This window comes from Engystomops pustulosus, chromosome 1 (assembly GCF_040894005.1).
Source record: "Engystomops pustulosus chromosome 1, aEngPut4.maternal, whole genome shotgun sequence".
NCBI lineage: Eukaryota > Metazoa > Chordata > Amphibia > Anura > Leptodactylidae > Engystomops > Engystomops pustulosus.
Window position 1 is genome coordinate 76553681 of NC_092411.1, and position 288358 is coordinate 76842038.

At 40.7% G+C, this 288358-nt stretch overlaps 4 protein-coding genes and 1 non-coding gene across 16 annotated transcripts; all 5 read left to right on the forward strand.

Moving 5' to 3' along the window:
• Positions 1 to 10060: 10060 nt before the first annotated feature.
• On the forward strand, positions 10061 to 23349 carry PUS1 (pseudouridine synthase 1). Its single transcript, XM_072144420.1, has 6 exons — positions 10061 to 10225; positions 12312 to 12592; positions 15052 to 15189; positions 19480 to 19582; positions 21122 to 21813; positions 22720 to 23349. The coding sequence occupies exons 2-6, from the start codon at positions 12374 to 12376 to the stop codon at positions 22762 to 22764; spliced, it is 1197 nt and encodes a 398-aa protein (XP_072000521.1). The 5' UTR covers positions 10061 to 10225; positions 12312 to 12373; the 3' UTR covers positions 22765 to 23349.
• Positions 23350 to 29520: 6171 nt separating this feature from the next.
• Positions 29521 to 87663, forward strand: LOC140124501 (E1A-binding protein p400-like). Of its 5 annotated transcripts, none has more exons than XM_072144421.1 (52): positions 29521 to 29608; positions 31268 to 32627; positions 37006 to 37093; positions 37571 to 37687; positions 38829 to 39148; positions 39599 to 39850; positions 40949 to 41134; positions 42377 to 42517; positions 42626 to 42704; positions 45320 to 45369; positions 45547 to 45583; positions 46109 to 46287; positions 46368 to 46545; positions 46638 to 46774; positions 46979 to 47148; positions 49555 to 49729; positions 50135 to 50271; positions 50679 to 50865; positions 51242 to 51408; positions 51502 to 51662; positions 53004 to 53186; positions 56707 to 56871; positions 59601 to 59750; positions 59878 to 59957; positions 60621 to 60910; positions 61137 to 61339; positions 62004 to 62173; positions 62734 to 62930; positions 63765 to 63876; positions 66788 to 66925; positions 67079 to 67240; positions 69448 to 69531; positions 69713 to 69841; positions 71157 to 71201; positions 72132 to 72285; positions 72403 to 72644; positions 73159 to 73332; positions 73644 to 73691; positions 73924 to 74051; positions 75273 to 75329; positions 75469 to 75547; positions 75647 to 75859; positions 77168 to 77213; positions 79566 to 79684; positions 81150 to 81333; positions 81442 to 81596; positions 82109 to 82285; positions 82371 to 82536; positions 82690 to 82817; positions 83411 to 83575; positions 84390 to 84467; positions 86091 to 87663. In XM_072144421.1, exons 2-52 carry the CDS (start codon positions 31308 to 31310, stop codon positions 86361 to 86363), a joined length of 8775 nt encoding a protein of 2924 aa, XP_072000522.1. In that variant the 5' UTR covers positions 29521 to 29608; positions 31268 to 31307; the 3' UTR covers positions 86364 to 87663. The 5 variants fall into 5 exon arrangements, with proteins under 5 accessions (XP_072000522.1, XP_072000525.1, XP_072000526.1 ...); XM_072144424.1 differs by having other exon boundaries at positions 83429 to 83575; XM_072144422.1 differs by having other exon boundaries at positions 29566 to 29652.
• On the forward strand, positions 62522 to 62653 carry LOC140087903 (small nucleolar RNA SNORA49). The gene has a single exon (XR_011850043.1). It is a non-coding gene; the product is annotated as a small nucleolar RNA SNORA49 (small nucleolar RNA).
• An 11801-nt stretch (positions 87664 to 99464) lies between the features above and the next one.
• Positions 99465 to 167379, forward strand: LOC140124557 (E1A-binding protein p400-like). Of its 8 annotated transcripts, none has more exons than XM_072144426.1 (52): positions 99465 to 100824; positions 103219 to 103329; positions 116706 to 116793; positions 116955 to 117062; positions 117254 to 117639; positions 117843 to 118124; positions 118666 to 118851; positions 118963 to 119103; positions 119649 to 119727; positions 121944 to 121999; positions 122893 to 122947; positions 123034 to 123120; positions 123502 to 123707; positions 126374 to 126551; positions 126718 to 126854; positions 127906 to 128075; positions 128597 to 128771; positions 130363 to 130499; positions 131083 to 131269; positions 132075 to 132241; positions 132705 to 132865; positions 133063 to 133227; positions 133376 to 133537; positions 133924 to 134015; positions 136226 to 136515; positions 136624 to 136826; positions 138081 to 138250; positions 138823 to 139019; positions 139107 to 139218; positions 141984 to 142127; positions 142220 to 142369; positions 146713 to 146796; positions 147217 to 147348; positions 147456 to 147500; positions 147583 to 147736; positions 151618 to 151859; positions 152066 to 152239; positions 152872 to 152919; positions 154813 to 154949; positions 155701 to 155757; positions 157065 to 157143; positions 157733 to 157945; positions 158316 to 158361; positions 158807 to 158916; positions 159776 to 159974; positions 160084 to 160238; positions 160322 to 160564; positions 161390 to 161555; positions 161841 to 161968; positions 162746 to 162916; positions 163845 to 163922; positions 164066 to 167379. In XM_072144426.1, exons 1-52 carry the CDS (start codon positions 99502 to 99504, stop codon positions 164336 to 164338), a joined length of 9039 nt encoding a protein of 3012 aa, XP_072000527.1. In that variant the 5' UTR covers positions 99465 to 99501; the 3' UTR covers positions 164339 to 167379. The 8 variants fall into 8 exon arrangements, with proteins under 8 accessions (XP_072000527.1, XP_072000528.1, XP_072000529.1 ...); XM_072144427.1 differs by having other exon boundaries at positions 162749 to 162916; XM_072144428.1 differs by having other exon boundaries at positions 151624 to 151859.
• A 4891-nt stretch (positions 167380 to 172270) lies between these two features.
• Positions 172271 to 187356, forward strand: NOC4L (nucleolar complex associated 4 homolog). Its single transcript, XM_072144434.1, has 15 exons — positions 172271 to 172513; positions 172914 to 173034; positions 173788 to 173894; positions 178518 to 178625; positions 178704 to 178853; positions 178973 to 179072; positions 180506 to 180540; positions 180622 to 180672; positions 180776 to 180887; positions 180984 to 181044; positions 182348 to 182458; positions 182557 to 182720; positions 184432 to 184514; positions 185865 to 185978; positions 187139 to 187356. Exons 1-15 carry the CDS (start codon positions 172367 to 172369, stop codon positions 187253 to 187255), a joined length of 1581 nt encoding a protein of 526 aa, XP_072000535.1. The 5' UTR covers positions 172271 to 172366; the 3' UTR covers positions 187256 to 187356.
• The last annotated feature ends 101002 nt before the right edge of the window (positions 187357 to 288358 follow it).

The following is a 288358-nucleotide window of genomic DNA, read 5'->3' on the forward strand; positions in this document are numbered from 1 at the left end:
CTCCTCCATTCTAAAATCAACTTTATATCAGGCAGAAGTAGGGTGAAATAGTAAAACGGCCTGTGAATTTGCAGTATAGAGGGGCTCTGGTAACATGCCCAGCAGCGCTTCAAGCTTATTAACATAATTTAAAATTTTGATTTTCGAAGGAAGGAGGCCCTGGATAACAAGTATAAGAAGATTGCCACAGTCACGTTGCCGAGTTTATCATGCTTGATTTTGATTGCTGATTTCCTTTAAATACTTTAAAGTAAATTACATTCTTTTTGCATGGACATTGGGCGACATTTGTAAACACCTTTCCTTAGTATTGCGGGTGTACGGAGAGGGCTCACGTGCTGAGCCCTCTCCATACAAGGTGGGCGTTTGCTGTATATTGCAGCAAACACCCACGGTCGGTGCTGGCAGGCATTTAAATCCTGGCCATGTGGGGGCGGCGATAGGTTGCCACAATAGCTTTGGGTCTTGACCCCGAGGTTGTCCGGTTTTAAACCATTCATTACAATGTGCGATCTGTAGTATGGCAGTAAATGGTAGGCTCAATCACAATCAGACAACCTTGGGTTGCCTTAATGAATTAAATTCGCCTATTGTAATGCACCATTCTGTTTTCCTTCAATAAAATTTTGTTAAAACAAAAAAAAAAAAATAATATTAAACCTAAAAATTCACATCACCCACCTTTCTCTAGAACTGATATAAATATAAATAAACAAAGTAAAAATCATAAACACATTAGGTATCCCAGCGTCCCAAAATGTCAGATCTACCAACATATAACGGTTAACCCCGTAACGGAATATAGCGCCCAAAGTCACTTTTTGCCATTTTGAAAATATAAAAAATTCAATAAAAAGTGATCAAAATGGCGTACAGTGCTAAAAATGGAAACATTGAAAATGTCATTAGTGCCAGAAGATTGCACAATTAAGAATTTTTTTTTTTTTTTTTTACATTTGGTATCCTCGTGATCTTATCGACCCAAAGATTAATGCTGCCACATCATTTGGGGGCGTATAGTGAAAGCCGTAAAAGCCCACAAGAAAATGGTGCAAATGCGTGTTTTTACTGGATTTGGATTTTTTTTTCCCGCTTCCCAGCACACGGCATGTAATATTAAATACCATCACTATAAAGTGACGCAGAAAACAAAAGTTTTTTATATATTTTTGAAGGTGGGGAGTAAAAAATGGAAATGCAAAAACGAAGAAGGATCTCAGCGGGAAGGTGTTAAAGTGTTTGCACCTTAAAGTTTTGATAAATGTGGGCCATTAACCCCTTAAGGACGGAGGGTTTTTCGCCTCATTTCTCGCTCTCCAACTTCAAAAATCCCTAACTTTTTCATTTTTCCGTGTACAGACCTGTGTGAGGGCTTATTTTGTGCGTAACGAATTTTACTTTCCCGCAATGTTATTTATTTTAACATGCCGTGTACTGCGAAGCTGAAAAAAAATTCCAAATGTGGAAAAATTGAAAAAAAACCGCACGTGCGTCACGTTCTTGTGGGCTCAGTTTTTACGACTTTCACTCTTCGCTCCAAATAACATGCCTACTTTATTCTTTGGTTCGGTGCGATCGCGGTGATACCAAATTTATACAGGTTTTATTGTGTTTTAATACATTTTCAAAAATTAAACGAATGTGTACAAAAAAGAAAAATTTTTTTTTTGCCATCTTCTGACGCTAATAACTTTTTCATACTTTGGCGCACGGAGATGTGTGAGGGGTCATTTTTTGCGAAATGAGGCGACGTTTTCATTGCTACCATTTTGAGGTCTGTGCGACATTTTGATCATTTTTTATTTCATTTTTTATGTTATGTAAAAAGGTGTAAAAGTCGCATTTCGGACATTTGGGCGCCATTTCCCGCCTCGGAGGTCACCGCCGGCCGTAACCGTTTTTATATTTTGATAGATCGGGCATTTTGGGACGCGGCGATACCTAATATGTTTGTGATTTTTACTGTTTGTTATGTTTTATATCCGTTCTAGGGAAAGGGGGGTGATTTGAACTTTTAATATTTTATTGATTTTTTTTATTTTTTAAACTTTTTTTTTTCTTTTTTTTTTCACTATCTTTTAGACCATCTAGGGTACATTAACCCTAGATGGTCAGATCGCTGCTACCATATACTGCAATACTACAGTATTGCAATATATGGCATTTTTGCAGCACATTCATTACAATGAGCCACTGGCTCATTGTAACGAATATGCAGCTGCCAGATAGCCTCGTGTCAAAAGAAGACACGAGGCTACCATGGCAACCGATCGCCGCCCCCCGATGACGTTCGGGGGCGTGGCGATCGAAAAAAAGATGGCGGCGCCCGCGCGCCGCCGTCTTTTAAACGCCGCCGGCGACTTTGCCGGCGGCGTTTAGGGGGTTAATAGCCGCGATCGGTGCAGGCACCGACCGCGGTTATTAGCGGTGGGGGTTTTGTGCAAAATGCAAAAACCCCCACCTCTGTATGAAGAGGACTCAGCCCGTGAGCCCTCTTCATACATCCCTTATACCTCTGCGCCGTAGAGCTACGGCGCAGAGCGTTAAGGGGTTAAAGGGGTATTCCCATTACAGCAAATTTATTTTATTGTTTGTATTATGAACTTTACAATTCACTTTCTGTATCAATTACTAATGGTTTATGGCTTTCTAGATCTCTGCTTGCTGTCCTTCTATAGAAAGCTTCTATGTCTAAATCCAGTGGACAGAGATCGGACCACAGCTCGTTATAACACACACATCTGATTAATCTCTGTAATATAATGAGCTGTGCACCTGTGTGACCATGGTCAGATTTCTGTCCACTGGATGTAGACATAGAAGCTTTCTATAGAAGGACAGCAAGCAGAGATCTAGAAAGCCATAAACCATTAGTAATTATTACAGAGAGTATATTTGAAAATTGTATAACTTTTAATCATAAAAACAATAATATTAATTTGCTGAAAGAGGAATACCTCTTCAAGTTGTGCAATATTCACAGTATGTAAAATAATTATAATTTGATGCTGTCTACACCAAAGCTTTCCATAAATAAGCATGTTCAATAATTTCATGTCATGGCACGCACTAGGAACAAACACCAACACGTGAAGAAAGAAGCGCACCCCTCGGGAGGACACTGCCTGACAGACTTCCTAATCCTAACCCCGGTCCTCAACTTCCTGCCGACACAAACTCTCACGGTCCCACCCTCTCACCTCCCTGCACCACTTCCCACTAGGACCAGAAAAAAGAAAGGAACTATCTTTATCTGTGCACATATACTGTGTGTGTGTGTGTGTGTGTGTGTGTGTGTATATATGTATATCTATACGTCGAATTTGTATGTAAGTCGGAACTTTATATTTTACGTATAATTGTAGCTCCAGTCAAATTTTTTTGTACCACTTTGACAATTGGATTTTTAAAAATGTATAGAAAAAACAAGGAAAACCAAATCCGCTGTAGGGAACGGCATAACGGCGCAAGAGAGACAAAAAACGGATAAAAGTCCAAATATCCAAACGTAGAAATACAAAAAATGCAAAAGTCCCTCTGCATCAACGTCCTCCGTAAATATTAGATTAAAAAAAATTAAAAAATAATCAATAAGAAAAGACACAGTACCTCTCCATTTTCAAACATATGTACCCGAGTAGAGGCAAAAAAACCTATTTGTGCATTATCACTCCTTGGTGTAGTGTTCTTTTTAAGCTCGATGCGTCCGTGGATCCTGCGGCTCCCACTGGAGATGCGGTGCGAGTGTCCGGTCTTCCGACTCAGAAACTCAAACTCAGTGGCATAACTAGGAGAGGTTGGGCCCCATAGCAGATTTCTGCATGGGGCCCCCCTTCCCCTTAATATATATATATCACACACATATATATACACACACAAACACATATACAGCATATACAGACACACATACAGTATATACACATCATACACACAAACATATAGTACATACACACCATACATCATATACACACATTTACAGCATATACAGACACACATACAGTATATACACATCATACACACATACATATAGTATATGCACACCATACATCATATACACACACACATATACAGACATACATACAATGTATACACATCATACACACATGCATATAGTATATACACACATATACAGCATTAATACACACATATACAGCATATACAGACATACATAGAGTGTATACACATCATACACACATACATATAGTATACATACACCATACATCATATACACACACATATAAAGCATATACAGACATACATACAGTATATACACATCATACACACATACATATAGTATATACACATCATACACACATACATATAGTATATACACATCATGCACACATACATATAGTATACATACACCATACATCATATACACACACATATACAGCATATACAGACATACATACAGTATATACACATCATACACACATACATATAGTATATACACACTATACATCATATACACACACATATACAGCATATACAGACATACATACAGTATATACACATCATACACAAATACATATAGTATATACACACTATACATCATATACACACACATATACAGCATATACAGACATACATACAGTATATGCACCTCATACACACATACATATAGTATATACAAACATACATACATACATACATATAGTATATACACACCATACATCATATAAACACACATATACAGACATACATATAGTATATACACACCATACACACATACATATATTATATACACACCATACATCATATACACACACATATACAGCATATACAGACATACATACAGTATATACACATCATACACACATACATATAGTATATACACACCATACATCATATACACACACATATACAGCATATACAGACAGACATACATACAGTATATACACCTCATACACACATACATATAGTATATACACACCATACATCATATACACACACCTATACACTCATACAGCATATACATAAACACACACATATATATGTATATACTTACCAGAATATGTATCCTCTCTGCAGCCTCCACACTGATCGGCCGATGATCGCGTCTTGGGATCTTCCTTCTCCATGGGCCTAGTCCGTCTGCTCCTCAGTCCCCGATATGGCGCCTGGCCAGCCTGTGCTGCGCACTAGGTGTCTGTGGCTGCTGCCATTCCCCGGTGGCTCAGCATCGCTGTATCCAGACCAGACAGAAGTCCGGACCTCACTGCTTCTGTGTGAACGCTGCCCCGGGAACACAGTGCATATCCGGCGGGTCCTGTACCCTGGGGAGGAGCGGCAGCTGCAGAAACTCCAGCGCGCGGACCGCCGGATCTGTGCCTTCTCTGCTGCTCCATGCAGTAAAATGTATGCGGCCCGAAAGGGGAACATCACTGCCTCTGCCTGGGGCTACAGGTGCCACGGAGACCCTAACTACACTCCTTTCTCTTCTCTGTAGTGGATCCCTGAAGCGAAGTGGCGCGACAGTCGGCTCGGGAGTGCGGGCCCCTAGACCTCCCGGGCCCCGTAGCGGCTGCTACGGCTGTAGTTACGCCACTGCTCAAACTCCTCCAAGGTTGGTTCCGCTACGGTCCGGAAAGGGAACACTTCAAGTCCATTCACCAATAAGGAGAGAAAGAACACACAATGGTGCAATAGGGTTTTGCGTAAAACTTTTTCTTTTTATTTCGTATACTCACAAAAAAACTTCTGATAAAAGTCCTTATAAGAATAAAATGGTTGCACGTCCGACATTGCTAATCTTAATTACAGACACCTGTAATAACTGTTATAGCTGTTTATTGTAGCCTAAGACAAAAGTACAGTAAATTACCAATATCCAGAGGTCCGTTTGTAACTAGGGGTCATCTGTAAGTCGGGTGTTCTTAAGTAGGGGACCGCCTGTATATATATGTGTAAGTTGTTTGTTCTTAAAGGGGTTATCCGGGTCTTAATAATTACTAAGGGCAGGGCTGGGGAGGGCTATTTGAAAATAATAAACATGTACTTACCTCGTCTGGCGCCGCCGATGTCACGTGCAGCTGCCCATCTTCTCTGTGCGCCGGTTTCATTGCAAAGCGCTTACAGCGCTGAGAGATAGGGACGGATGGGGGGAGCCGGCCATAGCACGGACTGGAAACTCCCTGTGCACGGAGCGGGACATCGGCGGCGCGGGAGGAGGTAAGTACATGTTTATTGTTTTTAAATAGCCCAGCCCAGCCCTAAAGGGGTTGTCCAAGAGTTATGAAAATTAACTAAAGGTTGCCGGAGGGGGCTGCTTAAAAAAGTGAATAACTACTTACCTTCCGGTGCCCTCTGTTTGTTTACATGGTGCCCGGACCGGAGCATCAGCAGCGCGGGACACCCACAGGGCACGGAAGGCTGTGCCGGAGCAGCAGCTGGCAATTGATAAATAACCCCTATGTGTATATATGGTGTGTTTATACTGCATATATGTGTACATACGGTGAGTGTATACTGTATGTATGTATATAATGTGTATGTACTATCGGGGCCGGCGCCAGCACCCGGCAAACCCGGGCAAGTGCCGGGGCCCCCAGCTGCTGGGAGGGCCCACTCGTGGCCAAAGCCCCGTCCCAAGTAGCCTGGCTGTGCCGGGTGCTGGCGCCGTAAAGGGGCGTTCTGAGTGCTGCAGGACGCTGCGTCTCTGCATGGCCGCAGTCACAGGCTCCGCTAGCGTCGCGTTCATAACGCGACACTAGCGCACAGGGGGCCGCCCCCTGTGCGCTAGCGTCACGTTATGAACGCGATGCTAGCGGAACCTGTGACCGCGGGCTGAAGCGCTGTGAGGCTGCCGGAAGCAGATGGAAGACGGAGAGGGGGAAGCTCCGGACCTGAGCAGAAGGCTGAGGTAAGTATTATTCTTTTATTTTGAATGGTCATATTTACTAGTATAGGGGCTGTTAGTAATGAATGGGACATGAGGAGGGGGCTGTATGTAATTTATGTGGGGAAGGGGGCTTGATTATAATGTGAAATCTGATGAGGGGGCTGCATATAATGTATTGGGGGTCAGGAGGGGGCTGCATATAATGTATTGGGGGTCAGGAGGGGGCTGCACATAATGTATTGGGGTCAGGAGGGGGCTGCATATAATGTATTGGGGGTCAGGAGGGGGCTGCATATAATGTATTGGGGGTCAGGAGGGGGCTGCACATAATGTATTGGGGGTCAGGAGGGGGCTGCACATAATGTATTGGGGGTCAGGAGGGGGCTGCATATAATGTATTGGGGGTCAGGAGGGGGCTGCATATAATGTATTGGGGTCAGGAGGGGGCTGCATATAATATATTGGGGGTCAGGATAAGGCTGCATATAATGTATTGGGGGTCAGGAGGGGGCTGCCTATAATGAATTGGGAGCTGCATATAATGTATTGGGGGCGAGGAGGGGGCTGCATATAATGTATTAGGGGCGAGGAGGGGGCTGGGCTGTATATAATGAATCCATGCCGTTACGCGAGTTGACTGCAAAGGGGCCCACTGAGGCTCTGTCGCCCAAGGGCCCACTGAAACCTGGAGCCAGCCCTGCGTACTATACAGTATGTGTGCAAATTTGATGTGTATATATGGCATAAAAATAGTTTGTATAAATGTATGGATGTGTATATACTGTATGACTGTATATAAATTGCATGTATTTGTGTATAAATGTATATATGAGTGTATAAATGTGTGCATATAAGTGTATACGAGTATATAAAAGTCATTGAGTTTAGAGCTTTATGTGTGTGTGTGTGTAATATAAAAGTGCGTAACTCCAGTAAAAAGATTCTCCAGCGCTTCGGGCGAATAAAGTTTATAAAAATCTCCTTTTTATTAAGTTTCAAATCCAAAGTATGTTTCTTGGCAAGGTGCATAACCATACAAATCACGGTATAACAGGGAGACAACCTACGCGTTTCGCTCATCCGAGCTTGGTCATGGTCTACTTTCACATTGAGCTATAGATCTATTTAAAGACCGCGCTCTTTCCCAGCGTGCGATGTCACGGCCATGTGATAAACATCACGTGACCAGAGTAACTCCGCCTTCAGAATGGGCGCGGCCTCATACAAATTATTAAAACCTTATGAAAAAATAAAAGAACATCTTTAAAGGTAAGTGGTAATCTACTGTATCATTAAGCATATATAATAACACAGCATGAATACAAAGTTACAGGCAATACTGTGGATCTCCAAACAAACCTTGCGGCTCAAAGAAAAACCTGGATACACTATTACATGCAGTAATCTGAAACTCTGAAACCAAGAACTTAAGAATTCTAAAAGGTCTCCTCTAGCTCTCTAAGGCAGTGATGGCGAACCTTTTAGACACGGAGTGCCCAGACTACAACCAAAATCCACTTATTTATCCTGAAGTGTCAACATTTTAAGTACAATCGTATCAGTATCCTAAGTACACCAATACAGTAGAAATTCGGGTTCCCCTGAATAGGAAGAATTTTCGGGCCTGGAGCTGGAGCTACAATGATAATCCAGATCTGCCCACACCTTCTCATTCCTCCTGTAGTCTCAGGGAGTGCTGTCGCTTTAAGACAGCACTGAGTGCAGCAAGTCCTGGGCTGTCTGGGAATCCATGAACATCCCTTGTGTCCTCTTTGGTGATGGCCTGAGTGCCCACAGACAGGGCTCCGAGTGCCACCTCTGGCACCCATGCCATAGGTTCGCCACCACTGCTCTAAGGCAATCCCCTACTTAAGAACACACGACTTACAGAGATGACCCCTAGTTACAAACGGACCTCTGGATATTAGTAATTTACTGTACTTTAGCCCTAGACTACAATAAACTGCTATAACAGTTATCACAGGTGTCTGTAATTAAGCTTTATTGTTAATCCTGGTTCTTATGACAACCCAACATTTTTAAAATCCAATTGTCAATTTTTTTAAGGGGGCCCCATGCAGAAATCCGCTATGGGGCCCAAGCTCTCCTAGTTACGCCCCTGGTAAGGTTTAATTGTGATGTGATAGGGTTCAATTCTGATGTCATAATTTTGCATTGTGATGTCACAGGGTTTCATAGTGATGTGAAAATGTTCTACTGTGATGTCAATGGGTTCCATTGTGATGTCAATATGTTGCATTCTGATGTCACAATGTTCAATTGTGATGTCAATGTGATCTACTGTAATGTCTTAGGGCAGTGGTGGTGAACTTATGGCACGGGTGCCAGAGGTGGCACTCAGAGCCCTTTCTGTGGGCACCTGGCCATCACCCCAGCACACCAGACAGGACTCAGAGAATCTTTCTGCAGTTCCAAGCAACTTAAAAGATGTTGCTTTCAGTCATATATCAAAGTTATACTTACTTTGCTACTTGGGACTGTAGGAAGAAGGAGAATGAGTAGACAGGAACAAATTATCTCTGGAGGACCTCCTGCTGGCCCTACAATTCTCTATGTATAGAGGGACACTGGAAATAAGCTAAAATGATGCAAATTTTCCATCTTGTCCTCAGGAGGCCAGTATGATTGAAAGTTATTGAAGAACAAGGAGCAATAAGTTACTGCTTTAATTTTTGGTTGGCACCTCACAATAAATTTTGGGGGTTTTGGGTTGCAGTTTGGGCACTCAGCCACTAAAAGGTTCGCCATCACTGTCTTAGGGTTTCTTTGGGAAGTCATAATGATCCATTCAGATCTCAAAATCACTTTATTAAGTTATGTCATATGGTTCCATTGTCTTAAAGGTTCTGTTCTCATGCCATACTGTTCCATAGTGATGTAATAGGATTCCATAAGGATCTCACAATTTTCAATTTTATAGAAAGTGATCAAAAGTTAATACAGTGGTCCTTGTAGGGTTAATGTAACTGTCGATTTAGTTGCCCTTTGATATTGTTGGTTTTGGATACATGGCTTTTTCTTTTGCCAATTATGAAGGGAAAGTATAACTGAAAGTTTAATATATATTGTGTTGTGTCCAAAATAAAAAAACTAAAAAAAATCCCGCAAAATCGAAAATGTGAACTATGAGTATGTAAGGAAAGTGATAATAAGTGCGATCCTCAGATGTGCCAACAGGGGGAGTTTCCACAGGATGAGTAATAAGAGCCATAGATGAAGTCACATGTATGTCACATCGCGCTGCAGCATTTTGGACCTCGCCGGCAGCTGTAGAGCTCAGGGCTGGAGACGCGCAGACTTCCCCACGTGTTGAAGCCGGATACAGGACAGAATCTGAAGGGTCCGGTGCAGGGTGCTCCGCAGGTCAGAGCTGATGTTATGGCAGGTGGTATCCGGAGCGAGGTGTTAGCCGCCTCCCCTGTACTTCCCGTGATGCTGTCCCCGGGCACGTGGAGTGCTTGCAGGCTGCCCCGGTACCGGGTACCGTACGGGTAGTGGAGACGACAATATCTGTACTGCTGACTACATCTGGTCATCTGCTTCGTCCGAGGAATTCCACAATCTGTTATAGTTACTAATCACATGTCATGGAGCTCTGCCAACATGAGTGGAAGTCTTTAGACTAGACTGCACAAAACGTGTTAGGCCCATGGACTTCCCCACAGACTGCATGTGATGGGAGTCCTTGCATCATACAGAAATATCATGCAAGGATTCCCTGATTGGCTCTATCCTGTCACAATGCTGTTGCTTGACAGGGAGTCCTTGCATCATATTTCTGTATGTTGTGACACTTGACTTTCAGCCAAATCTAAGCAAATCCACCTGAAAACCAAAATTTCAAGGTATATTTCCCAGTGTAATACTGCAGCCTAGTGTAATGGATTATTTGCGACAAAAATTTAGACTTTTCAGCGCTATTGCACAAAGTAATAAATTTTTTTGCAAAGATGCGAAAAAATCATAAGAGGAAAAAATAAAAAGTTTAAGTTAAGATAAATGACCCCCCATGTTGCTTATTACTGCGATCCAGCTAGTTTTCCCAAGCAACAGTTGTGTTTCAAAATGTGACAAAAATACCACTGAAAGCGACCTGGGGTTGCAGAATTGGATTTTATGCTTCCCCCTTTCCCGCGTCAGGCTTGAAACAGTAGATAGACTTAAAGGAACTGCACACTGTTGATGGTGCACATGTAGGATTCTTAATCCAATTCAGCAAGGTTTTCATCAGTATTTTCTTTGCATTTATTCAGTATGTGATGTATACATTAGTGGCCTATGTACAGTATTAACAGATTAATAGATGAAGTTGACGTTTCGGTCAGGGCGACCATTATCAAATAGGTCTGGATTTCAATATATGGACATGGTGGCTGTAGTGAGGCTGAGACATGTCCTATGAACTGAAATCCAAATCTATGAGATCTCCTCCATGTAGGACGATGTAAGGATAGGGGCAATGCTTTCTAATGGCTATTTATGAAAATATATTTAGTTTTGTAGGTTAATTTGCCTGATAGATCGGATTTGAATTTTTAGGTTCAAATTAACCTATCAAAATATAATAACTGTTACTCCAGGCGTTTAACCCTGTAACGGAAATTAGCAGCCAAAGTCGTAAATGGCACGTTTTTGTCCTTAAAATGGTGGCATTGTAAAAGTTAAAAAAAAAATGACACCACCCACAGCTCCGTACACCGAAGTATGAAAATGTTATTAGTGCCAGAAGATGGCAAAAAGATTTTTTTTTTTTTTTTGTACAGCAGGTTTTAATTTTTGTTAGTGTGTGAAAATATTATAAACATATATAAATTTGGAATCCCGTGATCATACTGACCAAAGGAATAAAGTAGACACCAGAAGTTACACCAATTTCACTACACTTGGAATTTTTTTCCCGCAAACCAGGGGTTGTCCGAGAGTTATGAAAAAAACAAAAGGTGGCCGGGAGAGGGCTGCTTAAAAAAATTAAGATGTACTTACCTTCCGACGCCCCCTCGTGTCCCGTTCTGCTATCGCTCTGGTCCGCGCGCCATGTAAACAAACATGGCCGCCGGAGCAGTGGTGGATTCAGCTGACAACCATCCGGCCCCCATACACAGTGCTGTGAATAGGGACGGGTGGAAGCCGAATCCAGCACTGCTCCTGCGGTCCTGTTTGTTTACATGGCGCGCGGACCGGAGCGAGAGCAGTGTGGGACACCTGGAGGGCGTCGGAAGGTAAGTACATCTTTATTTCTTTAAGCAGCCCCCTCCCGGCCCCTTTTTTTATTTTTTTTTCATAACTCTCGGACAACTCCTTTAAATGCTGTCACTATGAAGTGCAATTCGTTCTGCAGAAAACAATCCCTCGCACAGCTCTTTACATGGAAAAATAAAAAAGTTATAGATTTTTGAATTTGAGGACAGCATTTAATAACAATGTTCCCTATTATTGGTGTGTCTTACAGGAAAGTTTCCTCATAGCAGTTATACATTTTGAGTGCAGCGAGATACCATCTAACCTGTTCTCATGGCCGATCTGTTAACTAAAGAGTGTAAACGGGAAACAAGTCATGTAGGGGAAACTAGGAAATCATCGTGTCTCCAAGAGGAGTCTGAGGCTTTGGGAGAAAATGGACATGATGCAAAGAGGCTTAAAGTGGACCCAGAAGAGCAGAATAAGAGGCATCCAAAGAGGAAAGTGGTGCTGCTGATGGCATACTCTGGGAAAGGCTACCATGGAATGCAGGTAATATTGGCCCTAGAGATCTGTAACCATTGTGTGTGTTGTTAGTATCAGCAGGACTGTGAAAAATGCATCTATATTCCAGGATTGTAGCTGGAGCACTGTGGTGCATTCCTGTATAAGATCTCACATCCCCCCCTCTTCTCTGATTAAAGGGGTTATCCGGGTTTAAATTTTTTTTTATGTCCGGGCTGGGGAGGGCTAGTTAAACATAATAAACATGTACTTACCTCCTCCAGTGCTGCCGATGTCCCGCGCCGCGGCCCGTCTTCTCTGTGCGCCGGTTTCATTACACCGGCTCACAGGGAGCTTCCGGCCGGCCGGAAGCTCCCATGCGCACCATCTCTCAGCGCTTACAACGCTGAGAGATGGGGACGCATGGGAGGAGCCGTCCACATCGTGGACCGGAAGCTCCCTGTGCGCTGCTTCCGTGCCCCTGTAAACAAACAGGGGCACGGATCGAAGTGACCGCGGCGCGGGACATCGGCGGCGCCGGAGGGGGTAAGTACATGTTTATTATGTTTAACTAGCCCTCCCCAGCCCGGACATAAAAAAAAATTTAAACCCGGATAACCCCTTTAAGAAGAGAATCAGGAGATTTGGGTTGGATCTCATAGCAGAGGGGAGGGGCTGGGGAGCAGTTTGAATGCAGATATACAAAAAACACAGCAGTTTTCAAAGACAAGTTTAGCTACTATCCTGGAATATAAATGCATTTCCACAGTCCTGCTGCTACTAACAACACCCATAAAGGTATAGTTAACACAGCTCTCTAAGGTACGGACAAAATACCTTTCTCTCACCTTCTACAGCAAGCTGGTAGCTTTTTCATAGTCTTCATGAACCATTGCGTGTTTGCTGCAGTCTCAAGCTATTTAGTTAATGCTTCACATGATTGGGTCAAATGACACATGTCCGATTGTCCGACCTGTACAAGCAGCGTTTCATGTTGGCTGTGGAAAGACACCACTAAAAACAACCTTATAAATTTATCCCCCAACACCCGTGGACCATTAACCCCATGAATCCGCGCCCCCCCCCCCCCCCAACCACAATGTTTTGGTGGCATTTTGTATTGAGAATGTGATGGACATAGAAAGCAAATAAATTTGATCATTTTGTAACTCTTTGCGTCAATTTAACAGTAAGTAACACCATCCTGTCCATCATGGCAGCTCCATCAGCAATTTGTAGGCTCTCCATCACTGAGTCAGGAAGATGCCTACACTAGCGATGGAGCGGGTTGACAGGGTAGCTAAACAAAAAAGGAAAAAAACTGTTTAATTCCACCGTCCCAAACATTATTTTAACTAATATCATGGTTAGAGAAATGCATTTTAATCCATATGCAAATGATACAGTTAGTGCACCAAGGTAGTCCACCAGAAGCATTGATTGCTCTTCTCGCCTGGACCACTACCCTCAGATAAGCAGGAAATTTGTGTTGTGAATAGCATGGGTGATACTGGAAGAAGAGGGATGTGATTAAGGTAGGAATATCATAGAAATTGAAATGGGAAATGGTATAATAGACCAAAATAATATGCAAAGATATTGACCGCTAACCCACTATGATTTTCCTCATGTGGATGGAAATTGAAACCTTTTAATCCCATTCTGGAGAATGTCAATGTCCGCAACCGACATTACAATGTCCACAGCATCCTTGCCAAACGTGTCCCCAGCCAATGTTAGAATTTCCTATTTCTGGACAATGGGTTGCAGTATTTGCCATGCGTATATAGCCTAGAATGGGATTGTCTGACTATTAGAAAAAAATTAGCATGGCTGTGGAGGGATTTTTTTTTTTTAAATCAACATTAAAACTTTATTAAAGGGAATTTTAACATACAATTCACAAAGTAGATACAGCATATAAATGGTGGTTTCGCAAGACCCCACATAAAGAAAAATAAAACCGTAAACAACGTGCAATTATACAGTATGCAGTATGCAACGCTTTACTCACCTCCTCAGGTGTTCCTGGAGTCCCACTGGTCCATAAAATGAATTAATGATATGTTGATGCTTTATAAATAAAAATTAATCCGGAAGTTGCTGGAGCGGAGCTGTCCTACCCCTTTAAGCATGGGTAAAGCTCCGCCAGACCGTGGCCCGGAATACCGGGAGTGCCAGAGGAAATGAGTAAATCTTTATTTATTGTTAATTTAATGTTCTGTGTACCTACAGATTATTTATAATAATAATAATAGATCTTTATTTATATAGCACCATCATATTTCCAGCAGTTAAATTTATGGATCATACACATACCCAGTTAAAGGGGAATCCTGCAAAATAAGTGTGTAAAGGAGATAAGTATGATCTCCTAGGACTTCACTGCCAGGACCCTCAGTGGACAGAAGAATCCTTAACCCATGTCCACAGTGAGGAGGAATAGGGGTCACTGCCTCTTGTAATATTGCTATTCCTTGCTGACTTGTGGCTTTCTTGTTCCACAGAGAAATGTAGGTAACTCTCAGTATAAAACCATTGAAGATGAACTTGTGCAGGCTCTTGTCCTGTCCGGCTGTATTCCTGAGAATCATGCTGAGGAAATGAAAAAGATGTCCTTTCAGCGATGTGCACGTACAGATAAGGCGAGTCTTAAACCTTCTAATATTAGGTTTGTTTATTTGCAAATACTATCATCTCCGACACAACATATCTGTTCAGTGTGTTCACAGTTCACCATGGAGGCTTTTAAAATCGACCACGAGATGTGTGATTGGTGCTGAAGCCCAGCGTTGCACCCTTACTCTTGCCTGAAGATGCTCCATCCACTGGATAGTGACAGTGAATTCAGCTTATGTTCTCTTTAACCCTATATATCGGACGCTGAGTGCAGTGAGTTGGCGCTCAGCGTCCGATATATCGTACGCAGAGCCACCGCTGGTTCAGCTCAAGATCTGAGCCAAACCGGCATCGGGAAACACAGGGTGCCAGCTGTAACTAATAGCCGACGCTCCAATCGTGGGTGTTTAACCCGTTAAATGACACGCTCAGCGTGACCACAGCATTAAACTTAGTCTTTTCTCCATGATCGCCCCCCCCCCCCCCAACTGTCAGTGACGTCATCTTACAGGCAGTGTCAGCCTATGCATGTGCATAGGCTGACACTGCTAATACCCTGACACTGCTAATACCCTGCAATACATTAGTATGATTGATGATTGCTTGTTCATGTCCCATGGTGGAAAAAGTGAAATAGTAAGTAAGAAGTTATTCAATAAAAAATAATGAATTAAATAAAAATGCCCAAAAGCCCCATAACATATAAAGAGACATAGAACACAAACTCCACATATATAGTATCACCGCGTCCGTAACAACCCGTTGAATAACAGTAAATAATTATTGAACCCGCACAATGAACGCCGTTTAAAAAAAAAACTGTTATAAACGCTCCCAAAATTGTGATTTTTACCTATTCAATCCCACAAAAAATGCTATAAAAAGTGATAAAAAAAAACATATGTACTCAGAATGATACTGGTGCAAAGTACAACATGTCCCACAAAAAACAAGCCATCAATCAGCTCCATAGCCAAAAAAGTAACAGTGAAACACGGCATTGCAAAAATAAGTGTTCAAACCATATAAAGCGACGCAAGTGAGAATCCAAAAAAATGGGGCTGAGCCTTAAAGGAAACCTACCACTTCTGATGGTAGGTATTAGATGTAAACACCGGGCACCAGCTCAGGGTGAGCTGGTGCCGGAGCTTACCTTAGCTAGTGTTTTAAACTGCTATATCGCGGTTTAAACACATTTTGATTTACAGCCCCGAGGTAGCTCCGGCACTTCCTATGGAGGCGCGTTCGCGCACGGAAGTGGTAGGTTTCCTTTAACCCCTTAACGCTCTGCGCCGTAGCTCTACGGCGCAGAGGTATAAGGAGTGTATGAAGAGGGCTCACGGGCTGAGTCCTCTTCATACAAAGGTGGGGGTTTTTGCATTTTGAAGAAAACCCCCACCGCTAATAACCGTGGTCGGTTCTTGCACCGATCGCGGCTATTAACCCTGTCACTGCCGCCGGCGATCGGTTGCCATGGTAGCCTCGGGTCTTCTTTTGACACGAGGCTACATGGCTTCTGGAGATTCGTTACAATGAGCCAGCGGCTCATTGTAATGAATGACCTGCAAAAATGCCATATTGCAATACAGAAGTATTGCAGTATATGGTAGGAGCCATCTGACCATCTAGGGTTAATGTACCCTAGATGGTCTAAGAAAGAGTGGAAAAAAAAAAAGTTTAAAAAATAAAAATTCAAATCACCCCCCTTTCCCTAGAACTGATATAAAACATAATAAACAGTAAAAATCACAAACATATTAGGTATCGCCGCGTCTCAAAATGCCCGATCTATCAAAATATAAAAATGGTTACGGCCGGCGGTGACCTCCGAGGCGGGAAATGGCGCCCAAATGTCCGAAATGCGACTTTTACACCTTTTTACATCACATAAAAAATTAAATTAAAAAATGATCAAAATGTCGCACAGACCTCAAAATGGTAGCAATGAAAACGTCGCCTCATTTTGCAAAAAATGACACCTCAAACAGCTCCGTGCGCCAAAGTATGAAAAAGTTATTAGCGTCAGAACCAAAGAATAAAGCTGAGGTGTTATTTTGAGTGCACAGTCAAAGTCGAAAAAACTGAGCCCACAAGAACGTGCGGTTTTTCAAAAAAATTTTCCACATTTGGATTTTTTTTTCAGCTTCGCAGTACACGGCATGTTAAAATAAATATTACGGGAAAGTAAAATTTGTTACGCACAAAATAAGCCCTCACACAGGTCTGTACACGTAAAAATGAAAAAGTTATGGATTTTTGAAGTTGGAGAGCGAGAAATGAGCGGAAAAACCCTGCGTCCTTGAGGGGTTAAGCTACAAAATGGCATCTGCATAGGCTGACACTGCTAATACCCTGCAATACACGAGTATTGCAGAGTATTATCATGAACTAGCAATCAGATGATTGCTTGTTCATGTCCCATGGTGGATCAAGTAAAAAATGTAAAAAAAAAAATGTTTTTCAATAAAAAATAACTGTATAAATCACTAGAAATGCCCATAAGCCCCAAAACATATAAAGAGACATATAACACTCAAATGTCTAAATCATAACACAAACCCCACATATATATAGTATCACCGCGTCTGTAACAATCCATAGAATAAAACGAAATAAATATTGAACCCATATGATGAACGCCGTAAAAAAAAAAACTTTAAAAACCTGCCAAAAATTATGATTTTTACCTATTATATCCCACTAAAAATGCAATAAAAAGTGATCAACAAAACATATGTACTCTAGAATGATACTATTGCAAAGTACAACATGTCCCTCAAAACCAGCTCTGTAGCCAAAAACGTAACAATGTTATGCCACTTGGAAGACCGTGATGCAAAAATGATAGATTTTTCCCCACATTAGGGTTTTATTTGGCAAATTTAGTAAAACCTAAGAAAAAATATTCATGTCTGGTATCCCCGTAATCGTATCGACCCATAGAATAAAGCTAACATGATTATTAGTCTATACGGTGAACACGAAAAAAAAAGTAAAAAATTCAGTACAGAATTGATGCTTTTCTACTCATGACCTCAAAAAAAGTTCCTAAATTTTCAACAATAGGTGATACCAATCCCAAAATGGTAACACTGGAAAAAGCATCTCGTCCCGCAAAAAAAATGCTGTCACATGGCCCCAATAACGGAAAAGCGAAAATGTTATAGCCTTCAAAAGGGGGCAACGAGGAAACTAAAATCCTGGCAGCTGCAGGGCTCCTTCCCATCTGCGCCTCGCTGTGCCCCCATAAAACAAGTAATGTCCACATGTGGGGGGTCGCTGCATTTAGGAGAAATTGTAGAACAAATTTTATGGTGAGTTTTCTCTTTTTATCTTTTGGAAATGTGTAAATTTTAGGGCTAAATGAACGTATAACCGACAAAATTTGACCATTCTAAATTTCACCGCCATTTTGATTCAATTACTATGAAGATTTCAAGGGGTTAACAATCTTCGTAAATGCTGTTTCTGATAGTTTGAGGGGTGCAGATTTGAAAATGGGTTGGTTATCTAGGGTGGTTTTAATGCTAAATATGTAAAATTTAATTTCAAACAGTATTTATCCCCAAAATAGTCAATTCTGAAAATACGGAAAATCGCTATTCGATTTGTAAGCCGCGTAACGTCAAAATAAATTATCCAGACGTTTCAAAAATTATGAAAAAGTAGACATATGGGAAATGTTATTCGGCAAGTTATTTAGGTGGTAAATCTGCTTGAAAACACGGTGATTTAGAATTTCGAAAATGACAAATTTTTCTAAAAATTCATCATTTTTTTTGTAAATAAACGCAAAACTTAGCAGCCAAAATTTACCAATAAAATGAAATACAACGTGTGGGGAAAAAACAATCTCAGAATCGTTTAGATAAGTAACAGTGTTCAAAAGTTATAACAATATAAAGAGACGCAGGTCATAATCCAAAAAATGGTACTGAGCCTTAAGCTACAAAATGGCTGCGTCCTTAAGGGGTTAAAGTTGGTTTCACTTTATTAACATAACATCACCCACTGCTGCAGTTCTGATACAGCAGAGGTCCATGCTGCTCTCTACTTTCTGGTGTCATTCAAACACAAGCAGGAAATGCTTTTAGATAGCTGCTTATCTCCACAGGGGCCCAGGCAGTGTCCTAACCAGAGCAGCGGATTAGGAGGTGGTTATTTACCTTTTGCAAAGTTAATGCCCCCATTAATAGTCCTTTGTATTTTTTATGCTTGTTTCCTGCCCGTAATCCTCATGAATAAAAAAAACTTGGTATCTGCCCCTCAGTGCCTCTATAAATTGGTTAATAATGACCCTTATCTTTTCATTTTAGGGAGTTTCTGCTGCTGGGCAGGTTGTGTCCTTAAAAGTATGGCTGCTAGACAACATAGTGGAAAAGATTAACGGTAACCTGCCTTCTCACATCAGAATATTAGGTAATGTTTCTCTTTAATCTTTGTAGATTGGCAGTCTTATTAATATTTATTTACCCTCCTAGAGCTATATGATGGATATATATGTATTGGGCAATTGTCAAGTCAACCTTTTTTTTCCATTCCTGCACCTCTTGCATAAGGGCCTTAGATGGTAGCTAAGAGTCATTTCTTTTCCTAATCCCATCCTGGAAAGTGTATTTTTCAGTGTATTCACAGAAATACTCCAGTGGAGCATCAATGGCTGTAAGTCTCTACATGTCTACAAGGCGGTCTTTATTGGAAAAGTCTCCATAAAGAGAACTCCTGCTTCCCCAACCTCTTGCATGATGGCAGAGTAGATGGAAGAAATGCATTTACTGCAGTACAGCTTTTTGTCTGCAGGTTTCTTAAAACACCAACATAAGTGTTAAGTTTCTCAATCGGGAGAGCATCGATTAGGCAGCTAGAGGTTTACCATCTCTGCCTGCTGGGAAGACAGTGTGATTATCATCTTCTCTATATTCTCCTATAGATTCTAGCATATGTGTACATATTGGAGGGTGCATCATAACTGTGTAGTTTATAGTAAATCAGTAGTTGTCATTGAAATTTGAGCTGTGGTAGCCCTTGCAATTGCATCATCTGGAAGTGAGAGACCCTGAGATGCACAAATCACAATGGGTCACATGACAAGAGTCATGGAAACTTTCATAAAGAAAGCAACAACTAAATAAGCTATTATCTGACAGAGGTCACACATTATTTTTTTTCAAGAAAAGTAAAAATGTTCCTGTTCATTTTAAAGTATTTTGTTACTGAAAAGGAATATGAAATATTCTTGTATACAATTACTTAAGCAGTAAATGTTAATAGATGGCTATTTTTATACATGGATATTATTACTGCCCCTTTTTTTCTGTGCTTAAAGAGTAACTGTAAAGGTTTTTTTCCCCCACAAATCAATAGCTGGGATGTAAAACAACTTTGCCTGTTATCTTAACCTATAATCAGTAGTTCATTTGCTATACCCCTCAGATTACCTAATTTCTGCTATAGCTGCCTCCTCTCCATGTGCTAAGCCCTATGAATCCGTACTGACAGATTTTAGTCTTAGTTTTTTCACTTTTCACAACAGAAAATACCATAACTTAGGAAAGAAAAGGTCAAGCAGCACAATATGGGCATTGTTCTGTTTGTTTTCAAAGGAGGAATCGCATATAATAATTTGGTAATATCTCTATAACAGTTATGCTTTAAATAGCCAATTTAGGCAATTATTCTAAACTTGCATCATAGACCATACAAGGAGTTCACAACCATTTTTTGCTTCCTCAACTATGGCTGGTGGTGCCAAAACCAGATCAGACTATGGCTGGCACCTCATGATACTAGAGTCTGAGTCACTTGATTAAATATAACTAACTTTATTAAATGTCTGCGCAGCGCTTCGTTATCTTGTGCGCTATATAAATAAGTAATTATTATGTTTTGTGGGGGAAGACCCAATATCTTGCAGTGCTATATAGAGTTTCATGTTATACTTTTATCTTCTTGTCAAAGGAATGAAAAGAGTTACAGGGCGTTTTAACTCGAAGAACTCTTGTGATGCTCGTACCTATTCCTACACATTACCTACTTTTGCTTTTGCTCATAAAGACCACAGTCTCCAGGAGGAAAACTTCCGTCTTGACCAAGAAACTTTAAATAAAGTGAATGAATTGCTTGCACTTTACAAAGGTACTCACAATTTCCATAATTTTACATCCCAGAAAGGACCTCGGGACCCTAGTGCGAAGCGTTATATCATGGAAATGTGTTGTGAGCCGCCTTTCCTGCAGGGAGGCCTGGAGCTGGCAGTGATAAAAGTCAAAGGACAGAGTTTTATGATGCATCAGATACGGAAGATGATTGGACTGGTTATTGCAGTAGTGAAAGGCTATGCCCCATCATCTATAATGGAGCGGAGCTGGGGAGAGGAAAAGGTGGACATACCGAAAGCTCCTGGCCTGGGGCTGGTACTGGAGAGGGTCCACTTTGAGAAGTACAATAGGCGTTTTGGGAATGATGGCCTTCATGATTCTTTGGACTGGGCAGAAGAGGAGGAACAAATTGAGGCCTTTAAGAAATCACACATTTATCCTTCTATTATTCAGACTGAAATTGAGGAAAAGTCCATGGCAAGCTGGCTTGCCACTTTATCTATTCATGACTATGATGCAACTTCTCAAGAGACGAATACAGTCGATAATAAGGTAAACATTTTTTGTTTTAAATGAATATTAACTTTTCAGAATAATTATCCATTAATGGCCAATCCCATGCTGAACACAAGTACAATTGACTCTTTAGGGGTACCTCCTGGGGTTAAAACAGACTAGCAGTGATCAGTTTGGTCATGGAACGTGAACGAGTTCCATCCCTGGCAATGTGGTTAGTCCTTGACACTGCACTCTTCTCATTCTGTGATCAAGGACTAATCACGGCTGTGTCGAAGCATTTGGAGCCATTTGGGACATTAAATCAACTACAGTTCATTCAGGACCTTAGTATCGCGGTTTAAAACACTTTTTAAACTTTATAGCCGGCGCAGAGACGTATGCGCTCGGCTCTCATTCACTTCCTATGTAGCCGCGCGCACGGTAAGCGCCAAGCGCGTACCTGCCTGCGCCGGCTATAAAGTTTAAAAAGTGTTTTAAACCGCGATACCGCGGTTTAAAACACTAACTAAAATAAGCTCCGGCACCAGCTCACCCTGAGCTGGTGCCCGGTATTGCCATCGGAAACCTGCCACTTCAAGTGGTAGGTTTCCTTTAAACCCAAAAAGGAGGTCCATAAAATACTTCGCCATATCAGCGCTTTCCTTTTTTTCTGTACATCTACAAATCTCTAGCAGCCTGGACACTGAGCGTGAGTAGGTGAGAGAAGATGAGCTCTCCTGTTGTTACCAGAAGCTTAGTTCTGTGAACCATGGATAGGAATTGCATCTGATAGACCCCGTTGATGGCAATGGGATCAATTGGGGTTATCATCATGGTCAACCAGAAAAACACAGAAACCTGCTTGATGAGGTCAATGTTTTAGTCCTGGAAAACCTTTTTACTGCTTATTTCTAACTGGTTCCCCTATATTTTTCTAATTACCTAATTTACTTTTAATAGGTGGAAGGCTCTGCACAGAGTGATGATGGTGGAGACTCGGACTGAATCTTACTGTTATAACATTCCAGGAGCTGAAGGATTCTTGCAGTTACACTGTGCACAATAAAAACTATAACTAGCTTTTTGATGGGGGCACTTGGTGCACCAACCGTGCTTCATTAAGGTGCTGCTGTGTTTTTAGTTTTTGTTTCCCCTCCATCAAGAGGTTTATGGCTGTCAATAAGCCGAAGGAAGGTTTTTACAACATCAGTATCAGTTTGTTGAGTAAGACAATAGGTTACAGAGAAACGTACAAGAGTAAAAGCCACTACAGATATAACGGGGCACAATGGATCCATAGCTTTTAAAAAGTAATGGCCTTCCAGAGTTTGAAGGATTTTCTGTTCTGTGCCTTGAAAGTAAGTGGTTTTACAATAAATGTGTACACATTTTCTATTCTACACTAAACGGATGAAAAACTCTTCGTATGAATAAATACAGAACATTGGAAAACCGTGGTTTCAAGAACCTATACCATCTGACTGCAACGGTGTGTAATGCCTGGTTCAGCGCTTATAGCAACATACATGCTGCTGACGTCTCTGAGGACACGTAGGACTTAAGAGTAGAATCTGTGTCTCATTAAACTCATCCCTTTTTTTTTTTCTTTTTAATAAATTGATAATTTTGTCTTAAATTGTTGTCAGTTTTTTTTTGATGGGTAAAGGTTGCATGACATGTATTCTGGCATTTTTGAGGCTTTTTTTTTTTCAATGTTTTGTATTATTGTATTATTCCGGCAAATATTTGATATTGTTTGTGTAATGAAAAGTTTTACAATTTTCCAATACATCTTTCTATGGGATAGGGATGGGGATGGGCATGGGTATGCATGTGCAAGAGCCATTATTATCACACAGCTCCTATTGCTCTCTGTGATAAGTTTGTGCACCTGCCTGTCCATCACATCACCATGGACATATTGGGGGGTCGCGTTTTCCCGACGTGTTACCCAAATATTTCCGATTTGCACAGATTTTCCTTGTATTGCCCCGGGATTTTGGCGCACGGGTTGTGGCCCATCGGCGCCGGCATGCATGCAACAGAAATCGGGGGGCGTGGCCGTACGAAAACCCGACGGATTCGGAAAAACCGCCGCATTTAAAAAAAAAAAAATTGTGGCGGAACTTGCATTTACCTTCACCAGGAATAGGCCGGTGAACTTCAGGGCATTCCAGCGGGCCTCGGGGAACTACCTTAGTGAATCCCGGCCAGACCCGAATCCACTGCAGAGAACGCGCCGCTGGATCGCAAATGGACCAGGTAAGTAAATCTGCCCCATTCTATCCACTGGAGTAAACAAAGAAGCTTCCTGTAGAAGAGCAGCAAGCAGAGATCTAGAGAACTGCACGGAATAGATACAGACAGTATATTGGAAAACTGTATAACTTTTCATTACACCGACAATAGCAAATATTTGCTGAAAGTGGACAACCCCTTTTAAGGTCCTTTGCAACTCCATTACATTTATGACAATTGTCCCCTATCGATATCGTAGTATATTTTTTTTGCCACCATCATGACATCATGGCTCTCTTGTCTTGATGTCTTTTCTAATAATGAAATGGATATAGTCAGAAATGCATTTACATTTTTAATTTGGTAATTTGACAAACTAGAAACCCAGGTTTCCTAATTGTGCACTCCCAAAAACAATAATATATAATATATATATATATGGTTTGGATTCTCAACATGCCCGGTATAACCCTGTATACAGAGGTAAGTTGTCTAGGCAATGTTATACAGAATAAAGGACACCTCTTTTAGTGCTTCAGCTTTACATAGTCTATTAACCCTTCTAGTAACCCACGCAAGCAAACGGTTGTGACTAAGGGTTAGCACTCCTCTCTTCATAGAGTGGGCTCGCCATGATCTGCTGCCATTAACCTCTATATGGGGGGACAAATTGTGGAGCCATATCACAGGTTCCCATATGATTGTGTGCATGGGGCCTTAACCTTAATTTTTGATTGACTTCTCCCTCAGGGCTGATTTCATTTATTGTTTCCATTTTATGTTAGTTTCTGTATACTGTTTTCCCTTTACCTTACCTTTAACCCCTTAGGGACGTGGCCCTTTTTCGTTTTTGCATTTTCATTTTTCACTCCCGACCTTCAAAAATCTGTAACTTTTTTATTTTTCCATGTAAAGAGTTCTGTTTGGGCTTGTTTTCTGCGTAACAAATTGAACTTCATAGTGATGGTATTTATTATTCCATGCCGTAAACTGGGAAGCGGAAAAAAAATTCAGAATTCAGTGAAAATTATGAAAAAACGCATTTGCGCCGTTTTCTTGTGGGCTTAGATTTTACAGCTTTCACTGAGTGCCCCAAATCACATGTCTATTTTATTCTTTGGTTCGGTTCGACCACGAGGATACCAAATTTGTAAAGGTTTTATAATAATTTCATACATTTAAAATAATTAAAACCTTCTGTACAAAAAACAAATTCTTCATTTTGCCATGTTCTGGCACTAATAACTTTTTCATACTTCAGAGTACGGAGCTGTGGATGGTGTCATTTTTGCGACTTTTGATGGCATTTTTAATGCTTTCATTTTTAGGACTGTATGGGCTTTTGATCACTTTTTATAGAATTTTTTATATTTTTCGAAATGGCAAAAAAGTGGCATTTTCGACTTTGTGCGCCAATTTCCATTACGGGGTTCAACCCTAGGAAAAATCACTAATATATTTTGATTGGATACCTAATGTGTTTATGATTTTTACTGTTTATTTATATCAGTTCTAGGGAAAGGGGGGTGATTTAAACTTACTTTTTTTTACGATTTTTTTTCATATTTTTTTTTTATTTTTTTTAATTTTTTTTTACCATTTTATATCCTCCAGGGTAATTTAACCCTGCAGGGTCCGATTGCTAATACTATATACTGCAACACTACTGTATTGCTATAGCTATTTTACAATGATTTTTAATAGCCTGCCCTCTGGTGGCTATTAGAAATCATTTCACCTGGCAAGCCTATGAGTCTCAATGAGACTCTAGGCTGCCATAGCAACAGATCGCCACCCTCCGATGACGTTCCAGGGGGCGGCAATCGGGCATCCAAGATAGCAGTGCCCATGTAAAGGTAAGTTAGGTGCCGCGGTCGGTGCTGGCACCGATCGCGGCAGTGACAGGTGGGTGTTGGCTGTATTGACTTGTAGTTTGCAGTGGTGGCCATCTTGGTGGTAACTGAATACATTAGATATCCCATACAATTTTGAGAATAATAAAATCAGACTATTTAAGCTCCATTTTGTGACTAATGACATTGAGTTTTGTTATTCATTTATTTATAGCATCATGGGTTTTTGTATCGCATGTTCATATACCCAGAATACCCCTTTAACAATGGTCGGAAGGGGCATAGCTAAAATTATGCAAGCTCGGTAAATTCAAACTTGTCACCTAAGTCATTTCCTTCTATTATCTGTAATATATTAGCACTGCTTCTGTCCTTTTTTATGCTTGGGCTAATCAAATCTCCTATTCCAGGATGGTCTTGTACATTCAAGTATCTAGAGAATCTGGAGGCAGATAAACCATTTCTTCACAATTTCCCAGTGTCAGTGTTTTTTTTTTACATTCTTAATGTAACTGTGCAACTGTGAATTTGAGGATACAGATTTGTTGTATATTATTAAACATGTATTTCTTTTTTCTTCATTTTAGTTATTAATCCATGCTAATATGTAATACTGATTAGTTTAAAGTAAAAGGAAAGTCCCACGAGACCTCTGTAAAATATTTTGGACCGCAGTAAAACACCAAAATATTACATTCTGCCAAGGGACTTTGCTCGGTCAAACTTGCTGGGGGAAATGACAGTCCTGAATGCTGAGCCGGTCACTCCAGTAGGACATGCAGTGGGTTTGACTGAAGATCCTCACTCATGTGCAACTTTACATTAGGTAAACACAGGGACAGGTTTGTCTTTAGTGCGTGTATTTATGGCATAAACACAGGTAATTTTTTTTTGGTGCAAATTACAACAAGTTGTGCTGTGTTCAGTGAAGATATTTTGCACATTAGTGCACCACAGTCCTCCAAGTCCAGCAATAGTCCAGGAAAATTAACACGTTTTTTGCAGTATTGGGGCTTCTAACAACACACACAACGGTATGCTTACACAGAGGTCCAGGGCCAATACCTAGCACTGTCTGGAGTCCTGTATGGTGAAAACTGATGAAAGATTCTCTTTAATGCTATAGTCAATGGTGGCCAAGGAGCGGGGTCCAAATTTGTGCTTTTCTCTCTTACTAACAGTGGTGAAACCAAAGTCATCAAATGATAAGATGCCAGCAGGATATTTTGCTATATGTCCCCCAATGCATACGTTCAACGTAATGTGTGAATGCACCCTAAAAGAAAGGAAGCTGTAATAAAACAGCCCAGAGCTCCAAGTCAGCTGGCTGGGGCCCCATCTATTAGCAGAGCATGGAGCTAGATAGACATGGTTGTTTCACATTTTGAGTACAGGCTGTCCCCGTGTTACATACAAGATAGGGTCTGTAGGTTTGTTCTTAAGTTGAATTTGTATGTAAGTCGGAACTGTATATTTTATCATTGTAATCCCAGCCAGAACTTTTTTGGTCTCTGTGACAATTGGATTTTAAAAATGTTGGGTTGTCATAAGAATCAGGAGTAACAATAAAGCTTCATTACAGACACCTGTGATAACTGTTATAGCTGATTATTGTAGCCTGGGACTAAAGTACAATAAATTACCAATATCCAGAGGTCCGTTTGTAACTAGGGGTCGTATGTAAGTCGAGTGTTCTTAAGTAGGGGACCGCCTGTAATTTGTCTGTAAATTCTATATAGAAAAAACATGTACTTGCAGTCCCTGGGATACGTACAAGATAGGTACTTTATGCTCTTAAGCTGAATTTGTATGCAAGTTGAAACAGCTAATTTTTTTTGTGATCATGGGAACAAGGATTATCAATAAAACTTAATTACTGACCCCTTACAGCTGTTCATTGCAGCCTGGGACTAAGGCCGCGGTCACACGATCCGCTAGGCGTCCGTTCATAACGCGACGCTAGCGCACAGGGGGAGGTCCTCGGCCCGAACGCACATGCGTTTCCAGAGAAACGCATGCCATCGGCTTATCAATCGCATGCGTTTCCCTGTTAACGCATGTGCGTTCGTGCCGAGGACCTCCCCCTGTGCGCTAGCGTCGCGTTATGAACGGACGCCTAGCGGATCGTGTGACCGCGGCCTCAAGGGTCCGTCTGTAACTGGGGGTTGTTGTAAGTCGGATGTCCTTAGGTCTGGGACCGCTTGTAATTAATAAAACTATTCTATCAAGTTAAAGTCCCACAAGTCGTGAAAAAAACTAAGTAAGAATTGTTATGATACGTAAAGCTTTTCCATATACATTGTGATTTAAATCTTTCAAAACTGACCAGCGTACATACATATATATGTACCGTATATACTCGAGTATAAGTCGACCCGAATATGAGCCGAGGCCCCTTATTTTACCTAAAAAACTGGGTAAACCTATTGACTTGAGTAGGGCCTAGGGTGGGAAATGGATTGGTCACATGTGGCTGACGTCACATCTTGTGCAACTGCCCTGCAGCTGCTTGACCGTAGCTGCGTGATTCTAGTATAAGCAGAGTTTGGGTTTTTCAGCACATCTTTTTTAAACTCGGCTCATACTCGAGTATATACGGTCATGAAGGGCTGTACTGTATGTAGACTGCTTACAGACCAAGCCAGGCTGTAGGTAACTGCTGTGGTCATTGCAGACCTAATAGGTCTGTTCCTGGCCACTGCTTTATTTAAATGCAGGTTGGCGTCCTCACTGATGTCATTGGAGAGCCCTGACCGGCATCCCATAGCTGTCATTATGATCTCTATATTACAGTCTGTCTGAAACAGTATGTCTATAATATACTGCTATACAATTGTACTGCAGTATATTGCTCAAGTGATCAGCCACCTCCAGGGTTCAAGTATCCTAGGAGGCTAAAATAATAGAAAAAAAATGTAGAAAAAAAAAAGTCAAATCACCTCCTTTCCCTAGAACACATATAAAAATAAATAAACAACTAAAGTCATAAACATATTAAGCCTCGCTAGGTCTGATATATCAAAATATAAAAACTATTATTCCTGGCGGTGAAGCCTCAGTAATTTAAACGTAACTAAGCTATATAAATTTAGCGTTTCTGTTGTTCCAAGCAATAAAGGGGAATTGTCATCTTGACCACATATTTAAAGCCGTAAAAATAAAGCCCATCCGAATATGGTACAACTGTGTTTTTTTTGCCAATTCCATCACATTGGAAATGTTAACTTCCCAGTACATGACACAGAAGAATAAATGGTGCCGCCAGAAGTGACAATTTGTCTTGCAGATGAGGAGCCCTCATAAAGCTTTGTAAATGAAAAAAAAATCTAAACGTTGTGGAAGGGGTTAAAGAAGAGCAGAACAGAATTGTAAAAATTGACGTGGACATTCAGGTACAAATGACCCTCGAACATGAATGGGGTAAAGGGAATAATTACAGATGGGACTAACAGTAAATATAGAGTAGGGGCCAGGAGAGAAGTGAAAATGCCATCGGGTGGAAGCAGCTTATAGGGCACCTTATCCCATACCCTAATAATGGAAATAGCAGCCAGACATAACAATCCCCTGTTGGGGTCCAGCATTAGTGCAGAGACCACAATGAGATTCCCCCGGTAATAACAACCTCGCTATAGGAACCTGCCGGCTTATTGCCGATACTGCGGCCTCTAGCGGCAGAGAGAGGAACTCATTGTCTTGAACTGGCCCCTCTCGGCCACCGTGAGCGGGGGATTCTCTCCAGCCGCTGGCAGCCTTTTGTGAGTATTACGGGTGGGGGGATCACGGCCGGAGCGCGCTGAGGGTGAGTGTGTGGGGGCACAAGGGCTTTTAGCAGTGTTTGGCGGGCGGGGGAGTCTAGCTGGGTTCAGGGAACCTCTAAGGCCCGGGTCACGGGAAAGCAGGAACTTCCCTGAGAAACTAACAACGTGTGTGCGGCGCTTCCTCAATGTGTCCGCTCACACCCAGATTGCGGCCTGGGCCCGAGCACACAACTCTGAGTACACTGCAGGCCCGGGGAGGACGGAGCTGAGGCCGCCGGGGCTGCTCGTATCTCTCCACCCTCCGAGGCCTAGCGGGGCCCTGGCGGCAGGGTTGGGGTTAAGAGGCGACCTGCAGTACCGTGTGCGGCCACTCCCGGCGGGGGGCGCAGTGCTGTGGCTCTGTGGGGAGGTCTAGGAGTAATGCATGGAGAAAGCCTTGTAGTGTATGTGTACACAGGACTGCTGCCCCGCTCTGGAGTCTTGGCGAGTGTGAAGGCTGCAGAAGACTACAGCTAATAAATAAAACCTTGTAAAAGGTTTTTATCCACTTTATGTGTAAAGGGTCTTTCCCATAGAAGAAAGGATTCAGCGGGGGTCTGGCGATCCACCACTTGTAGAAGGGAGTTTTGCACCATATTTTATGTTTTTTTCTTTAAAAACTGAACTCCCTAAACTTTGGAATATCACTTTGACACAATGGGGCACGTGTACCATTTTTTGGCTTCATGTTTTTCTTGTTTTGTAACTTTTTTTGGGCGCATTGGTGAATGAGCCGCCTTTTTTTTTTTTTTGCACCTAAACAACCTCCCTTCAATGTTTGCTGTGGTTGTGTTTTCAGCATTGTTGCCTGTGTTATCACCTGATCGCAAATTTAGTGCAAAAACACGCATAGGAAAATGGTTAAAGTTGATTGCAACTTTTTCAGGAAAAAGTCGTAAATTCACGGAAGAAGCTTAACTCCTCATCTGACAAGCATGGGGGGGGGGGGGGTAGACAGGTCATAATCTCAGGCTACATGTCCCTAGAAAACTACTAAATATAGTAAGAATTTACGTTAGCCCCTTTTCCAGGGCTCAGCATCAGGTTGGCTCAGGTGGACTGGGCCGGGTACCACTTACTACAGCTAATGATGACTGATGAGAGCAGTAAGTACACTTTATATGTGGTGCAACTTCTATGTCAGAACCCCTCATGATTGCGGGACTTTTTACAACATACATTTGTCAGCCATAGAAGTGTTGCTTGTTATTGTAAATAGTTATAGAATACCAAAATAAAGCCAAATATTTATAATCCTCCATAATTGTAAATACCCTTTAGCGAACCAGTACCATAAGCAGCTGTGTAACACATGGTGAAACCACAATCTTGAAGCACAGGACAAGGTTTGTACCAATGAACATGACATTCTTGGATCCGTCATATTTGTACATAGTGGTAACATTATTGCTTTCTGTTCTGTTTTCGGTGCACAATGTCCTCACTAATGTGGGGGGTCAGCCCCATAGCCATCACATAGCCAAACACCCTTTCAGGGCATGTATAGAGATGACTGTAGATGAACAATACTAGAGCAGTAGAAAAATGGGAATATAATTATTGAAATGTTGTGTTTTGTTGCATTATAAATAATTTCTGTCTTTGTGTATTTTTCAGGATTATATTGTGAGGACCTAGCTTGGGGGGTGGGGTTATAATGCCCCATGGTAATAGTCCCCAAGATACTCAAAATCAATCTCAGCCACTGAAGAGCAGCTCAGGGAATGATGGCGACCAGCAGAGGACTCCGAAAGCTACACCTCAGTCACCTGCTCCATCATTTGCTCCAGCAGTCAGTTCTCCTGGACCTCAGTCTCCCGGTTACCAAATACAGCAACTCATAATGAGCCGGAATCCAGTTGCTGGTCAGAATGTGAACATTACTCTACAGAATGTGGGGCAGGTGGTAGCAGGAAACCAGCAGATAACTCTGACCTCACTGCCATTAACAAACCCTGCCTCTCCTGGGTTTCAGTTCAGCTCCCAGCCACGCCGGTTTGAGCATGGGTCTCCCTCTTACATTCAGGTCACGTCCCCCATATCGCAACAGGTCCAGACTCAAAGTCCCACACAGCCCAATGCTGTACCAATCCAAGCATTACAAGGCGTCAGAGCTACCTCTGGAGGAGCTAGCTTGGGGATGTGTAACCAGACTACCACACCTGGGTTTGTAGATGCAGGATTGTTGGTGAGACAGTTAAGCCTTGGTCCAACAAGTACTGGGCACTTTGTATTTCAAGAGGGATCTGGAATTACACAGATCACACCTGGCACACAGATGCATCTTCCATCGGGAACTTCCACACCAGTGCAGACACATACTCTGTTGCACTCCAATTCTCAGACTGTTGGTCCTGTGCATCAGTTTGGATCACAGAACACGGTAGCGGCTGGTAGTGGCATGCAGACTCTGGCTACTTCAGGTCACATAACAGCCACTAATATATCAGCTCAAATAAGCAGTATTGTACAAGAAAAGTTCATTCAGCAACAACAGGTCCTCCATGGCCAGCAACTGGGCAAGACTATCACCTATGACCGAACATCTGGAGGAATGATAGCTGGTGTGGCTGGTGCTTCTACTTTTAGACTAACACAACAAATGGCAACAAGTCCATCCCGCACTGCTGCATCTCATGGACTCTCTGGTCTTCCCCTCACTCCAATTTTGAGCAGTACTGTGAAAAAGCAAGCTAAGAAGCTTGAGGAGATCCCGCCTGCAACAGCTGAAGATGCTCGCCTTAGGAAGCAGTGCTTGGAGCATCATCACAAAGCCATGAAGATGCTGAAGGACAACTTCAAAGAGTATTTGACTGAGCTGTTCTTTTTACAGCACTGTCAGGGGAACATGATGGATTTCTTGGCATTCAGAAAGAAACCCACAATTTTGCTACAAACTTTTTTAAGGCAGAATGATTTAGATCTAGAAGTGGAGGAGGAAGAAATTGAAAAGAGCCCTTTAGTCAGCACTATGCAGGTAATGTAACCAAGTATGAATGTCCGGAAAAACATCCTTATCACTTTTTAATTGTTATTATTCAATTTTTACATTGCATACATTAAAGGGAATATCCAGGCTCACACAATTGATGGTCTAGTGTATTGCAGGTTTATCTCATGCACTTTAACCCCTTAACGACTTGGCCTTTTTTAGTTTTTTCACTTCCATTTTTCACTCCCCACCTTCAAAAATCTATAACTTTTTTATTTTTCCACATAAAGAGCTCTGTTATGGCTTATTTTCTGCGTAACAAATTGCACTTCGTAGTGACGGTATTTAATATTCCATGCCATGTACTGGGAAGCGGGAAAAAAATTCCAAATGCAGTGAAAATGGTGAAAAAACACATTTGCGAAGTTTCCTTGTGGGCTTGGATTTTACCGCTTTCACTGTGCGCCCCAAATGACATGTCTACTTTATTCTTTGGGTTGCTACGATTACATGGATACCAAATTTGTACAGGTTTTATAATGTTTTCATACATTTAAAAAAATTAAAACCTCCTGTACAAAAATTTTTTTTTTTGTTTTGTCATCTTCTGGCGGCAATAACTTTTTCATACTTTGGTGTAAGGAGCTGTGGGTGGTGTGATTTTTTGCCACTTTTGATGGCATTTTCAGGACTGTGTGACCCGACCTTTTGATCACTTTTTATTAATTTTTTTTATATTTTCCAAAATGGCAATAAAATTTAATTTTTGACTTTGGACGCTATTTTCCGTTACGGGGTTAAACGCAGCGAAAAACCGTTATTATATTTTGATATATCGGACATTTTCGGACACGGCGATACCTAATGTGTTTATGATTTTTACTGTTTATTAATATTAATATCAGTTCTAGGGAAAGGGGGGTAATTTGAATTTTTAGGTTTTTTTATTATAATTATTTTTTTTAAAAAAAAACTTTTTTTTACTTTTACTATTTTTCAGACTCCCTAGGGTACTTTAACCCTAGGTTGTCTGATCGATCCTACCATAAACTGCCATACTGCAATATGGCAGTATATGGGGATTTTACTCCTCATTCATTACAATGTGCTGATAGCACATTGTAATGAATGGGTTAAAACGAGACTGCTTCGGACCTTCGTGAGACCCGAAGCTGTCATGGCAACGGATCACCGCTCCCCGTGACGTCATCGGCGGCGATCGCCGTGAAAGCACCCGCGATCGGTGCTAGCAATATGCAGCAAAGACTTACCGGCTATGGAGAGGGCTCGGCCCGCAAGCCCTCTCCATGCACCCGGACCCGGCGCGCGCCGTACTAGTAGGGAAGGGGTTAATGTTACAAGGTTGAAGTTTCTTGTCCCTCTAGTATTACCTTAGATTGACTAATGAAGTCCCAAGCATTTTCTTTTGGTATCCAGTGACATTTTTATATTCTGCTACAGAGGGAAAGCTTGTAGCTGTTACATTGCTTATGTACGGAAGATTATGTGCTCAACTCTGTAATCTGAGGGTCGTGATTAGTGTTGGTTTCCTTTTAATGGGAGTTTACAAGTTCCTAAACTGATGTTTCTCTAAAATGTCAAGTGTCTTGGAAATAGGAAAGGCATTTTGGGGAAGCTTGTAAAGTACCCTACACAATGCTGGAATTACGTGCAGAGTGATTTAAGAGCTGGTAGACCATTGTCCATCTTCAGTTTCAGAGGCCACCAAACAGAGTTTATATAAATTACTGTAGGCCTTTCTTCATTCCAAATGCCATATCCTTAATTTATTTTTTTCATTAACCGAACCATGTGAGGACTTTTTATCTGAAGATATATTTGGACTTTGTAGTGGCACAATTTAATATCCTTTAAAATGTACTGGGAAGCTGAAAAAAATCCATATGTGGCAATATTAAAGGGGTTGTCCAAGGGTATAAAAAAAAAAAAAACCCCTTTGGTGGCCGGGATGGGGTGGGTTAAAAAAATAAACATGTACTTACCTATGCGCTCTCTTCCGGCGTCCAGAGCTGTCATCTCTCTGGTCTGTGCCCCATGTAAACATTCAGTGGCCGCCAGCAGGGACCGCATAGGGACGTTTATTTATTTGTTTTTTTTTAACCCGCCCCATCACAGTCGCTCAAGGGTTTTTAAATACTCTCGGACAACCCCTTTAACCAAGACACATTTTTGCCATTTTATTTTATGCCTTTCTCTCTGTGTTCCAGGTAACACATTCCCTTTATTCTTTGGGTCAGTATGATCACAGTTGGAAAATTTTAATATATATATCTCAAAAAATGGTGGCACTCCAAGTTCTTGTGAAAAAGGAATTCTTTTATTCCAAAAGTGCTATGTTTCAGCTCCCATATCTGGAGCCTTTCTCAAGCCTTGGTTGAGCACCCGATATTTTTTTTTTTCTTAACTGGTGCAGCTGAATTGTTTTAATTTTTCTATATATATTATATATTTCAATGTCTGACTGTGAAATGTGTTCTTTTTTAGAAGTTTTTTAGAACTGTATGACCTTTTGATCACTTTTTATTATAAAATTGTGGAAAATTTGCTGATTTGGACAATAGGGTCTTCGCGGCTTTGAATGCAATGCCTTACAGGGTATCGCACGCAGTCGGTGCTGGCACTGAATACAGAAGTTAAAGGGTTTCTCCGATCATAGCAAGTTGGGCAATATTCACAGGGTAGGGTTCAACTTGCTGATCAGTGTGGGTCTCCGTGATGAGACCCCATCGATCATTAAACAGGTGCCTGTTGTGCCACTGTTGCACCTAAGATGACCTGAGCAGCTAGTCGCACATGCCCCGGCTGCTCTGTTCATTTCTATGGAGCTGATGGAGATAGAGAAAACCTAACTCTGCACTCCTCTATCATCGCCATAGAGATGAAAGGCGTGTCCGGTGCATGCGCGACTAGCTGCTCCGGTCATATGAAAACAGGTGTCCATTGTATCCCTGTTTCCTGTGAATAGGGCCTAACTTTCTATGACAGGAGAATCTCTTGTGTGTGCTGCATAACACAACAGAAATGTGCCCTATATGGAGAGCTTCAGCCAGTGATCTCCATAAAGTCTTAACCTCTTGGCGATGTAAATGTACTATGTGCTTTTGCTTACAGGTTAATACACTCTTGTACTACCTATATGGAACAAAAAAGTTATAAAAAAAAGTTATAAACGTTAGAATTTGAAACAAATACATTTTTCTTTTTGTACAAAGACTTTATTTTTAATCTACTAAAACATAATAAAAACTCAAAATTCTCTTGTCCTGTATAAGACATTGGCACCTTTGGTATCATATCACTTCTTTTTTTTTTTACTGTGTAACCTAGTAACCCATGCTGATATTATGTTAAAGAGAAATTTCCTTCTTTAATATGACACCAGAATTGGTTTACTATAGGCACCACAGCTCAGGAGATATGAACATTTTAAAATGGGACACTGTCTTGATGTCTAATGTGCATAGAGCCATGAGCAAATTGTGGGGAAAGCTGCCTTTAGGATGTAAGATGTTAAAACCCATTAAGAAAATGCTTGGGTAAATATCACTCTGGGTCCCTGGGAACGTGTCCCCAGGAACCTCATTTTCACTAAAGACAGGTTGCAGAAGCCCATCACACTTGCAGTGCACTATGCCTTTCTGCCTTATATAAGCATTTCCATTACAATATACTTGTGTGTTATGGCTTCCTGGCAAAATCATCTGTGTAGTCACTGGGGTTGGACTTTTGTTTGGATGCATTTCAAAAAACATGTGGCTTGTCTGTGTTACTCACTCCTCAGATCTTAGCCCCCGCCTTTGTGCTCCTGTACAGCTCATCCTTCCTGCTCCTTCACAGAGGTCATAGCCTGGTAAGATGACATCAGTGGGGGAGAGAGGAGCAGTACAGGAGCACAATGCCCAATCCAAACCAAAGCCCAACCTCTCGGACTACACAGAGGATTCTGTCAGGGTGCAAGGTAAGTTATAACACACAATTATATTGTAATGCAAATGCTTAGAGAAGGCAGAAAGGCATATGTGCACTGCAGCTGTAACAGGCTTCTGCAACCTGTCTTTAGTGAAAATGAGGTGACAGGTTCCCTTTAATGACAACCTTTACACTTGAAAGCAAGAACAGGACAGGAAGCATACCTAGAATTTGTTGGTTATTTGTCATGTTCTGAAGTCTTCTACATTAGAGAACACTCATGTAACAACTGATGTCAAACATTTGAGATATAAGTTTACTTTAGAGTGCAAGATGTAAATATAAATGATATAAGGTCTCCCGGTGACAGGTTTCCTAATGGCTGAGTAAGATGGGAAATGATATTAATTAAGCCTTTATTGGGGAACAAAGCGACCAGGGTAAGTGTTCTTATACATGGAAGTTAGTCATGAATGTATTTTCTTTATTTTAGTCCTTAGATGCTCCTACAAGTCCATTATCAGAAATTTCAAATGCAATGGAAATCCAGCCTTCCTATCTACAAAAAGAGAATTCAGCTGGTAAATATATATTTACTGTGTGTAGTATATGGTTAAACTTTTTGCTTTTCAGAAGACTTGCAATACTTCCTTATTGGGGCTAAACTCCTTGACAATTTTTTTTCAGTGCTTTTAATTCATAAGCAATTAATACAGCTTTTTTTTCTGTTATATGGCGCAAAGATAAATTTATTAAATGTAATTAAAACCATTATTGAGTATTATTTCACACACCATGAACATACTCCTGTATTGCTTCCTCTGTGGTCATATGGTGAATGATATGAGTGTATACCCCATGGTACCATTGCTGCCAGTGACATTACGGTGTACTGCTGAGGCCAGGCATTGGCTGCAGCCAAGTAAACAAAGCCCTTGGTTCTTATCTCAGTTTATCGCCGTTGCTAGTGGTGACCAACATTTTTTAATAACTCTGATGCAATATTGATCCAAAACCAGAACATGACCTTTTTATTCATTATGTGTTAACATTTATAGTTCCGGACTCCTTACATGCACACCTTCTTGATTCCATCAAATCTGAGAATGGATCCCCGTCTCCCAATTTGACACACATGGTACCTCCGCAGCATCAGTCAACACCTGGTAAAATAGGTAATGTACACAGTGGAGCTTACAGTAAAGAAAATCTGACTTTGTTCACTTATGACTAGTCAGGTTATTATTTATTTCATATTTTCTGAGCTGTGTATAGAATAGTTTTTGTTTTGCGTTTACTTTTTGAGACCAGAAATAAAAGTGGAAATACAATACAGAGCATGGTTCTAGATTTATTACTAGGCATATTAATAATATTAAATGTTAAAAGGTTGTAACATTGACTAGAATTTGGCACAAGGTACTATATTAAAGATAGTCTGTGCTTGTTTTATGTAAAAAAAAAAATTCAGCCTGCAGAAATGTAAAGGATGTCTGCGGTGTAGTGTTATCTTCATAGTCATCAACCTATAATATATGGAGTATATTTGCCATTTTCATACACCGTTATTTTAGAGGAAAAAAATGTAAATTAACTGGTTAAGTATCGAACATGTCACACATTTTGTAGGCAAATATATTTCTAAATCCGCTATTGACGTTATATGCTCCACAGAGGTCTGTAACAACCCATTCAAACGACTCTGGCAAAGAAATCAAGTCATAGATGTCCATAATTGACGTTGTATGTAATAATGGGAAATGACATAGAGGAAAAAATAGAGATGCAAAAAGCCATGGAAAGTCATGACACTATCTGAAATGTATCAGTTATTAGAAAGCAATCCTGCAACCTATTAATAGTTAGTCAGCTGCTTTAAATTATGTCCAATAAAAGGTGTCTTATTCTCCCCTCATCTCGAGGAGCAACGAGGAATCTGGTGTATATCGGACACCCTGTCTTCGTGATCTCTCAAGGTCTCTCTGTTCAGACCCCCACGATCAGCAAGTTAGGTCCTATCGCGTGGATAGGTCTTAACTTGTTTAGTTGGAAAACCCATTTAACCAATTTATGACATACTTCCTTTTCACACACGTGCGGGTTGTCATTGTATTGTATTGTATTGCATTATAAAATTTTATATAAAGTTATAGTATTTAAGGTAAACTCCTCTTCAACCATGTATTAAGATTTCTGTGCAGTGGTGTTTAGGACATTACTATTTTGCTTATCTTTGATTTCCTAAATTGTGAGGTACAGCAGTTCTTAAACCAGCTCCTAGTAATGTAGATTAATGGTTTCCTTGCTGTGACATAGGTTCCTTCACTTCTACATTTTCATTGCTGCCCACACACCAGTCGGCTTCACCAGCTAACAGACAAAATCAGCCAGCAAAAGTTTCTGTGGGGCCCACGACCAGTTTACCATCGCCAAGCAGAACTACATCTCCCAGAACGCCGCTCTCTGCTGCTCCTGTTACAGTTCATCTAACTCAGCAGCCACACTCAGATTATGTGAAAGGGAAGCCTCCAAATTTTGGGACTCCCAGCCTGCAGTCAACTCCAAGCCCCCATTCCCAGCAGCCCCAGGAGAAATTGCTTGGTCAGTCATCTTCTTTGAAAACTCCATCCCAGTTGGTATGTATAAATCTAGCATTTTGAAATCTTAGAACTTCCTTTTCCTACTGTATTGATGAAGATTAGGTGCAGATATTGCCAATATATATATACTGACATTTTGCTGTAGATACAGGTTAATGAAGACACAATAAATATGAAATGCATCAACAATGTATAATTGATATTATTTAATTATATATACTATTTATATTTTTGTAATATTATTACGTTATAGGATTTTCTATATTTTTGTCTACAACAATGCTATTTTTCCTTTTTCCAAGTCTGTTGAAAGTTCATGTTTATTAACATAGTTAACAATTTATATCTCTGTTATTTCACTACTTTCACTGAACAAAGTAACTCTGCTATTAACAAAAAGGAAAAAGAAAAACCAAAAAACCCACACCACAGACTTAATTACATACAGACATGTTTTCGTTATTCTTCTTTGTCTTCTTCTCACAGGTTTCTTCATCAAAACTCGGCTCTGATGCTGGGAAATCTATAGTTCCTGTTCCTTCTTCACCTACTACACCCGCCGGCATTCCAGAGACTGTTCTCCCTCCAGTACATGGCTCGCCCAAGAGAATTATGTCCCCAGGGGCCAGTAAAGTTCTCTCCCCTTCCTCATCAAAGTCTCCATTGCATTCCGGAGTTCAAGACTCCTTAGCACTAGTTACAGAGGATCAGCAAGAAGCCCCCAGACCCCTAGAACAGGTAAACCTGTTATTTCTTTCTCCGACCAAGGGGTATTCGGGGAATATGAACGTCTGATAAAAAAAAATAGAATAATATCTCCTACGACAATAATGACCTTCCCAAACTTTCTATGTGAATCCAGTATTGGAAAGGTCACCATACCACCACTCCTTTTAGTTTTTTTTTTATGATTATTATCTGGCTACGAATATCAGTTTAGGGACTTCCAGGCCTCCAAACAGGCGGAGTTTGAGTATTATGGAGCTAGAAATCCTGGGCTTAAGTTTCCCCCAAATAAACTTCATAAGCATTGATCGGGCTGTCTGTAAAAAGGAGAGAGGAATGTGGAGTGGTAGGGTGTAAAATAAAGAGGAATTTCGGAAGTGACTTCCTTTGGAAGTAGCTACCCGGCCCACCCAAGAAATATCAGTCCTGACATAAGCTTGCAGATCCGCTTCTTATCTTTTTCAAAAAGTCAGGGAAGTTTGCTTTAAATAATTGGGACACATGTGAGGTTATTGTAACACCTAGGTATTTTCCCTTAGATTGGAGAACCAATGATGGAAACTTAGCTTTAAGAGCTGGGAGGGAGCAGGAAGGAATATCAACGGGAAGGAATCGTGTTTTCTGTAAATATAAGTTGTAATCAGAGGCTAAAATAGGAAATGCCTGCTAGAGCAGAGTCTAGGGACACAGCAGGGTTAGGACTATGTTGTTTTCTTGGAGAGAAATTAATGTTCTCTACCCCCTATAGATATAACATGTATACTATCCTCATTTCTGAGAATTTGGGCTAGGGGTTCATTGGAGAGGATTAAAACTTATGGGGTGGGGAGACAATTGTGCCTCGTGCTCTTAGGGTAAAATCATACTAAAGAGTCTTGTTTGTTAAAACATTTGCAGAGGGTGCTGAGTTTAAGGTTGTAATAGCCTGTAAAATCAATCCTGCAAAACCCATTTTCTCCAACACAGAGTAGGTGAACAATGAGTTATAATCTTATATTTTCACAAAATGTACCCCTTCTAGATAAAAATCTTCAGGATTTCAGTGATCAATGATAAGACACATGTAAAAGTCTGTAGATTAAAAATGTAATGTATTTTTATGGGGTGCAGGAAACGCGTATCCACCAGCGGATAACGGAACTACGAAAAGAAGGACTTTGGTCCTTAAGAAGACTACCAAGACTAATGGAGCCTGCAAGACCTAAATCACAATGGGATTACCTGTTGGAGGAGATGCAGTGGATGGCTGCAGACTTTGCTCAAGAAAGAATGTGGAAGATTGCCAGTGCAAAAAAGGTACATAAGCAAAAGAGAAAAAATTTGCTTATTTTGGTACAGTAAAAAATATTATCTTGATGTTCCGTGTCTGTCAATTCAGCTGTTCAGAACTGCAGTATGTTGCCTGAATACTGTCTGTCGGCCTCTGCTGGGTGACCGCCTGCATGGCCCAAGAAAAGGGCCCCTAGTGCCACTGTGCCATAGGGTTGCTTCCACTGGCCTAGGTGATATAAGCCTGCATACCTTTTTAGGTTTTTATTTTTTAAAACATAGTTGACATCACTTTTGTCTTTGCAATACATTGAATCCTCCATATATAGACTCCATGGGGGACATTCTAGAATTTTCTCAGATTGAGACTTTTGAGGTGCAGAATCAAGCAGCATACCAAAGTTCATGCAGTGTGCCGTTTTTATCTTTGTTGCCCAGATGTTTGTTCAACTTGTGAAACTTTTGTGCTACGGTGCGGTAGGGGGGTTAGTAGGCAGCTCCTAGTGCTTTTTTTTTTTAGGTGACGGGTCCTCTTTAAGATACCTTGTTATGATTTAGTAGGCCAACTACAGGAAACTTGAAAAAGTGACAGCCAAGAAACTGATACATGTGCCCCCATGTCTATATATGATATCATTCCCCTGAGGAAGCCTGCACACCAGGCCATGCACGTGGGGTCTCTCCACTCCCTCCCAGGCTTATGGTCGTTTGCATGAAATTGGTAATGTAGTCTATATCTTTTGCTATTATATTTTATAATTCTTTGTACCAAACTATCGCTTGTGGCTATATTTAAGCTTCATAAACAACACCATATATCTCTGGGAACACTAAGCAATACATATACCCTTTTGGAAGCTTTTCTTACATTAGCTGAGATATTTCAATTTGCCTTATTTGGCCTGAGAGTGGACTGTAACATTGTGTCCAGTGTGTCTGCCATTTATGTGTAATGTAATGAAAATATGCACATCAAACTTTTTCTCTTTTTATCATATGCTTCTTTATATCATTTGGTATCTGTATCACATGTTTGCATTTCAGATTATTTTTTCGTTGTATGCTCTGTATAAATGGAAAAACACGAATGGGTCTGATTTTTCAAATTTATTTATTTTTTTTAGTACTAAAACTTATATTAGACCTTAATCTTTTTGGTGCCAGTATTTCATAATCTGATATTTTTAGAGGACATAATCCACATGTTGCACATGTATTGTAAATAAATGTAATGTTTAGAATTTAACAAGTTATTGATTGAATTTAAAGATGGCAAGGACAGCAGTAAGACATCTCATTGAGAAAGCGCAGAATGATACCAGGAAAAAGAAGGAAGGTGAAGAGAGGCTAAGACGGATTGCATGGCTTGCTGCACAAGAGATCCAGCATTTTTGGGCAAACATTCAGCAGGTTAGTGTTCGAGCCCCATCATACATTCCCTTATCTCTGTTATCTTAAAAGTTGTTTCCTCTTCATGGGCAGAAGTTTAGGTCTTGTTACATTTTTATTCACCAATAGGTTGTGGAGATAAAACTTCAGGTGCAGTTGCAGCAGAAAATGAAGAAAGTCTTCCATGAACCACATAAATCACAAAAAGGTAAAATTATAAAAATGTATTTAATTGCAGCATATCGCTTATTACAAAGTATCTTTGAAGTATAACTAAAAAATGTCAAACATTTTTAGATTTGATAGTTCAGGTGATAATACTAATATTTGTAATAAACTTCTTTAAGGAAAACAGATTCTCTGTGCCTTTTTCTGCTCTGTCTTTCTCCTGCAGTGAGCAGTGTATCAGAAAGCTTTCTCAGGACCATACATCATGAATGGATAAATAAGGCTAATGATTAACTTTTTTATTTACCTAAAGTATATATTATTTGATGATTCCGCTTTCTAGGGAGGTAAGACTCTCTATGGATGGCTGTAACAAGTTAAATCATTAGAAATATTATAAGTTTAATCTGTCATTGAAGTACTAGCTGATCTACAGAAACTGCATAAAGCTATAAGCAAAGCAGAGCCATAAGAAGGGCACAGAACACGTTCACCAACAGAATAAGAAGCCAAAATACTGGTAAAATATGTCATTCTGGAATTTCTGTGGCTCTAGGATTCATTTAGGTCAAAAACGAGTTATCCCTCTCTATTCTTAATTTGAACATCATATTGTCAAGAATGACACTCACATTAAATAATATAACCCTATAAACATATGTTAAGAAATGTTGTATAGAATCCTGCTGCTAAAATGTTGATATTGGTAGAAAATGTATTACAATATATTCTGGCAGCATGCTGTATATTTAATGGAAATATAGAAATCAAAATTCAGAGACACTTACTTGTAAATCCAGGCACTGTGTCCGTATTTTTCGGACCATAAGACGCACCTAGGTTTTAGAGGTGGAAAAATAAGAAAAAAATTTTTCCCCCCAAATAGAGTGCTAAAATATTTAATAAAGTAACAGTAAAGTAACGGCGCTGTACGGGGCGGTACAGCCATGTTTCACTTTGGAGAGTGGTAGGGGGCGAGCAGCCCTCACCCCCTCCTCCTCTCCTGGGGATCAACGTGTGCCAGCCGTGCTATGGTACGGCGGGCACACGTTCATGTGAGTGTAGCCTAAGGGGACTGTGTAGGGGGTACTTTTATTAGGAGTCATTGAGTAACATTTGGTGAAGTTTTAATAGTGTACTGTGTTCGGGGAGAATTAATGGGGACACTTTATTAGGGGACATTTTATGGGACACTGTTACCTGATGCTGAAGGATGACTCCCGTGCCAACACTACAAGTGTTCTATCAGATACAGCTCTATACAGAACACTTGGTGGTTGGGGGGAAGTGTTGTTACTTTGACCCAACACTAATTGGCTAGGGCTTGGCTAGCAGGAAGCTCAGCCAGTGTTGGTGGCAGAATTAGTGATGGGAATTATAGAATTATGTTGACACGTAGTCAGGGGGTCTCAAGAGTTACCAGGGCTGTATGTATGAGTATATGTGACAAATTCTCACAAGATCTTACAATCTATGAGGAGGAGGAGGACACAGGGTGACAATGCTTGTACAATGGTCACAAGAGCTTACAATCTACTAGGAGGACGACACAGGGTGTCAATGCTTGTACAATGGTCACAAGAGCTTACAATCTACTAGGAGGAGGGGCACTGGCAGTGACGATGCTTGCACAATGGCCACAAGAGCTTACAATCTATGAGGAGGAGGAGGGGACACAAGAGGTGACAATGTTTGTACAATGGTCACAAGAGCTTAGTCTATGAGGAGGAGGAGACAGGAGGTGACAATCCTTGTACAATGGTCACAAGAGCTTACAATCTATGAGGAGGAGGACACAGGAGGCAACGGCTTGTACAATGGTCACAAGAGCTTACAATCTATGAGGAGGAGGACACAGGAGGCGACAGTGCTCGTACAATGGTCACAAGAGCTTACAATCTATGAGGAGGAGGAGGACACAGGAGGACATAGACTGTAAGCTCATATGACCTTGTACAAGCATTGTTTAGGAATTGTTCAGTTTCACACACCTGTGAGAACAGCACAGCAGGCACAGGAGCAGAGAAGTACTGGTCACATTTCCTGTCTTCTCTTTAGTGTTATTTGATGCTGGGTCTCTGGGAGAAGATAGTGATCTGTCCGGCATCAGTCACCGTGAGAGCTCTGTGCTGAGGGGGCGTGGCTTGTGCTTCCCTTCATCCCTTCATAACCTGGATGTGGTGTCAGTCAGTGTGTATTCAATGTGATTACTGAGCTCCGCTGCTCACAGAAACCAGCAGGCGGCAGCTGTGTGTGGAGCCGAGCTCAGAGCAGTGTGCTGCTAGAGCCGAGCTCAGCACTGCCCCTGCGCTTACTGCCATGTGCTCACTGCTCTATTCGGACTATAAAACTGTGAATCTGCAGCATGTAGGGGCTCTGGTAACACCCCCAGAAGCTATACAGGCTAATTAGCATAATTTTAAAAGTTGATTTTAGAAGGAAGGAGGCCATGCATGACAAATATAAGATTCAGGCCACAGTCCTGGTGCCTGAATCTATTTGTAAGGGCCGCTGGTTTTTACGGTTTTATTTTGATGGTAGATTTTCCTTAAATCCTAATATTTTCATTACTAGCATTTATTAATTTTTGCAAGTGTTATGTGAAATATGTACGCAATTGTATTGTCAATTAGTTTTATCCATACTTGTTTCTAGGCCAGGAATTCAAAAAGGCAGAGCTACAAGTCAAAGTAAAACAGTGTGTGGTAAGTAACGAATTCTACTGGCTTTGCTTAATGCTCATGTTTACACTCAAAAAGTTGTATATATTAAGGCGAATTTACAGCAATGTGTACAGCTCCATATTCACAAGATATACTGACTAGCCAGAACACAATTGAAGTCCATTGAATAACAGGTTTTCTTTGTTTCTATTTTTTCAGGATCCAAATACCTTAGGGAGTATATTAAAAGCTAAAGGTTTGTATTCGAGTTCCCTTTTTGTTTTTGCTTTAAAATACTGGAATGTCATTAGAACAATAGTCAAATATGCCAAAGTTCTGGCATACATTCCATGTGCCCCTTTAATAAAGGGATTTTCTGATCTAACCGGAAAATTCCATTGTAAAAACTAAAAATGACAACAAAAATAAATTCTCTCCTTCTGTTTTCCCATATCTTGCTGTCATTCTATGTGAAGCTGTGTAAGGACCATTTTTTTTATCCACGGGAAGTAAACCATGAAGTTTCCTGTTGAATGACAGCAGGCAGAGGTCTTGAAAACTGAGGAATTGATAGAGAGTTTCTTGCAAAATTGTGTAACTTTACATAAATTATTTCAATTATTTGCAAAGGATTTAGTATGGGAAAATACATAAATAAACCATATTAGAAAATATTAGGCTTCAGTGCACTTCATTTTAGTGTGTGTATTATCCAAGCTTTGGATAAAATTGTTTTTTACAAAGTAGAAACTAAAAATCCTGTTTTTTATATTTTGTTTAGATTATGACACAAACTTAGATTATACTCAGAGGCAAGTGGTTCTTATCGACTCTTTGTTGAATGTTGATGGAGGCAATGCTGCCATTATTGGCGCAAGGAAGCACAGTCGTGACATTGCAGAGGTGGCTGCTGCAGCAGAACTATTGCTGCCTCGTGGCAGCTCACGCATTTCGGGAGCAGTGAGTAATTTTTGTTTATTGATAAAGATTTTGTAAATTGTAGTAATTTGTTGCTCATACACATCTTTGAACTTACACAGGTGAAAACTGCATCACCTCCGTTACTTCATGGCAGACTTCGAGATTATCAGATGATCGGATTAGACTGGTTGGCACGACAGTACAAAAAGAATCTTAATGGCATTTTGGCAGACGAAGCAGGTCTTGGTAAAAATGTCCAGGTTATTGCTTTGTTGGCACATCTAGCTAGGAGTGAAGGTGAGAAGTATATAGAATACATATGTATTTTAATTTTTGGCAGATTTTATTGGATTTTCTTTATGTAATTTTGAATTCCTTATTTTCTTAAGGAGTGTGGGGACCTCATTTGATTGTTGCACGGAGTTGTAATGTCCTCAAATGGGAGCTGGAACTCAAGCGCTGGTGTCCGTCACTTAAACTACTACTTTATTTTGGGAGCCAAAGAGAACTTAGAAGAAAGCGACAGGTAAGATATTTTGTTTGCAAAGATGATATATCATTTCTTAGTGCTGTGTGTTTTGGTTGAGGTTGACCCGGGAATTGATTTAGTTTTAAATTCTCTTTTTTTTTTTATTTATTTTTTTTAAATGTGTCTTATTGCAAGTAGTATTTCAATTACTTAGTTTCTTATCATCTGTAGTTAAACTACTTTTAAAACTCTTCATTTTAGAGATGGGGGGAGCCCAACAACTTCCATGTTTGCATAACCTCTTACAAGCAGCTGTTCAAGGGACTTCAGGCTTTCATGAAGATGCGATGGAAATATTTGGTTCTGGATGAAGTTCATCAGCTTCGAAACATGAATGAGAAGCACTGGGAAGCCATCTTAAATATGCCAAGGTTGGAATTAACAAAAAAATTCTCACCTTTGGGAGTAGTTGTCCAGTTTGTTTATTTTGTATCATTTCTCATCTGCTGGGAGGGTCATAATAAAGATAAAGTTTACTTGCTTTTCCCTGCTCTTCCTTCTGCAGCACATGTTGTCCTGCACATTTGGTTCACATGGTCCAATGGTGTTTGCAGTGAAGTGGGTGTCCTAGCCTGGTCACCATTGCACCGAATAACACCAAGACCTATTATTGGTGATGCCAAGTAAATGGGCAGTGGTGAAATAAGGCAGAGTGAGATTTGGATAACATTTTATTTATATACAGGCGGTCCCCTACTTAAGAACACTCGACTTGCATACGACCCATAGTTACAAACGGACCTCTGAATATTGCTAATTTATTGTACTTTATTCCCAGCCTACAAAAATCAGCTGAAACAGTTATCAAAGGTGTCTGTAATGAAGCTTTATTGTTAATCTTGTTTCTTATGACAACCCAACATTGTCACAGAGACCAAAAAAGTTCTGACTGGGATTACAATGATAAAATATACAGTTCCGACTTACATACAAACTTAAGAACAAACCTACAGACCCTATCTTGTATGTAACCCGGGGACTGCCTGTACTTTGTAATTTCTCTAAATTTATCCAGGTATTTAGTCTTTACTCCAGGAAAATCTGAAGTCCAACTGACAATTTTGGGAATAAAAGTTGAGGGTTTAGGGCATAGACAGAAATAATAAAGAAAAAAGCAGTATTATTTGCAATTATTTTATTACAGGCTTCCATACTACTGATGGTCTTTCCATGGGTAGGGGTGAATTGGTTGTGGTGCATCAACCAACTACTTCAGATAAGCCCAGTGCAGCGGTGAGCTCACAGATGGTTGGAACTAGAGGTACTCTTAAAGAGTTCTTCCTTCCACAGTCTCTACCAGCTAAATGGTGGGGGTTCTGGCTGTACTATGGATAGGTCATGGGTATTATAGAAGCTCAGAAAACTCCTTTAATGCTACATGTATACATATGACACGTGTTGGTATCAACCTCAACATGTTTAATGTACTAGTTTTGTAAACAATATACATTTTGATTTGCTTTAATGTCATCATAACCTAATTTTTTTTTTTTTTACCAAAAAACATGGTCTGTCTTTCTGTTTTAAATTAAAGGACACCTGTCATCAGGTCTGTGTCACTTGTCCTGTCACTAATACCTGTTGGAGTAGTTCACAAGGATCCCATCCCAGCCTTTATCTAGTTATTTCATACATTAATCATTATAAAATTATCTTTTCTTTATTATGTAAATGAGGCTGGTCACATGGTCAGAGGCAGTGATGTCACTCCTGTTCCCCCTCCCCTCTCCTCCCCCTGCTCATGTCTGTGTGTAATGTATAGTAAAGCATTGCTAGTGCCTACGCTTTATCTGCTGACATGCTGCATCCTCCTCATACACAGAGACACTGACATCAGCTACACAAGTACCTGACATGTTCTGCTATTGCATGGCTGCCTGGAGCTGTTGTATCTCTTACACACACACACACACACACACACACACACACACACACACACACACACACACACACACACACACACACACACACACACACACACACACACACACACACACACACACACACACACACACACACACACACACACACACACTGCAGGGGGTGTGACCACCAGCAAGCACATGGAGCAGCCATTACATGGAGCAGCTGTCAGTCAAGCACTGGGGGTGTGGCTGTGCCTCCCACTCATGAATAAGCTGGACAGCTTGAATATGATAATGACTCATTGGACATTTCACAGGTCATTTGCACACAGCTTTAGGACCTCATTGCTTGGGTTTACAGGCATATAAAGGGACAATGAAGGGATAGAGGCAATACTTTCTTTTTTTTAAATCAGGTAATTTTTATTAACCACCAACTTCATTTTCCATTTTCATAACAGAAAATTACAAACATAACATGAACATTGCAGAACACAATTTACATACAATACAAATAACAATAACCCTCCTTAGTTTATGGGGGGTTATTTTGCATGAAGGGTTCTCTTTAAGCACTTAGTTTGTGTAGGACTGCAGTTTCATGGCATCACACAAGCCTGACCACTATTCCCTTCAAATAAGGGACTTGGGAACCTGACTTTCCTGACTGGTGAGATGCCTAGCAGACACATATGTCCTATACCATGGTTGGGGATTCACTTTTTTTTGTGTTACAACACCTTTTACGATCATTGTTGTATTTGTTGATCTTATAAATCCTTTTCTGTCTTAGCCTGTGTATCATTTATCATTTTCTACATTTGCTCTAATGGTGTTTGTTTATTTTAAACAAAAAACATATAAGATTTTTTTACTGTTCCCAATTACAAAGAAACTGTTTGCTTTTTACAGCCAACGCAGGTTGCTCTTAAGAGACACCCCATTGCCACACACGTGGAAGGACCTGTGGACCATGGTGCACTTCCTCATTCCAGGCTTATCAAGACAATACTTAGACTTTCCAGTAAAGGAGGGGAGTGGGCAAGACCAGGAATACAGGCACACCATATCGATAAGATTACATCGGGTAATGTACAAAATAAGTTCCTTTTAAATAAGTGGATAACAATTCAACTCAGGCCAAGCTCTTGTTTTTGAAAAAGGGAGAATAATATTAATTTGTTCAAGTAACATTCTATAATTTTTAATACATTTATCCTGCAGCTCTGTAACTTGGTGGAGTGGGGAGTTACTGTTATTAGAGCAACTAACATAAAGGGGATAGTGGATTGCTACAAAACTTTAGCAGATGCTGTAATGCATTACTGTGTCCACATTTTCACTAGTCTTATGCATTATATGAATTTAAAAACATAAGAATATAAAAATAACAGAACATTACTATTTTTTTTATATCCAAATCTGAATTTTTCTTGAAAAACGTATGCGCTTGCAAGCGATTCAAGTTGAATATTTTTTATGCTTTTTGCAGTCTGCTCAGCCATTTATATTGCGTCGAACCAAAAGAGATGTGGAGAGGCAGCTCAACAAAAAATCTGAACATGTTCTCAAGTGTCAGCTGTCAAATCGCCAGAAAACATTGTATGAAGATGTAATGATGCAACCTGGGTAAGAATTTTTTTTTTTAATTATACTGAATGAGACTTTCTTATAAAGTATGTTGTCATTAAAGGTGTTGTTCAAAAAAACATGGCTGTTTTCTTCCATTCATTTCTATTTTTGGAAGAAAGCAGCCATGATCTTCAATCGCCGAACAAACCCTCTAAGCATCCAGGCCACCAGTCTTGTGGAAGAGAAGGGTGTGATAGAGATGTAGGATATTTATATGCCATAGCTCAATACTTCTCCCCCAGTTATATCCTGCTCTTGGGGACACATGAATCACCTGCCTGGTAGGTCATATAGATGCACATAAAGATGTGTAAAGACTTGAGCCTGAATTGGAGTATTGATTACTTAATCTACAAAAAAATAAGAACATGGCAGTGAAGATGACTTTGATTTTCTTCATGCAGAACGCAGGATTCCCTGAAAGGAGGACATTTTGTAAGCGTACTTCATGTCCTGACACAGCTTCAGAGAATCTGTAATCACCCAGATCTGGTGGATCCTCGTTGTGGACATTCTTCCTATGCATGTGAAGCATTGAAATACAAGACTGCATCACTTGTACTGCAAGCATTAGAATATGATCCCTGGAAGGTAATTTAAAGCTTCATCTTACTAAGGCCGGCTGAACTTGAACTTGTTCAGCCTGTGGTATGTTGGTCTAATTCTATGCAATGAACGTATTTGCACAGAATGCGAGTCTTTGCATCATACAGATATGATGCAAGGGCAGCCTGTCTCCTAGATTAACTGCAGCACTGGTACCGTAAGAACAAATACAGTACTTGGATCCTTTGATTTATTAATGCTAGTAATTTAAATATAGTAAATATAGTTTGTTGGTTGATTGGTTTACAGCATGAGGTATTAAGATGAAGAGGGTGAATTGTGAAGATGAACAGACTAGCTAACCACATCTGTGATACCGTTCATATAATATTCTGACTCTGATTCATATTTTTATCCGCAGAGCACAGATTTGTCTCTGTTTGCTTTACTTGGGCTTGAGAATAAAATGTCCCAATACGAAGCTCAGCTGCTTCCTAAACGGAAAGTGACAAGGAAACTTATTCAGGAGATATACAGTAACCCTGACCCTGCTCCTCGACCAAAACGGGAGAAAATTAAACCCAGCAGGTATTGTTTGATATTGTACTAATAACTGGCTTTCTTATTACCTTCTTATTCCTGTTTATTTTTACATATTTTGTTTCACCTTTCATATTGTAGGTTGTTTGAGCCTGTGCTTTATGGCCAGAAACCTGAGGGACGTATTGTTGCTTTTCCAAATTTACCATCAACACGTACGGTGACTACAACTACTGTAACTCAGCAGGGGCAGATCAAAAGGTCTGCAGTTAATGCACCAGGCAATCCTCAGGGGACCAAAGGTAACCTTTTATTGCCACCAGTAGATCTGTATTGCAAGAAAAGTACAATCCTAATTGGATCCATAACCAAATCTTTGTGCTTCTTGTGTCACACTAGAAGCACCTAAACAATCAATTGGACTTGTTTCCCTTTTTTAATGGGGATTCAGCTTCAAGATTTAGGCCTAAAAACAATTGCTAGCCTGTGGGGCAGGAGAGTGCCATGGTCACAATAAGATCCATTTATATTCTGGAACATTTAGCATTAAAGAATAAAAAGAACATTTGGTACTGTATACAAATGACCTTTGAAGAGTCATTCATGCTTGACTCATGTCCCATTGGACCAGTTTATCATCATGAGCTAACCTCCGCAGCTTTCCCAGATTTTTTGCATGATGCAGAATATCTCTTACAGAACACACAGAAGGACATTATTGTAGCCAAACGTGCTATGTGGGTTGTTACCAGAGCCCTCTGTGCTGTAGGTTCACAGGCTTTTACAATGGACAGAGCACTCTGTAACGCCCCGCCGGTCTCATTAGCATCACTTATATCATACTTGATTTTGATGATAGATTTCCTGTTATAATAGTGTCATATTGTTTAAGATTTGTCAAGTTTCTCATAATCTGGTACCTCTCTGGTCTCACTAAAGCTGCTTTCAAGGAATCGGCTATAACTATTTCTGACAATAACATTCATACTATAGCTATTGGGATAGATGCTTAGGTTACTATAGATTATTTTTTCTTTATAGAAGGGAGTAAATTTTATGCTATGTTTACAAGGCAAGATGTGGCATTCTTTGACTAAAGGATTTGTCCAGTGGTTGAAAAACATGGCAGCTTTCTTTAAAAACGGCTATTTTTGGAAGAAAGCGGCTATGATTTTCAACGTCTGGACGACCCCTTTTAATCTGGTGGGAATATTTAATGTGTAGTAATGGTTACATCATGTTATTATGTAAGAGAGGAATTCTGATATATGGTTTGTACAGTAGTAGTCTTCATTGCTAGACAATCGTCATGTAGAAGTAATTGCACAAGTCCATTGAACAATGGCTGTAATAGACTACGTTTGTGTGCGTTTTGGCATGAGATCAATGAGATAACCCCAGTGGTGGATAGTATTGATTCATTCAAAAGTGGTAGTAAAAAGCACTGACAAAAATGAGTGAGAAATCTGTATCTGAAGCCCCATATCTATGTGTTTTTTTTAATTTTTTTGTTTACTACACATATTGTACGGTTGTTTTTTTGTTTTTTTTCCCCTTGTTTTGTTTTTTGTTTTTTCTGCTTCAATGTATAATTGTAAAATATTCGGGTTATTCTTCATTTTAACTATTAATGTCATTCTCAGCAACTATCACTCAGGGTCAGACTACTCATGTCACTTTGGGAGTTCCTAGGCCACAAGCACCAGCAACATTTGCAGCAGCAACTGCAGTAAGACAACTGACCCATTCTCAGACTTCTCAGCATACTGTTCAGCAGAGTGTTCTATCTCCAAGGCTGGTGCTCAGTTCTCAGGCCAGGCTTCCAAGTAAGTTTTCGAGGGCAATTAATAGGAACATGATGGAAACTTAAAGGGAACCTGTCACCACATTTTTCACAAATAAAGCTACTGGAAGGTTCCTATAGATCAATAGTAACACCCTTCTTTTAGCTAAAAATTGTTTCACTCAGATCCCAGAAAAATCAAAGTTATAAACATGGCTGGTATCTGTCGAGGGGTGTGGCCTAATGTAATGTGACCGGGGTGACATCACAGGTCCTTTAGCCTCTTAACATTAACAAACTGTACCCTATGCACATATCGGACCACATAAAAAAATCACGGCACGCCCGCATGGACTTCTACGCCTCTCCATGCAGGTTGCTGTGCTTTCATGTGATATGTCATGAAATCCCAGGATATAATGCTTGGTTTACAGTTTGCTAATGTAAGAAGGCTAAAGGACCTACGATTATGTCACCATGGTCACATGACATTACTGCTGCATGAAGATAAAGCATTTGGAGGTGCTGCTGGGTTCAGATTGAGGAGGTTACCCCCACCTCGACTCGCTATAGACTCCTTGGATACTAGGAAAAATTACAGAGTTGATTATATGGGAATCTGAGGGAAACATGTTTTAGCTAAAGGAAGGGTGTCCTATAGTTACTAGGGCTCTATGGGAACCTGCCACTAGCTGTATTTGTGAAAAATGTGATAGGTTCACTTTAATTTTACTCCCGCCATAATTTGCAGACCAAATTAAATTGGCTCAAAACACGTTCATCCTGAAAACCTGTTTATTTAAAGGCTATGTACATCTTTTTATGTAAGTAGGTTTATTGTTCATTTGCTTCCTAAACACAAAATTTAAGCCACTTTTCAAACACCTGTTGTAGAGTCTCGTTTGTTGAACTGGCTCTGCTGTTTCTGTCATAGACCCCACAACTCAATAATAATGGATTTTATGGGTTCGGGTTTTAAAGGAGTTGGTGGTATGGTGCAAAATGTATGTTGGACAGTGTGATTATAAATAAAGATTGCAAGTTAGACCTTGCACAAAATAATATAATGTAAAAATAATGATTAAAAAGTGTCCATAGCCTTTAAGTTATTTTGGCATGTATTTTGACTTTAAAGGGGTTATCCGGGTTTAATTTTTTTTTATGTCCGGGGTGGGGAGGGATAATTAAACATAATAAACATGTACTTACCTCCTCCGGTGCTGCCGATGTCCCGCGCCGCGGCCCGTCTTCTCCGTGCGCCGGTTTCATTACACCGGCGCACAGGGAGCTTCCGGCCGGCCGGAAGCTCCCATGCGCACCATCTCTCAGCGCTTACAACGCTGAGAGATAGGGACGCATGGGAGGAGCCGTCCACATCGTGGACCGGAAGCTCCCTGTGCGCGGCTTCCGTGCCCCTGTTTGTTTACAGGGGCACGGATCTAAGTGACCGCAGCGCGGGACATCGGCGGCGCCGGAGGAGGTAAGTCCATGTTTATTATGTTTAATTATCCCTCCCCACCCCGGCCATAAAAAAAAAAATTAAACCCGGATAACCCCTTTAATGTGTTTTTTTTTATATATATATCAAACTTCAAAGTGGATCTCCTAATAAATGTTTACATGATATTTGCCCCTATATGTGAGCCACATATACTCCGCTATTGGCTTATGTTTGAGTGTGCAATATCAAATATACAATTGACCCCTATTTTCAAGTAATTCAAGAATGACACAATGCAGAGTTCTATTTAAAAATACTTATTAGTTATATTTTTGAGAATACAAGTTTCTAATATAGATGTGTCAAGAGAGGTGAAGCTCCACTTAAAATTACAGAAAGTTATGTCTCCCGAATCACATAGTCGGGCACGCTCAGGTCCGCCAAGCAAGTCTGGGTATTTTTAGTGCTTTTTGTTGAGTGAGACTTGTGTGACTTCCATACAAGTCAGATTATTTCTCGGTGAATCTATAACCAATGATTTAACAGCACCCTCCGGTAGGCTTTTGCATGACCTCTTAAGCTCTTGCTTTTATGTTTAAAATGGCTTGCTTGAATACAAAAATAATAGCTTGAAAGTCATATGCAAATGAGCTAAAAAGTGAGTCAGTATAATTGGCTTGAAGTGAAGCATATTTTCAGGGTGCGTCCACACCTTCAGTTTTTCAGATGCAGTTTTGAAGCCAAAAGCAGTTTTGGATCCCAATGGGTGAGAACATATCATTGAGAAAAGCTGCTCCTCCTGCTCCTTTTTAACTCAGCTCCTGGTTTGGACATCAAAAAACTGCATCTTAAAAATTGAACATGTGGACGCACCCTGAAACACATTTTCATTCCACTCCATAGCACCTACGGTTGTTGTGTTATTTTATAGATGAAATTTTGAGATTTAATGCATCGGGATCGTGGAGCGTTAGAGAAACATTGATGGTTACAGTCCCAATCTTGTCTTTTAAAGGGAACCTGTCACCAGGAAACTCATTTTCACTAAAGACAGGCTGCAAAAGCCTATAACAGCTGCATTGCAAATGTGTCTTTCTGCTTTCTCTAAGGATTTGCATTACAATATAAATATAATTACCTTGCACCCTGACAGAATGCTCTGTGGTTTGGATGCATTTCAAAAAAACATGTGACTTGTCTGTGCTGCAGACTGATCATCTCTTGGTCCCCACTTTTGTGCTCCTATACAGCTCCTTCCTCCCTCCCTCCCTCCCTCCCTCCCTCCACTGATGTCAGCTCACCACACTCTGGATTACCGCAATAAAACTTTGTTCATTAACTTAAACTTTGTGTGCCTGGATATCCTTTATACATGTAATGGGATAGGATCCCTTCCAGAAGCACCAACCGATAATAAGGAGTGCATAACAAGGACATTTGATATACAACTCACCACACTGTGAGCTCTGTTCCTATGAAGGCGCAGGAGGGAGGAGCTGTATAGGAGCAAAAAGGTGAGTTCCAAGGGCTGAGCAGTCTGCAGCACAGACAAATCACGTTCTGTCAGGTTAAAATACAAATGCTTAGAGAAAGCAGAAAGGTATATTTGCCATGCAGCTGTAATGGGCTTTTCCAACCTGTCTTTAGTGAAAATGGTGACCGGTTCCCTTTAATTGCTTTTAGTTCTGGTCATAAAGACTATCTGGGTGCCTTTTTAAAGCTAAGCTTCTTTATTTTGGCACATTTTTATGAGAAGCATAATTCTAGGTGGTGTGAATCCAATTTCTGCAGCATATAACAGGTGTAAAAATTATGTTAAATGCAGTTAGCAGCTACCTGTGGGGTTGTATCGCACATACATTGGTTTCCTGTTTTCAAAATGTCTCACAATTGTTGCACCTGTACCAAATCTGGCACTTTTTTTTGTACCACACTACACTTTTTATCTAATACAACCAACCAGATGTTCTATCAAGTGTGGCTTAGTAACAGATCTAGGCAGAAATCCTTTTCAGTCTATTTCGCTCAGTAACTGTACACAGTAATTTTTATCACTGTAAAAACTCAATAAAAAAAGCATCATTTTCTATGTTGATGTGTATGTGTTGACTTGTTTTCACAGGTGGAGAAGTTGTAAAGATTGCTCAGCTTGCTGCTGCTGGTGCTTCCCAGGGACGAATTGCTCAGCCCGAGACCCCAGTTACCCTGCAGTTTCAAGGAAACAAATTTACCCTCTCCCAGAGCCAATTACGCCAACTTACTGCTGGCCAGCCACTACAGCTACAAGGTAATGTCAAATAACTCCATACTGTGTAAATAATTCTTTGATACCGTAGAGCTAACTGGAATTTCTGCTCCTATATAACTCTACATAATATCGGTAATCAGATGTTGATTGGTGAAGGTTTAATACTTTGCTCTTCCACGGATCACCCTTTATACAACAAGAAGAGCCAGGAAAAGACAATCCCATCCATAGTGTAACAGCCATACAACTGTACTGCAGACACCGCACTTTTACACTTCTATGAGAGCTTCACCTGAATGCGGACGAAGCTGTGTTATTAATATATTTGGTGTTTGAGCCCTGAAAACCCCTTAAACATATATGGTTAGAATGACTTGTTTTTTAAAGAGTAAAAGTGCATTAAACTATAGTCGCACATACAATTTTCTAGGCAGATTTTTTTTCTTTTAGCCACTTGCTGACCTGCACAGTAGTAGTTTTTAATAAAAAAAAAAATAAACACAACACTGCTGTTTCACATTAAAATCAAATAATTTGTACAATAAAAGAAACCATACTGCATCTGCAAGGTGAAAAAATGCCCCAGATCTTGCGGAAAAAACAGACCCCCTTCACAAGATGTTTTTAAAAGAGATCAGAAAGAAGTATGGCACAATTAAAAACAACTTCTTTCCCCACAAAAATAAGCCCACAACCAGCTCTATTAACCAAGAATTAAAGAATTAAAGGGCATCTACCACTAGTATGAAGGACTGTATTCACAGGAGCCTGAGGGGCTCCAGACTCCATCGGTGTTAATGAAGCTTGAGACCCCTCAGACTTATTTGCATACAGTCTTTTATCCTGGTGGTAGATGTCCTTAAAATAAGTTATGCCTCTGAAAAGATAGCAATGCTATATAAATGATGAATTCAATAGAGACCCATAAAATAAAGATAAGAACATTATTTTCATGGTAAGGTGAGGGGCTCAAAAAATGCTAAAAATCGTAAACAAGAATTGATTATTTTGTTTTCCTCCACCCAGAAAAAGTTAATAAAATCTCTTAACCCTTTCACGACCCGTGACGTAATAGCACGTCACGGGTCGGCCGCGGGTGCATCTTTTCGAGGATCGCCGCTCCCCGTGACGTCATCGGGGAGCGGCGATCCGTCGCCATGGTAACCTCGGGTCTCGCGAAGACCCGAGGCTACTTCAGGTTAACCCATGCATTACAATGTGCTATCAGCACATTGTAATGTATGAGTAGTAAAATCCCCATATACTGCCATACTGTAGTATGGCAGTATATGATATGATCGTGCAGACCCCCTAGGGTTAAAGTACCCTAGGGAGTCTGAAAAGTACTAAAAATAAAAATAAAAAAAAGTTAAAAAAAAAAAAATTATAATAAAAAACCCTAAAAACTCAAATCACCCCCCTTTCCCTAGAACTCATATAAATATAAATAAACAGTAAAAATCATAAACACATTAGGTATCGCCGCGTCCGAAAATGCCCGATCTATCAAAATATGATAACGGTTTTTCACTGCATTTAATCCCGTAACGGAAAATCGCGCCCAAAGTCGAAAATGGCACTTTTTTTGTCATTTAAAAAAATTAAAAAATTCTATAAAAAGTGATCACAAGGTCGAACAGTCCTAAAATTGATAACATTGTAAACGTCATCAAAATCCGCAAAAAACGACACCACCCACAGCTCAGTACACCAAAGTATAAAAAAGTTATTAGCGCCAGAAGATGGCAAAATCCCCCAAAAAATTTTTGTACAGGAGGTTTTAATTTTTTTAAATGTATGAAAACATTATAAAACCTATACAAATTTGGTATCCCCGTAATCGTGCCGACCCAAAGAATAAAGTAGACATGTCATTTGGGGCGCACAGTGAAATCCGTAAGATCCAAGCCCACAAGAAGGCGGCACAAATGCGTTTTTTTACCAATTTCACTGCATTTGGAATTTTTTTCCCGCTTCCTAGTACACGGCATGGAATATTCAATACCATCTCTATGAAGTGCAATTTGTTACGCAGAAAATAAGCCGTCACACAGCTCTGTACATGGAAAAATAAAAAAGTTATGGATTTTTGATCATGGGGAGTAAAAAATGAAAATGAAAAAACAAAAAAGGGCCAGGTCCTGAAAGGGTTAAACAAGTTAAACATGCCCTGCCCCAAAATGAAGTATTTATAAAGTGAATCTCGTCCTGCACAAAATAAGCCGTCATATGTCCACAGTACCAAAAAAGATTTATATAGTCCACTTGAAAGCAGGATCTTCAAAATGTAGGTTTTGGTGATTTCCATGAAAATGTGAAAAATCTCACCTAAACATCTAAGCCTCCTAACATCCTAGAAAAATGAGAGGATGCAAAAAAAATGCCATCCCAACACACAGCAGACATTGAGTTATTCTGGTGGTATGAAAAGCAGACCATTTCAAATTTTGAAAATGGAGAATATTTCAAAATTTTTCGTAAAAAAACCCCCAGAAATTGTGAAAATTCTGAAGTATGTAATGCAAGTTATACTACCAATATTTTTCAACTAACATTAAGTGCAATGTGTAATGTGAAAACCATCTCAATATCACCTGGATATGTAAAAATGTTTCAAAGTCATAACCACATAGAGTGTTGTGTGTCAGATTAAAAAAGGGCTGTGTCTGGAAGATACAACATGGCCTCAACTTTAATCAGTTTGGACATAATAGTGATTTGCTTGTTGCTCCTTTTTCGATTTAACTTGCATTTATTTGTTCTTTTAGGTAATGTTCTGCAGATAGTTTCGGCACCTGGTCAATACTTACGTCCTCAAGGATCTGTTCTTCCTACTGTGCCACAGGGTGCGGCCGCTAATGTTATGAGAAATCAGTCACAGGTGGCAACTTCACAGCTCAATACAATATCGCCAGCAGGTGAGCACAAGGACGATTTGTCCTGCATGATTACGGTTGTATAGTGCATACAATATGTGCTTTGTAGATCTGTAGGTGTAAATAATTGTAGTTCATGTTTTGTAAAAACTGCTCTATTTCTTTATAGCTTCTGTTACTGCCAAGACTGCGCAAACTGCTGTGGAGTCCGTAACAAAGCCTGCTCCTGCCGGTCTGCTTAATTCTCAGGTAGACTCCTTGTCAAAGTAACTTTTAAACCTCAGTTCACACTTGCATTCCGAAGGGTCCTCTCTTCTTTCATTTTTAGTTTCTGTTACACTCTCCGTTATGAAATTGTAAACATTTTTGGGACTCTTTAGGTTTCTGTTTCATTTATAGTCATTATTTCAATCTTTGGGTAAACAATATCTACCTGTTAGAAAACTTTTATTCATGTCTGCAATAAGGAGCTGTTTTTATTAACAAAATGAAATTAATTAAATTAACAAAATGAGGTTTTTACTTTTAAAACCTTGCACATATCCTCTTTTAGGTCCCGCCTTTAGAATCTGCACAAAAGGCATCTGTTTTGCAGTGGAATTTTTCCTATTACAAATAATGGAATGAAAACTCCCCTCATCTGTAAAGCTTACAATTTCAAAGGATAATATTTAAAACCACTTACACCCTCATCTACTGTCATTGTCTTTTTTTTTTTTTTTTTTCTTTTGTATATTTTGATCTCTTGTAGACGGAGCGCTATTTCTTCTCCTTGTAGGTCAGACTGGCTTGTTTGTATTATTAGTTTCATGCTGTGTTTTAACTTACATTTTGTATTTCATATATGCATCTTCCTGTACGTTAATGATTTAAAGAGAGATTTAATAGGTGTATTTTCTTATTGCAACAAAGGAATCCACTGAAGACAGGCAGCGTTTGCTAAAGGAGCGGCTGGATCGGATTTTTAGCTTTAATGAGCGCCGTTGTGGAAGAGCTCCTATGTATGGATCAGACTTGTTATCACTTTGTACACTGAGGGCTGCTGACATGCTCCCTCTTACTCTGGATACACAGTGGAGTTGGACTGGGTTTGTGAACTGCGCAATTTCCTCCCAGTCTCCTGAGAATTCCAATGATCCACTAAGACATTTGATTTTGAGCCCAGAACAAAAGAAAGTAGCCTTGGAACCTATGGTTAAAAGGTAAAGTGATGCTAGTATTAAAGTAGTATACCCTGTTTCTTTATATGGGTTTTGTCTGGGAAACGGCGACAAAACATTTGTAAAATATTGATTGCTATTGGCTTTCTATTTTGTGGCCATTCAATTGATCATTACAATTTGAAATTTCTTATAGGTTAAAAAAACCTAAAACTTTGTTTAAAGCTTTAAGCTCTAATGAGTTTTATCACTTTGCTTCCACTTTCAGGACACTTTGTGTGGTTCCCCCTGCTATCGTTCCATCACCAATCCTTAAGGTTCCACATCCATCACCTCTGTACACTCAAAACATGAAACTCTTTAATCTTAGACTAAGGAAATGTGCAGCCCCATACATGCAGGACCTGAGGGAGCTGACATCACCACATTGTGTGCAAGCCACTGACCTGCGACTCATTCAGAGCGATTCAGGTAATTGTGAATCTGCGTGTGCATTCCAAAATTCAGTTTTCTTTGGTTCTCAATGCAGTTTGGAAATGCACTGCATTATTCTTTGCCTGCTGCATTTGCAATACGTTCCAAAACTGCAATGAAATCTCAGCCTAAAGTCAAACCTGTATTCTGCAGTTTGTATTCAACTTATTTTAATAGCAGAAAAAAGTAGCACGGCAGCACACTTACATATTTTTTTTTATGTATTTGCTATAAGTAAGGGAGTGTAACCGTGCATACATTGGCGTCTGATATTAGTTATTTCATATTACAAACTTTACAATAGAGTATTTTTAATTTGGTAGTACACGAATATACCATGATGTCCATGTAAGAAAATTAAATTTTAGTAACCCTTCATACAGATGTGACCTCAGTCGTTTGTATATTGTGCCCATTCCTCCTCAAATAACATGATGTACACTACGTGTGTGAACACGTTAAGCCTTTACAGATATCTTAATCTGATAGCAGAGACGTTTATACATTTTTATCCTGTTCATGTAGTTTTAGATACGCGATACGATGCAGTCTTCTAGGCTGGTATATAATTCCTAGAATGGATACCCTTTTGTTTTGCTCTGCTCCAGTTGTTAATGAGTGAGTGTGTATATATAGATAATGTATTTTTGTTTGCATATAGGGAAACTGGAGGCTTTATCCATCCTTCTTCGCAAACTAAAATCTGAGGGACGAAGAGTTCTAATACTTTCTCAGATGCTACTCATGCTTGATATACTTGAAACTTTCTTGGACTTTAATTGTTTCACTTTCTTGAGGATTGATGAAAACGCCAATTCAGAACAATGTCAGGTAGATGCCTATATTCCATTTAAGTAATTTCACTACTTATCTATATGTATGGGGTAGATTCCCCAAAACTGGTCTACTTGCCTTACCTGACACTCTAGTTTGTTTTGTTTGTCCGCCAAGTGGTGATGATCAGATAAATATGGGTGCCGCCAAAAGTGTTCCGCAATGACTATAGAGGCAAAAGCCCTACTTAATGGTCTGACAATGTGCTAGATTTATCATCCAGCGTCAGCCACTCTGATAAACCTGGCACATTGTCAGAACTGTCCAGTCCTAACTTCCTGCCTAAATATCACTACAGTTGTAGTGAATCCAGCCGACTGTCACTGCTTTGGAAGCTGCTGTGCCTTTCCTCATCCTTACTCCAGGGCTATTGTGGTCTGTACATTCCCTGGCATTACTTGAGGATAAAGCAATTGTTCTGATCATGCCCTTGGAGACTGTGGTTTCCCACTGGCTTTCTGATTGTGAACATACATATCATTATTGTCAAATGTGTTCTTCACTATTTGCTGTTAATCTTCCTCTATATTATTAAATGACTGTTTATTCTCTGGTAGGATTTAATGAAAAGTTTTAATAGAGACCCTCGTATTTTCTGCATGGTCCTATCCACCCACATTCACTCATTGGGAGTTTACCATATAGAAGCCGATACAGTGATATTTTATGATAGTGATTTAAATCCTGTGATGGATGGAAAAACCCAATCATGGTGTGATCTTATTGGCAGAGCAAAGGACATCCATGTTTATAGGTACTGTGTATGCTTCATAAACAATATCATTATTTAGTAACTAATCTTTTTTGTTAATTTTGTATCCACTTGGTTTAGTAAAGCGAATGTTTAGGCCTCGTTCACACAACAGTCTGGGGGGTACATATATCAGGCCACAAATTTGCTGACGAATAAACGTCCACATAGACCTGTTTTAACAGGGCAAGTACATGTTCCCTGTTTTGTTATAAATGTAGAGTCTTTTCTGTTGCATTTAGAAATTGTACCCAAGAAAAAAATAAAAACCAGTGAACCATTACATGGTAACTGTGCTATTATGACTCTAGACCAGGCTTTATCAATCTGAGCGCTGCATTGTCATACGGCTCAGCTTCAAGGTACCTCCATACAGAACAACACGGTGCCTACTACAGACCCTAATGCAGACTACAAATACCGTGCACAAACCAGACAATTCTGCCCCCCCCCCCCCTCCAGATGAAGGGGGTTATATGATACTGGAGACCCCTTATATCAGTGGTTCTCAACCTTTCTAATGCTGTGACCCCGCAATACAGTTCCTCATGCTGTGGTGACCCCAAACTATGCAACTCGCAGTAAAAACACAGTAAAATTGCGGCTCCGATGGCTATAGGTGACCCCTGGTTTTGGTCGTTCGACCCCCGCTGGGGTCCCGACCCACGGGTTGAGAACCACTGCCTTAGATACATAATACCGGAGATCCCCAGACAGACCTATAATATAACAGTGGAGACCACAAGATCAATAGTTGACAATGTTTATTGTGTGTCCTAAATCTTTTAGCTTGCCCAATAGTTTATACGACTTCTATTGTAATTATTCTCTTTCCAGGTTGGTCAGTGCCAATTCTATAGAGGAGAAGCTGTTAAGGAATGGCACAAAAGATCTTATCCGAGAGGTTGCGGCTCAGGGTAGTGATTACTCTCTGGCATTCTTAACCCAGGTACACATTGCTTTTTTTCCCATCTTTTTAGCTTCTTTTAGTGGCCCTTGTAAATATTCAACAGCATGTCAATCTGCAGAGCTTTCCACTGCCCCTCCATGTAGTTTGTTTTGTTATGAGGAACAATATAAGACAAATTTTTCCTCCACATTATTGAATAAAATAAGATAATCCTTTATTAGTTCCAAAGTGGGGAAATTCACAGCGTTACAGCAGCAGAGAGTACTGTACAAACAATAACAGAACATTAATATTAGAGATAAATGAACTTTGGGACCAAAGCACATGGTGAATGGGAATAAACGGAGGCGTTTAAAAGACTTGTTCTTATGCGGATTGTATGCAAAGCATACAAGGAATGGACATCCGTAAATGCAGCTTAAAAAGGAAATGTACTAATCTCTATTACATATCCAAAAACATTTGTACCACACACAAGAACATATGGTTAAACCATTTTAAAGTGCACAAAGTACAACAATGATCAACCAGGGGCAATCTGGGTGTGCTACCATGACCACAACTACCTCACTTGGTCTTTTTTTGTTCTATTTGTACTTTTAATTGGTTTTAAATGTATGTTCTTGTGTTTGGTACAATAGTTTTTGGATATGTAATAAAGATTTACTTTTTAACTCTACTCGGCCCGTCTGCTGACTTTAGACGTTTGCAGGAGCAGGACTCGGAGACCCTAGGGAGAAGGGAGATGTGGTTCGTTACCGCTTCTCCGCTCCTTTGTGCATTGCGCTGAATGAGCACAATGCAGCAAGGAGCAGAGCCGGTATGACCGCCAATTCCATAGACTGCCACCACATGACATCCGGGTCTAAAGGGGTTAATCAGAGCTGCTGAGTCAAACAGCTCTTGTCAGCACCACCAGTCACAGGTGGTCGTTGTGAAAGAAAATAAAGTAAAATTATTTAAAAAATAGTTAAATATGTCCCCCAGGGGTCTATTATGACCTCATGGGGGACATATAAAGTAAAACACACACACACAAAATATATTAACCCCTTACCGACATGTGACGTAATAGTACCATATTGCAGCAAAGGCTTACCGGTAACACCCGCGATCGGTGCCGGCACCGATCGCGGGTGTTTTACCGCTGATCGCCGCCGGCAAAGGTGCTGGCGGCTTTTTAAAAGACGGCGGTGCGGGCGCCGCCATCTTTCCGTGGATCGTCGCTCCCCGTGCCGTCATCGGGGAGCGGCGATCCGTCGCCATGGTAGCTTCGGGTTAACCCATTCATTACAATGTGCTGTCAGCACATTGTAATGTATGAGTAGTAAAATCCCCATATACTGCCATACTGTAGTATGGCAGTATATGATAGGATCGTACAGACACCCTAGGGTTAAAGTACCCTAGGGAGTCTGAAAAATAGTAAAAATAAAAATTAAAATAAAAAAATAATAAAAAAACCTAAAAATTCAAATCACCCCCCTTTCCCTAGAATTGATATAAATATAAATAAACAGTAAAAATCATAAACACATTAGGTATTGCCGCATTATCAAAATATGATAACGGTTTTTCACTGCGTTTAACCCCTTAACGGAAAATCGTCGAAAATGGCACTATTTTGCCATTTAAATTTTTTTTTTTAAATTCTATAAAAAGTGATCAAAAGGTCGTACAGTCCTAAAAATGATAACATTGTAAACGTCATCAAAATCTGCAAAAAAGGACACCACCCACAGCTCCGTACACCAAAGTATGAAAAAGTTATTAGCGCCAGAAGATGGCAAAATCCCCCCAAAAAATTTTGTACAGGAGGTTTTAATTTCTTTAAATGTATGAAAACATTATAAAACCTATACAAATTTGGTATCCCCGTAATCGCACCGACCCAAAGAATAAAGTAGACCTGTCATTTGGGGTGCACATTGAAATCCGTAAAATCCAAGCCCACAAGAATACGGCACAAATGTGTTTTTTTTTTTTACCAATTTCACTGCATTTGGAATTTTTTTCCCAGTACACGGCATGGAATATTAAATACCACCATTTTGAAGTGTAATTTGTTACGCAGAAAATAAGCCATCACACAGCTCTGTACATGGAAAAATAAAAAAGTTACAGATTTTTAAATGTGGGGAGTGAAAAATGAAAACCCAAAATCAAAAAAGGGCCGCGGCGTGAAGGGGTTAATAAATATTCGTAAAATTACACTGACATTTCCCCATATAATAAAAAAAAAAATCCCCCGCTACATTACAAAAAGCATCTCCATAATCGCCCCTTTTGCCCGAGACTTTACGTATTATGTATCAAAAGGCCTGAAACAAAATGGGGAATTCATTAATGTTAATTTTGAGTTCATTTGAAAATTTAAAAAAATGCTTTAAATTAGGAAAAAAAGCGGCTTTTGTCCACTTCTAACCCGAAATAATAAAAAAAAAAAAAAAAAATTAAATTAAAAAAAATTGGCCCTTAAACCGGGCCTTGTCACTGAGGAGTTACACATCCTTTTCTTGTGTAGATGTTTCTATTACATGTTGAGGTTTGCTCATACAGTGCATACACGGTTTTGTTACCTAGGGGCTGTGCCTACTCTAACTTTTTTGAGTTTTATTCACTGTGCACAAAATACAGGATTCATTTTTAGGTTAATAAACTTTTGAATAAATAATGGTACCTTATGAATGACCATTAAAAACTTATTCAGCTTTTTTTTTAACCTAAATGTAGCTTACAAAATTAAATTGTATCAACGTCAGTTAAGAGAACTTAATGGGGTCCAATTAAGAAAGGAAAATGGAAGGATTATGGAGCTCAAACAAAAGAAGTAATTCTATCTTTCCAATAGGTTACATTTTTCATCATGGCCCAAAACATCTCTTCAGTCCTAAAACTGAACTGTTCATGTAATGAGAAAATTGTACATCTCTTTGTTACCTTCTTACAGCAAACAATCCAGGAACTATTTGAAGTATGTTCTCCACTGGATGACTCTGGGGTAAAAGCTGAAGAATTTGTGCTACTTTCTCAGGAGCCTTCACCTTTGGACATAATCACCCCAAAGGTGGCAAAGCCGTTTGTAGAGGTAATACGCTAGTTATGTGATAGAGAATTGTTTGGTCTCTTATTTAAGTACAGAATTATACTTCAAGCAATAAAAAAACTTTTAATATTATTATACACTGTATGATGTTCTTTTATGTTTTGTACATGTTTTACTCATATGTACTATTTACAGGCACTGGGAAAAATTGAGTTTGGACAGGAAGAAGAGATTACAGAGTGTTCTGAGCAAGAGGGTCCAAATCCAAATGCCGGAGTCTTCCCTTCCAGAGAATCTGAATGTATGGATTGTCCTGAACCTTCCCAGCTGAAGGAATTATCTGAACTTATGCAGCAGGTGAGTGTTTTATACTCAAATGAGTAGTATATCTATATTCTCAATTATTACTGCAAAAAATGGTTCTGCAGCAGCTTAGGCTGTACACTAAAGAGGATCTGCAGCATGGTAGGACAAGGCCTTTTGTGTAGTTTTTATGTTTGAAAGGTTCTGCAGCAGTCCTATAATCTTCTTGTAGATTTTCCTTTAATATTTTAGGTCTTTCTGGTGGTCTGTATCCTCACGCTTTAATGCTAAGTGGACTACTATATCATCCCTGTTCCATAGGTTTAGTTATTGTGTTTCCTATACTCTGGTGGGGAATCTACTATGCCAGAAAAATGGAAGAGAATGCATGTAATAAGCCACCTTTTCACAGAATTCCACCCCCACACGACATTTTAAGTGGAGAGAAAGCGTTGGATGTTAATGCCTTTGCCTGCTGTATGTAATAAATATAGGCCTGAGGAGCTTAGTAGATTCAGACTGCTGAACGCTGACAGAGGGAATAGTAAGATTTATGTCCAAAAGTCTTGAAAGACTCCCCGTGTCATTTTTGTAATAAGTACCGTATTTTCTGGACTATAAGACGCACTTTTTTTCCCCAGAAAATGGGGAAAAAACAGTGGTGCGTCTTATAGTCCGGATGTAGCTGCAGGAGGGCACCTGGATGCACAGTGAGTGCCGCTGCGCTCCTCTCCTCCTCTCCCTCCACTGCTGGAGGGAATGGATGGCACCCCGTGTGCTCTGCCAGCTCTGCAGTCCTCTAGGCACCGATATATACAGGAGCGTAGCAGTGGAAAGAGAGGGGGAGGAGAAAGGCACTGACTCTGGCCAATCCCCGCTGGGCTTGTAAGTAGCCCGGGAGGCTCAGAGTGAAGACAGAAGAAGAAGGCTGCGGCAGAGTGTGTGAAGAGGAGCCTGTATGTGTCTGACCTGTAACTTCTCTCCGGAGCACAGGATCAGATAAGTGTTAGTGCTCCCTTCCCCCGGGTCTCTGCTCTCACACTCTTAACCCCTTGTTGCCTGGTTTGTAAAAGTACTTTATCCCACAGACCAAGCTCTTGTGGCCATTGTACAGGGACTGTCACCTTCTGTGTACCCTCATCCTCCTCATAGATTGTAAGCTCTTGTGACCATTGTACAAGGACTGTCATCTCCTGTGTCCCCTCCCCATAGATTGTAAGCTCTTATGGCCATTGTACAAGCACTGTCATCTCCTGTGTCCTCCTCCTCCTCATAGATTGTAAGCTCTTGTGGCCATTGTACAAGGACTGTCATCTCCTGTGTCCTCTCCTCCTCATAGATTGTAAGCTCTTGTGACCATTGTACAAAGACTGTCATCTCCTGTGTCCTCTCCTCCTCATAGATTGTAAGCTCTTGTGGCCATTGTACAAGGACTGTCATCTCCTGTATCCTCTCCTCCTCATAGATTGTAAGCTCTTGTGACCATTGTACAAGCACTGACATCTCCTGTGTCCTCCTCCTCATAGATTGTAAGCTCCTGTGGCCATTGTACAAGCACTGTCATCTCCTGTATCCCCTCCTCATAGATCGTAAGCTCTTGTGACCATTGTACAAGCACTGTCACCTCCTGTGTCCTCCTCCTCCTCATAGATTGTAAGCTCTTGTGACCATTGTACAAAGACTGTCATCTCCTGTGTCCTCTCCTCCTCATAGATTGTAAGCTCTTGTGGCCATTGTACAAGCACTGTCATCTCATGTGTCCCCCTCCTCCTCATAGACTGTAAGCTCTTGTGGCCATTGTACAAGCACTGTCATCTCACGTGCCCCCTCCTCCTCATAGATTGTAAGCTTTTGTGACCATTGTACAAGCACTGTCATCTCCTGTGTCCCCTCCACATAGATCGTAAGCTCTTGTGACCATTGTCACATATACTCATACCTATACAGCCCTGTAACTCTTGAGACCCCCCCGACTATGTGCCAGCATAATTCTATCTAAAGATAGACATCAGTGTCCAGGAGAGGAGGAGGGGGTGACCACTGCTTGCCCCTGCCCCTCTCTAAAGAGAAACATGGCTGCACTGCACCGCCCAGTTACTTTATTAAATATTTTAGCATACTATTTGGGGAAAAAAACATTTTTTCTTGTTTTTCCTCCTCTAAAACCTTGGTGCGTCTTATGGTCCAGTGCGTCTTATAGTCCGAAAAATACGGTAACAGTAAGATTAACACTTATTTGTAATCTTGTATCTTATTTCTAGCTAACTCCCATTGAAAAATATGCCTTGCAGTACTTAGAACTGTTCCATGCTCACAGTGTTGGTGTACAACCTGGAAACCTCGAGGTAAATATTTGTATTTTGTATGCTTTTTGGGATGGAGGAGTTAATTGAGAGGGACCAGCTATCTGAGCTTGCTGTATATATATTATATTTCAGAACTTTTGGTATATCTATAACTATAAGCCATGCAAGGCCGACTATGGGCAAACTTCACCATAGAATCCATTTTTTTTTTATTTTCTAGGAGAAATTAAATGTTGCCAGGAAAGAATGGGACATGAACCACCTGAACGAACTAAAGGAGAGAATGGAGTGGGAAGCTGATGAAAATGAAGAGCTGCTTACTTACACACGGGAAGATGCTTATAATATGGTAAGCATTATAAAAGATGGACCTAATTCAGTATAAAGTGACACTACAACCTTCAATTCAAGTAATAAAATATTTGTGTATATAGTATTGTTTATGTATGCACTGTGTCCGGAAAAACTATATTCCGTATTTAGAGCATGGGGATTAGTGTCAGGTGAGTTCCCAAGTTCCTCTTTTTTTTTGGAGTGTTCAAACTGCCTCTCCATTCAAATTTCTAGTGTTGCTGAGGTGCTGCCAAGTAAAGCTTGTATGTGTTGTGTAGAATTGAACATGTTGACAACAAGGATTTTTCACACTACGCAAACTGGGGGACTTGAAACCTGTGGAGGTTTTGGCAGACAATTGTGCTGTATATTTGTGTACAACAATCTACTTTATATCCAGGTTAAGCCCTTTAAAGGGTTTTCCACTAGTGATGTTTACACAAAAAAGATCCTTTTAACCCTTCACTTTTTCTCAGTTTTATTGCTGTTTTGGCTCCTATAATTCTGTGATGATCATTCTAAAATTCCAGTGTGTAGACGGGGACTCCCTAAGCAGATACTTCACAATTCCTCTGTCCTATGAGATCCTGTGTGCTGACAATGCTTACAATATCAGGGTTTCGGGTTTTTCTGCAGTTTTATTTTGCTTCTGGTCATTCTACTAGTATTTGACATATTGAAAAAGAGAGATGAGACAGATCAGAGATGTGAGATGATGAGGTCCATGAGATGGATATAAAACACAATGACACTTTCAACCCTGCTAACCCACCTATAACATGTATACAGTCAGCTCTGCTTTTTCTCTCCCTCCAGAATAAAGACCATTTCTTTCTGTAGCTAGTGTAGTAAGGCTCAGCACGATGCTACTTTCTGACAGGAAGTGCCTGTGTCAGAGCTGGTCTTGTAATGCAGGGGGAGAAGCTATTCATGAGAAGAATCAGACCATAGTCAGAATAGTAACGTTCCTATCCAGGGACAACCAAAATTGTAAACTCCAGGACTGATAGAGACAGGATGGAATTATATCTGTGAAATGCTGTATTTTTGTTAACACATCTTCTAATTCTCTAATTATGTGTTATTATTTTGTTATCCGGAGTATATTTAAGAATCTTGCCTTCGTGGAAATACCCCTTTCAATGAATTGGTTACCAATCCCAACTTAAAACGCCATCGGAATCGGAGGGTTAATATATTTTGATTTCAATAATGCTTTATAAAAGCAAAATGCTAATTCCTAGTAATAATTATATCCCCCATATGCCAACTGTAATGCTCAGTTTTTGTCTTGAATTATGAATGTCATATATATTTTTTATGTTTAACAGGATTTTATTTATGATGGAGCAGAGGGAGAGGCGGAAATTATGCCGGTGAGATGTTTGTTTTAACAAAATCTTGTAGAAATCCTAAATGACTTTTAATGATTTATTTAAATATTATTATTATATTTAAAAGTTATTATTATTTGGAGCAAATAACTTGTACATATTTTAAAGCTGTGTGATCACAACATGATTAGGATAGTTTTATACAAGGGGGAAATAAGTAATGAGGGATCTCATGAAAATGTCTGCAAGCTGAGACCTTGGACACCAAGTAATTGATATGGTAATAATTATTATAAATATAGCAACACTGAAACCCATTATTTTTTATTACAAAGTGCTATGTATATTGGGTTTATGCTTTTATTCTACTAAATTGTCAAAATAAGGTACCTTTATATATGCCACATGGTGAAAATTATACATGTAAAAGTAGGAATGCCAGAAATGGTGGTTTATTTCTGCAAGTGATGAAAGGTGAAAGCATTTGACAAAAAGAAATTTGGGGTGCTGGAAATCCTGGCCTCCTCCCCCCTATACCCTCCCAATTTTCCCCTCCCGTTGTTTCTATTAGGTTTTTGTTGTGTACTATCAACCTAAACCAGCTACTATTCAGGATTCTACCACAGGACTTTTACGGCCACTGGGGCCGAGAAACCACTCTTACGGGGACGCATGTTGTGGCTCTGTTGTTGTTTTAATCCTGTAAGCCTTTAACCACAGAACGAAGTCGGGTAGAAGAAAACTATACACGACCATATTGTATATGATTGAAATGTTTGATATGCAATCTCCCAATTTATGTACACAATAAATATCTTTAAAAAAAAAAATTGGATACCCAGAAATTTTCGGGCATGAGGCTGTCTAAGCTTTTTGAGTTAACTTATTGTAAAAATTGCCAAGCCTTCACCTCTATTGTACAAGAATTGCATTTCTTTAATCAATGCTCACCTACCTGTTAATTTTTAACAGATCTGGACACCACCCACTCCTCCTCAAGATGAGAATGACATTTATATTGATTCTGTGATGTGCCTGATGTATGATACCAACCTAGTCCCAGAATCTAAGTTGCCTCCAGTATATGTAAGGAAAGAGCGTAAAAGACACAAAACCGATCCTTCTTGTGAGTATTAGTTATTGTCAGTGCATTGGGAATTGTTCTTCTTTTACTCATAGGCCCTGGTATTGATATTTCCAACATGGTTATGTATATTTTTGTTTTGTTTTACAAAAATTAAAGCTGCTGGTAGGAAAAAAAAAATGCGTCATGGAGAAGCTGTTGTTCCTCCACGTTCATTGTTTGATAGAGCTGCTCCAAACCCACTGAAAGTGCGCAAAGAAGGCAAGGAGCAGAAGAAGAATATTCTGCTAAAGCAACAAACACAGTTTGCCAAACCTCTGCCGACTTTAATAAAACCAGTCATGGAAACTGGGCCTGACAATCCGGAATGGCTGATAAGTGAGGACTGGGCTTTACTGCAGGTAGATCTTTGTGTTTTATAGTGTTATCTTTATCACGGCTTTTAAACATGTTACCATAGTATTGCCTCTTTCACATGCTCAAGCGGATAAGCGCATAGATACAAATTATGATGAGCATGTCTTCTCTATGCTTTTGGTTTTATATTATTGGAGTAGAGTCATGGATCCCAATATAAAAATATACTATAGGTTACTTAAAGGGCATTTACCACCAGGATGAAGGACCATATGCAAATGAACCAGAAAAACTCCAGGCTCCATAGGTTTTAATGGGGCCTGAAGCCCGTCGGGCTCATTCAGATAAGTCTTTCATCCTTGTTGATGTCCTTTTAAAATAGAAAATTTATATTCATACTGCTACAGCAACGACCTGTTATTTTTAAGGTTGAATCACATGGCACAATACATTTGCTTCAGAAATGAGTTGTACAGTTTCTCTTAGTTCCAGTAAAATCCACAGACCTTTCTTAATACTTATCATTAATGCTTGTATCTTCTGTTGCTTACCTTGCAGACGGTGAAACAACTCTTGGAACTCCCTCTCAACCTTTCAGTTGTGTCACCAGCACATACCCCCAACTGGGATCTAGTGAGCGATGTTGTCAACTCTTGCAGCCGAATTTATCGTTCATCCAAGCAGTGCCGCAGCCGTTATGAGAATGTTATCATACCACGAGAGGAAGGCAAAGTAAGTTACATGTGGATTACTGACAACACTACTACTATATTGTGGTTCCCACTAGTTGGAGCAGTTGTGATAGAATTTAATAGGGAACAAAATGCCATGTTTCCTAAATTTCTCAGTCTTATCTGTCATTCTGAGCATATGACAGATTTATGTGTCTTCATATATATTCTTTCCATTGTAGTACATTGTTCGCAGTGTCATGACAATTTTAAAATATGCTATTGAAACAGTGTTTAAAAATGCTAGTTGTTTTAAAAGTAGATTGGGAGAATGTGAATTACAATCTTGGTCCCTTCTAAACTTTCTTGCAGCTACTGTATGAGGCTAGTCCTAAGAAGAAGTCAGAAAACATATTTAAGGTATGTCTCGTATATGCGTTTTCTTTGGCTTGACAGCATTGCTTAAATGATTTAATACATACATTATTATAAAAAACGTTTTGTTTATATACTGTGGACTTGTTTTCCAAATGTTCTGCTTGTTGCTCTGTTGTCACGGAGATGTAGTCTAACTTTGCTGTAGATTTTACACTTCTAGATAGGCTGTTTTGAAGTGATGTTTGTTTTAATAGCATTTTTATATTCTATCAAGAATAAACCTTTAAGGACCAGCCAGATTTATGCACAAGATGAAGGATCAACGCATAGCCAGTTATATACAACACGTTTTGAGTTGATGAAGATGACTGCTGGAAAGAGAAGTGCACCCATTAAACCTCTGTGAGTATCATATAAGGAGCAGTAGCAACAGGTTTACACATCTGATTTCATGGAAAAAAAAAAGTTGGTGTCTGTTAATCCCATAATGACCGCCCTATCGCCTTTTTACCGCTGCCTTTCTACGGCAGCGTGTCAGAAGAAGATTTTGGGACACCGGGTCTCACTTGTGCTGGTGTCGGGCTGTGATGTCACACCCCAGACCTGGCACGAACACCCGGGATCGAAAAACAACTGTGATCCCGGGTGTTTAACCCCTTACACTCCGTGGTCAAGCATTACCACGGCGTGTAAGTATGTCCAATGTGACAATACAAATCTGCTGTGAATGGCGCTGCTTTCATTCTATGTCCGTCCATGTGCACCTACAGGAGTTTACCACCATATGTGGTGTCGGTACACTCGGAAGAAATTGGGCATCAAGCGTTGCTGAGCATTTCATCATTTTATTCATTATGAAACTGTCAGTTTTGGCCTAAATCGCAGGTCCATATTGTTTTAAACCATGTAAAACACTTAAAGGGTTAATAGACTTGATAGAAATAACTTTTTTTTGTACAGGAACTTATGTAATTATGACATGCACAGTGGTGTTCATAGCCATTAATAATTTACCCTTTTTTTTTTTTTTTTTTTAAATTGCTGTATTTGGAACATCGCTTTGTGCGCGTTTTTCTTAAAGAAAAGCCGTCACCAAATTTTCAATAATAAACCTAATGACTGCTTCCCATGGCACTAATCAAGCCTTTTGGCTAAAAAAAATTACATACTTCCTATCCCCAGAATATGAACTTGGTAAGTCTACCTGACACCCTGCCAGATAGCAGCAAGTCACATGAGGTGTGTGTTCGTTCAAGTTACAGTATGACTTGTCCTATGTTTCCTGCATCTCTCTCATTCTCCTCCCCTTTGGCTGAGCAGCTGGTGATGTCTGGCGGGGAATGAGGGAGATCCTGGAGACGTGAGTCATACAGTGGCTCCGATGAATAACACACACCTCATGTATACAGTTTTTTTAAATCTAAAAACAGTGTGAGCAATAGTTGGCATGGTGCTATGGGAACCTGTTATTGGGGAAATTTGCAGGTTCCCTTTTAAGAGGCCAAATTCCAACTTTATTCATAAATATTTAGTCTTTCCGTTTTGCTGGAGTCGGAAACCCTGTAAAACAGTCAACATATGATTAGTAAAATAATTCTTTTTTTGGCTTTTTGTTTGTTTTAGACTGGGCATGAATCCTTTCCAGAAAAATCCCAAGCATGCATCTGTACTAGCAGAGAGGTAAATTGATAAACCTATTCTAAATCTTCTCAAGTAACCTTTTACTTTTTATTATTTTAAGTTGCATGAGTATGAACAAAACTTGTCAGAAGATTTTTTTTTCCCCTCGGTAATGAAATGTGTTTTTATTTCTCTCAAGTGGCATTAGTTATGATAAGCCCATGCAACCAACCCAAGTGGCGTCACTGCGTGCAGACCGCATTGCTAAAGAAAAGAAGGTATGGTGTTTGATCAGCAACCTTTACCTGACACTTTACTGTTCTTTCTCCTGATAGCAAAGTAATAAAAACTAATTCTTTGTTTTTTTTTAAAAAAAGGCTTTGGAACAGGTTCGTGCACAGCAACAATCTGGCACATTACAACAGCAGCCACAACAAAATGGACAAGTAACTCAGCCAGCACCTGCACAACCTGCAGCGGTCCAAGCGCAAGCTCCTGCAGTGACGCAGGCACAAGTTGTCATTCAGCAGCAACCGGCAGCCAAGGGTCCCAACACAGGCACGACTTCCATAACTACTCCAGCGCTTCTCGTAAGGACCAATTCACTTTATAATTTGAAGAGATGTGTAGCTTAGGTCATATATAATTACTATTTTATAGTTTTTGATTTTATTTAAAATATACAGGAGGCCTTGTAACAATGGTTAATCCTCCATTCGTGCACTTTTAGTAGAGAAGTTTTGGTGCAGGCCATGGTTACTGGGGTGATTTTTTTATTTATTTTTGTCCACCATGGCCTCCTTCCTACTGAAAGCAAGTTTTCAAATTCTGGTTATGAGCCTGAAGGACTTATGGGGGGCATTACCAGAGCAGGGAGAGGGGGGGGGGGGCTCTGTGGGAGAGAGAGACATCCTGTGAAGCTACAGTAAGGAGGAGCTCTGGTAACACCCCCAGAAGCATTATGATTAGCATAATACTAAATGTTTCTTTTAGTCGGAAGGAGGCCACGAATAACAAATATTAATTGCACTGGATCTTATAGGCCACCGTACATGGCAGACACGGGGATCTATGTTAGACCTCCAGCTGCCATGGCAAAATTCCAAAACACCCCCCCCCTCGCGCTGTGGGGCGCTGGGAGAGTGACAGAGGGAACCCTGTTCCCTTTGTCTCTCGCCTTAGCTGCCGCGTTCATACTCAATTTCGGTAGTTAAGGAGTTAAAGGAAACCTACCACTTCTGAAGGTAGGTATGAGATGTAAACACCGGGCACCAGCTCAGGGTGAGCTGGTGTCGGAGCTTACCTTAGCTAGTGTTTTAAACCGCTATATCGCAGTTTAAACACATTTTGAATTACAGCCCTGAGGTAGCTTCCGCGCTGCGCGCGCCTCCATAGGGAGTGCCGGGGGCGTCACGCACGCACGACCACGCGCAGCGCCGAAGCTACCTCGGGGCTGTAAATCAATATGTGTTTAAACCGCGATACAGCGGTTTAAAACACTAGCTAAGGTAAGCTCCGGCACCAGCTCACCCTGAGCTGGTGCCCGGTGTTTACATCTCATACCTACCTTCAGAAGTGGTAGGTTTCCTTTAAACTGCCCGGCACGGAGCGATCTTCATGTCGGGCAGGGACCATTCTGTATGTAACTGCCGGTCTCCAGCTGCAGATCGCGCTGGCACACTGGCAGTGCCAGCACAATCCCTAAGACGATATAAATTGTCCTCATGCGGCAATGGCCTGCTAATGAGGGAGATTTATATTGTTTTGCGTCCTTAAGGGGTTAAACTTGCAGACCAAAGTTTTGGACTTATCAAATAGCTTTGTCAGTTTCCACTTTTGTTATAATGAAAGAATACTTTACAATGGTATAACCTAGATTGTTTCTTTCTGTGTTACAGACTGGCACCATAAAGGCTGCTGTACCTGGAACCACCATTACCTCTGGTGAGAGTAAACATTTTTTTTTTTTTTTTTATATAAAAAAACAAAAAAGAACTACCCTAGCAGAGCTTGGTAGCGATATTAAAATCTGCATCAGAAAAACAGAGTTGTTTTTCTGACACACATATAGTGATACACTTCATAGTTTCATAGTTTATACGGTTGAAAAAAGACACTTATCCATCAAGTTCAACCAAGGAATGGGTAGGGATTGGATGAGGAAAGGATTTAGTGGAAACAATTCTATATAACATAACAATCAATGTTATTTAGGTGTAAAAAGGCATCTAGACCCTTCTTTAACTGGATTCTGCCATGGAAAAATATTCCTGCATTCATCAGTGGGAGTTAGTGCCAGTCACTGAAATCCATATGAGGCAAAATATAGGGGGATTTTATCATGGTGTTTTCTGTTTCAAAATCTTCCATCTTGACATATCCTTAGATTTAAATGGTTGTCCACTTCCAGCAAATTATTGATATTGTTTGGGTAATGAAAAGTTATACAATTTTCCAATATACTTTCTGTATCAATTCCTCACAGATTTCTAGATCTCTGCTTGCTGTTATTCAGCAGGAAGCTTTATTATTTACCTCCTGTTTATCCACAGGATGTAAACGGTGAAGCTTCTTGTTGAATAATTGCAGAGATATAAGAAAACTGAGAAATTGATACAGAAAGTATATTGGAAAATTGTACAACTTTTTATTATACAAACAATATCAATTATCTTCTTGAGGTCTCATACACCGCTTTTCCCCCTCCTCCATAGCAAGCTGTGTGGCTGGCCGGCTACTTAATGGCACAGAGTGCTCACTGCACTGTGACCCGGGGCCATGGACATCTATGGGGGCCATAATTTGGCCAACAATTTTGCGCTCCGATCACAGCCCCCATAATAGTTGTGTGCATGAGGCCTTAAGTAGATAACCGCTTTAACTTAAAACTTTGGTGCCATTTATAGAAGTACCAAAATACAAACACCAGTGTTAAACTTCCAGACAAAGCACATTTGGGGGAGAAGTATTAATGTGTACATCTCTAGATCTTAATTCAACAAGTGCAGAGTAGAACTAGACAGTTCTCTGCTGCACCAAATTAATTTCTGTGTCTGATGCTGGATGGCGAGTCGTACTTGACACCACCTATTGGTTGGTCTAGTTTGCTGCAACACAGTATGGGATTTTCTGTCCAGTCACGCCCCTCCGTTACTGAGAACATGCCCCTTTTTCAGGCGAGTTGGAAAGCTGCCTGAAAATGGTCTAAACTTTTTATAAAAGGGGGATCTCATGATTTCAAAGTGATGCATAATCAGCTACTGTATTGAACAAATGAATGGGGGAAAAGGGAGAGGGAAGGAAAAGGGCTGGAGAGGGTTGGGTTAGGCAGTATAGGTGGTCACTAAAGGTGAGAATGATAACAAGCATACATAACAATGAGCCGTGTGTAATGTATCAATGTCCTTAAGGGTACAAAGTTGGAGCCCTCTCAAGGGTAGGTGAACCCTGTGCAGTGATCCATGGGTTCCAAATACCTTCAAATACAGGAAGTGTGTCTGCCCTGGTTGCCTCTATCCTGTCGAACAACATCAATAGGTTAACTCTGTTTTTCACCACTGTAAATGACAGATCCGATGTTTTCCATTTTGCAGCTTTAGGATTCTAGTTGCGACCAATATAAACTGAGTGAATCGATGCACTTTATTTTTGACCCTTGCTGGTTTATCCCCTAGAACAGTGATGGCAAACCTTTCAGAGACCAAGTGCCCAAACTACAACTAAAATCTACTTATTTACCAGGAAGTGCCAACATGGCAATTAACTTATTGCTGCCAGTTCTTCAACATCATTCAATTGTGTTGGATCTCCTAAGGCCACCAATAGAGTTGAAATAAGGTGGGCAAATAAGTTCAGACCATCATTGTAGCTGCTCTCCAGGAAGAATGATGGGTCCAGCAGGAGGACCTCCAAAGACAATGCATCTCTGTCAACACCTTCTCAGTTTTCCCGCAGTTTCAAACCGCCAATGAATTGTCGCTTTAAAATAGCTCTGCGTGCAGCATCCCTTAGGTTGCTTGAGACTGCAGAAAGATTTGGTGGATTTTGTCCTGTTTGGTGAAATTGGGCGATGGCCTGAGTTCCCAAAGAAAGGGCTCTGAGTGCCACCTTTGGCACCCGTGCCATAGGTTCGCCACCACTGCCCTAGAAGGAGTGCAGCACGGGTTACTGGGGTTGCATTACCTATTACAGAGCGGATAAGGGTCTTAGCCATACAGAAATATTTGAAATACACTAATAATGTCATAAAATATAGGATACTGTTTGGAAGTTCTAATGTTTTTATGTTTTCTCCAGGAACTGTTACTGCCAATGTGCTTGTAAACACAGTGTCAGGAGTTGCAGGTGTCTCTCCTGCTACCTTCCAGCCCATAAATAAGCGATTAGTATCTCCAGTTGTAACTGGAACAGTCTCGGTAAGTAATGTTTTCTTGACTATAGTTGATAATGACCTGTAAACCAGAATTTGGGAGGCCTGTAGATACATAATTATTCCAGGTTCATACACATCAAATTCTTTGGAATTTAAATTTAGCTGCTAGAATAACATTCACAATTGTTTTTTTGTTTGTTTGTTTTTTTTTTTTTAAATCTTTCTCTCTAACTGACCACCTCTTTGCAAAATTACCGGCGGCTTCAAAAAGATGGTGGAACATGGGCGCTGCCATCTTGCCAAGGATCGTCGCTCCCCCTGACGTCATTGGGGAGCGGCGCTATGACAGCCTCGGGTCTTCTGAAGTCCTGATGCTGTCTCGTTTTTAACCCCTTCATTACAATGTGCTGATGGCACATTGTAATGAATGAGGAGCAAAATCCCCATATACTGCCACACTGTAGTGTGGCAGTATATGATAGGATCGATCAAACAACCTAGGTTAAAGTACCCTAGGGAGTCTGAAAAATAGTGACATTTTTTTTTTATAAAAAACCTAAAATTCAAATCCCCTCCCTTTCCCAAGAACTGATATGAATATAAATAAACAGTAAAAATCATAAACACATTAGCTATCGCCGCGTCTGAAAATCCCTGATCTATGAAAATATTATAACTGTTTTTCACTGCGTTTAACCCCGTAACGGAAAATAGGGTCCAAAGTCGAAAATGGCACTTTTTTGCCATTTTAAAATATCAAAAATTTTATAAAAAGTGATAATAAAGTTATTAGCGCCAGAAGATGGCAAAATCCAAAAATGTTTTTGTACAGGTAGTTTTAATTTTTTTATTTGGTATCACTGTAATCGTATCGACAGAAAGAATAAAGTAGACATATCATTTGGGGCGTATAGTGAAATCCGTAAAATCCAAGCCCACAAGAATACGCTGCAAATGCGGTTTTATTATCAATTTCACTGCATTTGGTTTTTTTTTTTTTTCGCTTCCCATCACACGGCATGGAATATTCAATACCACCATTTTGAAGTGTTATTCAAAATTACCCTAACACTGCTCTGTACATGTAAAAATAAAAGTTATAGATTTTTGAAGGTGGGGAGTGAAAAATGAAAGCGCAAAAGCGAAAAGGGCATCGGCGGGAAGGGGTTAATTGGTCACTCATACAAGTAGCTGAAAAGGAGGTTGTTTTCTAAAAACCTGATACATGGCGAGTACAGTAACTATACTGAAGGTTTAGTTTTCATTGACCGTCTATCAACAGGTTATAAAAAGAAAATTCTTGTGTTGAGTTTTATGCATAATGTTTTATTTCATATTCAATTACTGTACTCAAGTTGTATGATTTGTTTATTATATAGTAAAAAGAATTCAATAAAAACAGTAGAGTATAGAGCGTGCAGCCGCGTCATAACAATTTCCATGAGTGTGCCAGTTAAATGTTAAGGTTTTCAAGTAAGTTTTGTGATTTGTCTCCAAAACAATTTCAGGCAACAGGGGCGACGGGTCAAGTGGTTCAGCAAAGAGCAGCAACAAACGCAACAGCACCGACAGAGATGGTGACAATAGCTACTAGTCCCGGTGTACGGGCTGTGACTGCAGGAACAGTTGTCTCTACTAACCTAACCCCAGTACAAACACAAGCAAGAGCCATTGTCACCCAGGTGACGACAGGTAAGCATCACCTTCTATCATCTATTTTTATGGTTTTTGTTTTTACATTGTATGGTCATATTCACATCCCTAAATGCTCTTTATCTCCCATCTTCTTGTACGTATTAGCCACTACTGCTGGGGTTCAGCTGGCGGGCAAAACAATCACTCCTGCACAATTCCAGCTGCTTCGACAACAACAAGCCGCACAGCAAGTCCAGGTTTCCCAAATCCAGGCCCAGGCATCTCCAGGGCAAATAAAGGCTGTTACCAAAATCTCTCAGGTGAGCCGCTCAGAGGTCTGCTTTGAGAAAGAATAATTTGGTCACAATGTAACTTGGAAAAAGGCAGATTGTAGACTGTACTGTACAGACCTGCAAAACATTGCTTACCTTTTTGGTTCTAGATTGCATGTCTTGTTTTCACATTTTAATTTGATCTGTATAATTTCTGTAACCATTCATTGCCCTACAGTATCTCGGTTTGACGTTAATGCAGAGAAAGAATTTATACTGTGCAGTTTAAGTCTTTGTATTTTCAAATAGAAAAAAAAAATATGCTTATTAAAAGGGTATGCCATGGCTACAATAATCAGCACTATTATTAGCTTAGATGTTAGAGCTATGTCTCTTATTTCAAGATTGAAGTAATGCTACACTTCTCTTAGTTTTGCCAGACTACTGCTAAATGCATTGACTCCAGTAGACCCACACAATGAAAAGGGGCATAGTCTAAATGCTAAACTTAATATAACGTAATGATTGTATAAACTTATTTTCTAATTTCTCTGCTGCAGGAGCAGCTCCTGAAGCTTCAGAAACAGAAGCTCCAGCTTCCACAGCAGACAGGCACGCTAGCTGGCACTACAGCACAAGTACAGGTTCAACCACAGCAAACGCAGCAGCTGGCAACTGTGACTGCTTCACGTGCTGGAGCTGTTCTTGCTGGGACTACTGTGACAAACCTACGCCTGGTAAGAGAAAAAGTGAACTTGATATAATATGAAAACATTTATTTTTATTCCGTACGATTAAATGTAAAACCCCTTTAATCCTTAGCTGCAGGCTCAAGGACAGATCCAAGCTCAGTCAGGGCAAACGGCACAAGTTGCTTTGGCCAAGCCACCAGTTGTATCTGCTGTTGTCTCATCTGGTGCAGTCACTACTCTGCCGGTTACAGTAGCCGGGATCAGTGTTTCCATCAATCAACCCCAGAAAGTAGCAGGTATATATAATGGGAAGTGTACAAGGTGACGGAAGATTTTATATTATATATATCTCGATAAATAAGGAAGAACTTCGAGAAAAGTACTTAAAAAGTATCAACATAGACAATATTATTTTCTTTCTAAGATATTTATTTGTATTTGTGTCTAAGGGGGACAGACTGTTATGGCCCAGCCATTACATATGCAGCCATTGCTGAAATTAAAACAACATCATGCTACACAGTCCCAGCAACAGCAGAAGACGCTACAGACACAGACTACGTTGGGTCAACAGAAGGTAAGCATCCTACCCATTAGTTTGATACATATGTGAAGTATTGGTGTAGAGTCAAACTGCATTCACATGAATTCGATTTTATTAGCAGACCAATAGATGACTATGACAACTCTTAAGTGATTGGAGAAGAACTATTCTCCACTTCTTGCAGACATTTTTGTTCTATCCTGTGGATGTGCCTTAAATGTCCTAGATAAGAATTCCCTGTTAAGGCTAAGATAGTCTATTCTGCTAAAAAAGAATTTTGCTGATTTATTGCTGATATTACAATGAAAATCCATTGCATGGGATTATAGCAGGCCCTATTTAAGCAAGAACCAAATATTTTGATGGAAAGCATAAATCACTTGTAAATTATCAGTGACCCTGTCTATGGCACCTATGCACATGTTTATTTTGATACTTGTTCAACATTTAGTTTAAATCTAATGGTCATTTCATTTAATACTCCATTTGTTTAAAGAGAATGATTGATAATGCTAATGCATGTATAACATACATTATTTACATAACATATGTGTATTTTGTGTTCTTGTACAACAGTTAAGTTGATCTCTTCCTGTCTACTTTTTCCCTGGGCTTTTAATGCTCAGCCTTACCTTTCCCTTCAGATAACGACACCTCAAGTGTCAACTGCATCACAGCAACAAAAAGTCACCTACACCAACCAACCAGCTATTAAAACTCAGTTCCTGACCACTTCCTTAACTCAGGCACAGAAGGCACCTGGAACCCAGCAAGTTCAAGCTCAAATACAGGTAAACGCCTTTCAAATGTGAGAACCAAAAGACAACTGGTGCAGCTTTATGGTGCGGTTGCACATACCACTTTGATTCTGTTTAGAAGCGCAATAAAAGTCCACAGGGGTGTGTGCCATGGCCCAAGAGCATATGCGTTTCTATCAAAGTGGTAAGTGTGACTGCACCCTACGTATTTGATCTAATGTAACTCCTCCCTATTGCATTTCAAACACCACTGTGCACCAGACCTCACAGTATGAAATTTGGAGTAGAAACGGCAGAAAAATAGTTACATGAAGTTTGGTTTGCACTGCGTCAGAGGCTACATGTTATCAAGGTTATTTCTGTAAAGCTACAGTACAGGCAGTCCCAGGGTTACATACAAGATAGGTTCCATAGGCTTGTTCTTAACTTGAATTTGTATGCAAGTCAAAACTGTATACTTCATAATTGTAGATCCAGACACAAAATTTTCTTGCCCCAGTGACAATTTGGAGTTTAAAAATTTTTGGCTGTAATTGAACCAAAAATTCTCAATAAAACTTCATTACAGACACCTTACAGCTGATCATTGCAGTCTGGGACTATAGAAAAGCATCCAGAGAGCCTCACCAGAGGTCACAGTGGGTAGAGAGGTTCGTCTTTAACTAGGGGTCGGGTGTCCTTAAGTAGGGGACCGCCTGTATCTGGGTTGCAGGCGCTGGGGAGGAGCGAAGAGGCCATGTCTTTTTTGAATTGGTAATAAAATGGCTAAAAACTGTCAAACTACTTGATGAAGACACACAAAGCAATGTAAGCCGTGTTATTTTTAACTATTGTCTTAATTTGTAAGGTTGCCAAGCTCCCTCAGGTGGTCCAGCAGCAAGCAGCGATTGCTACACTCCAGCAGGTTGTATCTGCATCACAACAGGTAAGAGAAACTATGAAGCAACATATAATATTACAAATAAAATGCAATCTCTCCATTGAAAATCACTGCCTTGTAAGTTTACAGATTTGCCGGCTTTCACCATAATAAAAACACCCAGGAACAGGTTTTCTTATAAATGTAAATTGTGCCATTCCTCTGTTTATTCATAAAATGATAGGAAGAATAACATATGTTTTTGATTGCGTCTGACAGTGCTTATAGTGCTACAGATATCTACATTCAAACAAAGGCTCAGTTTGCATCTCTAAGATTAAATTCACAGATTTTCAATCTGAAAATCTCTTGTATGGCTTTCCGGATTCTGCCTGACAGGCCCTATATTCCCACTAATCTGCATTCCTCCCTGAGTATATGGAATGTCACTTTTATATCTTGTTTAATCACTGCTGCTCATGGAAAAGGGCATGTGGCCTCCCCATGAGTTAAACAAGAGCGCTATTTTGGCATCTTCTGCTACAGACTTTTTATAATGCATAGCACAGAGCACCATGTGATAATACCCTGAGGATCATACCCATGTGGCACTTGTATTGCATTTTGAAACACAACTAAACCGCTGAGGACAGCAGATTTGCCTAATTACCCCTACGCGCACCAGGACGCAATAGTGCGTCCTCGCAGGAAGATAGTTTCCGCACTGGCTATAGTGTCCCGCTTCTGGCACCGGCTCACGAACGGAGCCGGCACCAGAAGCCGCGTCTGTCAGCTGTCTATTACAGCTGACACCGCAATGTAACACCCGCGATCAGAGCCAGCTCTGATTGCGAGTGTTAACCCCTTTCACGCCACGGTCAACCAATGGTGCAAGTTACATGTCAGCAAAACCCCAAATTTAACTGGGTGAACTCTACAGCCAGCGGCACACGTGGTGTTTTGAACTTGTTTTTGGTCCTTTTTTAAGCAGTCAGTTAAATGCATCCGTTTTTGACCCAATTTAATTAAGATAATTGATTAAACGGATACGTTTTCAAAAACGCATGCGGTTTTTAAGGGAGTGCTTAAAAACGGCTCAAAAACCGGGTTCAAAACGCCAGGTGTGCTGCCGGCCGTAGAGGATGATGGCACACGTGGCGTTTTGAACACGTTTCTGGACCGTTTTTAAGCAGTCCGTCAAAAACTGCATGCGTTTTTGGAAAACGCATCCGTTTTGAACGGTTTGACCAATTATCTTAATTGAGACTGGTCAAAACCACATGCATTTTTCAAAAATGACCCAAAAACGTGTTCATAACGCCACATGTGCCATCACCCTAAGGTCCCAGCATGCAACCCCATTTGCTATTGGTATACATGACATTGTAATTCAATTAAATGTCTCTTTGCTAAACGTTCCTAAAAATATAAAGATGCAGAGTAAACCTAGAATCGCTGATCTGGAATCAACGTATCCATTTAGTTTGGTCCTGTAAATCTTGCAAATAGATATAGATATATCTATATATAGATTTAGATAGATATAGATATATAGATAGAGATGGATATATAATATTATGAGAGAGAGACAGAGATATATCAATTATATTACATTATATTTTTAACATTTTTTTGTGGATTGGCATTTTTTTTTTCCCCTTAATCTGATAACCTTCCTTTTTGTTACAGGTCCAACCACAGACTGTAACTTTGACCCAGGCAACAGCTGCAGGACCACAGCAGGTGCAGGTGATACCAGCAGGCTCCGCTGCAGCCCATGTAGTACAGCAAAAACTCCTTCAGCAGCAAGTTTTGGCAGCTGCTGCTACACCACAGCTCCAGGCTCAAGTTGGACAGAGCACTCAACCGGTTACAGTGGCTACTGATGTTCAGAACCAGCAGGCAAAGTTACAAGTCCGAACCCAGACTGTCAGGATCAAAGCCCCTACTAAACCAAGCTGAATTCCCTGGGTATGAATGGATAATGGCTCATCAGCCTTTTTTCTTGGAATGCCTTGCTTTGGTTTGATTCATGGATGACCCTACAAATTTCCTGTTGTTGGACCGGTAGATTCTTGATGTTAAGAAAATGGAAAGACTTCACAACCTTAAAATTGATAATGTTCTAAAAGATTATCCTGTTTCCTTTGACCGCATATATGGATGGAATGAAGTCCTTTCTACCTCCTGCATGGACCCTGTGAACGTTTGGCGGTTATCATAGGGGGTGGGCAGAGACTTGCACAAACACACCTTACAGTATGAACAAACCTGAACGGGTAACCACACGAGCACAACTTATTGTTACCTGCTTAGTTATAACCCACTTTTGTGCACATACATGTTCTTTAAGCTGTGTACATGTGACCATATAGTCAGAAGGGGGAGCACTCCCATCTTCTGTATTTTTTTTTTATTTTATTTTAATGGAGGGGGAAAAAAAGCCATAACTGGAATAACAGGTTTCACATGTGTGGCCTTTGGGTGCAAAAGCAAAAACAACAATGAACTAAAAGAAACCAACCAAGAAAGTGTTTTTGCCAGACTTCACCCCATCGCCTCATTCCATAGAGGACTCTACAAATCAGGTTTAAGTATAGAGCTTGGGCATCTTACCTATTTTTGTACAAATATTAATAAATGATATAGGTTGGGACTTTTTTAAGGCCTGAAGACTTATTCACAATTATTAAGCCTTTTACTGCTGGAGAGGGAATCAACGCTTTACTCTGGACAGATGTGACATATAACATAGTCATTTCTTATTAGCAACAATCCTATGTATGCTAACGTAATTTATACAGATATTTTCCTAAAACTTGCAAAAATCTGCTGCTGTGTATTTTTTTTTCCCTGTAAAGAGTAACTTTAGTTTTAGTATTAGATTCTATAACTCTTATCATGCAGAAGAGCATCCTGACCAGGATTATAGTACAGTCTACCTTTCAACCAATTATTTCCTTTTCATCTTTTGTCCTTCTTTACTTTGTTCGGTTTGGTAATGAGCGCTGTCCAAGTAATATCAGAAGTCCTACGATTGCAGTTCTGGGCTCACCGCTTGCACAGTAACTTCTTTATGAAGTAGCCATCGGGTATAAAACGGAACGCTGGGTCCAAGGACAAGTGTCAGATTCTCGCTTGCATCCTTCCAAAGAACCAAGATGAAAACTTCAATGTGAACTTAACTGCTTGAAATTGTATGCATATTGATACACCCATTTTGGTTTTTATTTTGTAAGAATCTTTCTTTTCTAAAGAAGTATATTGTGTCTGTGTGTGTTTATTTTTGGCATTATCGTGGAAACTGGGATGCCTGCTGTGTCTTCAGTGCAGTGGTCCAAATTCTGTACAACTTTTATAGTGTTTATGCCTAATAGCACAACTTCAGAATTACAAATGTAATCCTGATTATAGCACTGTGATACTGTTTTGTGGGGAAGAAGGGAATCCTGGCGTCATGTAACACTTTGATGCTCAGAGTCCTCTCCTCGGCACTTTGGTCAGTCCACCACCACGTGCTATAGCTTTTAGGCTACCTGCATAAGAATTTGCTCGGTCCATGGAGAGTGTGGATGGAGAGTCATTGCATTATATAGAAACCTGATGCAAGGACTCCCTGTTTATCTACCAAACAGCAACCCCTACCTTGTACAGTTCTTGGTGCCGATGCGGTTTTTCAGACTGACAAGGAGTGCTTGCATCATATATTACTATGATACAAGGTTGGTGCTGTATTTAGAAGAAATCAAATTTCTCTAGGAAAAGTTGCATATTTAACTATTTGAGACCTAACATGATTTTGTTATTCTGGACATTTTGCTGTCACATAAAGTTCTTATTGGGACAGGAGAGAAATGACAAAGGGATATATCTATATCTCTCTATCTTTAAAATCTCTTGCACACCTACATTTAAGATTGATAGAGTTTTAAAAAATTTGTAAATTTTTTTTAAAGGGATTAGATTGGAGTACAATAATAAAACATGATATGCTGAAGACGGTGGCTGGTGCTTTTCCAAAAGCAATGAAAGTGCATTTGTTTTCTTATTGTTCAGTTGCGTTTTTAAAACCCAATGCTTGATTTCCTGTAATTGGATACCAAGTCTCTTGGAATTTGTAAAAACACTGATCTTGTTGCGTTTGTGCATATAGTCACATGCGTTTCAAAATGCAGACCACAAACTTACACATTTTCAAAAAAAGCAACCACTTTGAAAAGTGCAATGAAAATGCACCTCAAACTGCAAAGGAGAAACTTTGTGATTCCAAAACCAATTTAAAAAGCCAATATGCAAAACTGATGCGTTTTTACAAGGAGGCGAAAACGCAATGAAGGAAACGCCACGTGTCACTGGCCTCAGGTTCCTATTCCAACACTTACCTGGTCTCTACTGACACGTAAATGCCATTGAGGCAATTCCTGCCCACAGGTTGAGCTGTAGTTTTCTGTTTCAGAAGATACCAGAAAATAAAGACGGGCAGGGTTGGATCAGGAGCTGTTTGCACGGCAAGTTCTCAATATGGACGTGTTCTAGCTATTGACATCTTGCATATGCCTCCATGTTTTTTTATGGACTCTCACATACACGGACATAGATTCTGTGGCCGTTGTAGGTGAGCGCAGACTCCAGGCAGTCCTCTTCTATTAGCAACAGCCATGAGCGGAGCTCAGACACTGATGACATATGAGCTGCAACAACAGACTATGGGGCCGCTGTGTGCGTTCTGTGAAAAACCTACTCATCCCTGCACCCAAAAATGTATGCAACTTTTATTTTTTACACCATTATGATTTTTTTTTTAAACTTAAAGCCAATGTATAATTTATTTTTATTTTAATCTCTCGGGTTATTATGGTGGGCATCATGCCTCTGTAGTGATAGCAATGCAATTGCGCCCTTTCACACAGCCTAAGTAATTGGCTTAGTGATAGAAAACAGAGGGTGGTCATTAATGGCACATTCTCAGATTGGGTTGACATTACCAGTATAAAAAAGTATACTTATGTTCTAGTAGTGTAGATTTGTACCGTGTTAGCCATGGAGAGCAGAAGAAGAGTGAAGAAATCAGGCGATACCTTTTTGAGGCTAACTGAGTATATTTGATGGTGAGCTTTCGAGAATACTAGTTCTCTTCGTCAGACATGATGTTATGCATGAAACAGAAAATTCACAGCATTTTATACACACTAAACAGTGATCATCAAAGGATATTAAAAAAACCTCTAAAACAACAGATTGATAAAAACAGGGACATCTTATTTACAACAGGATGGCAATAAAAACATTAAAAACCTATGAGGCGAGACACATGAGCCCTGGCTCTTATCTGCTTGTGGCCTCCAGGTCAGACGTAGGAGGTCATGAAGCTGGCATGAATGTTAAGACCACTCTGCAAGGTGTTGAATCTCTTCATTAATTTATACTCCCATTCTTTCCTTTCCCTCTGTGTCTTAAAATGTCCCATTAAAACAGTAATCTGCAAATCTTCCGTAGCGTGGTCCTCTCTGGAGAAATGTGCAGCCACTGGCAGATCTTTCCTTTCATTTTTAATATCAGCTCTGTGCGAGTTCATACGTTGATGGAGTCTCTGACCTGTTTCTCCAACATAAAGGCCTGTGGTTGGACACTGCTGACACATAATAAGGTAGACCACATTAGAGGACCTGCAGGAAAAGGTCCCCTTGATCTGATGTACCTGCTGTGATTGGGGTACAGGTACCTGGTCACCTGTGCGGATGTGCTGGCAGAGGAGAGCAACCAAGATTATTAGGGGAATGGGGGGGACTAGGGTACAATGACAGATTACAAAATTTGGGGTTATTCAGTTTAGAATTGGCAGGATTGGCACCCCCGAGCCGTTTTCAGGGGACCGTACACCAAGGCAGCCTCCTGGCACTGCCTGAAAGATGGCGTCTATGATGTAATCTTAAAGGCACAGTGTCAGCCTATGAATGTGCATAGGCTGCCACTGCTAATACCCTGCAATACATGAGTATTGCAGGATATTATCATGAGCAAGCAATCAGATGATTGCTTGTTCATGTCCCATGGTGGAAATAGTACAAAAGTAAAAAAAAAATGTTTTTCAATAAAAAAAATAAAGTAATAAATCAATAAAAATGTCCATAAGCCCCATAACAGCTAAAGAGACATATAATGCTAAAAGTCTAAATCATGCCACAAACCCCACATATATATTATCACCGTGTCCATAACAACCCGTAGAATAAAATTAAATAATTATTGATCTCGTACGATGAGCGCCTTAAAAAAAAAAACTTTAAAAAAAAAACACCAAAAATTATGATTTTTACCTATTTAATCCCAGGGAAAAAATGCAATAAACAGTGATTAACAAAACATGTGTACTCCAGAATTATACTGTTGCAAAGTAACAAGCCATCAACCAGCTCTGTAGCCAAAAAAGTGACAATGTTATGCCACTTGGAAGAGGGCAATGCAAAAAAAATTTTTCCCCACATTAGGGTTTTATTTGGCAAATTTAGTGAAAAACATAAGAAAAAATATTCATGTCTGGTATCCCCGTAATCGTATCGACCCATAGAATAAAGATAACATGATTATTGGGCTATACGGTGAACACGAAAAAAAAAAAGAGTAAAATATCAAGTACAGAATTGATGCTTTTCTATTCCTGCCCTCAAAAGAAAGCGCCTACATTTTCAACAATAGGTGATACCAACCCCAAAATGGTAACACTGGAAAAAGCATCTCATCCTGCAAAAAAAATGCCGTCACATGGCCCAAATAATGAAAAAGCAAAAATTTTATATCCTACTAAAGGAGCCAATGAGGAAACTAAAATAGCGCACACATGTGCGGAGTCTCTGTACTCGGGAGAAATTGCATAACAATTGTATGGTGGGTTTTCTCTTTTTATCTTTTGGAAATGTGTACATTTTAGGGCTGAATGAACGTATAACCTGCAAAGTTTGACCATTCTAAATTTCACCTCCATTTTGATTCAATTACTATGAAGATCTCAAGGGGTTAACAATCTTTCTAAAAGCTGTTTCTGATAGTTTGAGGGGTGAAAATGGGTTGGTTATATGGGGGAGGGGGGGTTTAATGCTAAATATTTAAAATTTCATTCAAAACCATAATTATCCCCAAAATAGTCAATTCTGAAAATACGGAAAAGCCGCATAAGCCGCGTAACGTCAAAATAAATTATCCAGACTTTAAAAAAAAAATGATGAAAATGTAAAGTAGACATATGGGAAATTTTATTCAGCAACTTATTTAGGTGGTAAATCGATCTGCCTGAAAATTCAAAAAAATTCATCTTTTTTTGTAAATAAACGCAAAACTTAGCAGCCATAATTTACCACTAAAATGAAGTACATCATGTGGGGAAAAAAAAATCTCAGAATAGTTTAGATAAGTAACTGTTCAAAAGTTATAACCATATAAAGTGACGCATGTCACCTGAGCCGTAAGCTGTAAAATGGCTGCTTCCTTAAAGGAAATCTACCACTGGATGAAGGAATGTAAACCCAGCACACTGACATAGGCCCATTCCACACTTGCGTTGCAGATCACGTCAGAGTTTGATCAGGGAGCGATCAGGGTTTGGTCAGTGAAAAACTGACATTTTGCATCAGAGTTCAATCAGTTTTCAGTCAGTTTCTTCAGTGTCTCAGTTTTACCCGCGCGTTTTCAACGCAATTTCAATGCGTTTTTCACACGCAGATAATGCTTGTGAAAGGACTCAGGACTGAGCTCTATCTTTTCTATGGCAATTGATGCGTGAAAAATGCATTGCACTTGCAGTGCACTTGTGTGTGTCTCAGAGTGCAATGCGTTTTTGATACGTCTCCATAGACTTGTATGGTGCGTTTTTCACGCACGTGACTTGCAAAAGTAGAGCATGTAGAGATTTAAACCCGCGTAAAAAAAAAAAAAACCTGCATGTGTGCGTGAAAAAAAATGCAAGTCTGAAAAGACCCATTGATTACAATGGTCAGAGTGCAATGCAAGTTCTGCGCGTCAAAAACGCAAGTTTTAAAGGGGCCATACTTGTCTGTGCCTCCTCTGGCAGGTCTTTGCTCTTCTTTAAGCTTCTTATGCCCTTGTTTTTAAGAATAAAAGGCTTTAAAAATTATGCGTATGAGCATGAGGGGCTTAAGTTTCCATTAAAATCTATGGAGACTGGAGCCTCTCAGGCTCATTTGCCTAATTTTAGAATCCTTTTTTCGTAAAAAACAGGGAATAAGAAGCTAAAAGAAGGGCAGATCCTGGCAGAGGGGGCACACACCAATATGTTAGTGTGCTTGGTTTACAATCCTTGATCCTGGTGGTATCTGAAGCTCTTCTCACATTCTGCACTTGTACACAGGGTGTGAAGCTACAGATAACAGGCTGCACATCCTGGAGTGTAGAATCCCTGTGGAAATATTTCTATGTATAAAAGATTTATCATTCATAAAAGGGTTATAGAAATCTCGGATAAATGCTTTTGTCTCATAGTGTTTATTAAAAAATAAAGGTTTATGGAATGAAAACCAGACTGCTCCCCCGCCCTGTGCTTGGCGCCGGCTCCTGTAGCTGCCCGCACTCCGGTAAGTCGCCTGCGTGTGGTGAGCGCGGCCGCTGTCGTCAGCTGTTACGAGCCGCTAGCTGCGCTTGTCACTGCTCAGCTGATGCCTTTGTCTGCTAAGGGATGTCTTGCGCATGCGTGAATGCTCCGGTGCGCCTGTCCTCTCCGGGCCTCCGTAGAGCGCTCTGTTGTCAGTAGAAAGCTGTACCCGGGCCGGAGACTGATGGAGGAGACAGGTGAGTGTTGGTCTGAGGAGGAAGCGGCCTCCTGAAGCCTGGCTGCGGCAGCTGCTTTTCCGGCCTCGGCCGCTGTCCCTGGTGCTGGGCCTATCACTGAGGCAGGCCTCACTCACGTAGCTCCGGGCCTGCATCGCCCCCTCCCGGCCCAACTCCCTGCTGTCATCCGCGAGCCTAGCTGTCACCTGCCCGTTATACGGAGCCAGTCAGTCAGACTCACTCAGCACCTGGCAGCTGTGCCAGTCACTATGTGCATGTAGTGCCACGGTTGTAATGGGCAGTAAGTTTTTTTTTTTTAATTTTTAATAAAGAGGTAAATAGAATATCGACAGAGGAATCAACCCTATGGCCGACATGTATCAGAAGCGTCTGAGAGCAGAAATGTTCTATGGCTCTATGGCCGGCTCTCCAGGATATGTGCCTGCAGGATTTATTCAACTGAGCAGACCTGATAGATCCAGTTTAGTGATTCTAGGTTCGGTCCTATTAATCATACACAAGGCAAGATCTTTGGAACAAAATCATTTATGTGCTCTAAGAATTGTCACATTCAAAAATAGTTCACACTGAGAGTTTCACGCATATTGAGGGGAAAAGAATAGCTATTGGAGAATGACCAATAAATACATTGGGTCATTGTTCAGTGTAAATCCGGGATATCATAAATATACACATAACAATGCGTGAAAGGGGCTTTATAAACAGGGATGTGGAGATGGTAAGCCAAACTGCTCCACCAAAATGCTCACCGACTTTGACTCCACACTCCTATTTTCCAGGTCACCCTAGTAGTGCAGGGATAAATGTGTGTATTCCTTCCCAGTGCCTTATCCTCTGATTTATAGCAGAGGAGCTTCACTGCTGGAGGGAGGAGAAGAGGAGCAAAGTAAGGAGAGGATCTATTCATTTATTGTCCTGGGGCTCTCCAGTATTATTGTCTACTCTGGGGGTCTCCAGTATTATTAGTTTTATGCTCTGTGATTCTCCAGTATTATTGCCTTCTCTAGGGTTCTCGAGTATGGTTAGTATGCTATGCGGTCTCTAGTATTGGTAGTTTAATGCTCTGGCGGCCTCCAGTATTTTTAGTCTACAATGGGGTCTCCTGTATTATTTGTCTGTTCCTGTTATCTGCACTGGGGTCTGCGCTATTATTGTCTGAATGCAGTATTTGGTTTGCTATACTGTGGTTGTTCTTACATCTAGGGTGCTGTTTACTGATGTGGCCCCTCAAAGTTGAAAAGTATGACAGTAAGCCTTTGGACCAATAAATGTTGTTCACCCTGGCCTAAATCCTTAGATCAGAAATAAACAGATATTAAAAAGGAAAATTCATACTTTTTTTTTCTAATTATAAACTGTATATATCCGAGTAAGCTAAGGTACCTAATTTTATCACCAAAATCTGGAAAAATGTATTGATTTAGAATAAGCCTAGAGTGGGAAATGCGGCCGCTACAATAAAATAAAATGTCCAGCAGCCTCCTCTCATTAATAAAACCATAAAGGGATTTTTCTCCGTCTCCAGGAAGGTTCCCCCTTTACACAAGGTTATTTAACATGTTATTTAAATTTGGCTGAAGGGATTGAACACCCTACCCCAAGCATGGAGGGCAAGCTAACTACTAGCGACCTATATGATCAACTGTTGTCTATGGAAGGATTTAGTAACTGATTCACTGTACATCATTACATTATCATTTTTTTTCTTATAAAGCCTATAAATAGTAAATTACATTGAATAAAAAAAAATGTATAAGGCGCAAAAAAAATCACACATTTTATATTGACATTACCAGTACAAACCTTTTAAAGGGAACCTGTCAGACACAACTAGCCCCCCAAACCGAAGGTCTTCACTTACTGCAGTGAGTTGCTCTGCATGATGATCTTGGCTTCCGTAAGCGGCCCCTGTGACTTCTAAAATGAACACCCCCAGTCTGCATTGTAATCCTGTGAATAGAGTCAAGCGGATGTTCCTGTGCGGAGCGGAGTCAGTCTGCAACTCCCCCCTTCCTCCTCTGTTCTCTGGTAAACATGTGCGTGTTTACAAGAGGGCAGAAGACGAAGGGGGTGTTGCAGCCTGACCCAGCAGGCAGAGGGAGCGGTAATTTACAAGGAAGGGGGGGTCATGATCCTGCACAGTGTAACATCCTGTGAAGCTACAGCACAGAGGAGCTTTGGTAACATCCCCGAGGCGTTATTTTTTATGTAATGGTACTCGGTAATTCTCAAAAGAAATGTGATTTTTCTAATTTCAAATGATAAAATTTGCCAAAATTATCTCTGCTATATTGTCATACATGCACAATATACACTCACCGGCCACTTTATTAGGTACACCATGCTAGTAATGGGTTGGACCCCCTTTTGCCTTCAGAACTGCCTCAATTCTTCGTGGCATAGATTCAACAAGGTGCTGGAAGCATTCCTCAGAGATTTTGGTCCATATTGACATGATGGCATCACACAGTTGCCGCAGATTTGTCGGCTGCACATCCATGATACGAATCTCCCGTTCCACCACATCCCAAAGATGCTCTATTGGATTGAGATCTGGTGACTGTGGAGGCCATTTGAGTCCAGTGACCTCATTGTCATGTTCAAGAAACCAGTCTGAGATGATTCCAGCTTTATGACATGGCGCATTATCCTGCTGAAAGTAGCCATCAGATGTTGGGTACATTGTGGTCATAAAGGGATGGACATGGTCAGCAACAATACTCAGGTAGGCTATGGCGTTGCAACGATGCTCAATTGGTACCAAGGGGCCCAAAGAGTGCCAAGAAAATATTCCCCACACCATGACACCACCACCACCAGCCTGAACCGTTGATACAAGGCAGGATGGATCCATGCTTTCATGTTGTTGACGCCAAATTCTGACCCTACCATCCGAATGTCGCAAAAGAAATCGAGACTCATCAGACCAGGCAACGTTTTTCCAATCTTCTACTGTCCAATTTCGATGAGCTTTTGCAAATTGTAGCCTCAGTTTCCTGTTCTTAGCTGAAAGGAGTGGCACCCGGTGTGGTCTTCTGCTGCTGTAGCCCATCTGCCTCAAAGTTCGACGTACTGTGCGTTCAGAGATGCTCTTCTGCCTACCTTGGTTGTAACGGGTGGCGATTTGAGTCACTGTTGCCTTTCCATCAGCTCGAACCAGTCTGCCCATTCTCCTCTGACCTCTGGCATCAACAAGGCATTTCCGCCCACAGAACTGCCGCTCACTGGATGTTTTTTCTTTTTCGGACCATTCTCTGTAAACCCTAGAGATGGTTGTGCGTGAAAATCCCAGTAGATCAGCAGTTTCTGAAATACTCAGACCAGCCCTTCTGGCACCAACAACCATGCCGCGTTCAAAGGCACTCAAATCACCTTTCTTCCCCATACTGATGCTCGGTTTGAACTGCAGGAGATTGTCTTGACCATGTCTACATGCCTAAATGCACTGAGTTGCCGCCATGTGATTGGCTGATTAGAAATTAAGTGTTAACGAGCAGTTGGACAGGTGTACCTAATAAAGTGGCCAGTGAGTGTATAAAACACAAAGGATTTCATTTCATGTCAATTATTCCTGTTAGATATTTGATTCATTTTTTTAAACCTGAGACTTTGACATAATTGTGACCAAAGCTTTATTCCTACCAATTGCCCATTCTCAATAGTATATGATGGATCCATGGAAAACAGTTATTACTGTGGCTTTATTGTTTTTTTCTATATAAAAAAGATTGTAATAGTGTCATGTTTCTGTTTGGTTTATCAGGAAGTCTTTATTATGTGTGAAACTGAAGCAATAAGACATCTAACATGATCATTCAGCTCTGTAAGGAGATAAGTGTATCAGATAGCTGTCAGTTTTCAGCTTTTCCTCATAGCATAAAAACCAAATGAACTGTGCTGCTGGTAGTTTAAATAGATCCATTAATTTATATAGATCCAAGGATGCATCCATATTGATCTGAAAAACGTTATCCTTTGGAGAACCTGTCAGCAGAAATGAATCTAATAAACCACTACCAGCCTGACACCTTTCACATTATGTTTCTTTCATGGCCCAGTGTGATGACATCACCCAGGATAGCAGCTATGAAGGAAGATACAGACTTCTTGTATAAAGTCTCTGAAGTTAAGCTCTTTCTTTTGCTGTACTTCGTGCCCTTATGTCTAGGGTCATCATTGTCAGCTCTTCTGAAGTCCAGTGTGTGATGTTTATCACAGCAAAGGTGGGGAGAGCTTGACTTCAGTGCTAAACTTTATACAACCATTTTACATCTCACTTCAAAGTTGATTCTCAAGCTCCTCTACTAGCTGTTGTGGCTTATCAGATGAGCCTAACTCCTTACTACTCCTCCCTACTTTCATCTCTGCCCTATGCTTGGCGCTTTGTTTCTTCAGCTGTCTGTGAGAATACATAGGAATAAGCTGATTTTTACACACTGCTATATGACAAAACAGAGAAAAAAACAGGACAAGTATTTTCCTTTAAAGGGGACCTACCACCACAAATCTACCTATAAAGGTAGATCGGGTGGTAGGTGGATCAATAGGACGTGAGGATAGCCCTTTTAAGGGCTAATCCTCACGTCCCCGCAATGATTTGAAAACTTTTATTGCCCCAATATTAAAATTTTCTTATGCGGCTACTGGGGTCGTGGAGTAGCCGCATCTGAGGTTACACGAGGCGGCTACTCCACGCCCCGGTAGCCTCTTTTCTCCTCTTACCAAAAATCTTCGGCGCGCAGCTAAGAGGAGCTGCGCGCCCTCGTCCGGCACATCTGCTGTCTGCGCATGCGCAGAACAGCAGGCCCGCGCCTGTGCAGCTCCGACTCCGTAGCAGTGACCGCGCAGGCGCGGGCCTGCTGTTCTGTGCATGCGCAGACAGCAGATGTGCCAGACGAGGGCGCGCAGCTCCTCGTAGCTGCGCGCCGAAGATTTTTGGTAGGAGGAGAAAAGAGGCTACCGGGGCGTGGAGTAGCCGCCTCGTGTAACCTCAGATGCGGCTACTCCACGCCCCAGTAGCCGCATTAGAAAATTTTAATATTGGGGCAATAAAAGTTTTCAAAACATTGCGGGGACGTGAGGATTAGCCCTTAAAAGGGCTATCCTCACGTCCTATTGATCCACCTACCACCCGATCTACCTTTTATAGGTAGTTTCGTGGTGGTAGGTTCCCTTTAAAGAGAACCCGTCAGGAAAAATAACCCCCCTAAACTAAATATATTTTCATAAACTGCCATTAGAGAGCATTGCTTCTATCCCTTCATTGTCCCTCTACATGCCCGTAAACTTAAGCAATGAGGTCCTAAAGCTGTATGCAAATGACCTGTGAAATGTCCAATGAGTCATTAGCATATTCAAGCTGTCCACCTTATTCATGAGTGGGCGGCACAGCCACACCCCCAGTGCTTGACTGACAGCCTGTATAATGATGTGAGGCTGTATAATGATGTGCTTCGTGGTGCTGGCGCCCCCTGCAGCCTGTGTGTATGACATACTCCTATACACATGACTGACAGCCTTTATAATGGTGTAATGGCTCCTCCATGTGCTTCCTGGTGCTGGCACCCCCTGCAGCCTTTGTGTGTATGAGAGATACAGCAGCTCCAGGCAGCCATGTTATAGCAGAAGATGTCAGATTCATGTGTAGCTGATGTCTGTGTCTCTCATCTGTATATTAGGAGGATGCAGCATGTCAGCAGATGAAGCACAAACACTAGCAATGCTTTACTATACATTACACACAGACATGAGCAGGGGGAGGGGAGGAGGAACAGGGGTGACATGTAATGCCTGGGGCTTATGCACAACCTAGAAGACGTTTTTATTACACTGAATAACTGCATTTCTTGCTAGTAAATAAATGCGAGTGGATGGACACCCAACTTTGCCTTGCCAAAGTAGTAGTGGATACAGACTCTGCTCATCATCAGGTGGCGAGGCTTAAATTTTACTCTATAATTCTAAAAACAAATGTGATTTTTCAGATTCCTAAGAATGCATTTTAGCAGAATAATCTGTACTATTTTATCCTACCACGTATATATGTAAACCCCAATAGATTTCAGGTCTCCTGTCTCCTGACTTTTGATAAATTTGTTTAAAACTTGAGATTTTTACATCTGTGTGAACAGAACTGTATTCCTACCAATAACCCATTCACAATACTATATGATTGATAACACAGATATCATTAATGTAGCTCTATTGTGTTTTCTGTATAAGAAGATTGTCATAGTGTCCTGTTTCTGTTTTGTTTATCAGGAAATCTATATTTTCTTTGAAACGGAAACAAGAATAAAAAATGCATCATGGCAACGCGCCTCCTAACACTACACGACAGCTTCAGCGGTCCAGATCTTTCACTGGCAATGAAGGAGAGGAATCTTCATTGCAGACAAATTTACCCCAGTCTCCTGCTCCATCATTTGCTCCAGCAGTCAGTTCTCCCGGACCCCAATCCCCCAGTTATCAAATTCAGCAGTTAATAATGAGCCGGAATCCAGTTGCTGGTCAGAATGTGAACATTACTCTACAGAATGTGGGGCAGGTGGTAGCAGGAAACCAGCAGATAACACTTACCCCTTTGCCTATCCCCAACCCTGCGTCTCCTGGGTTCCAGTTCAGCTCCCAGCCAAGGAGGTTTGAGCATGGGTCTCCATCCTACATTCAGGTCACATCCCCAATGTCACAACAGGTACAAACACAGAGTCCCACACAACCCAATGCTGTGCCAATCCAAGCATTACAAGGCGTCAGAGCTGCCACCGCTGGAGCTAGCTTGGGGATGTGTAGCCAGAGCCCCACACGAGGCTTTGTGGATGCCAGTGTACTTGTGAGACAGATAAGCTTAAGCCCGTCAAATGGTGGTCACTTTGTTTTTCAAGAAGGATCTGGTCTTGCACAGATAACACAGGGAGCCACAGCACAGGTACAACTTCCATCTGGGGCGGCACAGGCCAGCATGAGGGAACGTAGACTGTCACAGCCTCACTCCCAAACTGGAGGTACTATCCATCACCTTGGACCCCAAAGTCCTGTGGCAAGTGGAGCAAATATGCAGACTCTAACCACACCGAGTCACATAACCACAACCAATCTACCACCACAGATAAGCAGTATTATACAAGGTCAGCTGATTCAGCAGCAACAGGTCCTCCATGGCCAGCAGCTGGGTAGAACCATTAGTTTTGATAGGACTTCTGGAGGAATGATAGCAGGAGTAACAGGGGCTACATCTTTTGGTATAGCAACGCCACCAACACCAACAAGTCCATCGCGAATTTCTGGTCCCCAGGGACTCTCTAGTCTTCCCCTTACTCCAACAGTGAATACTGTAAAAAAACAAAGTAAGAAGCTTGAGGAGATCCCGCCTGCCACTGCTGAAGATGCTCAGATGAGGAAGCAGTGCTTGGAGCATCATCACAAAAGTATGAAAACGCTCAAGGACAACTTCAAAGATTATCTCATTGAGTTGTTCTTCCTACAACACTTTCAAGGGAACATGATGGATTTTCTGGCTTTCAAAAAGAAACCCTCGCTGGGTCTCCAGGGCTACCTCAGACAGAATGACTTAGATTTAGAAGAGGAAGAAGAAGAAGAACAATCTGAGGTTATTAATGATGAGGTAAGATCTGCCTTTAGTCATATTGTGAGACATTAAGGGTAATCACTTTATATTGATGTGTGTGTACCTGAGAAAAGGGTGTCTACTCCTAATGTCATCTGTAACCAAATATGTCATAGGTAGTAAGAACATAGCTGGCACAGGGTTAGGTGACAGCTGGCATTTGGTACCTTAGTGACTTCCACACTCCTGTCAGCCCCTACAGAACCATTTACCAGTAATTATTATGTTGCAAATGACTCAACAGCAGATAACATTTCCTGTATTTCTTAAGGTACTGTTCACATATTACAGTGAAAACTGCATCACAGCTGTATTGTAATGACCTGCATTCAGTTTTTTTTTATTTTACAGGTGAAACATTTTAAAAACTGCATTAAAACTAAAAGCTAAGATTTCTTTACCCGCATCATGTAAACACTACCTAAAATATTACTGGGACTTGTATCATGGATGGGACTTCCATTAATGTTACTTTTTAGTATCTGTTTTCACAGCTGCTTTGGTTCCATGTAGATGATTGAGGAGATAGCACTTCGAGTAGCACTGTTTAATGTTCATCAGGATCCATCTCTAGATTGTATCATCTTTCCAGGCAGATGTGAACACACTTATAGGAGGGTACCAGTCCAGGGTCAGGATTTCCTACTAAATAAAATCTGTGACTTTATCTACGCATGTTGCATACAAAGGTTTTTGTGGACTTTGATGCGAATATCAATTTAAAATAAACAAGATCCAAAATGCAGAGAAAGTCAACATTGTGTGAAAGAGATTTTTTTCTTATATACACAAACATCTGTGCATTATCCTGACCATGCGCGGGGACCCCTAAAGTTCTCTAATGGAAGTCTCCTTCGTTTATTTACCTTTATTTTTTTCAATTCCTTATAGTTGGTTTTTTTCTTAATTTTTTTTTATTACATTAATTGATATATTATTATTATTTTATCTATTTCAGTTTTAGACATGAATTTGATAAATGTTTCAATGTTGTGGATATATATATATATATATATACACATATATATTTTAGGTACAATACTGTGAAATAAAATTCCTTGGGAAATATCACACCCGGCCTTCCATTATATGGCCCAATCAATACCTCTGATGGAAAGGTTCCACTTCTGCAACTGTTATCCTGAATCCTTTTGACAGAAAACTGTATAACCCCCTTTATTGTAGGATGCTACCGCATAGAACTGCATGTCTTTTATATGCCTTAGAAAAAAAGAAAAGTTATATAGATACAAGCTTAGCAGGGTCCAGAAGGATATGCTTTTGGTCCCTGTTGAATGAAAGGAGCCTCTTAGATAGGGTTGGCATATTTAAAGGGGTTTTCCAAGTAATACTTATCAATGATCTATGATTTGGATAGTCATCATCCTCACCGATCAGCTACCTCCACAATTTGAACAATATGAACGTACTGCAGCATCTCGTCTCCCATTAATTTCAATAAGGTTCATGGCTGCCACTAATGTCTATTTTCAGCCACTGGGTGTCGAAAATCTATTCCCTGGAAAACCCTTTTAACAGGAGCTTTAGCACAATACTGGGGCAGAATTCTGTCTTAAATTGCACTTGCATCACATTTAAATTATTTTGACAGTTTCTAGATACTTTAGGAGGTTCTAAGTCTAGATGGTCTTCATGTGCAATTTTAGATTGGTCTTAGAGACACTTTTGATAAACCTGCCTTGGACATATGAAGGAATATGTGAACCTTTATTAATAAAAAAGACTCAATAAAAGGAATGTCACTGTATCTGAAGATTGAATCTCCATTCCATGCATGTTTGGCATGGTAAAACAATGAAGACAGGTGACTGCAATTGTTGCAATTCTCCACGTCCCAGAGTAGCACATGTACATGACCTGTTGCTTCTATCATATATATCTATATTGTATATGCTTCAGGGTAACCATCCATCCAGCTCAGTCAGTGACTAGAAACTGCTACATTTCTGCTTTACTTGTATTTCTTTCTTGTCTTTCTTTCTTTCCTTCTCTCTCTCCTTCTCTGTTTTTCTCGTTTACCCCCTTGCTATTGCAGTGCTCCTCAACCCTTCCCCGGAAGTCCTCCCCTTTCCACAGGTTGTGTGGTCAACTCTACGCTCAGGCATCCATTGCTTACTAAGTGTTGGGGGCGCCTCTGTGTGACACCTGTCCGTCATGCCTTCCTATAGAGACCTGTCCGTTTGCCTTCCTATAGAGAAGCAGTGATTCTTAAACGGGGGCAAACAACCTGGGGGTATTAGAGTCAAAACTGAATTCCAAAGTCATTGAAAGGCAATGCTGTGTGTCTGAATATGGAATCCATATCTATATGGGTGAGGAAAAAGAGCCAAACAAAATGATTTTTCCTCTTCTTGAAATATTTCCTCTCAGGTAAAGATTGTGACAGGAAAAGATGGGCAGACTGGTACACCTGTTGCTATTGCAACCCAGCTTCCTCCCAATGTTTCTGCTGCTTTTTCATCCCAGCAGCAGCCATTTCAGGTACCTTTTTTGATGGTTCTACAATGTGGCCTCATCTCAGATTTCCTTTTTTTTTCCTCCATTCATTCCAGCAGATCGATTTTCATATATTTTAAAGGCCATCCTTTTCTCATTTAACTCCTTCACCCCGAGAGAAACATTTCCAGCACTTTTGGAACATAGACTCTTGATGAAATAGGTGATATGGCGGGATGACGCTTGTAGAAGGGTTAAAAAAAATCCAAAAGACCATCCCACCGCTGCACCAAACTCAGGGGTGAAAGGGCCCGATTGCAGTCTTCAACCCATTGAATCGCATGAGCAACATTTTTGTGGTATTTTCACACGTACCAACATGTGTGATCCTTGCATTTGTCTTTTTTTGGTTTGAATTTTTTTTCCCATTTTTGTCGTGAAGCATTTCTTTTTATTTCTATCCATTTTTAACGGCAAGCTGTGTAGACTCCGAAGCATTAGACATTGATCCGAAGTTTTCATGTGAGAGATAAAAGATGACATAGTTTATTGTGGAAAATTAAAAATATCATGGTCAATATGCAAAACATGGCTCTCGTTTATTAGACAGCCTCAATGTACTACAAGAAAGACATTATAATGAACTACGACACTAGAGCTACTGCTTTTTCTCAGATATATAGATAGATTTTAGGCTTAGGTTATATGAGTAATTTTTCGTAATATAGTATACTGAGCATATAAATTGACATATAATGGCAGATGGAGGCCATCTGTCCAGTATATGTCGAATACTGTGTAAAAAGCAGGATGGAAAGATGGAGCAAGCTATGCCTTTCCATCCTGCATTCAGGGGTTAAAAAAGGAGGCACTGAGCTATATATCCTTCTGTAAGTGCATACAATGGGGTATGTCTGTGCCCTACGTAGTAAGGGTACGCCAGGAAAAACTCTGCCAGCCATGTTTCTTATTCTAGTAGAATGATATTGACTATGTTCACCTTGCGTTACTACTGTGCTTTCTGCCCCAACTACTTAAATGTCCACTAAACTAGAGTAAGGAAATTTAATTTTGGGGAGAAAATTGGGGCAGAGCAATCAGATTGCATGCTGTGATCTTGTAGTGATCTTAGATTGGATAATTTTCAGTTGTATCTACACAATCAGCCAGGACATAGGTGGAGATGAGATGGGCCCCATACCATAGATTGTAATGTGCCACTCCTCATAGTGCTGGTTAATATTTATCACTGGGAGAGAAGGTCTTCTCCTTGTCATGATATTTGGGTTCGAGGAATGTCCCGCCACCAAATGGAGTAAAATCTGATAAACTGTATAGTCATAGTCTTACCTTACTGATACCCCACTGCTGTTGTTCAGATGTTTTTCCCTCCCCTACTGCTCTTCGTTCTTCCTGCATCGCTGGCACAGGAAAATCGGAGACCAGTGGGGACCTTGGAAGCGACCGAACAGCAATACCGGAGAATCGGTAAAGCGAGCATTACTCTGATTAACATTTTGTAGCATCCGAAGTGGTTACTGGTGTCTGTGGAGACAGGAACTTTGCACGGTCTCTTTTCTCCTACTCTAATAATGGAGGAAGTTTTTCTGGGTCCCTCCATTTAAAATATAACAAAGTTGCATAAATTAATAGTGCAGTGATAACCGTAAACTTTGTAATATAATCTGTTCCTGTGTCCTTCTTTTGTCGTATGACTGACCTGTATAGTATAAATTTAAATATTTTGTGGATATGGGAATATGCCTGCTCAATGCAAATGGCAGGTAGTGGGGAGGGAGCTGGATGAGTGTGGAGAAGACTGAGACACAGACTGCTGCAGCTGCTCCCCCCCCGGGCTCACCACACTTTGCTGGCAGGCAGCCAAGTGATGTTAAATAAGGTTTTATAAATTAGTGACAGTATTCAGAACTCTGAAAAAGCCATTTTTAAAATCAGCATAGCATAGGCTATTTTAACCTGTCACAAACTAAAAATAACATTCCCTTTAAGTAGACGGACCTCAAAAGGCTTTCAGAAAAACTGCTTGCTACAGGAGAAAGATGCAGAAAAATAGCACAGAAAAGATTTTACTTTATGAAGTATATTACAAAGTTTACTATTGTCACCTGCTCTATTCATTTATGTGATAAAAAAATAGCCGGAAAGGTTCAGTTCCACCTTAAGGGTCTGCCTCTGTGTTATGTGTGCCCTTGGCCACAGCCCACTACAGTCTCCACTGTTGTCTCCTGTATCATTTCAACGGCATTTATTTTCATTTAACAGGTTGGATAAGATAAATTGACAGAAGTTTAGTGGAACTTTAAGTATGTTGCTATTGTGCATTGGTTTACATACAAAAGCTGCTAGTTGCTGTGACTATAAGCTGCCTACCCCTGCACCTGAAGTACCATTGGCTTGTGCTATTATTCGGCTTTGCCACATAAATTGTCTTTGTTGGCTTTCTTCTCATGTTTGCCTGCCAATCCCTTCTCTCTGTTTTCTATTCTGCTTCTTTGCCTTCCTGATATAATACATCTTTATAGTTCTCCAAGATATTCTGGTTTCTTACATATTCATAGTAATTCACGTATCTTTAGCTTCCACTATATAAACAGGTAAAATTATCAATTTTATGCTAGCTGTTGTCAGGTTCCAATTATTTTAAAAATGCATTTGTCATTCTGAATCATTTTACTACATCATATAAGTTGAGTTTGCATTCCCTGGCTCCCTGCCAGCAGCATGTGGTGAGTCCCCGGGGGAGGGGCACCTGCAGCCTGTGTCAGTCTCTTCTCCTTCATACTCATGCAATAGAGATGGTGTAGAGTAGAGGAAAACGTGTGAGGAGTCACAGACACACTCAGGCTGCAGCTGCTCCCTCCCCTGGACTAGCCACATGCTCCTGGCAGGGAGCCTAGTAGTGTGGATTAAAGATTGAGAGGACTGAGACACAAAATGATGTACATATGGCTTAAAACATGCAAATAAATCCAAAATTATGAAAAGAAAAAGCCATGTAGCAAAAACAATCCATTTTTTATTGTTTCCAAAATTACATAATATATACATCAGATAAAAAATAGCATAAAACATTTAAAACCAGGGTAAAGATCTATACCCCCAAAAATGATCAGAAAGGGGAAATGTGTAACCTGATAATAACACTTCAATCAGAAAAAAGTCACATACAGGCTGAAGACTTAGCGTGAATCGCAATACCACATGGACTATGGCGTATTCAGCCGAAAAATGGTGATGAACATGTGCTTTATTTTATGTCTAAGAAATATTTCTATAAAAATGAAGGAATACAATATGAATGGTCTTTTTTCTGATTGAAGTATTGTTGGAGGAAGAGGATTGCGAGCCTTGCCGTATAGACCACTATTCACATGAAGTACTACTGTGGAGCGATTTTGGTGATATTTTACCTGATAATAACATCCCAAACTTTATCTACCCTTCCACAAAAAATCCTGAATGGATGGCAAACCAGGAAAAAAAAAGATATTAAAGCCAAATAGCACAGCAGATAACCACTACTCTAATGCATGATAAACACAGCTTAATACTGATACCTGCACTATTGTGACCAATGATAACAGAAAGGCAGCGGAGGGGAGGGGGATGGGAAAACCCAACTCGTATCGCCACCAATAGTAGCTTACTCGGGGGTGACGACAAAATGAGGGAAAATGGAGGAGGACAGGAGGCCACTATATGAGGGGAGATTGAGCAGGACAGGGGGCCACATTATAAGGGGATATGGAGGAGGACAGGAGGCCACTATATGAGAGGAGATGGAGGAGGACCTGAGGCCACTATATGAGAGGAGATGGAGGAGGACAGGATGCCACTATATGAGAGGAGATGGAGGAGGACAGGAGGCCACTATATGAGAGCAGATGCAGGAGGACAGGAGGCCACTATATGAGAGGAGATGGAGGAGGACAGGAGGCCACTATATGAGAGGAGATGGAGGAGGACAGGAGACCACTATATGAGAGGAGATGGAGGAGGACAGGAGGCCACTATATGAGAGGAGATGGAGGAGGACAGGAGGCCACAATATGAAGGGAGATGGAGGAGGACACAAGGCCACTATTTGAGAGGAGATAGAGGAAGACACAAGGCCACTTTATGAGAGGAGATGGAGGAGGACAGGAGGCCACTATATGAGAGGAGATGGGGGAGGACAGGAGGCTACTATATGAGAGGAGATGGAGGAGGACAGAAGGCCACTTTTTGAGAGGAGATGGAGGAGGACAGGAGGCCACTATATGAGAGGAGATGGAGGAGGACAGGAGGCCACTATATGAGAGGAGATGGAGGAGGACCTGAGGCCACTATATGAGAGGAGATGAAGGAGGACAGGAGGCCACTATATGAGAGGAGATGGAGGAGGACAGGAGGCCACAATATGAGGGGATATGGAGGAGGATAGGAGGCCACTATATGAGAGGAGATGGAGGAGGACAGAAGGCCACTTTATGAGAGGAGATGGAGGAGGACAGGAGGCCTTTATATGAGAGGAGATGGAGGAGGATAGGAGGCCACTATATGAGAGGAGATGGAGGAGGACAGGAGGCCACTATATGAGAGGAGATGGAGGAGGACCTGAGGCCACTATATGAGAGGAGATGAAGGAGGACAGGAGGCCACTATATGAGAGGAGATGGAGGAGGACAGGAGGCCACTATATGAGAGGAGATGGAGGAGGACCTGAGGCCACTATATGAGAGGAGATTAAGGAGGACAGGAGGTCACTATATGAGCGGAGATGGAGGAGGACAGGAGGCCACAATATGAGGGGATATGGAGGAGGACAGGAGGCCACTATATGAGAGGAGATGGGGGAGGACAGGAGGCCACTATATGAGAGGAGATGGAGGAGGACAGGAGGCCACCATATGAGAGGCAATGGAGGAGGACAGGAGGCCACTATATGAGAGGAGACGGAGGAGGACAGGAGGCCACAATATGAGGGGATATGGAGGAGGACAGGAGGCCACTATATGAGAGGAGATGGGGGAGGACAGGAGGCTACTATATGAGAGGAGATGGAGGAGGACAGAAGGCCACTATATGAGAGGAGATGGAGGAGGACCTGAGGCCACTATATGAGAGGAGATTAAGGAGGACAGGAGGTCACTATATGAGCGGAGATGGAGGAGGACAGGAGGCCACAATATGAGGGGATATGGAGGAGGACAGGAGGCCACTATATGAGAGGAGATGGGGGAGGACAGGAGGCCACTATATGAGAGGAGATGGAGGAGGACAGGAGGCCACCATATGAGAGGCAATGGAGGAGGACAGGAGGCCACTATATGAGAGGAGACGGAGGAGGACAGGAGGCCACAATATGAGGGGATATGGAGGAGGACAGGAGGCCACTATATGAGAGGAGATGGGGGAGGACAGGAGGCTACTATATGAGAGGAGATGGAGGAGGACAGAAGGCCACTTTATGAGAGGAGATGGAGGAGGACAGGAGGCCACTATATGAGAGGAGATGGAGGAGGACAGGAGGCCACTATATGAGAGGAGATGGAGGAGGACCTGAGGCCACTATATGAGAGGAGATGAAGGAGGACAGGAGGCCACTATATGAGAGGAGATGGAGGAGGACAGGAGGCCACAATATGAGGGGATATGGAGGAGGATAGGAGGCCACTATATGAGAGGAGATGGAGGAGGACAGAAGGCCACTTTATGAGAGGAGATGAAGGAGGATAGGAGGCCACTATATGAGAGGAGATGGAGGAGGATAGGAGGCCACTATATGAGAGGAGATGGAGGAGGACAGGAGGCCACAATATGAGGGGATATGGAGGAGGATAGGAGGCCACTATATGAGAGGAGATGGAGGAGGACAGGAGGCCACTATATGAGAGGAGATGGAGGAGGCCACTATATGAGAGGAGATGGAGGAGGACAGAAGGCCACTTTATGAGAGGAGATGAAGGAGGATAGGAGGCCACTATATGAGAGGAGATGGAGGAGGACAGAAGGCCACTTTATGAGAGGAGATGGAGGAGGACAGGAGGCCTTTATATGAGAGGAGATGGAGGAGGATAGGAGGCCACTATATGAGAGGAGATGGAGGAGGACAGGAGGCCACTATATGAGAGGAGATGGAGGAGGACCTGAGGCCACTATATGAGAGGCAATGGAGGAGGACAGGAGGCCACTATATGAGAGGAGATGGGGGAGGACAGGAGGCCACTATATGAGAGGAGATGGAGGAGGACAGGAGGCCACCATATGAGAGGCAATGGAGGAGGACAGGAGGCCACTATATGAGAGGAGATGGGGGAGGACAGGAGGCCACTATATGAGAGGAGATGGAGGAGGCCACCATATGAGAGGCAATGGAGGAGGACAGGAGGCCACTATATGAGAGGAGATGGGGGAGGACAGGAGGCCACTACATGAGAGGAGATGGAGGAGGACAGGAGGCCACTATATGAGAGGAGATGGAGGAGGACCTGAGGCCACTATATGAGAGGAGATGGAGGAGCACAGGAGGCCACAATATGAGGGGATATGGAGGAGGATAGGAGGCCACTATATGAGAGGAGATGGAGGAGGACAGAAGGCCACTTTATGAGAGGAGATGGAGGAGGATAGGAGGCCACTATATGAGAGGAGATGGAGGAGGATAGGAGGCCACTATATGAGAGGAGATGGAGGAGGACAGAAGGCCACTTTATGAGAGGAGATGGAGGAGGACAGGAGGCCTTTATATGAGAGGAGATGGAGGAGGATAGGAGGCCACTATATGAGAGGAGATGGAGGAGGACAGAAGGCCACTTTATGAGAGGAGATGGAGGAGGACAGGAGGACACTATATGAGAGGAGATGGAGGAGGACAGGAGGCCACTATATGAGAGGAGATGGAGGAGGACCTGAGGCCACTATATGAGAGGAGATGAAGGAGGACAGGAGGCCACTATATGAGAGGAGATGAAGGAGGACAGGAGGCCACTATATGAGAGGAGATGGAGGAGGACAGGAGGCCACAATATGAGGGGATATGGAGGAGGATAGGAGGCCACTATATGAGAGGAGATGGAGGAGGACAGAAGGCCACTTTATGAGAGGAGATGGAGGAGGATAGGAGGCCACTATATGAGAGGAGATGGAGGAGGATAGGAGGCCACTATATGAGAGGAGATGGAGGAGGACAGAAGGCCACTATATGAGAGGAGATGGAGGAGGACAGGACGCCTTTATATGAGAGGAGATGGAGGAGGATAGGAGGCCACTATATGAGAGGAGATGGAGGAGGACAGGAGGCCACTATATGAGAGGAGATGGAGGAGGACCTGAGGCCACTATATGAAAGGCAATGGAGGAGGACAGGAGGCCACTATATGAGAGGAGATGGGGGAGGACAGGAGGCCACTATATGAGAGGAGATGGAGGAGGACAGGAGGCCACCATATGAGAGGCAATGGAGGAGGACAGGAGGCCACTATATGAGAGGAGATGGGGGAGGACAGGAGGCCACTATATGAGAGGAGATGGAGGAGGCCACCATATGAGAGGCAATGTAGGAGGACAGGAGGCCACTATATGAGAGGAGATGGGGGAGGACAGGAGGCCACTATATGAGAGGAGATGGAGGAGGACAGGAGGCCACTATATGAGAGGAGATGAATGAGGACAGGAGGCCACTATATGAGAGGAGATGGAGGAGGACAGGAGGCCACTATATGAGAGGAGATGGAGGAGGACAGGAGGCCACAATATGAGGGGAGGTTGAGGAGGACAGGAGGCCACAATATGAGGCGAGATTGAGAAAGACAGCAGGCCACTATAGGAGGGGAAATGGAGGCGGACAGGAAGCCACTATTTGATGGGAGATGGAGGAGGACAAGAGGCCACAAAGTAAAGGAAGGATAAAATTAAAGTGGTGTATTATATGTTGTCGAGTTGTATCAGGGGGTATTTTATGGGTACCTGTTGGGGTCCCCTAAATGCCCCATTTATTATAAACCTTTCACATATAATAGAAAAGTGAAAATCACCAAGCAATCCGCACATATATGGTATCACCGCATTCCCTAACAACCAGTACACTAAAATAAAATCATTAGTGAACTCGTACGGTGAATATAGTAACAAAAATAATAAAAACATGATGAAAATTAGGATTTTTGCGCATCCAACCAAACAAAAAAGCAATAAAAAGTGATCAAAATGTCACATTTACACCACAATGATTCCAATAAAAATTACAACTTGTTCTGCAAAAAATAAGCCCTTAAACAGCTCAATCAACAACCAAAAAACCCCAAAATGTTACGCCACTTAGAAGATGGCGATGCAAAAACAGGTTATTTGTTATTATTCAAACACAAAAAATCTATATAAATGTGATATCGCTGTAATCGTACTGACCAATAGAACATCAATAACAAGATCTCTTTAGTTTTCAAATTGGGTCACTTTTCAGTGTTTTCTCTTGCTCTTGTATGTAATAGCCTCAGATAATGCCAAATAGCACATTTGTTTTAGCAAAATTTGCCCTCCAAAAGCATGATGCCGCTCCTTACCTTCTGTGCTCTGTTATGGGCCCATAAAGTGGTTTACGTCCACATGTGGGGTATTTCCAGACTCGAGAGAAACGGCACAACAAGATCTGAGATTTGAATACACATTTTATTGTCCTAATTTTAAAATTCCGTATTGAACCTCCATTTTGTTTTATTTCATGTTCGATGCTTAAACAGTTAACAAGGGCTGTTTTGAATAGTTTGAGGGGTGAAATTTAAAATGCGGTACTATGTGGGGAGTTTCTGATAAATAGAACTTTTAAAACCCCTATAATTATGAATACGCCTCTAAAATAATAATTTTTGTGAAAATCTGGAAAATTGATGATCGATTTGTAGCCCTTTTAGGGATTGTTATCTGCAGGACAAATTGTACTTTGTAGTGGAACCATTTAATATTGTGTCCAATAGAAGTCTGCTAATGCCAATGCTCTGCAGTGCACCTCCTGTGCTATGCATGCATTCAATGAGCACCGTTCAAGGGGGCACACTGCTGTAGGATGCCAGATTGTAGATCTAAATGAAACTGCATCTCTCTATGTTTGCGTGGGGGTCCTCTGGTTTCCTCGCACACTCCAGTACACGATGCTAGGTTGATTAGATTGTGAGCCCCATGGGGACAGGGACCGATTTGGCTAGGTTTTTTGTCTCGCTGTGTAGTTTGTGAGCACTATATGAAGAATTATGTGCCAAAACGTGGCTGATGTGGTTAAACCGATTACTGGGAGGGGCTAGTGTGGATCCAGCAGTCATGGTGCATTTTGGCAATAATGACAAACTTAGAGGTAGGTTAAAGGTCCTTAAGAATGATTTCACGGACACAGGCCTCATGCACATTGCAGTTGTGAAGTCTATTTCTATAGTCATGGGTTGCAACCCACAGATGATAAGCCGCGGCAAGGACCTCAAAGCTATTATTTTCTGAAATACTGTATCGGGAGGTAAACAAGTAGCTCAAGAGCATGTACACTAAAGCCAGTAGCCTCGCTAACAGGAACTCTTAACCCCTCTGCAGCACCAGGATGTACTATAACGTCCTGACATCCTGGTGCTGCAGGGGGTGTATGGATAGAGCTCACGAGCTGAGCTCTATCCATACACAGCGGGAGTCAGCTGTATAATACAGCTGACACCCGCCTGTTACTGCTGTGGTTGGTGCTGGCACCGTTCACGGCAGTTAACCTGTTAACTGGTGGGCGCTTCCATCTTGGATGGTTGATCGCCACGCCCCATGATGTCATCGGAGGGGGGCGATTGGTTGCCATGGCAGCATGCAGTCTAATTGAGACTTGTAGGCTTGCCATGTGTATTGATCTCTAATAGCCAGCAGATGGCAGGCTGTTAGAGATCAGCAGTAAAAATGCTTTATATTGCAATACAGTAGTACTGTAGTATATAGTATGAGCAATCAGACCCTGCAGAGTTAAAGTACCCTGGAGGGACTGAAATAATGGTAAAATAAAAAATGTAAAAGAATTAAAAGTTTAAATCACCCCCCTTTCCCTAGATCACATATAAAAATAAATAAACAGTAAAAATCATAATCATTGCGTATCGTCTTGTTCCAAAAACTATATAAATGTGATATCCCTGTGATCGAATAGATCCAAAGAATACAGAGAAAGTGCCATTTGGATCGCAGAATAAAACCCATAAAAACAGGGCCCACAAGAATATGCCACAAATGTGTTTTTTTGTCAATTTCACTGCACTTTCCAGTATATTCCATTAAATGGCACCAATAAATAGTACAATTTGTCCTGCAGATAACAAGCCCTCACACATCTCTGTAGAAATAAAAAAGTTATTGCTTTTGAAATGAGGGGAGTAAAAAACAGAAATGCAGAAAACAAAAAAGGCCTGAGTCCTGTAAGGGTGAAAGGAGTTTTCCCACGAAGACAAGTTAGGCACTATCTAGTGCTGAGACCTGCAGATTGCGAAAACGAGGGGTCCGAGTACTCAGACTTATGGAGCAGACGGTCGCGACCGTCTGCTTCATTACTCTTATGGTGCGAAGAGGGGTCAGCACTGAGACCCCAACTGATCAACAAGTTAGGCCCTATCCCGTGGATAGGGCCTAACTTGTCTTCGTTGGCAAACCCCTTTGATGTTGGTGGGGAAATATGATACAATGTGTATACACCAGCAAGATGAATATTTAGAACTTTTAACTACGAACCTCGCTTTGTAAGAGAGTCACATATAGCTCAGCATTAAAGGGGTTTTCCCATAAAGACAAGTTAGGCCCTATCCTAACTTGTTGATCAGTGGTGGTCTCAGTGCTGAGACCCCTGCAGATTGCATAAACAAGGGGTCCGACAAGGGGTCCACTCCTTAGACTAATGGAGCAGGCGGCTGCACATGACCGTGCTGCTCCAGTAATCTCTATGGAGCTGATGGAAATTGCCGAGCTCTGCGCTCCAAGATCTCCGTCAGCTCCATAGAGATTAATGGAGCAGAATGGACATGTGCGCCCGTCTGCTCCATTACTCTCATGGAGCGACGATGGGTTGGACGGACCCCTCGCTTTTGCGGTCTGTGGGCTCTCAGCAAGTTAGGCTCTATCCTGTAGATAGGACCTAACTTGTCTTCGATTGTTTGTTCATTTGTTCCTGGAAAAGTATCCAATGATTTTGGCTGTGAAACAACCCTATATTATTAAAGGGAACCTGTCAGGCACTCCTAGCCCTCCAAACCGAAGGTCCTACCTAATTTACTGCAGTGAGTTGTTCTGCATGATGATGGAAATGAGTCGACGGCTCCTGTGAATGACAAATGAATCCCCTACTCTGCAGTGTAATCCTGTGAATGGAGTCCGCTGGGTGCTCCTGAGATGAGTCGAGTCAGTCTGCGACACCCCCTTCTCCTCTGGTAAACATGCTGTAGTGTTTCATCACAGTCGGCACAGTCTAGCAGTGCTAGATATCATGAAGGCTTGGCTTCTATACCTCCACAGCCTGTAATTAGCCAACCATACTTTACTGAATGTGAGGTTGGTATTTGTAGTATCCAAGAAGAAAAAGATTGTTCCACCACCAGGAGCAAAACAGTAACAATGCAGGTAAATCTGCATAAATAAGCATATGGTAAAGAGTCAAATGTATGTATGTGATAGACAAAATATAAAATGATAGTAGTGGAGGGTAAGATATGTCGCCAACAGTTCAAAACACTATTACCCTTTTGTGAGTCATGGACAATAGCTATGACTGGGCTTCTAATATAGATGGTCACAGTCTTTTACGGGATCACCGTATAAATAGAAAGGGGGTAGAGGTTTATGTGAAATTGTGTCTCAAGCCTGTCCTGCGAGATGGCATCAGTGAGGAAAATGTGGGGATGTACATGCGGCTGTCTATAGATGGCAATGGCGGCAGGGTGACGGTGTGGCACTGATGAGAGCCGTACACGGGGAAAAGATAGAGCCTGCTGTTTTCTATGGAGGGGGGAGAGGTCACTGGCGGGCATACCGCTGTGTGAATGTATACTGCACCAGATTCATCACCCAGGGACCGACACAAGGATTAATCTGGAGCAGCAGAGACCTGTCTAGTTCTACTCTGTACTGGTCAAAAGACCCACACGGACATTAAACTTTCTGTAACCTGTAGTCCCATGACTCCTATCCTTATGGGGGGAATTATCACCACTTTGGTTTCTACTACAACTGTGTGAGACACAAAATGCACAAAAAGTGTTAGAAGAAACTTGCCAGAGTGGTGATAAAAGCCCCTTTATGTCTCCTGGGTCTGGGTCCTCCTCAGCTGATTTGTGTCTCAGCCTGTCTTCTTGTCGCTGGCTATTTTGCTTCCTTCTTTATTATTTCTTTTTAAAAGAAAGAATTAAAAAAAGGTTCTCTTTTGTACCTATAAAAAGTCATGTTCAGGGAGAAAAAATAAAAGTGTTACGTTTAAATTTTTTTGAAAGTTTAAATTGTGTGAAAAACAAAGGCAGCAAAAGTAAAGACTGTAAGAAATATTGCCAAGGAAAGGGGAAATAATCCCAAATTATTGTTAAATTTACAAATAAAATGTAACCTGGGGGTCATGCTGGAGAGAGACAAGGAAAGGGACAATCTATTGGATGTCCCCTTTTCAACAGCCTTTACCCTGAGTAATAATGTCAATTTTTTTTTATTAAATGTCGGCTGGATGTTCAGGTCCATCAGGTACTGATGGAATTATGGGCTGTGAAGGACTTTTGCTCCAGTCCTGTAGTTGGTATTTAGATCTTTATCTGCAGTACACATTCCCAACTATATTCCATTGCCCGGATCTCTGGTACTATAGGTCCGGAAGCGCTGTCATACCCATCATTTATTGTAAAATGAATCAACATTAACTGTCTATGGCATTTGTCATGAGCCCCTCTTATATGTTGGCATTATGCCATTACTACTTCTTTGCATTGGGTGTTTGACTTCCCTATATAGAGAGATGTGAAAGGGCTCTTTATATTTCGGGTAGTCAGATTCTAAAGATTGGTGTAATCTGTGATGGCCAGGGAATGATTTGGGGGGGTGGAGAGGATGTAGTTGCGCCCAGGCCTAGGAGACTTAGAGGACCAGTAGTATAAATACATTGTCTTGTAGCCCAGTTATATCTCTGGGTGTTTTCTAGGTACTATTTTATGAATATATACAGTGTTGTTTGTTGGGAAATGATGGTTTCCCGCCTAAAAAGAAGATAAATATTTGTGATATATTTTGTACATGAGCACTTACCATGTATTCCGAATACACTGCAGTATAGTGAAGGATCCATACTAACATTTGCAGAATATAGGATGATTTGTCATTTTCATCAGTATAAATATTCTCTAACATCTATTGTATATGTTGTGTTTTATCACAAATAGCAATCTTTACCAGGGAGCGGAGCAGTAGGAACAGCAAATGCAATAGATATGGAGGCCTTTAAGAGACAACAAGCCCTTACACAATCAGGTACGTCTACAGCCTGGTAGCAGTGTGCCCGCCTCATGGTGCCACTTTCTCACATCTGCTGCAGGGAGGGAGTCTTATCTTTGCCTGTGTTGTCCTGTTATTGTCTGCTGTAAGTATACATTGACACAGACCAGATGATTGCTGCTTTCTAATCACTTCAGACCCCAGCAAGAGACCACGCCTTGATGTAACACGTCATGGGATGGTTTACCAGCACCCAGGGGTGGCATCTGGGGTACCCCTACAACAACTTATGCCCACTGCTCAAGGTATTACTACCTTTTTGTCCTCCATTAGACAATGCAGTGCATGAGAGCTTCTATTGTGCTTAGTTATGGATGTACAGCTTTTCTTTTATTTCTGGTTCCTTTTTACCTGCATTCCACCTATATATATATATTATTTTGGTCTTACATTTCCTTGCAGGGATGTGATTATATATTTTTTTCGTTTTGTCCAGGGGGAATGCCTCCTACTCCTCAGACTGTACAACTAACAGGGCAGAAGCAGAACCAACAACAATACGATCCCTCCAAGGGACCCCCTGTGCAGAATGCCGCCAGCCTACACACCCCTCCTCCTCAGCTGCCTGCTAGGGTGCAGACTCCCAATATCCCCATATCTTCCCTTCCAGCTGCCCTGCACCTGGCACATCAGCAACAAATGACAGAAGGTCAGATACAACCTCAGATCCAGGTACAAGTCAAAACACAGACCTCGGGGGTCCCACTCCAGGCATCTTCCCAAAATCCGCTGCCAGCACAGATCTCACAGTCCCTGCAGCCGGCATTTCATGCTCAGATCCCTATCACTGTAACGCAGACACAAGGCACGGTTCAGCAACAGGTATGGAGGCTTTTATTATTGTGACATTTTTATATGCAGCAGGATTCTGTCTAGTTTCTTGTTTTTGTACAGATATATACCTGATTTCTTGAGCATGTGGTCTACTGTAGACAGTAAATTGGATGCATCACAGCCAAACTCTGTGTTGGGATCATTGCCATCTTTTATTTTTATTGCTTTACCATTATGTTATTTCCTCATAGACTGTCACCCTCATGAGGCCGGCAGCAGAGGCTCCTCAACAACGTCTCACCAACAGCAGCGCACAGCCAACTTCTTTTGTGGCTCCTGCTGCCATCTCTACCAGTAACTCGGTGGCATCCTTCTCATTGCCAACAAACAGAACGAACCAAACTACAAATAAGGCTCTGTCCGCTACAGTTTCTAAATCCTCCACAGGAGCCATTGGCATAAAAATCCAGGCGGCTGCACAGAATACAGCTGCAACAGTTTCAGACAACTCACAGGACAAACTCATGGAACAGGTAAGACAAGTTGCCAGCTAGAGTAAAAGGGATTTCTGGGGAATTACCTATAGTAGGGAAGATTAAATAAAAAGACTATTACTTACCTCTTCTGTCTGCTCCCACTCCATCATGGATGTCAGTCACCACCCACATGATCACTGCAGCCAATCCTTAGCATCAGTGGTCACGTTTGGTAGCTGGTTACATCATGGCTGCCGCTCGGTCTTTCTGCTACAGTTACATATCATCCATCACGCAAGCCACTGGCTGCAGAAGCCATATACATGGTCACTAAAATCATTGCTGTTTATGCTGGAGAGCAGCAAATTAATGTTTTCTCGTGGAAAACACTTTTATAAAATCATTAGTAGGTGTATTACCCAAATATAATGAACACCACACTTTCCTCAAATTATTGGCTTTGCCCTGGAGCGTTGTGGTGCTGTTGAGGATAAATTTGTGTCTCTGTTTCTGGCATATTTAGTATTATAGGGTAATTTTCTAACCCAAAACAAGGGACTTTTCTTCTTTTGTCATTGTCATAATCTGTACTTTATAGGAAAACCATGTCCATCAGCGCATTGCAGAGCTTCGTAAGGAAGGCTTATGGTCTTTGAGAAGGCTTCCAAAGTTACAAGAACCTTCCAGACCCAAATCTCATTGGGATTACCTGTTGGAAGAAATGCAGTGGATGGCAGCAGATTTTGCTCAAGAAAGAATGTGGAAGGTGGCTTGTGCAAAGAAGGTAATGGGATCATTTTACAAATCACCATAGTCTAGTGTAGCTACAGCCGATGATATCATGGCCGATGCTCATGTACAATTTTTCCCCTTTTCTCTTTCCTTTTCTATATAGTTGGTGAGAACTGTTTCCCGTTATCATGAAGAAAAAAGAGTGAACAATGAGCGAGCCCAGAAAGAAGAAGAGAACAAACTGAAGCGAATTGCTGCTACAATTGCTAGAGAGATAGAGTATTTCTGGTCCAACATTGAACAAGTGAGAGTCCACAGGATTCCTTTCACTACAATGTCTTCTTTTCCCACTGCAGTTCATTCGTCTAGTAAAATTATTCAGAAAGGAAGGTTGTTTCTTGGATAGAATCTTTATTTACTGAGCTTTATACTTGTGCTCTTATTAGAATTTACATTTTTTATTTACTATCCCTAATTCCTCACTGTTAATGAAGTGTCAGAGTTTATGTGTTATCAGTGCTCTTTTCGCTTTTGTAAGGCAGCTGGTACAACCTTATAGAAGTGAATTGATTGACAATCCTATGGGTAGGGATAAGTGGCCCAGCTCCCTAAGTAACATTGGTTATTATGCATATTACCAGTAGTACTATCAGACTGATACAGTGTTACCTATCCTAAACTAGAATTTTACAGAGTGGACTTTCAATACCTTTGCACCTTTCAGAAGACCACCCCAATATAAAAATCATTTTAATACAATTTAAGTGGTCTAAACTTGGTGGTTTCATTGTAATAATTAAAAAATATATTAAAATGTTTCATTTTTTTAATGTTTAAATTTTTTCTTAGGTGGTGGAAATTAAACTGCAAATTGAGTATCAAGAAAAAAGAAGGAAAGCGCTAAACCTAAGTATAGATTCAATGAGAGGTAAGTGGTTCCACAAAATAATATTATGTAAAATACACTGCTCAAAAAATAAAGGGAACACTCAAATGACACATCCTAGATCTGAATGAATGAAATATTCTCATTGAATACTTTTTTTCTGTTGAAGGTGCTGACAACAAAATCACAAAAAAATCACCAATGGAAATCAAAATGATTAACCAATGGAGACCTGGATTTGGAGTTGCACACAAAATTAAAGTGGCTGTTCCAACTTTGATGTAATTTCCTTAAAACAAGACAAAATGAGGTTCAGTGTTGTGTGTGGCCTCCACATGCCTGTATGACCTCCCTACAACACTTCGGCATGCTCCTGATGAGGTTGCGGATGGTCCCTGCGCGATCTCCTCCCAGACCTCGACTAAAGCATCCACCAACTCCTGGACAGACTGTGGTGCAATGTGACATTGGTGGATGGAGTGAGACACGATGTCCCAGATTTGCTGAATTGGATTCATGTCTGGGGAACCAGGAGGTCAGACCATAGCTTCAATGCTTTTATCTTGCTGCTGACACTCTCCAGCCATATGAGGTCTAGCATTACTGTGCATTAGGAGGAACCCACGGCCAACTGCACCAGCATATGGTCTCATAAGGGGGTCTGAGGATCTCATCTCGGTACCCTAATGGAAGTCAGGCTACTTTTAGGGAGCACATGGAGGGCTGTGCTGACCCACCATTACTTACCCACTGTCAAACTGGTCATATCAAAGGCAGCAGATCACTCTCCATGGCGTCTCCAGACTCTATCAAGTCTGTCACATGTACTCAACTTACTTTCATCAGCAAAGTGGCGAATTTGCCAATCCTGGTGTTTTTTTGGCAAATGCCAAGCATCCTGCAGGTTTGGGCTGTGAGCACAACCCCCATCTGTGGACCCTGATTTCATCCTTATGGAGTCAGTTTCAAACTTTTTTTTTGCAGACAAATGCATATTTGTGGTCTGCTGGAGGTTTTGCAGGGCTCTGGCAGGGCTCCTCCTGTTCCTCCTTGCACAAAGGCGGAGGTAGTTGTCCTGCTGCTGGATTGTTGTCCTCCTACAGCCCCTCAAAGTCTCCTAATGTACTGGCCTGTCTCCTGGTAGCTCCTCCAGCCTCTGGACACTACGCTGACAGACACAGCAAACCTTCTTGCCACAGCTCGCATTGATGTGCCATCCTGGATGAGCTGCACTACCTGTGCTACTACGTGTAGGCCACACACAATACTGAGCCTCACTTTGTCATGTTTTCTAGACATTACATGAAAGTTGGATCAGCCTATAGTTTGTTTTTCCACTTTAATTTTGTGTGTGACCCCAAATCCAGGCCTCCATTGGTTAATAAATTTGAATTTCTATTGATGGTTTTTTTTTGTGATTTTGTTATCAGCACATTCAGCTTTGTACAGAACAAAGATTAAATGATAATATTTCATTCATTCAGTTCTAGGATGTGTCAATTGAGTGTCCCCTTTATTTTTTGAGCAGTGTACTTATCATAGTGGTAGGTTGTCTGCATTTGGGATCCACATAATTTATGGGAGGATCTATTTCAAAATCTGTTTATAATGTTGAAACAAGACTGTATTACCTGGGCTCACACAGCCGGCAAAATTAGGAAATGTATTCAACAGTAGTGCCACAGACTAATGCCTCTAGAACCATGTGGTCTCCAAACATAATCTTTATTTTCTCAGTGCCATCATCCTCTGCATCACTTTACATATTATTACAGAGTAATAACATAGTCAGATGAAATAGGAATGCAATTCAAGGTTCCAAATCAATTTAAGACTTCTGAGAGACCCTACTCATAGATAAGAATGTATTCCAATATGCCGTCAGTATCTTACAGAAAAGGACAAAAATCTCAGTGTTTTTGATACAGAGGCATTTTCAGAACAAATGGCTTGATGGAAAACCACACTAATAATAATAATTCTTTTATTTATATAGCTCACACAGATTACACAGTGCTACACAGAGTTTTTGCCAAATCGGTCCCTGTCCCCAATGGGGCTCACAATCTAATCATCCTACCAGTATGTTTTGGATTGTGGGAGGAAACTGGAGGACCACACTAAGACACATTCAGATGTGGACATTATTTAATCCACAGAAGGACTAGGACCTATATAGGGTTGTCTTTTATAAAAGAAATTGCCTTTATTTTCCATAGCATTCAGCAAGTGACTTGCTTATAAATGTTAACTTCCAGGCCCACTGAAAGCAATCGAAGAGGCTTGTGTGAAACACAAATATGGACACAATAAAGTAAGTAACTATTTGCCATCATTTGTTTCTCTATGTATTTCTTATGCCCTTTTGTTTCATTGTTTGCCATATCAAATCTGATGTATTAAATGTATTTCCCCAATTCATTTTCATACTGCAGTTGTGATCATGGGGGTCTGACACCCAGGTCCTGTACTGATCAGCTTTGGTTGCCTATACAGTGGATGGAGCCAGAAGCCAAAAGCTCTGATCACTTTATGGTGGCACAATGGTACTGCCCCTTGGTTCCTATTCAAGTAAACAGGAGCCAGGCTACGATTTCCTGCCATTGCCATCAGATTATCAATATAAAGATGCATAGGGAGTGTCTGAAAAACTCCTTTAGAGGAAATCTATGATAAAAATTTACCTTGATAAACCAGCATCATCCCTGATAGAGCTGAGCTTTTAATGATATATTTGTCACCCGTTTTAGTGAGCTCTTTCCATCAAATAATGACATTGGAGCTCACGTACCAAGGGTAAATCGCGCTTTTGTCGGACTGTTCGTCTTTTTCGGGATTTGCAAGCAGAGTCCGACCGAAGTGTGCCGTAAAGCCCATTTTGAAGGTGCACTCTGTCGGAGCAGTGCAGAAAGCACCAGACTCATGAAGAACGGGAGCCACAATTCATGAATCCGGTGCCCTCTGCACACTACACAGCCAAAATGCACATAGTGCAAAGTGCACTGTATTAAGTACATGTGGTCCCCTATGTCTTCAACTGAATGTGAGTTGTATCGATTTGTTCGAATGTGTTCTAAAATAAAAAGTATAATTGAAATCTTCAAAACATACAACATAGGTAAACTTAACCCTAAACAGACTGTACATGTGTCTAATGTCCACCAGAAGGAAGGATCATGAAATTCTATATATATTTCTTTACAAAAGATTTCCCCAACTTGGAGAAAACGAAAAGCAAGTGCCTCTTGGAGTGATGGAGAAGGTATGTTTCCTTATTTACAATTAATATAACAGAATATGTTGCCATGAGAATTCTAACATTGATATGAGGATTTCTGTAACCATTAGGTGAAGATGGGGTGACCATTGTAGAGCAGGAAACCAAAGAAGGCAATGTTGACCACCAGGCTGAACTTTCTGAATTACTCCGGGAAGGTAAGTGGATTCTTCTTTTAAATGAACACTGTACTGACATACATTTCACTTGTAACAAAAACCTGTTTGCTGGAGCAAAACGTGAGATGACTCCTTTGATCTCGACTTCACACGCTATTTTGAATAGAATATAAAGGTTATGGATCTGTTTTCACATATGGATATGGATCGGGTGTGTGCAGTAGAAAATGAACTGTTCATTTCCACAACAATTGATAGATATTGACCGTACTGAGTAATCAGCAGATTCTTCTCACGTGGCTTACTTTATCCTCCTGCTGAGGACACTGCCCATCTCCTGTCAAATGTGCATTTTTGCTGTGGGGTAAATTTTGGATGCATTACCGGCATTTTATTAACCTTTACTATTTATTTTTGCAGATGTGAAAGAGCCAAGTGGAGATTCTGATTTGCCTCAGAAACATACTATCCTCATTGACTCTATACTCGATACGGATCATTTCAGAACTTCTGACAGAGCAGGTCCTGCACATATGAGCTCCAGGAAGCACACCAGAGATATTGGGGATGTGGCGAGGGCAGCAGAGCTTCTTCTCCCTAGCGGAAGTGCCAGGATTACATGTTCAGTAAGCATTCAGTACCCGTGCTTCTACCATATCCATGGATGTCACTGAATATATGATTGCAAAATGCACTAGTGTGCTGTATTATTCTGTGGATTTTAGAGTAATATATAATATATTTCTGTAAAACAGTTCCTTAACTTTAGTTTCTTGTTTTTTAACTAAACTAATAAATCAATTGTTTTTCATTTACTTCAGAAATGAATACTACAGATAATATTAACCTATGTAATCTACTTTTTTAAAGGAAATCTACCACAGGATGAAGGATTGTAAACCAAGCACACTTAAAGCCCCAGTTTTTAGGAAAAAAGGTTTTAAAAATTATGCCAGTGACATCTTTGGAGCCCACAGCCCTTCAAGGCTCTTTTGCATATTTTTTTTCTAGTAAAAACAAGGTCCTAAGAAGTTTAAAGAAAAACGAATTCCGCAAGAGGGGGCACACAACTGTATATCAGTGTGCTTGGTTTACAATCCTTCATCCTGGCGGTAAATGTCCTTTAAGGAAAAATGCTTCTCTGTTATCTGCTCCTACTTTGTCCTGCAGTGAGTAGCGTTTCTGAAAACCTTCTCAAATCTTTACACAGCAAATTGATAAAGAGCGGCTTTATGTTCATTCAATTGTATTGAGCATTTTATGAATAAACAAAACCAAAACAGTACAATAAGTGAAAAGAAATAACATAAACATTAGGGAAGAATTAGTAACCATGGACCACCTGATGTCGCATGAAACGTGAAATAAGAAAGAAGCAGTCAGTAGATAAAACATTCACCTGCTTGAGAACTTGTGGAACTATCTGATCTAAGAAGTATTATAACCCACTATGCCAAAGGAGAACTTGTGGATGGTACATTGGGAATCCAGTGGGGTCTATAAGATAGGCCATTATGGAATAACATGATTTTACAAACCGGTCAGATCAAATGAAGCATTATAGAGACAAAAAACCCCCATAAGACGCCCTGATATCCTGTTACACCTCTGGGGTTGCAAGGAGGATTAGTTCAAAAGGGAAAGCAGGGGAACAGAATACTCCCTATTCCCACCCCACAGACCACTCAACCAGCTTCTAGTAAGTCTAGAAAGGCTTGAGAGCCCTGGAAAATAATTCATGGTTGCCACACCTTCAAGAATTTAGAGGAAATGGCAATTTCTGATGTGATTCTTCCATATGGAATATCTGTAGCATTTCTTGAGCCTATTCAGATACTAGACAGTCAAGTAGATCACCATCGACATGGGATCACAGCCACAGACCTGGCTGCGCTCAGACAGTAACAGAGTAAATTGTGTTTCTGTGTCCCTATGGCACATGGGAGAATGAAAAGCAAACCCATTTCTGGGGAACCTTCTCCTTGGGTGATTGATTGGCAAGCAGCAAAGCTGTTACCAGAATTTATTAAGTTTATTAGAGGACCACCAAACAGGATCCCATTCTCATAATGAAACATAAGGCAGAGCCGAACTGGAAGAATTAAAAGGTTATATACCTGAGAGATGCAGTATTCTAGAGGTGATGGGAATCGAAAAAAAGACCCTCAAATGATGTGAGAGATTCACTAAATACAACCTCAGAGCCAAGGCTTCAGTCTCTTAACGGGAGACCAAAACATCATATGACGGGTGAACCCCCCTCAGGTGATCATACATCCGTATATCTGAACAAGAAATACAGTCGAGAAAAGTGTTCCTTTGTAAGGGCAGGTATGAAATCAGGGTCATGGGGTGAAAGGGCTGAGTATACATAATAAGTGGTTTCAGGAGAGCCAGACCTTCATTGTTGCTTGTAAGAATAATGGCAAAACATCAGCCGAGCGGAAACCCTGATAAGAGATCCATGAAATTACCGTATTTTTCAGACTATAAGGTGCACCAGATTACAAGGCGCACCATCAATAAATACCTGCTAAAATGTCTACGTTCATATATAAGGCGCACCGGATCATAAGGCGCACCTGATTATAAGGATGTATGACCAGCAGGTGGCAGACCTGAGCACAGTTCAAGGCAGCTGTTGTCTATAAGTACAGTTCATATATAAGGCATACTGGACTATAAGGCGCACCTTTGATTTCTGAGAGAATCAAAGGATTTTTTTGTTATAGTCCGAAAAATACGGTAACCTCAAGGGTATTAGGAAGCATCTCTGTTTTAGAGCCACCCATTGCTTTCAAGAAGTGTGGTGGTGTCAATCTAGCAGTCTCAGGAGGACTGAGGCTTGGTGATAATTCATTAGGTTAAATAGACTGGTACCTCCAGCTAATTTGGGCAGGAAAAGCAGATTTAGAAAACTGTTAAAACCAGGGACAAAGGCAAGTGAAAGGAATAATACAGGAACACCTTCTTTATAAAGTATATTACAAAGTCTATTATCATCTCAACTAAGTTATGCAATTTAGATTTTTACGGTTTAGTTCACTTTAGTAAATGGCAGATGTTGACTACTAACCATAAACATCTAAGCACCATTTATACTGCGCACTTGTCAAGCACACCTTTCCAGAGTACTATTAAATATTTTTCTAAAATCTTATTGCAATATGACTGCATTACCTGTCTTAGTTTGTGTATTGATTTGTACATCTATCTATGAGCCATGATCTGTTCATTCAAACTCACCATATAACATACACAAGTGCTGACAGGTTCCATATATTTTTTCAAGGTGAAACCACAACCTTCTCATCTGTTTCATGGCACTTTGCGGGAATACCAACAGGTAGGGCTAGACTGGATGGAGAAGCAGTACAAGAAGAATCTCAATGGCATTCTGGCTGATGAGTCTGGACTAGGGAAGAACGTTCAGGTGATTGCTCTTATGGCGCACCTAGCCAGTAATGAAGGTAAGTGATGAATATAGGAAATACAATGTTCATTGAGCATATATATTTACAAAATATTCTAATCGCTGTGCTGTTGTATGTTTGATACTTTACAAAATGTTTTGACTTTCCTATCTAATGTAGCAGCATACAATATTTTACTACTTCGCTTTTGTATTATTTTTAGGTAACTGGGGTCCACACCTGATAGTAGTGAGAAGCTGTAAAATTCTAAAATGGGAACTGGAGTTTAAACGGTGGTGCCCAGGTTTAAAGCTGCTTTTATACTTTGGCAAACAAAGAGAACTTAGGAAAAAGAGACAGGTAAAGCAATGAGTGAAAGGTCTGGTTGTGAAAGGCCAATATTTTTGCTGTAACTTTTGCCTTCTAGATTAGTTTAAAGCTAACTCTGAAGTTACCTGACCTAAAATAGTTTTAGCTCAGCTGGAGAGGGATTTAGACAAGAATTCGGATACCTATAGGATGCTGCTGGCTTCTTCCTAGCCTGAGATCCAGCCTGATCAGCCCTACTTGTAAAATCCTCTTCAGCTTCTCTAGTAGATGGTGCGTATATCCTGGTTATGACATTATCTAAGGGCACTGAGGCCAAAGCAACTTCCCCCACTTCCCATAATGCTGAGCGCATTCACATGAACCACAACTAGCGGCCCAACTAATCAGGATACAGAAATGGAGGCTGAAGCTTCTCCTCAGCATTACTACTATACAACACAGATGTATTACACACAAACATATACACAAATATGCAATGTTACACAGATAGACCTTTAATCCAATGCAACCTTACAACTACTATACACATTGTCTGGTAACATGGGTGTGTCAGCCAGGCTGTTCACATATGTTTCACACAGCACACACTACAGCAGCCGTGACACAAATTTCTGTACATAAAGGGGTGTTCCAGTGCACAGTCATATTTAAAATAGAGAGTCCAACAGAAGTGGGTCACACTCCCCATTTAAAAGGTGCACCAGAAAAAAGGTTGTTGCAAAGGGCTACAGATTTTTAATGAACTGAAGATACATCTAACCAGCAGAAAAGCCAAGAAAAGTCCCAAAAAAATAGATGGACAAAGCCAGGCTTATGGAACTTGGCCCCATTGAGATTTTCTGGATTTGTTTTCACATTTAGGTCTACCTATGATGTCACTTACAGGGCTCTCTCATCTTTTTAATTTGGGAGTACTTGCACAATTAGTGGCTGACTAAATCCTTTTTTCCCCACTGTATTTGGGCAATGTCCTCTGATCTATAATGTACACAATATACCCTTATTCATTTAGTTAGTCTTACTTTTATAATTTGCCACCAATCCAGTTTTTTTTAAATGTCTCTAAATTTGTTTATTATAGAGATGGGAGGAGCCCAACCACTTCCATGTTTGCATCACCTCTTACAAGCAGCTGTTCAAGGGACTTCATGCGTTCATGAAGATGAGATGGAAATACCTGGTCTTAGATGAAGTCCATCAGATCCGAAACATGAATGAGAAGCACTGGGATGCCATCTTTAATCTTCCAAGGTTCCAATCTTCATGTTTTATAAAGAGATTTTCCTAATAATAACACTAACCAGAGGATAGTTGGTTGATCGGATAATCAGGGCCCCTCATCACAAGAACTGGGGTCCCTGAATGACATGCTCAGTATTGTGCTTTTCACTTCTATAGACCTGGTGCAATGACAATCTATAGCAGCAATGGCAAACCTTTTAGAGACTGATTGTCCAAACTACATTTAAAATATATCAGTGTCTCATATCTTCAAGTACTCTATATTGTAAATATTCATAACTAATGTTCTGGTAAAAATATGAGAATTAATAATGAACCAGGTCTTGTATACCATATCATATACGAGGTAATATGAGGTGAGAAATGTTAATGTCTGATCCCTGGATGGCCATTTTTAAGGCCTTTTCAATTTCCAGAGGACTCAAGTAACACACAGCAGCAATAAGAGTTAAGGAATAGGACAAGCAGTATTGTTGAGATAGCCATATCTATTGATTTTTAGTTTCTTAAACTATGTATTTTCTTCGTAGCCAGAACCGACTGCTTCTAAGGGACACCCCACTGCAAAATACATGGAGAGATCACTGGACCATGGTGCATTTTTTAATCCCTGGAATATCCAAGCCTTACCAAGATTTCCCACTAAAATCCAGTGGAGAAGAAAGCCAGGAAAATTGCCACAAGCTTTTCATCATGTTGCACAGGGTGGGTTTTTTTGCTCACTAAGAATTTCCAGTTACTTCAAGTGTCCCTATTCATGTGTTGTTTAAATTGAACCATGTCCTACATTTTGTACTGTTATTTTTATAAACTATTATTATTGACATTTCTGACACACTGCTCCTAGTTATTCTTTTTACAAGACTTAAACCAGGAGTGGATCCTACAGGTTAACAGAATGGAAAGATTTGTACTTCCATTTCTGATTTTGGCATCTAGATACTGATGCTAAATACTGAGCAGAATACTACATTTTACACAGTTTATTGCTGTTTAACTCTTTTCTTATATTAGCTATTTTGCTTTCTGATAGAAGCTAAGCATTGGGAAGACACTCTGTGCACACTCTGATCTATACGATGTGATAAATACAGTAAACTAGTAGTATGTTAGATACGTGCCTGAATAAGCCATAGGGAGGCCTTTGGTTTGTCCTGTAGAAATTACCATTGAGTGTAACCCAATATAAATATAAGCTGAGGTCCCTACCCCCCGCCAGTATATCGCTTGCCAGCCCCTGCCCCCTAGTATATAGCCAGCCAGCCCTGCCCCCTATTATATAGCCAGCTAGCCCCCTGCCCCAGTATATAGCTTGCCAGCCCATGCCCCCAGTATATGGCCTGCCAGACCCTATCTAGCAGTATATAGCTATTCATCCCCCTGCCCCCCAGTATATAGCCTGCCTGCCCATGCCCTTAGTATATAGCTACTCAGCCCATTCCCCCCAGTATATAAGCTGCCAGTCCATGCCCTGAAGTAAATAGTCTGCCACCCCATTCCCCCAATATATAGCCAGCCAGATGCCTGCCCCTCCAGTATATAGCCTGCTGGCCCATGCCCCCCGTGTATAGCCTGCCAGCCCATGCCCCCAGTGTATAGACTGCCAGCCCATGCTCTCCAGTATACAGCCAGCCGGCCCCTGTCCCCCAGTACATAATCTGCTTGCCCTTGCCATCTTGTATATAGCTTGACAGGCCCCTGCCTCCCAGTATATAGCCAGCCAGCGCCTGCCCCCCAGTTTATATCCAGACAGCACATGCCCCCCAGTACATAGCCAGTACCCTGTCCCCAGTATGCCCAGCACATAAAAAAAAATAAACTTAGTGCTCACCTTTCCGACGACCACCCGTAGGTTGCTGTGGGCAGGCAGCATCAGGTCTGTGCTTGATGGGTGTGCACACATAATGATGTCAGTAAGCGGCCCGGACCTGTCAGAACTGAGTTTATTTTTTATAGACTCGGGTATAAGCCAAGTTTGATTTTTTTTCCAGCACTGCCTGATAGACCACAGCCATGTGCCTGCTACTGCCTGAAACTAATACTGTAACAGGCACACGACTGTTTTCAGTCCATCAAAATCTATACTAGGGCTTTGCAACATGGTTTTTGGCTGACATGGCCAATATCCTGAGCAGCATCCACTCTGATTGTTTGGCTTGGTTTGTAGGGCATATGGCTGACTCTGTGTCTCCTCTTGATTTCAGTGAAGAAATCTGTACCAAAATCCTCTTGGTGAACTAGCCTTAAGAATTGAAAGCTATGTATATTTTGGTGACTGATATATTTTTCTTTACAGACTGTTCGGCCTTTCATATTACGAAGATCAAAAAGAGATGTTGAAAAGCAACTCACAAAAAAATATGAACATGTCCTAAAGTGTCGTCTTTCCAATCGCCAGAGAGCATTATATGAGGATGTCATTTTACAGCCAGGGTACAGCATGTCTTACATTACTTATTTCAATACGTGTTACTTATAAGTGGTTTACTCTGTACTTCAGTCTGTTGATTTTCTCAGTGTGGAGCAGACACAGGACAGAAGATGGCTGCCGGTTACATGTCCACATCACATGTCCTGCACCTGCCTGGGCAGGTCATGTGATCACCACTATGTTTGGCTGTAGTCTGTTAGTTGCAGTGCATCCAGTATGGTCAGTGTTTTGCTAATGTACAATGATGGCAGTTACACATCATTACTGTGGTAACAGGGCAGGACAATCAGTTACATCATCACTGGGAGCAGAGCAGAAGATGGAGGAGGAGTTACAGGGAACTAGGATCATGGGACTTGTTGTTTCCAGTGACATTGAGTTTTGTTATATTTATTTATTTAGAGCATTATGGAGTTTTGTATCAGACGTTTATATTCCCGGAATACCCCTTTAACTTTATAAATGTAATATTCAGCGGTGCAGATCAAGTTACGGTATCTGCTGGGATAATTGTGGATAATTTGTGGGTTTCTAACATGTTCCTTGTATTTCACTTTCTGATCAATGACAACTTGTTTTGGACAGAACTCAGGATTCCCTGAAGGGAGGACATTTTGTCAGTGTCCTTCATGTCTTGATGCAGTTACAAAGGATCTGTAACCATCCAAATTTGGTGGATCCCCGGTCTGGACATTCATCTTATGCATTTGAGCCTCTGAAATATGAGACTTCATCACTTGTTTTCCAAGCATTAGAACATGATCACTGGAAGGTAAGATCAATATCCACTTAGAGAAGCAAACAAAAAATAATAGACGAGCCAATCAGTTTATTGCTGTAGTTTTTGTTCATCCTTCCCATAGTCATCTTAGGCTTTCACCTAGCTATGAATATTTTGTTTTCCCTTTTTTCAGTACATATATTTTTTAATTGAATATGTTATGAATAATTACTTTAGTTAATATTGTTAAGGTCCAGAAATCTATGCATATTAATAATTAATAAGATTATTGCAAAGGTAGAGTTAAAAGTTCTTTCTACATTCATGGAGGAGCTAAGAAGCTGAATACGTGCTGTTTATCATTGTATAAATTGCTTAATCTTAAAAAACTACACTACACTTTATCTAGCTAATATACTATAATATATGATCATTACATTATCAATACGAAACTGGAGCTACTGCGCTTGCGCAGAACTCAAAAGGAGGCGGACCACTACAGAAGTGTGAGGGTGACAAGAAAGGAGGGACCGCAGAGGCTACTGGGGCGTGGAGTACCCTTTGCCACCATTGCCCAGAGAGGCTAATCCATGCCCCAGTAGCCTCTCCCAATAACTATCTAGAGAAAGTGTAGTTTCGTTTAGATAGTAGTTTAGGATAGATTAAGGCTTGGCACGGTACTATCATCAGATCTACCTTTATAGTTAGGTAGATTTCCTTTAAGTCCAGCTGGTATTTATTTCCTACTCCAAGTTACAGCAAATGACAGTAGATTAGATCTGTAAGTCTCACATCCATTATCCATTGTATACAAGTTCACTCTTTTACTGTGACTGATTCCATGTTCATTAAACAGAAGCCGGATCTCTCTCGCTTTGATCTTCTGGGACTAGAAAATAAAATGACACATTATGAGGCACAAGTTGTGCCTGTCCTAAAGGTGACAAGAAGACTAATGGAGGAAATTTACAGCTCTCCTGAACCTATGCCTCCACCTCCCCCAGTGAAAATTAAACCAAACAGGTATATTGCCTATATTCTTTCTGTTGTATTTTGTAATAAATAGTGTTGTAAAAAAAACTGTGACTCAAAAAGAGTGTCAAAGAAATGTCTAAAAATAATCCCTAGGGGCCTGTACACCAAACCTGTGATAAGTGCACATAAATGACTTCTTTCTGCTGGGCTACACTATAACTTACTATTAGAAACCGTATTCTTCTTTGCGTAGTTCATCCACCTACCCTCACATATAGATTGTAAACCTACACAGGAATCCTCCCTCCACTTGTTCCAGATCACTGTAGTTTTTTCTCATTTGTTCGTAATGTAATGTATATGAACAATACTTTTTATGGGGACATGGGGGAGCCAGAAAAAGTGCCCCTGATGTCAGGTTCCATTTAAGGAAGGGTACAAGACAGTGTACGTATTCCATATTGCTGTGTTAAGTTGGTAACCTATAAATGTTGCACCTTTGACTATACAGGTTATTTCAACCAGTTCCTTATGGCCAAAAGCCAGAAGGGAGAACAGTGGCTTTCTCCAATACTCCGGCTTCCCGACTTGTTACCACCACTACTGCCACTGTAACCCAGCAGGGCCAGGCTCGAGGACGGTCCCCTGTCACAACATCCTCTACAAATCAAGGTATGAAAAGCGACGCTCTATCAGGTGCAAGACCATATGTTATTAAAGAGTTAATTACAGAAAGTAAATAACCTTTGACCTGTGAACTAGCACACACCATACATTCATGTCTCATTTTTGTGAAACCTGAATTCACCACTGTCATGGCTACCATTATGTGCGGTTTGTTTTTTTTCCATTTAATATTTCCCCTGCAGGCGGTGAGGTGGTAAAAATCGCCCAGCTGGCCTCATCTGGTGCAGCGCAGGGCAGAATAGCACAGCCCAAAACCCCAGTTACCCTGCAATTCCAAGGAAACACATTTACACTGTCCCAGAGCCAACTGCGCCAGCTCACTGCTGGGCAACCACTGCAGCTGCAAGGTATCTGCTCTATAGATCTGTGCCTGCTGGATGAGAAAATGGGTTACCATTATTCTCCTAGTGGGGACACATCAGATTAAGACATGATCTTTAATTCTACTGAAAGTATGAATGTATGTAAGCATTTTCTATGTTTCTACCCTCACAGGGAGCGTTCTTCAGATTGTTTCAGCTCCTGGGCAACAGTATCTTCGACCCCCTGGGCCTGTAGTAATGCAGACAGTGGCACAAGGAGCCTCCATTCAGAATGCAATAAACACTTTGGGAAACCAGCATGCTGCCAGCTTACCCTCTATGACTGCTCAAACAGGTGTGCAAAATAGTTACTATTTATCATAGAAAATCTCATTGATTTTGCTGGTATTGTGCAGTATTGTGATTATCCACAGGAAGATTCGTGTAGCAAATACACATTTAGCTACATCATGGGTGAATTCTCCATTAAACGAATCCTGCAACTAGTGTGTGTAATATGTGTTACAGTAATATGTGTATATAGAAACATCACTACCTTTATATGACATTTCTGACTTATTAACGTTATTTAAGGTTTTCTAACAATACATGAAATAATAAATGTTCTGTCATTTAATTCCAGATGAATATTTACTAAATGCAGGCATTAGATACATTTGTATACATAAGATACAAGAGTAGGCTGTGACATTTTACACTGTGTTGAATTACATGTTACAGGAATTCAAGGTAGAAGCATTTTGCCTTACCCTGGTGGAGGTGATCCTGCATCTTCTCTCAAAACCTCACAGAGTTCACTTACCCCAGCACAGGTAATTCCATTATGTGAATATATTTTTACATCTTAAAGTAACTTTATTGCCAATATGGATAACATCTATAAAAGAAGAATATTATGTATTTGTTATTTAGTATCCTGGTCAGTGTTTTGCCGCAGTTATATTCAATGTAGCTGACTAAAGAGCTTAAATCCCAGGTTTACATGATGGCAATAGATTTGCTAATCTAGTTTCTGTCACAGCAGCATACATGTCATGCTGGAGTGACTTAAATTTCAGTCTTGTAAGTAAGTCACATATCATCAGAAATGAGACTCAGACTCCCCACGCCAAAATCCCTATATAACTCCAACAAACGAACAGAAAAACATGGACTGATGACGTACCCGGTTCAGGTACAATGCGCGTCTCGCCACAACTATTTTATTGTTATTTTATCACAGTTTATTTTAAATGTTTTTAGCATTCAAAAAAAAAAGTGTAAAAAAATTCCAGAAACGGGCACTGAACTGGAATTTATTATTATTCTTGTAATTAAAGGAAACCTAACATTTGATTTCATGCATTGTGAACCAATCATACCTTGAGAATGCTGTATCTACACTGATGCAGAAACATATCTTGATCCCTGTTTCATTCATATCTTGTTTTAACATATCTTGTTTAATCCCTGGTTGGGGTTTTGCTCAAAAAACTATTCTAAAATTCAGGACCTTGAGAAAGCTGGGTTGAATGCTGGCTGCCGTTCATAAACACATTACACGGAGATTCCTAAACTGTGCAGACAAGACTAATCAACCTGAGCTACCGAGCAGCGAACTGCGCAGGCGCCAGGTGTACGGCTCACAGCGCAGGTGCAAGGTTTCCTGTGCAGTGAGCTGACATCACACTGAGAACTGGCAGAAAGTGGGAGGGGAAATGAGTGAATCATTAGCTGCGGGGGCCAACTGGAGACGTATGTAAGTGAGCAGGCGAGCGGTGAAATTTGAAATGCGGCATCACCCCAGGACGTGGCAAGGACTTGGATCTGGGTAATCTTTAGCAGGGGATAGTATGGGAGGGGAGCAGAGCTGTTAATCAGGGTGTCATGTAGTGTGCTCTGCAAGGCCTATTCAGACCTGTCACCTGTAAAATTATGACTTCTGGTGATAGGTTCTCTTTAACAGAGTGGGCTAACACTGTTTTAGCCCAGTTTGCTAAAGTGACAGGGAGCTGAAATAATCATCTAATTGTCAGAATGAGAAAACCCTCTGAAAACAGTGCTGTGTTCAAAACACACACATCACCTTAAAAAGGGTTTTCCATGAATATGAACCCCCCCCCCCCAGAAGGCCAGCGGGGGGTTGACAGATACTTACCCCGCACATCTGTGATACTTTTGTTTTTGGGCCCTGTGCCCAACTGGAAGTTGCAACACAAGACCCGCTTTACCCATTGACTGGCCGACTTGGACCAGATGAGGATACCATGTCCTTTGGAAAAAAGGAAGTGACATCCCTTGTCGCAGGAGGCCAGTCATTGGATGAAGTCAGTCCTGTGACTCTCTGAAACTTTCAGTTGGGTGCAGAACCCAAAACCAAAAGTACCATAGGTATGCAGGAACTGGGAGAAGGATATATATGTTTTTTTTGCCTAAGAAAATCCCTCTAAATTTGAAGATTACAGAAGATTAAAAAAAATATCCCCCTTTTTTTCTTTCCCTTATCTGCTATATACATATATAAAGCATACACAATGAAAGACGAGGCATGAGAAGCGCCATTAAAAACAGTTAAAGGGGTTCTACGAGAATCTCGGGAAACAATAAAATGAAGCATTATACCCTGCTGCAGTGCCATGCCGCCCCTCCATGGGCCTATAGAGGCCAAACTGCTTCATCAATAAGAGAATTAAAAAAAACACCAAAATGAACATTACTTACTGATCACCTCTGGAGTGACTTCCACAGATCTGCCACTACTGAGGTCCAAATGGGTGGAGGCGGCCACCGAGGCCACTGATTGGCCCAGCAGTGACTTGCCCACTCATGGGACACAGCTTCACAACACAGCTGCTCTGGATGAACAAATACATAGGAAAGTTATGTTTTCCATTTGTTGTCATATTCAAGCAGCAAAGCATTTGCTTCAGACAACCTCTATAATATTATAAAATATCTGATAAACATGTTTAAAATAAAACCTGTTGATAAAGAATGTGAATATTTGCAGTGTGATTTTATTGTCATTACCTTATTTCTGCAGGATTTAGTGGAAGAAAAGCAGCGTATAGTAAGAGAGCGCCTGGAGCGACTGTTTACATGTAATGAACGGCGCTGTGCACAGACCCCCGTTTATGGGAATGACCTGTTATCACTTTGTCAAATCCAATCTTCTAGAATTGATCCATCCATGAAAGAGACACAGTGGGGATGGGTGGGATCTGTGAACTGCCTTTTATCGTCTCACTCTTCCAAAGACATTACTGACCCTCTGGGGCAACTTATTCTATCTCCAGAGCAGCAGGAGGCAATACTGGAACCCCTTGCAAGAAGGTGAGCATATAATAGTTCACAAGGTCACAACGCTTCTTACTTGTTTTTATATGTGTTGTGGTTATGCTGGTGTTAAAACTTCCCTTTTAATATCTCTTTGATCTATAGTGCATTGTGTATGGTGCCTGCTGTTGTTGCTCCTCCTCCAATTTTGACAGTGCCACATCCTCCCCCCTTTTATACCCACAACATGAAGATGCTAAGTCACACTTTGAAGGAGAAAGCAGAACCATACATGCAACGCTTGCGAGAGCGAACATTTCCTAACTGTGTCCAGACTCCTGACCCACGGCTCATCCAGTGTGATTCAGGTTGGTTACATGATGTGAAAGGTTCAAGTGTTCCTGTACCCATAATAGTACGTACTGGTAGGCTGATTAGATTGTGAGCCCATTAGAAAAAGGGACCGATTTGGCAATCTCTATGTAGCGTTGTGTAATCTGTGTGCGCTATGTAAATAAAGGAATTATTATTATTATAATTTAATGCCCCAAAGCCTGGTGACATTATTTCTCAGACAACATTCACTACATAAGTTTATCTGTAAATAATTCTAATGACCTTTAAATGGGTTTCCATTCATCTTAACAAACAATGAGAAATGGTTTACAGTCAAATATATGAATTTCTAATGTATTATTGACAGTTGGGAATAGAAGAAGTCACTAAGTAGAGGAAGCATGGGGATTGTAGATCCTTAGATGTCACTTCACTTACTGTAATCCCTAAAAGCATTAAAACAATTGTAAATGTATGGCGATCTTCCAGGCTATCAGCGGCGCCAATCACTCACAATAATTCCTTTTCATAAACGAATATCTTTATTCATAGGCTGAATAATACACTTTTTGAGCCCGGACCAGACTTTTCCTCAGTTATATACAGCAACAATTGTGCAGCCCAGATCTGGGCAAGATAATGATTGTGAGATGAGATGTACTTATGTATCACATATGTTCTTGAAAATATTTTCTCCTATGAAAACCCCTCCATCTTAAACTAAAGCTTTACTCTACGTGTTGATTCATGATGAGATTCAATACACAATGGGGGTCATTTACTAAGGGGCTGATTTGTGTTTTTGCGTCGGGTTAACCGAATTTTTCCGTTTTGCATCGATTTTCCCTGTATTGCCCTGGGATTTCGGCGCATCGGCGTCGGTATGCATGCAACGGAAATCGGGGGCTTGGCCGTACGAAAACCCGACGGATTCGGAGAAACTGACGAATTTTTTTTTAAAAAGTGTCGTTGGACACGCGCTTACCTTCACCCGACAATGGATCCTGAACTTCGGCGGACTTCAGCGCAGCAGCTACACCTGGTGGACGTCGGAGGAACTGCATTAGTGAATCGCCGGAAGACCCGAATCCACCGCAGAGAATGCGCCGCTGGATCGCGAATGGACCGGGTAAGTAAATCTGCCCCAATGTGTATTGAACAACTTTTACCAGTGATCTTTATTACCTGGTAGAAATGGCCATTTTGTTTCTGCGCACAACTTTATTTTGTGTCGACATCATATATAAGATTACATTTATATTGAATTTTTCTCTTCTTGCACACAGGAAAGCTTGAAGCATTATCCATACTTCTCCGGAAACTGAGGTCCGAGAGTCGACGAGTTTTGATTTTCTCTCAGATGCTGCTCATGCTAGACATACTGGAGACCTTCCTGGACATTAACAGTTTCACTTTCTTGAGGATTGATGAGTTTGCAAACTACGAACAGTGCCATGTATGTGGTAGCATAAGCTTTCTTCACACTTGCGTTTGTCAGCTTCTGTTTTTCCCTTCCATTATTTATAGCTGGAAAAAAATTAGCTCAGAATTCTGCATTATCTTTTTCCACTATAAAAAACTGAAATGTAAACAGTAACAGAAGGAGAACTAAGGTTTTTTGCTCAAAGAGTTAGGCTGCTTTTAAACAGCTGTTGTGGGGATGCATATTTTGATATACACTACCATAGACGACTATGGTGCCCGGCGGTGGTACGGTGTTCACACACGTGTGGCACCATACCGTGCCATGCACGAAAAAGGATAGAGCATGCTTTTCTCTTTTTTACGGCGAGGTGCCGTGTATCACTACGGAGAGGAGTCCTTATGCAGGTGACTTGCAGACAATAATTACTGCATAGCCAAAAGCCTTATTAGGTTCACCCATTTACAATGTTACGTTCCTAACGGTGGCCAAAACCTCTGTCCTTTATGTTCTATTTCCAAACTCCATTTGCTGGTGCAGCCCATATATCCCTATTATATTATGACACAGAGTAACCAGTGTTTGTTGAAATTGTCTTAACACAGGAATTAATGAGGAGCTTTAACCAAGACCCTCGGATATTCTGCATTTTAATATCAACCCAGAGCCATTCTCTTGATGTTCCCTATGTGGAAGCCGACACAGCAATCTTCTATGACAGTGACTTAAATCCAGTGATGGACTCTAGAGCTCAAGCATGGTGTGATCAGATTGGCAGGACAAAAGATATCCACATATATAGGTAGGAGCATAGTTTTTTAAGAAATTAATATTGAAAATACTTCCTGCATTGTTTTATCGTTATTAAGTGTAGCCTTTCTGAACACAGGCTCATAAGTGGAAATTCGGTTGAAGAGAAACTGCTGAAAAATGGAACCAAGGATTTGATTCGAGAAGTTGCGGCTCAGGGAAATGACTTTTCTATGGCGTTTTTAACACAGGTACATTTATAATTGAATGCATGGAAGTGTTGTCCTTATTTTGACTATACATTTAGAATTAACCTTCATTCACATGCTAAATTCCTCTGATACATAAAAATATGTATATCCATAATCCTACAATGGCTAAATATTGCTGAGGTGGAATCCATCACTATACACGGGCCACAACAAAGCTATATTCTCTTGTTTTACTGTGTTGTGGCCAATGGCAGTAGTATGTCATTGTGGTAAGTACTCTCCACTACTCTGGAGGTATTAATCAAAACCATTTAGGGGAAGCAAAGAAACTACTGATCTACGTGGTCAATGCTTTATGGAAATTGTGGTTAGATATGTTCTTTATATACAGGCGGTCCCCTACTTAAGAACACTCGACTTACATACGACCCCTAGTTACAAACGGACCTCTGGATATTGGTAATTTATTGTACTTTAGTCCTAGGCTACAATAATCAGCTGTAATAGTTATCACAGGTGTCTGTAATGAAGATTTATTGTTAATATTGATTCTTATGACAATCCAACATTTTTAAAATCCAGTTGTCACAGAGACCAAAAAAGTTCTGTCTGGGATTACAATGATAAAATATACAGTTCCGACTTACATACAAACTCAACTTAAGAACAAACCTACAGACCCTATCTTGTATGTAACCCGGGGACTGCCTGTATTGTATAAACTTGTATAAACTTGTGCTGAAAATTCCCCACTCGGTCTATCCTCGGGTATATAAAAAAAATAAACTAAAATAAAGTACTCAACATTCCGGTGCCCAGGGCAGCTCCTCTTCTTTGTTGATGAAAGAAAGCGGCTTACATCATAGTATGTGTGCTGGGCGGACCGTGCTCACGGACCCGTCGCTGACCTGGAGTTGGCGCCAGAGCACATTAAGAAAGAAATGGAGCAAACCAGGGCGTCGGAATGGTGATTACTCAATTTATTTTTTTATGTGCTAGCCATACTGCGGGCAGGCAGGCTATATTTTCCAGGGGGATGGCAATACACTAAAGGGGGCTGGCTATATACTAAAGGGACGGAGGGCAGGCAGGCTACATACTAAAGGGAGGGCAGGCTAGCTTTATACTAAAGGGGGACAGGCTGGCTATATACTAAAGGAGGGGCTGGCTATATACTAAGGGGGGAAGGAAGGCTGGCTATATACTAAAGGATGGTAGACTGGCTATATACTAAACGGGGCTGACTGGCTATATACAACAGGGGGCTGGCTGTATACAACAGGGGGCTGGCTATATAATACAGGGGGCTGGCTGGATATATACTACTCAGAGCTAGCTGTATACTACAGGTGGCTGGCTATATACTACAGGTGGATGGCTATATACTAAAGGGGGCAGGCTGGCTATATACTTAAGAGGGGCAGGCTGTCTATATACTAAACGGGGGGCAGGCTGGCTATATACTAAAGGGAGGGCAGGCTGGCTATATACTAAAGGGAGGGCAGGCTGGCTATATACTAAAGGGGGACAGGCTGGCTATATACTAAAGGGGGGCTGGCTATATACTAAAGGGGGGGCTGGCTATATACTAAGAGGGGAAGGCTGGCTATATACTAAAAGAGGGTAGACTGGCTATATACTAAATGGGGCTGACTGGCTATATACAACAGGGAGCTGGCTGTATACAACAGGGAGCTGGCTGTATACAACAGGGGGCTGGCTATATAATACAGGGGGCTGGCTGGATATATACTACTCGGAGCTAGCTGTATACTACAGGTGGCTGGCTATATACTACTGGTGGATGGCTATATACAAAAGGGGGCAGGCTGTCTATATACTAAATGGGGGGCAGGCTGGCTATATACTAAAGGGGGGCAGGCTGGCTATATACTAAAGGGGGGTATACTGGCTATATACTAAACAGGGCTGACTGGCTATATACTACAGGGGTCAGACTATACAACAGGGGGCTGGTTGGATATATACTACTTGGAGCTAGCTATTTACTACAGGTAGCTGACTATATATTACCGGGGGCTGGCTAATACTACTAGGAGCTAGCTATATACAACTGGGGGCTGGCTGGCTATATACTACTGAGGGCTAGCTGGCTATATACTAGAGAGGCTGTGACCAATTTATTTCCCACCCTAGGGTTATCAGCTGTGTCTGCTCTATGCGAATAGACTGCACCAGTCGCTCGTATGTTTCACATCTGCTCAATTTCTGCCTTTTTGCATTGTTTTTGCAGAGGAAATTCTCAGATACCTCAAACATAAAATTGAGCAAAAACTTCAAAATTGAGCAAAATCTCCCCCCTGTAGTAGCAATGGACCGCACAATCTCCTACGTGGTGTAGTTTTGCAATAAAATTTGCGTTCTTTTGAAAATTCTTAGTTGATAAATGTGGTGTTGCACGATGTTGCGCACTCTGTGGTGTATTTTTTTTCCCACCATTGCGTGACTTTAGAGTCGTTTCTCGCTAAAAAAATAATGCAAAAACGATGCTTGTGCAAAAATTTTAGACAATTATAGGCCAAGAGGCCACATAGGACTAATGATAAATCTCCCCATGGAATCTATTTGTATATATAGATGTATAAATAGTTATATAGAGATAGATACACACGGATTACTGCAGGTTTTACCCAAATTTCTACATTTAATGTGAAAATTAGAAGATGTTTGATGACAATTGGCCAAGTAGCTTTAATGAATCGGTTTTGATACTAAAGTTGTGTGAGATGAGTTGCTGACTCATAGTATTATTACCTAGAAATCGCAATCTTTTTCTTTCCCAGCAAACCATTCATGAACTGTTTGAGCTTTATTCACCCCTGGAAGACTCCGGATTTGGAGTAAAGGCAGAAGAATTTGTAATGCTTTCTCAAGAGCCACCTCCAGCTGAGACAATAGCTACAAAATTTGCCAAACCATTTATAGAGGTAGGAAGAAATTGTTCTGCTGATGGAATCACATGAGGTGTGTTATCTCTACAAATAAAAAATATATAACCTTTTTGTGCTAAACTATAAAGGCTTTGAAGAGCATTGAACATGCACCTGAGATAGACATGGAGACATCTGTACCTGAGACACAGAGCGAGCAAGACAGCAAGGTGGAAGAAACAGGGAGCCATTCAGAGGAAATCTCAGAATTAAAGGAGCTGGCTGTAGTGGTGGAACAGGTACTAAACTAACAAATATTGTATGTTGTCCAAAACAGCAGATTTTGAATAATGTTTAAATTTCCCTCTAAACAAGGATTGTAGCTGTAAAAATATGAAATTTGGCCAATTGCTAATTTAAAGGCAATCTACTATCAAAATCAACCATGATGAACCAATGACACTTACTCATAGATCCAGGTGACTGCTAAACGTATTATATTTGTTATCCATGGCTTCCTTCCTCCTAAAATCAACTATTAAAATGAATCTGAATGGCTCTGGATGGTGTTACCAGAGCCCCTCCATGGTGTAGCTTTAAAGGCTGAAACACTGTGCAGCAACGCTTCCCCCACCTACTATGTGTTGAAACTTCCTCTGCTGCAGTGAGATTACATCAGGCAGAGGGAGGGGGAAGTGCTGAGGGAGCAGAGGTGGGGGGAGATATCCTGTGAAGCTGCAGCACAGAAGGGCTCTGGTAACGCCCCTTATGGGTGATTAGCATAATGTTAAACGTTTATTTTAGAAGGAAGAAGGCCATGGCTAACAAATATAAGAAGATTACTGCAGTCACAGTGCCTGAATCTATGAGTAAGTGCCCCTGGTTTGGCATGCTTAATTTTGGTGTTACTTATATTTTAGGAACTATTTATTTTATTCTCCATGTCATTATGTGGCATGTCCATAATTCTGGACAGATAATAAAAAAAAAAAACTTACAAATATGATGGTCTATGACAAAAAGAATATATAATTTAATATATTTGTTTATAGCAGTTGTATATGATTACTCATAGATAAGTTGACAGATGCATTTCCCAGTGAAACATGACGAGGAAGGGTTTTGGAAGGTTTTAAATACACGCAAAGTGTCCGGGGCACAGAGTGACATGTAGTCTGTCACCTGATCTATGAGCAGTTATATATAGAGGCAGCTGCTATACACAGATATATTAGGCTTTGTGTTCAGTACCACATTATACAAGAATAGAAGTGGTGACTTCATTGTATTATAGCGCCGCCTACTGTTCAAACTGTTTATTGAAAGAAGAAGAAGGGTTTTAACACTTTTCTTTGGTACTTCTATAATAAAAGCTATACAACATTGCAATTGTTAGTGGGAATGAAGTATATATATATTATCTGCCATAGGGAATTTGGGTACACAAACTTTATATACATCAAATCTCTAGTCACTGGGATACAGATGTCTGACACATTTTTGTCAAGTCTTTGGCATATTGTCACAGATCAATCTTTTGATTTCCAAGCTCATGGAACACTTGTTTTATTCTCCACTTACTCGCTAACTCCCTCCTTGACCTCCTACAATATGTTTTTGTACCATGAAATCTACTGAAACTGCTCTTTCTAAAGTCTCCAATGATCTCCTCACTGCTAAATGCAAAGGTGACTCTTCTCTCCTCATTCTTCTGGATCTCTCGGCAGCGTTCGATACTGTGGACCACCAGCTCCTCCTCAGGATGCTTCACTCCATTGGCCTAAAGGACACTGAACTCTTATGTTTTTTTCAGTGTCTCCTTTTCTGGATCTTTCTCTTCTCCTCTTCCTCTCAGTGTCGGGGTTTCTCAGGGCTCGGTCCTAGGTCCTCCTCTCTTCTCCCTCTATACTGCCCCCATTGGACAGACCATCAGCAGATTTGGTTTCCAATATCATCTCTATGCTGATGACACCCAGCTATAGACTTCCGCATATAACATCACCCCTGCCTTACTCCAGAACACTAGTGATTGTCTCCCTGCTGTCTCTAACATCATGTCCTCTCTCCTCTTGAAACTTAATCTTTCTAACACTGAACTTATTATCGTTTCACCTTCTACTAACCAACCCAACCCTGACCTCTCCATCTCTGTCTGTGTGATTACCATAAACCCGAGGCTGGCAGCAGGCCCGCTGTTTTAGGATTGTGCTGGACTCCGACCTCTCCTTTGAATAATCCATTAAAACACTTGAACCCTACTGCTTCATGCACCTCAATAGCATTTCCAGAATTCACCCGTTTCTTACAACAGCAACCTCTAAAACTTTAATTGTCACTATAATTCATTCTTGCCTAGACTACTGAAACTCCCTACTAATCATTCTTCTACTTACTGTACTCTCTCAATCTATTCTTAATGCAGCAGTCAGACTTGTCTTTCAGGCCAAATGCTACATGGATGCCTCCAGTCTGTGCCATTTGCTGCACCGGTTACCCGTCACCTTTCGAATACAGTTTAACCTAATCACCCTCATACACAAAGCTCTGCATAAAGCTGCACCTTCCTACCTCTTATCTGTCTTTATCACCCATACTGTGCTCTGATCTGCCAGTGATCTTAGGTAATTTTTTTTTTAAATTAGAACCCCCCCCCACTCACGTCCCTCCATGCTGCAGCAATTCTCTTGAATACCCTACCCTTGAATATTAGATTAATACCCAACCTAAAACCAATCTCTTCAGGCAGGCCTATCACATTCCCTGACTATCTTATCAATAACCAACCCTGAGTTTTCCTTCCATCTGTTATCCGGCAAGCACTAGATACCAAGCTGCAGGCTTCTCTGCAGTTCTTTTCACCTAGGACCCTGTTTATAAGATTGCGGCTGGTGAGTAGCAGCATTATTTATCTATTTATTAAATTATTTTATTTATTCTGTTCCCTTATAAAGAATGGCTGGACCATTATACAAGTTCTTGTACCTCTTGTGGCACCCACTCATCCTCATGGACTGTAAGCTCTTGTGAGCAGGGACCTCACTCCTATTGTTTCATATGACTATGTTTTTACTCTACGAGGGGGGTTCTATAAGTACCTGTGTTAGAAATGAAGACACCATCTTTTCCCCAAAAAATTTTTATTTTTCAACATGGTCCCCTTTTAGAAATATACACTTCTCCCAACATTCCTGACATTTTTTAACCCCTCCAAAAAATAGGATTTGTTGAACAAAATATGCCTCTGTCTGGGCGATGACTTCCTCGTATGAGCTAAATTTTTTTCCTGGGAGCCATTTCTTCATGATAAGGAACAAGAAAAAGTTGCAGGGAGCCAGATCGGGTGAATACGAGGGGTTGGGACAGCAATTCATAACGCAATTCATGCAGTTTTTGCGGATGAATGTCCTGGTGCGTTATTGTGTTGAAACAGCACCTTCTTTTAGCCAAATGCGGCCGTGTCTCCTTCAATTTTTTGTCGAAGCGGTGCAATAATTCACTGTAGTATTGTCCACTGATCGTTTTTCCTTTTTCTAAAAAATCCATGAGGATGACGCCGTTCGCATCCCAAAAAAAGTCGTGGCCATGACTTTTCCGGTAAAATATTCTTCGCCTTCTTTGTAGCAGATTCACCAGGAGACATCCATTGTTTTGATTGTCGCTTAGTTTCTGGTGTGTAATGATGAATCCAGGTTTCATCAGCTGTGACTCCTTTATCAAAAACTCCTTCGGATCTCGCTTAAATTGGTCCAAACACTGCTTCAATGTTAACAGCCGCATCCTCTTGTTGTCTGCCGTGAGCAATCGGGGCACCCATCGGGCCGACAATTTTTTCATTGCCAACTTATCATGTAAAATATTAATTGCCGTTCTGGTCGACACACCTATGGCCTCTGCTACTTTGCTCTATTTCGTTCGTTGATCAGCGAGTATCATGTTGTGGACTTTTTGAATGATTTCCTCGGTAACCACGTCTGTCAGACGTCCTGGTCGCTCCTCATCAAAAACGTATGTTAGCCTACTTTTTAATTCGTTGAACCAATATCTAACTGTGGTCATAGATGGCGAAGTGTCCCCACAAACAGCATCCAACTTTGCTTTTATCTTCTTACAATTTTTCCCATCAAAATAAAAAAGCGAATTACCGAACGATACTGCTCTTTTTCCATTTTAGCGAAAATCACCAAACACGTCTTACTCAAATGGCTGCCAAATCCAAACTAACCTATCAATCAGTCTGCAATTTGTTTTGCCGTCGTTTGATAGATGGTAGCACACATTGTTAACGCCAACTTCCCTCAGGAACGCCCTCGTCGTCAAACATGGCTACTTATTGGACCTCCCTTGTATAATGTCTGTATATATACCCCAGGACCTGTAAACCTCTGCAGAATATGATAGTGCTAAATAAATAGTAATTTATTTATTTATATGTTACCAATATTTATTAAATAATACTAAATAAAAGGTGACCAAAAATCAAAATCAGGGTATCCAGTCAAGTCAGAAGCAAATCTATGGCTCTGTCACTTTCATTTGTCACAGATTGGCTTAGTGTTTGAAAGGATGTTTTGTGAACATGTGTCTCGTACCTTTTCTATGAAGTTCATATATCATTAAACATGACTCCTGCTGTGTCTTTCAGCTTACCCCCATTGAGAAGTATGCCTTGAACTACCTCGAGGAATTCTATACATCAAATGCTACAGAAAAGCCGGAGAAAACAGAGGTCAGTATATGTTATTCCCTCTTACCTGCTGGAGAAAAGGATGGTTACAACTTAACTCCAGCAATGCCGATTCTATTTATCATGGCCCTCACTAAACCTTATACATTCGATATTTGAATATGTGGCCATAAATAGATTCAATGAAAAAACTATGCAGGTGCATACTGAAGCACATACTACAGATAAATGAAGATAGTGGTTTGTTTAACATATTACACTTGGTTATACTGTACATTCTCCTTGCTGTCTTCAGGTTTGATAGACTAGATGGAAAGTCCAGGCTCAAAGGTTTTCCCTATAGTCTTGTATCTGATTAACATTCTGGTGCTTAGAAAGATAGATGCTGTCATCGTTGCACATTTATAGAAAACACTCATTGTATTTGTTACTGCTTTAAGAAACATTTAAATTTTTTCATAGGATCTAAACATGGCAAAGAAAAAATGGGAAGTGCAGAAGTTAAAGGAAGAGAAGGAATGGGAGGAGAAAATGTCTTGCGAAGAAGCAGATGAAGAACTATTGACCTACACCAGAGAAGATGCCTATAATAAGGTAGACTCATAAATATACTTGGGTGACTTGCAGCTTGCCATGTTTCCAGTTAACAGATTGTATATGACAAAAAAACTGATATTTTAAATAATTTTCATTCCCACTAGGAATTTATCTATGATAATCCAGAGGGACAGACAGAGGTTATGCCAGTAAGTGTCAAGATATGGTTAATAATATGTCATAATTGGACGCTGTGCAATGCACCTCTAACGCTTTTCATATCCTGTTCAGATCTGGACACCACCTACTCCCCCACAAGACGAGAATGACATTTATATTGACTCTGTGATGTGCCTGATGTATGACACCAACCCAATGCCAGAATCTAAGCTACCACCGGTCTATGTGAGGAAAGAACACAAGAGACATAAGACAGATCCAGCAGGTTGGTTTGTGATAATTGTCCAAATATTAAAGAACTGTTGTTTACTATACAGGCAGTCCCAGGGTTACATACAAGATAAGGTCCATCGGTTTGTTCTTAAGTTGAATTTGTATGTAAGTCGAAACTGTATATTTTATAATTGTAGCTCCAGACAAAAATTTTTTTTGCCCCAGTGACAATTGGAGTTTCAAAATTTTTTGCTTTAATTGGACCAAGGATTAATAATCAAGCTTCATTACAGCTGATCATTGCAGTCTGGGACAATAGTGAAGCATTCAGAGAGCTTCATTCAGAGAGGTCACAGTGTGCAGAGCGGTCTGTCTTTAACTAGCGGTCGTCTGTAAGTCAGGTGTCCTTAAGTAGGGGACCACCTGTATAGTCATATTCATATATAGGCAAGTATTTTTTTATCATTTAGTTCATTGAATGGCATAAGAGAGTATACAAATATTTTAGCAAAAGTAAGTACAGAGACACCCTTTATGCTCACAGGCGCCGGGGAATATACAAATATTTTAAAGAGGGCATTCAAAAATGTAAATCTGACGGGTCATCTGTAGCCTTCAACAATTACAAAACACTTACCAAAATCTGTAAGAAGGAAATAAAATCAGCCAAAATACAAAATCAAAGACAGGTAGCCAAAGATAGCAAAACAAATCGCCTGCAAGCTTAATGCAACTGTGGGAAAAATCTTGGAAGGATTGCTAAAAGACTACATACAGGAGTATGTGACATCACATGATCTGCTTCTGTGAAGAGGTGAGCAGATGCCTGGATGTAGGAGCTGTTGTGGATATTGTGTTCTTGGACTTTGCAAAGGCATTTCACACCGTCCCTCATAGATGCCTGATGGGTAAAATAAGGTCAATTGGTTTGGCAGGAATCATTTGCAATTTGATTGAGAACTGGCTGAAGGATCGTATCCAGAGAGTTGTGGTCAATGATTCCTACTCGGAATTTTCACCAGTTATAAGTGGTGTACCCCTTGGTTCTGCACTACTATTTAATATATTTATTAATGATATAGAGATAGGAATTTAAAGCACCGTATCTATTTTTGCAGATGACACCAAGCTGTGTAGTGTAATACAGTCTATGGAGGATGTTCATAGGCTGCAGGGTGACTTGGACAAACTGAGTGTTTGGTCATCCACTTGGCAAATGACGTTTAATGTGGATAAATGCACGGGGGGGCTAATAATCCTCATGCAACATATGTCCTTGGGGGAGTAAATCTGTGAGAGTCCCTTGTTGAGAAGGAGCTCGGATTACTAGTAGATAATAGATCAAATAACATCATGTAATGTCAATTAGCCGCCTCTAAAGCCAGTAGGATCTTGTCATGTATCAAAAGTGGTATGGACTCTCGGGATAGGGATGTAATATTATCACTGTACAAGGCATTGGTTCGGTCTCACCTGGAATATGCTGTCCAGTTCTGGGCACCGGTCCACAAAAAGGATGCCCTGGAGCTGGAGAGGGTTCAACAAAAGAGCCACAAAAATGATAAGGGGTATGGAGGGTCTCAGTTATGGGGAAAGATTAAAACAACTAGATTTATTTAGTCTGGAAAAGAGACGACTACGAGGGGACATGATTAATTAATTTAAATATATGAATGGTCCATACAAAAATATGATGCCTCAGGCACTGGTCAATGCAGGGACAGTAGAGAGCTTCAAGAATGGTCTAGATTCCTTTTTACACCTAAAAAGGCATCCCTTCCTCATCCAATGTGTCTTTTTTAAACCATATAAACTATGAAACTATGATAACAAGATGTAAGTATGTAAGATTTATCACCTGTAATATTGGATCATATTATACATTTATTTATAAATTACACAGAAAAAACTATTTAAGTGAATGGTGAAAATCCTTGGAGAGAAGTAGTGCATATAAAGGGAATGCTATTATTGTAAAGGGGCAGTGCTGTAAAACAGATTTAATATCTCTAAACATAGGTCTATAAATATTAAAAGGTTATTCACTTAACTGTGATTGCCTGTTGTTATTGTTCAGACACAAACTTATTGGCCACTGCACTTGCTTAGGTTGGTGACTGCTCCAGCCCGTCTGCAAGTATCTCAGAGTTTCCCTGTACATCAGAAGACAAAGCAACTAATGAACAGCAGAAACTAGGCAGCAACTGGAGTAAAGGAGCAGGCGCTAGGAGAGAGTTAAAGGGGTTGTCCAGGGGTTGAAAAAACATGGCTACTTTCTAAAAATAACAGCTCCTCTCCTGATCATGGGTAGTGCATGGTATTGCAGCTACAGACTATTCATTATAATACAGCTGAGCTGCAATACCAGCAAAAAGCATTGTAATGTGTGGCACTGTTTTTGGAAGAAAGCGGCCATGTTTTTCAACCACTGGACAATCCTTTTAAGTAAACTTAAGGTATCCTTGTGGAGCACTTCTCAATGTGCTACGAATGCCCTGTAATTAGGATAAGTCGTTTGTGGGTTTGTGGCACTCAGCACCCCCTTCCAATCAGATGTTATCTATTATAGGCGTTTTAAATTCCCCACATCGGGGTCCTGGCCTCTCAGTATCTACCGTCTCCATCTCCACAAGATCGGACCTGTTTAGATGAAGTCTGATCTGGTGGAGTTTTATGTTATAGTTTCCATTTGGAGACTATAGTAAATGCAGCAGGCCGGGGCATTCACAGGTTGGAACATTCTCTAACTCGTGGGAACAGTAAGAATTTCATGTCTTTTACAGTAAATTTAACATAATGGCGCACATTTTCTAAGGGCTTTGCGCTGGTTTTCTGACAGACTTTGCACGTTGTTTTAGTCGAAAACGGCTTTCACAGGTATTTAAGAGGTGCCCGCGCTACTATTGTGTCGCACGTGACCCTTTTGTGGCTTAGCTGCAGTAGCCTCCATGCGACACAACCTAGGAGGCGTTCTGGCGCTCAGTCAGACCAAGCGCCGTATTTAAGCACAGTCTGTCGCCTTCCTTATGTTAAAGGTGCACCAAAAAAAGTTGGTGAACTCTGTCGGGCCAGTGCAGGGATGTGACAGATTTCATAATTTCTAGTGCCGGTTCTTAATGAATCTGTCGCACCCAGCATTATACACCAGCAGAGCACTTTTAGTGCCGTTTCCGACTTTCTTAGTAAATGTACCCCAATGATGCAGTGGAGGAGATGTATTATGCCTTCTCCACCAGTTTTCACATCCTCCAATGGATCATTATTTTAAATTTACCTTAAAATACATCCATTGGAAAATACAATTCTTCCTACCATCACTAAAATCTACTAAAAACTTTATTTTTGTAATATGTAAATTAACTGCAGAGGCTACTGAAGTGTGGAGTAGCCTTAGCTCCCAGTGCCCGGCCAGGCTAGTACACGCTCCAGTAGCCTCTGCAGTTATTTGCATATTTCTAAAAGAACGTTTTTTTAACAAGTTGGGTTAGGATTATTTAATTGCAGATTAGGGCAGAGACAGGCCGGAGGAACCTACAATCAGATCTACTTCTGATGGTAGATTCTTCATGGTAGATTTCCTTTGAAGAGGTATTTTCATATTCCAACTTTTTATTATTGTTTGGGTCTATCCTCTGGGGCTAACATGATCCTGATGATGACTGTATAATGCTAATGTTTTCTAGTGTCTGTCACAAATTAATAAGATTTTACATAAAGACCAAACTACATTCATTATAGAAGCCATTATAGACCATTGAACAAACACTGCAGCCTTTCTCAGGGAGATTAATTCTCAGAAGTTCACATTTTTTTTTTTTAAGTTTATGGTGTTTTTTTTGTTAAGCCCCAATTGTTTAATGAAACAAAATGAAAATAAAATGAAATTATCAAATGCTATTAAATAATTGATTTATGGGCATTTTATATGTTAAGCTGCAGGTCGAAAGAAGAAACAGAGACACGGAGAATCAGTGATTCCTCCCCGTTCCCTGTTTGATAGAGCAACCCCTGGCATGCTGAAAGTGAAGAGAGAAGGAAAAGAACAAAAGAAGAACATTCTTCTCAAACAACAAACTCAGTTTGCCAAGCCACTGCCAACCCTGGTGAAACCAGCAACAGAAACGGGAGCTGACAATCCAGAGTGGCTGATCAGTGAAGACTGGGCCCTGCTGCAGGTGAGTGAATGCTAGCTTATAATTAGAATTAAAGGGCTTTTCACTAAAACCTTGATGTGCATTCATATCTGCTGCTTCATTCACATCTGGGATGAAGGGATTGACAGAGCCCTGGATACGCCAAGGAAGTATAATTAGGGATAAAAATGTGTAGTTTCTTTTCTATTGTATCACATTGTTCTTGTATTTGCAACTTGCTTTTACAGGCTGTTAAACATCTGTTGGAGCTTCCCCTAAATTTAACAGTAGTATCACCAGCACATACTCCGAACTGGGATCTTGTCAGCGATGTGGTGAACTCATGTAGCAGAGTCTATCGATCCTCTAAGCAGTGCCGCACCCGCTATGAAAATGTCATCATACCAAGAGAAGAAGGGAAGGTGAGACAGATTTTGATATCCTACTTCTAGGTTTCACATAAATTGTCACAGGGCTTCAAGGATTCACACTGAATTCCCATTGTAGAATGTAGAGAAAAATAAGCATGCTCCATTCATTTTATTAAGGTTACTGGAACTGGCTGGAAGAGTACATTTGGCTATTCCAGAATGGGCCTCCAATTGTTGCCAGTGGTGGGGGTCTTAAAGATAGGACCCCCACCTAACCTTTCTTATTGTCATGGGACAGTTGTTTATAGAAAATATCCAACCAGAGAATGATTCCACTGTGTGACATATGATGTTCATGACAAGCTATAGCCTTATCATTCTGTCACATCCTAGAAAGCTTTATTCTGTGGATGTTCTTATGGTGTGTTATACCTTTACTAGATCTTTCTCAAACAGTTATTCAACTCGCAGCTACTCCCCCTCACAAATACTTGTTCAGTTCAGACAAGCATACCTTCATTGTGTGGAGGATTGGTTTTTGTGTGAATATTTATTCATGGGTAGAACTGAAAACCCTCAAAAATATAGATTAGATGTAGCCCTGAACTTGTGGAAAGAAATTATGAGTATTGATATGACTTTGAAGTATGAATTGTATGTAACCAGTGTCCCTTTTTTAATAGCTCATGTTTGAAGCTAACCCTAAGAAGAAAACTAAGAGCATATACAAGGTTTGTGTTTTGTAATGTTATTTTTAGCATAATAAAACAAAATTCTGATGTAGAAAATGTCTAATAAACTTTGATGTTGTTGAAACCCTTTATATAATATATAAATATGTAATATAGGAATAATTTGACACAATATAATAATTTGGCAGAAAGCAGATTACTTGGAAGTAAACAATGTTCCCCTCATCAGAGAGAAGTGATAAATTTGCAATCATTTTCCAATTATGTCTCACCCTGAGTTGTCAGGGATTAAATTAGAAATATATTGCTGGCTTTTACATAAATGTAATTTGGGAGGGGGGGGGGGGTTAATATTGTCTGTTGTACATTTCTCTAAGAGATTGAATTTTGTTCAATTATAATGTATTATACAGTTTGATATGAATTATTAATAGAAAATCTTGCCGCTCATTCTGTTGAGATTTAATACTGTGGCACCGCATAATAGCAAAACACTAAAAATAGGTTTATGTAACAACAGCTGCTATTGCTGCTGCACCCAGTATACTATAGATTATATTCACAACTCATTGCTTCATTATAATTGTTATGTACAAAAAGTAGTAAAATGAATTGGATTTCTAGAGCAATAATCTTATACGATGATGATATAGTTATAAACTCCAATAAAGACATCAATTAACTCTACATTGCTTGTTTGTAACCTTATTATGGCTGTTTAATAAATGAGTTGCTATGTGCAATGTACTTGCTTTAGGATCAGTCTAATCTAAAACACAATATAAATATAGTATTACAGTTTGTACAATTCGCTACATAACTAGAAACGTCTCTGGGTATTCATAAATGCATTATGCAAAACGCTGCAATAATGCAATCCAGGCAAAGTAAACTACTGATTCTCAATTACCAACCCATTGAAAATCTGTAATAACAGATGTGCTATTGACTGGGAAGCATGAGAGGAGCAGATATGTCACAGCAGTTGGGTATATGATCTTCTTATTATAATATAACAGCTATTTATGACTAGATAACTATGGTAAATGGAGCGTCATAGTAAATCTGTTACTTTTTGTATTACTAAAAAAATCTTTATCCCGAAACATCAAATTCCTGTTCATGCAGAGTGTGCAGGGCTTTTCTTATATTCACTATTTATGTCATGGGTGTAAAAGATAACCTTCATGTTAGACAGAAAGGAATCCCACTTACTATGAACAACATTTTATATGGTATGATAGGTAAAGAAAAGGTTTGACCTAGAATTGTACAATTACTATCAGTTTACAGAGAGATAGATGGTGACGATGAACAAACATTTAGAAGTGACTGGACTACAATGGACCCTCGGTGCCCCTTACTAGTTTGGATTTAGGCTGATCCAAACATCCTTTAACCCTCGTACAGGTATCTGGAATTCGCTCTGATGAGGACACATAGCTGATACCACTTTTAGGGTAGTCCTGGTGTAGGTGACAGGTGGTCCAGGCAGCAAAGAGGACAATGTAAACAGATGAGAGCGTCAGGTCATGCCTGGGATTCAGCATATTAGAATGCAGAGTTAGATTTGTTGTCTTAGATTGTGTCCGGGGTCACAAGAATCCAGATAACACAGAATCGCAAGGAACTTTAATGCTCAGGCATTTACTGAGTCTTTCATCACCTGGGATGTGCACAGATTGAAAGGGAATGAATTAGACCTGGGCGCTTCGCCCCTTTAATTCTTTAGAACTGACAGGAGCAGACAGCAGCAGCAGACATGCATCCAGGATGCATAGGGATCCAGACGGGGGTCAAATTGGCAAACAAGCATTGGTAACATGGTGACAGTCATGAACAGAAATATGACATAATATGACAGACTGAATGGAAAAGAACAGATTTATTTGTAGTCCTCAAAAGGTTTCTAATGCAGATTTTCATCTTCAGACTAAGAACAGCCGCCCTCTCCGGACCAATCAGATCTACGCCCAGGATGAAGGAGTGACACACACACAGCTATATACCAACCGCTTTGAGCTGATGAAGATGACCGCAGGGAAGAGGAGCCCACCTATAAAACCACTGTGAGGAATTCATTTATGTGTGTGAATACAGCCAAAATGGAACCTAATAGTCATATAAATGAATATAAGAAACTTTATTATATAACAAACTAGAGAAAAAAATACATTTTCTATGTATCTGGCCATGTATCTCAGCATCCAACCCCTTCCCTAACCATTATTCACTCTTGGATCACTGCAAAACTCTGTCTATCTTAGGTGATAGATAAGAAAAGGAAGTCCAAGGCAGCAGCACTGTGTACAAGCTCCTGATAGGGAGGGGTGCAGCACCCATAAGTCCTGGAAAGGCCTTTGGAGGTACATGAAAAAGGCAGGCAATGCTCCTGATTTTATTCATGTAGGTAGGTAGATAGATAGGTAGATTACAGAGGTGCCATAAAACAACTCTCCATAGAAAAAGGTGAGAAATGAAAAGGAGCCCATTGAGAGTAGAAAACCGAGGCACAACAGAGACTGAAGCAGCTACTTTGTAATCTCAGAATTGTATTCCCCTCCATACACATCATTTCTTCTATATACACAGCGCAGTACTATATAATCCTGCTGCTGTCTATAAGTAAGTGGGTTATGGAGTAGATTATGCACTACTTTCCACGTGCCAAGCCTTCACCCAGGTAACTGCTGTGTGTAAAACTGAAAAAACTAAACACACTTTTTGATGTAGCTTTTAAAGGTGTAAAATGTCTCTAAAGTCTACAAATTTGGTCTATTTATTTTCAAAATATTTTCTAATGTTTCGTATATTTTTCAGCTTGGGAATGAATCCATTTCAGAAAAATCCAAAGCATGCCTCTGTACTTTCCGAAAGGTAATTATCTCAAAGAAATTATCCATTTGTACGATTGCTACTGATTTTCCATTATTCCATTCTGTAAATTGTCCATTTTTATTAAAGAGGTTGTCCGAGAGTAAGAAAAAATAGCGAAGTGGTTGGTGGAGGGGCTGCATAAAAAATAAACTTGTAGTTCTCTCTTCCAGCACTTTTGTTGTCCCTCCTCGGTCCCTCGGTGCTGTGCCCTTGTTTGTTTACATGGGAAGCTCCGCTCAAGACACCCTCCAGGCGACCTATAAGGAAGCCAAGTTATCTTTTCTCTCTATGTTCTTTTTTTGTTCACTGGCAATGTTAGATCAGTGAAAACAGCTGGTGTGTGAAAAAGCCCATGAAAAGAATAGTTCAGTGAGAAAAAATCACTGAGGCCGGGAAGAGAAAGCCAATCTGTATGTGTCCATAGGCCAAAATGGCTTCAGTGAAAAATCACTGATGTGAAAAATAATTCCCGGCCTTCCTCTGTATGCAGATCTATGCTTATAATGACCAGCAGCCATGCAGTGATCTACTTATAGAGAATGCTGAGGTAACACACATCACGTCATCTCCACCCTTGTTCAAAAGAAAAACAAGTCAGGCATCCGGTAATAATTCAGTTATAATTCAGTTATAATTCAGACTATGCGACGCCCAAACTCAAAGATTTTAAAGGTTCCTTTTTAACAGTCCTGCTGTTACTAACAACATACTGGGGCTTATTTACTAAGGGTCCGTGGACGCACTTTCGTCGGACTTTCCGATGGTTTTCGGGTTTTGTGCTGCTGTGACAGATATTTAACAGGATTGTGTCGCACGTGATCGGATTTTGGCACTGGCTTTAATTCGAGATGGGGGGCGTGCCATTGGACAATCCGACGGATTCGGACTGAGCGCGGGATTTAACTTTCAAATTGTGTCACAAGACCAAGAACTTACATGCACCAGGAAGAAGAAGGTGAACTCCATCGGACCTGAGCGGGGAAGCGACACATGCAGGATATCGGGCGCACGATCTTAGTGAATCGCGGCACAGTGCATTATCATCAGACAATACACTTTCTGTGAACTCCTCCGGCCGGGTAAGTTAATGTGCCCCGCTATGATTACCAGCTTTCACAGTGTTGGCAGTTCTGCTAGATCAAACATGCTGGCAAATGCCCTTTAATGATGCTTTGTCTTTTCTTGATGCTCTCCAAAAGGGTGAAAATTATAATATTTTTTTAATGTATTAGTATACTGATAGTAAGAGCTATTGATCTGGCATATTTGGAGATTTATTTACTACATGTCTGTCTTCTTACTTCCAGTGGAATAAATTATGATAAACCTCTACCCCCTATTCAAGTGGCCTCTCTCCGGGCAGAGCGCATTGCCAAGGAGAAAAAGGTATTTCTTCTTTACTTATTTATATGCCTTTACGCCTGTTGGGTTTTATCAAATGGACTATCACTAGTCTTTACAAAAAGCATGTCACAACAGCTGCCAGGTATCAATGGCCCCTATTGTAGATCTATAGCAGGTAACATAAGGAGCAGGGGCCACAGTATGCAGACAATAGAACCAGGCAGAACAGTTGTGGGTCACTTTAGACCCAATAGCATAGTATGCTTGGTGCTGGTGATCATGTTTGATCAGCTAGAACTATGTAGGTTGCAAAAGGCAGATATGGTTATGAACCTGCAGTGTATAAGAAGAAACTTGGATGGACTTATATGTTAAGCTTCAGCCGGATAAACAATGTGCTAACCATCAGCCTTCAGCAACAATTCTTTTTGTATTAATAATTATTGGTATTCTTTAATTAATATAGGTGACAGCTTGTGTTATACACATACCTGCATTATCCCAAACCCTGCTGATAAAGCTTTGTGTTATCAGAGTGAGACATAACCTATTAGAAGGGTTTCTATCAATGCTGGTACAACCTTTATATTTGTTTTACATATAATTAATTGCATTGTGTTATGTTTCACAGGCTTTAGTAGAGCAGCATCACAGGGCACAACAACAGGCTGGTCCTCAAGCTCCTCAACAGCCACTACAAAATGGGCAGCAGTCATCCACCCCGGCTGTTCAACCTGTCCAGGCCCAAACCCAGCAACAAGTGGTTCAGCAACAGGTCGTTCAACAACCCCAAGCAGTAGTTGCCAGTCCAACTGTTGCAAATGTACCAACCACTGCGGTTCTGGTAAGTTGGAAACATGGCCACTTTAGTGTCTTTTATTCTTATTTTGACCTGGATTTCTGTGTTCTGCCCAAAAATAGTGTGCCCACCATTATACAACTATACCATTATGTTAGACAGTAAATGTACAGTAGCCATCCAGAGGAAGTAATATGTTTATTTTCTTAACTACAAGTCATTGCTTAGTTTATTACAGAATCATTCTTTTGTTAGATTGTATTTTGTACTATTTAAGGATAATAGGCATTGATAAAGTGTTTGTGTACACTTTCACTATTTTTTACAATAGGAAATGCTTGTGCTGTTATTGTGATACTTTTGTTGAAAAATTGCCAAACTTACTTCTTCCATAACTTTAACTGTGTTTTTACAGGCTGGAAGTATTAAGACAGCAGTAACGGGTGCAAATATACAAGCAGGTAAGAATACCAATTGGTCAAAATAAGCATAATTTTAAAAGGTGATTTTAGAAGGAAGGAGGCCATGGATGACAAATAGAAGAAGCTATCCACAGTCACCGTGCCTGCATCTATGCGTAAGCGACCCTGATTTGTCATACATGATTTTGATATTAATATATTAATCACATTGTTTATTCACTTAATTTTTTCACTTAATTCTCAATACACTCCTCCCCAAGGAAAAAAAATCTATAAAATTGTAACATAACAAAAAATGACAACAAAAATGTTAATGTGATAATGTAGTATAAAGTATACATGCATATTTTGGTACATGAGCTCACTGACTAGTTAATAAATTAATTACATCTTTTAAAGTGACATAAAAATCATTGTGTGTTGATGGCATTGAAAACATAGTGCCAAAAATAATGGGAGAATCTTATGGGCATCTTCTTTACAGCTGCTGTTAGTGGAAACGTCATTGTCAATACTGTTGCGGGTGTTCCTTCTGCCACCTTCCAGCCTATCAATAAGAGGCTGGCATCTCCTGTTATACCAGGGGCACTTGCGGTAAGTAAAAAGTATTCATTTCCAGAATACACACTGGAGAAACATAAACAGGGAACGGAGAAGGGGCAAATAACACTATTGCAAGAAACCATTGTGAAAAGTAGCTATTGATAACTAATATAAATGTGTTTCCAACATGGACCATCAGAGCAGGGTAACTCTTTTTCTTTTTCCATCATTGGAAAAATTCATACTGACTGTTTATACTCAGATTGGCCCACATGTACAAAAAATAGTTCAGTCGGTACTATGTGAAGTTTGCCTTTAGTGTGCATGGTGCCCCAGATTCGGGATTTCTGGCATACGTTCTTCATGAATCTGGCGCTCCCTGCACTGCCCGACTTAGTGCACCAAATTTATTTTGGTACACCTTTAACATAGGGCATGCAACACAGTTCTATCACACTTTGCATGTTAAATATGGCGCACTGTCCGACTGTGCACCGGAACACCCATTTCAGTGATGAAATTTGTGTCATATGAAAAATAATGCAGCCGCAACACAAAAGGGTCACAAATACATATGTGTCGCGGACACTTCTTAAATACCTGTGCAAGTAGTTTGTACATAAAAGAACATGCAATAGAAAACTGGTGCAAGGTCCTTAGTAAATGTGCCCCATTGTCTGCAAAATTGGTATGTCCCAGGTGAAGGCAAGATGTATTATTAATATGAGGAACTGATGTTTCCTATTCCTTCCATCATAATGGGCTATTAATCCCTGTGGACCTGTTGTCACATCTAGAACTGAAAATTCATGTTTTCACAACAAAACCTTTGTCTTGTTCTACTTTGTAAATTGTGTCGTTCCTGAACAATATTGTTTTCATCACAATTTGCTGCATTCATTTCTCTTAGGCCCCTGGTGGGGCAGCACAGGTAGTCCATGCCCAGCAAAGAGCAGTAGCCACTTCAGCGGCACCCGCAGAGATGGTCACTATAGCCACAAATCCGGGTGTACGAGCCGTGACTCCGGTGACTGGTGGGACTGTGGTGTGCAGCAGTATCACTCCTGTCCAGACACAGGCCAGGTCAATTGTGACTCAGGTGACATCAGGTATTGCATTAACTTACTGAATGTTCATATTCCTTTTCCTTGTCTTCCCATCATTTTATCCCTGTGCTTGGATTCTCTTCCCTTACTTTTGTTTCCATTTTCTTCTAAGCTACGACTGCTGGGGTTCAGCTTGCCAGTAAAACCATCACTCCAGCCCAGTTTCAGCTTCTCCGACAGCAGCAAGCTGCCCAGGTACAGGTACCCCAGATCCAGGCTCAGGCACAGTCCCCAGGGCAGATAAAAGCCGTTGGCAAGTTATCACAGGTAGGTTGGCACAGTGTGTCTTTCTAGGTCTAGTAAGACATCAGTGGTTAGTGAATACCCATAATATATTTTACTTTAATAAGGAACAACTACTAAAATTGCAAAAACAGAAAATGCAGCTACCACAACAGACAAGCCAGACAGTAGCTCAACAGCAACAACAACAACCACCTCCACAAGTAGCTCCACAGGCAGCACCAGCGCAGGGGCAGCAGCCGCAGCAAACTCCACCGCAGCAACAGGCGCAGCAGCTCACTGCCGTCACTGCTCCAAGAGCCGGAGCCGTCCTCACCGGAGCAGTTACTAACCTACACGTGGCCCGTCTGGTACGTTGTAACCTTTAATAATAATATTAATAGTAAATATATCTGCAATCTTCCAAAATAATACTAGTAGCATGTGATATTGCAGTTCAGCTTTATTCACTTCATTGCGCTGCATTACCTGACACAATCCGTGGACACCTGTGATGATGTTTTGGGAAGAAATCAGCTATGTTGTTTTTTTTCTTCACCTCTTCAACACCGGATCCTTTGTCCTTTCCAAAAAACAACTAATAAATTACAACTGTTATCAATGACATGTTGAGAAAGTTTATAATCTACGGGTGATATAACTTTTTTGAAAGATGGTATTTTTATCAGTTTTATTTGTGAACCAAAGGCAGGAGTAAATATACTTACTATCTTGCAGGGTTCATATTTGGCTTTGGCTAAAATGTTGCAGTGTTGCAGACTCTAAAACTGCAGAGTTGTTTTTCCAACACATGTGAACTTACCCTAAAAGTAAATCTCTCAGTTTCCCAACATATATGTCTGACGCTATAAAGTAATGTATTGCCAGCCCAACAGAGGCCAATAAACTGTCTTGTACTGCAACTAGTGAATGGGGCTATTGGATGACAATGCAATGGGACTACCCTGCTGCATATACTCCTGTACAGATGAATCTGATCCATGATTCTACCCCTAGTGCATGACAGTCTATTGACTGAACTCTCATCTGTTTCCATGACTTGCACTAGAGAAACTAGATGCCATACCTTTTGTAGAAAGTTTTCTTTTACTCAGCTCTTCATAACTTATTTCTCACTTCTTTTTCATACACTTCTTCCAAAAGAAGAGTTAATAAAATGTAACTTATTTCTTTAGCTTCAGGCCCAGGGACAAATCCAGGCTCAACCAGGACAAACTGCACAAGTGGCACTAGCAAAGCCCCCAGTGGTGTCCGCTGTTGTGTCATCCACAGGAGTGACCACGCTACCTGTCACTGTGGCAGGAATCAGTGTTGCTATTGGCCAGCCCCAGAAAGCTGCAGGTATGCTACGTAGTTATAAGATTATGTTCATCAGATCATAAGACTCATTGGGGCAGATTTATCAAGCTGTCTGAAAGTCAGAATATTCCTAGTTGCCCTTGCAACCAGAAATATTCTGACCTTCAGACAGCTTGATAAATCTGTCCCATCTTTTGGATTTATATTATGCCACTTATTGTCTCTTTGTAATAGTAGATAATGGTAATGAAATTGACTATCAAAAGAGTTATGCTTCAATTTTAGTTTAACATTAAAAGATCCTGCCTTCCAATCTTTCTGTTATAGGGGGTCAGACTGTGGTTGCTCAGCCCCTGAACGTACAGCAGCTCCTGAAATTAAAGCAACAACAGCAACAACAAAAAGCCTTGCAGTCCGGGGCCTCTCCAGGACAGGCCTCAGTGCAGCAGCAAAAGGTAAGGGAAGTTTCTGTGTTCCATTTTAGGGACTTTTACACTTCTTATTATTTGGCTTAGTTTACAGCAGGAAAATGAGTATTTGCGTTATTTGTGGCTCGTGCATTGGATCATGCCCCATTAATAAAGTCTACGCTGTCTATCCCGAACTTTGGGGGGCACAGAAAAAATTGACTTCTTCTCCACTAAAGATAATTTTTGAACTGTTATCGTGATTACACTTCGACGCTTCTGTTCAGTAGGGATGAAACAACTCCTTGGGGGTTATTTATCTTTAGTCAGGATATTTGTGTGTGACTTTTCTTGTTTTTTTCTGGGTTTTGGACTTCTCTATGGGGTTTTTATCACTTTTATTACAAAGTCATACAAAAGTCTTAAACTCTTCTGTTACAACTCCTCAGAACTGGAGTTTATTTGTGACTTTTTAAGCACTATTTGCGCCAATATTGTGACTTTTTCATATGTTTACATCTGAATTTTAAAGATATATCAGGTGCAACACTAAAAAATTCTTGTGCCGCTAACTTTACTAAAAAAAATCGAAAAAAAAAGAAAAGAGAAAACTCTAAGATAAATGACCCCCCCTTGTGTCACATATCAATTTCCTGTGCACTGTGGCCAGCGTATCCCTTTTTCAGAAATGATGATGACCATGTGCAGTTGGCCTAAAACCTTTGATGAATGTGGTACAAGGTCTTTGAGAGAATATAATTTTTATTGAAGATTAGGATGGAAAATGATTGATAAATATGATATATTGTCTTTTGTACTTTTTAGCAGATAACTCAACAAGTCGCTGTTCAGCCTCCGCAACAACAACAGCAACAGGCCCAACAGCAGAAGCTGACGTACACCGCTCAGCCAGCTATTAAAACACAGTTCCTTACCACTCCTATCACTCAGACTCAGAAATCTCCTGGTGCCCAACAAGTACAGGCACAGATTCAGGTAACTGCTGGACACAGGCCCACTTGGCAATTTACCCATTCATGTCATGCTTCTTTCCATTTCATAATTGGTTGAGCGCATAAAATATAGTTACAGACATAATTTTTCCATTGATGTCTAAAGGCAATAAACTAAGATGGGAAGAAAATTTGATTCTATAGATAGTAATAAGAAATCATCCCAGAAGATACAAGAACTGAGAAGAGATAGATACCGTTAGATTCCAAATTCAAGTCTTTAAAGCGAACCTGTCACCAGGAATGTCATTTTTAGCTGGTGACAGGTTCCAATAGCATATGCTATGCTTATTTAAAAAATGGCTTTCTCAGCATTCTGAATCGTTTCAGTACTTTACAAAACTTTATTTCACATTAACTTGCTGCCAGCGTGTGGTGAGTCCTGTGGAGGGGGAGGTTGCAGCTGTGTCTCCTCATGCATTCTTCCTCTTCTCCACATCATCCCTTCCCATCCCCTGTCTGCACAATACACATAACAGGGAGAGGGGAGGGACCTGGATGAGTGTGTAGGAGAGGAAACTAGGACAATGACTGCTACATCTGCATCTCCCCCATGCTGGCCCGGACTGGCCCACAGGTGAACAGATGGATCCACTAGTGAGCCTCCGAGTGAAGTGGGCACCCAGGTCATTCATAAGTAGTGCTTGACGGGATACCCTCACATTTCCTCATACAAAATCCTAGCATACAGCCATCCTATGTATTCATATATGGTGGGCCCAAGGCATTACAGTGTCTGCCCCAGGACTCACCTCACGCTGCTGGCACAGCCAGTTAGATCCATAAACCAACAACATAAGCCTTTATTTCCAGGCAGCTCTGCGAATTTGCCATTTAATGTCCTTGAATTTCCTTTCTAAAATCCATAAAGAGATCATTTCATCGCTTCATCATCTGCTCATTCCCTCAAGGTTGCAAAGCTTCCTCAGGTGGTCCAGCAGCAGGCAGCAGTGGCTAACATCCAGCAGATGGTACCAGCCACGCAGCAGGTCAGTGCTTTTTTCCATTGTGTACGCAATGCACATTTCTTTGTCTTACCAAACACAGTTTGCTTCATGCTTCATGCCATTCAGAAGCGTTGGGTTCTTACATGATATAGAACCTATTTTAATTAGTACAATAACTATTCTAGGTCCAGTCACAGACTGTAACCCTGACCCAAGCAACAACAGCCACTCAGCAGCAAGTTCAAGTGCTACCAGCGGGTTCAACAGCAGCTCAAGTGGTGCAGCAGAAAATCCTTCAACAACAGCAGGTGGTGGCAGCTGCATCACCCCAGCTCCAGACGTCATCCAGCCAGAGCCCAGCGCCAGCATCAGCCAACACTGATGCACAGAACCAGCAGGCAAAGCTCCAAGTCAGGGCATCTACAGTACGCATCAAAGCTCCCACTAAACCAAGCTGAGGAACCAGGAGGAACCCAGAAAGTGCACCTTCAGAAAACATCTCATACCAGGCACCTATCTATAGATCCTAGCGTTGTGTTTGTCATGTCTGGGCAAATGTTGCATTCATCTGTTGTTATATTAATGTTTAGAAACAGTGGAAATGTGAAGGAAGGGGAAATGAAGAAAACCCTATGCCCGCCCTGCACCACCCACAGAAGAAGTGACATTGGATCCACAATGGTTTTCAGATGAAAGGAATGGGGGAGCTTTTGTTCATTTTGCAGGAAGCATCTTCTAATGTGGGAAGGATCTTGGTGCGTTGACTTTTGTAACAGGTCTGCAGGGTTTTTTGTTTATCTTATTAATAGTCAGTTTAAGAATAATATTCTTTGAGTTTTAAGGTTTAGACATTTCAGTTTTCAAAAAAGGGAAGATCCAAGAAATGGAACAAAGGAATGAATTGAAGACTCAGCATTGCCATCACCGAATGCTTGTCCACAATCCTGTGACTGTGGATGGCAGGTAAAGCTTTAGCTGGTATGACGCTGTCTTGTAGGAGGATACATGAAGGGTTTGCCAGTGTCTCTGCCTGGTAATAGACATTGTAATACAGCATGCAGAGAATGAGCTGCTCCGGTATGATGAAATGTGTGCTGTATACACTCACTACGCTAATACTGAAGTTACTTTCTGTTGTTTTGCACTTTTTATTCTCCCTTTAGATGGATTTTATGTTGACATAATTGTGTGTTTTGTATGTTTTTCTTTTGTATGTTTTTTAAGTTCTTTTTAAATAATTTACTTGTGCACTTTTTGGGAATATCTCATCTTATAAAAGACCTTCATGGTTTAATGTAACTAAAGGTGGTCATAGAGACCTGAAATTTCATACCAACAATAGAAATTGCGCTGCGCGGAGAGCGCTATAAGCTTGTGTGTGCAGACAGCACTCTGAATGTGGCAGGTCCTTTACAGACAGCTGCTGCCAATGTCATATTTGTATGACCAGCTTCAGATGCTGCTTGTCAGTGAGATATTTGTATGGTCAGCTTAAGATGCTGCTTAAGTTTCCTTTATTGCTTTAAAGTGTACATTGTTCTTCTATAGGTCAAAATTTACTGATGAGTTTATATGACTTTTCTGGAGGAGTCTACAGACAAGTCTCTAAATGCCCTGGAGTTATGGAGAACATTTACCGCTTATATTAGTTCCAACTCCTTGCATGCTATAGTAAATGTCACTCCACTGATTGCAGGATGTCAGATCACCCACCTAAGGCCTCATGAACATGTACGTATATGGCGGCCGGGAGCTAGCTTCACAAATTGTGGCTAGATCAAGTATCGTGCACAGTGCAGCAGAGCCACCAGTCGGGCACCATTGCCTGGCTCCTATGGAGATGGGAGAGGTGATCAGTGCTCCCATCTCCACCTGGCCAAAATGATTGTATGCATGAGGCCTAAGGGTAGATAGCCTAACTAGTATATGGGGTGTCAAAAACTCTCTCTAAAGCTGCATTCACACAATGTGCTTAAATTGAGTTTTGAGATGCATTTCAAGCACATCAAAAATGACTCCTCCCTGATCGCATATATTTAGACCTAAACACATTTGATCGGTAAGTAGCAAAACATGTTTTGTTGGTTAACTAAAGTAAAACTACTACTAGTACTACTAGTAAAAGTATTGCTGCTTACTGAACACAAGTGTTTAGGTCTAAACATGCATATGTATTCTTTACAGCCTCCCATGCCACTCTTTAAGAACATTTGAAGCCTGACAACTCCTTTAATTTTAGAAATTAAAAGGGTTGTCCAAAATTACAAAAATGATGCTACTTTATCCCAGCAAAAAAGAGGTTATGGATAGTATTGTTGCAGTGCTTCTCCATGGATACTAAGCTCTAATACCACACCCCTCCAGTGGGCAATGGTGGCACTGTTCCAGGAAGAAGGTAGCAGTGTGAACATTTACAGTAAGAGTGATGGTACTAGGTGATTTGCATAGCAGAGACTTCCCATTTTCACACCTGTGCATGTCACATCCTACGTCTTCCTGCTGTTCATCAGAATCCATAAAGCCTTAAATGGTGTAAGATTCCTCTACCAAAAGCAGCTTTGGGCATTTTGCTGAATGTATAGATCATGTTTAGCATCATGCATCTCTGAACCCACAGATATTCCCCGTTTGTGGTTTACATTAGAAGCCTGACGTCTTATGTTTGCACATATTTAATGTGTCGTGTAGAACGTAGTTGTTTGTTGTCAGATTTTACTATGATGTATAGTATACTGTAGTGTAGTACAATTCGTTGTAAGTGTGTAGTTATGCTATCACTTTTAGACAGCATATTGTTGCATTCACTTTTGGCAGATGTCATGTCCATTAAGCACCTGCAATCCCCAAGTTTACTGTGCCACTTTATAGTCAAATGAAGTTTTTCTTCAGCAGGCCTTATGCACTTGGTTAATGTTAGCCGAACATGCACATCATGACCAGACCATGTGTGAGGGAAGAGAGCAGATAAGCCAACTTCACAGATGCCTCGCACCAGTTAGAACACATGCACCCTCAGCGATGGTATTGATGACAAAGGAGTGTAGGAGGGGATAGCTGTTCGGCTACCAGTAATCCCAAGTGTATAGCCAGCTTTACATGAAAGAGATTAGTATGAATGCAGTTTGGAACTCATAAGAAACTTGAATGAAATGTATTGTGTGTCTGTAGGGGGTTCCCCTAATGTCCTGTCGTTTTTTTGTATGTGCATGGCATCTGTGATTTGTGTTTTTGTTTTCCAGAGTGGAAATGTGTTTCTCTTGTCTTACATCTCCTTATATATATGTGGATAATTTAAAATATGACCACCCTTTTACTGCTGGATATGTCAAATGATAGGTCCCTTGCAGTAAAATGGAGAAAAGCTTGGTTTCCTTGAACCATACTGTGTTCAAAATGTACATATACAATGAAAATACATTTGTACGTGCTGTAGATCCATAGTGAGTGATGCATAGCACATTGCCAGGGTAATAAACTGTACATTTTTTTACAAACGCTTTCTATGTGTGGCTTAGTTTTTTTTTGTTTACAACATACGGATGTGTGTTCATAGAGGATCTGTCAGTGGTCCAATGCTGCCCCCTTTACTGTGTAACAATCATTGTTCCTTCCAGAAGCCAGGTATACAGACAATTATTTTTTTCGGAGTTGTGATAAATTAGTGGAAAGCAGCAGGATCTGGGCAGAGGGAGAAAGTTCTTCTTATATCATATTTATAACACATTCTGGTACTTTCTTATTTTTACATTTTACATAAAAAACAAACATACAAACATTTTATTCTAAATGTGCCATAAACCAGGCAAAAAATGCTGCTACTAACGTCTGTAGCTCCATTGGTTAAAATGGGCAGTCAGGATAACAGCGATGGATTGATGCAGCAGGACAGCTCCCTCGCCACAGGGAAGTAGCATAAACACTGGAGAAAAAATTAGGTCCAGCACCAATGAGATAAATATATAAAGTCTTCCATTATCACATTCAAAATACAGAACAAATCTGTGGCCTACACATTTGGGGAGTTATCCCATAGCCATGGCTACATGAGTTTTGTAACATTACTGTTTTAAAATACACACAGGCCAATTGTAATCACATGATGTCACATCCTCTGAAGACTGCCACCTAACAAGGATTCATGTACAGTGGATACAGAAAGTGTACATACCCTTTTAAATGGAACCGATCACCAGATTTGAACATACAAGCCTTATAACAAGCACAGGACTGTACTAACTTGTCTTCACACTGTTTTTAGTTAAAATTGCATAGTTCCTATTCCCAGAAAATGAAGTTCTCATTTCATGTTTGCTCTTCTCTCCTCCCTCCTGCAGTACAGAACACAGGATGACTCGTAAGCGAAAGGGAGCTAAAAACAGTATCGGCACAAGTTAGAATAGTGCTATGGGAACTTGTTATTAGGCTATTCTGCTCCCCATCTCAACAGAACAAAAACACATTTTTGCTAATTTATTAAACAAGAAAAACCGAAATGTCACATGGTCTAGTATTCAGCCCCTTTGCTCAGTATTTAGTTGAAGTACGTTTTGACCTAGAACAGCCATGTTTCAAGTATGCAAGTTTATCGCGCATGGATTTGGGGATCCTCTGCCAATATTCCTTGCAGATCCTATCCAAATCCCTCAGGTTGTCTCTCCAGAGATGCTCAATCAGGTTTAGGTCACGGCTCTGGCTGGTCCAGTCAAGAATGGTCACAGAGTTGTTCTGAAGCCACGTCTTTGTTATTTGAGCTGTGTGCTTAGGGTCATTGTCTTGTTGGAAGGTGAATCTTCAGCCCAGTCTGAGGTCCAGAGCACTCTGGAAAAGGTTTTCTACCATGATATTTCTGTACTTGGTCACATTTATCTTCCCTTCAATTGCAACCAGTCGTCCTGTCCCTGCAGCTGAAAAACGCCCCCATGGCATGATGCTACCACCAGCATGTGTCACTGTTGAGATTATATTTGGCATGTGCAGCACCTGGTCTTCTCCACAATAATTATATAGACAGGTGTGTTCCTTTCCTAATGAAGTCCAGTTTAATTAAACACATTTGGACTCCAATAAAGGAGTAGAACCATATCAAGGAGGATCAGAAGGAAATATGCTTCTACGGAGAGGTGAGCAGATGCCTGGACAGAGGAGTCGCTTTGGATATTGTGTTCTTGGACTTTGCAAAAGCATTTGATACTGTCCCTCATAGACACCTGATGGGTAAAATAAGATCTATTGGTTTGGAAGGAATAATTTGCAATTGGATTGAAAACTGGCTGAAGGATCATATCTAGAGAGTTGTGGTCAATGATTTCTACTCCGAAATAACCCACTGGCAACATATGTCCTTGGGGGAATAAATATGGGAGAGTCCCTTGTTGAGAAGGACCTGGGCGTAATGGTAGATCATAAATTAAATAACAGCATGTAATGTCAATCAGCTGCCCCTAAAGCCAGCAAGATATGCCATCCAGTTCTGGGCTCCGGTCCATAAAAAGGATGCCCTGGACCTGGAGAGGGTACAACAAAGAGCCACAAAAATGATAAGTGCTATGGAGGGTCTCAGTTATTAAAACAACTACATTTATTTAGTCTGGAAAAGAGATGACTACGAGGGGACATGATTAATTTATATAAATATATGAATGGTCCATACAAAAAATATGGTGGTAAGTTGTTTCATATTAAATCAAATCAAAAGACGAAGGGGCACTGTCTCCGTCTGCAGTAAACAAGGTTTAATGACCAGAGACAACAAGGCTTTTTTTCACTGTAAGAACAGTCAATCTGTAGAATAGCCTGCCTCAGTCACTGGTCAATGCGGGGACAGCAGAGAGCTTCAAGAAGGGTCTGGATGCCTTTTTACAGTCGTGGCCAAAAGTTTTGAGAATTATACAAATGTTAATTTTTACAAAGTCTACTGAATCAGGTTTTATAATGGCAATATGCATATACTCCAGAAAGTTATAAAGAGTGATCAGCATAACAGCAATTAATGAAAATGAACTTTTCCCCCAAAAACACACTTCAACTTTATTGCAGGCCTGCCTTAAAAGGAGCAGCTAACATCGTTTTAGTGATTGCTCCATTAACACAGGTGTGGGTGTTGATGAGGACAGGGCTGGAGATCAATCTGTCATGATTAAGTAAGAATCACACTATTGGACACTTTAGAAGGATGCTGGTGCTTGGCATCATTGTTTCTCTTCTGTTAACCATGGTTATCTCTAAAGAAACACGTGCAGTCATCATTGCACTGCACAAAACTGGCCAAACAGGGAAGAGTATCGCAGCTAGAAAGATTGCACCTCAGTCAACAATCTACCGCATCATCAAGGAATTCAAGGAGAGAGGTTCCATTGTTGCCAGGGCGCCCAAGGACCAGCAAGGGCCAGGACCAGGAGCATCTCTTAAAAGTGTTTCAGCTTCGGGATCGGGCTACCAGCAGTGCAGAGCTTGCTCAGGAATGGCAGCAGGCAGGTGGGAGTGCATCTGCACGCACTGTGGGGCGGAGACTCTTGGAGCAAGGCCTGGTGTTAAGGAGGGCAGCAAAGAAGCCACTTCTCTCCAGAAAAAACATCAGAGACAGACTGATATTCTGTAAAAGGTACAGGGAGTGGACTGCTGAGGACTGGGGTAAAGTGATTTTCTCTGATGAATCCACTTTCCGATTGTTTGGATCATCTGGAAAACAGATTGTTGGGAGAAGACAAGGTGAGCGATACCACCAGTCTTGTCTCATGCCAACTGTAAAGCATCCTGCAACCATTCAAGTGTGGGGCAGCTTCTCAGCCAAGGGAATCGGCTCTCTCACAGTCTTGCCTAAGAACACATCCATGAATAAAGAATGGTACCAGAATGTCCTCCAAGAGCAACTTCTCCCAACCGTCCAAGAGCAGTTTGGTGATCAACAATGCCTTTTCCAGCATGCTGGAGCACCTTGCCATAAAGCAAAGGGGATAACTAAATGGCTCAGGGAACAAAACAAAAAGATTTTGGGTCCATGGCCTTGAAACTCCCCAGATCTTAATCCCATTGAGAACTTGTGGTCAATCATCAAGAGACGGGTGGACAAACAAAGGAGGGAGCAGGATGGAAAGATGTAGCTAGCTGTGTCTTTGTATTCTGTGTTTTCCACAATATATGATGTATACTGTGCAGACAGAGGCAAAAAGGAGGCCTCTGTGTGCCATTATATGTCTATGTATACGTCGGGAGATCTCCTGGTGGATGATGATGATGATTTTTTAAACTTGAATCTCGTTTTCCTTGTTTTGTGTATAGTTGTGTCTATCTGTATAGAAAACATGGCAAGGACTGGAGCCATTCATTTTCATGATAGTAGATGCTGTGGCCTAAACAATGTAAGTTAGTAAAAAGACCATTATGACTCTTACAGGTGTCTTAATTAATTTTATTAAAAGTGCCGGGGTGCTGGAGGGGCCCACTCGGCCCCCGGATCAATTGTACCAGTGTCGCTATAAGACACTGGTGCAATTGATCACCATCCGGATCAATACTTTTCTGCCTCTATGCTGCACTTGTCGGGAATCTAAAACTCACCTGTCCTGGTTCCCCTGAAGCGGCGCTCCACAGATATGCGACGGCTCTGAAGCCGGCGCACATGGTGACGTCACCAGATCACGTGTGCCGTCTTCAGAGCCGGCGCATACGGGAGGCTCAGGCTGAAGAAAGATGGGGGCTGCAGGCTCCGCTCCGGGGGAACCAGGGAAGGTGAGGTTTTTTTCTTTTCCCAAAGGGTCAGTGTTTCCGCAGGGGGGTGTAGGGGTCAGTGTGTCCGCAGGGGAGTTGGGGGTTCAGCGAGCCCGCAGGGGGGGGGGGTCAGTGTGTCTGAAGGGGGGGGGGGGGCAGTGTGTCTTCAGTGCCTGCTACAAGGAGCTGCGCACACTTGCCTGTGAAGCTGGAGTTCTGCGCATGCGCAGTAGCTCTGGCTTTGGTACAGATTGTGCAACCGCTGGCCTGTGCAGAACTCTGGCTTCATGGACGAGTGCGCGCAGCTCCTTGTAGCTGCGCACTGAAGATATCTGGGTAGGAGAATCAAAGTGGCTACTGGGGCCCCAGTAGCCTATTTAGAAAATCTGCCTACTACCCTGATTAAAGAGTAGAAAAGATAGAGGGAAGTAAAGGACTAAAAAGGGCTGTTCTGCACCTACCACCAGATCTACAGTAATAGGTAGATCCGTAGTGGTAGGATTAACAAAGCCCTTTCAAGCAGCGGGGAACAATTTGGTTCTACAAGTATTAAAAACTCCAAAACCAGATATGGCACAATCCCTTTTTACTTGTGTTACCCTTCCCTATGAAACACGACGTTATTGTTTTCCTATTATATTACTGCATCCTCCATGCAGCTCACACACCACCCAGCATCACCACACATATCGATAACATCACACATCATCACTCCTCTTCCCGCCCACCGCCTACGCATGCGCGTCACAACACATTCTCCTTCCTACACGTGAGCAAACATGGCGGCGCGCAAGGAAAAGCGTGCAGCCCGGAGCCTGGGCAAAAACGGCGACTCGGCGAGGCAGGAGCTGGACACGAAGCTCAGGGAAGTGCTGCAGAGCCGGGCAAACGCCAACTCATTGTTTGATATCCTGGAATATCTGGAGGTAAAGGACTATGTGACCTGTACGGCTGCACCGCCGACATTAACCCCCTGCAGACCACAGCGTTACGGGAGCTGCTGCATACACACTAGATCGCTCTTGTATGCGTTTTATTGCAACAAATGCCACAATATGGCGGGGTTAGAAGCAGCAAGTCTGTAGGACGATATCCCTGCAGGAACCTACAGCACAGATGGTCACACATGTAGATATAGCTGTGGTTTGGTGACTGCAGCTTCTGTGCGGGCTGATGTGTTTCCATGGTTACGGGGTAGAATTGAGGAAAGCCTAGACCCCAGAGGAGCCTCTGCCCCACCAGCTATCTTTAGTCTCCGTGCCCCTCATGTCACTTACCTTATGTCTATCAGCAGGTTATTAACTATGTACGTTTTGTCTTGTATAGTCAGAAAATAAAGATGATGTTCTTGCTGCAATTCGGACCTGCGCAAAACTTTTCGAAGCTTTGCTGGAGAAAGGAGAGCTGTATATTGGTAACTTACCAGCTGAAGATGAGGCCCTACCAGGTACAGAGAAGCATCATGGCCACTGGTCTTGGTGAAACAACTCCAGGGTGATGCTGAAGCTTAGACCAGGGCTGTAGGCTTGGAGAAGTGATCAGAGTTAGGGTGGTACCACCTGACCGTGCACGGGCCATGGAAAATGGAGTGTGTTGCGTTCTTGGACCATTTTAAACACATGCGATATTGAATGTTTACGCATGGAGCATCAGAGATTGGTCAGAAATTAACCTTAAAGATGGTGCGTCCTTAAGGGGTTAGTTGGTACACAAGTAATTTTGGGCAGACATATTTTATTCTGCAGAACTGAAAGCCAGCCTTAACTGTATATTTTGTATATTTTTGTACACTTTGCAGGTCCATCAAAGGGGAAAGTCTGCAGTGAATATTCTGCAAGAATAATCCCTATTAACCAAGTCCTGTTAGGGTTGATGTCAACCTTCTGCTACCAGTATCATTGTAGTCATGTAGCGGAGAATGAGAGAGGTAGCACATATCACTTCCACGTGTTAGCTAATAGGTGGTTGATGCCGCTGTATGGTGACACGTGAGATGCCTTTATCAAAATCGTCCTGATTTATTCCCTTGATACTGTACAATACAGGGCCACGTTGTGAAGCATTGGTCACCGATTAGTTTTATTGTTATTGCGTCTGGTCTTATTTTCTCCTGTCTGTGTCTGCCTATGGGTCCAAAAACCTTCATTCACAAGATTTGCTATGCTGTAGTTTTATTGGTTTAACTTCTTTCTATTGATAGATTCCCTGAGTGCAGAAGACAAGTACAAGATATGGATGCGACACCGTTACAACAGCTGTGTGTCCTGTCTAGGGGAGCAGCTCCACACAGCTTCTTCCCAGGTGCAGGTCAGTATAGCTGTCAGTTCTGCTAGTGTTGCAGTGCAGACAGTCTCTTTCAATTAGCATGGGCAAGGAGTGTCATGCTCACCCCACACTTGTTATTCAGGGTGCAAACAACGGCTCACCCCCTGTTATTTGCGGCCCGATTGTACTCATGGTGGTGGGCATGACGCTGTAGACAGAGTTGCTGCTCTCATCCTGCTGCTGTTTTGTTTCCCATGCATTTTGGCACCCCCAGCGATTGAGAGACTGTGGAATGTAAGCATTGCAGTAGCACATTTGCTCCATTGTCTAGCATGGGATTTTGTGGATGGCTTCCTGTAAATGCTGTGGAACAAAATTTGGGTCAAACATGTGCTCTTGGCTCCATTTAGTGCGTCACACTTACACCCTGTCCTGTTGTAGAACTCATTATTTGCTTTCTCCTAAATTTATTCCAAATATCATAATGCAGTTTCTTTCTCCAGGTTAACATTTGAGATTAACCCCTAGGCGCACCTGGACGTTATAGTACGTCCCCGGGGCTAGATACTTAGCGCACGGGGACGTTCTATAACGTCCTGCTTCTGGCACCGGCTCACGAACGGAGCCGGTACCAGAAGCAGCGGCTGTCAGCTGTCTAGTACAGCTGACAGCCTGCGCTAACACCCGCGATCGGAGCCGGCTCCGATCGCGGGTGTTAACCCCTTACACGCCGCGGTCAAACATGACCGCGGCGTGTAACGGTGTTAGCGCTGTGGATCGGATCCCCCGTGCCGCTTACCGGGGGATCCGATCCTCTTCTGGGCAGCTCCGAGGACTGGCATGTGCCCCGGAGCTGCCCGGTCTCCATGGCAGCCAGACCCCTTCCGGGTCTGGCTGTAAACTGTCTGAGCATGCGCAAGCTTGCTCAGACAGTTTACACTGCTCTACAATAAAATAGTATTGTAGAGCAGTGTATTGAACTTAAACCAGTGATCAGAGCATCACTGGTTTAAGTTCAAGTATGTATAAGTAAAAATATGCAAAAACAGTTAACACTACACATTATAATAAATAAAAAATTAATACATAAAAATATAAGCCCCTAAAATGTCACTTTCCCATAAAAAAACTTAATAAAGTATAAAAAACATAAAAACACAAAAAAAACCCGCATATTTGGTATTGCCGCGTCCGTAACAATCTGCATAATAAAACAGAATCGTTACTGGACCCGCACGGTAAACGCCGGAGGAAAAAAACGCAAAAAACATTCCGAAAAAAGATAATTTTTAATTAATACCCTATAAAAAATGCTCTAAAAAGTGATTTAAAAAATGTTATGCACTCCAAAATAAGCCCACTAAAAAGAACAACTGTTCTCGCAAAAAATAAGCCCCTAACAAGATTTATCTGCCAAAAAATAAAAAAGTTATGCATATAAAAAGATGGTGATGCTAAAATGAATAAGATTTTCTCCAAATTAGTTTTTATTCAGTACAATTGAATAAAATACACAAAACCCCCACATATTTGGTATCCCTGCGTCCGTAACAATCTGTATAATAAAACAGAATCGTTATTAGATCCGCAAAGTGAACCCCGTAAAAAACAACCTAAAAAAACTCTCTCTGCTAAAGATGATTTTTTATTAATGCCCTTTAAAAATGCTCTAAAAAAGTGATTTTAAAAAGTTACGCAATCTAAAATAAGACCACTAAAAAGAGCTATCATTCTTGCAAAAAATAAGCCCTTAAACAGATTTTTGAGGTGAAAAATAAAAAAGTTATGCATATGAAAGACGTTGATGCTAAAATTAACAACAATTTTGCCAAATTACTTTTTATACAGTAAAAATGGGAAAAAATAAAAAAATATATATAAATGAAGTATTTTCATAAACGTGGCGACCCAAAGAATAAAAATAATATACTATTTTCATGGTATGGTTAACGGCCAAAAAAAAAAACCACATAAAAATTTTCCTAAAAATTGATGATTTTCATTTCCTCCACCAACAAAGAGTTAATTAAATCTCACCAATTAGCTATAGATGCCCCAAAATTATGTATTAGAAAAGTGCATCTCATGTGGCAAAAGAAATAAGCCCCTATAGGTGCACAATAAAAAAAAGAAAAAAATTATAGCCTGTACAATGTGACATAGCAAATCTGATTTGAATGGCGCCTCCTTCCCTTCTATGCCCGGCCGTGCGCCCATACAGCAGGTTACCACCACATGTAGGGTATCGGTGTACTCGGGAGAAATTGCGTATCAAACTTTGTGGAGCCTTTTTTCATTTTATCCATTAGAAATGTAAAATTTTCCACCCAAAATGAGTGTATTGTGAAAAAATATTACAATTTGCAGACTCCACCTCCATTTTGTTTTAACCCCTATAAAACACGTAAAGGGTTAACAAACTTCTTAAAAGTGGTTTTTCATACGTTGAGGTGTGTAGTTTCCACAATGGGGTAATTTACGAGTCTCGCTATTATTTAGGCCTCTCAGTGTCAATTAGAAGTTGAGCAGGTCCATCTAAATACAGGTTTTGGCGATTTTACAAAAAATGTGAAAAATGGCACCCAAATTCTGAGCCTCATAACATTCTAGTAAAATATGTGGAATCTTAAAAAACCATGCCAACATAAAGCAGACATTTGGGAAATGTAAGTTATGAATTTATTTGGGTGCTATGACTTTCTGAATCAAAAGTAGAGAATTTAGAACGTTGAAAATAAAGAATTTTTCAAAATTTTTGCCAAATTTTGTTTTTTTTCATAACTAAACGCAAAAGATTTCATCCAAATTTTTAAACTAATTTGAAGTACAATGTGTCACGAGAAAACAATCTCAAAATCCCCTGGATATCTCACAGCGTTCCCACGCTATAACCACTTATAGTGACACAGGCCAGATTTGAAAAATGGGGCTGCGTCCTTTAGGCCAAAATAGGCTGTGTCCCGTAGGGGTTAATGGACTATGTGTCATTTAGATCTTTGTGATGATTCCGTTAATGATTATACAATGAATCTCGCAGTGCATTGTGATCTGTTGATGTTGCTTGACCATTTAATGAAATCTTTGTTTCAGTATTGGAAGTGCATTATGGCGCATTCCCATTTCGTGTTTTTGTAACGTTTTTAAATGCATCCAAAATGCAAGTGGGATGGGTCTTGGTCTAAATTTATATGCATTTACAAAGAAACACATGGCTCTGCAGTCGGAGTCGTGGAAATGGACTTGCTCTATAAAAAATTTTACATTTCCTTTAAATGTCTGTTCTATTCCTGATCTAAGGATTCAGGCCAAGAGTGAACATTTTTGATCCAAGCACTGAATCAGTAACCAGCAACCTAGATTCATCAACAGTAAATAATACCCCAGAAATTATAAGTACCACAGTACAGCAATAAATAACACCCCAGCAACCAAATACTACATTCGGAGCACACAATAGTGCAGACCTCGGAGCAGATATAAATGCAGTGCCCCCTCTCCCCCAAACTGCAGCTTCTTCTCTCCTCCATGTGCCGCTTTGCTTTGTGTCCCACGCCAGTTGTATGTGGCAGCATCATGACCCAGAGCAGAATTGTACCCCAGGAGCAGGAGTGGACCTGGGAGCTGTACAGTACAGATGACAATTACTTGCCACTACTGGATCCTCTCCTGCTCCTGGGACCACTCTGCTCCGACATCGACACAAACAACCAGTGTTGGGCTTCAGGACACAAAGCAGAGCTGCAGGAGAGGATCCAGAAGAACTTCTCGGCTGCACTCACTACTACCAGGCCTCCTGCTCCAATGATCGCTTCCATCAATTATTTTACATCAGTTATGAAAATGCTCATTGGACTGTCAGCAGGGTGTGAACCACAAATCGTGGCTTTACAGGCAGCATGTGGCCTGTCGGCTTAGCTTGTGCACCCCGATCCCTCTTTTAGTAGAGATGAATGTGTGCTGCACTGTATGCACATGCTTGGGTGTGAAGCTCCTCTGCTATACATCAGAAGAATAAGCCACTGGGAAGGAATACGCACATTAATCTTGGCACTTCTAGAGTGACCAGGAAAATAGGACCGTGGAGCTGGAGTCGATATTCGGGAAATTGAGTTGTCCGAGTTGGCATAAGTTTGGCTTATTGACTCCACAGCTCTTGAGAAAGGCTTGTGTTTCATTGGAAACATACATGCGTTTTGGGTGTGTGTAAAAACAGAACAAAATCTCCATGTGGGACTGCACCCTCCGGAATTGTGACAGAAGTATTGAATAAGGAACAAAATTCCTTCTCACAAAAGCTACAAGTCTATTTGAAGCCTGTTCTTTACAAGCAGGTTGGGTCCAATAAACTTTCTTTGTATGCTTACCGAACCTAGAGATCACTTAATTCAACTGAATTGGGGGAGATGTATGAGGGCTTGTGTTCCAGTTCAGGCACAGTGCTGCACAGGCGGCCTGCACATATATCCAAAGGGGCAGAGTTTTCATGATAAATTCCCCTCATTATGTCCATATAGTTATGTGAATTCCGTGTTTCAGATTGAGGGTTTTTTTTTTTTTTCAGGCCAAGGGGTTTGAATCTGTGTATTAAAATGAAGTATATTATTTGGCCAGTCTATCTTCATGTAATATTCAAATACGTTTTTGCTGACCCTGTCTCTACTACAGGAGCTGGCATTGTGCATGCTTATGAAATTCATTCAACTTGAAGGAAGGTTCCCCTTGGAAAGTGCTATTTGGAAAGATGGTTATCGGTTCCCACGTCACTTGTTGAAGGTAAGCCAGTTCTGAAAATCTACATGTATTTGTTGAATTCTGATGTTTTTCCTGTGCTTCATATAGTTTTCTCCTTAGCTTGTTATAGATGGCTTACTCCAGGAGGAGAAGGATTGCTCCGCTGTAATATTGCGGTTCCAGGAGTTTCTGGAGTATGATGACATCCGATACTACACCATGTCAGTGGTTATTGAAAGGATTGCACAAGTGTACCAGAACAATAAAGAGGTAATGTGGTTGGTAGTTTCCATTCAAAACAATTTCCTTCTTTATTCCATTCATTTTCAGTTGGGTGATGAAACTATATGCAGACACTTATGCCTGTGTAAACTTGTTATTGTTTCCAGACTTTACCATCCATTTTCCTGAACAATGTCTTTGGTCTCCTTTCATCCATTAACATGCCACAAGATGATAAATTATCAAATTTCCTCGTTGCACAAAAAGGTGAGAATATCCTGTATATGGTTTTTATATATCCATCTATACATTGCCTTCTAATTTAGTAACAGACACATATGACCTCAAAGAAGAAAATTAGCAAATTTGGAGGGCAGGGACGGCCACTTCATTTTTCCCCTGAACTTTTTACCCCCCCCCCCCCCCCAAAAAAAAAGGGGCAGATTTTTAAAAAGTGTTTGTTGCCTATAACAATCAATTACTGAGCTCTAATTTGTTAACTGATTAACGATACGTCTATCTGCTGATCGGGCTGGCCCTGCCAGTGTGCCAGCTAATCTGCAGTAGGAGGCGAGCTGTTACATAAAGCCTGGTCCCTGCTGCCTGTACCCAAAAAGGAGAACTCTCCTTACTGGGCAGTTTAACACCTTAACGGCCTCGATCAAGCACGTTCGTTCATGGCAGCTAAGGAGAGACATAGAAGGGACATTGTTGATCCTGTGTTCCAGTATGCTTATAACTTTAACCCATCATTTTATATGGTTCCCACTAATTGTTCCCTACCTATGAGAGTCCCCTGCTTATCTTTATATTGTTTCTTTCGATGTGGCTAATCATTACGTATGTAAACCCCTCTTTTTATGTTACCCCTTCTCATTTCTCTGTTGCCTCCATTAATCTCGCCATCTATGTGACTCTGGGTTAAGGGTCTCAGATTAGTTTCTTAGAATTTGCTGTGAACATTAAAGACATCTTCCACCAGGATGAAGGACTGTATGTCAGTGAGCCTGAGGGGCTCCATGCTCCATTAACACCTATGGAACCTAGAGCCCCTCAGGCTCAGTTGCATACAGTTCTTCTTCATCCTGGTAGATGTCCTTTAAAGGGAACCTGTCACCAGGAGACCAATTTTTAGCACTCCCCCAGTCCCCACAGAGCATAGTACATACACTGCCATAGTGTTTTTGTATAAAAAATAGGTTTTACAGAAAAAAAGATATGTTACATTGTACCTTTCATTAGCATCTGCTCTGTGACTAGTCACTCGTCCACTGGGAGTGGCTGGAAAGGAGCAGTTTCCCCCCATCCTTGGGGAAACTGGTACTCCATGTGACCAAATATATGAATAACTCCCCACACTCTGGATTGGCTGTAGAGGAGCAGAGGGTGTTGCTAAGCCAAGTGATGTGTTTTCATATATTTGAAAAGGACACATGGAGGAGCTGTTTCTGTGGGGACCTGGGGAGTACTAAAAATGGATCTCCTGGTGACAGGTTCCCTTTAAGGCAGGGAGGCTGCTAGCCTGCTACTCGGGTTAAATTGGCTACAGAGTTAAACTGTTGGGATTATAGACAAGTGATACAGATCTTAGCTTGTGTACCTGTGAAGTGAATACATAGTTACTGAATATATACATTGCTAGGTGATCTGTTTCTTGCTTTTTATATGATCTGTGTAATGTGTTTCCCCTCTTTATTCAGAAAAAGTGGATGAATGGAAGCCAGCAAAATTAATGGTGAGTCCAGTAGTTATTCTGTATGGTCTTTCATCTCCAGATTGATGACTTGATTGATCATGGTTCTTGTTTATTTTATAGGAACACAAGAAGATATTTGAGAGAGTCTGGATGGGCTTCCTGAAGCACAAAGTAAGTTCTTGCCATTGTCTCCATTTCCCTTTGCCCTAATCCTAACCCTTGCTCTCATTCTTGAAATGTAAACTGTAATCTTGTATCTGGTCTTGTCTTCAAGCTCTCAGTCAGCCTTTACAAGAAGGTGCTTTTGATCCTCCATGAGTCCATATTGTCTCACATGACTAAACCTACGTTGATGATAGACTTTCTTACCGTGGCATATGATGTTGGTAAGCAGAGATGAGATCTTTAGCGTTTTTGGTAGCTGAAGTACTTTACCAATTCATGTCTAACAAATGATTATTTGTATTTTAACCTTTTAACAGGTGGAGCCATAAGTCTCCTTGCACTGAATGGGCTTTTTATCCTCATTCACCAGCATAATTTGTAAGTACCCGTTTTATTTTTTTCCTAGTCCTGCTATTTACCAAATAAATTGATATAGTAGTTCTGTATGTATACAAATATCATCTTTATATTGTCACTATTAGCTGCAAGCATATGCTACCATCTATTGATCTGGTATGCGTTGAGCGCAGAACCTGCAATCTCCTCCAGCATGAAAGCTATAAACATTTAGCGTTGCAGGCTAATACTGCCTTGCCTTCCCCCTGCTCCCTCAGCACTTCCCTCCTGTTCTCCAGCTACAGCTCAGAGAGGCTCTTTTAACACCTAAAGAGCCTTTCTGATTCATTAGCGTTAATGGAAGGAGGCCATGGATAACAAATACAAGATGAACACAGTCACTGTCCCTGGATCTGAGTAATTGTCCCTGATTAATAATGCTTGATTTTGTTGGTAGATTTCCTTTTAAGGTGCTTGCAGGCATTGTCGTTTCATGGTATTTTGGAAAATAGAAAGGTTTCCAGCTTTCTTAGAGTACATTATACACTAGTTATTTTCTGTGCTACCTGAGCAGCAATGCATGTAATTGGTTCTTGTTCCATCAGAACCAAATGCCAAACACCAATTCCCTTTGTTTCACTGTAGACGTGAATGTATCTAAGTAAAATCACTTGCTTATGGCAATAGTCCTGCAGGGAAGTCAATCCTTCAATAGACTGTTATCAAGATATAAGGCTATGTTCACATGTACTAACTTCCTTGAAAATCCACCTATATATGGTAGATTGTTTTGGTGTTTTTGCCCAACATGTACAATTTTATTTTAAATTGATGTAATTGGGTCTTAAACTTATTGTGGTATAATCACACATCACATTTCTAATGCAAATTTTAGGATAATGTTGATGATTTACAGCTATATAAAGCTGCGTAGTTACACAGTCCTGCGAGTCCTGCACACTGCTGTTTAGTGGGAAAGAAAGGACACCTTGTATCATTTATCACTATGATGCTTGGAGTCCCACCTCAGCATTGTGCTCAGTCTGTGATCTATGGGCCCATCTTGACCATCTGAATGAACCCTATATTTCCAGCAATTTTATGACTGATTTACTCTGTAGTTTGAGGGGGAGCCCGATCTTGGACATTTTGCAGCATGTCTACAAGCTGTGTTATATATGTTCAACAGATAAACCCTGCATCTACCTGAACTTTGTGGCAGGTTCTGTTGATATGCATTAAATGTCTTAACATGAGGAATAACTGTTTGATAATGCAGTCTGACCATGATGGTTTTATTCAGTTTTGTGCCCATCAAGATGTGAAATCTTGTTTGATCTTTCAGAGAATATCCAGATTTCTATAAAAAGCTTTACTCCCTGCTGGATCCTTCAGTGTTTCATGTGAAATATCGAGCCCGCTTCTTCCATTTGGCCAACTTGTTCTTGTCATCCACGTAAGGTTTACAGACTTCTTATAAGCCTAATTGGCAGTGATGTGTGATTTTGTCTCTACAGCATCTTATAATTTACATGATTGTGTATGTTCTTTTAGGCATTTACCTGTGTATCTTGTCGCTGCCTTCGCCAAGCGCCTTTCCCGGCTCTCTCTCACAGCTCCCCCACAATGTTTAATAATGATTATTCCATTTATTTGTAACCTGATTCGAAGACATCCTGCCTGTCGACCTCTCATTCATCGACCTTCAGCTGAGGCAGGTTAGTCTTTACACTTGTTAGGCCTTGCCTTCACGTAGTTAATTCTTAAATGGAGCTACAGGCCAAAAATGTTGGTGGAACTGCAGCCTAGAATACCATGAAGGACTGGGGACACACTGTGCTTTTGAAGTGTTTTAGCTGCAATTGAATTTCCACTGTCTAACATTGCAAGCTACGATAACAGTATGATGGGTAATACTATGATACTAAAGGGAACCTACCACCCCGATTCTACCTATAAAGGTAGAAGGGGTGGTAGGTGGATGGATGGGACGTGAGGATTAGCCCTTTTTTTGGGCTAATCCTCACGTCCCGGGTGTCTTTTAGAAAACTTTATTGCATGTATATGCAAATTTTTTTATGCGGCTAGTAGCCTCATGTCCGGCTACTCCACGCCCCAAGTAGCCGGACATGAGGATAGTAGTCGCGGCTACTCCACGCCCCAGTAGCCACGTTACTCCGCCTACCAGGTAATCTTGGCGCGCAGCTCCTGGTAGCTGCGCGCCCTCGTCCGGGTCTTCTGCGCATGTGCAGAACGCAGGCCTTCGGCTGCGCGGCTCCAGGGCCGGAGCTACTGCGCATGCGCAGAAGGCCAAAGATGCCGAGGGAATCGGACGAGGGCGCGCAGCTACCAGGAGCTGCGTGCCGAAGATTACCTGTTAGGCGGAGTAACGTGGCTACTGGGGCGTGGAGTAGCCTCATGTCCGGCTACTCCACGCCCCAGTAGCCGCATAAAAAAATTTGCATATACAAGCAATAAAGTTTTCTAAAAGACACCCAACAAAGGGCTATCCTCACGTGCCATCCATCCACCTACCCACCCCTTCTACCTTTATAGGTAGAATCGGGGTGGTAGGTGCCCTTAAGCATGTTCTGTGATATAAACTTGCAGTTATTCCATAATGTGTGTACCTGGAAACATGTCCTCTGAAATCCTCTGTATTTGCCATAAAAGCCTTATTTGTATGTTCCTGCAACTGTCCACTGCATTCTCTATAGTGAGGTGGCCTATGGGAGAAATAGAAAGAGCAGAGCAACCAAATGAAATGAATGAGATAAAGCCGTGTGGAATAATCTGTCCTGCAGATGACTATGTTCAACCCTGCCCCACCTCTGACCTGCACAATGTGAACAGGGCTTGGAGAGAGATGTGTTAAAAACACATCCCATATATGCCTTCTGTGACATTTAGAATGTGAAAAAATTTGCAGATTATTCCACAGCTATCTTGAGCCCCAGAAAAGAACTAGTACCTGGCTTAATGTCAAAGGAACACAAACATTCAGTTGTGGTGACTGCAGTGTCTGTCCGTGCGTCCATCAGGACATGTCTTCCATATAATAGCACTTGTTGACAATTTTTAAGTTTCTTACTTCACGCACTTAATGTTAGTAGCGGTAAACTACTAGTGGGAAGAAAAATAATTGTGTAAATAACAATATAAATGTGTTCACCCCCACTGCAATGGTGTTTATTAGCATATTTTATTTGTATATGTTCCCCAAAATCTGTAAAACACAATGTGATTTGATGCCGCTATATAAAGTTTATTACTATTATTATTATTTAACTTTGCTGCTGTCCAGACTCCATTACCCACCAGCAATAGGAGTTTTAAGTTACATTGCTTTTATTGGAGTCATTAGTACCTTTGTATTTACTTTATTTGGGATTTTTTTTTGTATATAAATGTTTTTCCCATTTGCTTTAGATTTGGCATCCGATCCATTTATCATGGAGGAGAAGGATCCTGCTAAAAGTTGTGCTTTAGAAAGTTCTCTCTGGGAGCTGGAGGTAAGCAGTCACAAACCTGGGTTTTTATTTTCTTTTATAAAAAGTCGATTCTCCTTTTCTGAAGTTCAAGTGCTTGGGATTCAGTCAAGACATTTCATCAAATTAAAACAAGGATGTGAGTTGGAGCAGACAAGCTCTTACTATAAGAATCCTTGTGCTTCATACATGGAATTGTTTTGCAGACTCCCAAGCTTTTCATTGTGCAGTATCTATCACAGGCATTATTAGACATCCGTTGTTTACTTTTTATGGATGAACTCCGCCATTTTTGTTTTTTTATTTGTTTGCTTCCTGCGTCCTACAAGCTTGCCTTTTTTATTCTTTGCATTTACAGATTCATATGAGGGATTTTTTTTTAATCAAACCTGTTTTTATTGATTTTTATGAAACTTTTACAATGACACACAACAATTATTCATTACAGTCGGTCAATGTACATTATGAGGGGATATATACAGAGTCTGCCAAGCATGGCCTATATTATCCCACAATCCTGGAGTACAATAGACCTAAGATATCTTACCACATAGGGATTTTTATTTTCAAAATAAATTGTCCTTTCCTTTTTAGTGGTACAGGGAAAAAACTGGAAAAGAAAAAAGTGTGTTTGTTTGTTTATTCTCACATGGCAACTTCATAACTTTGTCAGGTGTCATTTTTGGTGGGATAAGCTGACCTTTTCATTGATACCCTTTTGTGGAACTGTACAATCATTTGATCTCCTTTCGCCCACATTTTTATGATTGGCATAGAGCACATAGACGTGTCTATGCCGGCACTGTTGCCATCGAAGAGGAGCTTTACGGAGCATCTGAAGGTGAGAATGTTAGATAGATATATCTATCACATACAATGGGGGGCTGTTGTGCATTTAATTATTTGGGGGGGGCTGCAGGGAATTTATTAGGGTACTGCAGTTCATTTCTTTACTGGGGGGGGGTGTATGGGGCATTTCTGTACTGGACGAAGGCTACATGGGGCATTACATTGCTGGGGGAAGCTCTGACCTGGTAAAATTAGGGGCCTCGAGTAAATACTGTATTTTTTTCTTTATTTTCTGTTACAGCGTTTCCGACAGCATAAGTTTTTCCCATGATCATTAGTTTTATATTTTGAGGCGTCTGGCATTTATCATTCTATATTTTAAATACACACACTTATTTATTGCTCACTTTCGGCAGAAAAGAATCGCTCCAAAAAATTAAATAACTTCAAGCAGAGTTAAGATTTGACACAAAGTATATATGAAAACTGTGTAACTGAAATTGTACGCTTTTCTCCTTCACAGCCCTGTCAGTCCTTTAATTTTACTTATTATGAACTTTTTTTTTTTTTTTTTATTAACACCAGGCTTTGCAGAATCATTACTACCCGAACGTGTTGAGAGCTGCTAATGTAATTAGCCGGGCGCTGTCCACACAAGAGAGTGACATTTCTGAGCTCCTGGAGCTGTCCGCCTATGAGGTAGGGGAACTGGGAATTACCATATTAACAAAATCTCTTTGCTGTCGTTTCCTAGTAACTAATTCCAGTTGATCAGTTGATGATGTCTGTATTTATACAAAGAGACTAAAGTGATTGAAGGAAATAATCTGTTTCAGACACAGGGGATGAATCCATGAATAACAATATTTGGATGTACCCACTGCACATTAGCAAACAGATGGCGGTGACGTAAATCACCTTACTGCAAGTATCTGTGTATGGGTGGATTCACTCTGGTGTATTTTTCCCACTGAAGCCAGTTAGTCTTATAGACATGTGTAGACTGGTTTTCTCTTCCTGGCTTCGGTGAGAACATTTCAGAAAGGCATCAGTGAAAATTCGCTGATGTGACAAAAAAATGTGATTTGTGCCCTTAGATAGAATTGGCAGGTTTAAGAAGAGTTCTCCAATAGGGGTTTTGTACCAATAGGAGATGGAGCTTATACATGGATACAGCTTACACAAATGGTTAAACTTTTACTGCTGTCTATAGGACAGGAGTCTTGTTTAAGTTAGAATCCTTCTGTACAACTTTGTGGTTTTGAGATTATATTAAGAGTTGACGAAAATAAAACTGCTTTTAAGTTGAAGACACACACAATTTTTTTGGCCCTAATTTTGCTTTGTTGTTTTTGAGCTGGGGATGGATTACAGGAAATCGACCATTTTTTTAAAAAAAAAAAAGCAAAACCTACGCCCCTCATAATCATCCAGGTGCTGTCCTGCGCTAAACTTGAAACGCTGGGATCCCCTAGAAAAGAAACTTATAATTGGCAGCACAGAGTGCAGGGACAGGAGAGAGGTGCTGCGGCTGCATTATTAGCAGCCCGGAGCACCGGACGCCTTGTTCCTGAGCTCCATGCTGCTAATTATAACTTTCTTTTCTAGGTGATCCCGGCGACGTACAGCTCCAGGTTCAGGATGAAGAGAAGCAGAGGTGAGTATCCTTAGAAATTTTTTTTTTTTTTTTTTAAATGGCTTCCTTTAATAAGATGCGCTAAATATTGAATGAGGACTTTCTTCTTACATACTTACAAACCACTCTTGTCAGGTGATGCGGTATTCAGGACATTGCTATACAGCAAGTAGTGATAGGTTGTTATCAGTAGATCTTTGAACTCTTTCTCTGTTTTTTGCAGCTATTTGAGAAGGAGATGAAGAAGAAATTCAATACTGTGCCTTTGGAATTTGAACCTGTTGAGGGTCTTCTTGGGAAGAAGCATGATATCACTGCAGAACACTTTTCTCTCTTATAGGAAAGATATTTATTGTATTCTTTTCAATATAGTGTGTGTGATCAGAACATTAATCTTTGTGTAATACATGTAATCTTGGCTATTATACATTGTGCTGTGTATTTTTTTTCTTAATTGTATTAGTATGATAAGCTAAGGGAATCTTCCTATGCTGTTGCATAGCAACACTCTGCATTCTTAGGGCGACAAGTGAATATCTTCATCATTCTGTTTGATCTACAGTTGTCCTGCTTTCTGTTTCAGGACTTTTGCTTGGCTGTCCCTTTCTGCAGAAGCTTTCTCTGCAGGGTGAAATATTCCTATAAATAGCTGAGATTTTTCTTTTTAGTCCTTATTCCCACTCCATAGCCACTGAACTAGTCCATTTCAGCCTAGTGTATGAGGAAGCAGAAGACTGCAGCTGCTACATTTTTATTTTACTTTCGATTCTACAGAGGATTGAGATGCTCAATGTATGGCCCCATACACATGTCCGTATCGCGGGCCAGAGATCCAGCCACACAAATTGCGGCTAGATAATGGCCTCCAAGGAGGTCTATTACACCTGGTCACAGTAAATAGAGCAGACCCCATTCATCTCCAGATTTGTGGAGGGGCAGAAGTCTAGAACATGGCCTCCATTTTGGAAGTCACCATATTGGATCATGGGCAAGGTTTCCAACCAGAAGGGGATCATCCAGCATATGAAAGAGTTGAGCTGTCTCAAAATTGAATGCTACAATCAGATTTCTGATATCTCTTGTCAACTCCATCCATTCTCATGCAGGTTAATAACGTTTGGATTCAACACATTCAGCTGTGTGTTCAGTTCCATGGGCAACACATGGAACACTTCAAATACCTGTACATTAACGGGAACATTGCTGGTGTTTTGGACACTCCTTGTTGATACAATTTTGAATCATAAGAGATGCTTTAAATCAGGTCCTGCTCTTCACAAGAATCTCATTACTCATTGGATCGCAAAGCTTAAATCAAATGATTTGGACATGGTCTTTCTAACCTTTTCCAGATTATTGGACATCGACAATTGCTTTGTTAAGATTGCTAAGGTTTGTGTTTGAGTTACTTTTAGCTGCTTCCTATAAAAGCAGTCAGGGTACATTCACATTATGCAGTTAAGTCATCAAAACTACATCTGTTTTTGGAACCGTTTCCTTATTAAAGATCTTTCACCTTTTTTAAATTAATAGATGGCATGTTTATTTAACAGGCTTCCCAGTGGATTTTGTTATGTTGCTTTCTTTATATGAGGATGTACTTACGGTGATTTAAGAGCTATGTTTTTAATCATAGTATTAGGTGCTTGTTCTGTGGTGTGCTGATCAGATTTATTGGACTGACATGAATACCTATGTATCGGAACAAAAAATATCCACCACATAGCTAACAAGAAAAACAATAAGTACCTACAAATATCCAATAGTCAATAAATCCAAAACTGGTTTCATCAATAGTTGCAATTTTATTAGTACAATTAAAAATAATGGTCACTAGGACAACCAAAAAAATGTTACATATCCCGGTTCATATAAATACAAAATCAAGCATCATATATCACATACTTGTGACCTTTTGTTACCATACAGCAGTAGTTACAAAAGAGTAAACAGCACCAATAACAAGGCCATTGCAGGCATGCACATTGCCAGTAGTACCAACCAGGCTCTGTGTTAAATAATGGACCAGGGATCACCACAGCACCCCAAATAGATGTCATATCCGTGTCGGCACTGCTGTTTGGCCGGCAGACAGGGAGTCCTTGCTTCATATATCATTATGATGCAAGGGCTTCCGTCCACTCCACTGTGTTGGTAAGTGGGGTCTTACCAGCATATGGTTCTGTTTCCTGGATTAAACACGCTCATGTGCAGGTGGACTTAGTAGGGGTTTTTCTCAAGACTGTATTGGCTACACTAGTCTGATATATGTAGTCATGGGATCTCCATGGAAAAGCTTCATGCTAAATTCATATATTATGAACAAATCTTAACAAAAGTTCATTTGGGTTTAAAGTATTCGTTCAAGACTTGAGACTTGTTCTTAACACCGCATTTAGTTTTGAAGAATTCCGGCGCTGAGTGTTCCATAGTCCATTTCAAAATGACTTCTATATAGCCTCTTAATTAACCCCTTTTTGTGATCCTTATAGGGACTCTGCGTTATACGGCACACGGCTTAGCTGCTTCAGTGGAGGCCTTTAATGAGCAAACAGCCTGTCCCCTTATCAAAGCCAGCAGCCCGCTTCTCGCAGTGCCTGACGCCTCCACAGATAATTGATGCTTTAATAATGCTGCATATTAACGAGGAGGTTCTGATGGAATGGCTAGTGCTAACAGCAGCATAAATCACTGTGCTTTATTTCATCTTATCAGATTCCCATTCAAGGAAAAGGAGGTGCCATTGGAGCCCTGAGCAAATAATTAGATACAAGGATAGAGTGACGCTGCACAGAGGAAATAATACATGTGCCTCAATGTGCCCCTTTATTTCATCTTATCAGATTCCCATTCAAGGAAAAGGAGGTGCCATTGGAGCTCTGAGCAAATAATTAGATACAAGGATAGAGTGACGCTGCACAGAGGAAATAATACATGTGCCTCAATGTGCAAAACGTTTTATGAGTTATCTAGAAAAACGGGCCCAGCCCAATGAGTAGGATTGGGACAGTTGTTGCACAGCTTTTCTCTTAGGGTGCTTTCACATTGGCGTGCCTGCTGTTTTGTCTCTGCATCCGCAAAAAAAACTAAAAAAAAGGTTTAACACTGCTTTGAAAACATATCAAAGATGCACACCGCTGATCACTATGGAAGGCCGGGTCGTCACAGAGAGGGTAGGCGATTGGCTACCCCTCGTCCCAGCCCTGGGTGTCTGGAAGCCAATGGGCTCCGGAGCACCCGATCCCCCTGCCCCCCTGGTGGCTATGACACTGCCTGTACCTGTTGTTATTCTCATTAGCGAGAGCTGATACAGTTAATTATTAGATTAAGATACATTTGAGGAACTAGGCAACATATGTGATGGGGCTTTGGGCTAGTGGATGGCAGATCACAATATCCTACTGGAAGAAGAGAATAACATTGTTACTTAACAGTGAATTTGACCTACCACAATGTTATGGTAGCTGGAACATGGCAAAGTAACATCTGCATGAAGGTCTGGACCTTAGCTTTTCACAATAACAGTGGGCAGAGTATAAGCAGTCCCTGACTAGAGGACATTTAAAGAACTTAAGAAGAAACCTAAAGAACCTATCCCGTCCATAGCACGAGGACTGCCTGTGTTATTATTATACCGTATCTGCTGACTTGGTTTAAGATTCCTTTGAAAAGCATGAACAGTGCCCTCACAATAAAGAGGACCCTTCACCAACTTCAAGTCTTTACATCCTATTACAGGTGCCATTCCCCTGACTACACTACACTACACCCCCAAGATATCCAATTAATGTTGGCACTCCATTCTCATCATGTATCATTTGTTTACATTTGCCTCTTGCTGAAGTTGGCATACGTTAGCAGTGCCATGTATCTTTTTAAATTTGCTGTCGTGATTCCTGTCTATTTTTCTTAATTCCTGATTCTTTTGCTACTTTTTAGGCATAGGTATTAAAGTATGGGTCAGTTGTACTATAATTTGTACCTAAAAAGTGTCTAAATTGCTCAAAAACAAAAGAAATCAATGAAACCGTATATCTTGGAAAGATATAATCACCGGCACACTTCTTAACATCCCAGCGTAGGCGCAGTTGCACACAATAAAAAAAATCCACAAAAAACAAGTAAAAATAAATATGCATGTCCCCCAATATGTTACTTAGTCTTTACTCTTTGTACTGTTAGGTAGGTTGTCCTTGACTGGAGCCTGACGTTGCTCATTTGACTTTTGAGAAGCCAATTTGTGGCTGGAATTCGCAGCTGGAATTGGGGTTTGCCACCTATTATGGAATATACAGAGTTGGACTTGGTTGGACCCTTCTTTATTCAAACAAATAACAATATACCAGCTTTTGGCCAATGTTGGACCCAAAATATGTCTTATGCATTGATTCATTTATATGCAAAACCAGGACATTTTTCCAATAACACTTGTGTAAAGTTCTATTCACGTTCACTAACTTTGCAAAGCTTAAATATATTAATGATTTAAGAGAAGATGCTATTAATGAGGCTAACCTACCCTGGCGTTCAGCCAAGGATGTATAATAAATGATATCTTTAAAAAGTCCCAGTGGAGCAAACTAGTTAATTCATGAGAATGTAATTTAAAAATTTCCATCAAGGTTATACAAGGAAAATCCTTTCCTCCTTTAGCAGCCCATCAGGTGAACAGGCTTAAACTATGAAAGTTAACCTGACAATTAGAATGCATGTTATAAAACCAGAACCGCAGTGCATCTCCCTCCAGATACTAAGTGCTTGATATATTTTCATCTTTAAAACCATTTTTCGTGTTATAGTTGGAGTTTCATTTAATGCCCATACTGTATATAGTGGCCCAAAAATGTCTACACAATTTGGAGTAGATTGTGGATGTGGGTGGATGATACTGGTGTCAGTGCTAGATTCTGGGGAAGAGCAGTCCTTATATCCAGGGTATTTATATACTGGTCTAGAACAAAAAACTAAGGCCCCATGCACGCGAACGTATGAAAACGGCCAAACTTATGTGTAGCAGGCAGTCTCATTCATCACAAAGGGCAATACGGCCACCCATATTAATGGAAGTATTGTGCAATGTACCGCACCATGAGCGAGACGTAAAAAAAAATATAGAGCATGTCCTATTTTCTCCAGTATTTTTACATTCTGTATGCCCTAATAGAATAGAAAGGTATAAAATATGGGTTGCATATGTCCTGCATACAGTTGTTCACAGTATGCTGCTGCTTTAAAGTGCCGTACCCAGGGAGATCCGAGCCAGTGGGAGATGCCTTCTGTCTGTCAGCCAATAGTCAGTTAGCCATAATTTGCCAGAAAACCTACACAACACTTTACAAATATTGGGCATGGGCATGAGGCCTTAGGCACACCACCATTGATGTCCATAATGTAGTGGCTGTGCTGTAAAGACGGGCAGGAATAGGATCTGTCTCTTGTTGTGGAGGGGGCAGAGTCAATGGGGGCAGAGTCAGCATCTGGGAGGGGCAGAGATAAAAGACGCCTGAACCCACCAGTGCTTTTGACCGGAACACCCGTGGGCCAGTCCATCCCTGGGATGGTGTGATAGACAATGAAATTAGAAAAAGGGTCAGAGTGTGTAGTATAGGCACAAACCGTTTGAAAACAGCATCTTTACATTATTTCCATTGAGTGGTTATAAGCCTTCTATACTCTGTTTACAAATCCTATAATATATACTTAGGCCTTATTATGTACTGAATACATTTGTAAAACAAACACTACCACAAGGGATTGTATGATCACATGACATGGAGGTCTGGGTACTTGACTTGTTTATACTGCAGAGTACACTGTAGTGCTCGCAAGCTGAGGTGTGGGGGAGTAAGAATGATATTACACTACTCACCCACTAGTGTAGGGGAGGGCAGCTTCTGCAACATTCATAGTCAATACCTTCTAAGAGAAAAACTTCAAAGTCCTCACTGAGGGAAGATTTCTGAAAAAATATTCTGGGTGGTTCTGTTTTAAACGGGAATATCCAAAGATTGGAATCCCCTTAAAGGACATCTATCACCAGGTCAAGGATTGTAAACCAAGCACACTGACATACTGGTGTGTGCCCCCTCTTGCAGGATCTGCTGTTCTTTTAGCTTCTTGTGCCCTTATTTTTAAGAAAAAGAGACTTAAAAAATTATGCAAATGAGCCTGAGGGGCTCCAGGCTCCATTAACTCCTATGTCTTTTTTTTGTTAAAAACCAGGGCATAAGAAGCTAAAAGAAGAGCAGATCCTGCCAGAGGGGCAAACACCAGTATGTCTGTGTGCTTGGTTTACAATCCTTAATCTGGTGATAATGTCCTTTAAGGGAATTCCAATCTTTGGATAATCCCTTTGGATGAAAAATTCATTAGCACATGTATAGCACCAGCACAGGGACACTAAAACATTACCCAGTACCCAATGGAGTCAGGGGGCTGGTCATGTAATGAAGGGACATGTCTCTCTTCCAGTACTAAATGCACACAATTTTCGGATACAATGGAGCACACTCATTAGTGAATCCATTTTCTTTGTAGCTCTAGGAATACTCTGTACTATTAGAATGTTTTCTGTGTTCTCAGGAAAATGATAGAATGAGACAAACCTGCAAAATAGGGGAAATGCTCAACATTATCCTTAAGAGGTAAAGGTAAGCAGCAAATGTTGTGAAATATATATAAAAACAACATTCGTGAACAGCAAACTTTTGTTATGGGTTTTATAGAAACGAGACATTCTTTTGTCCGAACTTCTTTGTGTGTATTTCTGAAACTGCCATTATTTCCCACAGTCCAGAAGTGAAATTACCATCATTTAGAAACAATTTCGGCCATGCTTTAAAATGACACATACATTTTGCAAGGGACAGTTTTCCACTTCAGAGGAAAATGGCTTTAATAATGAATGTGGAGCGACTTGCTGCTAGCGGGGCCTCTCTATTATTATTGGCTGGGAGAGTAAATTCAGTGGCGCGCATTGTATCAGAGGGCGCTGTGTTATGAGAGAGCACCGCACGTGCATGCAAAGTCATTTTATATTGTGCTTGTAAGCCGATCACTACATGAGAGCCTCTGGAAAAAAGCCCATGGGGAACTTTCTTTTACAATTATTGCTACAGATATTTCAGATGATGAACAAAACTCCGGGGGCAATGTGCCAGGCCACAGCAAGCTAGACTACAGAGCGACCGAAAGGGAACAACAGACTGCGCTACTCCCTACTATACTGTCTGATACAAGAATTAATGTGGTGATGGGAAGCACATCATGAAATCTTATGAACATCAACAAATTATTCATTATTTAGTTAGATGGAAATTGCTAGTAGGAGTAGATGTGTTTTTAGCCTTATGTACAGTATATATATGTATAGGGGGAGATTTATCACAGCTTCTTCGACACTTTTTCTTCGCTAGAATTAGCAATTATTACGGCAACTTTGCCACTTCCACGCAGCCGCTGGCGGAGTGGGTGGGCATAGGACGTACATGTACCTGTGCAGTTTTTGAAAACCAGTGAATATTCACAGGTTATTACTTTTTAAAGTTATAACTAGAACTGTCGATATCGACAGTGCTAATTACGACTTAAACATGTGACGTCAGGGAGTGACCCCACGCAAAATGTTACCTTTCTCTATTGCATCACTATAATCATTTGATTTCATGCATTATGAACCAAACATAGCTTGAAAATACTGTAGCTACACTGATGCAGAAACATATCAGAAACATGTAATCCCTGAACTGAGTGGTTTTGCTCAAAAAACTATTTTAATATTCAGGGTATTTGGAAAGCTGGGTGCCGTACATGACTTCCCCATACACGGGAGCTGCCTGAACTGTCCAGACAGGACTAATCAACCTGAGCTGGATTACTCTTACATAGCAGCTTGGGGATGGTGCAGTGATTGATTACTTCTGCTTGTCAGGGACAACATAGTGATTACATATTCTCAGCAGGACAACGCTGGTCGCCGCGCGGAAATTTTTTTTTTTTCAGCAAAACAGTTCAGGGATTAAAGAAGATATGTTTCTGCATCAGTGTGGCTACAGCATTTGGTTCATAATGCATGAAATCAAATGGTAGATTTCCTTTAAAGGTAACTAGTTGTTTTTCATTATTGAAGAAAAAGGAAATTATCTGCTCTAACAGTCTAGTAGCTAGTAGTGTAGGATAATATATGCTGAACATATATACACCTGAGGTACGATGGCTGCTCAGGTAGTGAAAGGATTGATGGGAACTGTCAGCTAGTTTGGGATCAATGTAACACTTACCATTGTAGGTTGCCATGTTCTTGAGATAATGGATGGGATACGTGGCAGGAGTTTGCTGACTTGAGTGGCTTTAGCCTCCTGGAGTATACATATTATACTTGGGGAAGCTGTGGTCAGTATACCTAGCATGTACAATGAGGCACATTGACCTTAGGCACAATGCATGGCATATATACACTCACCGGCCACTATATTAGGTACACCTGTCCAACTGCTCGTTAACACTTAATTTCTAATCAGCCAATCACATGGCGGCAACTCAGTGCATTTAGGCATGTAGACATGGTCAAGACAATCTCCTGCAGTTCAAACCGAGCATCAGCATGGGGAAGAAAGGTGATTTGAGTGCCTTTGAACGTGGCATGGTTGTTGGTGCCAGAAGGGCTGGTCTGAGTATTTCAGAAACTGCTGATCTACTGGGATTTTCATGCACAACCATCTCTAGGGTTTACAGAGAATGGTCCGAAAAAGAAAAAACATCCAGTGAGCGGCAGTTCTGTGGGCGGAAATGCCTTGTTGATGCCAGAGGTCAGAGGAGAATGGGCAGACTGGTTCGAGCTGATAGAAAGGCAACAGTGACTCAAATTGCCACCCGTTACAACCAAGGTAGGCAGAAGAGCATCTCTGAACGCACAGTACTACAATTAGCTACAATTTGCACAAGCTCATCAAAATTGGACAGTAGAAGATTGGAAAAACATTGCCTGGTCTGATAAGTCTCGATTTCTGCTGCGACATTCGGATGGTAGGGTCAGAATTTGGCGTCAACAACATGAAAGCATGGATCCATCCTGCCTTGTATCAACGGTTCAGGCTGGTGGTGGTGTCATGGTGTGGGGAATATTTTCTTGGCACTCTTTGGGCCCCTTGGTACCAATTGAGCATCATTGCAATGACACAGCCTATTGTGGAGTATTACAGAGTATTGTTGCTGACCATGTCCATCCCTTTATGACCACTATGTACCCCACATCTGATGGCTACTTTCAGCAGGATAATGCGCCATGTCATAAAGCTGGAATCATCTCAGACTGGTTTCTTGAACATGACAATGAGGTCACTGTACTCAAATGGCCTCCACAGTCACCAGATCTCAATCCAATAGAGCATCTTTGGGATGTGGGGGAACGGGAGATTCGCATCATGGATGTGCAGCTGACAAATCTGCAGCAACTGTGTGATGCCATCATGTCAATATGGACCAAAATCTCTGAGGAATGCTTCCAGCACCTTGTTGAATCTATGCCATGAAGAATTGAGGCAGTTCTGAAGGCAAAAGGGGGTCCAACCCGTTACTAGCATGGTGTACCTAATAAAGTGGCCAGTGAGTGTAGATACAATGGTTATTCAGTGGTCCAAACTAGGTGCAATAGAGAAAGGTAACATTTTGCTTGGGTCTGATCACTTGGTCACTTTTTTAAGTAGCACCTAGCACTGTTGATAAAGTTTTTGTTGGTTTTTGTAAAATTAATTTTGTTTTCATTTATTTTCCATGATTCAATTAATTTCTTATTAAGGTAGAAATATCTCTCCCCATTTTCTAATACTAATACAGTGCTACACAAGGAAAGGAATCACAGACAGAAAGCTGCACTGCCGGATGATTCTCCCTGAGCCTCAGTATATATGAGGATAACGTTTCCACTGTGAAATCTGCATAAATCTAATCTGTACAGATCAGCCGCATCCTGCAGGTTGGGTAGACACCCCGGAGTGGTATTAATAATTCAAGGAGCAGGCTGCTCACCTGAAGGGAAGCATGGCGTGTGAACTCCTGTTTATGTTATTTCACACTGCGATTAGAGCATAAATAAGATGGTATTTAAAGCCGTCCTTCTCCTGCTGGGCTGAACCTGTTTATGTAATTGTTGGAGACAAATGGGCAGCTTTTATACCTGAAGTGCACAGTGATTTGTCACTATAATTTAACTAGAATCCATTGAGATCTATGTCTGTGTAATAATACGTCCTATTCCTCGTCTTTCCTGTTTTACATCTGATTTATTCTGTCACTGGAAGCCATGAGATAAGATGGAGCATGCTCCTTTCCTGTTGTGGATAATCATTGGTGTATCATGTAAACTACCGGTTTATCAACCCACCACGCGTAAATAAGCAGATTTCATCCCCTATCATCGGAGGGCTAAATGTAACCAAGATAAAATGTAACACCCTTTGCAATGACCTTCACAATTATGGCCTGGCATATAATCTACATGACTCATTCCATAGAAAATCTTACATCGATCTTCCTAGGTTTTTGCTATGCAATAAACTTTATATGGGTATATTCTTAAATGGAGTTAGAGGAGTTTTCCCCATGAAGGAAAATTCTTAAATGTCAATCCCCTAGTGATGTTTACACTATAAAGATCATTTTTAACCCCTTACCTTACAATTTTATGCAGTATAATTGCAGTTTTAGCTCCTATCACTCAGTGATGGTCACTGTAAGCAGACACATTGGGGCAGATTTACTTACCCGGTCCTGTCGCGGTGCGTTGGCCGTCGAGGATTCGGTCCGGCGTGATTCACTAACATCGCACGTCCGAGTTCCTGCATGTGTCGCTTCTGCACCGAGGTCCGCCAGAGTTCACCTTCTTCCTGGTGCCTGTGAGTGCTTGATCTTGCGACACAAATCCTTTTTTAAATTCAGCAGGTTGTCCGAAGGCCCCCCCCCACCCCGATTTCTGTCACATGCAAGCCGGTGCCGATGCGCCAAAATCCAATCCAATCCAAATTTGGCGCAAAACTGAAACATTCGGGAAACCCGACAAAAGTGCGGTGTGCGGACCCTTAGTAAATGAGTCCAATTATGATCCATCCAGTTCTGTGAGACGACAATGTGCTTAGATTATCAGGGTACAAGGTGTATATACATTTTCATTTAGCTTCTGAACACTAGTATGTGGCACCCAGAAAAAGAGATGAGACGGATCAGAGATGATGATGATCCCTGGGATGTATATTACACATCACATTCTCCCCTCTACTATTACAGGCATAACTTACACAGCTCTTCTATATCTCACCTATAACAAATACTGTCAGATCTGCTGTGCCTCCCCTCCCCCGGATAAAAAGCTTTACTCTCCTCACCAGCTGCAGGAAGTCAGTGTGCTCTTCCTGGATTGCAAGGGTCTGGGCTAGAGGCAGAGAGAAGCTCAGTGTCAGACAGTAGAGCAAGATGTCTGCCGACCCTAAACTCTGAAGCTACTGGGACAGGTCCAAGGGCAACCATAATTGTGCACACTGGCACTGATAGAGACAGATTGGACTTATAACTGTGAAATGCTGTATTTTTCTCAAAATGCATTGAATTAGAGAATGTGTTATTTTGTTAACTTGAGTACATTTAAGAAACTTATCTTGTGGGAATACCCCTTTAACGGTTGTCCAATATAAGCCCTCGTGCACACCAATGTAGTGTGTTTGTATTTTGTGATATATGTTTGTTAACAGATAGCACACAGACAATTTAATTTCTATGGGGTCATACATAGAGCCATGGATTCCAGGTGAGAGATGTTTATCAGAGCTGCAAAACTGGGAGCAGGCCCCATGCCTTCGCGTGTTTGCAGTTCTTGCAGTTTTTTTACTGCCGTCATTGACCAGACAACACACACCAATGGTACAAGGCTGCAAGCAAAAGACCACAGATCCACTGTTTGCTGTCTGGGATTCTTACAGGCAATAAGGTAGTGACTGAGACCCTGAGGTGAGGTGAGTCCCAGTATTCCTGAGCAGCAACACTCCTCACACTTCTGCCAAGACAACATTCTCTTTATACTGCACAAGGAAAATAAAAGCTGATTTTATGAGTATTATACATATTGTATTATATATATTACAAACGGAATCAAGTTTCTTGGCAGATTTCTGTTTTTAGACACAGCCTGTGTCCTCATTACATAATGAAAGAATAATGTTACCGTCCATACAACATACATAGTACATAATAATATAAATAATGTTGCAATACTATCCAAGTAAATATTGGTAAAGAAAATTAAAGAACTGTAACCACATCAGAGTAAACATCCATGAACAATAGTATTTATTATAGTCAAGAGAATTTGATACTTAATTATATTCTTTAATAAAAATTCTGGCTGTCTGTAGACTCCACTAGAGGGAGCACAAAGGGTACTGATATAAATACAGTAGTTTCCACTATTTATTTGGGATTGCTATCCACGCATGTGTTGTGAATGAGAAAAATATAGTAAAAAGAATAACCTAAAATATTAGTCATGTTCATATGGTCATGTGAGGGACATGCAGATGCACAAGCTGTTACTATCACACGGCTCTGATAACTGTCTGTGATAATAACAGCTTGTGCACTTGTGTGTCCATTCATAGACAGATTTCTAACCACTGGAAGTAAACATAAAAGCTTTCTATAGCAGGGCAGCATGCAGAGACCTAGAAAACCATGAGGAATTGATACAGTATATTGGAAAATTGTATAACTTTTATAACTTACACAAACAATATCAATTATTTGCTGAAAATGCAAAACCCCTTTAATTCTGCAATCTTAAACTACATAATTTCAGCCTTATAACAGTGGAGAAATTTTAGCTTTATAAAATATTTAATGCTCAGTTTTATATGGTTGGGTCCTGACCGTCTCATGTTATATCAGACTCCGGCCCAGTGGAGCTGAAAATGTACGTGTATATTATTAAAAGGACATTGCCCCAATAGCTGGCAGATGGAATTGTCAAGGCAAATAATTTTATTGTTCACTGGATGGGTGCACAGGGATGCAGTAACTTAGAGGACCCGCAGGCAGGCTGAAGAAACACTTCTCGCCTGCACTGTCTAACCCGATAGCTGTGTTTTTGCTCTTAGAAGTTCAGGAATAGATGGAGATATTTTTTTTATATCATCTTTAAAAGCCCTTCTGGGGAAATCTTCTCTATAGCCTGTTCAGTCAGTGATGCTTCCAGCTTCCCAAGAATATGTAAGAAAAATTCTGACAATGCAGACATATGCAGCCAGTGTTGGTTTTGTACATGTTAGTAGCATCTAATATTAAATGTACTGTCTGCTAGGACCGCCCACATAAATTGACTAACCATCATTTGAATCTGCCATTTCAGTAGGACTGGCTGATAATTAGTGGGTCGGTCACACTGTCTCCAAAGGAGATATTGGAGGTAAGATGAATTGGCATACAAATACACACAGTGGCATGTCTGACGATGTCTTACAAGACTTTGAATCATAAATCTGTCAACATTTGCTGTGCACTTATAAGCAAGCTGCCAGACGTCCCCCCATCGTTAGGTGATTGACCTTTTAATATCAGAGTAGTTGAGGCTGTAGAGAAATATTCAATATATATATATATATATATATATATATATATATATAGGACCGGAGTCTAAGTGGCACCCAGCCAAGAAGGGGAACAGAGTTGGAAGGTAAGTCGGAAGTGGTTGGGAACAGGCAGGAGCTCAAGACAGGCGGCAGAGGTTCAGGGTCAGAGGCAGAGCAGAAGGTCAGGGCAGGCGGAACAGGATCAGAATCAAATGCAGAACCGGGGTCACCACTGGAAATCCAAAGCTCTAGCGCAAGGCAGGGACAATTTTTCTCAACGGCATGAGCACCAAGATCCGTCAGGGAATGCTGGGAGACACAGGCTTTTATCCATTTCCTGAAAAGGGCCAGCACCAAGTAGCCCTGTACTGGCCCTTTAAAACTTCTGAAGCCGGCGAGCAGGCGCCATAGGAGACGGGATAATGGATTGTACTCCTAAATGCATATTAATCACTATTCCCTACATAAAACATCCTTTATATATTCCCCAAATAAATTATATGTTCAGCACCCAGAATTATATATACCACGTGCCCTGAACTACAAAACCTTGCTAATTATATCCCCCTGTTTTATTTATATATAGTTCCCCTTATTTATTCATAATAGCCCCCATATACATATAGGCAGTCCCTGACTTAAGAAAACCTGATTTACAAATGCACCGCTGAATGTTGGTAATTTTCTGTACTTTAGGCTTAGACTACAATAAAGAGCTGTAACAGTTATCACAGGTGTCTGCAATGAAGCTTTATTGTTAATCCTGATTCTTATGACAACCCAACATTTTTAAAATCCAGGTGCCACAAAGACAAAAAAAAATTTGTCTGGAGTTGTAAAATATACAATTTCAATTTTCATACAAATTTAACTTGAACAAACCTACAGAACCTATCTTATGTAACCCGGGTACTGCCTGTACTCCCAAATTAAATGATATACAGTACTCCATATAAAGCCACCCTGTTCAATTAAAATCCTGTCCCTATATACAGATCCCCTATAGACAGAGCCAAGACACCCCCAGTAGTACCTAGTATACACAGCCTCACCCAGTAATGCACAAAGCCCCCCTGCTTCAGGAGATGTTAGAGGATTTTACAATTATAGCTGATAGATATATCAGGCTGGATCTCAGGCTATGAGGAATCTTGCAGCATAATATAGTTATCTTTGCAATTGTTGTCAAAGGCTCTCTCCAGCTGTTCTAAAACTATTTTTGGTCAGGTAACTTTGCAGTTACGCTTTAAGGGGGAAGGTTATTGCTTCTATATCAGGAGTGCAGGGTATGGCTATATTAGGTTCACTGGTTTCCTGTTTGAGTGGCAGGTGTACAGGAGACTTTAGGATACCACAAGCAAAAATCATCATGCAGTTTATAAAATATATTTTGTAAGAAACAATTCTGAACCATTGGAAAAAAAGCGCTAAATTTTAGCAATTATTAAACAGTCATTACTACTGAGAAAAAGGAGGAGCCAAGCCAAGTGACAAGAGAGAGAAAGCGGTAAGTTATGCTGGCTGCTGGTGTGGAAAGAATGAATGGCACTTCTAATGAAATAACATGTTCAGCAGTGCATATAAAAGAACCTGGAGTTATGTGCAAAGATATTTGTCTGCAGGTATTGCATGAATGCTTCTGATAATTGGTCTGTCTTGTTTATGTCTGTGTTCATTCTTTTTATAGAGTAAGACCTACAAATTTAACAAACATCATTTAACAGGTAGCAGTTTTACCTGTAAAATTATTTTTGTATTATTGATGTGTAATTGAGCTTACAATAGACTGACGAAGAGTGGGCCAGGTTTTCACTTAAATTTTCTTTCATTTCTTGAGGACTTAGGATGAAATAGATAGTCCTAATCCACAGGCCATTGCTACATTCAGATGATCTATTTCATACTGCTGTTTGTGCTAGCACTGCCAGTGTGCCAGCGTGATCCAAAGCAGGAGATTGGCTGTTACAAACAGCCTGGCTCCTGCCACATATGCCCAGTAGGGTGATCTCTCCTTGCTGTGCAGTTTAACCCCTTAACTGCTGTGCACAAACAGGGTTCTTTCTGTCACTCCCCCCGAGCCACGCATCTCAATCACAGGGTGCTGAGGGATTGCCACAGCTGCCGGAGGTTAGAGGAAGATCTCCGTGTCTGCCATGTACGGTGGCCTATAAGGCCCAGTCCAAGGCTGGCTCTTATAGGCAAACTGTCAGTAAAACACTGACAGATACAATAGTTTGTGGTACAGAAATATCGCAATGTACTGTATGAGGGATCAAGGTATCCGCAGTGTATCCTAGTGGGACAGTTAAAAAAAAGTTAAATAAAATTTAAAAACAAAAATAGAAGACACCACAAAAATCATCCTTTTCCCTATATATAATTATATTTTATGTTAAAAGTAACCCCACCATACTGTGCAGGGTATAAAATATAAAAAACTAATTTCTTCCTAGCTCCCAAAAATATTTAATAGAAAGTAAACAAAAAGTCAGATGCACCCTATAATAGTACCAATTTAACCGTTACCATTTCCTGCAATAAACAAGGCTGAATAATCATTTTTTGATTAAAAACGTTATAGCTCAGACACATGGAGACACATAGGTAAGTGCAGTTTCCTTAAAAAGTGTTTTATTTGAAAACCTCAACATGTTTGGTGTCTCCTTAATAGTACTAATCTACATAATAATTTTATCATTTTTATTATACTGTATGATGAACTGCATAAAAGTTGTAATCAAAAAACAAGTGTCAAAACAGCTGTTTTATTTTGAGTTAATAAATTGAAATCATAATGCAAATTTTTACCATAAAAACGAACCCATTGGAAAAGACAAATTTTACCGCAAAAAACAGGTCCCACATCCCCATGTCGGATAAACAATAAAAAAAATGTTACCTTATATACTGTATATACTCAAGTATAAAACTGGGAAAACCTGCAAGCCCCTGTAGTATATAGTCTGCCAGCCTCTGTAGTATATAGCCTGCCAGCCCACTGTAGTATATAGCCAGCAAGCCCCCAGTAGTATATAGCCAGCCAGCTCTCAGTAGTATAGAGCCAGCCAGCCCTCAGTAGTATATAGCCTGACACCCCCTTTAGTATATAGCCACCAGCCCCCAGTAGTATATAGCCTGCCTGCCCTCCTGTAGTATATAAACTGCCAGCCCCCAGTAGTATATAGCCAGCCAGCCCCCTTAAGTATATAGCCAGTGAGCCAGCCCCCTTAAGTATACAGCCAGCCAGCCCGCCTAAGTATACAGCCAGCCTCCTTAAGTATACAGCCAGCCAGCCCCCTTTACTCTACAGCCAGCCATCCAGTCCCCTTTACTCTACAGCCAGCCCCCTTCAGTATACAGCCAGCCAGTCCCCTTTAGTATATAGCCAGCCAGAACCCTTTACTCTACAGCCAGCCAGCCCCCTTTAGTATATATCCAGCCAGCCCCCTTTAGTATATAGCGAGCCCGCATGAAAAAATAAACCTACATAGTCACCTTCCGGCGTCCCCGATGCTCATCGTGGAACCTCTTCTGTCTTCTTTCCACTGTAACAGCCGTCACAGATGCATCCATGCGATCTGCCGCTGGCGCATACTATGACATCACCATCATAGTATGAGCCGGCCGGCAGGTTGCATGGCTGCAGCTCTAATGGCTGTTACAGCGGAAAGAAGACAGAAGAGGAGGTGCGCCGATATCGGGGAGATGCAGCCATGAGCTCTGCTCGCAGGTGCATACTATGACGCGGCCGCTGCTGACGTCATAGTATGTGCCAGATAACATGGCCACGTCTTTCCCAGACCACAATAGGCATTTCATCCAGCTACAACCTGTTTCCGTAAAGTTAACTGAATAGAAATCTTTGATTGTATGGGTGGAATTTGAGTGACTTAAAGGTGAAAAAATTCTCTAACTTGCTGCTACTCCTAATTCTACTCTTATTGCTGACCCTGTTGTGTCCTAAAAAAATTATATTAACCCTGGTGCAGAAGGCACAACCAGGATGTCCATGGCCCTAGAATCTTGGAGGTGCAGGTGAATAGAGTTTTGGGCCAAGCAGAGATTCAGGGCATTTGTGGCCTAGATGTCAATGGCCCTGGAAAGCAGGTTAGAGCTTCTTCCCATGCTATTCCACATACACTTACGTGAATAGTACATTACAAGTCTCCAGTGGTCCTAATATTGATGCATTAATGGTTTTGTGTGTAATCTTATCTTTTAATACTATTGATGTATAACACACATGTATTATATTTGTATGTTCATATATGAATCTTCAATACTCCCTGCAAATCATATATAGGATTTGATGTGCTTTGAAATATGGTGTCATTTATAAATAATGAATAATAATAATGCTAATGCAAAATTGTTACTTTGATTAATTTTGCAGTCAGGAATCTGTAGGGACAATGTAGCGGCACTATTGTGATGAATGAGACCTTAGTTTGTTTATAGCTATTAACCTATTACCGTAGCTGTGATGCTAGTCCATTGTATTTCCTGCTCTTATTTGACTGTGCGGATGGTATTTATGAAGTGTCTGAAAGATAAATCTTCCTATTTAGCCTTGCTGTGATAGGAAGGCTCTTCACGAAACAAAGAATTACAAGTCTAAGTAAAAATCAGCAGAATCAATGAGAATGTAAGTAATGTTTTCTGTGGTTCAATTTTAACACTTTGCTACCAAATCTTGAAGCCAAAGATTTTTTTGGAAATTTTCTGTTAAAACCTGATACCATAGGTCTTCTGTATGATTATTATTATCTTGTATAGTTTTATACAGATACAGTGCAATCAATTCTATTTATTGGTACACACAATCTATCATTTTTCTACGGTTTGTAAATTAAATTACCTGAACAGCTGAGCCCTAAATCTAAAGCTACCATGACGTACTTGTGCGGCAGCTACCGTACACATAAATACACATAAATGTTAAATACTGTAGTTCAAAGGCCCCTTTGGAAATGAAAATCAACACGACAACTTCAACACATTGGGGCACATTTACTTAGGCTTAGTGCTGCTTTGTGACACACTTTTTTTTGGACTCTTCCCTATCTTCCATTGGAAAATGGCTTGCACAGGTATTTGAGTAGCAGGTGCGTTGTGATTGTGTTGCACGTAATCCTTTTTTTGACCTGAGCGGGGAAGCGACACATTCACGAAATCGGGCGCATGATCTTAGTGAATCGCGGCACAGTGCATTATTGTCGGACAATGCACTTTCGTTGAACTCCAGCGGAGTAAATGTGCCCCATTTTTTCTTTACAACATTCTCGATAAATCTGCCCCGTAAGCTATTCTTTCATATATTTATGAAAGGCTAGACAAAAAGGCAGACATGTATAATGTATGATAAGAGGGGAATATCCACCTGCTGTCTATTAGATTGTATGTTAAAGGGGTATTCCCATTTCAGCAAAATAGTGTTATTGTTTTTATTATAAAAAGTTATACAAATTTCCAATATACTTTCTGTATCCATTCCTCATGGTTTTATAGATATCTGCCTGCTGTCATTCTATAGGAAGTTTCTAAGTTTACTTCCAGGGAACAGAAATCTGACCATGGTCTCACAGGTGCACAGCTCATTAGTAGCACACAGAGAGTAATCAGAGCTGTGTGTTATAACGAGCCGTGCACCTGTGTGACCATGGTCCGATTTCTGTCCACTGGAAGTAAACATAAAAACTTTCTATAGAAGAACAGCAAGCGAAGATTTAGAAAACCGTGAGGAATTAAGTAGCTTAAATGGGAATACCCCTTTAAGGACTAATCTTATAATTCTCAAAGCTCTTCATTAGTAGTGCATTGCAATATACTTTGCAAGAAGAATGGATCCCACTGGCACAAAGGACCCATTTCTCACCCTTTATAAATAAACCCTGACAATTTGTCATGTTGAGTCATACCCCAGTAGCCATCTTGTCACGGGTTGCGGGCTCACCTGTGGCCCTCTCTGTGCCCTGACCCCCCCGGCTCTCACTTACCCTTTCCCACTCCTGCCTCCGGTCTGTCAGCTGTGCACGCACATCTCCCTAGGTCTCCTTGGTTGCGCGTGCGGCAGCTTCAGGAGATTTAAAGGGACAGTGTGCTGTTAATTACCGCTGGCCATTTCCCAGGATCCCTTATAAACCAGCCTCTCTCTGCACACCCTTGTGCCTCACAGCCTTAGAAAAAGCTATTGTTCTGTATTCCTGTTTTGCCCTTGGTTCTCCTATTGACTTTCATCCTGTTCCGCTTCCTTGACCTTTTGCTACGTCCCCGACTCTGATCTCGTGCTGCCTGTCCTGACCTCCTGCCTGTCCCTGACTACGATATTGCCTAACATCTCTGTACCTCGCCTTGGCTGTTACCGCACCTGTTGAAAGAACCGGTGGTACCACGCCTCAGCAAGTCCAACCCGCTTTGCAGTGGACTCTGGTGAAAACCAGGTGCCACTTAGATTACGGTCTCAGGTGTCGGCTTAAGTGAAGCCCTTTGAGAGCTATTCTATGATGAACTGTGGCAGGGATAATTTTTTTTTATAGGGGTGCGACCATACATGTTCACCAACAAATGTTTGTTTTGTGAGTACTAATATGTTGACAAATTAAAGATACACAGAGAAAAAACTGTATACAACCCCGGATCCAGCTCAACCCCTACCCATCGGTAACGCTTGTGATTAGTGCTGGCATAAATCATGGGCATTAACTCTTTAAATGCTGCTGGCATAGTCACCAGCTACATTTAAATCAATGGAGCATGTAGGGTCCGCCATTTTGGAAAGCTTGTTGGTCCCTTATGACATTATCAGGAGCAATGACCCTCCCCAAAATGGCTGGTGATATATTGATTTAAATGCTGCTGGTGAAGAAAATCAAAAAAGAAAATGTATTATCCAGTAGTAAAAGGGTCAGGAGGACTAGCTGTCGGCCGAACAAGTGCTCAAGTGCATGTTCAAGTATTGTAAAGCTACTGTGCTCCTTATCTCAAGGCTTTTTGTTTTTTATGGCCTAAATGTTTCCTAAGGTCTATCCTGGGGATAGATTCCATTTAATTTCCATGCTGAAAGGAGTAGCCCTATTGATTTTCTTTTTGTCACAGACAAGTCTTCAGGGTAGAATCTCCATTACTAGTCTGTTTATTTCAATTCCAGACAATATAAAGCAGAAATGCAGGCACAGTCTAATACGTTATTCATTTTTGTGAGATATCCTTACCGATATGGAGCCGTATGAGGAAAGATACATTTCACACATGTATAAATTGATAGCTGTACAATATATAGCACATGCAATGTTGTCATGGTGATATCTTAGTGTTCCATCAAAGTAGTGATAATACAATGGAAGTATAACCTCTTAAGTATACCCGGTATAAAAGGTTATTTGAGTTTTTCACGTTGAGTTGGCAGTAGCCCTTGTGCATTCTATGGTTACTATAGGAGAATTATCATATATATTTGTACTATATAAAAGAAGCATTGATAAATAAAAACCATAAAATATATAATTATAAGAACAGATCATTTTATAGATGCCGCAACATTCTTTTTTTGTTGTATCAATTTAAAATTCGCTGCCCTAATGCAGAAAATCATAGAATTCAAAGAGCGTGCGCTTTTTGCTTATAACTGTACAACAGGGATTAGGGTAAGACTTGGAGATTTATCTCTTACATGGGAATGACCATGAAATTTAGGCACAATTGACATGCAAACACTTTACATAGCTCTGCACATCCCTGCCTCTTACATGATCTCTAATCCTGGTGCCAGTCACCAGTTCTCTCCATCTATAGTCACCACAGGAGGAAATAGACGGGTAATTAGCCAGTATATTATCCAGAGCTTCCACCTGCCGCGCTCTGAATGATGCCAGCAAGAATAAAGACATTGGAGATTTAGGAGAACTACGGACTAGACCAAAGAGCTAAGCTTTTACTTTCACAGAATTTTGCTGCCTTAGACAGTTCTTACCTTGACTAATGAGGAAAATGCAAGTAAGGGAATACAAAGTCATCAAATAACTGGATAAGATTAGGAATTTAACTACGGTATCTTGCACCTCTGGAGCTGCACTGGTAGACCAAAATATCGGCTGCCATTCACAAAAAATAACACACCAAGAATGAATTGTTGGAATAGAAAATAACTGTGTATGTGTGTGAAGGTGATGATGATATAATGGGGCTCATTTACTTACCCGGTGCATTCGCGATCCCGTGGCGCGTCGTCCGACGTTGATTCGGGTTCTGCCGGGATTCACTAAGGTCGTGCGCCCGATATCCACTAGGTGTCGCTGCTGCGCCGAGGTCCGCCGGAGTTCACCTTTTACGTCTCGGTGTATGTGAGTGCTATTCTGGCGACACAATTGTTTAAAAAATTCCGCGTTTTTTTCCGAATCCGTCGGGTTTTCCGACGGCCAAGCCCCCCAATTTCTGTCACGTGAAAGCCAGCGCGGATGCCCCACAATCTAATCGCTTGGGCCAAAATCAATTTAGCGCAAATAGGAAATATTCGGAAAACCTGGCGAAAATGCGCGATTCTGACCCCTAGTAAGTGAGCCCCAATGTACTGTAGGTAATTTTTTCCTTCTCAATTATGGAGAACAAAAGCAAATGACAGGGTTGTTTTGGCCTTCCAAAAACTGTAGTGTGCATGTGCCTTCATTTTGTGGGCTTGCCTTCATAAGGTAGACCTTTCACTACTTCACCTCCACCAACTGCAATTGTTTGCATCTTTTATTAGGAAATTTAAATGGAACTGTTGAAGCAGATAAGGTCTGCCACACAGGAGATCTGGTCATGTACTGTAGGTGAATTACGTTGCCATGTAGGAATAACGGAGCTCAACAGGCAGATGTAGAACTCAGCAAAATTCCCTATTGTGGGTGGGTCATACCCCTTTATTTATACATCTTTAAGCAGGGTGTAATGTCTTTGCTATTAGCACGATTGGTTATCATACACTTGAATGATAGCTTATGATTGGCTATTAAAATAACAACACTGATGGTGTTAATTTTCAATCCAACTTCTGATTGGTCACTTACTACAATAGTCTAATACACTTGATAGGTTACTGATCAGCTCCTAATGAATACTTTACTTAATGTATATTTGCTATTTTGTTATTGCTGACAGGTACACAACTTATCTAATATTAACACATGGATACTAGCTAGTGAAGTTTCAAAGAGTCAGCGAGTTTAGCAGGCGGACATTTTGTTGTTTTGTCACAGAGAAATTAGAAATACATAAAGAGAAATAGTCTTTATCCAGCTACTTCTAGTGGTATCTTAGGGGGAAGACAGGTTGCAGAAGCCCATCACACATGCATTGCAATGATGCCTTACTGTCTTCTCTGAACATTTGCATTACAATATAATTTTGTGTTTTAATTTACCTGGTTTCCTGCCAGAATCATGTGTTGAGTTCTAGTGTTTGCTTCAGTTCGGATGCATTTCAGCTCTCAGCCCCCACCTTACTGCTCCTTTACAACTCCTCCCTCCCCCACTGAGGAAACCATGCAGTGAGTTCTGTCCTTGTGTGAGTGAAGGAGCAGGAGAAAGGAGCTTTACAGGAGGCAAGAAAGGTGAGGGCTGACAGCTGAGGGTTGAGTGAGCAGCACAGATAAGAAAGGTGTTTTTTTTAAATGCATCCAAATCAAATCCCAGAGCTCACCACAGGATTCAGGCAGGAATCCAGGTAAGTTAACACACAATTATATTGTAACGAAAATGCTGAGACATATTTGCAATGCAGGTGAAATGGGCTTGTGCAACCTGTATTTGGTGAAAATGAGGTCCTTGGTGACAGGTTCCTTTTAAGTAATTCAATTATATTTGATTGGGATTTTTTAATAGTTCCACAGTTGTAGTTCAATCAGCTAGATTAGTTTTGGATATGCTAATTAGGCTCTCTACTTTCAGTTGATTGACAAGCCCTTCACACATCACGTCATGTACATATCTGCCTCTTAGAGCTGTTTAGGAAAACAGAAAACTGTCAGACAAGGCGTAATAAAAGTTGGTCAATAAATCTATTTCTTTAATTCTTTCATCATAACAGAGACCCTCCGTACCCTTATCCTTTTTGTGGCTCCCCAGCTCCAGGGCATCCTTTTTATGGATTGGTGCACCGAACTGGACAGCATATTCCAGGTGAGGCCGAACCAATGCCTTGTATAGTGGTAATATTACATCTTTATCCTATGAGTCCATACCTATTTTGATACATGACAAGATCTTGCTGGTTTTAGAGGCAGCTGCCTGACATTGCTTGCTGTTATTTAATCTGCAGTTTACTAGTACACCCAGTTCCTTCTTGTTAAGGTGTTTACACCCCCAAGGACATATGTATCACTGTACAATTCTCATAACAGTATCAATGAAACTCCAAAAAATGACACTTTACCCGGCTCTGTACACCGATGCAAATGTTCAAATGTATTTTAAAAGTGTTAGAAACACTATATCAATTTTGTCATCTTTGTGATCATACTGACCTAAATAATAAAGGAAATGTGTCATTTAAAACCAGGGCCGGCGTCAGCACAGGGCATAACTGGGCAAGTGCCGGGGCCCAGAGCTGCTGGGGTGGCCCACATAAGGCTGTACATAAGGAATCAATGGGGTGAGGGGCTTGATATAAAATAAATATGTGGGGGCTGTTTGGGATGATAAACTAGGGAATATTTTAGGGAACAGGAGACTGTTTTATTTTCTGAATTTTTAAAGCTGCCATGTGAGTTCACTGCAAAGGGGCCTGCTGAGTCTCTGTCGCCAAGGGGCCTACTGAAACCTGGAGCTGAAACTGTTTGAACCACACAGTGACAGCCATAAAAACAAATCCTGCTTGAAAATGGTGCAACTGTGATTTTTTTTGTTTATTCAACTACATTTGGAATTTTTTCCAAGCTTTGCAGGAGAAGGAGGAGCATGAATATATAATGGTTAAGGTGCCACTAGAAAGTCTCATGCAGATAATAAGCCTTCATACAGAAAAATCTGAAAACGAATGGCTATTTGAATGCTGGAAGTGAAAAATGGAAACACAAAATCTAAAAAGGGCCTGGCTCTTAAGGGGTCGAACAAATCTTGTGTTTTGAAATGAGACTACTGACCGGATTGAACCTTATGTAAAGATGATGTATGTCTTATTGCTATTTACACAAGTAATGCTTTATACCAAAATGTATCAGGTGCATTTCTTGTTATTTTTATAATAATGCTTTGCTTATGCATTATGCCTCGTTCAACACCAGGTGTCACCATCCTACCTCACCCATAATCATATGCACAATTACTTTAGAAGAGACACACATTTTCCTCTTAATCAGTAAAAATATAAAAGGTATCCCTAAGTGCTCTATGACACACCTGCTTTTGAAAGATTATTGCGAGGAAAATATTTGTATTGTTATAATGTGTAACAAAGGGATGTAAAAGAGTTTAAGTGAAAACTATCACCAGGATGAAGAATTGTACACCAAGCACACTGACACACTGGTGTGCGCCCTCTCTGGCAGGATCAGCTTTTCTTTCAGCTTCTTATGCTTTGGTTTTTAAGAAAAAAAGGCTTTAAAAAGTATATAAATAACCCTGAGGGGCTCCAGGCTCAACTAACACCTATGGAGCTTGGAACCCTTCAGGTTCATTTGCATAATTTTAATTCCTTAACGACCTGGCCCTTTTTAGTTTTTTCACTTCCATTTTTCACTCACCTCTTCAAAAATCTATAACTTTTTTATTTCTCCACATAAAGAGCTGTGTGATGGCTTATTTTTTGTGTAACAAATTGCACTTCATAGTGATGGTATTTAATGTTCCATGCCGTGTACTGGGAAGCAGGAAAAAAATTCCAAATGCAGTGAAAATGGTGATAAAAAGCATTTGCAACATTTTCTTGTGGGCTTGGATTTTACAGCTTTCACTGTGCGGCCCAAATGACATGTCTACGTTATTCTTTAGCTCGGTACGATTACGAGGATACCAAATTTTCTATAGGTTTTATAATGTTTTCATACATTTTCAAAAATTAAAACCTCCTGTAAAAAATTTTTTTACATCTTCTGGCGCCAATAGCTTTTTCATACTTTGGTGTACGGAGCTGTGGTGGTGTCATTTTTTGTGACTTTTGATGGCGTTTTCATTGCTGTAATGTTTAAGACTGTGCAACCTTGTGATCACTTTTTATTTATTTTTTAAATATTTTTCAAAATGGCAAAAAAATGCATTACTACGGCATGGCAGTATATGGAGATTTTCCACCTCATTCATTACAATGTGCTGATAGCATATTGTAATGAATGGGTTAAAATGAGACAGCCTCGGGTCTTCGGAAGACCTGAGGCTGTCATGGTGACGGATCGCCGCTTCCCGATGACGTCCCGCTAGCTGTAATTCAGCTATATCCATTACAGCCAGGATATTCACAATATACTCTGCCAGGGAGCTTGAATGTGGATGTCCATGCTGCTATATGTAAGGTATATATGGTCGGTCTCGTTGATCTATTGAAGAATGTTGCAGTGTTGCAAGGAGTGAGAGCCTTGTAGAAAGTAGACCGTTGTTCACACGTTCACTTATTATTTCGAGCACAAACGTGCTATTGGTTGGGTCTGGCTACATCCTGCAGTGAATTTAAATTTTGCCATGTGTCAAGTAAGGCCCCGTTTTTCGCGCGTGCTTTTGAAGCACAGAACTTGCATTGCATTTTTTTTCACGCACACACGTGAAAGATGCATCAAAAACGCATTGCACTCTGAGACACATGCAAGTGCAATGCATTTTTCACGCATCAATTGCCATAGAAAAGATAGAGCTCAGTCCTGAGTCCTTTCACGCGCTTTACCTGCGTGTGAAAAAACGCATTGAAATTGCATTGATAATGCATTGAAACGCAGGTGAAAAACTGAGACCCTGAACAAACTCTGACTGAAAACTGATTGCACTCTGATGCAAAATGTCAGTTTTTCACTGACCAAACCCTGATCGCTCCCTGATCAGATTCTGACGTGATCTGCAACGCAAGTGTGGAAGGGGCCTAAGTCTGGCCTCTGTATATTTTTATGTTATGTGTAAGATAAAGCAACTTAAATAATAACCTACTTATTTTGCTTCATATCTAACATAACATTACTGTCTATGTCAAATCAATAATAATTCTAATTCAAATTAGAGTTGATATTAGAAAACAGCTACAGATTTTGGAAAGTGAGTCTCATTCTGGAATGACAAGGATTGGCTCACAGATGGCTGACAGATGCTCAAACCCAAGCTTTAGGCCAGGACGAGCTAGTTTATGCCAAGAGGAATATAAGGTTAATGGTTTCAATGTTTCAATGTTGAGGTCACTGTGGGGGTATTGCCTGATTGGCTGATGTAGGCACAGAGAGATTCAGTGAAATTATTCTGGTTGCAGTGTCCTGAGCTTGTTAACCACACCCAGGATTTCTCTCCCGAAGTTGTGATTGACTGTGATTGCACTGTTGAGTCCATTGGCGGAGCTGGGTCTGTGTTTTTTGGAAAGCTGGGTGGTTTAGTGATGGATGGCCTAGCCATTCAGCTGCATGGGTGGCATCTAGGAGTGCCTTAAAAATTCAATCCTCAGTTCACTCAGAGCTGGTTATACTTTCTCCTGTGATTTGTCTCACTACTGTTTGTTTGTGTTTTGCTGGACTTGTATCCTGAAATCTGTACCCGTGCCTTTATTTTGCCTGATCTGGAACTGCAAAAACATACCTTAGCCTATATCCTGCCTAATCTGGCACCCTGATCCTCAGCCTTATCTGGAATCTGTACCTGAGCCTGGAACCTTCCTGATACAGAATCTTGAACCCCAATCTGATCCAGAATCCCCCTGTATCTGAGCCTTTATCCTGCCTGGATCTGAAACCTTGAACTCAACCTAATCCAGAACCCTGTATCCTGTCTGATCAGGAACCCCGAACCCTTACCTGATCCTGAACCTGTAACCGACCCTGAATCTAGTCTGAACCCTATTCCTGGGCCTATTTCCACTTCTCTTGTGTCTGTATATTTATCTATCAGTCTCTCTGTTTATCTTACTTCTAAGGATTGTTGACCAGTGATCCCATATCAAGGCTATTAGGTAGCCCCTGACATGCCCCCTAAACAATGTCCCCAAACATAATGATGTCACAACACGTCTTCCTGTTACAATGTGCCTGTGTTATTTGTACTGTTACTTGAGACTATTAGGCCCCTTCCACACTCGCGTTGCATTTCACGTCAGAGTTTGATCAGGGTGCGATCAGTTTTTGGTCAGTGAAAAACGCGCATTTTGCATCAGAGTGCAATCAGTTTTCAGTCAGAGTTTGTTCAGTGTCTCAGTTTTTCACGCGCGTTTTTGATGCAATTTCAATGCGTTTTTTACGCACAGAAAACGCGCGTGAAATGGACTCAGGACTGAGCTCTATCTTTTCTATGGCAATTGATGCGTGAAAAACGCATTGCACTTGCATTGCACTTGCATGTGCCTCAGAGTGCAATGCGTTTTTGATGCATCTCCATAGACTTGTATGGTGCGTTTTTCACGCACGTGACTTGCAAAAGTAGAGCATGTCGAGATTTAAACGCGCGTTAAAAAAACCGCTTGTGTGTGCGTGAAAAAAAATGCAAGTCTGAAAAGACCCATTGATTACAATGGGTCAGAGTGCAATGCAAGTTCTGCGCGTCAAAACCACGCGCAGAAAACGCGCGTGAAAAACGCAAGTGTGAAAGGGGCCTTATTCATGTATTTTGTTACTAAGGCCTCTTCCACACTAGCGTTGCGTTTCACGTCAGGGTGCAATGCGTGAAAAACTGACGTTTTTGGCTGCGTTTTTGTTCCATTTTTCCTTGGAGTAATTAGCGTTTTTGCGTTTTTCAATGGGAGAATCGAGCATTTTTCAAAGGGACCATGGTTTGGGATTAAAATGGGTTATTTAATTAAAAAATAATGTCTTCTGATAAGTTGCAAACATCTGCGATCTATTCTTCACTGTTCCCCGTGTATATTATCTCCCGACAAGTTAGCAGATGTGAAGAACAGTGAAGAATAGAATAAAACCAGTGAACACAGTGAAAACAGTGACCACAGGATCATTTAAGAGAAAAACACAGTGCAGAACACAGTGCAGAATAGATTACAGATGTTCGGCACATCTGCTTACTTGTCGGGAGATACGCGCGGAACGGTGCGGCCAAAATAGCATGTGAAGAACAATATATATGTGTGTGAAGAACAAATTGCAGATGTTTAAATACATCTGCAATGTGTTCTTCACACATATATATTGTTCTTCACATGCTATTTTGGCCGCACCGTTCCGCGCGTATCTCCCGACAAGTAAGCAGATGTGCCGAACATCTGTAATCTATTCTGCACTGTGTTCTGCACTGTGTTTTTCTCTTAAATGATCCTGTGGTCACTGTTTTCACTGTGTTCACTGGTTTTATTCTATTCTTCACTGTTCTTCACTGTGTTTTTTTAATTAAATGATCGTTCGCGAGCAAGGGAAATACTGTTATTCTGGTCACCTAGCAACCCTTACGTTTAAAACGCATTGCACTCGCATTGCACTTGCAATGATTGCGAGTGCAATGCGTTCTTGATGCATCTCCATAGACTTGAATGGGGCGTGAAAATTGCGCGTGACTCGCAAAAATAGAGCATGCTGCGATTTTGACGCGCGTGCAAACGAACGCAAGCATGCGCGTCAAAAACAACGCTAATGGAGAAAGAGCCATTGAATACAATGGGACAGAGTGCAATGCAAGTTCTGCGCGTCAAATGCACGCGCAGAACTCGCGCGTGAAAAACGCCAGTGTAGAAGGGGCTTAAGAGTCTGTTGTACCCATTCCATTAAAGTCATGTCACATATGTTGATTTTTGGGGAAAATCAGCAATGGGGGAAGGAGGTATTGGTTTAGTGAGAGCAGTCAGACATTTCTAGGTCAGGTAATATTAGGCTGGAACAAAGTGATTTTTTTATTGTCTTTAAACAAAATACATTATGATAAACCAGGGACACTTACTCAGAGATCCAGGCACTGTGACTGTGGTAATCCTCTTATATTTGTTATACATGACCTCCTTACTTCAAAAATAAAAATATGCTAATGAGTCTGAGGGGCTCTGGGGGGTGCTTACAGAGCCCATTAGTGATGTCTTTTCACCTGCTGAGCAGAGCAGGTCTCCCCTCCCCCTGCACTTACTGCTGCTACTAGATTATACAGGCAGAGGTAGGCAGGAGAGAGCAGGGGGTGGGGGAGACATGTTCTGCTCATTGTAATAACCAGTGAAAAGGTATCACAGAGGGTCTCTAGAAAAACCCCAGGAGGCCATGGATAACAAATAAAATAAGATTACCACAGTTATGGTGCCTGTATCTATGAGTAAGTGTCCCAGCTTTATCATGATGGATTTCCTTTAAATCTGTATAAGCAGAGGGAGTAATGTATATACGTGAAAGACAGATCCATTTGGTTCCTAGGCTTTTTTCATCTTTGTGCTTTACAGCAGATTAGTTGCATAGTATTGCTTTATACACAACTAATTCCCTAACCAATTTACTCTGATCCATTGGGCATAAAATATTCAGAATAATTTATTGCTCTGTTCAGATACTGTGGGTTAAGACACAACCCAGTGTCTCACTGTATCACTGCAATACACATAAATATTCATAACTGGCCCAGGAAATGACATCGCTGGTCTTTTATATCCTAAGCTTATGATTCAGCTTCTGGAGCTAATTTATGGCCTGTATTGATTACACTTTCTATGGGCAGAGAAAAGAAAGCTAACCATTAAAGAGTAGGATCAAGTAGATTTCAGGAGGACATCATGTCTGTGTAGTAATATCATGTCAGGACCGCTTGAAAAAGCTAGATTCAGGATCTATGTTTTATTAACGATGACACCAAAGGGTTACTTCACAGGATTGTAGCAGCGCGAGCTGCCAAAGTGTCACATCAATGATCTAGAAACCTTCACAAAACACTTGCTCTGAATAAAAGAGAAGGACGAACGTGATTTATATGCCCGCTGCTGATGTCATTTGACATAGATGTAAATGTTTGCCGTTTGTCTTGAGGAGGATGGCAGCGTTTTGATGCATATTCCCAGCAGAATTGACTATGCAGTCAGCTGACAGCATCAATGCAGCCTAATGTGGAGTACCCGCTGTACACCGGCTCTATCCATTCCCGGAGAGCTGTCTGCTTCACAAAATCAGCAGAATGTTTATGTATTACCAAATTATATGTACATAGCCTTGTCAGTAGTTATTCCATAAGATATTAACCCTGATATCATGAAGCAGAACCTTGCACTTCAATGTATTGTATTTACGCTGCCTTCCTTAAAGTAGAAATAGATGTAACATAATAATATATGCAGATTGTGTCTCACTATATCATGACACTGCTTCTGTACACCTCTGTCCTAATGCCACCTAATACAATGGTCTTATAAGCACAACCTTCTGTTTACCTCTGTCTTAGCAGCCATGTATTACAGCATATAAAGATCTTGTCTCAGCAGGGTATGATCAAGAAGCCTGGATTATGTAGGCAATAGGCAGTGAGATGTGGAGTTAGTGGGGGTGCCAAATTTGGGGGAGGGCAACAAGGAAAAAGAGTAGTGATGGCGACCTAAACACTTTGCCAGAGTGTGAGGCAGTCTAGTTAACTCCTCTGGGACCACCCTCTGACTTTAGACATCCGCGGGCGCAGGTCACAAGTCTGCAGCAACGTCTAAAGATGCAGTTTTATACTGCACCCGTGCTGTAGGACCCGGTGCTGGGTGTCAGAGGCATCCGGAGAAGCTAGGGAGAAAGGAGATGCGGTTTGTCATACTAAGATTCCGTTCAGTAATAGCAGGTTGCATTCTCAAACACCTTCTTTGAGTACCAAGACACCTTGTATTTGCTTTCCAGGTATTATAATCATTTATGGCTATTTATTATTTGATTACTCAATCATAGTACGTTGCTGTTTCCTAAATAAACCCACCCAAAAAAATACTTCATAAAAATCTATGACTAAAAAGCATTGCCCTTATCCCTAAAAGGTTCCTTTCCATGGCTGCAAAGATAAAAAAAAATCAGTTTGTAAGTAACTCACCTTAGGTGAGTTCAAATATAGTAATGGTGCATATTAAATTTTACTTGCTAGTTTTCACTGCTAGGACATGCTGCTGTATGGAACTAGTACTTAGGGACCATCTGTCAATATTCAACTACAGACACATAAAGGGGTAGAAAAACCTGTGTTTTACACAGTGCCTTGCTGGAAGATTAAGAGGGTTCTGTTATATCAACGAGTACGTCATGTCATGCGACCTAGGTGATGTCATCTAAAGTCCTTTACCAATAACATTTGCTTTCCCAGTAACATTAACATCTACCTCAGCTATGTATCTGATCATCTGGAATCACAGTATGCAAGGTAGAGGTTAATGTTTCTGGGTAAAGGACCTTATGTGACATCACAATATGTCAGGAGACATATGGCGGAGTAGATGGGTGGGGCTAGCCAAACAGGACATGCCCCCTTTGATACCAGGTGAGATGGCAATTTTTTGGTAAAAAGCAGGGTGGCGTTTATTTATTATGGCTTTATGGGAACCTGGCACTAGCTGTATTTGTGAAAAATGTGGTGACAGGTTACCTTTAACAAGTGATTGCCAAGTAATTTACCATGCTTTGTAAAGATGCCAACTTGCCTATATATTTGACAACTGTACACTCCGATTTTGTGTATCTCCCATTACTGATATCAGCAACATAGATACAATTGATTTCATGATGTTTTCTTCCCTTCTGGGTTCCCTCTCTCCTTAAAAGATAAATTTATCTCCCTAATTAATATCCGCAGCTGGATACTGCTTACCTATATGAACATTCACAACAGACCATATGCTTTCTTCCTTTCCCCCAATTCAGTTTCAACTGGGCTGTGGAGGAACCATCAAGAGATTGTCAAGAAACTGACGGGGGGAAAATAAACCCTTGTCAAAGTATTTAGAAATTCTATGGTCGAATCAACATCTCCTTCTGTTTACTGCACATCTGTCACACTAACTGCAATGCATTATAGTATGTAATGATATTAATATTTCTAAACAGTGTCTGGTACATTGTTTGATCGCTCCAACCAGGATGTTTTAAACATTTATACTGTATAGTCCTGTTTTTGCATGTGAGTTATAGAAATGGTCATATCTGCTATCCTTCACTATTCAATATAATGCTGTAGTGTAAATTGGAGCCTAAGGGCTAATTATTAGTGTTGCTGTTATCAATGCATTTTTATCACAATTATTTGTAAACACTTGTTAAAAAGGTTTTAAAACCCTTCATACACTTTAACAAGCAAAATGAGTCCATAATCATAAGGATCCAAAAACATATTTTTAAGTGGTTGCCAAATGTAGATAAACCTAGTTTGGATGAACATATATCCACAACAGAGAACCACTCAGTTACAATAGTTCCTGTCCTGGCAGACATGAATCTTCTATACATTGCAAAGGGTTGGGTATTCCATTATTTGACCACTCCAACTATAATTCAACTTTCCAGAGTTCGCTCATCTCATTTGTAGTTGGGATGGGGGAGGAGTGCTCGTCCCTTCCATCTTCTCCTGGCTGAAACTGGGTGCAAAATGACTGTGAGCACCTCTATCAAAGTAGAAGTTTTAGTAGTTCGCTGGTCTGGAGTAGTAAGGCATTTGTTAATACAATGTCAAGGAGGGAAGCCATTATCAACTATTTTAGAGAAGCAGTTGTTACTGCCCATCAATCTGGGGGATGAGAGAGATTATTTGCAAGTGTAAAACATTCATTTGTTAATCCCTACAATTTGTCCCAAGGAGAGACCATACAATGTTTAAGATAACAACACAAGCAGAAAAAGACTGAACAAGAATGGCTCCTCTGGAAGGGTAAAAGAATAACACAGCTCTACTTTAGGCCCCTTCTACACTAGCGAGTGTGATGCGACGAACTCGCATCACACTCGCAACGCAAGCTGCCGGGAACGCACGGCCCGAACGCTGCACCGCGGGAGTGAACTCAGCATGTCAGTTCACTCCCGCGGTGCAGCGTTCGGGCCGTGCGTTCCCGGCAGCTTGCGTTGCGAGTGTGATGCGAGTTCATCGCATCACACTCGCTAGTGTGGAAGGGGCCTTACATAAATCCAGCCTACTAACTCGACCACAAGCCCTTTTTTTCTAATGATGCTCTGTACCCTTATGGTGACACTCTCACTAGGGGGAGTCCTTCATTAGGAAGTTAATGCGATCCTTACAAGACTTTGACAATTAAGGCCACCTTGCAGGCGCGTGGAGACTTACAGCTAATAACACTCCACTGGAGGATCCTGGGAATTATTCAGATACATTTTCCAGGATGGCGATACATTAATGACTAGGCCATCAGTTGCACATGCATATATTGGAATACCTCTACAATGCAACTGATTCTACAAATCAAAGGTCATTCAGAAATATCCGGTAACACATACACACACACTAATATATATTGCTATCACTCTATATGGAATAAAGAAAAAACACTTTTTTCACCGCATATGATGACTGGAGTGCTGCTTATTTTCTAGTTTTTATAAATGGAGGACCTTTGACCCAGTCCTAATAGCCTGCACTCAAACGCCATTTTCTTGCAGTGTGCTGCCTGGACTTTCTATTTCGTGTGTGTATACATATATATATATATATATATATATATATATATATATATATATATATTATGTACCTTCCCAAACACATACTGTATATATTAAGTGAATGAACAAGAAATCTTTAAAACCAGTTTCCTATAAAACTAACATGAATCAAATGAGGGGTGATAAATCTGGCCGAGACATTCTTGTTGCTTTTTCAGTCAAAGCTTTGTATTATTACATGTTGTAATTTACATTATGGTAATCAGATGCCAGAAATGGGTCTCTGTTGCATTAAACACAACGTGATGTGTCAGAGAAAATTAGTTTCTGATTGCCAATAAGCCAACATGCCCATGAAAACCAGGCCTAAGGATAATACAATCACGATTGATCCTGCCATAATTCTGACGCATGAGGCTTTTCTGTGAAGCAAATGGAAAGAGACAGCTTAAAAAATGAGTGTGGATTTATGCCAGAAATATCTGGATTTCAAGGATAGAAGTAGCAGAGGAAAATATGGTACAACAGGGGAGTTTAACCTTTTCAATATACATACACATAACATTTTTAAAACAGTTAATTATAATGGAGAAGATGGCTAATCTCTAAAGCAGGGGTGCACAAACTTTAGGCAAAGTGCTATTTGTCGGTACATTTGATTTTCCTGCAAACAAAAGGAAACTATACTACTACAAAATGGGTTTTATACATAGGAAAATAAATGAGCATGAGAAAATACTGTATTTAGTGTAACCTGGTCATATAATACAACAGGTAATAACAATGGTTAAAGTTATATCCAGAAAACCAATTCTCACTGCCGGACAAAGGCGAAACTCATGTTGGGGTGTCGTCATCCAAGAGTTATTGACCACTAAGGTTAATCTATATGCTCTGGTATATGTAGGTAGATGTACTGTTAATATTGATGCTTGTCACTATCACTTAATTCCATGAGAATTTGATACATTTTAATAGTATCCATATACATATACATATATTTTTCTCCGGGGTAGTTCTTGGAGCTCAGAGAAGAAGAGGATTTTGCTGTTGTTGCTTCATGGGAGCAGAGAAGGTGAGTCTACCATATGACTAATGACAAATTTTGCAAGAGAGAAAGTGCCCTTAGGCCCGCCTTCTGCCCTCTCCCCTTACCTCACCATGTGTTTTTCATGTTATCATGTGTTTGGCTGCTTTAACAGTATTTCTCTTCATTGTTGGAAGTGTAAGCTGCTGTTAACACTTTCAGAGCTGCATACACTTCTGACAAAGAAAGAAAACTTTTTCAAAGCAGCCATACACATGATAACATGAAGGATGCATGTCCAAAAGAACAAGTGTGAACACCCCCTAAAGGTTAATGTTTAAAAGGAAGCATTGATGGGATCACAGCAAGAAAATAGCTGGGAAGCAAGGTGACCTGGCAGATATAGTTAGGTGGTTGTAAGTGGGGAAGGGGGTCAACAGGAAGGGAGACATTGGAAGAATGGGGGAACCCGTGGCACACAGATAAAATGAAAGGGGGGAAAAGTGGACAATAATATAGACTCTACGAGGGAAAGAGATTGGCAGATGGGCAGCAGGCTTTAGTTACACAATTCCTTTTTGACTACCCTGCTTGGATGGACTACAAAAGTTAGAGTGAGGGTGCATTCACACGGCGGTATGCTGTGCGCTGGAGAGGAGGAAGAGGTGACTCTGTCCCCCTCCATAGAAAAAAGCGGAGCACAGCCACACATGGGAAAAGATAGAGCAAGATAGAGCATGTGTGGCACAGTACTGCCAGCGGGCCGCCATTGCCATCTATGGCATATGGAAGTTATGGGTAAAGGCCATGGGCCCCTACAGGAGACCAGTGCAAAGCTGTATCACAGGCACACAACTGCTCTCTGCATTATTACTATAATAAACTCGGGAGTTGAATTCCTGGAACACAGCTACCCCCTTTGAGTGGGCCCTCCCAGCAGTATCAGGCCCTGGCATTTTCCTGGGTATGTCGGTTGCTCATTGTGGACAGGGACGGAAGTGGTATTGAGAATCTCTGTACAGAACTATACTTTATGTTGGTACCATAATATTGATACATGAAGTAAACATAGAAAAAAATCTATTTTGTAATGGCTATAGAATTTAAGACTTTATTTTTGTTAAAATGTTTCAATATCAATTCATTGTTACTGGAAAGACAAGTGTCTGTCCTTGTAAATGGAAACAGAACACGGACATGTATTACAGGCCGGTAATTAATAGAGACCACTGACACAATGAATAACACTTGGCATTCAGCACATGTAATGCAGAAGGGAAGGACTTGATGTCCCTGTCTGGATGCTCTCAATACTTTCCATCTTGCATTGACCTTCAGAGCTTATGCTGCCAGTATAAATATTTTAAACCCGACAGGTGAACTTGTACTGCACTTCCCTATGTGAGCAGTCATGGCTATCTGTATACAAGCCGCAGGAGATAAATAAGCATTTAGAGTCCAATGAAGGAAGGGGGAAATACTTTTGAATTAAATCATCTGTGTTATCCATATGATATCAACACACTGTGCCTTGTAGTGGCAACTCAAAATAATAATAATTCCTTTATTTATATAGCACACGCAGATTACACAGTGCTGCACAGAGCTTGCCAAATCAGACCCTGTCCACATGGGGCTCACAATCTAATCAGCCTACCACCATTTTCTGGAGTGTGGGAGGAAACCAGAGGACCTGGAGAAAATCCACACAACCACGGAGAGAACATACAAACTCTTTAGAGATGTTGACCCTGGGACTTGAACCCAGGTCCCTAGTGCTGCAAGGTTGCAGTTCTAACCACAACACAAGGCCCATGGGCTAAATCCGACCCTGTGCCTTGTGTACCGGCCCACCTCCCTGCCCTTATGCCACACTAGTCAGGAGCGCAGCATAGGGGCTATGGTAATAACGATGCTCACCTTTCTCTGCTCTCCTGTAGCAGCAGGCTCCTCTTCTTTACTGAGCTCCATGAACTACCTAATGTTTGGCTTAATCTTTGGCAATGAGCCAGGTAGATTTTTACATTTTGTTGGGGAGAGGTTTTGGGGGAAAACATGTTTGCTGTGTGGAGGTTATAAGCTGCAGTAAGCTGTCATTAGGTTCCTAGGTCAAGAACTGATGACAGGTTTTATTTACCGTAAGTTGCAATCTTGTGGTGGAAAGGGGGCCAAATTCCACCTTCACACTGCAAAAGTTGTATTATGAATCCACAGAAATAATTAACATGATAGACCTTGCGGTGGAACCAGCTTTTAGTGTTTTATTGCAGCATTTGCATTATTTTATCTGTAAAGGTGGATGGGTTTTTTCTGTTAATACTATTCACTATGGTGCTTATGTAAATCACAACTGGCCTGTTAATATGTTTCTGGATAAACAATGCTGCATGCTTTTTAACGTTTGCCATTTTTACTGATGATCTGTGATAAATACATAAAATGTATGGTGACATTTTACAATGTTTTCCAAATTAATGTACAATATTTTCCGAATTAACAAATATTGAAATAATACCTAAACTCTATTCATGTGATGGTGTTATAAAGACTTAGAAGCACTTGTTCTTTCCAAAGTTTCCCCACAGATCTTAAGTGACTGATAGGGGGTTGTAGCAGCAGGACAGCTGATTCTTTCACAAAGTTCTCCTGAAAATAATCTGTATTATAGGATCTTTCTAAACAAAAGGTATATTTTTGGCTCTTTCAACCTCTCCTGTTGGGTAATCAACTGTATTATGCTGAAATCAGCTAAGCTACTTGCTCTAGATTTTGTTTTGTATTTAAAGAAAAAACTCTAATAAAGCACTAATAAACTTATATAAACATTCAGTTTTAGTGGCTTTTAAGGTTTTTGTTTTCCAAAAGTTCCCTTTGGTGGTGTCTTTCTTAAACTTATCTCTTGACTTTAGTTTATTTCGAGTATCTTTTCTTACTATTCAGAAGTCTGTGAAAATAGCTGGTAAAAACGCCCCAAAACAGGCAATTTAGAAAAAACAACACCAAAAAAAATTCATTAGTAAGGTTGCATAAAGGGCTATTTTATATTCAATCATTTTATTGAAATAAAAGAACTTTAAGTTACAAGTCGGGGATAAATAACAATCACGTACAGTTTACAGTCGTTGTACATATTGGATACAATTACATTTATAGGTGCTTCCCTCCTTAGTTTTTATCAGATTAACAGTGGAGGTGGTCGGCTGTTAGAGTCGCGGGTTTTAGCCTGGTCATATGTTGTGGTCAACTGTGTCCCTGTGTAAGTCCTGCTTTCCCAATTTAGTTCTGGAGACAGAAGACTAGGATGTATATGGGAATAGTCTGCCATTGACGTTCTAAGTCGAGGAGTTTTTTCCATGAAAGTTTGTCTTGGCATTGACTTATGGTCGGGATGGCCTTACTCGTGGACCCGGTTTATGTAACCTCACTTATGGAGCCATGTGGAGAGACAATATAGAGGTACTCAGACAATCACAATCATACTATCCACACTGGGGAGGGGGGCTAGGGCTACAACACATACTGTAACAATAAGGGTCTTTAAAAGTAATGGGAGGGGGGGGATGAAAAGGGGAGGTAAGGCTTCTTTAAGAATTGTGTGAGGAAGTGACAGCCAGTTTAGGGGAAAAATGCAGTGTTACAAAGGCAGGTCTGGTTGCTGGTCTGTATTGAGGAGTTCCCGGAATCTCACAGATTCACGGAATACTATCCAGGGTTGCCATATTTTTATGAATTGCTCTGATGTGCCTGCGGAGTCGGCCACCACCTCTTCCATACGGTATATGGATAACATTTCTTGTGCCCAGTCAGAGATGGTGGGAGCTACGCTCGAGCGCCATTTACGAGGAATTACTGATCGTGCTGCAATTAGAGCGAATCTCATGAGGCTACGTTTTTGTTTTCCTATAGCTCCCGGAAGCACAGATAGTAAGGCCACCTCAGGAGTTTTGGGGTTTGGAATCTCTGTAAGTTCCGAAGATACTTCAAAGACCTGGTCCCAGAAGGAAGAAATTGCGCTGCATGACCACCATATGTGGAGCATGTCACCTTTGTCTGCGTTACATCTCCAACACGTGTCTTGTATCTCGGGATAGATAGAATGCAGTAGGGCTGGCACTCTATACCACCTTGCAAGGATCTTAAAATTGCATTCCTGTGCTGCACTGGCCACCGATAGCTTATGGGTAAACAAAAATGCTTTTTCCCATTCCTCTGTGGATAATGTGCTACCTAATTCCCTGGACCATCCTGCTACATAGGGCAGGGGTGTGGTGTCCGACTCCTTCAAGAGGAGATTATAAATCTGAGAGATACAGTGTTCCGGGGGGGACTCCAACTGAAATAGGGCCTCAAAGGGAGTGGGTCGCGTATTAAAGGCTGCTTCGGGTCCTGGGCTTCTAAGGAACGATTCCAACTGGGTCAGTTCCAACCATGATAGCTTAGCGGAGTTCGCTAGCTCCAGGAATTCATTGTGCAGGGGAATCCGTGCCTCCCCCAGGATATCGCACATTCGAAGGTCTTCATGGCTGTAGCGGCCCAAAAACATTGTTTTGGAAAATGCCGGCGGGAAATCTGGATTGCGAAACAGTGGTGTAAGAGGGCCCCATGGACGAGACAATATTTTACGTTTGAAGAGACCATTCCATGTTTTCAATGTTTGAGCTAAGAAAAGGGTTTGGGGTTCTATTTCTGTGTGTTGGGGGGATACCCACGGCAACAGTTTGATAGGAATTGGAGCGCTGTATTGCTCCAAGCGCACCCATTGTTTGGTGGACAAGTGGTAGTGCCAGTCAAGTAAACGCACCAATACGGAGGCCTGATGGTACAGTTTAAGGTCAGGCACACTCGCCCCGCCTGCCGATTTAGCCCTGGTCATGAATCGCCAACCGATCCGCGGGCGTGAGGAGCCCCATATGAAGTGGATGAGGGCTGACCGTATAGACTTAAAAAATGAGGACGGTGGAGTGATTGGTATGCCCTGAAAGATGTATAAGAACCGAGGCAATATGTCCATTTTTATGACGTTAATACGGCCAAACCAAGACAGCTGTTTCCTACTATACCCCCCCAGATCTTTTAGTGTGCGTTCCAACATGGGTAGGTAATTAAGGGTGTAAAGTTTTGATAAGTCGCTTGGTACCTGTATGCCTAGGTATTTAATGGATGTGGCTCGCCAGCAGAACGGGAAGTGTTCTTTGATGTGTTGGGTGTCTGCGGGTGTCAAGGATACATTTAACATTTCGGATTTGTTGTAATTGATTTTAAAATTGCTTAGGTGACCATACTTTTCAAATTCCTTCATAAGGGATGGGAGCGATATTCTTGGTTGCGTGACATACAGCATGAGATCGTCCGCAAAAAGGGCAAGTTTGTACTGTCTCTGTCCTACCTGTATCCCATGTATGTTTGGGTTGTGCCTAATGGCTGTGGCCAGGTGTTCCATGACTATCACGTATAGCAGGGGTGATAGGGGACACCCCTGACGGGTTCCATTTCCTATGCATATTGTCTGAGAAAAAAACCCGTTAGCCCTGACTCTGGCGGTGGGATGATTGTAAAGGGCCATAACCCTTCCCAGAAACCGAGGTCCAAGTCCCAGTTGTTTGAGTGCCGCGGCCATAAATCCCCAATGCACCCTGTCAAAGGCTTTTTCCGCGTCGATAGCGAGAAGGCACGAGGGGATTGCCCTTTTTTGGGCATGCCTCATCAAGAGGAAGGTTTTAACCAAATTATCCCTAGCTTCCCTGCTTCTAACGAATCCTACCTGATCTGTGTTGATTATGTGTGGGAGAGTTGGAGCTAAGCGGTCTGCCAATATTTTGGAGTATAATTTCAGGTCAACATTTAAGAGGGAAATGGGTCTGTAACTTGCCACATTCAGGGGATCCTTATCTGGCTTCAAAAGCACACTGATGTTGGCTTCTAGGGATTGAGGGTGGAAGGCTGCGGGTTGGGAAATGGAATTAAAAAGCCTTGTCAAAATTGGGGTCAAGGATTCCCTGAACATTTTATAAAAGGCCGAGGAGAATCCATCTGGACCCGGGCTTTTCCCTGCAGGTGTGTTTTGAATGGCTTTGGTTACTTCTTCTTCGCTAAAGTCCTGTTCTAACTCCTCCACGTCCTTATCAGCGAGAGGTGGCAGGGCCGTATCCCTCATATAGTCGTTTATCTTTCTGGCTAGAATGGATGGATCCATGTCAGAGAATTGGCCCTTGATGTTATATAATTGGGAATAATAGGAGCCGAATTCTGAACTAATATCTGCCGGATTGTGTATGTCCGTGCCCCCAGGGGTTCTAATGTGGGGTATGTGTGTCATATCCGTTTTAGGATGTAAAAGTCTGGAGAGTTGGTGCCCGCATTTGTTTGCATATTCATATATACGGCCTTTAAACCTTAAGCGCTGTGCCCGATTTTTCTGATCCATTAGAGCTTTTATTTCGTCTCTTATTATGATGAGGTCTGTTAAGACTTCTGGGGATTGGGTCCGTTTGTGTTGTTGCTCGAGTTCGTGCAACCGTCGCAGTAAGGCGGTGAGTTTAAACGCATTTTCTCTTTTTAAACGAACCCCATGATCTGTGAAGCGGCTGCGCAGTTCGCATTTAAGAGCTTCCCATTTCATTGGCAAATCCTCAGGGCGGGTGTCGGGTGTGGGAGAAAGGCGTTCAATGGTTTGTCTAATTTCTTGTACGCATAAGGCGTCTTTGAGTAAGTGATCATTGAGGCGCCAAGTCCAAGGGCGTTGTGTTACCGTGGGTATAGTGACCGCCAGGTATATTGGTGCGTGATCTGATAGGACAATATTGCCTATCGTTGCCGAGGGTTCCCAGGTCAGTGCCCTGTGCTGTATCATGAAAAGGTCGATTCGGCTATATGAGTCATGCGCCGGGGAGTAGTAAGTATAGTCTCTGTCCTTGGGATGGAGGATCCGCCACGCGTCTACCAATTGGAGATTATACAGATCTTTTTTGAGGGAGTCTAACTGCCGCGTGGGGACATGATTCCTCCCCGAAGAGGTGTCTAACTTAACATCAAATGGGAAGTTGAAGTCCCCCCCAAGGATCAGCATCCCCTCCGAAAATCCTGCCAGGTCCCGTAAAATTTTCCTACATGCGGGGACTGGAGAGCGATTGGGTAAATATATATTGGCCAGCGTAAATATTTGGCCGAATAATTGTATTTTGACAAAGGCATACCTTCCACGTTCATCGAAGATACGATCCAATATCACATGTGGGAGAGTGCGATGAATAGCGATAGAAACACCCTTGGATCGGGAGTCTATATTTGCACTATGGAACCAGGTGTTGTAGTATCTGTTTCTGATTTCTGGAATGTGCCCGGTTTTGAAGTGTGTCTCTTGTAAAAATAATATTTTTGTTCCCTGCCTATGCATTCCATAGAGTATCTGAGATCTCTTCTGGGGCACATTTAAGCCTCTGGCGTTCAGGGACCCGATCTTTAAAGTTGCCATGAGGCGTGTGTGGTTGGGGATTTGTGTGTTGGAAGCACAAAGAGAAGCCTAGGAGGGGGAGGAGACAAGAGGGAGGACAGACAGGGGGTTCAGACGCGGACAAGGACAAACACAAACTTGGTGAAAAACCGTAGAGATATTAACGTATCTTAGAAAACTAAAAAAGAAAAACTAAACTTATAGCCTATTTGGCTATATTTAAAGCCCACAGTAGTGGTAGGGAGGTGTATATCACGTGTGCAGACTAGCTGAACACGCTATCCCAGATGGAACGAAGCCTAACTATCTAGCAAGCTCTCGCCCAGTGCTCCCGTGGTGTATAAAATGAACTTTTGACTCTCATCAACAGGTGCAACCCAGTGGACCGATTACACATGCAGCATAAAACATTGAAAAGAGAAATCAAGTCATTAATAAACATTTTGCATAACATTCAATGTGCAATCAAAGGATACTCCAGCCGAAGCTCTGTACGCCGTACCCAGTACAGCTTTCAGTCCCGGGGGTCATTTGGATGTCGTCTCTGACGCCGGGGACCCCTTGGGCCCCTATCCTCCATCCCGCGTGGCGGACGCTGAGGGAGCGGGCGAGGTCCCCGTGCCCCCGATGTCGGCATTGTTGGCCATTCTGAAAGCTCTGGCACATGCAGATTAAGGATCTCCGCCACGGGAGGAACATCTCTGGGGTGTCGGATAAGGTGTGTGAGACCGCCATGACGGATCTGAAGTTTGAATGGGAAACCCCAGGTGTATGGTATATTGCGCCGTCTCAAGATCTCCAAGAAGGGACGTAGAGCTTTCCTTTTGAGCAGGGTCAATCTCGACAGGTCGGGCAGGAGTTGGATATTAGTCCCTTGGAAGGAGATTCGTTCCATGGTTCTAGCTTTAAGCATTATGGCGTCCTTCAGCTGGTACCTATGTACCCGGCAAATGACATCTCGTGGAGGATCATGTGCTGAAGGGCGCGCTTGAAGGGCTCTATGTGCTCTGTCCAACTCAACTGGAGAGTCTTCCGGTACCTGTAATACCGAATTAAAGAGGCATCGTAAGGTGTCATGGAGGTGGGCTGATTCCACGGATTCTGGTAAGCCCCGTATCCGGATGTTGTTCCTCCTGCCCCTATTCTCGGTGTCGTCTAGTTGATCCGTGAGGAGCTGAAGTTGGTGAGTATGCGTATCTAGTAGAGCTGTGTGTGCATTGATCTGCTCTTGCGTAGCGACCTGTGCTGCTTCGGTTGCTGTTGTTCTGGCCTGTATCTGTTGTACTTCCTCTCTCAAGGTGGCTATCTCTGCTCCATAGGACTGTTCTAGGCGGGAAACGTAGCATTCCATATCTTCCTTGGTTGGTATTGCCTTCAAATGAGTCTTAAAGTTACGTAATTCTGTCAACCCTTCCAGGAGCTGAGCTAACACAGCGGACTGCTGGATATCAGTTGATGGAGACATACAGGCTAACGATGTAGGAGAGGAGCCCGTAGGGTAAAGGGCTATTTTATGATGTTTTTCTGAAAATGTAGAAAGCAATGCTACAGGGTTCTAACTATTAATATGTTTCTTTTTTAACACACATTTTAATGCCAGTATGATGGTCGGACACAGTCATGGACAGTGAGCCCTAATACTGAGCCCTTCAAGCAGTACTTGTCTGTTTGTAGGGTCCATTCTAACCAGTGGTCCGTAACTGGTTGTCGTTCCCTCCCTACACCAAAGTGAAGACACGAAACAGGACAAAACAATAAAAAGCAGAAGAATGGTCAACAAGACAAGTCACAACAGAGATAGCGATGCAGTCCATAGGCAGAAAATACAAGAGAATAGTCAAGTACAGAAGCCAAGATAACAATATGCCAGAAATACAGAAAAAAACACTGGACAAACCATCATTGGACAAATTGTGAACAGGATATTTAACATAAACTCAACAACAGAGGATTGGAATAGAGCTTTATCAATCTTAGCGGGTTAACTACTGCTGTTCCAAAGATGAGCTGAAAAGGAAATGGGAGTAATGATCAATCAGAACAGACCAGCAACTAAAGCCAGGTTCACGCAACACAAAGAGCTGAACACATAGAAAATCATTGTCTTCTCAGTCTCCCAGCAAACACTGAAAAAGACACTGGTACAGATGTAACAGCCAGTTTCATGCGGTATTCTGGTATATACTTTGTTATATAGTATATGTTAGCCAAAGCCTGATTTTCCCAATAGAGAAGTCTCTGGGAAAACAACTGAAATGAGTTATCATTTATCATGTCTATGTAGTAGACATCAATGTAAGTGTTCAACCACCCCGAAAGTGACTTTATTTCTTTGTTACTACAACATGCTCCTGTTTCTAGTCAACAGAATGGTACCAGGAGCAAATTCCGATGAACGATCGATGGACGACTAAACCTGGTCACATGCCTAGTCCTTAGGGGGTGAAAGATACTGATCCTGCTCTCCTATGAAGTAAACTGAGGGGCAACAGATCGTCAAGGAGGCGATATTTCATTGTTGGGAGGTGAAGACAGCAAGCTCATGTCATCATTTCATAATTTTCTGCTTTTCATCTGCATATTATTGTTTATTCTTGTTTTGTATTTTAGTTTTGTACATGACTACATGTTCATTAATGTTTGGTTGCATAAATTGACATTGCTATATCTGTAAATGGACACTTGTGACCACAAACTCCTGGCACTATTTGTTTGACACACCAATTTTGGAAGGGCTGGTATAAACTGGCTTGCTACAGCAATCTATGAGTTTTTACCTGTTTTGGGACAATAGCTACAGTATGCAGACTATATGTTTCTTGTGCTACCTATGTTTGTGGTTTTGTTGTTTATAATGAAAAATAATAAATAAAAAGTTTAAAAAAAGAAAGTGATTGAAAAAAGCAGTGTTTGTAGGGCATTTAGGGCGATTGTAAAGGAGAAAATAGTAGAAATAGTATTTACTATATATACTTGAGGAAGCTGCTGGGAGAAGAGGGGCTGCAGGGAGTGCCGAAGGGTAAGTATATGATTTTATAGCCAATAAACCTCAAACTTTGTTGGGGCTTAAACCCAAATATCACTGTCCCATTGCTTACAGATTATAGCTGTAGCAGTAGCTGCCAGAGCTGTCACACATAAATGTGATAATGTAGGTAATACCAACAATCATAGTTTAAAGGTGTTGGCCACTTTACCTTATGTTGGTTGCAATGTGTGTGCAAGACTCATCAGACATTCGTGACCATAAAATGGGAGCAGATGCAGGGTCATATAATCTCTATCTGTCCATTAACAATCGCTGCCAGGACCTTATGATAATATTTATGAATATGTCTGGCTGATGAGGTAAAAGACAGGAGGCTTCAAGAAAGCGGTGAAGAACATTTATTAGTTAATATTGGTAAATGACCTAATATCCTTCCCCCCACACTTACACCTTACAAAAACATGAGGTAAAGTGGCCAACCCTTTTAATTTAGTATTCTGCAAACATGAGTTATATTAAACATTTGCTCATATATGATTGGAGTATGAAATGTTCTAGTTTTATACTGATTTGCACTCATTACTATTCATCAGCTATTTGCTGTGCTGTGTGTTCATCCAAAATCATGCAGTTTTGTCTTAGGAACTATATTGTTAGTCACAGTTTGATCTTTTCTATGAGTATGCGTATATGTGTATGGCACTGGGTTTATGCTTTATACCAAAGAGCAGAATGATAGTGACCATTTTGAGCTGTATGCAAATACATCCCCTAAACTCCAATGATGCTTTATTATTCATCCATGCAATACATCAGGTTATATTCACCTCTTATGCCCATGGCAAAATTTAGTCTGCATACATTTCTGTATATTTTAGCAACAAATCCGAATAGAGAAACAAAAAAAATTGTATTCCCTTGATACAAAGTATTTGGTTTCTTTTACATATCACACCAAACTTGATAAAAAAAATTGTGATTGCTTTGCAGTAGGAGAAGAACATTTTTAATTTATTCGTTCCCTGGAACAAATGTAACAGATGCATTGCATTAAAATGCTCTGAGCACTGTGGGGGTCTAAGGAGGCAACACGGCTGTTCAGATGTATTGTGAGATAATGAATCAATTCATCATATCCCTCATAAACATGTACATAAAAAATGAACAGGACTAGGTTGATTTACAGCAAACACCTTAAGAATAGAAGTAGCTCCACTACATGATGCCAATACCCAGGATACTAAAGAGCTGATTGCTTGAATATAGGCAGGGGGATAGCAGGACCACTTTATTAAAGGAGACCGAATTGTCCTCTACTCTCCCTGAAGCATAATGCAGGTATCGACGGTGTGATAACAAGACGTAGTATAAAAAATATTCTAAGATATTAGCTATTGTAGTCACTTATAATCCCTACAATTTCTTCCTTGCCTTACTTGTTTTTATCCTGTAGCCACTGAACTTACAGTTGTTAAATATATTTAAACTTGTTCCAAGTTAGGAAGTTATCCACTCTCTACAGAATAGAGAATAAACAGCTGATCGGTGCCAGTAAGTATGCGCACCAATCACTAGATTGGGACCCCTAGAAATGGGAGTTGCCTTCTCGCTAATGGGTGGAGCATGTGTCCTGCTGCTTCATCCAATACTAAGGGAGCTGTCCGAAACTGCTTGCAAGAGATAGCCAAGCACCGTGCTCAGCAATTTCCGACACTCCCACTTCATTGAATGAAGAAGGATGCTCATCCTGCTGCTCCATCCATTAGTCAGAATGGAACTACGTTTCTCTGGATTGTTGGGGGTCCCTTTCTTGTTATAGGTCGGGTTCCCGCAGTTGGGCTCCTATGGATCACCTTGTCAGCCCAAACGTGGTGGAATGTGAGTAGCTGTTTGGCACACAGCACCAAACAAGTGAAAGAAGACAGTAATGAACAGTAGATCAGTCCTTTAAGTCATAAAATGATCTTTGTATGAGGAAGACACCCAGTGGCATTGTACCCGTATATATGTAAACATGTTCTATACAGGTTTGGGGTATAGGTGGGTGGAGTGGCCTCTTTAAATAATTTTGCAAATACTAATTTGAACTCCTTTGATTGATTTGTGTACCCGCCATGTGTTACCCTCTGTCTACCCTTTGATCTTATTTGTGTGTATAGCAAAATTTAGCTAAGAAGTGGTGAATCTTGTTTTGTGCTCACTACTCCTCCCCTTTGGAGACAGTTGGCCAATCAGGAGAGAGGCAGGAAAAGAGTGTAACCTAAAATAGATACCATATATGATGGAAGAATGGATTTAGATGGTAGAAGATAAAAAGATAAATCTTGATAAAAATGAAAAAGGGAGAAGTATGTCTGTGAATGGATAGATCTTAAAGACAGTAAAAGAATAATCCGAAAATAATCTGAAATCCAATGATTAAGAGAGAGATATTGGAAGATTACTGTGACAATTGTGGGTGTTAATCCTGAACATCCTGAAATCTACGAAGCCAGTTGAATAAAATAAATAATCTACTTTGGGACTTGTAATACAGGTAACAGGGGGTTCATATTATTTATTAAGTGGGCTGCTTTCCATGCCCTCCAGTCACTGATTGACAACTTGCCTGTATTCATACGGAGAGCCTGTCAATTAGAGGTTGCTGGCAGGAAGAAACTCTATAGCTAAATTACTTACACCTCTAGTGCGAATATTAGCAAAAAACATTTACCAACTATTAATTTACTTACAATTTTCGTAGACTCTGTTGCAGAAAGTGTCACATTCAATTTAATGGTGTTTACGGAAAATCATACACTTAATAACCAAACAACTATAATTCAGATGACTGAGGCTATGTTTCAGCCACTTGTTCTGGAGCCCCTTTTCCTTACTATTGATTAGTGTAGAGAGGTGGTTCACCACCAACCTGAAAGCATCTTCTAAGGATGGGCCCCTTTACATTGTGGATCAAGCTCTTCAAAATTGGTAGGTTTTCTCAACTTAATCTACAAAATAGTAAGTGTTTACAAGGAAACAGGAAACCATAAAAAGAGAGCAGCAAGAACTAGGGAAACAAGGAAGGAAAAACTGTCCCTTACTCTAAGGTTAAGCCTGTGGGTGATGGTCAGCTTAATTGGGCTAGATCCAGATCCAACAACTTCTCTCTCTCTCTAAATACTAAGACCTTTCCAGAGCGTTGGGTAAAGGTCTAAAGGATATTAGGATCTGGTGTACTAAGGCATACACTGGCTGCAAGTAAAAACTTGGTGAACAAGAAATCCCTGCATACACACACACAACTAAGACTGAATGCAGGAAGAAGACACAACAGGAATAGTGGGTAACAACCAGAGCAGGTCCACCAAACAGTCACTAGAATATAAACACAGACAAAGGGGAACAGACAGTAAAGTGGTGAGTGAATACAAGGGAAAAAGACAATCTTCACAGAATCTCTCACCACAGTCAAAGAAACAAGCTACTTAGTAAGTATAGCTATTCCTACAGAATAGGTCAAGCTATAAGCTGCAGATACAACAAAACCTAGCAAATAAGGAATGACAAAACCAGAATTCAATGGAACCCGACTACTCTTGATAGGATAATGCAAAAAAAACAGCAGGTTAATCGGAAACATCAGTAACAAAAAGTCAGGTAAAACAATCAGGCTACATAGCATAGTGGTAAAGAACTGTCTAGAAAGGCCACAGAATACCAGTTCAAATCCTGACAATCTCCCGGATTCCCAGGGCGAGTCCTATCAGGATACATTTGTTATTGCTGAAAGTAAAAACTTGGTGAACAAGCGCTCCCGGCATGCACACAAACACACAACCAAGACTGAATGCAGGAAGAAGGGCAATAGAGTAGACAGGAATAGTGGGTAACAACCAGAGCAGGTCCAAATACACTCACTAGAAAATGAACACAGACAAAGGGGAACAGACAGTAAAGAGAAAAAGGCAAACATCACAGAATCTCTCACCACAGTCAAAAAAACAAGCTACTTAGTAAGTATAGCTATTCCTACAGAACAGAGCCAAGAACAAGATGCAGATGCAACAATACCTAGCAAATATGAGTGAGAAAACTAGTATTAAAGGGAACCTACCACCATGAATTTACCTATAAAGGTAGAACAAGTGGTAGGTGCATGTATTGGATGTGAGGATAGCCCTTTTTAGAGCTAATTCTCACATCCCCTGTATCTTTTTTTAAATCTTTATTGCCCTAATATGTAAATTTTCTAAAGAGGCTACTGGGACGTGGAGTAGCCGGACATCAGGCTACACGTCACAGCTATTTCATGCCCCCGTAGCCTCTTTGTTCATCCTACCCTGACATCTTCGGTGTGCAGTTCTTCATAGCTGCGCGCGCTCCTTACCTGAGAAGATGGCGTTCTTAGCATGTGCAGAATGCAGGCCCGCGGCTGCCGTCCACTGCTGTGCACCAAAGATGACAGGGTGCGAGGAAAAAGAGGCTACTGGGGCGTGGAGTAGCCGCAACGTGTAGCCTCATGTTTGGCTACTCCACTCCCCAGTAGCCTGTTTAGAAAATTTGCATATTAGGGCAATAAAGATTTTAAAAAGATAGCGGGGACATGAGGATAAGCTCTAAAAAGGGTCATCCTCACGTCCAATACATGCACCTAACACCCGTTATACTTTTAAAGATAGATTCATGTTGGGAGTTTCCCTTTAAATGGAGCCTGACTATTTCTGATATGATAATACAAATCACAGCTGAGACTTAAAAACACCAGCAGATAATGCAGAAACACCAGCAACATAAAGATAGGTAAAAACAATCAGGCTACATCGCACAGTGGTAGAGAACCATCTAGAAAGGCCGCAGAAGCTGGTTCAAATGCTGACATGTGAAGCATTCCTTTGTAATTTTTTTTAATGAAATCTTTTACTATAGTCTTTGGGCTTAAATTAGCTTACCATATGTGTGGCAGAGGATGTGCTGATGGGTCATTATGTTTTATTTTGGCAATCTTAGTGTGAACAATGGCTTATGTTTGCTGGCTTTATTGATTTACACCACACCCATTACTCTGCCACTCTGGTACAGTTCATCAACAGTAAACCTATTCTGACTAACCGAGCTCTGCTCCAATCATTCCTGGGGCTTGGATTCTGGATTCATAAATCGTCTGCTCACCGTATTTGTAGTTAGGTCCTAGTATCCTGTATTTCTGAATTTTGTATTCTGCGTATGTGACCTTTTGCCTGTATTCAGACTCTGCTTCTACCTTGTGATTTTGTACTGAGTTTGCCCTCTTTGTTGTGAACCAGCTCTGGAGACTCTTTTTCTTTTGTTTGTTTTGTCTTGTCTTTGTTTCTGTGTTTTGCACTTTGGCACATGGGGGGAACATCTTCTAGCTGTCCCATACATTTAGGGTAAGTCAATGCTAGTAGGTAGGGAAAACTGGGAAGGGCACTAGTCTCAGGGCACACTATTCTGGTGCTGTGACCTTCTGCCTGTGTTTAGACTACCCTTCTGCCTTGTGATTTTGTACTGAGTTTGCCCTTTTTATTGTGAACTGACTCTGGAGACTATTCTGTATCTGTTTTGTCTGTTTTTTGTTTCTGTGTTTTGCACTTGGAGGGATCGTCTAGTTGTCCTATACCAATTAGGGTAAGTATAGGCTAGTAGGTAGGGACAGCTGGGAAAGGGATTAGTCTCAGGGCTCATTATCTAAGCCTGTGTCTTAGTCTGTTCTCAGACCCTACGTACAATATCACTCTATTTTGACCATTATCACCATTATCTTATCAGATATTGATACAATACAATACCAATAAACATGACATAGCCAACATCTACCATCTGACCATTAGCTGACCCTTTCCCACAAAGTCTTACAGCTAATTATCAAATTGGTATATACTTTAATTTGTTAAGAATAGCTCTTCTGCTTTTATACATCTAAATGTCTATTGGACAACAAATATTTTTGAAGTTTTGCATATCTAAGAGTTGCATCCATGTTTGTCACATCCCATATTAGTTTTACTCCTACTTCCATAAAATTTATACCATAGGTGAATAAGCAGTATAAACTAAGATGACAAGGAGTTCACTTTAACCACTAGAAGAACTGAAGAACAAAGCTGGATTGGAAATATTAATGGAGTCTCCTGCCAAGTGTCAACAGTTCTGGATAAAGGGACTTATAGTAGCTTAGATAGAGATATACAAACCAGTTGAATTAGAGGCATGTCTAGACACTGTTGAGGTATTTTTAGATGAAGGGAGGGTGAACCAAGGGTATGTCCTCAGAATCCTTTTCTATTCGAGAGCAGCACATCTGTCATAGATGTTGCAGTGGATATGGAACGTGTTAAGAATGATTTAACTTCATTCTTTGGAGACATTGAGCAAGTACACTTCAGACACTCCAATTACACATGCCTCCCACTGAGCAGTGAAACCAATTACCCACTTCTGTTCTAAAATAAGTAGAAACCTCGGCACATTGGAGGCATTGTACTGCAGGTGCGAACAGTGTGCAACTACAGTTTTAAACTCTGCTCATCAACAGAAACATTGTGCAAGTTCCTCAGATACCAGCCATTATCCAGCAAAGAAGGAGTTATAGGGCCAGAGGACAGACATTTTGCATATTGATGCTCAAACCCGGCATCCTAATTTACTGCAGACTGTTCCAAGCAGCACTAATTTTAACAACTCCACTTCAATTTATCTTGCAACAAAATCAATACCCAGAACTCTCCCTTGCGCTTGTCTTAAAAATTGCTCTTGGCCGTGATCAGAATGAATTGAGTGATGGCAACGTTACATGCCATTTAACCCCTTGCTTGCCAGGTGATTAACTATATTGCAAAGTTACTTCTCTGATTAATATATACCACATTTTAGCACAATCTGTCTTTTAACAGTTGGCTTTTCAAAGTTCATTGGCTGCAGCTTTCTATCCATGTAAATCACTCTGAGGGCGATTCACATACAGTGATTGGGTTTTGAGGGAGGGGCTTGCCTGATCATACATGAAATTGTACTGAAACGCCTGCAATTGGTAACAATCACCATGTTCATATACAAAACACATGGAGCCAATCACAAGCGTGTCATTGGAAATGCATCTGTTCTTGGACAAGCCCCTCCAAATGAAACACAATGCTATTAGTGAATGCAGCCTAAAGGTAGCAGCATCTACTGTCAGCATTTGCTGAATGGGTCTATAATGCAGAATCCAGAGCTTTGGAACCACAGTCAGGGCTGCTCTGCTGGGAGATCTGGTTGACATCTTGCTGAGTTTAGATCCCTTGGCTGCATATGTTTTGTGGAAAGGTAGAACTCCTCAAATAATTGCTCCTTCCCAACCCAAGTTGCTTGTTCTACTAGTCTCCAGGCACTTCTAGTTGTAATTCTGCTGCGCTAATGTTGGGTATACTGCCCCTTGCTACATTTTTTCTATTACTCTTTTACTCCTTTTACTATTCTGTACCTCTGTACTCTATCTTGATTTGACCCAGTTTTACTAGCTACTCTTGTGTCTGTCTTTCTCTTTGTCCTCCTGTGTTTCTTCGTCATCTGTTCAAAACACTTACTCAGAGTAGGGGTTGTCGATGAGTAGCTACTGCAGTCTGGGTAATTAGGTATGGTATGGGATCGTGGGTGAGTTCAATGCCTGCAGGTCTTTCTCTTCCATGACACATACCTCTTAGTCATTTTATACTTGCGGATAATTTAATAAATCAAATGCAAGTTGTACATTTTACACCATTTTTTATTTTCCTTATACAAGTGGAAAATAGTAGCTTTGCATTAGGTTGGAGTGAAACACCTCTTGTCATTTTGAGTCCTTTGCTATGTGAAGACCTATGCTTTTCCATGCTAACAGATAAAAAATTTGCTTGGTTAAAGTGTGACCCATTACTTTTAGTGTCCAGTGGACTAATTGGAGAAACCACTATTAAATTCTGCATATATTCAGCAATGATTTCCACAAGGAAATTCCACATAATTTCAGTTTCATGATTAAATTAATAAAATAGATATACAACAACCCTTAATGGGGCTGTCCAGTATCTGTGCACCTGTGTTACATCACGTGACCAAGGACAGAATTATATAAGCTGCAAGTAAAAAAAATGAAGCTTCATAATTAATGACAGCAAGCAGAGGTCTGTAAAACCTTGATACAGAAAGTACAATGGAAAATCATATAACTTTTCACTATATAAACCATAACTTAACTGGACAACCCCTTTAATTCATTATATAAAGTTTGCCATTAAAAACATATTAATAGATTTCCTGCTTAACAACACATTTGTTTTACTAGATTTTACTAAGTTTACTGTAAAATAGTAATTCTGGGCAATCTTTTCTTAGATGTTTGTTTAATTTTTCTGTTTTCTTCTTGGACATAAATGAATAAAGTGATTACAGACTGTTACCATTTACTTTGTGAGACAGACATGTACATACACAGTCTCATACTATGTGATCAGGTCTGGCAGAGGGGAACTGTATGGAGACATACCCTCCACATTATCGTGCGGTTACACTAACTTGGCTGATTTTTAAAATTTCCTGGAGAATTAATAAAGGGACACAGCAATGCAGTGATATATGAAATATTCTGTACATTTTATTGGTTATAAATGTGTTTTGACAAATGTAAAATGATAGATTCTAATAGCCTGAAGTTATAGTTCATCATGCTATTGGTTAGAGTGACACTTGATTGGTATTATACAGCATACCCCTGCTGCTAAAAGTTTTGATTGATTGCGTATTTAACCTCTTAGACGCTAGATTTGTAAAGCGCTACGGAATATCATGGAGCTATTTAAATAAAGATTATTATTATTATTATTATAGAAGTTGGAGCATTTCAATATATTGTGCGAGCAACCAGACTTTCTAGATTTCAAACCTGAGACTGCCTATAATAATAATTCTTATAATAATAATAATTCTTTATTTATATAGCAGACACAGATTACGCAGCGCTGCACAAAGCATGTCAAATTGGTCCCTGTTCCCATGGGGCTCACAATCTAAACAACCTAACAGTATGTTTTGGAGTGTGGGAGAAAACCGGAAGACCTGGAGGAAACCCGCGCAAACACTATAAAAAATGTAAAAAGAAAGTTAAAAAAATAAAATATATTTGTTTCTAAGTTGTAACCATACTGTTTTTTCCCAAGCTCCCTGTAGATTTTGCAGCATATTAAATGGTGCCATTAGAAAGTACACTTTGTCCTGCACAAATATAAATCCTTATACAACATAAAGGGTACAAAGTATGCATCATTTTCTGTTTTATCTATATTTTATTGCTAGATGTAGACAGTGGATCAGTTATGAATTACAGAAAGCTCCTCTCTCTGTACAAGTAATATTTTTGTAGTACAACGCGTAATATAACTTCACTCTTTGATGGGCTCTAAGCCCATCATTACCTATGTGCACAGTGTAGATCTTGATATGTAATGTGCAAATGTGCAAATTAGGCTTTTTTCTCATCTTAGCAGACACATATCTCAGTGTACAATTTCATACAATCTGTCTGTGAGTCCTTCCTATGGTATAATTCAGCTGTACTTATAGAGGTCTAGGCATAGTCTTTTGAAAACGGATTTGATAGCCCACTGCTTGCGTACAGTAATGAGCAGTCTCTTGGGAATCTCTGTGTCTAGAGAAGGTCAGTGGATATCCAGTTTGGCTATAGATAAACCCCTTAAGAACACAGCCCTTTTCTCTTTTGTATTCCCATTTTTCAGTCCCCACTTTCAAAATTCCATAACTTTTTTTATTTGTAGAGCTTGTTAAAAGCCTGTTTTCTTTGTAACAAATTGTAATTCCTAGTGACGGTATTTAAAGAGGACCTGTCACCCAATTTATCGGCACTAGGAGGTGCTTACTAAAGTAAGCAGCTCCTAGTGCTCGATCAAACGCCCCAGTGTTAGAGTGATAGCGTTACCTAACACTGTGGCAGGGTACAGTGTAATTGTCAGACAGCTCGCAAAGCTGTCCGACGTATTCATGAGGGGGCGGTGTTGGGGCGTGGCTAGGGGCGGTGACTTCCGCCTAGCGCGCGGCAGTCACTGCCGGCCTATGGAGCTAGCGGGGCGGTCCGGGGTAGAGGCAGCGCCTCGGACCGCCCCCTCATGAATACATCGGACAGCTTTGCGAGCTGTCCGATGATTACATTGTACTCCGCCGCAGTGTTTTATAGCGTTACCGGAAGTTTCCGGTAACGCTATTACTGTAACACTGCGGCGGCGTTTGTGCCGAAAATTGAGGTAACAGGTCCTCTTTAATAATCCATACCGTGTATTGGGAAACTGCAAAAATATCCCATATGCTGTAAAAAAACACATTTGTAACATTTTCTTTTGGGCCCTGTTTTTATGGTTTAACTGTGCACTCCAAATGACACCTCTTCTTTATTCTTTGGGTCAGTACAATCACGCAAATACCAAATTTATATAGGTTTTTTATGTCTGAGTAGAATTTAAAGATTTTAATATTTTTAACAAAACAAAATTCTTAATTTGCCATATTCTGAGACCAATAACTCTTTATACTTCAGTGTACGGAGCTGTGTAAGGTGTCATTTTTTGCAGGATGAGATGAAATGCTATCATTATGGGGACAGAATGACCACTTGATCACTTTTTATTAAATTTTTTATGTGTCACAAAATGGGAAAAAATTGGCGTTATGCACATTTAGGCGCTACTTTCCCTTATGGTTTTCACTAACGGGAATAACCCTTTTAAATATTGATAGATTAGGACTTTTGGAATGTGAAGACACCCAACATGTTTAGGATATTTATTGTTTATTTATTTTATATTAGTTCTAGGGAAATGGAATGATTTCAGCTTTTAGGGTTTTTAAACTTTTTTACTTTTTTAAAATTTACTTTTACTTTTTTTTAATTAATTTTGAAACCCCCTAGGGTACTTTAAACCCAGGTTGTCTAATCAATCCTACCATATACTGCTATACTAAAGATTTTCACATGATCTGATACAATGTGCCACAAGGCCGGAAGGAGCAGGAGAGAGGGGTGCTCTCCTCACAGATGGCAGATCAGCAGCCAGTGTGGTGACACACAATGTGCTCACCTCACCGTGACTGAAAGTCATAGACTTTTATTGGTGCGCCAGATCAAGGCCACAATTCTGCCCATCTGAATGAACCCCTTTGCCCTCTCAATACAAACAGAGACCAGCAGTGCCGGGTGGTAACATTGAAGTTGAATGCTTGAGATAAGTGAGTACAATTTTATAACCCCTGGAACCCATATTGAAAAGAACCCTGATCCTGGACACCCCCCTACTACAATTGCAGGTACATGAACAGTGTAATTAGACATGAAAGGATATCACCAGTAATCTGTTTAAGGTTTTCTGCAGAGACTCACCCCAGGTTGCACTGTAAATATACAATATTTGTATACACATAATGCATAGTATAACACAACAATATGGCTGTGTTTCGCCTGACTGATACTATGATTAAAATAAACTGAGGCTCTTACATAAGAGATAATATTTGTAGCTGCTTCCAGTAGCAGTTCAAGAAAGCAGTCTGCTAAATGCCAGGCAATAACTTCAACCAACTGCCCAAACATTCAGCAATGAATGGAAATTTAGCATAAAAAAAGCCCCGCAACCCATATTCTTCAGTATGTACGGAAGCTCTCATAAAGAATTTGCTTGAAAAGTCTGGACTACAGACTCTTGGGGTATTTATAAAATGTTGCACTCCAAAATTCTGGTTCGAAAAATAGAATTCGAAAAATAGTACACTATTTTTACACTGCTCACTCTCCAACGGAGTAGATGGGACAATAGTTATGCATGATGTTTCCATAATTCCTATATGGTTAAATAGTTGTTGCATAAATAGCAGACCTCACTCTGTTGTGCTTTTTCCATAACTCCTATTTACCTCTATGGGAGATGTGTTCAGCTTTTTCTGCAACTCCCAACCTCAAGGAAAGCAGAGAGCTTTCGGAGAGAGCTATTTTCATATCAACTGTGAATGGCTAACCCTTTCAACATGCACAAAATTTATTATATATATATATATATATATATATATATATATATATATATATATATATATGACAATTAATACATTTTCCAATTACTAAAACACATTCAAGCAAATCTGTATGATAAATCTAATTCATTTACGCAATGACTGTAATTTGTTGTTACTGCCAATATTGTGAAGGCTATTAAGGCTGCCTTATTATGGCACAATTATTAATTTCCATCTTCCTATGCACATGTATGTTTTTTTCACAGATCCATATACATTGAAAGAATACTCAGAGCAGTCCTATTCCTGGCAGTGTTTGCAGCCTGTGCCTTCCCATGGATGACATATTTACCACACAGGATTATGGGTCCGCTGTTTGCAGTCCAAGAACATGACACTCGTATGCAAAAGAAGCCTTAGTTTGAGCATAGTGGGCAGGATATAACCCATAACTGAAAGTCAAACCACTGACTATGATACAACGGAACATAATCATCAAATTGGTTAACCTTAATAATCTGTTCTATACAAGCTACATACTGTATCAGTAGACTTACCCACTGTTGCATTGTGGTGCCATGTGGGTAATTTCTCCTTAATGGGTTATTCCAGGAATAAGCATAATCCATATTCAAATGGGTCATTAAAATATAAGCTAATATGTAATTAGTTGTTATTTGCTCAGCTTAGCAGAAAATATTGTGGACTTACATTACAATGAAGAATTAAAATCTTACTGGCCTTTTAAACAGTCCATTGATTTTGTCCCTGTGTAGGAGACACGACAGAAGATGGCCACTGGTCACATGTCCATATTACATGCCCTGCACCTGCCTGGGCAGGTTTTGTGATCATCACTGTGTTTGGCTGTAATCAATTCGTTGCAGTGCATCCAGTATGTCCAGTGTTGCAATGAGATGTCATCTCTGCAAGGCAATGTGCAGTGATGGCAGTTACACATCATTACTATGGTAATTGAGTTCTCTTTTACTGAGAATAAGACAAACAGCTTTTACTGAGAACTGAAGGATCATTGGAGTTGTAGTATCTTATGGTGGTCATTTTGGAGATAACTCTGACTACTTTAGAAAGCCAATAAAATGTTGTGAATTATAAAGGCAAACCATTTAAGCTCTGTTTTGTGATAATTAGCATATCATGACATGACCAATATGGGTTTTTGTATCAGATGTTCATATTCCCAGAATACCCCTTTAATTTAACTGATTATTTTTGCAATAGATAACAAACAGCTTGGGCTCATTTTTATTCTCTTTGTATTTTTATAACCACAAAAACTTGCGATAAACCAGCAGGGTTAGGCACAGAAAATTGTTTGGCCTGATACTCTGATGTGTTTTCATTTTTCAAAGGAAATGCCTAAAAATGACTGTTATCTTTAAGCATAAAAGTTATCTGTTAGCATAAAATGATTTTTTTCATGAACATCGAAACCAATGTCTTCAAAGCAGCTGTCGATAGGTTTCTGCCCCTTGCCACCAACTTGGCAAAATGTACAAACATAAGTCAAGAGCTGTGAGGATCAGACAGAAAAGTGTCACAGAAGCTTGGGCTAAAGCTGTGTCTGCTAAAAAGCAGGACGTCACTCATACATTCTGTATCCCTGGCAGGAGAAAACACCAGCGTCTCTGAGTACAGAGTGTTTGATGAGCTCTAAGCTAGTTTTTCGACACCCCAGTCAGAGAAGTGGAACATCAAAAGACATGATTGTGTAGCTTATAACAATGACGTCCCATGCTGAGCACCTCCAACGTCAAATGAGGGTTAGTGCGGAGTTTTACAGCTAGATATATAAACACATAGATTTATAGACAGATTGCCTCAGGCTTTTCGCATCTACTTACTTTTTGCTGAAGGAGCTTGTTTTTTTTTTTTGTGTGCAATGAAACTGGAGAAAAGTTTGAGCCTCAAATGAATAAAAGTTTAAAGGCTCTTGTCATGGAAACTGACGGTATTATCAATGTGGAGGGATTAAAAGCAAGAGTCCCTGCTATTTATTTTGCGGCATAATAACTTTATGTTGAATTGCTTCTTTCACTGGTGTAAAGATATTTTGTAACAGAAGAACAGTGAATCAAATTCCTGCTGGAAAAATATTTATCCTGCTCATGTGTAGTTATGCGTCTGAGTACTAATAAACTACAAGCACAAAATGCTTCAGGGAAAGTAAAATTAGGTGAATCATATGTTGAGAAGGATATGCTTGTGTTTATAGATGATAGACTAAATACCAGTGTGTAATGTCAAGAAGCTGCTTCTAAGGCCAGCAGGATATTGCTGTCTGTCGAAAGAGTCATGGCCTGGTTGGAAAAGGGTTAAAACTTGTTTGAGGTCAGGGAGAAATTGTGCTGATGATCACTGCAAGACATCAAAAACATATGTATTATGAATTTAAGCAGTGATTTCCCTGCATCAGTGGACTCAAATGGTCAGCTTACCCGGGCAAGCTCTGGACCCGACAACTTCCCCAGACCCAACCTGATCAGAATGTAGGGTAAAGGGCTAAAGGATACTAGGGTCTGATGTACTAATTTTGGGTCCCTCTTACAAAATGATTGCTGCAAGAAAACTTTGTGAAATAGCAATCCCAGCATGCACACAAACACACAACCGAAGTAGAATAAAGGGAGGAGGGTAATAGGGAGGACAGGAACAACCAGAGCAGATCCTCAAAACACTCACTATTAAATAAACACAGACAAAGGGGAACAGACAGGAGAGTGGTGAGTGAATACAAGGGGACAGACAAACTTCACAGAATCTCTCACCACAGTCAAAGAAACTAGCAAGCATAAATGTCCCAAATGAACAGAGCCAGGGACAAGCTACTGATACAACAATACCTAGCAAATACTGAATGGCAAAAATAGCATTAAATGGAGCCCGAAAGGTGCAGGTCCCATAGTTAGCAATGACATCTGTCATGTATTAAAACTGGGAATACCCCTATTCTTTGTAATTAACTTGCACAAAATATAAAGTATGTTTTTTTTGCAGATTATTCTTATTTTTTCCTTTTTTGTTTAGGTGATTGAATGTATGGTCATTTTAATAGTAGACCACACCAGAAAAGGGGAAGGGCTTTTAGTTTGTGGAAAACACAGGATGGAAAGTGTGAACTCTGTTCTGTTCAAAAGCTATTTGACAATCATATAGCTGTCATATTGTTGGGGTTTGCACAGAACAGAAATATAAGGCACATGCACACCCTGGAGATTGTACACCTTGTAAGGGATGCTAAGGTGCTTGTGGTATGGAATCAGCTTGATTACTTGCACCTTTTACAATACTAACTATGAAGTACAGAAGCTAATATGATCTGCCATTATATGGGTTTCTTTTAGAGATATCATTAAAAGGGGTTTGCCCATGAAAACAAAATCTCAAATTTCAATCCACTAGTGATGTTTACACAATAAGGATATTTTTTAACCCCTTGCTTTACAATTTTAATCAGTTTTAATGCTGTTTTAGCTCCAATTACTCAGTGATGGTCAGTGTAAGATTGCAGAGTGTGGGGACTCTCTAAGCAGACACATTATGATCCCTGTAGTCCAATATTATATACACTTTCATTTAGCTTCTGAACATTGTACTAGTTTCTCAAACATCTAACAAAAGAGAGATGAGACAGATCAGAGATGAGAGATTATGAGATCCATGAGATGGATATAACACACAATGACACTCTCAGCTCTGATAACTAACCTATAACACACACAGCTCTGCTATATACCTATGTCTCCCTCCCCTGGATAAAGGTGTGATGCTGTTGTTTGCCAGCAGGAAGTCAGTGTGTGAGCTCGTCCTGGATTGCAAGGGTTGGGGCTAGAGGGAGGGAGCAGAGAATAGCTCAGTGCAGTATCAGACAGGAGAACAAGATGTCTGCTGACCCTAAACTCAGAAAATCTGGGGTCATGTTGAGGGGGAACTAAAATTGTGCACACCAGGACTGATAGAGGCACATTGGAATTATATCTGTGAAATGTTGAATAACAGTGAATTAGAAAATGTATTATTTTGTTATTTGAGTATATTTAACTTCTCTTTGTGGGAATACCCCTTTAAAATCAATCTCAACAGGTACAATCCTAACAGGGGAAATGCAACTTAGATTTTCCGATCCTTGTGAAGTCATAGAGTACTGTGAACATGATCTAATAGTAAATGATATTAGACACTTCTAAAGAATAACAAAGGCATGTAAAAACATGAATCTACGAGCTGAATGATATTATGCGTGTCAAGGATGCCTAATAGAAGGTTGCATTATGTTAGCAGAAAACACTTAAATCATGTTTCTATTGAAGTTGTATGCTTTGTTCCTTAACAATAGCAAAGTACACTGATACTTTACATTCTAAATTATATCAATAAAATGGGGTAGATTTACTATGAAAAATGCACATCAATGAATTATAATGCAACATTTTGTTTTCTAAATTTAAGAAGTTTTTAATACTTTGACTATTTTAAAAAGGCATTGCTTTCCTAGAAAGAGGGCATATCTACAGTGAAGCACATGAGGGGTCATATATAATTATTTCTGCAAGTTTTTTTCTTACATTTTTGCTACTTTTGTCGTTTTTTGCGACTTTTCCCTTCCGACTTTTGCTTTCGTTTTTCAAGTACACATAGATTATGTATCCAGATTTTCCATGCGACTTTTTACTTATGTATCACTTTTACATTGTTAACACTATGTTAACATGGGCGTTAACATCTTGCTAACACATTAATTTTGTAATCTCAATGTTGACAGCAATGTAATTAGGCAAATCTCCTCTTCTCAGCTGAAAATGCATGCGTTATCACCACGTGTGATGCAGCCTCATATGTTGTCTTCTCCCTGGGGTGTTTCTAGAATGCAGTCCAGCAGGCCATTACCTTAAATTCCAAAATTTACAGTAGTGCCCACTTCTGCATATAACCCCCTTACATGACTTGTGTGCATGTGGATTTGCAACAAATGATCATATATAAGGCGCAAAAAAGACCTACAAAAAAATCTCAATTATATACCAAAGAAAAAAAGAACACTAAGATACATGTCCCCCATGGTGTGCCAAAAATTTGTAGTGTTCTGACATAAATTACACCAACAAGTAGTAGGTTAAAAAATTAGGCTAGACAGTCTTAAACCTAGCCAGACTTCTAATAGAAAAAGATATTAGATTTCTTGCTCAAAGTAATGCACAGTGCATTCAACCCCCCCCCCCATCCGACACATTTTTCATTATTTTTTTTATTGAAGTCAATTGATAAGATCAAAATGTAAACTCTGCACCCCATCTTGATAGAAAAAAATGGAAATGTCGATATTTTTGCTAATTTATTAAACAAGAAAAGCTGAAGATTCTTTGCTGTGACACTCATTTTTAACTCACATGCTGTCCATTTGCTTTTGATCCTCTGTGAGATGGTTCTTCTTCTTTATTGGAGTCCAACTGTCTTTAATGAAACTTATTGGACTTGATTAGAAAAACCACACACTTGTTTATAAAAGACGTCACAGCTCACAGTGCATGTCAGAGCCCAAGAGAATCATGAGGCTTAAGGAACCGCCCAAGGAGCTCAGAGACAGAATTGTGGGAAGGCACAGATCTGGACATGGTTACAAAGAAATTTCTGCAGCACTCCAGCATTCCTTGACCTGACCGTCCAGCCAATCTAAGCAATCATGGGAGAATGGCCTTGGACAGAGACATAAAGAAGAATGCCTAGATAACTGTATTCCAGAAATGCAGTAGGGAAATGTGAGAAAGTTCCACAAAGTCAACCATCACTGCAGCCCTTAACCAGTCAGGACTTTATGGCAGAATGTGCCGATGGAAGCCTCTCCTCAGTGCAAGACATATGAAATTCTGAATACAGTTTGAAGATTTAACTTTTTGGTATTATTTCTAAGCGGTATGTGTGGAGTAAACAAGGCACTGCTCATACCTACCCCAACAGTGACACATGTTGTTGGCAGTATCATGCTAAGGGGTGGTTTTCAGCTGCAGGGACGTGATGACTGGTTGCAGTTGAAAGAAAGATGAAGTACAAGTACAGAGATATCCTAGATGGAAACCTCTTCCAGAGTTCTCTGGACCTCAGACTGAGCCAAAAGTTCACCTTCCAACAAAACTATGACCCCATGCACACAGCTAAAATAACAAAGCAGTGGCTTCAGAACAACTTTGTGACCATTCCAGACTGGCCCAACTAGATCCCTGACCTAAACCCAATTTAGCATCCCTGGAGAGACTTAAAAATGGTGTCCACCAACGTTCACCACCCAACCTGAGGGAAGTGGAGAAGATCTTCAAGGAGGAATGGCAGAAAATCCCCAAATCCAGGTGTGAAAAACTTGTTGCATCATTCCCAAGAAGACTCATGGCTGTACTATCTCAAAAGCTGCTTCTACTCAATACTGAGCAAATGGGCTGAATACTTATGACCATGTGATATTGCAGTTTTTCTTGTTTAATAAATTAGCAAAACCTTTTTTGAAATTAACAATTGGTTGCAATGAAATGAAAAGTACCCACTGTAGATGAAGTTTGAAGCAAACCCGCTGGTACTATTCTAGGTAAAATGGAGAGTAAATCCTGACAGAACTCCTAGGAGAGTCTGAGTCCTGCTAAAGCTGTCTACATACAGTAGTTGACAATTTTTTATGTACACACACTGATATAGGGAAATTTGTCAATTAGCCAGGTTAACAAGATTGTCATTGCCCTTCCAAAGAGAGCTGTAATGCAATACTTTTGTACTTGGCAACAAAAATCAACAGAAAGGTTTATTTTGTTTTTTAAAATATTTTTAGAAATAAAAGTGGGGTTTATTGATGCTGGCACATCTTATGCCGCTCTTAATATTTCTCCCTGCCTCCCCTCATGAACAACGCACCAGATAAATTTGGTCGGATCTGGCATAGATTTCAGCTATAACCTTAGCTGTTATTTAGGAGCATAGTAAATTTGATGGTTCCCCTCCATGGCCACTTTTAAAGAAAAGTGTCATGGAGGTGACGAATAGGTGAAAAAGTCTAGGCAATTTGGCTGCCGTAACTTATAGCCCTCACCAATTTCTTTTCTCATATAGACGCACTATCCATGGTTATATTATATAACCATCACATTATTTTAAGTGATTGTTAGGGAGCAAGTTTGATGGTACAAAAATAAATTTGGAATATGCTGCCAAAAATTGCAGCGCTCCCCGCAATACAGTATGTTGTGACAGGTGACAGGAAAATACTTTGTGAAAATAATTCACATGTTTATGAAACATTTTGGTTTGAGATAAAAAAACATAGCTGCCAAGAATTACTGTTTTTTGTTGAAGGATATATTCTCTTTTGCGAGATATAGAGTCATATACAGTATTGTAATACTTTAACACAGTTTTAAAAAAAACACCAGAGAAGACAGGGATTGCAATACAGCTCTATTCAGAAGAAAAACTGAGATACAAGCCATAGTGGTGGTGAAAAGTTCTGGACTGCTCAACATCTTTACATACTTAAACAGCAAAACTGGAATGACATTTCTCTTTAAGAAAGACTAAGTTAAAAAATAGTTTTTCCACCAATGTTATGAAGACCACCTAAGTGGTCTAGGAAAAATAATCTAACATGCTTTTGGTGGACGGATCTGTACAGGGTATGTGAAACCAGGCCAATGAATATAGCAAGAATTAACACCCCCAACACCTGCATTATAAATTGTGGCTGCTACAGCGAGATATATTTATTTTATTGTTCAAGCTATTTTGTAAATTACCTTATATCCCATAAGGAAGTTATTACTATTTATTATGCATAGTTAAAGGGAAGAACACTTCATTGCATATTGATTTGGAGATAATGACTGTTCACGTACAGCAACATCTTGGAATCCACAGCATAATTCCATAAAGCTATCTATCAAAACTACACGGAGATCTCAATATTATTCTCCTAATTATACATGAAAGGAGCCAAAGAGTGGATGGAACATGTCAATCAGCAGATGTTTTCCAATCTAGATTGCATAATTACATTTCCCTTGCTCTGTACTCATTACATTGCCATTACATGTAATTGAAGTCTTATTTTAATTTAAGGTGTTCCCCAATTCTAACAGAACAAGATTTATTAAAAAAAATCATATTCTGAACTTAGAGACAAAAATTTGACTGGAATATGTTGAGGTCATGATGTAGCTGCGCATCCGTGGTCAGGGTGCAACGCCGGGGAAGGCTACCGACCACATTGCATTAGCAGGGTCAATCACAATGGTGCCTTAAAGATGCAAATATTATTGAATGTGTGCAATAAGCTGCAGTCATAGTACTCCATCGACTGGTTACGTCCGCATCGAGTACTATTACATTCACTCGCAGGGGCCTCCTATGAGTATGGATGGAGGCCCCCACCAATTCTTATTTAATAAGATTTTGGTGCACGGATGCACCTATCCATAGAAAATATAGCTGGATAGAAAAACATTGTGGGGGGGAATTACTAAGACTGGCATCTTCATATTCCCCCTACTGGCAAAAACTATAGTAAATGTGGTTGTGCATTCCTGCCTCATCCCCCAGCAACTGCCCTGCTCCCCTCTCTCAACCTGCCCCACTCCCCACCTTCCACACACCCCTCTGCCTGCTCTGCACCTGAAAACTGAAAAGAGGCCCAAAACTGGGGCAGTGGGAGATTAAATCTCCCCCAGTATATTACATTCTGTTCAAATCTGCCAGAGCGGGTGCTACTGATACTAAGCATTTTGTAAAAACTGACAGACTGTATCTTACCTCGGCTCTTGTATCTGTTCATGAAACAATAAAACAATATAATACAACTATCAGATGTGATCTGTGGATATCTAAACATATATTTCAGAATTCATTTCTTGATTAGTATATTTGGAACAGCACATAATATTCCTGTTGAAACACAGCTGATAAGCTTTGGTCTATGTCCCATACTGTCAGCCGAGCGCAAATGGATGAGGTCCAAGACTTCCTTTGGTGTTAATGGAATACACTGCAATGTCAATAACTTTACGAAACAGCATATCGGGGCATATTTATCAGGGCCTCTGCGCCATGTCAGTTACTTCTTTCTAGCACATGCAATTATTTTGGCCCTCTCCGCCACCTTCACGCCAGTGGGGCATGAAGGAGCATTAGGGGGTACGGCTGGCGACTTTTCAAGAGGCGGAAGCATCTTGATGTATGCCCGGGCGAAAATGCAAGAGCGCCAGCATATGATAAATATGCCCCAAAGTCTCCATCAGTGAACAAAATCACATTATTTTGTGACATTGTTGTATAACAGACTGTTTTATCAACAACCTCAAATACCTTCATTCTTAAAGAAGAAAATTGTTCACCAGGTTTTAGGTGACTATGTTGTTTGGATTGATTAGAACCACACCTGTCTCTTTCCTGCAGCATTAGCTCTGGTGCATTGTTAGTTAACTTGTTGTGATTGACAGATCCTCACATTAGACCCCTCTCCCTCTGTTATCCAAATTTCTGGGTAGTGGGCCAATCATCTGGAGCTTTGAGATCACATAAGAGTCTTGCCCACCCCTCCTAGGTTGCTGGTTTGTGTTGTTTAGTCTTTGTCTCCATGTTTTGTACTTTGGCGCAGGGAGGGATTGTGGAGTCAATCAATAGAGCGAGATTAGTGGGTTCAGAGTGAGGGCTCATTGTCTTGTCAGGGGTCACTTTCTGTACCTAATACCATCATTACACCTACACTTTCTTTTAAGGGATTGTCCATTTGGATTGTTCATATTTGTTACATTGGCTATTTAAAAGATGTGGCGGGTCCTCCAGAATAAGAGACGCTCTATGGATGTTCTCTGCTTTGGTTAATAGATGAGGGTCCTGAACAGGGGCTCCCTCTATTAACTCAGAATTCCCTAATAGGGAATTAGAAAATAGGTTTTCTAAACCAGACAGCCCGTTTAATTATGTTTGTGCATATTGATTACATTTGTGTCTCTCATGGTACTTAAAAGCTTTCCCATCCTCCACTATGCTTAATACAGCAGTAAAATGTCTACTGGGCAGTACGGTTTACAAGCAATTTGCTTATTCCAGATACAGACTACTTTACCTTGTCTGTCTCTATATAAATTACATGATTTGCCAACATAAAACTTTATATCTATTGACTATGATAAATCTATTTTATACTGCTGGAATATATTGTTTGAGTTCAAGAAGGTTACAGTTAATAGCCTAAGAGTAATCAATTTTAATAAACCAATGATGCTGCTATAATTCTAAATAATATATATGTTGACTTTGACAATATTGGTATAGGTATATTGAAAGCTATTAGAAATCGAGGGATCTATTTGATGTTTGATGGGCATAATGGAGATCTTGCTTAAGTCATTCTTGCAATGTAGCAGGAAATGGAGCAATGCACTTTACTTCAGGAATCCTTGCGTTACATGCGATCTGTGGCTGTTTATACGACAGTGGAGTTCCTGGGGGGTTCGTCCAATGTATTGCTGTTTGCAAAGACACTGTAAAAGATAAATTACAAAATCCGATGCACAGTTTAAAAAAGTCTTAATATCGAAATATTCATGTGTTAAAAAGATTTTCTTCTATCTGATGTTATCACAGAAGAAAAGAGTTGGGATCGGAAAGAGAAGGTCTCATTTTTTACTTGTTTCATTGGTAGCTTAACCGGGGCAAGAATGTTTCTTAAAGTTACCTCTCCTCTGAAAGTCACTTTAGTTTCATTAGGTAGTATGTCTTTAAGGTATGGGTCATTTAAAAGAATGGGCCAATATTATGCAATTTTATAGTTATCGTTGTAAGTAGTTCTGAAACTCAAACTGTTGGATGTTGGTTCCTGATAGGAAGCTTTAGTTGTCTTTGGGTGTAAACAGTCGTCCTGACGGAAGGCTTTAACTTTTTCAGTGCATTATCCACTATGGATTTGGGGTAATGTTTCTCTTTGAACCATGCTTTTAGAATTCTGGCTTCTTCTTTTAAGGTGTGTTGTTCTGAGCAGTTTTTCATAAATTCTCTTGAATTGTCCGAAGGGCATGTTATTTAGCCAGGGTTGATAGTGGGCGCTTCTAAAATCCAAATAGCTATTAATGTTGACCTTTTTAAAGCCTGTACTGGTAATGAAGGTGTTAGGAATAAAGGCTGCCGCAAAGTTTGTTGATATACTCCTATTGCCAGTGAAGGGCTGCAGCAGTGATATGTGTATATAGACATCACCCCACTGCTATCACGTAAACAGCAGCGGTGCACAATTATATACATATTGTACTGCACACAGCACTAAGTGTATATGGTGTGTATAATCTGTGACTATTTGTATGATGTATATACTGTGTGTATATAATGTGTATTTGTGTATGATGTGTAGTTGCTCTATGTTTCAGTGTATAAATGTATATAACAGTACCTAAATGTGTGTATGAGTGTAGAATTCTGTGTATGTAAGTATAGAAATGTGTGTTGATTGTATAAACATGTGTATATATATTTTTTTAATGGGGAAGTGGGGCACTATGCAAAAGACCGCTAGGGGCCCCAGCTTCTTGTAGTTACACCACTAGTAAACAGATTCCCTTACTGAAGTACAAGCAGTGGTCGGGAGCTAACTTATAGTTTTTTTTTATCATACCCTTGAACAAGACGTTTATAATCTGCATGCTACCCTGCAGTAAGAGCAGAATCCTGTGTACCTTGTTGGCAGAGAAAAGGTGGCATCAAATGCTACCTTCATCCTAGCGACCATGAGATGTAGAGATGAGAGCACTAACATGTAGCCAAGAATCTAATGGAAAGGTTTTTTTCATTAACATTGCTGAAAATAAAGATACGAATATAAGACTCAGATCTTAGACTGACCTACAATGAAAGCCACTGTGTGCTCTTCTATCTATTCTTAAACAACATTTGCTTCTTCTCTGCAGGTTATGGCATTATTAGTGCTGTGCGAGGCAGTGAACCAACCAACTTTGCCACTGAATTTTAGACGCTGATGATGGGGAAATGGAATGAAGTTATCACATGCTGTGAGAATTATGGTTGTGGGATCTGAAATCTCATTCAATATAACATATCAATGTAAAGTGCCTGTGGAACAGATTCTGTCTTCTCCTATATATTTCTTGCGTCATTTATACATCTGAGAATGTCCTACTTTCTGTCAAGATGGATTTGGGAATACATATATTGCTCTGGTTATACATATTAGATATTCTACCCCAAACCATGCTCCATGCTTGGAATGCCTAAAGTGTGAATTTTAATCATCTACTTCAATAACTGAAGGCTTTCATCAGTTTCATCAGCAGGCGCCAGTTGCCAGTTACAGCCAAAGGTCCACAAAAAGGGCAGAACTCATTTAGTAGGTATTACTACGGTAGATATTCTTGGATGGTATAATTCTAGTTAGGATAGGCACAGGGGATATAACTTTTCTTCTGCAATAATTACAAAGGACAACAAGAAATATATGACATACATTTATTTTTATCTTGGCCCCAGTGCATGTAATCTACATTGTATGTGTCATGTAGAGTAGGGGAAAAATTCTTTAGTCAGCCACCGATTGTGTAAGTTCTCCCACTTAAGACGAGAGAGGCCTTTAGTAAGTGACATTATAGGTAGACCTCAACTGTGAGAGACAAAATCAACAACTCTCACTAAGTGATTTCAGAGTGGTGGTCTACACTCACCGGCCACTTTATTAGGTACACCTGTCCAACTGCTCTTTAACACTTAATTTCTAATCAGCCAATCACATTTAGGCAACATTTAGGCATGTAGACATGGTCAAGACAATCTCCTGCAGTTCAGACCGAGCATCAGTATGGGGAAGAAAGGTAATTTGAATGTCTTTGAACGTGGCATGGTTGTTGGTGCCAGAAGGGCTGGTCTGAGTATTTCAGAAACTGCTGATCTACTGGGATTTTCACGCACAACCATCTCTAGGGTTTACAGAGAATGGTCCGAAAAAGAAAAAACATCCAGTGAGCGGCAGTTCTGTGGGTGGAAATGCCTTGTTGATGTCAGAGGAGAATGGGCAGACTGGTTCGAGCTGATAGAAAGGCAACAGTGACTCAAATCGCCACCCGTTACAACCAAGGTAGGCAGAAGAGCATCTCTGAACGCACAGTACGTCGAACTTTGAGGCAGATGGGCTACAGCAGCAGAAGACCACACCGGGTGCCACTACTTTCAGCTAAGAGCAGGAAACTGAGGCTACAATTTGCACAAGCTCATCGAATTTGGACAGTAGAAGATTGGAAAAACGTTGCCTGGTCTGATGAGTCTCGATTTCTGCTGCGACATTCGGATGGTAGGGTCAGAATTTGGCGTCAACAACATGAAAGCATGGATCCATCCTGCCTTGTATCAACGGTTCAGGCTGGTGGTGGTGGTGTGTATTACTGCTGACCATGTCCATCCCTTTATGACCACAATGTACCCAACATCTGATGGCTACTTTCAGCAGGATAATGCGCCATGTCATAAAGCTGGAATCATCTCAGACTGGTTTCTTGAACATGACAATGAGTTCACTGTACTCAAATGGCATCCACAGACACCAGATCTCAATCCAATAGAGCATCTTTGGGATGTGGTGGAACGGGAGATTCGCATGATGGATGTGCAGCCGACAAATCTGCGGCAACTGTGTGATGCCATCATGTCAATATGGACCAAAATCTCTGAGGAATGTTTCCAGCACCTTGTTGAGTCTATTCCACGAAGAATTGAGGCAGTTCTGAAGGTAAAAGGGGGTCCAACCAGTTACTAGCATGGTCTACCTAATAAAGTGGCCGGTGAGTGTAGAATGTAGATAAAACGGAAAAATTCCAGCGCAAGTCCCCAGACGGTATAAAATCTTCTTTATTTGTGCATCGGCAAATACGGAAACATATACAGAGAAGGAAACGATCAACGCGTTTCGGCTGTTATGCCTTAGTCATGATCTGTCAATCATAAGTGTTGAATGGCTCCTGGTTACTGTGGGAAGAATGTCTAATCTTCTGTCTGCTCCTTGTAAATTGGAATCTTCGGAGCTATTTAAAGAATTATAATCTCAACCTGTGTGCCCTAATTCCTGCTCCTTACCCTCTGCTACTCTTCAGCTCCACAAGCTCGGTGATCTGGGTCGCAGGCACACCCGTGTTCCTCTGTATGCCCCCTCTTGCCAGCAGCCTCACTTACCCAGCCATGCTCCAGCGACGGTCTCCTCGCTTCAGAGCATGCATTGCCGATTTCGGCAGCTGTCTGAAATTTAAAGGGCCTGCGCACCGCTAATTGGTGCTGGCCACCTGACAACCTATAAATGGTCAACCTCTTCCTTTGACCCCTACCGCATCTTTGTGCTTCCATGACTAAGAGAAAACCAGGTACCAGGTGGTGGCTTCCGTCATCATCCGCGGTGGTCCAGTGGATCCACTACCCCAGGTTCCTGACAGTATGATCCAGCTATGGTTCTGCTATCTGGCCTGGCTGATCTTACCACCATTGTGGCCCAGCATTCCCAGAAGATTGCTGTGCAAGGTCAGCAACTCGGACAAGTCAACACCATGTTGCATCAAGTGATGGCTGCTCAGCATCAGTGTCAAGTTCCTGTGGTCCCTTCTGCTACTCCAGTTTGTCTGCCTTATCGGCTGAGACTCTCCATGCCATCTAAAAAAGATGGGGATCCCAAGTTGTGCAGGGGCTTTATCACTCCATGCACATTGAACTGTTGCCTACACAGTTCGTCACAGAACGGTCTAAAGTGGCTTTCATCATTAGCCACCTCTCTGGGAAGGCCCTGGCATAGGTTACTCCCCTCTGGGACTGGAAAGACCCAGTCACGGCTAATATCACCACTTTTTTCGCCGAGTTCCGGTCCGTCTTTGAGGAACCAGCCCTGGCGTCTTCTGCTGAGATCGTCCTGCGGAACTTGCATCGAGGGGACTCATCTGTTGGTGACTATGCAGTTCAGTTCCGTACCCTGGCTTTTGAGCTAGCCTGGAATGAGGCCTCCTTGGTGGCAACCTTTAAAAAGGGACTCTCTGGACAAATTAAAGATGCACTGTCTGCATGTGACCTCCTATCTACTCTGAGTGATCTCATCTCTCTTGCTACTCAGATTGACATCTGGTTTACTTGGGAGGAGCATCTCTAGGTGAGAGCAAAGATTCACCACAACTGAACTTGCCTGTTTTACTCAGCTCCAGGACAAGTACTTAGTTTTAAACCACAGCCTTCTTGGATTCTGGTTCCGCAGGAAATTTCGTGGATGCTGCCCTGGTCGCCCAGTATCACCTTCCTGTGGTCCGCCTAGAGAAGCCGCTGGCTATCTCCTCTGTCAGTGGGTAGGTCCTCAGTGATACAGTATATTACCGCACCAAGCTTCTGCCTCTGCAAGTTTGGGCTATGCACAAGGAGAGACTATCATTTTATGTGCTCCCCCGATCTACGTTTTCTATTCTGTTGGGTCTCCTGTGGTTGCAGCGACACACTCCAGTGCCCGACTGGCAGACTAGGGAAATTCTTCTCTGGGGTCCAGAGTGCCAGTCTCGCTGTCTCTTGGTTCTTTGCCTGGTGTCTATTATGTCTGCTTTGCTATCCTCCAAGTTTCTGATGGGTCTTCTTGCTGCTTATATGGTCTTTGCCGACGTCTTCTTGGAGAAACAAGCAGAGACTCTGCCACCACACCGTCCTTATGACTGTCCAATAGAGCTGCTGCCTGGCACGTCTCCGTGTATACCCATTGTTTGTACCCAAGAACACAGCTAGGTCAGCCTACATCAAGAAGAATCTGCAGAAAGGGTTCATCCACAAGTCTTCGTCTCTTGCCGGTGCCGGATTCTTTTTTGTGGCTAAGAAAGATGGTTCTCTCTCCGCCCCTGCATGGACTATTGTGGGATTAATAAAGTTACTGTGAAGAACCGCTACCCACTACCCATGATCATGGAACTCTTTGACTGCCTCCGTGGAGCTAAGGTCTTCACTAAATTGGACCTTCAGGGGGCATATTATCTCATCCACACCCGTGAAGGGCATGAATGGAAGACTGCCTTCAGCACTCGAAATGGGCAGTTTAAGTATTTGGTCATGCCCTTTAGACTCTGCAATGCACCTGCTGTCTTTCAAGAACTTGTCAACGACATTTTCAGAGACATGTTATATATCTGTGTCGTGGTCGCCTTGGCCGTCACAAAGTTGCGCCTGTGGACAACTTGGTGGTAGCACACCACAACCGGCTTTGCGGCGTGCTGTGGTGAAAATAAGGTACCAGTTAGACTCTGGTCCCAGGTGTCGGCTTACGTCATTGTCCTGCTTTCTGGTGCTTCTAATTTTCCCTATTGATTTTGTATAGCAAAAAGAGAGTAGCTGAAAGCAATGCTATGGAGTTGTAAACCTTTTATTCCGTGCACCAATTTATTAATCTCTTGCGCCAAAAACTTACATCCCACTGAAATATATAGCACAGTTCAGCGCCAGCCTGCACCCAAATTGATAAATGCCCCTTGGTGTGTTGAGGCCTGTACAAGATGTCTATGCAAATGAAGCTATGACTTAATAAGCACAGGATATAGGAGGGAACATGTGTATTATTGTGGTTAAATTTAGGGGTCTGGTTTTTGCATTTCAGGCGGCTGATCCAAATTATGAATTTTTTTTCATTGCTATGGATTTACCTTGAAACCCCGCCGAGAAGTTGTCATTGTGGCTTTGTTAGGCTTTGTCAGTATTTTGGAGAGCCGCCAAATTCAGAATAATTGTGAGCTTGGGAGCAAAACCAGAGACACGGGGTTGTTTTCAGGATAAAACTCGAATTAAGCATACAGCATACAAGTCTTTTATACCCAAAAGAAGGGTGGTTACTTGTTTAGTGGCCTTACAATCATTGGACAGTGTCATGGAAACATTAGATAATTTTATAGTCATTCACCCTAGCTGCCATTAATAGTTAGCAGGTCACAATGACATAAAACAACATATTGCTTATTTGATTATAAGGTAATAATAATGAAGTCATATTAAAATGTGAAAAGTCCCTTATTGATTATTTAATTCAAAGCCAGGTACAAGCTACCTTTAATCCTCATTAACCATCGATAATAATCCTAATTCTGCAATTATGAGTCTTTATGACCAATGAAAGTTCATTTTTGTCATCTATACATACCACCATTCATAGCCTCCATGAAACACGATTATTCAGCAAAAATTTCTTGAAGAGAAATAAGCCTTAACTGGGGGATATAGAATTCACCCCTATCAGTTTTAGCCAGAAAGAGTAAAAAGACACCTTAGACTTATAGATTTATAGGGAATACTTAACCTCTCCAGTATGTATGAATGAGGCCTGGTGTACATAATTAAACTTTGTGATGCTATTAACTATGGAACAGCTTGCAGCAGCTATAAGTAGCAATACAGCAAGTTGTATAAAAATCTTGGGACCTGCAGCTGTTAAAATCAGCAGTGAACACAAAAAGTCTACATGCAGCCAGAGCTTAAATGACAAGTTGGTGTTCCCATTCCACTTGTCAATAGGATGTGTCTTTTCACTGTCTGATACTGTCAGCAATGATTGCTTACTGAGGAAGAAGGAAAGACTAGGTGAGGCGATATACAAAATGGTCTGGCTTTTCAAACAGCAATATATTCTTTAACCTCTTTCTACTGGAAATCTACCTTCAAGATCAAGCATGATAAACCAGTGGCATTTACTCATAGATGACTGTGGTAATCTTCTTCTATCCGTTATCCATAGCTTCATTCTAATGAGTAAGAAAAGCTCTGGGGGGTTATCAGAGCCCCTTTGTGCTGTAGTTTCTAGCTGCAGAGAGAAAAGAAATAGAGGTCCAAGAGTATATGGTGGTGCAAAGGGGTCAGCCCCACTGGATTAACACTGATGTGTTCAAAGGCAGGTGGCACTGCTCCTGGTGTTGCCAAGGGGGAGGGTGCTGTGAGACCTGAGACTTTATGAGAATGGCAAGGGGTGCCTCAGTGTATTGTAGGTGCCTTGCTGGTTACTATTAGTGCCAGGTGATGGTTGAAGTAGGTTTAATAGACTCAGCTACAGAGCAGGCCTCCAGCAGTGGAGTCAGTCCTGGGGGCTACTAATAGTCAGGGAGTTTGATGAGGGTCCACTGACCGGCTGTGGATGGCAGGAGATCCGTTCCATCTTTTGCTGACCTGTGCCATGTGCGGGAATCAAGCAAGGCCTGGAAACGGGAGCAGCTGAAAGTCTCCACTCCTGGATGGCTTGCAGGCACCTCAATATCAGCCCAGGTGGTCCCAGATGAGGCTGCTCAGGTTCCCAGCAGCCTGCATGGGAGCAGAGGCCCAAGAAGAGGCCAATGTGACTTGGAGAGGCCTGACAAGGTAATGATGTATAGGTTATCAGCTAGGGGACCTATGCCCATAATACTGGTATCAGTGTGCTGGTATTGCCCCTTGAAAACTGATGATGGGGGTCGCTAGGTGTTTAGGGGCTCAGGTGGCACAGGATGGGCGAGGACTACATGGTGGTAGCAGGAGAGGACCCACCATGCGCCTTCCAGTTCTGCAGTTAGCTAAACACCCTGATAGTTGTTATTTTATAAAAAAAAGAATATGATGATAAGTTTTCTTTGTGTTGAAATACTGCATTTCGTATGTAGCTATTTTGGAATGGCTAGCATATAGTTGTATTGCTTAAAGATGTATTTGTTTATCAGTGTATAAAAGTATACATGGCTCCCACCAGCAAAAAAGGATTCAGTCATTGAGGTGTATGTTATAATCCTATGTCATCACAGCCAGTTCTTCATCCCCCTCTCTCCCTCATGCAGACATGATCTTCAAGCAAATCTCAGTCAGATTATGTCTACAGGAGGGAGTAGGGATCAAAAGAGAAGGAGGAAGGAGAGCTGGCAGAGCTGTAATGACACAGGATTATAACAGGCACCTATATGACATAATCATATTTTATGGCAGGGAGACAGGTATACTTTTATATATTTTTACAGAATAAAACTAAGAATGTTAATTATAAAAGACGACTTTTAATTAGCATTAAAAATGCTATGCATACTTGTCGTTAGGTCAAAATGTAAAATTCTTATGACAGGTTCTCAATGATTCGTGACGTTTTACTTCGTCACACTTCGGCAGCAGGTGTAGTGAGAGTTTGCTGCATATTGCAAAAAAAAAGACCAATCAGTAACACCCGTGGTCGGTATTGGCTTAGATCAGCACTCCCCGGAACGTCATCTGGGAGCGGTGATTCATTACCATTACAGCCTCAGGTCATACAAAGACACTAGGCAGTCTGATTTTAGGCTATCTATTATACTGTGCAATTTTCACAATGTAATAGATGATGTGGAAAATCCCCACTGTAGTACGACAGTGTATGGTAGAATCAATCAGACAATCTAGGGTTAAAGAAGCAAAGTAAAAAAAGTAAAGTAAAGTAAAAAATAAAATTTCAATTAAAAAACTCTTCAAAATTCAAATCATCCCCCTTCCCCTAGAACTTATATAAAAATAAATATACAGTAAAAAATCATTAACAAGTTAGGTATCACCGCATTCCCAAAATGTTCATTCTCTCAAAATATAATAATGGTTACATGCGGCGGAAATCGGGGGGTGTGGCCATCAGAAATCCCGATGGATTCAGAAAAACCACGGTATTTTTTAAAAAAAGTGTCGCTTGACACGCACTTACCTGCACCAGGAAATAGAAGGTGAACTCCGGTGAACTCCACCGGACTAGGCGACACCTAGTGGATACCGGCGCACAGACCTTAGTGAATCCCGGCCGGACCCGAATCAGTGTTGGAGAACCCACCACTGGATCAAGACTAGATCGGGAAAATAAATCTGCCCCATTGAATTAAAATTTACTATATCCTACAATGGATTTTCTGCAACCAATTCAATTGGGTCCTAAGATTTTCTTGATACTTGATCTTTGGTAATACATACTGTCTGTATTGCACCCACCCTCACCCATAGGAGCCCACACATAATCCCCATGATATGTATAGAATAATATGTATGTATAGTATAAATACATGAATAAAATAAAAGTGTCATAAAAACTGAATAACACAGTTTGATTATCTATGAATCAAAAGTATTATTTTTGTAGTATTATTTAAAACTAAAATCCCCTCGAAATGTGACCTTGCCTGCCTCTGAATGACAATCTTTCTGCTATGAGTATATATAAGACCAAATTACTTAGAATAAGGTTTTCGTAGCTGTGAAGCCACTTTGCTGGTTCCAGTTTTCCTGACCACTCCTGGGTCATAATTCCTGTGCATAGCATGTACTGTAGAGTCCAGAAGTGATAAGACACGTTTTATTAATCACAGGATATATTATCCTGGAAGACTCCTCGCCTCACTCCCTGTCAGTAAATCACATATTCAATCTTAAGGTACCATGGAGCAAGAGCATCCTCTCAACAAAGCCTTTATTTATAGCCTGGAGCTTCACACCTACCTCCCGAAGAAAGGGAGTATTGCACGTCAGGCAAAATGTTATTGTAGAGGAACAGACCTTGTTCTCTTTGCTTCTGTCATAAAATTTACCAAGCCTGTATGTTCTTTTTATTAGTTTAAATTGTATCTTTTTCCCTAAGGTAAGGTGTAACGATAAGAAGACTGCTGTCCATATCAATGTATCACTACTGGATTTTCTGTATGAAATTCTAAAATATTATAATACAGCATAGTCTTTCGGGACTGTATATGCCTACTTTTATCTACAGCATAAGAGAGTTTCTTTGAAAAATCATAAAGCTAAAGAGTATGATTTGTAAAGCGCTACAGAATATGATAGCGCTATATAAATAAAGATTATTATTATTATTTGGATATATAAGACTAAAAAAATGCACCAAAGCTGCCCAAAGGTTGAGTGTGATGTCACAGCTCAGTCCTATTAACTGATTTACTTTAATGGAAATTCTAAATATAACCTATGCTCTGGTTCATTGCTAGAAGATTTCAGTCAGTAAATGTTTTTGTTATGAAAAATACTGTATGATCTGCAAGCAGGATGTTGTAAATGAAGAGGGGCTGAGCTGATTGTTATTGGAAAAAGGATCCAGCACTTGATTCATAGCCATCCAAAGAAAAAATTATTTTCTTTTTACATTAAAAACATTTAGTTAAAAACATAGCTTCCATTAGTTGCATACGCGTTTCAAATCTTCCAATTCTTAATCATAGTCTCATACTTTGAATATGATTAAGAATCGGAAGATTTGAAACGTGTCAGCTTTTTTCTATCGAAGCTATGTTTAATAAATAACTTTTGCTTTGAATGGATATGAATCAAATCCTGAATCCTTTTTCCAATATCTTCTACAACTCTGATATTCTGTGCACTGATAGAGTGGGACAGCAGAGAGGTGAGCCGACAAAAGAACTGTGGTTTGTGCCTTGAGCTGATTGTTATATAAGTTGTGGGAAAAAAATTCATTCTAACTTTTTATCTCAGTTTTTTCTACGTTGAGAAGTAAGCAGTCCTATTATTGATTGTTGGAATTATAGAGAGGAGGTTGTCTATCAGTTATAGGACCACTTCCATAACGTCTCTGCATAGAACAGTGGTTCTCAACCTGTGGGTCGGGACCCCAGCGGGGGTCGAACGACCAAAACCGGGGGTCGCCTAAAGCCATCGGAGCCGAAATTTTACTGTGTTTTTACTGCGAGTTGCATGGTTTGGGGTCACCACAGCATGAGGAACTGTATTGCGGGGTCACAGCATTAGAAAGGTTGAGAACCACTGGCATAGAAGGAGCAGATATTGTGCATCTTTTACAAAACTAAGCATTTAGCCATCAAGCTTCTCTTGCTCTATAAAATATCACCCACAGACAGGACATTTTTAACAATCTGCTCAGCTCCTCCTCTATAGAGCAGGGAGACTGTAGGACTCTCTGCCGCAGGATGTTGTTATGGCAAATATTTTGTACATATTCAGGAGATATTCTGCAAATATATCACATGTTATGGGGACAACATTTTATTGAAACTTATAGGTTGCACTTGATGGACCTGCATCTTTTTCCAATATTATTGACTGTGATACTATAAGATACTGGCTGTAGATTGGATACTTTGAATAATCTACTGGGCTCATCTTGCTTGATAATATGTAAGTAGAATTTTAAAGGAAATTTACCATTAAAATGAAGTATGATAACCAGGGACACTTACTGATAGATCAACCCATTTATCTTTTTGTAAATACAATAACACAGATACCATATATTAAGCATGCAGACAGAGCTTACTTTCTGTGCCTTGGAGGTGCCTTCCTACCCTGCGGCAAGTGTGCTGTCAGGGGGGTCATCACCGACAATAGGATCTGCCTATTTACAGCCAACATGGACATACTTACATTCTAGGCATGTATCCTATGCGAATTGGGTGTGCCAGTCAGGGGTTAGAGAGTCAAATTAAGTCAAATACAGCAGTTGCTGGATTAAAAAATTGAAATCCTTAAAATACTGCAATAGCTGTGTTCAAAATTGAAATACATTAAATAGTGCAGTAGCTAGATTCAAAATTGAAATGTATGAAATACCGCGGTAGCTGTATTCAAAATTTTAATTAATCAAATTCCTCAGTAGATTGATTTATAATAAAAATCCATCAAAAACTGCAATAGCTGGATTTAAAACTGAAAGGTGTCAATTTCTGCAGTAGTTGGATTTATAATTGAAATCCATCAAATAACACAGTAGCTGGATTTTAACGGGAGAGGAAGTGTGTGTAGTTTTCCCATTGCTTCTTAGAACCACTATAAGAATAACTGGGCCTGAATACCCAGAGCACCTTTAACTGCAGTGAGTGGAAGGGTTTGTTGTTTTCCTATTGCTTCTTTTACAGCTATGAGAATAACTGGGTCTGAACACCCAGAACACCTTCTCACAGTGAGAGTAAAGGTTTGTTGTTTTCCCTTCCATTCCTCTACTGCAGAGAGAATAACTAAGTATGAACACACAGAGATCCTTTAACCGCAGTGACATTAACAGTATTTTATTTGCATGTTAACATTTGGGTCCCCATTGATTTCAATGCGGTTCTGTGATGAACCTGCTTATAACTATACTTGAGTATTTTTTTTAGGAATAATTTAGGACACCCTAACCCTCATACATTTCCTCTTCTATTCCCATTGAAATTTGTTGGTGATATTAACTTATCCCATATTTAAAGAGATCTATAAAATCAAGCAAATACATTACAATTGTAGACTATTCCATAGTCTAGTGCCAAGTAACATAATGGGGGGATTTATAAATGCACTTGCGCCACAATTGTGGTGGTTTTGTGCAAAAAAACACTGTCTAAAATGCCATGCACCACAGTTATCAAGGCTTTTCAGGCCTTTTAATGGCACTTTCCCAACTTGTCCTAATAAAGGGGCGTGGCCTCACAAGAAAGAGGCGTTTCTTGCAGGAAATTGTCCGTGCGCTCAAAATTCTGGTGCACAGTTTGGACCAACTAAAAGTAGGTCTAAAGTAGGAACCGACAGTCTGCACCAGAATTCATCATTACAGTGATAAATCTGTCACAGCAAAAGACTAGTTTTTTTCCTGCTAGAGCCACAATAAAAAATCTTCTTCAGCACCAATGAAGTGGGTGGAAACTAACATCTTCCTGTATCTTCAATTGTAGGTTGTTCCCATGATACCTTGTCTTCTCGCATTAATAAAAAGCCAGTGATATTCCTACAAGTAAATCAATTGAACACAGAACAGTGTACATACAGGATCTATATGGTGACTAGCTTAGCATCTTTCTTCACATGGAGTAGCATGTAGCAGTTATTAAGTAGTAGAAACCAACAGGGAACAGCTACATGAAGTATAAAGTCTATGATATGTGACCACTAATGGTTAATAACTTCTCTGCACTGTGCAGAAAGTGTCAAAGAGCACAAGGTAGTGGAGGTGCTGTAGAGGAGTGTATGATACATCATGAGGTGTAGAGAGAGACACCGAAAGTTCTGCAGAATCACAGACTGGGGTGGAGGGTCTGATACTGAAGAGGGGGGATCTTTTACCTCACTATTCTGTGTAGGATACCTCTGCATCCACATCCTTGAACACACTCAGCTACACACGGAGAGCACTGTCACATGTACTTCCCCTCCTCCCTCCAGTGTGAACAGGGATCAGTAGCTCCTCTTCTTTTTGAAGCCAAAATTCTAAACAAATACGTTCACAGGAAAAATTTGCACAACCAGGAAACTGCAGAATGAGGCTAAATTGAGGAGGATAACAAAGTTACTGCTGCAGATAGGTGATCAGAATAATAGGCAAATAGCTCCACATCCCTAAAGCTATTGATTATCACTTTAAGGGATTACGCTGCCCTTCAGTAAGTTTTATCACAATCAGTCTCCTTCTTCTGATCACACTGGTACTTTCACAGTACCAGTGTAATATCCGGCACCTGCATATTTGTCCTGGGGCATGATCTGCCTCCTAATTAGGACGAGCAAACACATTATCGGTTGTTACCCGGTTAATTCTCTCTTCCTTGTCGGTCATGTGCCAGGCAATGTAATGTACATCACATCAATGTGCATAACTATGTATCCATAAATAATAACATGTTTTCGTTTGAGTTACTGTAAATACTAATGACCTACCTTGAGACAGAAGTCTGACAGCCTGGAAGCAGCACGTTGAAAAAGCTGCAGTTTTTGCAATGTTGGCAGTTACTTGCATTTACTTGAGCAGCACCATTTGGAGATGGCATCTGGTGTTCTCTTTCTCTCCCCTGCCATGGCTGGAGGTTCTGTGCTCTAGATTGTAGGTTGTGCTGGCCCATTAAAAGACTCTAAATCTCGCAATCTGCTCTCAGTTAATGTCCTACCCCTGAGGGTTATTTAAAGAAGTTTACTAGATGCCGTAAGTGTATGTTGCCTCTCCTAATTTTGCATTGTCCACTGACTACATCTCAAGCTGTCCCTTATTCCCACCTTGATGGCTCTTGATTTCTCTGGGTCAGCTGCCTCTTACCAGACTACTCCAAGAGGTAGCAACCTGTTGTTTTCCATGTAGCACAGGTCCTCCTATTTCAGGGTGTTAAAGGATAAAAATGAGAGGAGCCACCTAACCAACTCTTTTTTAGTATCCTTAAAGTCAAATCTATTCAATTACACAGTGGTTCCACAACCCCTTACAGAAGAAGATGCAATGCCTTTGTAAACAACTGAATCCCTTCTTGTGAAACAACATAGGTCTATCCTAAGAACAGGATCTTAAAACCCCTTAAATTACAGATGGCCAAGCAGGGCCAGATTATAGGGATGGCACCTGGAGCACAAACCCCGAGACAATCCTGCTTACCCAAAATCCTGAACACACTAATACTGCTGAGAGGCATACAGTACACAGAGTCATAAACTCCCTGTACAATTTTTGCTCCTGCCGCGTGCAAAGGAGGTGGAGCTTCATGAATGCGTTGGCGACCCTCGGTGAGAGATGGATCTTCCACCATGTATTCCCAGGACTATCAACATAGGAGCAGTGCCATGAAGTGCAGGACAAGGGTATGCAGAGCATATTACGAGGTTCTGCAGCATCTGTGACATGTATTATGAGGTTCTATAGCTGTGGCGTGTGTATGATGAGGTTCTGCAGCAGCTAAGTTGTGTTTTATAATGTTCTGCAGCAGTTGATGTGTGTATCTTGAGGCCATGTGGCAACTGTGGCATGTATTATGAGGTTCTGCAGCAGCTCATGTGTGCAGTATGATGTGCTGCAGATGAGTTGTGCGTAATGATGTGTAGCAGCTGATGTGTGCGTTATGAGGTTCTGCAGCATCTGAGGTGTGAGTTATCATGTTCTGCAGTGGCTGAGGTTGGAAAGTTGTAATTTGATTGCACTTTAGAAATAAAGATTTATTTATTTACTATGTATTCAGTATCAGTTTTGGGGCATTACTGTTACTCAGAATTTATTGGGGGTCTCCTAGGGGCCACCCCCACCCTGTGGCCAAAGGAGCACAACCTTTGAAACATGTGCACAGTCTACTGTGGATCATTGTCAGTTTATCTATATTTTCTATTATTGAATATAAATATATGTGCCTCATATAAAGAATGAAACCACTGTCAGTAGGCAGGATAGGAGCTTAGATTGTTATATCTGTTTTGCAGATTTTCACTAAATGCGATTTCTAATAATAGCCATACCGTAACATGTAAATACATCATTGCTGTTAAGTATTTCGAATAGTGTTTTGCTTTGCTGCCTTTGCTCCTGAAGAGCTTAAACACAGTGAAAGTCAGTATAGGTGGCATATGTTGTGAAGCAGACCTCAATGCCCTTGTAGTAATGAAGAACTTCATCTGAATACGTTAAGTAATTGTTTGATAAAGAGCTCCAATAACATTTATTTCACTTAATGTCACTGTTACCCTACAGAGACAAAAAGGAAGCCTTTACAAGAAAATAATACAATAGTTTGGCACCATTACAAAATGAGTATTCTTTCACACTTGGCCAGTCCCTCTTTGCTGCATTCAATCTTTGAGACATTGATGAATTAAGAGACTAAAGCAAGGATGATGCTAATGGTGTGGGTAGGAAAGTTATGTTTAACACAAGCTAAATTAATGTTGTGGTTGTGGGAAGATTCAGATGGTGACCCCTGTACCACCAGATAGAATAACACTACGGGCTGGTGTCTATGTATGACTGTAAAGGCTCTGGTAGGTCACATTAGATTGCCCTGAATAAAAACAATCAAATCATCCTACCGTGAAACTTAAAAGATTATGGCTTACCTAGGAATAAATAGCACTGGGGGCAGTGAAAAACAAAAAAATGAGTTAAGACAACAATAATGAAAACATCCACATAATTTCTAATATCCTAGTTATTCAAGTGATGATCTTTTTATTCATATCTAAAGGGTCGGATAAGTTTGGAAGGGTTGGGTAAGTTTGTTTTCAATTATTTTAAACATGCTCTACCAGTGGTGGGAAACTTAAAGAAAATCTACCATGCAGGAATCTACAAAGGTAGATTCCCCATCTAGGCAGTTAGCTGCATCCCGTTTTTCACTAAAGCTGCTGCAGAAATAAAGAGTAATGCTTAAAAATGCTAATTCATTTCTTATGCTACTGAGGGCATGTAGTAGCCTCAGACAGCTCTAAGGGCAAAGGCTACTCCATGCCCATAGTAGACACTACAGACCTGCCTCTACTCGCTCTGGCCCGTCCTTGTGGCACATCTCCCGCAGCAATTTAGCTCTGCATCTGATGCTAGGGAACTCTGCGCTTGTGGAGTAGCTCCCATTCGTCTGCCGGTGATGCTCCAGTAGCGAGCTACTGTCCTTGCTCAAAGCTCAAATGCTGCCGGAAATGCACCAGAAGAACGGGTTGGAGAGGCTGGTCTGTAGTGGCTACTGGTGGCGCAGAGTAGCCTTCACCCCCAGAGCTGTCTCAGGCTACTTCATGGCCCCAGTAGCCTTTGAAATTAATTTTCATATTTAAGCATTAACCCTTATTTCTCCAGCAACTGCATCCCTGAATTAGTGAAAAATGGGATGCAGCTGCTGCCCGGACGGGGAATCTACCATGGGGAATATCCCAGGAAGTAGAATCCCCACGGTAGGTTTCCTTTAATCCCTTACCACCTGGATGACCATAGTGAGTAGGTGTTGTAAGGTTTTAGTGATTGAGCATGGTTCATGCCTTTCTGCACATTCAACAAAAACATCCATAAGATAAAATAATTCTTTATTAGTCCCCCCCGTGGAGAAAATCCCAATGTCCCAGCAGCAGAGAGAGAGCACAGTACAAACAATGACAGAACAATAATATTAGGGATAAATGAACAAAAAGAAAACATACATAAAAAAGACAAGCAATGATTGGCAGTTTGGTATTCAGTCTGTGGATTGATGGAGGCTGCATCATATTAAGTATAATAGTATGACAGGAGCTGTTACAATCTGCAGTAACTGACTGTCGCCCTTCCTCTGGAATTTCATCGTGCCGTATTTAGAGCACAACAGATATGTAATATACAGGGAATCAGGGAATGGCATTAAGAAGGGCAAACTGGGCAAAAGCCCCCTCCCTACAAGTGGCCCATGCTGCTGGAAGCGATTCAGCTATAAACTATATGTTATGGTATGTTGTGAGAAGGATGCATGGGTGCTGCCACTAGCACCCACCACTGTGTGCTGACAAAGACATAAAGTGTCCCTGCACTTAGTGTCTCTGTTCTCCTGTTTTTTTTTTTAAATAAACCCGCCCACCCAGCTCTTCTTTTTTATATGTTTCTGATGTGCAGGGGAAGGGTTCGGAGAATCTGCTGCAGCGCTGAGCCTTTCTGCTGTGCCCTTCACATTAAAGGAAACCTACCACTTGCAGTGGCAGGTATAAGAGGGAACTACCGAGCACCAGCTCAGGGTGAGCTGGTGCCGGAGCTTATTTTTGTTAGTGTTTTAAACCGCAGTATCGTGGTTTAAAACACTTTTTAAACTTTATGGCCGAAGCTGCTTCGGCGCAGGGAGGTACGCGCTCGGCGCACCATGCGCGCGACCACGCGCGTGGCTACATAGGAAGTGAAGGTGAGCCGTGAGCACTGTCGCGCGCATGGTGCGCCGAGCGCGTACCTCCCTGCGCCGAAGGAGCTTCGCCAATAAAGTTTAAAAAGTGTTTTAAACCGCGATACTGCGGTTTAAAACACTAACAAAACTAAGCTCCGGCACCAGCTCACCCTGAGCTGGTGCTCGGTAGTTCCCTCTTATACCTGCCACTTCAAGTGGTAGGTTTCCTTTAAACTGTTGATACTGCTGATACAGTAGGTCTTTTGAAAGGCTTCCGCTTTTACTTCACCCAGCAATCCGTTATGAAAAAGTGCTACATTAAAAAGTATGTATCCGGGCTAGTTCACACTGTATCGTCAAGAAAAGGGAATGCAGTATTTATTTATTTATTTCCACTTGCAGAAAAATGTGAATATGGATGGCTGTCCATGGATAAGCCTCATTGTTTTCTACATGGAAAGAAGTAGCTTTGTTTTGGATTTTTCCATTCTAGAGCTTCATGACAAAGCCAGATTTTTAGACTCTGCTATGTGTCACTATAAGTGGTTATAACTTTGGAACACTTAAATATATCCAGGAAATTTTGTAATTGGTTTCTCATTTGGGGAGGTTTATCAGAAGTGTCTGAGACCAGAACCAGTGGCGGATTATGAGTCCCATGGGCTGTTCACTTGACCTGTTCACTTGCCCCCCAGCATCCAAACCAGCCTCATGCCTCGACGTCTAATCTCCTCTGCCTGGCAACAGCACCGCAGCCTTTACTGGCCACCTTTAATGAAATGTCCATGCAGAGCCACCTTTACAGAAATGTCCACAGCAGAGCCTCATTTACAGAAATGTCCAAAGCATAGCCCCCCTTTAATTAAATGTCCACAGCCGAGCCCTCCTTTAACCGTTTCCTGACAGTCCACCGTGTATTCACGGCTCACGTCGGGTCCCGGTGCATGGAGAGGGCTCACAGGCTGAGCCCTCTGCATAGACGGTAAGTCTTTGGTGCATATTGCAGCAAAGACTTACCGGTAACACCCACGATCAGTGCTAGCTCATGGGCGCCACCATCTTGCCAAGATCGTCGCTCCCCGTGACATCATCGGGTAGCGGGCATCCATCGCCATGACAGCCTTGGGTCTTCCGAAGACCTGAGGCTGTCTTGTTTTAACCCTTTCATTACAATGTGCTATCAGTACATTGTAATGAATGCGGAGGAAAATCCCCATATACCGCCATACTGTAATAAAATATTAAAAATTCAAACCAACCCCCTTTCCTTAGAACTGATATAAACATAAATAACACATTAGGTACCGCCGCATCCGAAAATGCCCGATCTCTTAAAATATAATAGTGAGTTTTCACTGCATTTAACACTGTTACAGAAATAACGCCCAAAGTTGAAAATGCAATATTTTGCCATTTTGAAAAATATTTAAAAAATCAATAAAAAGTGATCAAAAGGTTGTAGAGTCCTAAATATTACATATTTGAAAATGTCATCAAAATCCACAAAAAATGACACCACACACAGCTCCATACATCAAAGTATGAAAAAGTTATTAGCGCCAGAAAATGGCAAAATAATAAAAAATGTTTTTACAGGAGGTTTTCATTTTTGTAAATGTATGAAAACATTATAAAACCTATACAAATTTAGTATCCCCGTAATCCCCCGAAAGCCGTAAAATCCAAGCCCACAAGAAAACGGCGCAAATACGTTTTTTCACCATTTTCAATGAATTTGGAATTTTTTCCCCACTTCCCAGTACACGGCATGGAATATTCAATACCATGACTATGAAGTGCAATTTGTTATGCAGAAAACAAGCCATCACAGAGCTCTTTATGCGTAAAAATAAAAAGTTATAGATTTTTGAAGGTGGGGTGTGAAAAATGGAAATGAAAAAACAAGCAAGGGCCTGGTCTTAACCACTGCAGTACCCCCTTTACAGAAATGTCCACAGCAGGGCTCCCTTTAATGAAATGTCCCCATCAAAGCCCTTCCCCATAAAGCAAATATCCACAGCAGGGTTCCCCTTTAATGAAATGGCCACTGTAGAGCCCCCCATTTAAATAAATGTTCACAGCAGAGCCCCTCCCTTTACAGAAATGTCCACATCAGAGCCCCTTGAAAAAAAAACCCTATATACTTCTTTTTTTTCTCCCCGTCGCTCCGTCTTCTTTCCTTCCAGCCCGAGGGCAACACTATGACGTCATGCAGCCACGACACCGCAGCGTCATAGTGTGTGCGCATGGACCGGAAGAGGAGAAGACGGAGCTGAGAGGAGAAAAAGCTGGAGGTGGGGATAGAGGATTTTTTTAAGCTGAAGCTATTTAGCCGTGGCCATCTTCATGTAGGGCTCAGGTATGGGCTGGTTTGGACCCTTGGGAAGCCGAGGCCCTGGACACCTGCCCATACCACCTCTAGGAAGATCTGAAATGGACCAGAACTGTTCTAGTTGCTCATGTCAACCAATTAGCTTTCGTTTTCCCACAGTTGTTTATAAAATGTAAGCTAAGCTCTGATTTGGTTTTTCAACTAGAACAGTTTTACCTTAGATAAATCTCCCACACAGTACTTCAAATTAGTTGAAATATTTGGATGATATCTTTAGCGTTTGCTCATGAAAAAATGGAAATTTGGTAAAATGTTTTTAATTTCTCCATTTTCCAAAATGATTTGCTTTTCAGGTAGATAGGTATTTTATGCATCCTCTCATTTTTGTAGAATGTTCTGGAGGCTTAGAATTTACCTATATTTAGAGGGATCTGCTCAGCTTTCAAGTGACTTCGAGAGGCTTAAATAATAGTAAAACTCCATAAGTTAACACATTATAGAAACTAAAAACCTCAACGTATAAAAAAACACTTTTTAGGTGTTTCACTAGGTAGTGAGGTGCAATTTAGAAATTGTAAATTTTTTTAGACAATACATTAATTTTAGCCCAAAAATTGAACATTCATAATGGATTAAATGATGAATAAGCTCCACAAGATTTGATACCCAATTTCTCCTGAGTGTGCCGACATCTAATATAGGGCAGTAAACTGCGGTATGGACACACTACAGTGCATAAAATGAAAGGAGCGCCTTTATGAGCAGATTTGCATTGTCAAATTGTACAGGCTATAAAATTAGTTTTTTTTTGTAATGTGGACATTTGGGGGCTTATTTTTTGCGGAATGAGACCCACTTTTTAGGAACATCATTTTGGTTCATCTGTAGCTAATAGATGAGATTTTATTAACTCTTTCTTGGTGGAGCATAAAAAAGTCATCAATTTTTGTTTAGGGTATTTGCTTTCTTTTTGGCCATTTACCGTACCATAAAAACAATATGTTATCTTTATTCTATGGGTCACCACGATTACATTGATACTCCATTTATATTGCTTTTTAAAAAATGTATAGAATATAGAAATCTATAGAATATAATAATAATTCCTTTATTTATATAGCGCACACACAGTTTGCCAAATCAGTCCCTGTCCCCAATGCGGCTCACAATCTAATCATCTTACCAGTATGCTTTTGGATTGTGGGAGGAAACCCACGCAAACATGGAGAGAACATACAAACTCTTTGCAGATGTTGACCCTGGGACTTGAACCAAGCTCCCCAGCGCTGCAAGTCTGTAATGCTAACTACTAAGCCACCATGCTGTATAGAACTCTCTTGGTGAGAAATTCACTTGTTTTCGCATCGCTATGTTCAAAGAGGCACTTTATATTTTTCATGACAGAGCTGTTTAAGGGCTTAATTTTTTTTGAGACAAGTTTTTTTTAATCCTGTTTTTAAGAGGTTAGATGTGAAACCGTTTTTGAGTGATTTATTACCTTTTTTATAGTATTCACCATACCGGTTCAGTAAAAATTTTATTTTATTACACTGTGTTATAAATGTGGCAATACCAAATATGTAGTGTTTTTGTGGTGATTTTCATGTGTTTATGTTATATGTGATTTCTACATTGGATGGGAGATATTTTTAATGATTTTTTTTATTTGCCTTTTTTTACAGTTTTATTTTGTCCTAGTGTGGGACTTGAACAAGTGATCATTTGAACACTTGTTCATTGTAATTTTCTATAACACTAATGTATTGCAGTATATCACAACTGTCAGCTCATGCATTCTACGAGTACTTATTTAGATTGTGCTTGTCAGTACAATTTAACAGGCATCTGCTGACGGCAGCCCTGAGGTCCTTCAATAGACCCCATGGAAATGATCATCACCCACCAAGCCCAATGCTCTAACTGTACTTCAAATAATACACTAGGGAAGATTTTACAGTTTTATTGAGCTTAACCATTGTTCAGAACATTAATCCTCTTGTAACCAGTTAAGTAGTTGATCTAAAGATGTGCAGACAGTGGATAATGGACAGACAGTGCAGTTAGCAAACACTAATAATAACCTTAATCCTTTTACGGTCACATACTTATTAAGCTCTGCTGATGCTAAGATATTTTACTTATTTTGTAGTGAGTTATTTTCTGACAGTTCCCCTTTGCTTTTACCACTTCCAGAAGAGTGCACATCCTTATCTTTATTATCGGTACTCACTTACAAGTTTTACTGATGTTTTATGGGTACATAGAGTTTTCCAGAATAACAAGAGAATGGGGAGAGAATCTTCAAAGGGACTGGAATAATCTTTTAATTTGTCAAGGCTTTACCCTCAGTACAAACAAATGTATTAAAACCATCAATCTTTTCTTTTCCAGATGCCAGAAGAAATTGGGTTATTACATAAACGTTGACATCCATGTCTGACTTTCCTCAGTGGATGTGATTAGAGGTTCAATCCATTACACAGACGTTATTGTAAAAGCAAAGTTATATAAACTGGGATTTTTTTTGTTGGATCTTTGAGAAAAAAATATTCTCTTTTAAGTCAGCATAAATGGAATTCTTAAAGGGAAACTTCCCCATGGCAAGGACCTCTAAACCACAAACATGTTCTGATGAGGGGTGTAACTACCACTGTAGCATTCATAGCAGTTGCTACAGGGACCTGCAGTGTCAGGGGGCATCATACTAAAGAAGGAGGATGCACACTTCATAATATATTCCATAATATACTTTATACTCCCCTGTGCAGGGAATAGCAGGTGTTCTGATCCGGCCTGTTTAAACCGATCCTGCATCAATTCTGTGACCACGGGATCTACATACCTGCTGAGGGAAGTGGCTCCCTCTCCTTTCGGTATCCGGCGATGCCATTGCGGGGTGCATTCTTCTTTGCCGAACAGTCGAGGACCTAATGAAGGTCCTGGGCTCTGTTTAAGGCAGAGCCTGCTTAATCCAGCCCCTAGCAAGTGCAAGTGCATAGGCTATCACTTCTAATGCACTGCAATTTTACTGCATTTTGAATTTTATTTCCACTACCCAGTACACAGAATGGAATAGTAAATACGGTCACTAGGTAGTCCAATTTATTACACAGAAAACAATCTCTCATACAGCTCTGTACATGTAAAAAACTAAAAAAGTAATTAGGGGTTATTTACTAAGGGTCCGCGGATTGAATTTCCATCGGACTTTCCAATGTTTTCTGGATTTGCGCCGCTGGGACAGGTATTTAGCAGGGGATTCTATCGCACGTAATCGTTTTTTGGCGCAGCTGCTTTCAAGCGACAAAAATCGGGGGGCGTGCCGTCAGATGATCCAACTGATTCGGACTGAGCGTGGGATTTAACATTCAAATTGTGGCGCAAGAACAAGCACTTACATAGACTGGGAAGAAGAAGGTGAACTCCGGCGGACCTGAGCAGGGAAGTGGCACATGCAGGTTATCGGGTGCGCGATCTTAGTGAATCGCAGGGACAGGTAAGTAAATGTGCTCCATTGAATTTTGAATGTGTGGAGAGATAAACAGTAAGTAAAATGGAAAAATCAGTGGTAAGTGGGTGAAAATGCCCCTTAAAGTTTACAAATTCTCTGGGATAAGGGTTTGTGGTATCTGAAGCCACGTTTACATGTGGCATTTTGTTTGCGTTTTGAAGTGCAATTTGAAGGCTCCACTTGTGATCACATGTTTTGGTAACATGTTAACTAAAGGAAATGCAATCTTATCTCAACATGTGATCTGAGGAGAGGCCTTTGGATTGCATTCTGAAACGCGACCAAAATGCCACTTGTGAACGCAGCCTCAGGGGCTCTGCAAACACGCCATGGCCTCTAAAAACTATTCTTTCAAAACCGGCCCTGCAAAAGCTCAATGGTGCTCCTTCTATTCTGCATCCCGCCATGTGCCCAGACAGTGGGTTGCATACACATGTGGCGTGTTCTCTAATCAGAAGAAACTGTGCAATATAATAGAGGTATTTTCCATTTTTATTCAGTTTATGTGGGTAAATTTTAGGGCTAAATGAATGTATTAATGATAAATATTAGTGAATTTTAAATCAGCTAATAAGTTAATTGAACGGGGTGATATGTGGTTTCTATTAACAGAACTTCCAAATTAAATGGTTCATATAATAGTTCTAAAATTTCTTGAAACTTTGAGAGAATGCTGTTCGAATTTGTGATCTTTCCAGTGTCGTAATAAAACTAAAGGTCACTTATAAAATGACACTGATACAAATCTGAAATATGGTAAATGTTAGTTGGTAACTAATTCAGTTTGAAAAACAGAACCTTTTAATTTTGAAAATAGCTAATTTTCTCAAAATGTTTACCAAATTCACATTTCATAAATAACTGTTAATATATCAACCAAAATTTCCCACTGACTTTAAGTACAAAATGTCATGAAAAAAAAACTCCATAACACTTGATGATGAGTTGGTAAGCGCGAAACGGCCCGTCGCCCGGCCCCGCATCTCCCTGTACTATGCACCCGAAATAAAGGACTTACACACAGCCCGGTGAGTGCCGCTTGCTTATTCTCTTACTTCAAGATGAGAATGAGAAGATGAGATGAGAAGTTTAAAATATATTCAACAAGCACTACTGCCAAACAATATTCCATAAACCGAGTAGGAGAAGTTTTTTTGTCTATCTCCACCAACACCATTTTTTTTAAACAAAAAGTCTGAACCCTTTATGCTAGATTAAACTACCCATTTTGGATGATTTACAAGAAAAACATAGCACAGAAAATCTAAAAGTTTTGCTCTTTGCTTAAAATGCATTGGAATTGACAGTTTATTCCAACGAAAAATGAGCTATTTGGTTTGCAAATGGCTTGCATCTGGAAAACACAATACAAATTATTTGAGTACATAATTATAACCTTTTAACAAACCAAGAGTCACAATAAAAAGAATGCACTCTGACAGGTGCATATCCTACATTTTATAAGAACTCTAAAGCTTTATGCAAATGCATATACCACATACAGAGCTTCTCTTTCATAACATTGTATGAGACATCATCTGCCAACAGAGATATCAAATTTACATAGATTTGTTATGTCTTAAAGGAAATCAATCAGTTATTTTTACTGGTATCAACCATTCACGCTGCTGGCAAGCTCCCAGTGTAAATACAGAAATATGTTTATTAGGAGCATTGCTGTATTTAAGGTCTAATATGTACTTTTAACTTTATGGCAATTAATTTCAAGGGCTGTGGGGGGTGGGGGGAAGGCATTGCTACAGCCCATACAGGCTCTGGTTGTTACACCCCCCTCCCCCAAAAGGACTTATAACACACACCCTTGTTCCTGTGGCTCTTCCCCTTCCTCTGCCAGCTGTAATAATAGGCAGTTTGAACCGTAGAGGGTCGCATTGCTAATACAATCTATTGCAATGCTACTGTATTGTAGTATAGTGTGAATTCATTAATAGTACAGCAGACACCTGCCCTGTATGGAGAGGACTAAGCCTGCGTGCCCTTTCTATACATCCTTAATGGCATAAAAACTTATATATCCTTATATGTGAAGAGGTTAACATGCAAGGATGAACAATTCGATTATAATCTTGAAAAAAAGTAGAAAATGGAGGTTTCACATAAACATGATCTATTATTGAGGCAACATTTTTAGTTGCCTCTCCTTCACTAATTGCTAAAGGTTAAAACAGAGAAAAAGGAAATAGTAAAATCAATATTTCAGGGCTAGAATGGTGGTGTTACCGCTGGATAAAGCCATTAGAGATTTTTGTAGCTTAGAATTCTGATCAATGAAACCAAAGACAAGTGCAGTCACTCTTCAATCTGTTCCACTAATGGTCTGTTCTTTCATAGAAATAGAGGGTAAGGAATGTTTGTACAAGATCTGTGATCTTTGGGGAGTAATGGAATGTCTGTACATATCAGAGCTATTGAAGATGGTTGTCAGATTCGACAAAGAAAACATTCAGCATAATCTGCTGTTTACTGACCTGCTCTTCTCCAACATCTGTCCTTAGTGTGACCCATAGTGCATGGGTTTTCTATTGCATCACAGCGATCTCAGACATAAGAGTACAATTCCCTCATATTCATTCATCACAGAACATCCTAAAGAAGTGCTACTTTCATAAGGCCTGAAGGCATTACTGAATACAATTTAACTTAATGGGGCACATTTACTTACCCATACGGATGAGTTCACAGACGATAATGAACTCGTGCGCTCGATATCCTGCATGTGTCGCTTCCCCGCTCAGGTCCTATGAAGTTCACCTTCTTCTTCCTTGTGCATGTAAGTGCATTGTCTTGCGACACAATTTGAAAGTTAAATCACGCGCTCAATCCGAATCAGTCGGATCGTCTGATGGCACGCCTCCGTTGTCTGTCGTATGCAAACCAGTGCAGCTGCACCAAAATCCAATTGTGTGCGACACAATCCCCTGTTAATTACCTGTCACAGCCGTGCAAAACCCGAAGACGTCGGAAAGCCTGACAAAAGTACATCTATGGAACCTTACTAAATAAGCCCCAATGTGGCAGTCAACACAATGATTTTTATCAGAAATATGTTCTAGGATTTCTTCTACCTTTGACACTAACTTCTATGACAATTATAAATGAATTAACTGATAATATTTTCATTAAAAAATCTCTCAGTCTCTGCTAAAGCATGATTTATTTGCTTTTTTCCAACATACACATTACCATGGGCTGCCCAATTAAGATAGAATTTGCCTTGAAGTTGTTTGGGGATGGTGTTCTGCAGTAAAGCTGGCTATACACACAAGGCTATCGGTGACTGAATTGGACAATTTCAATTGGACAGCCTGACCACATGAAATGTATGGGGGTCCGTGGCCTCTGGGGATGTGGGAGATCTAATGTTATGTCTTCCGCTAGCATATGTATATGTCTAGCATAACCTAAATGAACATATTCTCTGCTGGATATTACCAGCAAAGTGAACACTAATTCAGATACATAGAGGACACAGAGCAGGCATTAGTATCATGGAGAGCCTGTAGCAGGAGGATTACTTGTACTGTTTCACACTTCTCTCTGATGAACATATACATTTTATTAAATTCCTTTTAATTCCATTAAAAAACTGAACACACAAAAGCTGCATGATGAGGAATCAAGAGAGGCAAAGATGGTAATATGATAGGTCTACCAGTTTTTTGGATACCTTACTAATCTTATAGCCAGGTACCATAATCTCCAAGAACTGAGAGGATTGCTGTAAATACCTATCAAAGTCCTTGAATTTTGGTGACTGGGAGGGAGTACAACTGAGGTACAGATAATTAGGTATTGATTTTACAAGCAACTAAAGTGATTGTGGAGGAAGGAGGGTCGTGAGATACAGTTATACTTAGATGCCTGTGAGAAGGGCACACAGATTTCATCCTTTGTGCTGGAAAAGGTCACGTTGAGTCAGGGTTGGCATGTTTCCAAATCGTTCTTTTCATCTGGAGATTCACAGAATGTCACTTCTTTTGAATGGATTTCAGCAATCAATTTTGTCTATGCTGAGTAAATGGATCATATCTTATGCTTAACCGTTCCAGTGCCTCGGAAGCCTTGCTGCATCTTAATATATATTTTATCTAAGTTAATCTGCAAATTCAGTGTTTTCATCTCACAATTAATAATTCTGGCTTCATAAATGTGAGGGGCTGAATTTCCAATACAGAGATATACAAATATAGTACTAAAAATGTATTTATTGACTGTAAGAACACAACAACAGATAAACCAACTGTCCCCTCATTTTGCCATCTCATTTTGTGAAATGGATCCCCCTACAGTAAAGAGTTTTAAGTCTTCACTATGTCCAGGTATTATTGCCAGCTACACCACCAAGGGTGTATTGTTAAGATTTAGCATTTTAATCAATAGGTTTACAGTGCATTGATATGACAAATTCATGTAAGCAAGAAACGTTCTCCAAACATAATCTGAGCTTTAACTAATATTCTATACTTACATGAAATTATATTGTAATAGGAAAGTAAATTAAACAAAACACTCATAGCACTCACTCACAAGAACAAGCCATAAACAAATAGTGTCCATCAAGCAATATTATGGTTTTCTGGAAAGAAAGTGCTCATAATCTGTACACCACACAGTATCAGTCCTATATGTGTTGAGGTTGGGGGTTATAACATTTGGTCCCTTTAAATTATGATGGAAGCTGTTAGGCCCCTTTCACACTTGCGTTATTCACGCGCGTGCTTTTGACGCGCAGAACTTGCATTGCACTCTGACCCATTGTAACTAATGGGTCTTTTCAGACTTGCATTAAATCTCGACATGCTCTACTTTTGCAAGTCACGCGCGTGAAAAACGCACCATACAAGTCTATGGAGACACATCAGAAAACGCACTCTGAGACACTTGCAAGTGCAATGCAAGTGCAATGCGTTTTTCACACATCAATTGCCATAGAAAAGATTGAGCTCAGTCCTGAGTCCATTTCACACGCATTTTCTGCGCGTGAAAAATGCATTGAAATTGCATTGAAATTGCATTGAAAATGCGCGTGAAAAACTGAGACACTGAACAAACTCTGACTGAAAACTGGTTGAACTCTGATGCAAAATGTGCGTTTTTCACTGACCAAACCCTGATCGCACCCTGATCAGACTCTGATCTGCAACGTAAGTGTGGAAGGGGCCTTACCATTACTCAGTAAGGTAGACAGTATTATATACGCTAGAGATCCATGAGTCCCATCTATTCTCAAAGTTTTGGTAATTGTTTATTGAGAGGGCCAACCTGGAATCGTACCAACAGTTATTATTACGGCTGCCTAAGATTTCCCTCATGGTAGGGATTGTACGAGAACGCCAATTTGCTGCAACCTTAGCTCTTGATGCAATTAAAAAGTGGCTAATAATTGTTCTATGGCAATATTCGTATTGCTCCAGACCAACAGACAATAAGACTAATTGAGGAGTTAGTATAAATGGATAGCCACAAATTTTTGATATTAAGGCACATATTTTCCTCCAAAATAATAAAAATAATAATGATTCTTTATTTATATAGCACACACAGATTACGCAGAGCTGCACAGAGCTTTCCAAATCAGTCCCTGTCCCTGATGGGGCTCACAATCTGATCAACCTGGAGTTTGGGGGAAACTGGAGGACCCGGAGGAAACCCACGCAAACATGGAGAGAACATACAAACTGATAAATGTTTGATAAATATATCTGATAAATGTTCTGGTGAGCCATATATTTTTGCAAAACGCCTGTGATTTTAATTTATGTTTTTAAATGAATGGATCCAGTAAATGTATGAAACTTTGTAATGTATCTTATCAGAGAAAATTACTCTAACTCCTTCACTGAGCAGCATTTGCGTAAGAATCTTCAAAACAGACTTCTTGGAGCATATATCCGTAATATGAGTAGTACTGCTAAATTCTGTTATTATTTTGCTATAAAAAAAATCTAAAATGTTATTATTTCTACTTTTCAATATTAAAAGAATGTAGCTGTTAATGTAAAAGTACTGTACCATCATGTACACAAACTTAAAGAGTTACTAAAGTATTTAAAATTTAGTTTTAATGTTAGAAAATGCTTTGCTATGTTTTTTAACCTGAAGTTTGTGAAAATGCAGGTCATTGTTTAACTTGTACATGCAAATTCTACTTATTATATAATTGTCTTTTTAATAAACAAACAAAATAATGTTAACTAAATTGGCATGAATTCCCTTAATGTATTCAGAAACCCTTTAAGCAAAGGGACAATCAGTTCTTTGTATAATCCGCAATTCTCCTTGATGTGGGTCTTGCAGCTCCTGTCTAACGCACGTTTTCGGATGCTGCTGATGGCTGTTGAAAATAATTCCACTTGGCAAGCAGCAGAAAGCCCTTCCTTAGCCAGTATGTTTTTGTCTGGCACCCAACTATGCTGTTGTGAGAATTTAATTACTAAACGCAAGCCACCACAAGAATTATAAGATAAAACTGTAAATTTCCTTGGCCTTAATACAGGAATGTTGGCTAACCAAGGTGTTTTAAACATCTTAACATCGAATCCAGGCTTAAATTATTGTAATAATCTATAGTTTAGCAAACATTGTGAAATATATTGAGAATTGTTTTAATCGAAACTATGTTTGCAGGAACCCTGTGGGTTTGTAGGAAAATAGAAGATTAGCAACAAAACCTGTGTCTCTCAGTATCGCATTAATACCATGGAAACTCACTAATACTACTTGGGACTTGGTCCATGCATCTCAAAATTTAAATTGAAAAACTGGCACAGATAGTAGCGAAGAAGGAAGCACAGCAAAGTACTTTAATTGAAAATTGGTATTACAATGCAGCTAATGTTGGAAATAAAGTAAATCAACTTATTTGTACTATAGAGAAATGAAAATGTTATTTTACCGTATCGTTGTTGCAGATAAATGCAAAAAAATAAAATGTACTATGCTAATAATGACTGTAGGTATAGCTAGACGTAAATGCAGAGATAAACATTGTATGTGCACAATTTACTGTAGAAACTAAAAGTAGGGAAAAACACAAAACTAATGCAATCTTTGTTTTTCAAGGAATATAGCAGCAACTTAACATCAAACATGTTGTTGAGAAAAAACATTTTCAATTGTGTTGCCCTGTAAGATTTCTGTGATGTTAAATAGTTCCCTCATTTTTGACACAAAAGTATTTAACATCACAAAGTTAAATGTGATGAGAGAAGCAATAAAAATAATTGGATGAGGAAATGTCTGTGAACTTCCCTGACACATGGAATATAATCCCAGCTGTCACAGAAGATCATCTTGTTACTAGAGACGAGCCAATCAGCGAAAATTGGCCCTGTCAGTGTTTCGTCAAAGAGCAAATTTCCTGTTATGGAGCTTTGTTTGCTGCATATAAGACAACAGAGGCGGCAGTGCTGAAATATGGATCCACATCACAGCATCCATGGGAAAATATGGCAGATTTTTACTAGTTCACTGCAGGCTTATTTTCCTTATATATTTACAAAAAGTGAAGTATCAAGCACTATATTATTTATATAGTTAGGAAATATAACCATGTTTGGTTCCAATTAGTTCATTGTGAAAGAACAGGGGAGGTTAAAATATAACATACTGAGACCTATTTACTAAGGGTCCTGCGGCCGTATTTTTGTCGGGGATCGCGTCGGGGATCGCACGTGATCGGATTGTGTTGCGATCGCCCCAGCTTTCAGGCCGTCAAACGATCAGACGGATTCGGACTAAGCGTGGGATTTAACATTCAAATTTGTGTTGCAAGCCAAGCACTTACATGCACCGGGAAGAAGAAGGTGAACTCCGGCGGACCTGAGTTGGGAGTGACACATGCAGGATATCGGGTGCAGGATCTACGTGGATCGCGGCACAGTGCATCAACGTCGGGGAACGCACCTCGGGGATTGTGACTCGGACAGGTAAGTAAGTGTGCCCCACTGTATCTAATCCTGTGTACTCTGGGTGAAGCTGGGCTCATACAGTGGGTAAAAGGGCTGAATTGTCTGCAATAGAAAAGGACTTTTGCTGCACACTGAAGGAAGTAAGTTCACAGGTGCTCTAGAGAAGAACCCAATCCCTAAAGCCACGGGTGTCAAAGACAAGGCCCGCGGGCCGAATCTAGGGTCTTGTGATGACTGGCTTGGCACCTAACGCTGCTGCATTGTCACTATCTCAGTGACTACAACGGCAGCAGAGCCAACAGAGCAGAGCCCATTGAGTGCGCCTGCATTGATGTTCATGCATTGGTATGCCGTGCTGCGCTACTTACACATGAACGTCATTAGTGCGCTTTTGTTTGTGCCAAGGTGTGCTGCCTTCCTCTCACCTCCGCTCTGTATACCTACAACTGTACTGCATCAGCCCCCCCACGCTGCCTCGGGGCCACCACAGTGCATACCTAGCTGCTGTACCCTGCTTTATGTTGTGTCGTGACCTCATGGCCACCCCTGCAAGAGATGACTACCCCAGTGAGAGATGGCTACCTGGGCTACCAAGATAGGCAAGTCTAAAACTTTAATTTTAATATAGCTGAATTACTGTGCTTGTATTTTGATGGTTTCTCTGATTTTTATAACAAATATGTTCAGCTTTCTGGTTGCTCTCAAAGGGCTCATTGTAATGGTATTGCTGTATTAATGTAACTACTAAACAGCAACCATGAAGATAATGTGGCCCCCCGGTGAAAATGAGTCTCACTGTTGTGCAAAAATAAGTATTTTTTTATTTAAAGCAAACATTCAAAAGTGAAATTTCAATCAGGAATGTGACCTCCACCAGACTCTGTTAACACATAGTATAGATGAAAATCAGATCAATTAAAATGTACCAAAAGGGCTCATCATAAACATATATAGAAATAAAACATAGCTGATATACTCTGTTGTTTTCAATAAGTAGGCAACGGTCAAATGAACCATCAAGTATAGGTCAAAGTGCTTTGCTATCATGAAGGTACTAAGTACGTTCACATAAATGTGGCCGGTATGATATTAAGTACTACTAAGTTTGTACATGGTCACAATACTCTATGCAGATAATGCATTAGACATTCGATTTATCAGGTATAGAATTTAGTAATGATAAAACCCCAATTATCGGTATCACGAAAGCAGTGTCCAAAACAGAACGATCTTGTGTCACTTTCGTACATTCCTATCATCCCTTATGCATACAGAATCCATATATCAA

What these genes read in the sequence shown, in the direction of transcription:
- LOC140124501 (XM_072144421.1), top strand. Translation starts at nt 31,308, where the DNA reads ATGCCCCATGGTAATAGTCCCCAAGATACTCAAAATCAATCTCAGCCA. An exon ending in TATCGATAAGATTACATCGG is followed by an intron (nt 49,730 to 50,134) that starts GTAATGTACAAA and finishes TGCTTTTTGCAG; the next exon opens with TCTGCTCAGCCATTTATATT. An exon ending in CAATACAATATCGCCAGCAG is followed by an intron (nt 59,751 to 59,877) that starts GTGAGCACAAGG and finishes ATTTCTTTATAG; the next exon opens with CTTCTGTTACTGCCAAGACT.
- LOC140124557 (XM_072144426.1), top strand. Translation starts at nt 99,502, where the DNA reads ATGCATCATGGCAACGCGCCTCCTAACACTACACGACAGCTTCAGCGG. An exon ending in AAAGATATCCACATATATAG is followed by an intron (nt 139,020 to 139,106) that starts GTAGGAGCATAG and finishes TTCTGAACACAG; the next exon opens with GCTCATAAGTGGAAATTCGG. An exon ending in CTATGGCGTTTTTAACACAG is followed by an intron (nt 139,219 to 141,983) that starts GTACATTTATAA and finishes TTTCTTTCCCAG; the next exon opens with CAAACCATTCATGAACTGTT.
- NOC4L (XM_072144434.1), top strand. Translation starts at nt 172,367, where the DNA reads ATGGCGGCGCGCAAGGAAAAGCGTGCAGCCCGGAGCCTGGGCAAAAAC. An exon ending in ATATCCTGGAATATCTGGAG is followed by an intron (nt 172,514 to 172,913) that starts GTAAAGGACTAT and finishes TGTCTTGTATAG; the next exon opens with TCAGAAAATAAAGATGATGT. An exon ending in TGGAGCTGTCCGCCTATGAG is followed by an intron (nt 185,979 to 187,138) that starts GTAGGGGAACTG and finishes TGTTTTTTGCAG; the next exon opens with CTATTTGAGAAGGAGATGAA.
- PUS1 (XM_072144420.1), top strand. Translation starts at nt 12,374, where the DNA reads ATGGCCGATCTGTTAACTAAAGAGTGTAAACGGGAAACAAGTCATGTA. An exon ending in GATGTGCACGTACAGATAAG is followed by an intron (nt 15,190 to 19,479) that starts GCGAGTCTTAAA and finishes TTTTCATTTTAG; the next exon opens with GGAGTTTCTGCTGCTGGGCA. An exon ending in CGAATACAGTCGATAATAAG is followed by an intron (nt 21,814 to 22,719) that starts GTAAACATTTTT and finishes TACTTTTAATAG; the next exon opens with GTGGAAGGCTCTGCACAGAG.